The sequence below is a fragment of the Choloepus didactylus genome, chromosome 5 (genome assembly GCF_015220235.1).
Source record: "Choloepus didactylus isolate mChoDid1 chromosome 5, mChoDid1.pri, whole genome shotgun sequence".
NCBI lineage: Eukaryota > Metazoa > Chordata > Mammalia > Pilosa > Megalonychidae > Choloepus > Choloepus didactylus.
In genome coordinates, this window is record NC_051311.1 from 125,663,049 (window position 1) to 125,934,269 (window position 271,221).

A 271,221-nucleotide genomic window follows, 5' to 3' on the forward strand; every position below is an offset into this window, starting at 1 on the left:
CTGAGCTTTTCTTTGTTATAAGGGAAGGAGGTATTGACTGTATTATATTGCACAGTAAAAAAATTAAAAATAAACATGTCCTTTGCTCTGAAGATAGACACTATTTCCATATTCCACGACTGTTTGCTTATACAAACATTCTTGAAAAGATAGTCCTGAACAAAGGCAGTCACAGCCTCTGCTCACAAGAATGTGTGGTTATATGGAGACTCATGGAGAATTGTCTTCCAACATTTCATTGTCATTTGCATTTTGTGTAAACAAAAATAAGGTAAGAATTGCTAAGTTGAGGCTTAAAATGTGCAAGGATCCTATTTAGAACAATGGAGTATTTTGTTAATGGATGGTGGTGATGGTGGTACAGCATTGTGAACATAATTAACAGCACTGAAATATATATATCTGTATGTGGTTAAAAGGGGAAGTGTTAGGTTGTATATTTGGTAACAGAATAAAATTGCTTTAAAAAAGTCCATGGAGCTGCACTATACAAACAGTGAATGCTAACCATGGACTATAGTTAATAGTACAATTATAAAAATGTGCTTTCATCAATTTTAACAAATGTTCCACATCAATGCAAGGTGTTAATAATAGGATGGTATATGGGAATCCTGTATTTTATGCATGAATGCTTTGTAAACCCACACCTTCCCTCATAAAGAAAAAAAATTGGGGTGTCGTTTTACCTACACTGATCACCATAAAAATGTTGATACCCTGGTCATTAAATATTATTTAAAAGGAATATCTTTTTATATTCTTGATATAAGAGTAGTAATGATTTTGGCTGATGTACTAAATATTATATATTCATTCTACACCATAGAAAATGGCTGCTCATTATCATTTACCTAAGAAATATGCCAAGATGATGATTTGTTGTTTCACTCACTTAGAGAAACACAGACTTTTCATTGGAATTGTTCAGCACAAAATTAGGAAGAAAGTTTTAAAAATTAGGAGGCTTTAATGATAATCATCACATTCATATGCATAATTTTTTCTCACATTTTTCACTGGAAGACTGATCTTTAAAAATAATTATATGTCAACATCTCAGTAAGAATCTTTAACTTCATGAACAGTACATTCTACTAGCCTACGTGAGGGTAATGAAGTAACAGATTTTTTTGAACTGAATTTCCAACTTACTCATTTTAACTTGGAAACTGAGGCCCAGAGACAGTAAATGACTTGAAGGTGGCCAATAACTAGTTAATGCTGGAGCTGGGACTAAACCCCACATGCCCTGACTTGGAGCACAAGGTTCTTTCTTCTTATCCAAACCACATACATGATATGATAGAGCTTTCAAACTGGAGAATGCATATCCCTGCAGGCAATGGCAGTGTGCCAGGGAGGTAAAGCCACAGGATAAACACAGGGTGTCTTGCTTCAATGTAAATACTACTCAAAGATTTGATGAGAGTTAGGGGGGCTACTTTACTTTTATATTAAAACAAGATTGTGAAGGAGAATGCACATTTTACATGAATTTTTAAAATTTAAGGCTGATTTCCTCAGGCTATGATCCCACTTCATGGAGGTAAAAGTTCTCTCTGCTCACTCTGCTAGGGATACTTCTGATGCAAAAAATTTATACCTCTAATGTGAGGATGTCTGAGAAGGTCTTCTTATCCAAAATGTGCCTTCACGAACCTCTATGCTTGACACTACATAATTAGAATTGCATTATTTTAGCCTTAGTGATCAGGGAAATTGTAAATTCTTCTTGAAAAGGAAACACATTAAGACTTTATTGTAAACAAGTATCTCAGTTCCTTTTTTAAGAGCAGGGTTTTTAAAAAATTTGTTTTTCTCTTCTTAATCAGTGCAAGGTATAAAGGTTTGAAAATATATGAAGGATAAAATGTGTAATAGGATTTGGATAGAAATTTACTGGTTAGTAGTTTAATTCTGTATGTTGTTTTTTAAAAGTATTTTCCATATGTTTCTAAAAATCACATTTGTGTAATGTACAAAATTGAACAAGTAGTGTGTAGTTCCATTTTTTCCATAAAGCATATTTGTGAACAATATCTGAAAAGATTCAAAGCACTTTAACAGCAAAAATGGGAGACAAGAGACCAGTAAATTATTTGATGTACTTTCTCCGTGGACCATTCCTCTCATCTGATTTTTATTCCTGGGATTAAAAACCATTTAGTTCTCAAGTGATTAGTCCCTCCATGATAACTTGGAGAGCTTTTACCCTCGAATACTTTTTTAGAAGTACTGAAATATTGTGTACTTGATCCCTCCACTGAGACATTATTAATGCTCTATTCCAACACCAGCCTTTTTTTTTTTTTTTTTTTTAATGCAAGTAGCCTGTCCCATTTCTAAAAGCTACATTTAATTCCCAGACTTCAAGATGAAATTTGGAGCTGAGAAACCAGCTCATTCAATTCAATCAACATTTTTTGAGTGCAGTGTGTTACACCCTGGCAGAAGATGGAGATGACACAGACAGGATCCTGCCTCCAAGGGCTCCCAAGCTAGAGGGGAACCAGACTCATATAAGTAAGAATACAAGATAGTCTACCCCAGAGGTTCCAATAGAGCTAGGGGAGATATCAATTTCAAAAAAAAAAAAAAAAAATCTTCAGGGTTGGAAGAGATGGGACAAACAGTGACTCAACTTAATCCATTTTCTGCCTGAGGAATAATTTCTAGATAGAGGACTCAGCTTCCGAACTCTTATTGCACTTGCCCTTGGCTAGTAAAGTCAGCAAAGAACTCCATTTTTCCCAACACCTGGAGTCTTAATATCACCACTCTCACCTCCACAACAAAGGCCTGGTCTAGGGTGAGGGGTGAGAGGAGTGAGGAACTCGCTTTGGCACAAACTATAAGGGTGCACCAAAATACTCAGCCATCAATATAAATATCTTAATGCAAGAGTTTTTTAAAAATAAAAATTTATGCAAACACATCCAGGATGAAAAAAGGTCAAAATTTTAAATAAAAACAGGATCAATTATACCTAGGCTCCAAAAGGGTCAGCAAGGCACTGCTCCAACCCAGGCCTCTACACCCTCATTGTAACTAGTGTTCACCAAATTCACATCTATTTTCAAAAACCTAAATTTTCTGGTATTCAGAGCTCACTCAAATCAATGAAATAACGAAATTATTATTCCCAGGTGACCGCAGTTTGGGCCCTCTGACCCACGCTTCGTCTCCGGCACAGCTGCCCACCGTCCCGCCCTCATCCACCGACGCACGTTCCCGCGCAGGGGAAACACAGGTGGCTGCGGTACCGTGCGTTGGGCGCTGCAGGACCAGCCGCGCACGCGTCACAGAAGTCCGGGTTGGGCTTCAGACCCTCCCTAGTGAGGAATGACTTGGAGGCGACAGGCAAACGGTAGCTGTTGGTAACAGAACAACGAGCCGCGGGTCAGGCTAGGCCGCCCGGCTGTCTCCATGATCCCGAACCCGCACAGCCGCAGCCTCCGGTATGCGAACCTGGCGAAGGTGCCCGATGCTGCCCTGGAGAGCAGTCGCCGGGTAAGCAGCGGCCCTCCTGCAGACCACGAGCCCTCCTGCCCCCTGCCGGAGCGCCCAGCCCGCGGCTGCCCCTGGGGTCCCGGGGGCGGGAGATGGCGGATCCCAGCCAGACCCTCCTTGTGGGCCAGAGAGGAAGCCGAGGTCCGTATCCGTCTGGGTAGGGTTTGGGGGCCGCTTCTGATCCACGATGACAGACTTTTATTGACTTTTTCCCCATGTAAAATCTGCTACATATTTAATTATGGCGGTGTGGAGATAATAAGGTCATAAATACGGAGCCCTGACTATTGAATTTCCAAAAGGTTTAGCAGAAGATATATAACCCCGAGATGTTCTAAAGTGCAGAAGGTCAGATTGAAAAGGAAAGGTTCTTCGATGAACAATACAGGCAAGGAGTTGAGGGCAGTTAAGGTAAAGACTAAAAGAATGCTTGGGGGTGGGGGGAAGATCTCAGAACGTGACATAGGAGCTATCGAGGTGTTCTAGAGTTCACAGAACTTTTCTGCAAGGCTTGGGGCTTCTGTGATTAAAAAAGGCGAGGAGTTCTGTCAGGAATTGAAGCTACAAGGCACTGAGTCCTAACGTGTGTGTGTGTGTGCATGTGTGTATTGCGTGTAGGTACAGGAATTTATCTATCATTGCAGTATGAAAATCATCACAGAGGACATTCTTTCTTCTACAGATCTTAATACAGCCTTTATTTTTTCTAGCATTTAATAATCCCACAATTTTCAAACATCTTTCTATTTTATCTAGATCCTAAGGCACTGGATGGGGGGAGGCAAAAAGGGGGGACCTTCTCTGTACTAGAACTGCCTGTCAACATCTAATTCTGTATTGTATGTTTCTTATTTTCCGACTAAATTAATCATTTACCTTCCTCCATGCTGAAATGATTTGATATCTGAGTTTCCCCCTCAACAGGCTACTGAAACTGCCTTCTAAATTCTATACATTGTTGAATAACATCCTCTACAGCCTATGCAACACTTTGTGCTGTGGATTTAAATTCTACCTTATTGCTACCTTATTGAAATTACCCCACTTGGCTGCCACATTCCTTTTGTTGTTCCCCACACACCCTCCCACCCATTCCAAGTTTATAACTATCCCTCCTCTGTCTCTTTATCCAACTTGTTTCCCTCTTCCCTCTAAATGCAGACGTATCACAATGATCTTACCTCGATCTCACTCTCCTCTTTGCTGACATGACTCACAATCTACATATCCACCCTGACATCTCTGGTGGGCTCCGATTTCACACTTGGAGCTTTCTGGAGGACCACTTGACCTACGTGTTCCATCAGGGCCTCAAATTCAGCATTTCCCAGCTAAATTCATCTTCCCTCCTAGCCACCTGTTTCATCATCATGTCAGCACTCCAGCATCACCTGTGATTTCCTTTGCTCTTATTCTCCACTTCTAGTTACTAGACAGTTCTCAACAGTTCTCTCTACACACCCCACATCATATCTGTTCCCTGCTTATTCCTACTTTCCACTATTCTCAGCCAGGCTCACTGGCTCCTGCCTTGATTTTCCAGAGGCAGTCTTGCTTCCCTTCTGCAGCTTCTCTCTGCCCTCTAGTCCATCCATTGTGTGTGTTGCTGCTAGAGTCATCATTCTGAGGCCTAGCTTCATCACGTCCTTTTTCCAATTCAAAATCTTGTCATCTCTCCCTATTTCCCCAATATTTGATTCATATTGAACTGAATCCAATGCTGAATTACCCAGTAGTTAATTAAACCCATGCTTTTAGGGTACCAAAAAAGGAAGGGCACCAAAAGAAGAGAAAACTGTTTTTAAAATACCTTGATATCAGATATTGTTTAAAAGAATTGGTGTGGTTATCATGAAAAAAAAAATAAGAACTCTGTTGGACTTTCTTACACTGCTTTTACCATTTAATTAGGATTTGTATTTCATACACAGTCAATCCTCATTATTCACAGATTCCATATTTGCAAATTCTCTTATTTATGAAAATTTATTTGTAACCCCCAAATCAACACATTGCTTTCATGGTTACTTGAAGACATGTGCAGAGTGGTGAAAATTTTGAGTTGCCCAACGCACACATTCCTAGCCAAGGTTGAACAAGGCAACACTCTGCCTTCTTGTTTCAGCTCTCATACTGTATACCAATGTCCTTTTCATGGTGTATTCAATACCATGTATTTTACATTTTTGTGCTATTTGTTGGTGATTTTGCTGCTTAAAATGGCCCCCAAGCATAGTGCTGAACTATTGTGTAGTGTTCTAATCTCAAAAAGGCTATGAGGTACCTTACAGAGAAAATATATGTGTCATATAAGTTTCGTTCAGACATGAGTTACAGTGCTGTTGATCATGAGTTCAATGTTAATGAATCAACAATATGTATAAAATAAAGCACCTTTAAACAGAAGCATACATAAAGCAAGGTTTATGTGTTGATCGGTTGACGAAATGACCAAAGGCTCGCAGGAACCTATCTCGGTTTCTTCTAGCAGCATTGATTCAGAATATGCTAATTCAGATGTTGTGGCAACTTTAAAGAATATAACTACCATGAATAATGAGAATCAACTGTACATATGTATATACTTTTTTTATATATAAAATTGTTTAAATTACAGATTATATAAAATATGTGACTTTAAATTAGAATTCTCAGGGCCTCTAAAAGTTTTATTTGGGCACGCTTCTGAACCTAAATTTCAAAGTAGCATAAATAACAAGGCCCCAATCCATCTTTCTTAACTTATTTCTATTACCTTCCATCTGCCTTTCACTGCAGCCAAAGGCTATGCAACCATACACGCCTAACACTTCCCCCACTTCGTATTTTTTGTGTATTTCCTCCCCTCTGCCTAAAAAGTCTTCCACCATCACCCTGTTCCTACTTTCTTCTTGCTCTTCAAGGTCCATCCCAACTGTCAGTCCTGCTCTGAAATCTCAGGTTGTCCAACCCAACAGTAATTTCATTTGTCTCTGAATTTGCTATACCATATTTTCTCATGGCCCTTAATTCTTGCAGTCTTCTTGAATAGCATTACATGTGTCTAACAGGTTTGCTTATACAGGGCAGGTGATTACCTAATTTTCATTGCTACATTTACCAAAGCAGCTAGTCACAGACTCCTGTTTGCACTAGGCACTTGGTATTTGTGGTTCAATAAATAGCTGAATGAATCTGCTTGGAACTATTATTTTGAAAAATGTTAATCTTAAAGAATGCTTGTTATGCTTCTTTAGATGAAGGAAATATGCTGCTCGTGAGCTGTATATTGATTGGGAACTGGAATTGCTCCACGAGGGATTCACTGAAACTTGAGTCTTCTTGGCATGTTTTCATGGTTCTTGGCTCTTTAACATTAATACTTGTTACCAGATTCATATGGAATTTCTAGTTGGAAAGGAACATATTATGATAAAAAGCAGTGTAAATAATTAATTACACCATCAGTTTACATACTATGCTGATGCTTTCAGTTTTTCTCTTCATCTCTTATTTTTCAAAATATGATTTAAATTCTTAGATGTTTATTCTATGGCTAAATTTTTTAAATTATGTATTACATCTGATTACCTAATTAATAAGTGCTTCTTATAAAATATTTGAACACTATAAAATATGTATTGCTTAGAAAGCAAAAGTCCCCCATGATCTCAAGTGATGACTTTTATCAATTTGGAGTGTATTCATTTTGTAAGCATATATTCAACACATAAATGTTATTTTTATCAAAAGAGTTTTTACACTTCCACATATTATGCTGCCAATTGTTTTTATTTAAAAATATGTTTTGCATATCTTCATATGTCTAGATATTCCTCTCTATGTATTTTAAACTAATGCATAATACTTCATTATGAGGTTAAATCTTAACCCATTTTCCAATTAATGGGGAGTATTTCATATCTATAGATAGTGTATGCTGAGATGAGCAATAATATTCATATTTTTCAGTGTATATGTACCTGTGTATTTATGAGGGCTGGAAGTGGAATGGCTGGATCAAGTGAACAACACACTGAGAATTTTAATATATGCCTACTGTTTCAGTTTGCTAAAGCTGATGAAATGTATTAAACCAGAAATGGATTGGCTTTTACAATGGGGATTTATTAACTTATGACTTTACTTCTGAGGCATGAAAAATGTCCAAATCAAGGCATCAACTGGATAATACCTTCTTCCTGAAGAAAGGCTGCTGGTGATCTGGGACTCCTCTGTCACATGGAAAGTCATGTGGCAGCATCTGCTGGTTCTTCTCTCTCGACTTTGTTGCTTTCAGCTTCTGGCTGCTGTGCCGGTGGCTTTTTTTCTGAGCTTAGCTTCTGGGTGTCTTAGTTTCTCTCGGGCTTTTTTCTCTGAGCTTCTCTGTGTGTTTTATTCTCTTATAAAGGACTCCAGTAAAGGGATTAAGACCCACCTTGAATGAGGTGGGTCACATCCCAATTGAAATATCCCCATCAAAAGGTCCTACCTACAATCAGTCTACCCCCACAGGAATAGATTAAAAGAACATGATCTTTTCTAGGGTACATACAGCTTCAAACCATTACACTTACAAACTTTAATTCTACTTTGGCTAGCCTTTCACATCCATATACTTTGCAAAGTTGTGATTAACTGTACATAGTAGGTGCTGATAATTTAGATGTTTAAGTTAAAACACCCAAATGAGAATGCCTAAGACTGATCCAGTGGGTTTATTCAACTTGCTTATCGGGTTTACAAAATTCCCTGATGGGAATGCCTAAGCCTAAATCTATAAATTCTTCAGGCTCCTAAACTCAGCTTGCTTAGAGTAACAAAGGAAGTTTGGGACTATATATTAATTGCTGATCTCCATTTCTAGGGTACCTACCTCCTTTGCTTCTTTAGACAATCCTATTAAACCTTAATTCTGCTTAAAATTGTCTATTAAATAATAAAACCATCTTAAAATTTCATAAAGTACTTACTGACTTACAACTTCACCACCCACAACAAATCCCGGTTGAAATATGGTGGTTGTTTTGACCCCAATAATTACAAGGCTTGTCAGATTCCAGAAGTGCAATGGTTATACTTTTTTGCTTTTGTTGTGTCTTGTTAGCTGGTCTCTTTTCATGGCAAATTATAAATGGGCTTTAAGTTTTTTATATCATCTTAGGCCATGTGGCCTATAAATATTGTTTTGTGATTTAACAGGGGACTTTAAGAATAAAAAGAAAAGCACTTAAATAGTTGTTAATGGATTTGTGTTTTCCAAACAAAATTGGTGGGAATAAAAGTTGCCCCTCCACCAAAATTCCCATGATGCAAGTATAATAGTAACTCATGAAAAACAATGTTGCTCTTTGCAAAGAAAGAGAAAAGTGTGTTATTTATGTATCTATTTTTTGAATGGCATTTATTCATTGATTCATTCGTCAGACACTTGTTGAGAACTAACTGGGTGCCAGCCACAGTGTGCTGGCACATAAAAGATTCTTCTATCATGATATACATTGTGTTCTATTTCCTCCATCTCTCAACCTGATACTGGATGTCTTCTGTAAATAAGGGCAACCTACCAAACACCAATTCTTCATGTTTGAAGTCAGATTTAAGAATAATTATTTAAAGAATGAATTACTCCTCCTTACAGAGAATTGGAAACTTGTTTTGGGTGTATATATTATATGTACACATATGCATTTTTTTCTCTGTGATTAGAAATTTATACATCTGTGTCCAGGATTAAGGATAATGAAGTTCAACCACAAAAATGAGTAAATAACATATAATTATACTGTTGGAATTTATCAGTTTAGAGTGGTTACCTTCATATTCACCTTTCTTTTGATCTTCTTGTAGATGTTATTGTTATTGACTGCAAATGCCTCAGTATTTTTGCTCATTGGAATGTGGTTTGACAGATTAATTATATGTTATCAGGCAGTTGAAGATCAGCTAAAGATATGTGGCCACAAGAGGGATGCTGATGTCTTGGAGCTGTTCCTTTCTCAAAAGTGAGTGTATCTTATATAAGAAATGGAAGAGTATCATGTTATAATATTTCATAGATTCAAATGTTCTTTTCTATTTTTTCCCCTCCTGGCTCCTGGCCTGGGAAGACAAATACCACGTTCTAAATACTTTCCCATTCACTAGGGTCCACAGTCTCTATTGAAGAGGCAGAATATTGAAATGAATAAAAATAACCAGGCTGAATTTGAATCCCAGCTCTCTTTCACCTGGGTGATTTCAGGCATGTCGTGTAACCGCCTGTTAGGATTATCAGATTTAGCAAATAAAAATATAAGATGTCCAATTAAATTTGAATTTCAGAGACATAACAAATATATTTTTTAATATTTGTATGCCCTACACAATAATTTGGATATTTGTTTTTTCTCTGTATTCAAATTTAACAGAGTGTCCTGATATTTTATCTGTCAACCCTATTCTTTCTATATAATAATAGTACCTCCTTTACAGGGTTGTTGTAAAGTTAAATGAGTCAATAGAAGTTAGAGGAGGGTCTGATACATAGTAAGCCTGCAATGAATATTAGCACAGTTCGTATTATCAGAGAACAATGACTCATATCCCTATCCTATACTAATAATCCCTTTTATGCTCTACTCCTTGTATTATACCAACTACCAACCTCTATACTAATTTTATTGGTCAGTAGGGAAATCCCTCCTTTATATCAACAAATGCCATAGTTTCCACTCAAACTCCTCAAGGTGGCAGAAGGCAAAGTGGGTTCTTCTACAGGGCAGCCAGAGTGCCTGAGATGGAAAGAAGGTATAAGAGGCAGAGGAAGTTACAGGTAGGTTTAGACTTTGATCCTACAGTTGTTCCTGGCTGGTAAGTTACTCTCTGGGCAGCCACAGTTTGCATTTTAATAGCAATGGCCCTAGTCTCACATCATTTTCCCCCTCTGAATTCTATGTATTGTAAAATAGACTTGATGTGTTTTTACTCATTTGTAATCTTTGGATCTCAGCTACTTTTTAAAGAAAATGCTTGATTTTGTCAGCTAAGGTAATTTTATCGCTAGTGCTTTGAGTATATCCTTTATTAATAAATATCTTTCTCATTATACATAATTTTTAACTCATTAGTACAGAGAAAAATGTTTATTTATCTTTGTAATGATCCTGAATCTCTTGGTAGGAAGGGAATAAATAGCTGGCCAATTTGACATTTTAAAAAATATGAATTTTGAATGGAACAGGTGCAATAAAGAATTCTGACACACTGAAGGTCATGCTTTGATCCTTTTTGTAGATCAGTTAATTTTACAATAATGAAAAGTATGTGGTCAAAAGATTGCATTTCTAAGCCTGCCATGATTTTTACAGCTATATACTATTGATCACATGGGTAAGTAGATAAAAAGACTTGCTTTAAAATACTAGACAAAAATTAGAAATACTGATTTGCTGACAGTGGATAATTAGTGGTCTTCTTGTGTGAAAGACAATATATTTTATAATTTAAGAATACTTAGCATTTAATCTAGCTGAAAACAAAAGATGTTTCATAGCTTAGACACCAATAAACTGAGTTACTTGCCTAAGTTTTGGTTTCCCTTGGAAAATGGAAAGTGTCTTACCAATGCCTGCTTGAGTAATTTTGGAGTGGTGACAGAACATAATCCTGTGAAAACTGTTGATGTATTATTGTCAGCACAAACTCATTGCCATCATTAATAGAATTACTTTTCATTTTCTTCAATTAACCTCACCTTAAAATGTTACAGCCCATTATTGATTTTGAACAGGTTTATGTGCAGAATGAACCCTTCTGACTTAAAAGAATTAAAGTACCCTTAGAAAGTGAATCAGATTGATGTTATGGATTATGATAGAGTAGGGTGCTCAAAGAATCAGCATATGTCAGCATGTGAAACAACCATATGCTGACAATGACAAGCAGAATGACTTTTTCAGAACTCTGAAATCTAATCCAAAAATTATAGCAATCACGGGACTGCTTAATGAAGAGAAGAGTTGCAGAATTTTGGTGAGAGCCCTATGCCATTTTTGCTCATCCACCTACCATCACCCATTCCTCAACATGACAACAGTGGCAGCCCACGTTCCTGATACAGCTTGCTGGTGCCAAGGGTGAATACAGACCTTGTTCTTAAAATAATATGGTTGTACATTTTGACCTGTTTGGTGGTTCTCTGAGGAACAAATGCTGACCTTGGTTTCTTGCCCTCCTCCCTTGAGCTGAGGTGGCTTTCCATGTGGCAGCAGCATCTGTTTAAAGATTTAAAGACATATACTACCCATGCCCTCTTGGGGCAAGAGACGACAGATGGGGAGAGCAGCAGACAGATCCAAATCCCAGGAAGGAGGAAGTTGAAGAGTAAGTATCTTGGAAGAATAGAGGTTCTGAAGGGCAGCCATTTACACCAGGGGAAGATGGAGTGTAACACACAAGCCCAGGACCAGGCACATATTCAGAAAAGATGTGAGAGATCCTAGGCTTGCACGTCTGGCATATCTGTGGGTTCAATGCAAGCAGAAAGTTGAAGACTAGGCAGAGTTGTAGGTAGCTTGGCTTAACATTGAAGAAGTGCCCCAGCTAAAAGCTAGGCTTCAAAGATTGAGAGGGTATTATTATTTTTCCCTTCTTCTTTTTCTGTTTCCAGGTGTTTAAGGAAAGCTCTGACAGGTCACTGGCTAACCACCGAGAAAATGGAACAGAGATTTCAGTGACCAAACACAACATGGAATATATCTTTGCAAAAATAGTTTGGAAAACTCATTAAACCAATGGACAACTGCAGCCCTCAACAATCAGTGTGGATTGAATATGATTTCCAGAGTTACCAATCATAATATTAAAAATGCCTGATTTTCAACAAAAATAGCAAGGTATACAAAGAAGCAAAAAAAATATGGCCAATTTGCAGGGAAAAAAATGACAGAAACTGTCCCTAAGGAAGAACAGACTTGGACTTAATAGGCAAAGACTTTAAATCAACTCTTTCAAATATGCCCAAAGCACTAAAGGAACTCATGCACATAGAACTAAAGGAAAATAATGTGTGCACAAAATAAGAATAACAGTAAAGAAATAGAAATTATAAAAAGAAATTAAATAGAAATTCTGAAGCTGAAAAGGTATGTTAACTAAAATGAAAAATTCACTAGAGAAGTTTTTTGTGGGTTAAATGATGAACCCCAAAAACGTATGTTGAAATACTGTCCCCTGTTCTGTGAATGTGACCTTATTTGGGAATAAGGTCTTTGAAGATGTGATTAGTTAAGATGAGGCCAAATTAGATTAGAGCAAGTCCTAATCCAATATGACTGGTGTCTTTATAAGAAGAATAACATTTTGACAGAGGAGAAAATGCCATGTGATGATGGAGGCAGACATTGAAGGGCTTTGGACACAAATTCGGACACAAACAGATGCATGCACAGAAGAAAACCGTGTGAAGACAGAGGCAGAGATTGTACTGATGCTTCTTCAAGACAACACTAAGGATTACTGGCAAACCACCAGAAGCAAAGAGGAAGCAAGGAAGGTTCTTTGTAGGTTTCAGAGGGATCATGGCACTGACAACAACATCATTTCAGAATTCTGGCCTCCAGAACTGTGAGACAATAAGTTTCTGTTGTTTTAAGCCACCTAGCTTGGGCCAATTTGCTACAGCAGCCTTAGGAAACTAATACAGGGTTCAACAGCAGATATAAGGAAAAAGAATCAGTAAATTTGAAGATAGGACAATAAAAATTATTCAGTATGAGTAGCAAAAAGAAAAAAAGAATGAAGGGACCTGTGGGACACCATCAAACAGACCAGTATACTCAGTATGGGAGTCTCAGAAGGAGAAGAGAGAGAGGAAAGGGGAAGAAAGAATATTTAAAAACAATGTCCAAAATCTTCCCAAATTTGATGAAATACATCAATATATACATCCAAGAAATACGAGGACCTTTTATTTTGCAATTATTTCTTAGATATGACACCAAAAGCATGAGTAACAAATGAAAAAATTAAAAAAAAAATGACTTCATAAGTATTTAAAACTTTTGTGCATCAAAGGACATTATCAAGAAAGTGGAAAGACTGCTTTTGGAATGGGAGAAAATTGTTGCAAACCTTATATCTAATTATGGTCTATTATCCACAATATATAAAGAAGTCTTGCAACTCATATATTCCATATAAAAACAGGCAAAGGACTTGAATAGACATTTCTCCAAAGATACAATTGGTCAAAGCTCATGAAAAGATGCTTAACATCTTTAGTCATTAGGGAAATGCAAATCAAAACCACTTCATCTTACTAGGATGGCTATTTATTTTTTTAAAAAAGGGAAAATATAGGTGTTCACAAAGGATGTAGAGAAACAGGAACCCTCATATGTTGCCAGTAGAGATATAAAATAGTTCAACTACTGTGGAAAACTTTTTGGCAGTTCCTCAAAATATTAGGCATGGAATTACCATATGACCCAGCTATTCTACTCCTCTAGGCATATACTCAAAAACATTGAAAAGGGTACTAAAACAAGTGAATTTACATGTGTGTTCATAGCAACACTAATGACAATAGCTAAAGGTGAAAAGAGCCCAAATGTCCATCCGTGGATGAATAGATGAACAAATTTTGGTATTTACATTCAATGGAATATTATTCAGCCATAAAAAGGAATGAAGTAATGATACATACTACTACATGAATGAACGTTGTAAACATTAAGCTTAAGTGAAAGAAGTCAGACACAAAAGGTCACATATTGTATGATTCCATTTATTTGAAATATCCAGAATAGGCAAATCCACAGAAACAGCAATCAGATTGATGGTTACTCAGTGGTTTGAGGTTGTATGTACCCCAGAAAAATATATTCTTAAATCTCATCCATTCCTGTGGATGTGAACAGTAGGGTTTACCTTTGATGAGACTACTTCATATAGGCATGATCCACCTCATTCAGGATGGGTGTTACTCCTCTTACTGGAATCCTTTATAAATGGAATGAATACAGAAAGAGAGACATAAAGCTGCAAAAACAAGAAGCTGAAAGCAATGAAACCCAGAAGAGAAAGGAGAGACTAGCAGATGCTGCCATGTGTCTTGCTGTCCGGCGCTTTCTCCGCCTCGCCTCGAGTCCTCGGTCGGCCGGCGATGGGGACCAGAGAGATAAGGGGAGAGAGGGTGCGGACAATGTCTTACCCGACGCACTCGTGATCACTCTGGACTCGCAGCAGTGAAGCATGTAGGCTTTTAATGGAACTAGGCAATCATCCTCTTTACAGGTTCCGCCCGGGGCAAGACGCCTCGGGGGAGAACAACCTCGATGCGGCCGTCAGGCGCGGCTCCTTGTGGGCTGTCTCCCCGAGCTCTGCCCGGGAACTTTCTTATAAACCTTACGTATATCCAATGGGCAAACGCCACGCATACAAGCATGATTGGTGAATACAGAGGGTTGTCACATACATCACAAAGCGGAAGCAGGATGTGGGCGCCATCTTTGCACCACTCGATGGGCGGGGGGAACTCAAGGGCAGGCTGCAGCTTGTCTACTAGGCCTAATCCGGAATGTGGCTGCTCACATCTCCCCCTTTTTGTTTTTATTTTGATGCCCCAGTGTCTCCAGTGATGAATGTGCTCCCGTGGACCTAGATGGCCCACAACGTATGTTTTGGTGCTTTGGGGAGTCTGGACTAGGTCCCGGCCATACTGCGGCGGGGCCTCTGGCACCGACCAGAATGCTCACTTCATATAGAGACCGGAGAGCCCATGAGCTGGAAACCATGTGGCCCTCCTTGCAGTACTCAGTCTCGCAACTGGGGGACAAGAGGGTTAGGAGAACGGTAGCCAGTGTCGAGGGCGTCACTAGGTGTCTCTGTGCAATGGCAGGGGTCCCGTCTGGCCACAACTAGGACTCTGCCCAAGAGATCTACCTGAGACAAAAATAGGACCACTGGTGCCGATTATTTATATCCGGGATTTTGCCAAATACTTAGCTGCGAACCTTGCCCCCAAATGCCCCGCTTCGAGTGGTTGGGATGGGTGCTGGGCAGAGGGACTATAGTCATCAGGAGGGTTACAGGCAGAGGACATGGCCATCATGGCGGTAACACGTAATTGCTGCTGTTTTTGAAACAGACGCTCCAGCAAGCTCTTAACAATGATCAAACCTACTAACAACCCCACAGCAAGGAGAACCCAGTTCGTCAGATTAGGCCAGGAGAGCCAGGATGTGACTGTGCTCCACAACTCCCCCAGTTTTTCCTTTAAAGTAGACAGATCGAATGTCACGGGCTGTAACTTAATGCCCCCGATTCTATCTAGACTGGACTCCACCTGCAGGGTAAGATTCTGAAATTCAGGGAGATAAGTATTCTTCAGCCAATCAGAGATCTTTTGAATATTAACAGTTGTGTTGGCTCTGGTAGGAGTGACACAGATTTTTGACCAGAGCCATCGGGCATCACATGCTTGCCCAATCACTTCCCAGAGCACGTCTATCTCTTGGCCGAGTTCCTGTATCTCAAGCTGCAGGCTTTGAATGGCCTGTGAATTCAGTTGCAACATTTTGCCGTGGGCCTGTATAGCCTTTCGAGTGGCGTTGGCAAGTTCGTTAACACTTTCCATGGTTAAGGCGAGTTCCCCGGTAGAGAGGGACAAACCAGGAGGGAAAAAGGTTCAATATCCCAGGCCCTCTTCCCGGGCTGTTGGGGAGTGGTTGGCGCCACCGACATCATCTGACCGCTCATTACGTGAGTCGAGGGCTGGATCCAACAGGTCACGTTGGGGGTTCGACGACTTATCCGGCTGCAGTTCTTTGGTATTCTCAGGCGGCTGCACGGTTCTCACCAGTCTCTCCGGCACCCACACTGGCTGACGTCCTAGTTCCTGGGGAAAGACACAAACAGAGCCTCTGGCCCAGCTGAGCACTGGGTCAGGGCCTTTCCACTGCCCCGTTAAAACATCCTTCCAGCGGACCAGGCCTCTATGTAGAGGACCTGGGGTGGTATGTTGCAGGGCAGGTGTCATGGTCGATGTGTTTTCATTTAAATAATTGTATGTAAATAGGGCAGCAGACAATTGGGCCCTGGGGGACAGACCATGACCTATTCCCTCCTTTTGCTTTTGCAATAGTTCTTTAATGGTCCTATGCGCTCTCTCGATGACACCCTGCCCCTGAGGGTTGTATGGGATGCCATGTTTTAGGTTAACTTCCATAACATCACAAAACTTTTGAAAAGCTTTGCTAACGTAAGCCGGGCCGTTGTCTGTCTTCAAAATTTTTGGCTTACCCCATGTTGCCCAAGCTGCAAGGCAGTGCGCAATAACCTGATGGACCTTTTCTCCTGTCTCGGCAGAGGCAAACATCACCTGAGAATAGGTATCAACTGACACATGCAAGTATTTGACCTTACCAAACTCGGGAAAATGAGTGACATCCATCTGCCAAATGTCTCCCGGGACGAGTCCTTTAGGGTTTACCCCTATTGAGGGGATAGCCCTAAGAGTAGCACAACTTCCGCAGGCGCGGACTATGTCCCTAGCTATTGCTCGTGGTATACTGAATCGCCTAGCCAGGGTACCCGCATTAATGTGGAACCTGCTGTGGAATTCGCGGGCTTGTTGGTATGGTGTCAGCACGGGAAAAACATGCGGCTGCCGAGTAGCCATGTCCACTAAATGGTTACCGTGTGCCATGGGGCCAGGTAAGCCCGTATGAGCCCTAACATGAACTATATGAAAGGGGTGCTGTCTCGCGAGAATCGCCTTCTGAAGCTCGAGAAAGAAGGTGCTTACTGTGGAGGAACCCTTTATAATGCCCACGACTTCCAAAATTTGCAGAGAATTAACAACATAGATGGAATCAGAGACAATATTCAGGGGGTCTGGAAACTCTTTCAAAACCGTGGAGACGACCTGCAGTTCGACCCACTGAGGTTTGAGTGGCTGAAAAAGAACAGTTTTGGGAGCATCTCCTTCCACACAATATGCTCCTACACCGGAGCTGGAACCATCAGTGTACACAGTGAGGGCGCCCTTAATTGGTCTAGGCGACGTGACCCTGGGAAAAATCACCGGGTGTCGGGTGACAAACTGTAGAAGGGGGTCTTTGGGGTACTGATTATTGATACATCCCGAAAAGGTGCATCGGAGAATGGCCCATTGATCTATACACCCAGTAAGCACCTCAAGTTGCTGAGAAGAGTAAGGCACCCTGAGGTTTTTGGGCTGCAGACCAAAATGTTGCACCGCCTGTCTAATGGCTTGTAGGGCCAGTTCAGCGACTGCAGTGGGATAATGTTCTAAAATCCTTTTAGGGGAAACTCCGGGGTGAATCCAGAGTAATGGTCCCCGTTGCCATAGCACTGCGGTGGGCTGTGATTCTGTCGGTAGAAGACAGGCATCAAAGGGCTCACTGGGGTTCACTCTTTTCAATGCAGCACTACTGAGCGCTCGCTCTACTCGGTACAAGGACTGCTTCGCCGCAGGGGTGAGGTGTCTAGGCGAGGTTAGATCCGGGTCCCCTTTCAGCAAGTCGAATAAGGGCATTAAATCTGCATTGGGTAATTTCAAATACGGGCGGATCCAGGTTATGTCCCCCATAAGCTTCTGCATATCATTTAGGGTATGAATCCTATCTACTCTGAGTGTAACCTTCTGGGGTGAAATGTGGGTAGGGGTGAGTCTTGCTCCTAAAAAGGTGACAAGCTCGGTCATTTGTATTTTTTCCGGGGCCACTACTAAGTTGGCCTCTCGGAGTGTTAGAATTAAATGTGCTAATGCGGTCTTGAGGAGGTCTACCTTTCCATGGGTCAACAGGATGTCATCCATGTAATGGAGGATCCTTACTTGGGGAAAAAGCTGGCGGGTACTGGCTAATTTTTCAGCCACGTACAACTGGCACATGGTAGGGCTATTAGCCATGCCCTGAGGCAAAACCGTCCATTCAAAACGACGACAGGGCTCCTCCTGATTTAGGGAGGGCACAGTGAAAGCAAATTTTGGGGTATCCTCGGGGTGAAGTGGGATAGAAAAGAAACAATCTCTAATATCTATAATAAAGACAGGCCACCGCTCTGGCAGAGTTGAGAGAAGGGGCAGTCCCATCTGGACAGGCCCTAGGGGCTCCATGCAATTATTGATGGCCCTTAAATCATGTAATAGCCTCCACGTGCCTGATTTTTTCTTGATGACGAAGATAGGGGTGTTCCAGGGTGACGTGGAGGGAACGATGTGCCCCCTCTCCAGCTGATCTGACACTAAGGCGTGCAATGCTGAAAGTTCCTCCTGAGGCAAGGGCCACTGAGGTACCCAGACTGGAACCTTAGCTTTCCAGGTTAACTTTATAGGTGTAGGTGGGTATTTACCCTCAGTGGCCCCTAGGAAAAACCCAGGCCTTGTCTGCCAGGGTTTGAGTCAGCCTGAATGGGCTTCACACGCCCTTGCAAGGAGGCTCCCAGCCCCCTGCCCGGGACATATCCCATTCTATTCAGCAACTGTTTAGAAGTTGGAGAGTAGCCTGTGGTTAGGGTTACATCCATTTGAGCTAGAATATCTCTTCCCCATAATGAAACAGGCAGGGCCAGCACATAAGGCTGAAAACTGCCTTGATGCCCTTCCTCATCCTCCCAATGGAGAGTAATGGCGCTCACCATGGGCGCTGAGATTTGGCCGATCCCTCTGATGGTGTCTTCCGCTTGGTTCGTTGGCCAAGCGGGGGGCCAATCTTGCTGTCTTATAATCGACCTATCGGCTCCAGTATCTAACAGACCTAGGAAGGCTCGGCCTTGTACTTTAAGAGTCAGCATGGGTCGAGACTCTAGGGACATCTGAAGACCCTCAAAAACCTCTCCGGAGGATCCAAATCCTTTATTCCCCCTCTGTCCTGGCTTGCTTGGAAAGACTGAATGCAGGCTGGGCAAAAGCAGAAGCTGCGCCAACTTATCACCCTCTGCAATGACCAGAGTACCCTGCAGAGACTGTACCATAATCTGGACATGGCCTGTGAAATCTGAGTCTACAATACCTGGTATAACTGTTAACCCTTTTAGGGCTGTGGATGCTCTCCCTATTAAGAGCCCCACCGTTCCTGCTGGTAAGGGCCCCTTGAAGGAGGTCCTCACTAATTGGACTCCCATGGCGGGAGGTCTGGAGGTGGCACAGAGGTCCAATCCTGCTGATCCGGGAGATGCGCGGGTCTGGATGGGAGCCGCATCGCCCGCTGGTGTGTTTGGGGGCCCACCGCAAGGGTGGACCCCCTCTGCCCGTTTTTTGAATCCTGTTCGGGGCGGCCAGAAAGGCGTACTCCCTGCGCGCTGAAGACTGACTTACAGTCCTCTGCGCGATGAGGCCCCTTGTAGCAGCGGCCGCACAGCTTAATGGCCGCACGCGGTCCGCGGAGGTGCTGAACGGCGGGCGGTTGATCTTTATTAGGGCAATCTCTCCTAAAATGTCCTGACTGGCCACAGCCATAGCACCTTTTTGGCCTTGCCCCCAAGGCTCCGGGGTCCTTTGCGGTTACCTGTAGGGAGCTGGCTAGCATAGCAGCCAACCCTGCATTAGTTAACGGGCTACCAGCGTCTCTGCAAAGCCGAACCCATTCTGTCAAGCTCTTCCCCTTATTCTGTGCCAGGATAACCTTACATTCCCTATTGCATTGCTCAAAAATCATCTGCTTAACTACAGTTTCCGCTACCCCTGGATCTGAGAAGATTCTCTCAGCCGCAGTCTGCATCTTTGCCACAAAATCCACAAAAGGTTCTGTGGGACCCTGGTGAATGCCGCTGAGTGAGGCCTGGGCTTCTCCCTCTCCTGTCAACTTTTTCCATGCCCCTATGAAACAGCGGAAAATTTGGGCGTAAACTTCCTGGGGGTATCCTGTCTGATTTTGGGCGTGAGCACTTTTCCCTAACAACATATCTACATTCCACCCGCCGTGCCTCCCCGCCGCATTCCTCGCTGCCTGCTCCTCAGCTAACTCCTCAAACCACGCTTTCCAATCGATAAACCGGCCGGGTGGCAAGCAGGAGCGAGCCAGCTGAAGGATATCAGCAGGTGTATGATTTAGGGTGGAGAGGTTCTCAACCATGTTCAGGGTGTAAGGGGCGTTGGGGCCGTACTGATGTACGGCTTGCCTCAGCTCCTTCAAGAGCTTGTAATCATAGGATTCATGCAGATTACGACCTTGGTGATTGATGATGACTGGGAACATTTCGGAGACCGGTTCGGGTTCATTGAGCAGCGGTCGGTAGCCGCCCAGAACGCCAAAAGGTCTGAATGTGGTGAAAAGGCTCCACCTCCAAAAATGCCTCCTATTGGGTGAAGGGTGCGGAGGATCCGCGTAATCGGGTGGGGATTCTGGGCATTGCGCGGGAAGGTTAGGGTATGTACTCGGCATGACCGCTAGAGGGAGCTCTCTATACGGGCCCTTTACGGAACCACCGAAACCGTCCACCGGATGCAGGTGCATCCTCAGGGGCGCAGCAGCCGTTGCCGGTGGGGCAGAGGGCCGCGTGGGTGAGATAGGGGGTGCCTCTAGATCAATCAGCGGAGGCGCTTCCGGTCCCTCGTCTGCCTCGCTTTCAGAATCTGAGTCAGAACTATCAGAACTAGTACTCGACTCTGGCGGCTTGCCCTTATGGGTGCCCTCCGCGGATGAAACGGACTGAGTTTCTTGGAGCGCATGTCGCACCTGCAACAAGGCAGCAGGCGTGGTCAGGCCCATGGCCGATTCCAGCTCAAGTACAGCACGAACAGTCTCCCATATAAGGACCAGGACTGGGTCCAGACAAATGCCCGTTTGGCGCGCTCGGTCTATATCACGGCCAAGTTTCATCCAAGAGGGCAGGTTGAGGCTGCCAGAGCAGGGAAACCAGGGGGCAAAAGTGGCCACATCATCAAGGAATCGTTGGAGAGAACTTTTCTTAACTGAGATACCCCACTGCTTCAAAAGGGTCTTTAAGGGGGTTAATAGGGGTGAGCTTTCAGACTGCCCCATGCTTGCAGTCGGCACTATCTCTTAATCACTCGGAGAGCTCTTCCGAGTCCCCGGGGCTACCTGAACGCCCACGGGCCCTAGTCCTCGTATGGAAAGGGGGTGCTTACCTTCTCGCGGTGATCAGTCGCGGAGGTCAAACCACGGATCCCGGGAGCACGTCTCCGTCGGGGCGAGGGGAACGCAAATGAGGTTGCGGGTTCGAAGTTCCCCGTACGGGCCACCACTTGTCCGGCGCTTTCTCCGCCTCGCCTCGAGTCCTCGGTCGGCCGGCGATGGGGACCAGAGAGATAAGGGGAGAGAGGGTGCGGACAATGTCTTACCCGACGCACTCGTGATCACTCTGGACTCGCAGCAGTGAAGCATGTAGGCTTTTAATGGAACTAGGCAATCATCCTCTTTACAGGTTCCGCCCGGGGCAAGACGCCTCGGGGGAGAACAACCTCGATGCGGCCGTCAGGCGCGGCTCCTTGTGGGCTGTCTCCCCGAGCTCTGCCCGGGAACTTTCTTATAAACCTTACGTATATCCAATGGGCAAACGCCACGCATACAAGCATGATTGGTGAATACAGAGGGTTGTCACATACATCACAAAGCGGAAGCAGGATGTGGGCGCCATCTTTGCACCACTCGATGGGCGGGGGGAACTCAAGGGCAGGCTGCAGCTTGTCTACTAGGCCTAATCCGGAATGTGGCTGCTCACATCTTGCCATGTGCCAGAGCAGAGAGGGATCACCAGCAGCTGGTCTTTGGGAAGAAAGCATCACCTTTTTGATGCTTTGATTTGAACATTTTCTTAGCCTTAAACTGTAAGGTAATAAATTCCCATTGTTTAAGCCAACCCATTTCATGGTATCTGCTATAAGCAGCCTAGGAAACTAAAACAGTTTCCAAGAACAATGGAGAGAGAGAGGGAGATAGGTAGCAAGTTCTTAATGGTATGAGTTTCCTCTTGGGGAAACATGATAAAACACGATAAAAATGTTTTGGCACTAGATAGAAGTGGTGGTTGCACATTATGAATGTACTAAGTACCTCTGAATTGTTTGCTTTACAGTGGTAAACTTCATGTGAATTTTACTTTATCTAATAGCTGATGTGTTAACATCGATATTACTAATTCAAAGAAATCAATGACAGTAATTTGATTGACACAGTTACTATTTCTAAGAATTGATATATTAAAATAACTTCTATGGACAATCTTTGGGGAATATCCCCTAAGTGGGTACTGAGAACCTCTGATGCTGCCATGTAATGATTTAAAAAAAAAAAAAAAAATTGGGAACAAATAATACTGCCATGCAGTCATTATTGCCCATCATAATAGTTAAGGTGCACCAAGGTCCAAGTGCTACTTCCCAGAAATAGGCTACATGTCAAGAGCGAGAGAGGAGAATATAGTAAGTGTCCCAATTTCCTGTTAAAAGTTGCTTTGGGAGAGCTTGGAACATTTTGCTGTGGCAGAAAACAGGGAAGTGTTCAAAGATGAATGGTATATGTCAAAAGGACATAGCAATCTGCTTGAAAGGCCTTCCATTTGGCAGAATTTGAGAATTTTTAAAAATAGTGTTAAAGATTAAGAAAAAATTCTTCAGATGGGTAGGGGTGGTGGGAGGAAAAGAGAATGAATGCAAGAAAGATGGGGGATAAGCAGAAGAATGTTAGCTGATAAAAGTAAGAAGAATGAAGGGGTGACGTCATCAACATGGCGATGTAAACAGCTACTGAAAACATCTCTCCAGAGATTCAGTGAATAAAAGGACAATTCTGAATTGTTTGAAACTCTAGAGGAGAATATAGACTAGAGAAAGATCCTGTAAATGCTGAATTGAAAAGAGAAGAATTATCAGGTAGGAATCTTCTGTTCCAGACCAGTCGGTCCTCTCCCTTCCCCCTCACTCGATCTCTGAGACACAGAATCAGCAGATGAGACCCCTCCGACCAGGGGCACAGATTTTAAAATCTCTCACAGCAGTGAAAAATACCCTCACTTATTTGAAGACCTGGTGGACAGGGGAGGATATTTCAAGGCCCAGATCAGTGAGGAACAAAGATACTGCAAAAACATGGACAGAGACTTTCCAGCCCTGGGTCTGAAAGCCCTTCTCCCACCCTTGAGGGAAGTAGCAACTGGTGGCTGTTCCCTTGCCTTGGAGACAGCTGGAGTGCTGGGTCAGCTGAGGTAGTACTTTGCCACAGGTAGAGCCCCACATCGAGCCAGATTTTGGCTGGCAAAGTGAGGGCATAGGAATACTGCAGTTTCAGCCTCGCTGGGTCAGACAGCCTGTGCTTGGAGGCAGAGCAGTCTCAGGATGATTAAATTACCGAACAGCACCATCTGCCGGACAGTCCAGAAAGTGCAAGGGAAATAAAATACTTTTTAAATGATGCTTCAGACCCTGTCTTAGGAGCACAGGAACTGGTTTACATGTCCTGTACAGAAACCCAACCCTGTTTTGGCTGAGAAATAGGGAAGACCCAACTGTTAAGCAGGGCCCCAAAACAAATCCAGGTCTTGCTAGCCAGTGGAAAATAGAGCACCACTGGAAACCAGCAGATCTATATTACCACACAAAGAGAAGGGAAAAGTGGCAGTGCCTACCTCCCATCCCTGTGGCAGGTCGTGATAGGCACCTGATTTTGAGGGGAAGACTGGGAGCCAGAGCCAATCTGACAACTGGCCAGGGAGAGAAACAAAAAAAGATAGAGATCAAAAACAACCAACAAGAAAACCTTAGGCAAAAGAGAGAAAACAACTTCCAGAATAAACCAATCAAGAAAATCAGATGCCTAGACAGTGAAACATCATAAGCCATATCAGGAAACAGGAAGATATGGCCCAATCAAAGGAAGAAACTAACAACTGAGATTCAGGAGTTGAAACAACTAAGTATAGATGTTCAAACAAATCTTTTAAATCAAATTGAGTTGAGAGAGAATGTGACAAAAGAGATGAAGGATATAAAGAATAGATGAAGGATATGACACTGGGTGATCATAAGGAAGAATCCATAAGCTTGAAAAAACAAATGGCAGAACTTATGGGAATGAAAGGCACAATAAAACAGATGAAAAACACAATGGAGACACACAACAGCAGACTTGGAAAGGCAGAAGAAAGGATCAGTGACGTGGAGGACAGGACATCTGAAATCCTGCACACAGGAACAGATAGGGATAAGATGGAAAAATATGAGCAGGGTCTCAGGGAACTGAATAACAATGTGAAGTGCATCAATATATGTGTTACAGGTGTCCCAGAAGGAGAAGAGAAGGGAAAAGTGGCAGAAAGAATAACAGAGGAATAATCAATGAAAATTTCCCAACTCTTATGAAAGACATAAAATTACAAGTTCAAGAAGCACAGCGTACCCTAAACAGAATTGATGTTAATAGACCTACTCCAAGACATTTACAATCAGATTTTCAAATGTCAAAGAAAGAGAGAATTCTGAAAAGAGCAAGAGAAAAGCAATCCATCACATTCAAGGGAAGCTCGGTAAGACTAAGTGAGAATCTCTCAACAGAAACCATGGAGATGAGAAGGCAGTGGTATGACATATTCAAGATACTAGAAGAGAAGAACTGCCAATTAAGAGTCCTATATCCAGCAAAACTGTCCTTTAAAAATGAGGGAGAGTTTAAAATATTTACAGATAAACACTGAGAGAGTTCATGAACAGAAGAACTCCTCTGCAAGAGCTGCTAAAAGGAGTGCTACAAACAGATAGGAAATGATAGGAGAGAGAGGTTTGGAGAAGAGTGTAGAAATCAAGATATCAGGAGATAGAAAGAGAGTAGAGATCAGGCACTTGATGTTGAAAGAATATAGAATGTTCTAGAGGGTTGATTGTATAGATCCAGAAATGGACAGCACAATACTGTGTAGTGGTAGCAAAATGTTATAAGTACACTGAGAAAAGATGGCTGTGAATATGGTTGAAAGAGGAAGGTTAGGGGTATGTATGACACCAGAAGGAAAGATAGAAGATAAAGACTGGGACTTTATAACTTCATGAAACTTAGAGTGGTCAATCAGTGTGAATAATGTACAAATATAAAAATGTTTTTACATGAGGGAGTGGCAAAAAGAATGAAGTTGTGAGGTATGCAACTAGGTGAATGGACCATAAGGATAGTAGGTTGAGTGAAATAAGCCAGAAATGAAAAGACAAACATTATAATACCTCACTAATATGGAATAATAATGTGCAAACTCTGAGAATTGAATCTGGGAGCATGGGTTATCAGGGGAAGGCTTATGTAAAGGTTCATGGATTGTAAGCTCTTATAGCAGTCACATTTATTCATGAGTTGTAGCAGTTAGTTCTAAATTCTGAGATGCTGAGCTGTTTGTATGTGACATGGTCGATCCCTGGAGTTTTGGGTGTCTGTATTGTACCTGGGACTCAGAGCCAGAGTTTGACAGCTGTGAGTGTCAGCATTGCCCCTTGCAGCAACTGTCAAAGAGGTTTAAAGCAACTGTTAAAAGATTTTGATGCAAAATCTATATTTTCTGTAGTATACTATATAATTTAAGTTGTATGGTCAGTTTACTCAAATACCATAATTACACAGAACCTTGATTAGGAAGTGAGATCTTGTTAGTTTGTACAGGTTAGCATGAAGCCCTGATATAACCTAGAGTAATTTGGGCAGAGAATAAAAAGTATTTGCAAAGCCCCCCTGAGGGACCGGGAAAAATGTGGAAATGTTAAACTTCCCAGCTGGGGAATTCCTGATATTCTTACAAGCATTGTAGACCACCAGCTTAGTAGGCCAAGTCCTCGATCTTGGGGCTTGCCCTTGTGAAGCTTGTTACTGCAGAGGAGAGGCTAAGCATACTCATAATTGTGCCTAAGAGTCACCCCCAGAGAACCTTTTTTGTTGCTCAGTTGTGGCCTCTCTCTCTAAGCCAATTCAGCAGGTAAACTCACTGCCCTTACCCCTATGTGGTACATGACTCCCAGGGGTATAAATCTTCCTGGCAACGTGGGACATGGCTCCCAAGGATGAGCCTGGATGCTGCATCATGTGATTGAGAAAGCCTTCTGGACCAAAAGGGGGAAGAGAAATGAAACAAAATATAGTTTCAGTGGCTGAGAGACTTCAAATGGAGTCAAGAGGTCATTCTGGAGGTAACTCTTATGCATTATATAGATATCCCTTTTTAGTTTCTAGTTTACTAGAATAGTAAGAAGGAAATATCAGAAACTGTTGAACTGCAATCCAGTATCCTTGATTCTTGAAGGCTAGTGTATAACAACTATATAGCTTATGTGGTGTGACCATGTGATTGTGAAAACCTTATGGCTCATACTCCTTTTACCCAGTGCATGGACAAATGAGTAGAAAAATGTGGACAAAAAGTAAATGAATAATACAGGGGAGACAGGATATGGTATGTTTTGGGTATTCTTTTTACTTTTATTTTTATTTTTATTTTTATTTTTTGGAGTAATGAAAGTGTTCAAAAATTGATTGTGATGATGCATGCACAACTGTATGATGGTACTGTGAACAACTGTTTTACAGTTTGGGTGATTGTATGGTGTGCCAGTATGAATGTATTATGTCCCCAAAACACCATTATCTTTGATGCAATCTTGTGTGGGCAGATGTATTATTGTTGATTAGATTGTAATTCTTTGATTGAGTGTTTCCATGGAGATGTGACCCACCTAACCGTAGGTGATAACTCGGATTAGATAATTTCCATGGAGGTCTGGCCCTGCCCATTGAGCCTGGGCCTTGATTAGTTTACTAGAGCACTATATAAGCTCAGACAGAAGGAGCAAGCTTGCTACAGCCAAGAGGGACACTTTGAAGAATGCGCAGGAGCTGAGAGAGGAGTTTCAGCTTACAGAGATATTTTGGAGACAGCCTTGGAAGCAAACTTTTGCTCCGGAGAAGCTAAGAGAGGAAAAATGCCCCAAGAGCAACTCAGAGTGACATTTTTGAGGAGCTGCAGCCTAAAGAGGAATGTCCTGGGAGAAAGTCATTTTGAAACCAGAACTCTGGAGCAGACGCCAGCCATGTGCCTTCCCAGCTAACAGAGGTTTTCCAGATGCCATTGGCCATCCTCTAGTGAAGATACCTGATTGTTGATGCCTTATCTTGGATACTTTATGGCCTTAAGACTGTAGCTTTGTAACCAAATAAACCCCCTTTATAAAAGCTGATCCATTTCTGGTGTTTTGTGAAAAGGCAGCATTAGCAAACAAGAACATATGCTATGTGAATATATTTCAATAAAAATAAATAAATAAATAAATAAAAAGAATGAGAGCATTAGAAAATCATTATGTTAAAATCCTCAATCCACTAACTGCTTCAAGTAAAGATCATCAATCAAAGCTAAAGCCATTAAGTAAATAGTTATTAGGGAACAAGATATACACATGGTTTCAGAGTTTTGCCCTACATATTATTTTTCAATTGTAATATTTGTACTTCTACAAAGGAGAGACCCAGAAGATAACACTTTAACCAAATGACTGAATTTAGCTTCACCAAGAGTGGAAGAAACTGACATAATCTGCCTCCTGATTTAATGTAATAAGTACCCATCATCACCTATATACCTGAAAAGTGATCTACCTTGAATTTAATCATTAGAAAGCAATCAGATAAATTAAAAATGTGGAACATTCTATAAGAAAACTGGACTCTTCAAAAAGTTAAATGTTAAGTCAATAAAAAAGAGGGAGAATGGATATACTAGGTTAAAAGAAACTACAAGGTACCAACTGAAAATGCAATGCCTGAATGTTGATGGGATTCTGGATTTAAATAAAAACACTATAAGAGAAATGTCAGGGCAATATGGAACATTTAAATATGAACAATATATTAGATGCTATTAATGAATGAATTAAATGTTGAGTTTAATTTTCCTAGGTATGATAAAGGTATAGTGATTATGCAGGAGAATGTCCTGATTTGGAAGATGTGCAAACATACCTATTTTTTAAAGCATGTAAATTACCTTTCTAAATGAAAGAAAGCTTTCTCACCAACTTTTTATCTTGAAAATTTTTAAACCTAAAAAAGTTGAAGGGCCAGTACTCTGAACATTTGTATACTCTTCAAAATTTTTAATATTTTGCCACATTTATGCTGACTCTATCTATCTCATCTATCGATCATCTATAATGATGGAAGTTAGGAAATAATGAACAGTAACATAATGTTCTTAATCTTAATCTGCAGTACTGTGACTGTGAACCCATTGCAAATAGGATCTCTTGAACAGTTTATTTTTAGTTAAGGTGTGAACCAACTGCATGAGGGTGGGCCTTAATTGAAATTACTCGAGGCCTTATAAAGAGAGAAACACAAGAGGAGACAGAAGCCAAAAGTCAGTGGGAAACTGGAAGAGGACATCGACCTGTGAAGGGGAGCAGAGATACAAGCCAAGGAACCCCAAGTATCGTCGGTGGCCAGAACCAGAATGCTGCAGACTCAGGGAGAAAGCAAACCTTGCCAATATCTTGATTTTGGACTCCTAGCCTCAAAATCATGAACCAATAAATTTTGGTTGTTTGAGTCAGCCTTGTGAGGTATCTGTCATAGCAGAAATGAAACAATGAAACTAAGACTCTCTCTCTCTCTCTCTATATATATATATGTATATATAAACAAACTAGGGAAATATTTAGCCCATTGTTTCCAAGGTAAAAATTAATTGTGAGAGGATGTTACCATAAATGAATTAATATATGCAGTATCAACACTAATATTTTTAAAGTGCTTAGAAAAAGTGCCTGGCATACAATGTTATGCCTGATAAATAAACAGATACATATATGTAGATATACTTGAACCTCATAATTTCTGCCCTGAGGGAAGAACTCAGAGATATCTAAATACTGCAGCCCACCTCAGTCAAATGGCCAATTTCTGGTACCCCCAAAGGCTCTGCCATAAGTGCTGACAATACCTCCCCACTCACTGCCCATGTGTTTCTCCCTCTGCTGACTGAGCTGCATCAGCTCCAAGGCCCAGGCCTACATGGGCAGCTTCTCACATAGATCAAGAAAGGTAAGTAATATTTTGACCCTATAATTAATAAACAATTAAAATGGAATAAAACACTTTACTCAGTCTCTGTCTCTTAGTGTCCTACAATTTCCAACTCTAAGTCCAGTCTGGACAACAACAGAGACTGACTCCAAAATAAGAACCCCACAATATTGAAGCAGGAGCTGATGGTCTTTTGCACATTTACTTTAAAGACCTTTATCTTCTGCACTTAATTTTTCTCTGCCATCTCGCTAATAAACATGTTTTGAATTGTGGTTGAGATAAATTCAGTCATAATGAGATGAAGATTTATGCTAATGTGATAAAATCCTCTCCTTTAAGTATGTACCTTAACAAGCAGCTAAAGAAATTAAGAAATTAGAAGGTAAGTAGGCCAGCATATTTGAAAGGGCAAAGAAAGACACATTTTTCAGTTACCCCCTGTTCCAGTTTGCTGATGCTGCCTTTTTGCAAAACACCAGGAATGGGTCAGCTTTTACAAAGGGTATTTGGTTACAAAGTTACAGTCTTAAGCCAAAGTGTCCAAGGTAAGTCATCAACAATTGGGTACCTTCAATGGAGGTTGGCCAGTGGTGTTCGGAAAACCTCGTTAACTGGGAAGGCACATGGCTGGTGTCTGCTCCAGAGTTCTGGTTTCAAAATGGCTTTCTCCCAAGACATTCCTCTTTAGGCTGCAGCTCCTCAAAAATGTCACTCTTAGTTGCTCTTGGGGCATTCTTCCTCTCTTAGCTTCTCCGGGGCAAAAGTCTGCTTTCAACGGCTGTCTTCAGCCGTTGTCTCTCATCTGCACCTCCTCTCTTAGCTCCTGTGCATTCTTCAAAGTGTCCCTCTTGGCTGTAGCAACCTTGCTCCTTCTGTCTGAGCTCATATAGTGCTCTAGTAAACTAATCAAGGTATGCTGAATGAGCGGGGCCACACCTCCACGGAAATTATTCAATCAGAGTTATCATCCACATTTGGGTGAGGTGCATCTCCATGGAAACAACCTAATCCCAATATCCCACAAGATTGGATTAAAGAATATGGCTTTTTCTGGGGGACATAATATATACAAACCAGCACATGCCCAAATCATATCACCTATATGACCAGTCTTGCTCAAGAGTGAATTAATCATTACTAATGTTCACAATTTTTTTCTTTCCAGGGAACTGACAGAGGTCATTGATCTCTCTAGGTTTAAAAATTTAAAATACTTATGGCTTCATCATAACAAGGTAATTTTATATTTTATTTTTAAATGACTATAATTGTTATTGCTCTTACTTTTATATTTTAATAGAGCTAACATTTAAGGTATTAATATTTTTATATATTCCTAATTTAAATTTAGGTGAGAAACTGATACTACATGTGTAACTGGTTCATTGAATAAGTACAATTTATTAGATGTTATCAGAATGCAATTTTACTTTTGTCTCCTGTGTCTTGTCAGAATTGCTCAGTGGGGGCAATTTCTCCCCAGGAAGAAAATTTGGGTAGTTTCATTACTTTTCTCATCTCCCTTGGTAATGCAGAACATCGTCCTAGTTCAGAAATGAGAATGTCCAGGGGACCATATTAATTAATTTTTCAATCTCTATTCATAAATGGGACATTTCCTCTCTTATCCAGCTGGGGCTGGCTGCAGATGTCCTCCTGCTTCCTTTTAGATATGGTGGTATGGTCCACTGCTTTCTTTCCCTCTCAGGTCCATCCCAGCTCACTCTAGGGTTGGCATGGAACTGGGGAGGTGTGGGGAGTAGAGGAAAGGCAAGGGGAAACCAAAAGTTCTTACTTGATTTGTACCCTCTCTTACTAACAGTTGTCCAAATCTTACTCTCTTCCTTTTATGGATTATCCCCTGCTAGACTCCTCCCATCTCTAATGTCTCTTCTCTGACCCTCTTGCTCTCACCTCACATTTTATCCTAGTGGCACTAAAAACTGAAGATCTCCTGGCCTTGGTAAACCACTTCTTTAGCAGAATCTCTTTAAAATTGTCCAGATCAACATTCCTACAGTGGTTCCTTCCATATTCCCACTGTCAGAGGCCAAGATGGTTGTTTACCTGCCAGTTGCTACCCGAGCAGATTTGGCTTCTTCAGGATGTGTCAGGCACCAGACGGTTCTCAACCACAGGAAACACCCCTCAGGCTTACGATGTATAGCTCTCAGAGCTTCTCTTGTGAGACTAGGATTTAAGAGGCAGTATCCTCCAACCCCTACCCCTTAGTGGGGCCCTGACTGGGGTGCCAGGCTCTCCCCAAGTCAAAAAGCAAGACTGAACTGAAATTCAAATCCAATCATTATATTTAGCCACTTTGCTGTTCTCAACTTTGAGACATTTGACTTCCCAACAGCGTGTATTTTGTTCATTGTAAATTGATAACTCAATTGTAGCAATTTGAATTTAGACTCAAGAATAATTTGAGTTTTCAATAGCAGTCAGCCTATCAAGCTTCAGAGCATTGAATATTTAACTAGCCATGTTTAGGAAACTATTTCATAACATTTTTAGTCTTTTCTTTATTAGAGAAGTTTGCAGAAAAATCATCCAGAAATACAGAGTTCCCATATGCACTCCTCCCAATCTCAGTTTTCCTTTGCGTTACTGTGGTAGCTTTGTTGCAGTCGATGGAAAAATACTGTTACACCTACTATAGTCCATAGCTTACATTAAGGTCTACTGTATTGTACAGTCCTATGCTTTTTTCTTATTTTTTATTCTAGTAACATATATACAATCTAAAATTTCCCCTTTTAACCACATTCAAATACATAATTCAGTGGTGTTAATTACATTCACAATGTTGTGCTAAACTTTTCCATCAGCCAAACAGAAACTCTGTACTAATTAAGCATTAACTCCCTAGTAACCTGTATTCTATTTTCTGATTCTACGCATTTGCTTATTCTAATTATTTCATATCAGTGAGATCATACAGTATTTGTCCTTTTGTGTCTGGCTTATTTCACTCAACATAATGTCTTCATGGTTCATCCATGTTGTCACGTGTATCAGAATTTTATTCTTTCTATGGTTGAATAATATTTCATTGTATGTATATCCCACATTTTGTTTAGCCATTTATCAGTTGATGGACACTTGATTGCTTCCACCTTTTGGCAATTGTGAATAATGCTGCTGTGAATGTCTGTGTGAAAATATCTGTTTTGAGTCCTTGCTTTCAATTCTTGTGGGTAAATACCTAAAAGTGGGATTACCGGGTCATATGGTAATTCTATAGTTAACTTTCTGAGGAATCACCAAACTGTTTTCCACAGTAGCTGCACCATTTACAGTGCCACCAACAATGAATGAGGGCTCACATTTCTCCACATTTTTCCTACACTTGTTGTTTTCCACATTTTAGTGGAAGCCATTTCTAATAGGTATGAAATGGTAAATCATTGTGGTTTTGATTTGCATTTCCCTGTTGTCTAATGAAAGTGAGCATCTTTTCGCGTGCTCATTGGCCATTTGTATACCTTCTTTGGAGAAATATTTATTCAAGTCTTTAGCCTATTTTTTAATTGAGTTGTCTTTTAGTTGTTGAGTGGCATATATTCTGGATATTAAACCCTTATCAGATATGTGGTTTCCAAATATTGTATCTGATTCTATAGTTTGTCTTTTTTTGTGTGTGTCCATGATAAAGTCCTTTGTTAAGCAAAAGTTTTTAATTTTGATAGAGTCCCATTTTTCTACTTTTTTGTTGTTGTTGTTACTTACGCTTTTGGTGTAAAGTCTGAGAAACCACTGCCTGACACAAGGTCCTAAAGATACTTCCCTATGTTTTCTTCTAGGTGTTTTATAGTCCTGGTTCTTATATTTAGCTCTTTAACCCATATTGAGTCAATTTTGCATGTAATGTGAGGTAGGCATCCACCTTTATTCTTTTGTATACAGATATCTAGTTTTCCCAGAGCCATTTGTTGAAAAGACTACCCTTTTCCCCGCTGAATGGGCTTGGAATTCTTGTCAGAAATTAATTCTTCATAGATGTGAAGGCTTATTTCTGAACTCTCAATTTAATTCCATTGGTTTAAATGTCTTTCTTTGTACCAGTAACATGCTGTTTTGAATCCTATAGATTTGTAATAAGTTTTGAAATCAGGAAGTGTAAGTCCTGCAAATGTAGTCTTCATTTTCAAGATGGTTTTAACTATTCAAGGTCACTTCCCCTTCCATATAAATTTCATAATTGACTTTTCCATTTCTGCAAAGAAGGCTATTGGAATTTTGATTGGGATTGTAGTGATGTGGAAATCACTTTGGGAAGAATTGACATCTTAACAATATTTAGTCTTCTAATCCATGAACACAGAATGTCCTCCCATTTGTTTAGGTTTTCTTTGATTTCTTTTAGCAATGTTTTGTAGTTTTGTCCTTTACATCCTTGATTAGATTTATTCCTAGATATTTGATTCTTTTAGTGGCTATTGTGAATAGAATTTTTTTGTTGATTTCCTCTTGAGATTGTTCATTACTAGTGCATAGAAGCACTACTGATTTTTGCATATTAATCTTGTACCCCTGCCACATTGCTGAATTCTCTAATAGCTTTTTCATGAATTTTTCAGTATTTTCTCTATATAGGATCATCTCATCTTCAAAGAGAGAAGGTTATGCTTCCTCCTTTCCAATTTGGATGGCTTCTATTTCTTTTTCTTGCCTAATTGCTCTGGATAGAAATTCCAATATAATGTTAAATAACAGTGGTGCCAGTGGGCATCCTTCTCTTGTTCTTGATCTTAGAGGGAAAGCTTTCAGTTTTTCACCATTGTGTATAATGTTAGCTGTGGGTTTTTCATATGTGTCCTTTATTAGGTTGAGGAAGTTTCCTTCTATTACTAGTTTTCTAAGTGCTTTATCAAGAAGAGGTCCTAAATTTTGTCAAATGCCTTTTCTGCATGAATTGAAATGATCACATGTTTTCTTCCACTGTTCTATTAATATGGTGTATTACATTAATCCGTTTTCTTATTTTGGATCACTCTTGCATCCCTAGAATAAATCCCACTTGATCATTGGCTTTTCTTTTAATAGGTTATATTAAAGGTATTTAATTCTTTTATTAGGCTGTTGGATTCAGGTTGCTAATATATTGAGAATTTTTGCAACCATAATCATAAGGGATATTGGTCTGTAATTTTTTTTCTCATGATGTCTTTATTTAGCTTTGATATTAAAGTGATGTTGCCCTCATAGAATGAATTAAGAAGTGTTCTGTCTTCAGTTTTTTGGAAGAGTTTGAGCAGGATTGGTGTTAATTTTTTTTGGTATATTTAGTAAAATTCATCAGTGAAATCACCTGCTCTAGGGCTTTTCTTTGTTTGGAGGCTTTTGAGTTACTCATTCAATTTCTTTGCTTATTATTGGTCAGTTGAGATCCTCTATTTATTCTTGAGTTAGCATAGGTTGTTTGTGTGTTTCTAGGAATTTGTCCATTTCATGTAGGTTAACTAACTTGTTGGCATACAGTTGTTCATAGCATCCTCTTATAATCCTTTTTATTTCTGTGGGGTTGGTGGTAATATACCTACCTTCATTTCTGATTTTAGTTATTTACATCCTCTCTTCTTCTTTGTTGGTTTACCTAAAGGTTTGTCAATTTTATTAGATTTTTATTATTATATCTATTGTTTTATTATGCTCTATTTCATTAATCATTGCTCGAATCTTTGTTATTTCCTTCCTTCTGCTCATTTCGTGTTTAATTTGTTCTTCTTTTTCTAAATCTTCCAGTAGTGAGGTTAGGTCTCTGATTTGATATCTTTCTTTTCTAAGGTATGCATTTAGAGCTATAAATTTCCCTCTTAGCACTGCCTTTGCTGCATCTGTAAGTTTTAATATGTTTTTAAATTTTCATTCAACTCAAGATAAATCTTAAGTGCCCTTGTGATTTCTCTTTGACCCATTTGTTAAGAGTGTATTGTTTAATTTCCACATGTTTGTGAATTTTGCAGTTCTCCCTCTGTTATTGATTTCTAGCTTCATTCCATTGTGGTCAGAGAAGATGCATTGTATGATTTCAATATATTTAAATTTTTTGAGATCTGTTTTGTAACCTAATATATGGTCTGTCCTAGAGAATGATCCATGTGCACTAGAGAAGAATGTGTATTCTGCTTCTGTTGGATGAAGTGTTCTATATATATCTGTTAGGTCTAGTTGGTTTATACTACAGGGATACCTAATTTTATTGCACTTTATTATACTTCACAGATATTGCATTTTTACACATTGAAGTTTTGTTGAAATCCTGCATCAAACAAGTCTATCAGTGCCATTTTTCCAACAGCTTATGCTCACTTTGTGTCTCTCTGTCACATTTTTTTGTAGTAATTACTGTAACCACATAATTTTTATACTTTAGGATGAAAAAAATTGAAATTATGCAGAAAAATTCCTTATTTATACTTTGATGATGATTATCCTATTATAGAAAGAGGTTTACTTTCTTAAACATTAACAAAGGATTTTCTTTTTTTTAAAACAGTGTGTATATATATATATTTTTTTTCCTGGAGGTTTTTTTTTCTCTTTATATGTGTGTGTGTATATATATATATATACACACACACATATTTTTTATTGAGATTGTTCAGATACCATACAACTATCCAAAGATCCAAAGTATACAATCAGTTGCCCACGGTACCACCATACAGCTGTGCATCTATCAACACAATTTTTTTTTTCAATTTTTAGAACATTTTCACTACTCCAGAAAAGAAATAAAGGCAAAAAACAAGGAAACTCAGATCCTCCCATACTCCTAACCATGCCTCCCCCCCCCCCATTATCAATTCATAGTTTTGGTATAGTACATTTGTTACTGTTGATGAAAGAAAGTTAAAATACTACTAACTGTAGTATATAGTTTGCAATAGGTATATATTTTTTTCCCTATATGCCTCTCTATTATTAACTTCTAGTAATAGTGTCATACATTTGTTCTAGTTCGTGAGAGAGGTTTCTAATATTTGTATAGTTAATCATGGACATTGTTCACCACAAGATTCACTGTTTTATACATTCTCATCTTTTACCCTCCAACTTTCCTTCTGGTGACATGGGTGACTCTGAGCTTCCACTTTCCACCACCTTCACACACCTTTTAGCACTGTTAGTTATTCTCATTACATGCTACCATCACCCCTGTCCATTTCCAAATTTTTAAGTTCACCCTAGTTGAACATTCTGCTCATAATAAGCAACCGCTCCCCATTCTTTAGCCTCATTCTATATCCTGGTAACTTATATTTCATGTCTAATTACATACTATAATTAGTTCATATCAGTAAGACCCTGCAATATTTGCCTTTATGTGTCTGTCTTATTTCACTCAATATAGTGCCCTCAAGGTTTCTTCATCAACCCATTTCTTTTAAGATGGTTTTGTTCAAACATTATACATTCCATCCTAAGTAAACAATCATTGATTCCCCGTATAGTCATGTATTTATGTATTGAGCACCATCACCACTCTCTATATAAGGACATTTCTTCCACAAAGACAGAGGAAGGGTCAAAGAAGGCAGAGAGGCAAAAGAAAAAGGCAAGAGAAAGAGAAAAAACAAACAAACAAACAAACAAAAAAACTTGATATCTAGAAGGTGACAAAAGGAAAGATAGCATTAACCTAAAGTAGAATAAATAGACAACATCACCAATGCCAGGAGTCCCATACCCTTCCCCTATTTCTCACCCTCCCCATATGCATTTAGCTTTGGTATATTGCTTTTGTTACATTAAAGAAAGCATAATACAATGTTTCTGTTAATTCTAGCCTCTAGTTTGCATTGATTGTGTTTTCCCCTCAATCCCACCCTATTTTTAACACCTTGCATTGTTGACATTCATTTGTTCTACCTCATGTAAAAAATATTTGTACCTTTTATTACAATCATTGAGTACCCTAGGTTTCCCTGAGTTACACAGTCCCAGTCTTTATCGTTCGTCTTTTGTTCTGGTGTCCCACATGATCCCAGCCTTCCTCTTTCAACCATATTCACAGTCAGCTTTGTTCAGTATACTTACATTGCTGTGCTACTATCTCCCAAAATTTTTTCCAAACCTCTCATTCCTGTCTTTTCCTTTCTGTTTGCAGTGCTTCCTTTACTGTTTCCTGTAGAGCAGGTATCTTGTTCACAAACTCTGTCATTATCTGTTTGTCAGAGAATATTTTAAGCTTTTCCTCATATCTGAAGGATAGTTTTGCCAGATATAGGATTCTTGGTTTGTAGTTTTTCTCTTTCAGTATCTTAAATATATCACCCCACTTCCTTCTTGCCTCCATGGTTTCTGTTGAGGAAACCACACATAGTCTTACCAAGCTTCCTTTGTATGTGATAGATTGCTTCTCTCTTGCTGCTTTCAGGATTCTCTCTTTATCTTTGATGTTTGATAATCTGACTATTAAGTATCTTAGTGTAGGCCTATTCAGATCTATTCTGTTTGGGGTATGCTGCGCTTCTTGTATCTGTAATTTTATGTCTTTCAAAAGAGATGGGATAAAAAAAAAAAAAAAAAAAGAGAGATGGGAAATTTTCATTGATTATTTCCTCTATTATTGCTTCTGCCCCCTTTCCCTTCTCTTCTCCTTCTGGGACACCAATGACACGTAAATTCTTGCTTTTCATTTTGTCTTTAAGTTCCTGGAGATGTTGCTCATATTTTTCCATTCTTTTCTCTATCTGTTCTTTTGTGTGTAGGTTTTCAGGTGCCTTTTTCTCCAGTTCCTGAGTGTTTTCTTCTGCCTCTTGAGATCTGCTATTGTATGTTTCCATTGTGTCTTTCATCTCTTGTGTTTTTCCTTTCATTTCCATAGATTGTGCCAGTTGGTTTTTTGAACTTTCAATTTTTACCTTATGTACATCCTGTGTTTTCATTATATGGTTCAGCTTTTTCGCCATATCTTCCCTAAGCGTTTGAATTGACTCATTATTAGTTGTTTCAATTCCTTCATCACAGTTGAAGTACAAGTTTGTTCCTCTGACCGGGCCATAACCTCATTTTTCTTGGTGTAGGTTGTAGTTTTCTGTTGTCTGGGCATGGTTTCCTTGGTTACCCCAATCAGGCCTCCCCAGACCAGAATGGGCTCAGTTCCCAGAAGGAAGAAATATTATCTGGTTTTCCTAAGGGTGTATCTTAGAAAACTGGTACACCCTCTGATGCCTCTGGTCACTGTGCTTTTCTGCCCAGCAGGTGGCGCCTGTTAGCCTATAATTCTTGACTGGTGTAAGGAGGTGTGGCTCTTTTTCCCTGAGTTCTCAATGAAAGGCAGGTAGTAGAGCTGGGCCCCACCCCTTTCCTCTTAGAGAAGATAGACCCCCTAGGGGAAAGTCATTAGCATTTCAATGGTTTCTCTCTGCCTGTGCTGTCTCCACCCTGGTCTGGGTCACAGAACTGGGAACTGAAAATGGCTGAGGCTTTCTCCACTGAGCTGAAAAAGGAACAGCGAGTCCCCTTCAGAGCTATTCCAAGGTGACCCACCTGCTCTCCAAGGTCAGTCGTCACCCAAAGGCTCTCTGTCTGCTTGTTGCAGATTCATACCCTGTAGTGAGCAGTTCACACTCACTAATTAAAACCCCAGTTGGAGCTCAGCTGAGCTATCTTCGCTCGCTGGGAGAAAGCTTCTTTCTGGCACCACGAGGCTTTGTAGCTCCGGCTGTGGGGGAGGGGGTCTCCCGATTTGGATCCGCAGTTTTTACTTACAGATTTTATGCTGTGATCTCGGGCATTCCTCCCAATTCAGGTTGGTATATGATGAGTGGACAGTCACATTTGTCCCCCTGCAGTTATTCTGGACTATTTGCTAGTTGTTTTTGGTTTTTTTTAGTTGTTCCAGGGGACTACTTAGCTTCCACTCCTCTCTTGCCACCATCTTCTCTCTATCACATTTTAATTAAGGTATGTACTTTTTTTTTTTTTTTACATAATGCTCTTAACACTTAAAAGACTACAGTATAGTGCAAACATAACTTTTATATACACTGGAAAACCAAACTTTTCATGTGACTTGTTTTATTGTGATATTTGCTTTATTGCAGTGGTTTGGAACTGAACTCACAATATCTTTGAGATATACTGTATCATTCAAGTCTTCTATTCCCTTATTTACCTTCTGTCTAGATGTTCTATCTACTACTGAAAGTGGTGTATTGAAGTCTCCTACTGCTAATGTAGAACCTTTTATTTCTCCCTTCAAATCTGTTAATATTTGCTTCATGTATTTTGGGACTCTGTCTTTAGGTGTATATATATTTATAATCATTCTGTCTTCTTGTTGGATTGATCCCTTTATCAGTATTAGATTGTTTGCCCCTTGTAACAGTTTTTACTTAAAGTCTCTTCTATCTGACATTAGTATGGGTACCCCAGCTAGCTTTTCATTACTAAAAATGATACTTATTTTTTTTTCCCATACTTTGACTTTCAACCTACTTGTGTCTTTGAATTTAAAATGAGTCTCTTATAAACAGGACATGGTTGGGTCATGCTTTTTATCTATTCTGCCAATATCTGCCTTTTGCTTGGAGAGTTTAGTCTATTTACATTAAAAGTAACTACTGATTCTGCAGGACATTCTTCTGTCATTTTGTTATTTGTACTGGACTTATTCCTTTTTTGTCCCTCAGTTCTTCTGTTAATGCCTTTCATACTTATTTGATTGTAGTCTCTTATAATTTCTTTCTGGATTTGTTGTTTATGTATTTTCTATATGGTTACCATTTGGCTTAAATTTAACATTCGAAATCTGTAACAATCACGTTTGATTTGAAACCAACTTAACTTCAATAGCATATGCATGCACTCATTCTATCTCCCTCCACCTCCCCACATGTTTTTTGTTGTACTTGTTACAAATTATATCTTTAAACATTGTGTGTTCAAAACCATAGAATTATCATTACTTTTTTATGCTTTTGCATTTTAGAAGCTGTAAGAAGTAAAATGTGGAGTTATATACCGAAAATTACAATACCATGGTACTAGCATTTATAATTACCAATATAGTTACCTTTATTTTTTTTTATTTTGAAATAAATTCAAAGTTATAGGAACAGTTGCAAAAACAATACTAACCCCATACACAGAACTCCATCATACCCTGACCCCTCTCCCCCGATAGCTCAATCCACCAACTTTAACATGCTGTCACATCGCTATTTCTTTCCTTCCCTCCCTCCCTCCCTCCCTATCTATCATCCATCATCTATTGCTGTCTTCTGAACATATGAGAGCTAGCTGCTAACACCCTTGAACAAACACTATAATTCACATGTACACTTCGCATGAATAAGAACATTCTTTTATGCAATCCCATTAAGCGCAGCTAAGAAGTACAAGAGATTCAATGATACAAAGCTTACATTCTATATTTCCTTTTCCTTATATCTCAACTGTGACCCTTTGAGCCTCCTGTCCTTCATCCTCCAATCCCATCCAGGTTCATCCTTGGCATTCAATTGTCATCTATTTAGACTGTCTTTTTTTTTTTTTTTTCAATTGTGGAAACATATATACAGCCTAAATCTTCCCATTCCAACCCTACCCTAGCATTCCATTAGTGAGATTAATCACATTTAGAATGTTGTAATGCTCTTTCCCACCATCCATTACTAGAAATTTCCCTTCACCACAAACAGCAACCCTACACTCACTTCTTAACTCCCCATTGCCCCTTCCTCCATTTCTCTTAACCCATACTCTACTTTTCATCTCTATGGTTATATTATCTAATAATTTCTTTGTGTTTACTGTGGGGCTTAAAATTAACCTCTTAAATCCATAACAATCTTGCTTTTCTTTGATACCACCTTCATTTCAATAGGACACATAAACTATGTTCCTATACTCCTCCATTCCCCCACCTTTATATAGTTGTCTAAAATTACATATTTTACGTTGAGTTCAAAACCACTGATTTGTCATTAGAGTTTGTGTATGTTATATCATGTAGGAAGTAAATAGTGGAGTTACAATTCAAAAATTATTCACTTCTATTTGTATTCCATTGTGTTTGGAGAATGTGCTTTGAGTATATTCAATTTTTTTTTTTTTTTAATTTCTTGAGGCTTGTTTTATGTCCCAGCTTATGGTCCCTTTGGGAGAAAGATCCATGATCACTAGAGGAAAATGAGTGTCTTGGTGATTTGGGATGTAAGGTACTATACATGTCTGTTAAAATTCTCTATATCTCTTTCTCCTTTCTTTGTTTCTCTGTTGGTAGGGCTCTCTTTAGAATCTGAAGTAGGGCAGGTCTTCTATTGGCAAATTCTCTCAGCATTTGTTAGTCTGTGAAAAATTTAAGCTCTCCCTCAAATTTGAAGGAGAGTTTTGCTGGATAAAGTATTCTTGGCTGGAAATTTTTCTCTCTCAGAATTTTAAATATGTCATGCCACTGCCTTCTCGCCTCCATGGTGGCCGCTGAGTAGTCACAACTTAGTCTTCTGTTGTTTCCTTTGTATGTGGTGAATTGCTTCTCTCTTGCTGCTTTCAGAACTTGCTCCTTCTCTTCAGTATTTGAGAGTCTGATCAGAATATGTCTTGGGGTGGGTTTATTTGGATTTATTCTATTTGGAGTTCGCTGGGCATTTATGCTTTGTGTATTTATATTGTGTAGAAGGTTAGGGAAGTTTTCCCCAACAATTTCTTTGAATCCTCTTTCTAGACCTTCCCCCTTCTCTTCCCCTTCTGGGACCCCAATGAGTCTTAACTTTGGTCGTTTTATTTTTTTTTTTTATTTTTTTTTTAATTCAGTTTTATTGAAATATATTCATAAACCATACAGTCATCCATTGTATACAATCAACTGTTCACAGTATGATCATATAATTATGCGTTCATCACCACAATCTATTTCTGAACATTTTCCTTACATCAGAAAGAATCAGAATAAGAATAAAAAATAAAAGTGAAAAGAGAATACCCAAACCATCCCCCCATCCCACCCTATTTGTCATTTAGTTTTTACTCCCATTTTTCTACTGATTTTTTTCAATTTTTTAACTTTGTTTATCAAAAAATTAAAAACAAACAGGCAAACAACAACCAAAAAAACCCCACAACATTTCAAACAAAGCAATGGATTAAGGAAAACAAATAACCTAAAATAACTACTTTGCTTCCAATATGTTCCTACCATACCCCAAGAAAATTAATAAACCATGTCCAAACAGAGGAGTAAGAAAAACAAATAATCTAAAATAACTACATTGCTTCCAACATGTTCCTACCATACCCCAAGAAAATTAACAACCCCTAAGAAAACAATGGAATAAGAGAAAAAAAAAACCTAAAATAACTCTATTGCTTCCAACATGATCTTACTATATCCAAGAAAGTTTACAAACCATAATCATTCCTGGGCATTCCCATAACCTTGAGATTACCCTCCATAGTTTATCTGTTCTTATTAGATTATCATTCCCCTTCCACTGATTGGTATCTCTAGGTCCCCTACATTCTACAGTATAAAACATTGTACATTTTTCACAGAATTCACATTAGTGGTAACATACAATATCTCTCTTTTTGTGGCTGGCTTATTTTGCTCAGCATTATGTCTTTTTTTTTTTTTTTTTTTTAATCTTCATTTTATTGAGATATATTCATATACCACGCAGTCATACAAAACAAATCGTACTTTTGATTGTTCACAGTACCATTACATAGTTGTACATTCATCACCCAAATCAATCCCTGACACCTTCATTAGCACACACACAAGAATAACAAGAATAATAATTAGAGTGAAAAAGAGCAATTGAAGTAAAAAAGAACACTGGGTACCTTTGTCTGTTTGTTTCCTTCCCCTATTTTTCTACTCATCCATCCATAAACTAGACGAAGTGGAGTGTGGTCCCCATGGCCTTCCCAATCCCCTTGTCACCCCTCATAAGCCACATTTTTATACAACTGTCTTCGAGATTCATGGGTTCTGGGTTGTAGTTTGATAGTTTCAGGTATCCACCACCAGCTACCCCAATTCTTTAGAACCTAAAAAGGGTTGTCTAAAGTGTGCATAAGAGTGCCCACCAGAGTGACCTCTCGGCTCCTTTTGCATTCTCTCTGCCACTGAAGCTTATTTCATTTCCTTTCACATCCCCCTTTTGGTCAAGAAGATGTTCTCCGTCCCATGATGCCAGGTCATCATTCCTCCCCGGGAGTCATATTCCACGTTGCCAGGGAGATTCACTCCCCTGGGTGTATGATCCCACGTAGGGGGGAGGGCAGTGATTTCACCTTTCAAGTTGGCTTAGCTAGAGAGACAGGGCCACATCTGAGCAACAAAGAGGCATTCGGGAGGAGGCTCTTAGGCACAACCATAGGCAGGCCTAGCCTCTCCTTTGCAGCAACCGTCTTCCCAAGGGTAAAACCTGTGGTAGAGGGCCCAACCCATCAAACCACCAGTCCCCTATGTCTGTGGTCATGTTAGCAACCATGGAGGTGGGGTAGGCGAATACCCCTGCATTCTCCACAGGCTCCTCAAGGGGCCTCTACATATTTTTTTTTTCCTTTTTTTTTTTTTTTTTTTTTTTTTTTTTTAACTTTCCCTTCTTTTTTAAATCAACTGTATGAAAAAAAAGTTAAAAAGAAAACAAACATACAATAAAAGAACATTTCAAAGAGACCATAACAAGGGAGTAAGAAAAAGACAACTAACCTAAGATAACTGCTTAACTTCCAACATGTTCCTACTTTACCCCAAGAAAGTTACCTAATATAGCAACATTTCTGTTAACTTGCTCCTACTATATCCATCAGAAATTAACAGACCATAGTCATTCCTGGGCATCCCCAGAACGTTAAATAGCTTATCTGTTCTTCTTGGATTATTGTTCCCCCTTCCTTAATTACTCTCTATTGCTAGTTCCCCTACATTCTACATTATAAGCCATTTGTTTTACATTTTTCAAAGTTCACATTAGTGGTAGCATATAATATTTCTCTTTTTGTGCCTGGCTTATTTCACTTAGCATTATGTCCTCAAGGTTCATCCATGTTGTCATATGTTTCACGAGACCGTTCCTTCTTACTGCCGCGTAGTATTCCATCGTGTGTATATACCACATTTTATTTATCCACTCATCTGTTGAAGGACATTTGGGTTGTTTCCATCTTTTGGCAATTGTGAATAATGCTGCTATGAACATTGGCGTGCAGATATCTGTTCGTGTCACTGCTTTCCGATCTTCCGGGTATATACCGAGAAGTGCAATCGCTGGATCGAATGGTAACTCTATATCTAGTTTTCTAAGGAACTGCCAGACTGACTTCCAGAGTGGCTGAACCATTATACAGTCCCACCAACAGTGAATAAGAGTTCCAATTTCTCCATATCCCCTCCAGCATTTGTAGTTTCCTGTTTGTTTAATGGCAGCCATTCTAACCGGTGTTAGATGGTATCTCATTGTGGTCTTAATTTGCATCTCTCTAATAGCTAGTGAAGCTGAACATTTTTTCATGTGTTTCTTGGCCATTTGTATTTCCTCTTCAGAGAACTGTCTTTTCATATCTTTTGCCCATTTTATAATTGGGCCAACTGTACTATTGTTATTGAGTTGTAGGATTTCTTTATATATGCAAGATATCAGTCTTTTGTCAGATACATGGTTTCCAAAAATTTTTTCCCATTGAGTTGGCTGCCTCTTTACCTTTTTGAGAAATTCCTTTGAGGTGCAGAAACTTCTAAGCTTGAGGAGTTCCCATTTATCTATTTTCTCTTTTGTTGCTTGTGCTTTGGGTGTAAAGTCTAGGAAGTGGCCGCCTAATACAAGGTCTTGAAGATGTTTTCCTACATTATCTTCTAGGAGTTTTATGGTACTTTCTTTTATATTGAGATCTTTGGTCCATTTTGAGTTAATTTTTGTGTAGGGGGTGAGGTAGGGGTCCATTTCATTCTTTTGGATATGGATATCCAACTCTCCCAGCCCCATTTGTTGAAAAGACCATTATGACTCAGTTCAGTGACTTTGGGGGCCTTATCAAAGATCAGTCGGCCATAGATCTGAGGGTCTGTCTCCGAATCCTCAATTCGATTCCATTGATCTATATGTCTAGCTTTGTGCCAGTACCATGCTGTTTTGGCAACTGTGGCTTTATAATAAGCTTCAAAGTCAGGGAGTGTAAGTCCTCCCACTTCGTTTTTCTTTTTTAGAGTGTCTTTAGCAATTCGAGGCATCTTCCCTTTCCAAATAAATTTGATAACTAGCTTTTCCAAGTCTGCAAAGTAGGTTGTTGGAATTTTGATTGGGATTGCATTGAATCTGTAGATGAGTTTGGGTAGAATTGACATCTTAATGACATTTAGTCTTCCTATCCATGAACATGGAATATTTTTCCATCTTTTAAGGTCCCCTTCTATTTCTTTTAGTAGAGTTATGTAGTTTTCTTTGTATAGGTCTTTTACATCTTTGGTTAAGTTTATTCCTAGGTACTTGATTTTTTAGTTGCTATTGAAAATGGTATCTTTTTCTTGAGTGTCTCTTCAGTTTGTTCATTTCTAGCATATAGAAACATTACTGACTTATGTGCATTAACCTTGTATCCCGCTACTTTGCTAAATTTGTTTATTAGCTCTAGTAGCTGTATCGTCGATTTCTCAGGGTTTTCTAGATATAAGATCATATCATCTGCAAACAATGACAGTTTTACTTCTTCTTTTCCAATTTGGATGCCTTTTATTTCTTTGTCTTGCCGGATTGCCCTGGTTAGCACTTCCAGCACAATGTTGAATAACAGTGGTGACAGCGGGCATCCTTGTCTTGTTCCTGATCTTAGAGGGAAGGCTTTCAGTCTCTAACCATTGAGTACTATGCTGGCTGTGGGTTTTTCATATATGCTCTTTATCATGTTGAGGAAGTTTCCTTCAATTCCTACCTTTTGAAGTGTTTTTATCAAAAAGGGATGTTGGATTTTGTCAAATGCTTTTTCAGCATCTATTGAGATGATCAATTGATTTTTCCCTTTTGACTTGTTAATGTGTTGTAATACATTGATTGATTTTCTTATGTTGAACCATCCTTGCATGCCTGGAATAAACCCCACTTGGTCATGGGGTATGATTTTTTTAATGTGTCTTTGGATTCGATTTGCAAGTATTTTGTTGAGGATTTTTGCATCTATATTCATTAGGGAGATTGGCCGGTAGTTTTCCTTTTTTGTAACATCTTTGCCTGGTTTTGGTATTAGATTGATGTTAGCTTCATAAAATGAGTTAGGTAGTGTTCCATTTTCTTCAATGTTTTGAAAGAGTTTGAGTAAGATTGGTGTCAGTTCTTTCTGGAAAGTTTGGTAGAATTCCCCTGTGAAGCCATCTGGCCCTGGGCATTTATTTGTGGGAAGATTTTTGATGACTGATTGGATCTCTTTGCTTGTGATGGGTTGGTTGAGGTCTTCTATTTCTTCTCTGGTCAGTCTAGGTTGTTCATATGTTTCCAGGAAATTGTCCATTTCCTCTACATTATCCAGTTTGTTGACATACAGTTGTTCATAGTATCCTCTTATAATTTTTTTAATTTCTTCAGGATCTGCAGATATGTTACCTTTTTCATTCATTATTTTGTTTATATGGGTCTTCTCTCTTTTTGATTTTGTCAGTCTAGCTGGGGCTTGTCAATCTTGTTGATCTTCTCAAAGAACCAACTTTTGGTGATATTTATCCTCTCTATTGTTTTTTTGTTCTCTATGTCATTTATTTCTGCTTTAATCCTTGTTATTTCTTTTCCTGTACTTGGTTTAGGATTGGTTTGCTGTTCATTTTCTAGCTTCTTCAGTTGATCCATTAGTTCTTTGATTTTGGCTCTTTCTTCCTTTTTAATATATGCGTTTAGTGCTATAAATTTCCGCCTTAGCACTGCTTTTGCTGCATCCCATAGGTTTTAGTATGTTGTGTTCTCATTTTCATTCGTCTGTATATATTTAGCAATTTCTCTTGCTATTTCTTCTTTAACCCACTGATTGTTTAGGAGTGTGTTGTTTAACCTCCAGGTATTTGTGAATTTTCTAAGTCTCTGATGGTGATTGACTTCTAATTGTATTCCATTGTGGTCAGAGAATGTGCTTTGAATAATTTCAATCTTTTTAAATTTATTGAGGCTTGTTTTATGTCCCAGCATATGATCTATTCTGGAGAAAGTTCCATGAGCACTAGAAAAGTATGTGTATCCTGGTGATTTGGGATGTAATGTCCTGTATATGTCTGTTAAATCTAATTCATTTATCAGATTGTTTAGGTTTTCAATTTCCTTATTGGTCTTCTGTCTGGTTGATCTATCTATAGGAGAGAGTGATGTGTTGAAGTCTCCCACAATTATTGTGGAAACATCAATTGCTTCCTTTAGTTTTGCCAGTGTTTCTCTCATGTATTTTGTGGCACCTTGGTTGGGTGCATAGACATTTACGATTGTTATTTCTTCTTGCTGAATTGCCCCTTTTATTAGTACGTAGTGGCCTTCTTTGTCTCTCAAAACATCCCTGCATTTGAAGTCTATTTTATCTGAGATTAATATTGCTACACCTGCTTTCTTTTGGCTGTAGCTTGCATGAAATATTTTTTTCCATCCTTTCACTTTCAGTTTCTTTGTGTCCCTGTGTCTAAGATGAGTCTCTTGTATGCAACATATTGATGGTTCATTTTTTTTGATCCATTCTGCGAATCTGTATCTTTTAATTGGGGAGTTTAATCCATTTACATTCAACGTTATAACCGTGAAGGCATTTCTTGAATCAGCCATCTTATCCTTTGGTTTATGTTTGTCATATTTTTCCCCTCTGTCTATTAATATCCTTTATTGTACCCATACCGAATCTCTTTAGTACTGAACCTTTCTCCAAGTCTCTCTGTCCTTTCTTTGTTTCTCTGTCTGTAGGGCTCCCTTGAGTATCTCCAGTAGGGCAGGTCTCTTGTTAGCAAATTCTCTCAGCATTTGTTTGTCTGTGAAAAATTTAAGCTCTCCCTGAAATTTGAAGGAGAGCTTTGCTGGATAAAGTATTCTTGGCTGGAAATTTTTCTCACTCAGAATTTTAAATATATCGTGCCACTGCCTTCTTGCCTCCATGGTGGCTGCTGAGTAGTCACTACTTAGTCTTATGCTGTTTCCTTTGTATGTGGTGAATTGCTTTTCTCGCTGCTTTCAGAACTTGCTCCTTCTCTTCTGTGTTTGATAGTGTGATCAGTATATGTCTCGGAGTGGGTTTATTTGGATTTATTCTATTTGGAGTTCGCTGAGCATTTATGATTTGTGTATTTATGTTGTTTAGATGATTTGGGAAGTTTTCCCCAGCAATTTTTTTGAATACTCTTCCTAGACCTTTACCCTTTTCTTCCCCTTCTGGGACACCAATGAGTCTTATATTCGGACGTTTCATATTATCTATCATATCCCTGAGGTCCATTTTGATTTTTTCAATTTTTTTCCCCATTCTTTCTTTTATGCTGTCATTTTCCATTCTGTCATCTTTGAGGTCACTGATTCGTTGTTCAACTTCCTCTAGTCTTGTACTATGAGTGTCCAGAATCTTTGTAATTTGGTCAACAGTTTCTTTAATTTCCATAAGGTCATCCATTTTTTTATTTAGTCTTGCAATGTCTTCTTTATGCTCTTCTAGGGTCTTCTTGATTTCCTTTATCTCCCGTACTATGGTCTCATTGTTCATCTTTAGTTCTTTGAGTAGTTGCTCTAGGTACTGTGTCTCTTCTGGTCTTTTGATTTGGGTGCTTGGGCTTGGGTTATCCATAATCGTCTGGTTTTTTCATATGCTTTATAATTTTCTGTTGTTTTTGGCCTCGTGGCATTTGCTGAACTTGATAGGGTTCTTTTAGGATTTGTAGACCAATTGAAGTCCTTATCTCTAATTTATCAGATCTACAGCTTCGTGGAGTACACTTTCTCTAACTAACCAGCAGGTGGCGTCCACGAGCCACCTGTTCTCCACAAGCCAGTTCTCCCCTGCTTAGCCTTTTTGGTGAGTGGGGGAGTGAGTCTTGTGGGGTCCAATTGGTGTACCAAGCTTGCGTGTGTAGTTGGTGTTGCCTGCCCTGTATATGGGGCGTGTTTCTGGGCAGTCAGGGAGGGGGGGGTGGCTCTAACAATCAAATCTCCCTGGTGATCCTAGAGTTTTAAAGCTGCTGCAATAGTCTAATCCTTCAGTTCAGTCCTGCCACAGTTTGTCTCTGCCACTGACCCACAAGTCCTTGGTATTGGCGTATGGCTCCTGAGACTTGCAAGTGGGCCCCTCTTCCACGCCGTGCACCCTGGGTCCTCTGTTGAGGGATGACTGTGCTATGTCACAGGTGAGTGCCGTACCCCCAGGGCAGTTCTGGGCTGCTGGGCTGTGTAGGGAGGCTCCCAGTCTGCTCAAATGATGGCTGAATGGGGCTTTGTTAATTCACACTGCTCTACCTTCCCAACTCTGGGACAATCAGCTGAGGTTGCAGGGAAGGCTAATGTCCACGCCCAGTTTTGTGGTGTGTGCCTGTTATTTGAAGCACTTCCGTCACACTGGGTTGCCTGGGGAAGTTCTGGGCTATGGGGCTGGCGATGGGCAGGAGTGTTTCCTGTCCACCAGGATGATGGCTGTGAGCGGACACCCCCCTTTTCTTGGGAAGTTGTGGTGTTTAGTGAATTTTCTCAGCCACTGGATTATTGCGTTTTGTCTCAGAGCTCTCCTAGTTCTGCTCTTGACTTGACCTGCCCAAATAGCAAGTCTTTGAAGCTTTCTGTATTGGGCTTCTTAGAGTAATTGTTTTAGAAAAAGAAAAAAGGATTAAAAAAAAACAAAAAACAAACAAACAAACAAACAAAAAAAAAACGGGCCCTCCTCAGAGATCTAATGGGTTATTGAAATGCTAAGAGACAAAGCAACCAGGGCCATTAAGGAAAGGTCCACAGGGCAGAGAGATCAGCTTTTCTTCAGGATTTGCATATGCGCCTCACGGCCCTTACCCTTTCTATGTTCACCAGAACTCCAAAAATCCTCCGCTTTTATTTTGGAGTTTTTCGTGTTGTTTTTTTTCTATGCCTGTCTCCTCTCTGCTGGGCTGGCTGCTCTCAGATTCTCTGGTGTCTGGTCTCAGTCTATCTATGGTTGGAGTTTGAATCAGTAGAATGAGTTTCCGATAAGGGCTGCCACTGCAGTTCTCCCTTCTCCTTCCCGGAGCTGACAGCCCCTCCTCTCCCGGGACTGAGCCTGGCAGGGAGGGGCGCGGGTCCCCTGGCCGCAAAAACTTACAGATTTCGCTGATCTCAGCAGTTCCACGTTTTCATGAGTGTTGTATGAAGTATGCCCAAAGTCAGATTGCTCTGTGGTGTCCAGTCCACGCAGTTCCTGGCTTTCTACCTACTTTCCTGGAGGAGTAACTAAAACATACAGCTCACCAGTCTGCCATCTTGCCCTGCCTCTTGGTCGTTTTATTTTATCTATCATATCCCTGAGATCCATTTGATTTTTTTCAATTTTTTCTCCATTCTTTCTTTTGTTCTTTCATTTTCTGTTCTGTGGACTTCTAGGACACTGAGACATTGTTCAACTTCCTCTAATCTTGTACTGTGAATATCCAGAGTCTTTTTAATTTGGCCAACAGTTTCTTTTATTTCCATAAGATCTTCTATTTTTTTATTTACTCTTGCAATGTCTTCTTTATGCTCTTCTAGGGTCTTCTTTATGTCCCTTATATCCTGGGCCATGGTCTTCTTGATGTTCTTTAAATCCTTTGCCATGTTTTCATTCCTTGATTGTAGTTCTTTGATTAATTCTGCCAAGTACTGAGTTTCTTCTGATATCTTGATTTGTGTGTTTGGAGTTGGATTCTCCATATCGTCTGGTTTTATCATATGCATTAAGATTTTCTGTTGTTTTTGGCCTCTTGGCATTTGTTTTGTTTGATAGGGTTCTTTCAAGTTGTAAAAAAAAAAGGATATCGATCTAATTTTTCAGAAACACAGTTTGGTGACATACACTTTCTCTAACCAGCAGGTGGCGTCTGTGAGTCATCTATACCCCTCAAGTTCTCAACCTTGTTCCCGCAGTGTGTGGGGAAATGATTCTTGTGGGTTTCAGCTGGAGAACTCAGTTTGGGTGTGTTGCTGGAGCCGTCCGCCCTGAATGTGGGGCGTGTGTACAGGTGGCCAGGGAGGAAGGGTCGTTTTAATATTCAAATCCCCCAGGTTTCCGGAGATTCAAGGCCACTGCAAGAGTCTAAGCCTTCATTTCAGTTCAGCCCCAGACCCTCTCTCTCGCTGTCCCACAAACCACCAGACTTGGTGTAGCGTCCCTGGGTTCTCTGAGCGGGTCCCCCCCTCCCAGCCACGATCCTCCAGGAGCTCAGCCAAGGGAATGCCATGCTACGTCACCAGTGCATGCCGTCCCTCAAGGGAAGCCCCAGGCCACCGGGCCGTGCAGTGGCGCTCTCAGCCTGAAGCAAAAATGGCCAAACGGGGCCTCTCAACCCCCTCCTCCTTGCACAGTTCCTCCTTCCCAGATCCAGGACAACTGTCAGGGCTCTGGGCTGTGGGCATGGCTCCGGGCAGGAGTTTATCCAGCCCTCCAAGGAGCCAGCTGTGAGCCGCGGGGTTTCTTTCAGCTTCCGGCTCTCCCCTTCATTCCCCTGGCCCTGAGGGTATCTGCAGTGGACTGTCCTCCAGGCCAGACACCGAGAGGCCAGCCCAGCCCCCTCTTGCTGTGTTTTACTGCGTGGTACCCACTCTAGCAACTGCAGCCGCTCCTGGGTTTTTCCCTTTTTTCTTTTTTAAAGAGCCAGTCAGTCTCCAAATGCCAAGCCCTGACTTCCCCACAATGGCGCGCAGCTGCGGGTCTTCCAGCCAGCTTACTCACTCGTTTCAGAATGCAGACTCCCTGTTTCACCAAGTATATGGCCCCTGTGATACTAGCAGAACTCGTCCAGCTGACGCATCGCTGTAACCAATATTCTGGGTCACTTTCTGGTTTTTATCTAGTGTTCTTCACGGAGGTGTTTTTTGCCCTGTCTCACCTAGCTGCCATCTTAGTTTCTCCCTATAGTTACCTTTAAAGGAGGTCTTTCTTTATCCCACTCAATCCGCTGTCTAGTATTCTTTCCTTTCCATCTGAAGAACTCCTTTTAAGATTATTGCAGGGTACATCTAGTGGCAATGAACTCCTTTAGCTTATGCTTATCTAGGAATGTCTTAATCTCTTCCTCATTTTTGAAATATAGTCTTGCCTAATATACAGTTCTTATTTGCCAATTGTTTTCTTTCAGCACTTTAAATTTCATGTCCTCCACTGCCTTCTTGCTAACATGGTTTCTGATGAGAAGTCACCACTTAATCTTATCAAGACCCCTTGTTGTTTTTTCCTTGCAGCTTTTAGAACTCTCTACTTGACATTGAAAAGTTTGAATACTATGTGGCTGAGAATGGTTCTCTTTGAATCTATTGTGTTTGGAGTTTATTGAGCTTCTTGAATGTGCATATTCATGTTTATCATTAAATTTGGAAAGTTTTCTGCCAGTATTTTTTTGAATATTCCTTCTTCCCCCTTCTCTCTTTTTTCTATTTCCTGGATTCCTATAATATAAATATTACTATGTTTCATGACATCCCACAGGTCTTTTACTTTTTCATTTATTTCTGCTCCTCAACCTGGATTATTTCACTTGCCTTTTGTTCCAGTTTGCTAAAGCTGCCATTAAGCAAAATACAGAAATGGGTTGGCTTTTATAAAGGGGGGTTATTTGGTTACAAAATTACGGTCTGAAGGCCATAAAATGTTCAAGGTAAAGCATCAACAATGGGGTACCTTCACTGAAGGATGGCCGTTGGCATCTGGAAAACCTCTGTTAGCTCGGAAGGCACAAGGCTGGCATCCGCTTGCTCCCAGGTTGCATTTCAAAATGGTGTTCCCCAAAATGTTGCTCTTGGGGCATTTTGTCCTCTCTTAGCTGCAGCTCCTCTTCAAAACGTCACTCTCAGTTGCTCTCCAAAATGGCACTCACAGCTGCTCTGTGAACTCCTTTATATGACTCCAGTGATCCAATTAACACCCACCCTGAATGGGCAAGGTAACAACTCCGTGGAAATTATCCAATCAAACATTTTACTCACAATTGATTGAATCACATCTCCATGGAAACAAAGGATTCCAATCTAATCAACACTGATATGTCTTCCCCCACAAGATTGCATCAAAGATAATGGCATTTTGGGGGACATAATACATCCAAACTGGCACACCTTGTCTTCAGGATTCTTTCTTCTGCCAGCTCCAATCTGTTGTTGAAACCCTCTAGGGAATTTTTCATTTCAGTTTTGGTCCTTAACTCCAGTGTTTCTGTTTGGTGCTTTTTATTGAGATTCTAATATTGTTTGTCATTTTTTTCCTAATATTTTTAGTTCTTTCTCTTTGTTTTCCTTTATCTCCTTGAGCATATGGAGGATTTTTTTTTTCCAGTCTTTGTCTGATATGTCTAAAGTCTGGTCTTCTTCATTGATAGTTTATGGATTTTTATCTTGTTCTTTTGGATAGGCCATTATTTACATTTTCTTTATCTTGTAATCTTACATACTGTAAATTTTTATATTTCAAAGTATTAACTCTGGAATTTAGTCCCTGGGCTTTCTTTTACTTAAGTTTTTTTCCAGCTAGTTATTTGATGGTGATTTACATGAGTGCCAGGAACTAACAAAAACAAACAAAAGCAAAAAAAAAAAAAAAAAAAAAAAATCCTTCCACAGTCTTTGCAAATAAGTTCTGCATTAGCTGGTCCTTTCCTTCAGAGGCAAATGTGAAGTGCAGTGCCTCTCCATCTTTTTGAGCCAGGTCCTAGTCTTGTGCTTTCCAGTGGCCTTAGGAATTTCCCTGTTCACAGGAATTTGGATGCCACCTCTACTTCTTATGAAATAAAATAAACTATCTCCCCCTCTGTGTGTTCCATTGCATGACTTAAAGCAGGTAAACATTCACTGTGGGCTGCTTCAACTTGATTTTTTTCTTCACTGCTTTAGCTGTCAACAGTCTGCTTCTGCCTGTAAGGCACATTCTAGGAGGGCAAGCCAGAGATGGATTTACTGGTTCAGTCTTTCAGGATGCCACCTGATAGATTAGCATTATTCTTTTTTTTAACCAACTGAAAAATGGAAAACAAAAGTTCTTCTGGTATTAACCATAAGCATAAGTCTTGTAAGCTTGAAATAATTTCTAGCAGAACAAATGCCGTCAAGGATCAGGCAGCTAACAACTGAAATGGAAAGTGTGTATATACCACTTAAGGGCATTCAAGTTCAAAAATCCTTTAAACACTGCCAAAAATTATCCTGGGTCACAATTTGTGATTTCTGATTAGAAAAAGATGGAAATCATCAGACATGGCATAAGTAACTAACCTTTGGTTTCAGGGTGTGCTCCTTGGATTTGGACTGTTTGTCTGATGTTTAGTTGTGAAGGAAAGATCACATGCAAATGGTTGAAACATATCTCAAGACAGAGGTATAATTTATGATTTTTTTTTGGCTTTCTGGCAATGGACACTGTCCCACCTCCAACCAGTAATTGAATTTTCATGCAGTTGACTTGCTGATGTATGATATACATAGGAAAGGAATGCACACACTGTCAGCTGTTTTTCTTTTGCTTTTCAGAAGGGCTAGGAGGGCAGACAACAAAAGGCTGAATTCTCCTCTCTTCTTATATTTGGTTATTTATGTTCAACAAATAATATTATGTCTGAAATCATCATCACTTATTTTGTTCTTTCAGAAACAGTTATTTAGTTCATATAACTCTAAAAGGATATCATATCAGAAATAGATTTTAAGTAGTCATGGGGTAAGTGAATAAGCTAATGTCAGTTTTTCTATTGATCAATTAGGTGCTAAGTTACTTGAGTATCATACCCCATAAAAAATTAATCTCTTATTCAAGACCCAAAACTCTAATAGGCAAATGGCTGATAGGACCACATCAAAATTCATATGTAAAATTTTGATCCTGAGTTTTCTTTAAAATATAGATTACACTAAGTTGAGTACTAAGAAGTTACTATTCCAATGTAGAAAGGATATAGAATATTGTAATGAAAAACTTTGAAATTGCCATTACACATAAAAATTCAGAATTGTAATATTGTTAGGAATGATCTGAATTTGTGATAACGATTGTGTTTAACATTAGTGAATGTCTTAGACTACTATTTATTTAGGAACAAGTAAGACACAAAGCAGTAAATAAAGTGAACACATTCTCTCTTTTTTTGTTTATTCATTTATTCAGTCAACAGTATTTGTTGAGGTCCACGTATTGAACAATGCTTATTGTCCACTCAATATCCTTCTCTCCTTTTTCCTATGTAACAGGATCTAGATTTGAGTTTCAGTACATACCTCTCTTCATTTTACTCAGTAAAATTACCCCATGCCCAGTTTCAGTGGTGAATCTTGAGCTGTCTAAACGAATCATGATAAACTCATCCTTCTTGTGAGTGAGCCTTCAAGGAATGGGCATATAACCCAATTATGGTCATGGAGACATAAGGAGACATTTGCTGGGAGGCTTCTGGGAAAAGTTTCCTTCATCCTGAAAAAAGAGCACTGGAAGGGAGGCCCTTTGTTTCCTCTGGATGTTTTCTTGCCTGAATACGAAGCTGGGAGGAATCCTGCTACCAACCCCAACATTCAGAGACAGGCAGAGCCCAGAGAACCATAGAGATACCAAGACCAAAGCTCTCACAACATCTGGACTTTTTGTTATGTAAGATAATAAGATTTCTTGCTTTATGTGCCAGGTTTGGTTGAGCCTTGAGGTTACTTGGAGCCAAAAGCATCCTATCTGATATTTGTTCTATACTTGTATTAGGCTACTGAAAGAGTAGAATAATAAATGTGATGGTCCCTGCTCTAGTGATAAAATCAGGAGGGTGGAGAGAGTGGCAGTGTCTTTGGTGAGAGTTTGCATTTGCAAATTCCTTGGAGTGAGAGACATCAATAGTCTGGAAAAAATGAGTGTACAGTTGGTGTGTTTGGAGGCTCATATGCAACAGTGTGCACTTTTCCCAATTATTGTCTAGTGAGTGATAGAACTTGAGCTTCTGACCCTGGACAAGCTAATGAAATAGATACATGTTTGTTTCTAAGGACCTCTAATGACCCAATGTTTCTAGGTTTATTTGTGCAACTCTGGTTCCTTCATTATGCTGTCCAGGGCCTTGTTTCCTCCTCAGACTGCATAAATACTTAATAGTTCTATGTCTTCTCTCTTTCTGGGTCATCTTCCTTTAATTTTTCCTGATAGGAATAGTGGGAGACAGTGGATTGTAGGTACATATAACCAAGGTCTTCTCAAGACTTTTTTCCTTGTCTCGTCCTCCAGCTATTCTGACCAAGGGAATTTTAGATGCACAATTTCATCCTTTCAAACCTTTTCTGAGGAGTTGGGTCTGACTCAGACAAGTGATCTAAGTGATCTGAATTTTATACTACAATTTAGTATAGCATTTTGGCTCACTTCTTTGAAATTTTCTTTTACAAATGTTTAATAATAAGCTCTGCATTCATAATATTGGCGTCACGATGAAGCACCTGGAGGTACTAGTAGTACCTTGGCATATTTCATTTTGTTTCAGATTAGAATAAGAGTTTCATGAAGAACCTGAATAACGCCTTACCAAGTAACTGTCCTAAAATGGAATCCAGGTTTCTGCTGTGCAGCAAAAATCAGTTGTCAAATTGGACAAACCCAATTTAAATAAGAAAACCTTTTCTGACAAAATCATTCTTTAAAAATATCATCATTTTATGAGACAAAATAGTTTCAGTGGCTGAGAGATTTCAAATGGAGTCGAGAGGTCACTCTGGTGGACATTCTTATGCACTATATAGATAACACCTCTTAGGTTTTAATGTATTGGAATAGCTAGAAGTAAATACCTGAAACTACCAAACTCCAACCCAGCAGTCTGGACTCCTGAAGACAGTTATATAATAATGTAGATTACAAGGGGTGACAGTGTGATTGTGAAGACCTTGTGGATCACACCCCCTTTATCTAGTGTATGGATGAGTGGAGGAATGGGGATAAAAACTAAAGGACAAATGGGGTGGGATGGGGGGATGATTTGGGTGTTCTTTTTTCACTTTTATTTTTTATTCTTGTTCTGGTTCTTTCTGATGTAAGGAAAATGTTCAGAGATAGATTGTGGTAATGAACGCATAACTATGTTATCATACTGTGGACAGTGGATTGTATACCATGGATGATTGTATGGTGTGTGAATGTATTTCAATAAAACTGAATTTAATTAAAAAAAATCATCATTTTAAAAAATTTGAAATATTTATAATAACATTGCCCACACTGACAATATTTTCTAAATTTCTGTGTGTGGGGGGGGTTGTTTTAAAGACCAGCCAGGGTTTCCTTATATCAGAAGATGAGAAATAAGCTCATTTTTTGTATTTAAAAAGTTTTCTTTTGTAAACATTTTTCTTTTGTTGTGCCATTGGTTATACAAATTTTATGATAATTATAATTATCCATCAAATGAACACTTCTGTCATTTTTTTAAAGGAAAAAAATTCATAATCTGTTCTTAGGAAAGTAATGCTACCTACTTTGGTCAAATTCATGGTGTTTTATTCAGTTTGATTCTGGCACATTCTCAATAACCATTTCCAGAGAATGGTTTGAGTAGATTAAGTAAAATTGCTTTAAGAATGATACTAAGCTCATTCTTCTAGCCTGTTAAAATATGCTATTGTTTCCTATCTCCCAATCAGCACATAATGAGAATTTAGGAAATTACACAAGTTTAAATATTTAAAAAAGAAATATTGATATGCAAAGTTAGTAAAAAACAATTTGAAAATTAAAATGATTAGCTTTAATGTACCATCAATAAATATTTGATAAAAAATTCTCTAAATAACAGTACTTATTTCAGGTAGCTTTACAACATATTTTGCACCATGAATTTTTGTTGGCTCCTTCAGTCAGATTTATTTGTTTATTAAGTATGGGTATATATATTTATTTATTCATTTATGCCTACTACACTTTGTTCCAAAAATGGTTTGGAGCAGCAAAAGCCCCACGGTAGAGTAAAGATCTGTTAAGGAACAAAACAAACTAGCATGCATTCCATAAAATTTGGACTCTTCTGTGTTTTTGTTTTCTTGGGGCAACATTAATATATCCCTTATGTCAACTTCATTGAAAGACTTTTATTTTGTTGAATAATTAAAACCTCCTCAAAAAAAGTAATTAAATATAAATAAGGCTTCACTTCATGGTTGTAAAATTATAGCTATGTACAACATCTATCTATTAGTGATTTGAAATGATTTAGCCAAGAAATATAATCTATTTCTGAAAAGAAGCATATATAAAAACTTTAATAATGTGGTATAAAGAGGAGAAAACCTGAGAAGGAAAGAAAGTCTGTTCATATTAGATTAAAAAAAATAGCTATTTCTGATTATTTTTAAAGTGTGGGTTTCATTTTCAAACTGTAAATTATTTAAACTAAGATACAAATGAATGTATTGTTTTAATTTATTGGTAAAGAACCCCATAATAATGAACTTAAGAGTCCTAGAATTATATCAATTTTTTTTCTGTTGTCAATATATATTATTAAAAGTGTCCCCAACAAATATTTAGAGTTCTATGCAAACTGGTGAAAAATTACAATTTCAGTTTTCCAACGTACAATAGTACACCATTTTAATTCATACAAAATTGTAGAATTTTTCAGAATTTCACCATATTGTATTGTCACTGATCAATGGATCTTTGCCCAAAGGGTTTCTCAACCTCAGCTCTATTGACTTTTATAAATGAATAATTCATGGTTGTGGGTGCTGTCCTCTACATTGCAGGATATTTAGCTGCAAGAAAAAATTTAAAATCCTAATATTTTTCATAAACATAATATTTCCATTTTATCATGTAAATCACAAATAGTGTGTGACTGATCATCAATTAAAAATTTGAGGAGTGTTAATTGTTAATATATTGCTTCATGTTTTACTTTACTATTCATTTGAAAATGTCAATTTCTTATTTGACATCTTACCTAGCCTGCCAAATTGAGCTTTTCTTTGTTTGGGTACTAGTTTAGGTGCCAGAAGTTCACATAATGGAAGTCCATTTTGGCTGATGTAAGCAAAAAAAAAAAAAAAAAAAAAATTATATATAATTTATATATATATAAAATTGCCCCCTACAAATATTTAGAGTTCTATGTAAATTTGTGAAAAATTAAAATTCCAGTTTTCAAACATACAATAGTGTACCATTAAAGGCAACCTTCAATGCCTGTAAGTGATCTTTTGTTATCTATGTATATAAAAGATATTGGATAGATATTAAGTAGCTTGAGAACCAAGCTCAGAAAATTCTCGGGATCGAAGGGAGCCATGGTCAAAACCATCCACGCAAAAGGTTTCCACAGACACTGTTGACCTGTCAATCAACAATGAAAGCCGCAGCTTGGGCTCTCACTGTCCCTGTTATCAGCATGGCCTCTGGACATCCCCACCAGCACCCATCCCATGGAAAATGAGTGTTGCTGCCTCTATCTGTGCCACCACCAGAATTAACTCCCACCTGTTTCTTCTTCCATGAATTACTAGATCCTGATTCAAACTTCCAGATTTGGACTGGCTTAGCCTGGGTCATGTGTGCATGCCCTAGCTGCCAGGAAGTTTGGTAAAGCAAATACCTTACCTTTTCTGCTTCTCTAACATGGAGGTGGGTCTGACTTTTACCAAGACTCATAAGATGGAGAATTCCTTGAATTGTGGAGAGAAGGTTTAGATGCTGGGCAGCCAAAAAATAATGTCAAGTGTCTACCGAATTTTATTAGATAATTTTTAGAACGGTGAAAACAAAGGAATAGTGCAAATATTACCATTAGTGATAACTAAGAGAACCTGACACTGAGTAATTTCAGTACTTAAAAAATAGATGTGGGACTAAAAGCAAAGGGCAAGGGTACAGTTATGGTTTTGTTACTAACCAGTTGACAATGTTTAGCAATCACATAATCTCTCTAGAGCCTTTTTCCTCTTATGTATTATGAGGTATTTATTATCCATGACAACTGTTTTAAGAGTTGTCATGAAAAATAAGCTGGCAAATATGAAGCACTGACCATCGAGACTGGCACACAGTAGGCACAGAATATTGTGGTAGTTTGAATTATGTACCTCAATGAAAGATATGTACTTAATCTTAATCTGCATTCCTGTGGATGTGTTCTCATGCAAATAAGACCTTTTGGAGACATTTTTAGTTAAGGTTTGGCCTAACTGAATCAGGGTGGAACTTAATCCCTATTATTGGAGTCTTTTATAAGTAGAAGAATTTCAGACACAGTTATTCAGAGAAGCCCACACAGGAAGAAGCCAGAAATCAGAGGAAACTGGAAGAGCAGACACAGGGGGAGAGAGAGAGCCCCATGTGACGGGAGGCAGATATAAACGCCAGGGAACACCGAGGATTGCAGCAAGCCAGCACCAGAATTCCGCAGACTTTGGGGTGAAAGCATTGCCTTGCCAATGCCTTGATCTTGGACTTCTAGCCAAACCACGAGCTAATAAATGTTTAAGCCAACCCACGGTATGGTATTTGTCATAGCAGCCTAGAAAACTAAGGTAAATATTAAGGCTCCACCTCCTCACTCATTTTTAAATTTGTTTTTGTTCTAATCAACTTTATGTGCATGTAATAATAGCTTAAAAAATTAGGTAGTTTTTCTTTTTTTTTTGCAAATTCTCTTTGTTATAAATTTCTAGGCATATGCATCTAACTTAAAAATGCAGGATCATTCATATAATCACAAAACCTTTTTTTTTTTTTTTTCAGCTGGAGGGGGTAGGAATGCAATTTTTTTTTAATATTCATTTTATTGAGATATATTCACATACCACGCAGTCATACAAAACAAATCATACATTCGATTGTTCACAGTACCATTACATAGTTGTACATTCATCACCAAAATCAATATCTGACACCTTCATTACCACACACTCAAAAAATGACAAGAATAATAATTAAAGTGAAAAAGAGCAATTAAAGTAAAAAAGAACACTTGTAAACATTGTTTACAAGTTAACAATAGTCCCCACACCTCACACCCATTTGCCATCCCTGAGATAGGGCAACTTTCAATGCCTGTAAGTGATCTTTTGTTACTTAACAGCATTTCCCTAAATCACATTCTGATATTACTGCTATGCCTGGATTTTTCTCATTTAGGCAGTAGCTACTGACTTCTCACTAAGGAAGATGAGGATTTTGTTCTTTTTCTTTCCTCCAGCCACTTCTTCCACACGCATGCCTACTTTCCATTCCCTATCCTCCCAAAGTAGTTACACTGTGATTTTGGTTAAATCATTAGTCACTGTTTACATTATTATGACAGTGCACACTATTCAGAACTAAATCATGTATTAAACTTATTTTCCTTTCTTGGATTTCTTCCTGATCCCCAGAGTTAATATTTGATTTTTAAAATTTGCTTTTTATCTGCTGTTATCACTTATTCAACCCAAACTCCCTGCAAATCTATTCAATTAATTTCTCTTTCTTAAATAAGTCTGTGCAGGACCTTCTGACTTGCTCCAATTTGGACTGTTTGCCTTGTGTGTCTTTGCACAAATTCCATCTCCCTTCACCACTATCCTGGGAATTCCCTTGGCCTCTTGTTTCTCAGAGTATCACATCTTTTTTTCTCACTTATTCCCTTGCTTTGATGGAGTACATTTTCCAGTGACTTCCTGAGAAAGGGGTATGAGTGGTAAAATTTTTAAGTAGCAGGAATAGCAATTGTGTTCATTTTGAGTGTCATATTTGGACCAATATTTTGCCTTGTTTGGCTGATAGAATTCTAGGTTGCTGATAAGGCATATCTCCATTGTCTACTACTTATCAGTGTGGTGGTTGAGGAGTTAAAGCCATGCTGAGTCCTGATCCTTTGTATGTGGCCTGAGTGTGTGTGTTCCTGTCTGGAAACCTGTAGATCTTATCATTGTCCTTGGTGTTCTGACATTTCGTAATGATGTGCCTTGGAGTGGTTCTATTTTTATTCATTGTGCTGAGCTTGGGAATTTGCAATTGGGAAAGTCATGTCTTTCATTTTTGAGAAATTTTCTTGAAGTATTTTGTTAGCTTCTTCCTCTTCACTATTCTCTCTTTCTGGAACTCCTACTATGCGAATATTGAACTACTGCCCTGGTGCTTTAATTTTCTTACATTTTCTCTCTTATTTTCTATTTCTTTGTCAAGAGCAAGTGCACTTACTTGTATATGCGGTTACTTAGTGCTATTGTTGGGTAGTTCTTTTAGTTTGGATTGATTGGTAACTGTATTAATTTCTTAGAGCTGCCATAACAAAGTACCACAAAGTAGGTGGCTAAAACAGCAAAAATACATTGTATATACAGTTCTGGAAGCTAGAAATCTGAAATCAGGGTGTCAACAGGGCCATGCCTCCTCTTAAACCTGTAGGGGTTTCTAGCTTCTGGTGTTTGCTGGCAAATCCTTGGCATTTCTTGTCTTGAAGTTGCATCACTACAGTCTCTGCTTGTATCTACATGGCCTTCTTCTGTGCATGCATCTGTGTTCAGATTTCCTTCTTGTAAGGACACCAGGGATTAGGATGCTCCTTAATTCAATTTGACATCATCTTGATTATGCCCTATTTCCCAATAAAATCACATTCACTGGACCCTGGGTTAGGATTTGAACACATCTGTTGGGAGGACACCAATTCAACCCATATCAGAAGCATTTGCATCTGTTTATGTTCTGTTGGTATGTCTTGAGAAGCAAATGAAAACACCTTTTACGGCATTGGGCAAGGATAGGACAGTGTCTGGGACCCAAAGTCAGCCTGAAGTAGGGCAGCCAGGTTAGAGCCTACTGTTGAGAGGAACCAAGATCATCTGAGAAATCAAGATTACATCATCCAAAAAGAGCAACTCAAGTCAGTGGCTCAAGCTGGTTCTGGGAATGAGTTGGGCTGGAGGGCTCAGCTTCCTGCCTTTCACATTAGTAAAGTAGAGTGGTTTCCAGCAGGGATTCTGGAGTCATTGTCAAATCCCAGTTCCACCAAATACTATGTAATCCGGGGCCAGTTATTTAACTTTCTTTTTTTTTTTTTTTAATTTTGAAATAAGTTCAAAGTTACATGAATAGTTGCAAAAACAATACTAGCCCCATACAAAGAATTCCATCATACCCTGACTCCCCTCCCCCGATAGCTCAGTCCACCAACTTTAACATGCTGTCACATCACTATTTCTTTCCCTCCCTCCCTATCTATCATCCATCATATATTTCTGTGTCTTCTGAATATATGAGAGTTAGCTGCATACATCCTTGAACATACACTATAATTCACGTATGCACTTCCCATGAACAAGAACATTCTTTTATGTAATTCCATTAAGCACAGCTAAGAAGTATAAGAGATTCAACAATGATACAATGCTTACATTCTATATTTCCTTTTCCTTATGTCTCAACTGTGTCCCTTCGAGCCACCTGTCCTCCACCCTCCAATCCCATCCAAGTTCATCCTTAGCATTCAATTGTCGTCTAGTTAGACTGTCTTTTTTTTTTTTTTTCTTTTTTCAATTGTGGAAACATGTATACAGCCTAAATCTTCCCATTCCACCCCCTCCCTAGCATTCCATTAGTGGGATTAATCACATTGAGAATGTTGTAATGCTATCACCTTCCCACCATCCATTACTAGAAGTTTCCCTTCACCTCAAACAGCAACCCTACACTCCTTTCTTAACTTCCCATTGCCCCTTCCCCCATTTCTCTTAACCCAAACTCTACTTTTCATCTCTATGGTTATATTCTCTGATAATTTCTTTGTGTTTACTGTGGGGCTTAAAATTAACCTCTTAAATCCCTATCAATCTTGTTTTTCTTTGATACCACCTTCACTTCAATAGGGCACATAAACTATGTTCCTATACTCCTTCATTCCTCCACCTTTATATAGTTGTCTAAAATTACATATTTTACATTGAGTTCAAAACCATTGATTTGTCCTTAGAGTTTGTGTATTTTTTATCATGTAGGAAGTAAATAGTGGAGTCATAGTTCAAAAATTATTGATTTCTATTTGTATTCCATTATGTTTGGAGAATGTTCTTTAAGTATATTCAATTTTTTTTTTTTTTTTTTAATTTCTTGAGGCTTGTTTTATGTCCCAGTTTATGGTCCCTTCTGGGGAAAGATCTGTGATCACTAGAGAAAAATGAGTGTCCTGGTGATTTGGGATGTAAGGTACTATATATGTCTGTTAAAATTCTCTATATCTCTTTCTCCTTTCTTTGTCTGTCTGTTGGTAGGGCTTCCTTTAGAATCTGAAGTAGGGCAGGTCTTTTATTGGCAAAGTCTCTCAGCATTTGTTTGTGAAAAATTTAAGCTCTCCCTCAAATTTGAAGGAGAGTTTTGCTGGATATTCTTGGTGGGAAATTTTTCTCTCTCAGAATTTTAAATATGTCATGCCACTGCCTTCTTGCCTCCATAGTGGCCACTGAGTAGTCACTACTTAGTCTTATATTGTTTCCTTTGTATGTGGTAAATTGTTTTTCTCTTGCTGCTTTCAGAACTTGCTCCTTCTCTTCAGTATTTGAGAGTCTGATCAGAATATGTCTTGGGGTGGGTTTATTTGGATTTATTCTATTTGGAGTTCGCTGGGCATTTATGCTTTGTGTCTTTATATTGTATAGAAGGTTGGGGAAGTTTTCCCCAAAAATTTCTTTGAGTACTCTTTCTAGACCTTTATCCTTCTCTTCCCCTTCTGGGACACCAATGAGTCTTAAGTTTGGACGTTTTATTTTATCTGTCGTATCCCTGAGATCCATTTTGATCTTTTCAATTTTTTCCCCATTCTTTCTTTCGTTCTTTCATTTTCTGTTCTGTGGATTTCTAGGACATTGAGATGTTGTTCAGCTTCCTCTAGTCTTGTGAATATCCAGAGTCTTTTTAATTTGGCCAACAGTTTCTTTTGTTTCATAAGATCTTCTATTTTTTTATTTACTCTTGCAATGTCTTCTTTATGCTCTTCTAGGGTCTTTTTTATGGCGCTTATATCCTGGGCCATGGTCCTTTTGATGTCCTTTAAATCCTTTGCCATGTTTTTGTTCTTTGATTGTAGTTCTTTAATTAATTTTGCGACATATAACATTTCTTCCGAAATCTTGATTTGTGTGTTTGGAGCTGGATTCTCCATATCATCTGGTTTTATCATACGCATTAAGATTTTCTGTTGTTTTTGGCCCCTTGGCATTTGTTTTGCTTGATAGGGTTCTTTCAAGTTGTATCAAAAAAAAAGGGATATCGATCTAATTTTTCAGAGACACAGTTTGGTGATGTACACTTTCTCTAAGTAACCAGCAGATGGCGTCTGTGAGCCACCTATATCCCTCCAGACAACCTTTTTTCTCGTGTAGTGTGGGGAAATGATTCTTGTGTGTTCAGTTGGACAGCTCAGCCTGGGCGCGCCGCTGGAGTCACCCGCCCTGAATGTGGGGCACGCGCACGGGTGGCCAGGGAGGAAGGGCAGCTCTCTCTCGGTGTCCCATAAACCACCGGACTTGGCGTAGTGCCCCTGGGTTCTCCAAGAGAATCCCCCCTCCCAGCCGCGATCCTCCCTCAGCCTAGGGGGATGCCGTGCTACGTCATCAGTGTGTGCCGTCCCTCTAGGGAAGCCCTGGGCCGCTTCGCTGTGCCACGGGGCTCTCAGCTCATTTCAGAATGCAGAATGTGTGAGGCTTTCTTTACTGCAACGCCTTGTGGGCTGAGAGCAGCTGAGGTTTTCTTCACAGAGAGAGAGTGAGAGACAGAATATTTCCCCCGATTCTCCCAAGGTCAGTTGTCACCAAAAGCCTCTGTCTGCTTGTTGAGGATTCGCTGTCTGTATTGAGCTGTTAATATTAAAACCTCACTTGGAGCTGGGCTGAGAAAGTGCACGGTGTGGCTTCCGTGAGGGAGGGGCTCCCGGCTCTAGGTTCTCGGCTCTCAATGTGGGTCTGCAATTTGACTTACAGATTTTATGCTGTGATCTCAGGCATTCCTCCCAATTCATGTCGGTGGATGTTGAGTGTACAGTCACGTTTGTCTCCCCGCTACCATTCCAGGTTATTTACTGGTTTTTTGTTCATTTATGAATTGTTCTGGGGGAGACTAAGTCTTCCACTTCTTTCTATGCCGCCATCTTCCCAGAATCCTGTTTAACTTTCTTTACTACACTTGCCTCATCTTAAAATATGGCAATACTAGTACTCCTACTTCATCAGGTTATCAGCTTAGCTTATCAACTTGTTTGCCTAGTGTGTAGTGAAGCTACATCTTGTATTAATTGGAAGTGTCCAGAGATTATTGTATTTATTTTCTACTTTTTTCCCATTTCAAATATTTTTGCATGTAATTTATACATATTTTAGGAATATTAGGGTTATTGCTGAAATACAAAAAGAAAATTAATTTTTTGAATATTTTCCTTTACTCAGTCTAGTCATCTGATCTACTTCAAAATAGTTTCAAAATAATGTCTTCTGGATGGTTTACTGTATACAAAGGTTTCCCATAATTTGTAAGAAGAACCCAGTTGTGACGTATGTCAATATTTAGTTTAGGAGTCAGACAGACTAGGGTTTGAATCCTTGCTCTGCTACTCATGATCCCTGGACCTTGAGAAAGTTTCTTCTCTGAGCTTCAGTTTCCACTTAGGCAAACTGAGGATGAAACAAAACAACATGGGGCTATTTTAAGGACCATATTAAATAATGTCTGTGATAGCATCTTGCTCAGTATCTGGCTCATAATAAGTACTTAATAAATGTGACTCTCCTTTCCTTCCTTGGCTCTAAATCAGTAGTTCTCAACCAGAGAGATTTTGTCCCTGAAGGGAGGTTTTTGTCCCTGAAGGGGCATTTTGCAGTGTCTAAAGATGTTTTGATTGTCATGATTCGGAGAGGGGTTTGTTACTGGTATCTGGTTGTTAGAGGCCAGGGATGCTGCTAAACATCCTACAATTCACAGGATAGCCCCCCCACAACAAGAATTATCTGGTTCAAAAATGTCAGTAGTGCAAAGGTTAAAAAACTGTTCTAAAAGAATGACTCAATTTTTTTTTAGTTCAGTTTTATTGAGATACACCCACACACCACACAGTCATCCATGGTGCACAATCAACTGTCCACAGCACCATCCCATAGCCGCGCACTCATCACCCCAGTCCACTTCCAAACACCCTCCTTACACCAGAAAGAATCAGAATCAGAACAAAAAATAAAAATAAAATAAGAGCACCCAAATCACCCCTCCCATCCCACCCTATCCTTCATCCAGGTTTTGTCCCCATTTTTCCACTCATCCATCCATACACTGGACAAAGGGAGTGCGATCCACAGGGTCCTCATAATCACACTGGAATGACTCAATTTTAAATTTATGCTGGTATACTTTTCTCCCTTGTAGTTACCTGTAAGTGCTTCTGTGGTTCCCTGTCAGGGCTTTACCTTAAATGTTAGAGCTCCTTGCACTATAAAAAAGAATAATAATGCTAATAATAATAAATAATAATAGCTACCATTTATCAAGCACTTGCTATGTGCCAAGACTTGAGCAAATATATATGATTTTCAAATGTCACATTACGTATCAATCCTGGGGCAATCCTTACAATCAATACTGTATATTTTTAATTAAAATTGATAATCATAATAAAATTTTACTTTAATAAGGGCTCAATTATCAGGAAAATCATCATGTCTTCCAATTCTTGTTCCTAGATCTTGGCTTTTACAACCTCATACATTGCAGTTGTCTATTTAATCCTGTGAATTCTACCTTGGAACCATTTCTCAATTCCCTCCACTTTGCTCTTCTTCCACTGCCATTATTCTACTTTGGGCCACCATCAAATTCTCCTGAATTAGGGTATCACCTCCTTATTTATATGCTGTCATTACACTTACTATCTCATCTAGTCCATTTTCCAGCCTGCCTTTTTTTTTTTTTTTTTTTTTTTCCCTAAACTAAATTTGGGCAATAACATTCCTCTGCACATAATCTTTCAATAGTTCCCCAAGGACCTCAAGATCTGGTTTTGTCTCTTACCAGTCTATTCCTTTATATCCCCACCCCAACAAATAATGTAGTCTTAAAATACCAATAATCATGTCCCAAGGATTGCTCTTGAGAAAATGATAATTCTACCATTAAGATGAAACTATCAGGTTTATTAGAATTCTTCTTGTGTTAATGAGTAATGCAAGACAAATTAAAGCCTCAGCTAATTAGTAACGTTCAGTCAGTGTGTGGTCGGGCATGCAACTGGAAGAAAGAGAGAAGAAAAAATCATGGTTTCCACTGATGTTCTTTTCCTATGCTGATGTCAGGTGTGGCTATTATTAGAGTAGGGAGTGATGAGGGGAAGACTGGAAGGCAGTAAGTTGATGCCAGAAGGCCAGTAGGGAAAGTGGAAAAGAATAGGAAGCCAACTGGCACCCACACCTTCCTGCCTTGAATGCTTTCTCCTGCCTTTGGGAAGTATGGCTCCTTTCCTGACTTAACAAAAGCCATCTTGAAACTATTGGTGGTCCTCCTGCACAAGTGCTGACATAATTCAGTGGCAATCAGTCTGAAATAGTGAGATGAACGGCAATGTTGCAAATAGAAAGGGAAAATTTTAATCAGTTAAAGATACCAGTTTTCAAACCTTGGATACAAATCTAAAATGTACTTGTCTGAGATATGAGAGCAGTAAGAATAAAATTTCCAATAAATGCTCCTTAAGTTAGAGGGGTTGGCATCTGTTTATCTGAAATCTATTCACAAAAGACTAAATAGTTCTATTTAATTGGTAATCATAGTTCATTCCTCTGGTAAGCTTTTACACAAAATGCAAAACTAATTTACAATCGAGTATATATTTCTGCACATATAAAGCACTAAATACTTGATCAATAACTATTTCATGAGGGTCTTCTCTCTGCTGAATGGTCAAGGTATCATTCTAATATTTAATTCACCTGCTGATCTTAGACCCTACCTACCCCTCCTCTGTGACTGTACCAAGTCTCATCCTTGCAAACAAACAAATATATTAGCTTATATTAAGGTTATAGAGTTAATATTAAAATACATTAAGGTTATCATTACAGGGTACCAGAAACATTTTTTGAGATCTTTATTCACTTTCCAACTAGGCTAGGAATTCAATGCTTATAACATTTGCTTTTACTTCCTTCCTTTAATCTAGCTCAATGATTCTCAAACTTTGTGGGCATAAAGACATAATGTTTAGAGTTGAATGCCCCATATCATATATACAATACTGTATGGCTTATTTGAGAAATTTTAAAGATTGTTTTCAATTATTTCCCATTCATTTGCGCTGAATTTTCAAAATCTACCATAAAAGTAAGTGTGACTCCCCATATATTAGGAGAGTGGAGAAATGGGAAAGAGAAGATACTGAAAAATTATAGTTTCTTTCCTTTAGAAAGACACACAACTCTGTGATCACATGATCAGTTGTACAAGTCAGACTAAATGTTGAGGTAGTCAAGAAGATGGAGTTTCATGAGCATGGGGGTTATCAGAAAAGGTCCTGTTAAAAAAGATGAACATTTGAAGGTTATGTAGGAGTAAGAGGATTGTATTGGGCCTTGCTTTCTACTTGTGGATAGTGCCTGGTTCTGAGTTGTTAGCACTGGGACGGACCTGGCAGAGTTTCTTTCTGACTCCATTCAGATTCCAGAGTCCTCAGCTTAGCTAAGAAGTCTTTATCAGAAGGATGGTGTGCCAGAGCAGAGGAGATACTTTATAAACAAGCGTAACGAAATGGTGCAGAATTAGACCATCATTCAGGATCTCTGACTAAAAGGAGCTGGAGGAAGTGAAAGTTCAGAGAAGCAAAAACTAGGACAAAACAGAGCAAGAAGGCAGCAATGAGATGCCACAAGATCAAAGGATGTTTTCACAAATCTCTGGAACAATGTCATCCTACTATCATGCAGCATGCTCATGTATGGTGTGGTGTGCTTTGCTGTCATGGGGCTTGTCCTTAAGAATGATCAGAAATGTAGCAGGAAGAGAAGATATGCAGGAAAGAAAATCATTACTCATAAACAGATTGGAAATGGACTTGGCATTATCTGAGGAGAGAGCCTTGGCACTTAATAGGCAATTCATAATGTTTTTGGTGACTTAATGGATCTGTATATATGGAGCTGTAGATATGGATCTGTATATATGAAAATATATGGTGCAGAACTGGGAAAAGAATTGTTAGAGCAAAAGGGCTAGTCCAGATTACAGAGGCTTTGAAAACCATGCAAGGGAGTTTGGTCTAGATGTGGTAAGAGAAGCTTGTTTTAAATTAGCTTAAAACATCTTTTTTATCACCCTGTTCTAAAGGACAGTCTAGGGCTAAAATAATTATGACAGCAAAGTTCAAATGTCTATGATCTTACTACAAAAAATTAAAAATTGAAAAAATATATATAAAATTAATGTAGAAAACATATTTTTCTCTAACTTTCATTTTCAGCTTCATGGGATAAAATTTCTAATTAGAAACTACTGTCTAACAGAACTATATCTAAATAACAACGGAATATTTGATATAGAAGGTATGTCTTCAATTTTCTCTGTCGATTGAAAAAGTTTTCAAAGACGTGATAACCTTTAACTGTGGTATTGCTGATTATGGGCAAAAATATGATTAAACTTTTCTGTTAAATATATGTGATGGAATCTCTTATTTGGCAATGTTTTTATTTACATTTCATTTTAAGAAAAGTGCTGTTAGATTGGCATTATAAATCTAAGTAACATTTGCCAAAAGAAGAAAGAAAATAACTCCACCCAAAGCAAACAACCAAACAAAATCATTTATACAGGAAAAAAAAAATTTAAACGATAACAATGGAAACAAATGGACTCTATAGTCCCACATTGCAATTGATTATTGGAAATTTTATGCCTTGTTGTGTTCTTAATAATAATGTACAATATTAAGAATCTTTCCTCCTTAACCACCTGTAATATATTCTTTGCTTTAGTTAATCATCTAAATAATATTAAAAACATTTAAAATCTTGTAAGAATCTTTTTTTTTTTTTTAGGCCTGCACTATTTGCCTTCGCTGCATATCCTCATGCTACACCACAATGAGTTAACAAACATTGATGCAGCAATGAAGGAATTAAAGGGAATGCTAAATCTGAAGAACCTAAGTATCAATTTAAAATTATTTATGACCATAAGTAATAATAATAATAATACAAAGAATTTTTTCCATTTTTCAAGTTTAATATTGGAAGAGCAATAATTATATCTAAAGTACTTAGATATTACTGAAAATAAGACTAAATCTTATTTTTAAGACATGATTTTGAAAGAATAATGGGTTAAAAAGATTTTTGCAAAATGATATGATCTTTCAAATGAAAATGATGTAGGTAACAAAGGATGATATACATGTTAAATCTGTATTTTTAATTTTATCTCAAAATCAATTCTTAAACACATATTATATGATTCCATCTATGTAAAATATCCAGTATAGGCAAATCTATAATGACAGCAACCCTGGGAGGAAGCTGTTAGTCCCATTTAAAAATAGATTAGTGTTTGCCTACAGCTGGGGAGAATAAGGGGGTTGAGTGGTGACACATAAAGAGGACAGAGTGCCTTTTGGGAGTGATGAAAATATTCTAAAATTTTACTGTGGTGATGGTTGCACAACTCTGTGAATATACTAAAACCCACTGAATTGTAACTAAATGGGTGAAGTGTGTGGTATGTGAATTATAAATAAAGCTGATACGATAAAAAGTATGTTTTAAGCCTTGAATAACCAGCAAATTTCATTCACGTATATTGACTCACATCCAGGAAGGAATTGTCCTCAGTTTTGAGAGGTGAGAGATAGGTTGGAAAAAACAAATACTACACAGTCCTTACTTGCTTATGATTCTGAAGGGGAAATAAGTATGTACCCAACCATAATATAAGAAAAGTGTTCTAGGCATACCAAGGTAAAAGACCCTTAGATATATGAATGGTTTTTCAAACTTTGAGTTTGGAGACATTTTTATATTAATGTCATGAAATGTTTTTCTCGCTTCATCTGAGACATTGTTTTGTACACATGTAAACTGATGTTATGGTGGAAGTCTTCATTAGATCAATATATAGATAGTGACCATAAATTTTTCATACATTTTCAGTGTTTTCAGTTATGTCTAATGGGTTGAGGAAATTGATTTGTGTGTTTCTAGGTAGATTCTTTTAATGCATATATTAAAATCATACCAAGGTCATGGCAATTCCTTATTAATTTTAGAGACAATGAGGCTGCTGTTAGGAATTTCTTACAGCTTTCTTGTCTTTTATGAAAGAATCAGGACTGCCCTACATATTTGAATTATCTAGCCCTTCTATGCTGACCAATAGCTTTTATAATTAAAGGATTGATTATAGTAGATCCGCAACTCTCTTTTATCCTTTTTTCTATAAAATGGGGCTAATAGCTACCTCTCAGGGCCACTTTAAACATTAAGATAACTCTGTTAAACACTTTTTTAGAAAGTATTTCTCATCAATAATATTTTGAAACAGCAACCAAAACAAAATTTCGTTTATTATGGATTATGTAAATTACATAATGAAGTAAGATACATACAGTTTAGAAATTCTGCTAAGTAGTTAATAGACTCAAGAAAATATAACTGCCATTTTAAATAAATAATCATTATAATAACATCTTTGAATGTCTTTCCTTTGGAGGAAAATGTTTTCTTAGCATGATCTCACTTAAATCTTCATGGCAATCCTACAAGATGACTAGAATCATTCCCTTTGTAATGGAAATTCAAGGCTCAGAGATTTAACCAAACTACTAAGGAATGCTAAAACTTAAACTCATGCCTTGTTTCATTTATTTATCACTTATTTATTCATTCAGTGTTTGTTATTCATTCATTCAATAAATATTGATTGCATATTTACTACATGACACTCTACTAGATAATGGGAATACAAAGGTGAACAAGACCCAGTCTGGACTTTTATGGAACTTGTAGCTTTGTCAATCTTAGCCTAAATATTTTTTAGAGAGCTGGAGTGGCTTGCTTAGAAACCATTGGGACAATTTACCAAATCTAAGAACTTAATGATTTAAGCAAATTTATCTTTTGTAACATCATCTGGATAGTAGTAAACAGTTGCGAAGAGGATTGTGCCCTGAACAAAGGTGCCCACCTCTGGAGTGGGGTGAGCCCATGCCCCACTGATCACCTGTGTACCCAAGCACAGAACTGTGTCAGCCCTGAGGTAGGGGGCTCTTAGGAGATGCCTTTTCTAATTCTTTCAAAGGCTCCAGTGGTGGCCTGGTAGTATAATGTCCACGTTGTACCTGTCCTGGCAGTGTAAGTGCCCTTTACTTAAAATCACAGTGAAGTAATTCAAGTTATGTGATTGTTCCAACTGAGGAGGGTCATATTTTTGAAATGGAGAAAATGCTATGTCCAACCACAAAAAAAGAATTTTCTGAAAATTCTTTGTAGCAAAAATTCACATTTTGAACCCATCCTCCATTTTGGTGATAGGTATTGTAAGAGGAAAAAATGTTTGTATTTACTAGACACTAATTTTATTTGTGCAGTAATGTCCTCAGATTAGGTTTCTGTGAGCCTCATTTGCAATTACAGATTCGATTCAGTTCATTAACTAAAAGGAGAAATACATTCTTTTCAAATGTCAGGATTTTTATTTGTCTTTTCACGTTGTGAAACCATATAAAAATGTAAGGCATTATTATTCCACTTCAAACACAAGTTCTTCAGAGGGTGAGAAAATAGCCTGGAGGGTGAACCTCTAATCCATAAATGCCTCCACTGGCATTTATGAGGAGAATTGCCAAGTAATTGCCTAGGAGACACATGGCTGGGAGCTTCAGGGAGGCCTGCACAGTTGCTGGGTGTGAGGTCCTGGTAACTGGAATTCCTGACTTTTAGACTGAGTCAAGAGTGCCCCACCTCTTTTCTCCAGGCAGTCTACCTTTCTATACCCTTCCTCCTCAGCTCCATTTCCCCCTTCCCTCCCTCCTCTATCCTCCTTCTAAATCATAATCTCTGTATGTCAAAGAACCACTTAATGGTTCACAAACCTTGTTTTCCTGCCCCTTTTCCACCACTAAGGAAAAAACACTACTGCCAACACCAATGCCAACAAAAAAATTTAACTCATTCTTCTGTTTCTGAACCTTCAGCCTCTTCATTTCTCCTAAATTCCTCTGTGTTTCATTAAACTTCATGCTGGAAAATACGCCCCTAGACCCCTTCTATTCCAAAATTTTTAAGACCTCCTTCCTAGCAGAGCTTCCAGGATTAGCCACTGGAGACAGGGAGCGTCCCTTTCAGGAGAGCTTCCCCTGTGTCTATGGGTTCTGCTCTTAAACCTGTCTTACTCTTCATCACTGGGTCTCAGTCCACTGCTGATGGCAAGCACAGCCAGGGAGCTAAGGGGGATGCTGGGAGGTGAGGATGGGACCATGACCTCAAAGGGCTCTTCATTTGAGCCTTTTTACCTGAAATGTCTCTCAAGATGGGGCTACTCCTCCTCCCCTCCTAATAACAAACCAATCTTTGGAACAGAAAGAACCAGCTGGGGTCTTTCACTGCTATTTGTCCTGAAGAAGAGAATGTTCTGACCCTTCCATCTTCCTCATTCCCTGCTTTATCCTATTTTTTGCCTTTTAAAATTTGGGGATAATTTCCTTATTTGATAAAAGCATATGGTGCATGATTTCTCACTGATTTTAGTTAAAATAAGGTGGTGATGCTGACCTTACTATGTAACTTTGACCCAGAACCTTAAAATCTTGGTTTCTGATCAACAGTTGAACTTCCCTAGGCTATTCTGTATAGGCACAGAATATAATTGCTTTTAACCTCTTCATGTTATTTCCCCCATCTATTAAAATGGGTGCATTGCTATCTTATTAATTACATGAACATTCTTCAAAGGCTGCCTTAAAAACATTTGGGTTCATGTAAACAACTTTAAATTCAAATTTAAAAGTTTAAAAATATTTACTGGAATGGAATACTTAGTTGATTTTTTCTCTTTTCTTATCTGTTTTAATAATAAGTAGCTTCACACATGTAACTCATGTAACTCAAGTGTACGTAGTCAGGTAGCTAGCTATTTAGATATATTATTGGATAAATGTAAATTGCTTAGACTCAGAGCCCCAAATTAAGATAAGCAAGACAGTTGCTGGCGCCACTGAGGTGTACTCTATAAGTAGCCTAGAGGGAAGGTGGATTAAATAGTATTAACCTATTGAAAGTGAAAGTGTAAGGAATTTTACATTCATAGTTTCTAAAGGAATGTGCCTATATATCATAGAAGGCCTTTAGAACTTTCAGACACAGGAAACTGATTTCATATCTTAGAAACTTAATTTATGTTAATTTTAGTAGCATCATTCCAAAACTCATAAATCTGAAATGTTAAATGTTTAATAGTATAGAAGAAAAGAGACAGTTGAAAATGTGATCGCTCCCTTCCAAAATTTAAGAGCTAGAAAAAAAGAGAAGAAAAATAAAGATGAAATGCCTTTCATATTAATTAATTCTTTTTTTTTTTTAAAAAACTTAATTTAGGCAAAGGCTGGGCTAACAGCCCAGTTTTCTGACTTGCTGTCACTCAGATTTTACTTTATCATGTGATGAATGGTGACTTGCCACAAGCACACAAAGTATTGAGGCACTTTCCTAATAAGTAATTTAAAAATAGTGAACACGAGTTTTGTGTTTTATTTAGCTGAAGTTAAGAGTTTTTACATTTACACAAAAAGTTACTTAACTAAGGACTGGGACAAAAAGTCAAAATAAAATAGTAAGGTTTTAAGGGGGAAAAGAGTAGATCAAGAATAAACATCATTGAAAGCTATTAGTCCATTTGCCATTAATATCATGTGCATAACTCCACTCCCAGCTGCTATTATGTATTACAGGGTTATGAGGTATCAAATGTGATTCCTCAAGACACTAACCACAGAGCAGACTTCTGCATTAAAAGCATTTGTGACTTTTTCTTCCTCCTAAACCCTCAATAAAAAACAATTGTGTTTTGCTTTTATATTCTTAAGGATATCCTTTTCTCTACCCTCTAGCTCACACTAAAATGTGTGATCCCTGTGGATTTTTAAAAAACTGTCCTTATTACTGATTTAAAATACATCTGTTCAATTCTCTATCCTGTAGTCCTGTAGCAATTTAACACTTTAAATTCCTTTATAAATTAAAATTCAAGCCATTTTTGTCACTTAAGGAATTTTGGAAAATTTCCATTTCATTTTTCTTCTCATTTTACCAATATATACATATTTTCTTTTAAATTTCTCTGTTGCTCCTGGTTCTACGTTTCCTCTTATACCAGTCCTCACTTTGCACCAAGTGTCTTCTATTGTCTGTTTTAAGACCCTCTAAATTTCGTGTTTTCCATGGGGAATAGCTAGATATGATTTTTTTTTTTAGCCATAATAGTTTGTGTTTATACAATAAATATCAGGATGTTTTATGATCTACAGAGAAAGCATCCAGATGATAAACTTTTTTAGTTCTCATCTAAGTAGTTGGCTGTCTTTTAGCACAGCCTCCCCTCACCTCCCAGTCTTTAGGTTTCAGACTGGTCTTTTAATACCAAGCAGCTATTTTATGGGTTTTCAATTCTTAATATTTTCATGCTTTAATCAAACCTCTCTGCATTTTGTAGATTGTCAAATGCCCCAGCAATACTCTTGAATTTAGCATGTACATTAAATGAACCTCATGTTAAGTGCTATATTTGCACAATAGTCAGAGCTCTTTCTGTTACTGCCATCTAGTGGTTATCAGCAGACATATTTCCCAGAAATTGCATGTAGGCAGAATCCAAATCTAAATTTCCTAACTGGAAATTTTTATTTTACACTGTATTTGTCCCCTATTTAACATTATCTAATAGAGAAAATACTTAACTTTTTTCCTGAGAAATAAAAAAAAAACCTTACAACTTCTATTTGAAGATTTTTTTTTTTAATGTACCAACATGCTGATTCTTAAGGGGTGTGATTTAGAAATGCCGTCTTACCTCCAGCCACCGTACTGGAGAGTATGATTCATTACTTATCTTAGCTTTTGCACACAAGAACCTCAAAGCCACCCGCATCTCATCAGAGGCAGTAAGGATGCCAGTCCACACATCTACCCTGCTCTGCTCCTGCTGAGATCTGAAACTGCTTCTGGCATTTACATATTTTGAATTATTGTTGATAGTGAGGAAGAAATTTATATTAGAGCAAGGCATATCGTATTGCTGCCCCATCTCCACAAAGTGCACTCTTGTGAGCTTTGAGGCATGGAGAAGGGAACCGAGTAGACAAATACTTGAAAAAAGAGTCGAGTCAAGACTCCCATACAGCTAGTTCTTCCTTTTCTAATTTACTTATGGACATGGAAATATTTTCTTCATTTGTCAGGTATAGGTCAATGATCTGTCTCCACACCCAGCCCAATGCCTAGCAGATAGTAAGCACTCAATAAATATTTGTTGAATGAATTTAACAGATAGGAAAAATAAGGGCTGCTCTGAAAAACTGAGGGTTTGGTGAGGCCAAGGGTTTGGTCTATGAAGCAGAGCTTTACATATCTTTATGTTTTACATAAACCTGCAATTCCCTATACTTTATCAAGTGATAAATAAAATTAATTGTTAAATCTGACATCTTAATTTGGATTCTTCCTTTGCAGGTCTCTACCAAAACCCTTTGACTCAATATAACTTCTACCGTTTATATATAATCTACCACCTTCCAGGAGTAGAGGTGCTTGACCGAAATCGTAAGGCTATCTCTTGCTTGTAGAGAAGTATTTGAGAAGCAGTCTTATAATTCAGTGGTTTAAAACTGTGGAACACCTTTGAAACTAATTTTTTTTTGCAAATGAAAGTTTTTTAATTACCTATTTTTAAAATTTTTGCCATCTGAAATTTGCCCTAGTTTAGGGATTTGTCTCTACCAGTTTATTGGAAAGACCATCAAACAGAGAGTGAGGAGAGGTCCTGGTTTTGACGTTAATGTGTTGGATGCCGAATCATTTACTGCCTCACCTTAATTTCTTATTTCTAAAAGGACGGAATTGTACTAAATCTCCTAAGGCCTATTTAAGTTCTAAAATTCATGTTTTTTTTTTGAAATTCTGTAAATATACATTAAACTGATAGAGCCAATGATAACTTCTTGAGGAATAAATCTTTAGACACTGTATAAACTAGTATGTCTGATTTATACAAGTCACAAAAGAAAATCTCAGTGCATTCCATTTTATGTTTTTAGAGACCTAATTTACTCCAAGTGCTTTTTAACCTACCTATCTACCTGTCTATCTCTATAAAGGTTTGAACATTTTCAATAATTTATGGTTGACTTTTTTTTTTTCATGAGGATATATCAGGACCTTATGTCTATAGCTCCTCTCTTCTCAGCCATGAGGAAATGAAGAGACACACCATAGCTACCGCTCTTAGTGATGTGGGTAAAAGTGTCTGGGCTGCATCAGACTGCAGGATTGATCCGTGCCTTGTGACAGGAGGGGCACATATTGAGCATTTGTCAGATTATGGAAATACCTGTGATACTGCCTTTAGAAATTAGTTTTGACAGGATGTTCACATATAACCAAGTTCAGACAAACAGATTTTTGAAAGTGTTAATATTTTTTGAATCACAATATTTTTTTGCATATCTAAATGCCACGAATTATTTTTGCATTTATCAGAAGTTACAGAAAAAGAAAGAAGATCAATGATTACCATTTTTAACCATGAAAAGTCTCATCTTCTCCATTCGATAGCATTTGGAGGAAAAGTAGATGCCTCATGGGATCCTAAGTCACCATTTAAGCAAAAACCAGCCCAGAAAGTACCTTCAGGTATTTTGAAAAATAATGAAATTAAAATTCCTCAATCTTCTGAGTTACCTAATAATAATAATAATTACAATTTATAATAAACTACCTGATAGTGGAATAATTCCCAATTTTATAATTTTATTAGTCTAATTAAAGTGAATATGTAATTTCCATCTTCACTTGAGTACATTAAATTGAGGTAATGAGATAATAATGAGGTAATACACTGAAGCCCTTACTCCAGTACCTACCATGGTGTAAAGGGCTCAGTAAGTAACCTGTAATTGTTACAACCACCATTATAACAGGACAGTTTCACCAATTAAAAGAAATTTTGGAAAATACAGAAAAAATATTAAAAAGAAAGATTATCTGCAATTCCTCCACCCACATATTAACAGTTAATATTTTGTTTGTACTCAGGCATACAAACATTATATGCAAGTATAACTTGAATATCTTCAATACTATTTCATCAGAGTGTTTCTTATATGTAAAATAAGTCAAACTACAGTTAAACAAATAAGGGTTTGTTTTTCTCATGTAACAGTGTACAAAGGTAGGGTATCTGGTTTAGCTCACAACTTCCATCATGTTGCCAGGGTTGAAGAATACATCTATTTTTTGTTGTTGTTCTGCCATTCTTAGTGTGTTTTTTTGGTTACACAGTGACTATTGTACCACCAGCATCATAGAGCTATTCTGGGAAGAAAAAAGCGGGGTGTGAGTGGGGTGGAGTGATTAAAAATGTAAAAAGAGGAAAGCTTTTTCCTCGTGACATTTTGCCAAAGAGACAACATACATTTGAAAAAGAACCAAATAGTTATTCTGAGATGAAGGGAAATTTTTAATTTGGAATATAGTTTTGAGGAAATTGCCTAGAATGCAACATAGAAGACATTAATTAGAAATTGAGACAAGAAGACACCAGAAAAAGAAGGTCCAATATAAGTTTAGTAATAATTCCTGCCATTGAGACATTGAGGGGAAGATGATGTTTGAAGTGATACTGGCTGGGAATTTTTCTAAATTGATAAATTATATGAATTCTTAGATTCATCAGATAGATGAATCCAAAAAAAAAATACACGTAAAAAAATATTCTACACCAAAGGGAAAAAGAAGATCGTAAAGCAATGAGAGAGAAAATGCACATTACATACAAAAAGTAACAGATTCACAACAAAATCTTCAACTGCAGTTATGGACATCAGTGACCTTTGAAATGCTGAAGGAAAGTAATGGTCATCCAAGAATTCTATAACCAACTAAATTATTATTCAAGAATGAGTAAGAGGATAAAAAGAAAAAGAATGAGGAAGAAATAGAGACTTTACCCTTAACTTTTTATTGTGAACATTTTCCAGTGTAGAAAAAGTTTAAAGAATAGTACAATGTACACTTGTATATAACCATGCATATTCAACAATTGTTAATATTCTATCATATCTGCCCTCCTCCATATATGAGGCTTTGCCTTTTTATTCAGAAAGGATGGGCCTCCCCAGAAGCTGACACCTCATTGGTCATACCTAACTAAATGTAAGCTGGAGACTTCAATATATTGCTGAACCATTTAAATGTTTCAGTTAACAGACATCATGACACTTCACTCCTAAACAGTTTAGCCTGCAAGTTTAGCAATAAGGACATTTTGCTACAAAATCACATAGACATTATCACACCTAAGGAAAAAAATAATTCATTAATAGGATGTAATATATAATCCATATTCAAATTTTCCCAATTGTCCCAAGATGCCTTCTATACCTGTTTTTGTTGAGGTTCCCCCCCCATCCACCCCAAATCAGGATCCAGTCAAGGGTCATGAATTACTTTGGTTGTTACGGTTTGTTAGTCTCTTTTAATTTCTAATAGTTACCCTAAATATTTTCCCATGACTTTTTTGAAGGAACTTGGCCAGTTATATTGTAGAATGTCCCAATTTGTATGTTTCCTCATGGTGTCATGGAACTTGTTCCTCTATGCCCTTTAATCCCCATAGAATGGAATTAATATCTATAGCACATGTTCTGGAACCAGAAGAGTATATTGTAGAGCAGTAGATCTCATAAGTGTGGTCTCCAAATCAGCAGCATCAGCATCACTTAAGAACTTGTTACAAATGCAAATTCTTGCCCCAAACTAGATGTACTAAATCAGAATCTGTTTGAACAAGACTTTCATGTGAGTCTGATGCACACTCATGTTAAAGAACAACCAGTGCAGAGGTAAGAACACAGTCTGTTGGATCAAACTTCCCTGGATTTGAATACCAGCTCTGCTAATGATTACAAATTTTATTTTGGATTGGCTTCAGCCTTCTGATTTTTAAAATGGTGATAATATCTTCCTTGACTGTTGTGATGCTTAATTGAGAAAAAGTATGTAAAACATTGTGATGCCTGATCTGACACATACCACGTGCTTACTCAGTTGAATTATCCTGTTAGCCTCTTAAATGTAAATGAATTTGAAAAGTACTGGAAGAAAATGCTTTTATATTCCTGAGATGAAGAAGACCAATCAAAACCTGACACAAAACCTAGAAGCCATAAAAAGAAAAAGTTGACAGATTTAGCTACATAAAAATGAAACAATTATATAGTATGGGAACAAAATTAAAAAACAAGATTGGAGGAATTGGAGGAAATATTCATAATATATATAACAATGAGATGTTAATGCCCATACTATCTAAAAATCCATTTGAAAACTCCCAAAAGGAAAATTGACAAAAGATACAGACAAGACATAGAAGGAAATAGATGTAAATGTCCAATGATCAGCCTTAGTATGATAAGATAAATGCAAATTAAAATGAGATATCATTTTCATCCAACAGGTAGACAAAAGTTTAAAAGGTTAGTGAAGGTGAAGGGAGGAAAGAGCACAATTTGTATATTATTGATGGGAGTGTAAACTGGTTCAGCTTTCTTGGACGACCATAAGGCAATGTCTATCAATACATAACGTGTATAAATCATTTGATGCAGCAATGCAATATGAAGTATCTCTCCTACAGAAGTGCTTGCACAGATGGGCAAATTTATGTGTATAAGGCTGTTCATTGCAACTTTTTAAATAAAAGCAAAAAAAAAAAAGTGGAAACAATCTAAATGGTGAAATAAAATTACGGCCCCTTCATTCAATACAAACTATTCCATTATAGAACTATTCCATGGTATATTTTGAATATTAACACATTGCTAATAATGTAATGCAGAGTAATGAAAAAATTAGAATTTTTTCAAAATAAAAATTTCTGTATATATGTATATGTGCGATTATACCTTTGCATGTATACATAGAGGAGGCTGGAAAAATACATACAAAAATCTTGATAGCAGTACTTCTGATGAGAGGAATTGGAAAGATAAAAGCGAGATTTCACCTTTTACACTCCATTTTCATTGTTATTATAAGCAAAATGTGTGCTTTGTAATTAAAAATGTAGAAAAAGAAACATAGTCTGGGGTGATCAGAGAGGGCATGGAAGACGGGTCAGCCACTTGTGGATGGCGTGATGCCACGAACTGCACTAAGGCAGAGGCTACGTGCTTTCTGCCCTGGTCTGGCACTCTCTGCTGCTTGTGGATTGGCAAGAGCACATATTGTGGGCTTTGGTGGCCCAACAGGTGCTGGTAAATTCCATATCTAACCTGGCACTAGGCCTTCTGGAGAGGAATAAACAAAGCAATGACAATCTCTGGAAGATATAAGAAAGCCGGGCTTTGAGGAAAAGTCTTTGAGCTTGGAAGCTAAGGAAGATACGGATTTGTGAGCTAGGATTTGTTTATTCCATTTCTTTGAAGTTAGTGCCAAGAATCTATATGGGTTAAATAGCCCTAAATATGTCTACTTGTTTGGTCTCTCTGTCCATTTATAGATGCATGTGCCTGTATGGAAAAAGGATAAGTTTATGCACATGGGCTTCAGTATCTTAATTATAAAAATTCCCATTTGAATTCCATTGATAACTAAACTGATTAAGCATTCTGTTCTCAGGGTTTGAGATTTGTATTGTATTAAAGAATTTGCTCCAATATCTAAGGCAAAAAATAATTATATCTAAGAAAAATTCAGTTTGGGGTTAGGTATTAATTTGGGGATAGGTATACTATTTGTAGTATAGTACCAATAGATCAATTTGTTAAATTCATCTATTTATCTAAATGATTCCTTGAAAATAGAAAGACATACTATATACCTTTCCTTTATAGCACTGTTGCATAATTTTTAAGTGTTAAATAAACATTTGAAAAATACTAATTTAGAAATGTATTTCCCTTTAGATTTTGCATTTGGGAATAATGTAGACAAGTAAGTGATTTTTTAATCTTTTATTATCAGATTATTTCATAATTGTGCTGACCCCCTAAATTATCCCATTTCCCAAAATAGATTTTAATGAATTCAAAAATAACTAGCTCATCAAAAGGTGGGGAAAATGACTGTGTCTTTCTATGATGAGTTCAAGCTACTTTTCATTATTTGGAATATTCAAGTTTTAAATATTATTATTAGAACCCAAAGTAAATTAAAGGGTAATTTTATTCATAAAAAAACAAAACTTGTTAAGAATTATTAACTATTCCAGATGAGGGGCTTAACTTCCTTTTTTACTTTTCCTCTAATTATGTTCGGTGAGAGCAGCTGTTACATAGATTAACATTTTATATTCACCAGAACTGAAGTTTTCAAAAGCAAATCATTCATATTATGAAAGTCAGGTCTTTCAAAGTCATGAATATTGGTGAATTTTAAAGTCATTCTTTTTTTATTTTTGCACTTAGGAATTTTTTTCTTTGGATTCAGTGTTGAAAAATATTATCCCCATGCACATTTATAGAATGTAATTTAGGGAAATAATATCTTTGTAATAAAATGCATGTTTATATTAATATATATATGATACCTACAAATATTTTAATGATATCATTTAACACTGGCTTTAAAACACAAATACAAGAATATATGAGGTCTAAACTGAAATAGCAAATCCCCAGATATGTTCAAACACTATTTTAAAAATAAACAACAAAAATAGTTACTTATCCTAAAAGTCATTTGTCTGGTAGAGTCCACGTCAGTGGTACTATACTACAAATTACATAGAAATATATAGCATTTATTCATTTAAATAAAAAATGCATTTGGTCTAATTGATTTTTCTCTGACATAACTGCTATTCTTGCAGAACTGTGTTTGATGATCCAGAAGATGCTGTTTTTGTAAGGTCCATGAAGAGATCAGTGATGACATTTACCTCTATGAACTGGGACACAGTTCCAACACGAGAGGAAAAATACCTTGAAGAGAAAGGCACAGAACCTGCTCAAATGCTCACAGTTACACTGAGATGAACCCTGTTTTACTGGAAATCACAATGGCTTTCAGCTGTATATTAAACTTCCCTGTGATTTAGCATATTGTATACATTATGATATTATTTGAAACATAGGTAAACAGAAACACCATAATGAAAAATAATTTATATATTTTATGATTTTCTAATATAAATTTTTTGTTTAAAACATGTATACAGAAATGAACACAAATCATAAATGTATACAAATCATAAGTAATCATTCTGGTAACTAGCATCGCAGATCCAGAAACAGAACATTATCAGCACTCTAGATGCCCCTTCATTCCTGTTCCAGTCACTAACCACCCTACAAAAGCAATCACTGTCCTGATTTCTAGACCATAAATTCTGTATGGTTTTGAAAGATATGTAAATGGAATCATAGAAGATGAATTCTTGTGTGCCTGGCTTCTTTCACTCAGCATTGTAAAACTCATGTTGCTGTTAGGAGCAATAATTCTGTCATTCTTATTGCTGTATAGTATTCTATTGTATTAATATATCACAGTTTATTTTTCCAGTCTACTGTTTTTTTATTCTCACCTCTGTAGGCATTTGCCATTTCTCAGTGTGGGTTAATGATCTGGGCTTGGCTCAGCCAGAGCTTGCTGCTAGGAGAAAGAGAAACTGGAAAAGCTTTTAGCATTGGCCTGGTATCCACAAGAGTCCACCAAATTGGACATTTTTGGTAACTCAAACACATGGTTGTTTTTTCTCAGAAGACATTTGCTGAATTCTGAAGCTGCATGGGAGGCTAACAAGTTCCATCCAAAGCTGAAGAAGTGGGACTGAAATCACACCAAGCAAGAGATGAAAGCCCTAGAGGGAGTAGTAAGTTGACACTGAGAGTCTACAGCCTCCTTTCACCTGCAGCCATTTATCATTCTGTACGTAGCTAGAGTCTGAAAATTCAGCTGTGGTCCCTGGCAGGCTTGCTGCTGGGGGAAAGAAAAAGCAGAGATTTGAGCATTCATGTGGTTAAGTGGCTGCTATCAAGGCAGAAGTGATGGCATGTGGCTTCCCAGAAGAAATGGAAATATTCTCTTGCTTTCTCTCCTGGACCATTTATTCTGAGTGATGCCAGCTGCCTTGTCATGAGGACCCTCAAGCAGTCCTCTGGAGAGATCCGCAAGGTGAGGAAATGAGATCTCCATTCAGTGCTATAGAAAGATCAAGATTCACCCCCCAGCTTCCAGATCTGAGACACTGCTTAGACTCAGAGCCTGTTGACTAAAGGAGACATCAGATCCTCTTGAGAAACCTCTATAACACCACAGCGAGAATATACAGTAGTGTTTCCCCCAATCCTTTCCCCAGTGGGACCCTCTCTTGCTCAGAAAACTGCACATTGGAAAGGGTGAATAATCAGTTCTTATCACAACTGTTAGGATAAATGGTCTTACCTCAAAGTGATGCAAGTGGACCCAAAATACCATCATGTCCCATGGTCAGAAAGGGGGTGTATGGTAGCCAGGTGACAAATGGAGACCAGGCTTAAGAGGTCTCACAATTGTTTTAATGGGTATTTTGACCCACCCTGTGGTCATTTTTTTAGTTCCTGAAGAAATGCATAATAGGAATGGATGTAGATAGCAGCTGGAAGAACCCTAATTTTGGTTTCCTGTGGCTTTCTGAAATTGCAAATCAGAAGCAATATTATATCACAGATGGAATGGCAGAGATTAGTGCTTCCCTGAAGACTTAAAAGATACAAGTGTTCTCACTACATCTCCAATTAATTTACTGCTCTGGCCCCTAAAAATACCCAATGGAAAATTAGTCAAGTAGTAACTCCATTCAATCCCTGTGCTGGATATGGTATATTTGCTGTAACAGCTCAACCCACCCTCTAGTTCTAATACTGAACTATTAATCTGGAAAATCCATTTCAATCCCTATCAAGACATTCATCACCTAGTCACAGGGCTGGATTAACTGTCCTGCTCTTAGTAACAGTGTAGTCCAAAAGAACCTTGATTGTGTAAACATTCCCACAGCCACATCACTGGTTCATCTCATGTTAATCAGGCCTGAGGGGCAGGCAGTGGCAAGTACTCTGGATGCTATGGTATTATGCCTGTGTGATGGTGGGTAGGAGAAAACCCCACGAAGATTCAGGGGCCTGCCACACTGGTTGTGTTAGAGGTCTTTTACCTCCCAAGGTAAAAGACAAGTTACGTCATCTTGCACTTTCTATCACTATGAAAAAGTCACATCATTCGTTAGGCATCTTTGCATTTTGGAGACAGCAAATGTAACACTTACGAATAGTAATCCTACCCATTTCTTGAATGACTTTAAAACATACTAGTTTTAAGTGGAGTGTGGGGCAAGCAAGTTGTAGGCTAAATCACAAGTAGCCCTGAGGCTTTGGTTTTATGATTATGGTGGTATGAAAATGTGTCCACAAATTCTTTGATACTCCTCTCTCCAACAGGTGGAATCTAATTCCATTCCTCATGATTGTGTGCTGGACACACTTCTAACAAATAGAATATAGCAGAATTGATGGTGTGTGGCTTCCAAGATTAGGTCATAAAATGAATCAAAACATTCTCTTGCTCTTTCTCCTGGATCACTTATTCTTTGAGGGTGCGTCAGCTGCCATTCCATGAGGACACTCAAGCAATCCTCTGGACAGGACCACAAGGAAAGGAATTGAGGCCTCCTTCCAAAAGCCAATGAGAAATCAAGGCCTTCTGCCAATAGCCATTTGAGTAAGCCATCTTGCAAGCAGATCCTCCAGATCCAGTTAAACTTACTGATGCCTGCAGTCCTAGCTGGAAACTTAACTGCACCTTCCTTCGAAACCCCAAGCCAGAATCATCGTGTTAAACTGCTACTGGATTTCTGGACTGCAGAAACTGTATGAGATAATGTTTATTGTTGTTTTAAGCTGCTAAATTTTGGGATAATTTGTTACACAGGATAATTTGCTACAAAAAAAAAAAAAAAGGGAAAAAAAAGCTAATACAATAACCCAGCATAATCCATGGTGCTGGGGGTATCATGGGTACATAGAATGCTTTTGCCTTGGGGGGAAATATCCCTGGAGTCTCTGGTAAGCTCTAAGAGGAGAGAGACAATACAGTCCTCAAGGGTTCATGAGCAAGTCATACTCTACATCAGAGAACTAGTCATTGTTCCCATAGAAGTTCTAAGTATGCAACTGCATCCTCGTACTAAGTAAGAGCCTGGTCACTGAACATCAAGTAAATGCTTGACTGAAGCCTTTCATCATGAGCTAAGTACCCATAGACCCACTAAGCAATAATGTTGCATGGATGTCACAGCAATTTATTTGAAATAGTATATTTGGGATCATATTTAAGCTGGTCCTGTAAGTAGTAAAAATAGTATTGATTTTTATTAGGTTGTAGTAAATCAAAGATAGTGTTGGAGATTGAACCATGTCCTCCACAAAAGACATGTCAAGTCCTAAGCCCATGTCCTGTGGGTGTGAATCCATTTGTAAATAGGACCTTCAAAGATATTAGTTAAGGTGTAAACTCATTCGTGAATAGGATCTTGGATATCCTATTTTAGATGATGTCAAATCAAATCAGGATGGACCTTATCCATAAGTATAGAATCTTCATAAGCAGAGGAAATTCAGGTGCAATAAGCAGCAGAAGCCAGGAGACAGATTGCCATGACACAAGAATCACTGAATTTCACTATCACTGAAATACTACAGACTGTGGAAGAAAGTAAGACCTGGTGATACCTTGATCTTGTTCATTGTGTGGTATTTGTCATAGCAGCCCTGGCAAACATTCACACACTTTCAGAGTCTCCGAGCCTTGCTGTAGAGGTATTTCCAACACAAGCCTGCATGGTTGAGGGAGTTATTCTGCTTAGCAAGATTTGACCCAGCACATTTTACTAATTCACACAGAGATATCATCTGAGCTAGTGGCAGCTATGCCCTACCCCACCTAATGGGTGCTCCAGTCCAGACACCATAACTATTAACTGCCCACCATAGATCTGCAACTTCTCTCATAGTTCAAATTCCCAAGAATGGACATTTTCAGATTGGCCCAGATGATGTTTTCAAGCCAAGCCAATAATGGGCTAGGCAACTGATGGGTCTCCCCAGGTTCTGGTGTTTCCCCTTGGCTAATCAGCAATGGCCTCTTCCTTCTTAGCAAGAGCTGGGGAGGAAGCCAATTCCCTGCAAAGAGCACCCATGCAAGAGCAAGCATCTTGTAACACAGGCAGAATTTTTCTAAGCTCATACATAAACCAGAAAGAAAGACTGGGAAATCTTTAGCAGCAGACCAACCTGAGTTTTCCTAGCTATGTGATCTTAAGTTATTCAACATTTACAAGACCAATTAACTTCATTTACAAAATCTAATTTTAATAACACCACTAACCTTATTATGAAAACTACATTCAAGTTTCTCTTTTAAATAGTAAATGAACTTATTATGCGATGATAAATGTGCTAAAGAGATTATAAAATATTTGTAAACAGTCCTAGCGTAATAGAATATGCTGGGGTAGAGTACAAAATACTGAAATATGAAGCAAAACCAAGAGAAAGATTTTAACAGCCTTCTAAGTGACCACTCTGCTTCCAGTCTTTTCCATTTTGACTCAATCGAATGAAAATGCTCTTTTACTTTGTTGACACATTCTCAAACTTTTTCCATCTTTCCATCCTGGTCTTCTTTACTGACTGGATTTCATCCACCAAGTAAAGGATGGTATTCCCCAGCAATTACCTTTGGCCTCTTTTCTGGTCCCCCTTCTCATTCCTTCTTCATTCTATGAATGAAGGCTTTAACCTCCACCTCCATGCTGAAGATTAGCAAACCGATATCTAATCTCTAGACTCAGACCAAATAACCAGCTAACGAGCTAAGGCATCTTCAACTAGATTTGCTGAAAATCAGAATGTCCAAAAGTGATCTCATTTTTAATTTCTAAAAGATCTGTACCTGCCACGCTCTCTTCTCTCCAATCCATTGCCCAACGCCTAAATATTCTTCTACAACGGGATTCTGATCCAATTCCTTCCCTGCTAAGAATGGTTCAGAGACTCCCATTTCTATGTATCAATAGAGCTTTCCTTTTATTGCTGAACAGTATTCCATATATGGATATAGCACTGTTTGTTTATCCATTCTGTCATTAAGGGATATCTGGGTTGTTTTCAGCTTTTGATTATTAAAATAAAACTGCTATAAACATTTATGTACAGGTTTCTGTGTGAACATAAGTTTTTATTTCTCTGAGATTAATACCCAGGAGTGCATTTGTGAGCCATACAGTAAGCATATATTCAGTTTTTTAAAGAAACTGCCAAATTCAGCAATGTATTAGGGATTCAATTCTCTGCATTCTCACCAGCATACGGTGTTCTCACTACTTTTTATTTTTGTCATTCTGATAATTATGTAGTGATATCTCATAATTTTGATTTGCATTTCTCTAATGGCTAATAATGTTGAATATCTTTTCAGGTACTTATATGCCACCTGTATTTTCTCTCTGATAAAATGTCTGTTCATGTCTTTTGTCCACTTTCTAATTGGATTATTTCTATTTTTACTGTTGATTTTTGAGAATTCTTTATATATATTCTAGATACTAGACCTTTGTCAGATATGTGGTTTGCAAATAATTTCTCCCAGTCTGTAGCTTGTCTTTTCATACTCTTTATAGGGTCCTTCACAGAGCAATAGCTTTCAGTTTTGACAAAATTTAATCATTAATTTTTGCTTTTATGGGCCATGTCTTACACATCTTTGCTAACCCTAGATCCCCTGAAATTTTTTCCTGTATTTTTTCTAAAAGTTGTATAGCTTCACATTTTTTTAAAATCTTCATTTTATTGAGATATATTCACATACCATGCAGTCATACAAAACAAATTGTACATTTGATTGTTCACAGTACCATTACATAGTTGTACATTCATCACCTAAATCAATCCCTGACACCTTCATTAGCACACACACAAAAATAACAAGAATAATAATTAAAGTGAAAAAGAGCAATTAAAGTAAAAAAGAACACTGGGTGTCTTTGTCTGTCTGTCTGTCTGTTTCCTTCCCCTATTTTTCTACTCATCCATCCAGAAACTAGACAAAGGGGAGTGTGGTCCTTATGGTTTTCCCAATCCCACTGTCACCCCTTATAAGCTACATTTTTATATAATTGTCTTCGAGATTCATGGGTTCTGGGTTGTAGTTTGATAGTTTCAGTTATCTACCACCAGCTACCCCAACTCATTAGAACCTAAAAAGGGTTGTCTAAATTGTGCGTAAGAGTGCCCACCAGAGTGACCTCTTGGCTCCTTTTGGAATCTCTCTGCCACTGAAGCTTATTTCATTTCCTTTCACATCCCCCTTTTGATCAAGAAGATGTTCTCCGTCCCATGATGCCGGGTCTTCATTCCTCCCCAGGAGTCATATTCCATGTTGCCAGGGAGATTCACTCCCCTGGGTGTCTGATCCCACGTAGTGGGGAGGGCAGTGATTTCACCTTTCAAGTTGGCTTAGGTAGAGAGTGAGGGCCACATCTGAGCAACAAAGAGGCATTCGGGAGGAGGCTCTTAGACAATTTTAGGGAGGCCTAGCCTCTCCTTTGCAATAGCTTTACATTTTATATTAAGTCCATGGTCCATTTCAAGTTAATTTTTGTAAAAAATGTGAGACCTAAGTCAAGGTTAATTTATTTTGCCTGTGAATGTCCAATTGTTCCTGAACCATTTGTTGAAAAGGCTATTTTTTCTTCTTTGCATTAATTTGCACTCTTTTAAAAAATCAGTTGTGCAAATTTATGTAGGTGTATTTGGGGATTCTCTATTTTGTCCCAGTGATCAGTGTTTATATCCCTCTGCCAATACCACACAGTTTTGATTACAACAGCTTTCTTGAAATCCAATTCCTTCCATTTTATTATTATTCTCAAAATTTTAACTATTCTATTTCTTATGCTTTTTCATATATATATTTTAGAATATTATCTATATCTACAAAAAAAAATCTTGCTAAGATTTTGATAAGAATTACATTCAACCTGTAATTCACTTTGGGGAGACTGACATCTTTACTATGTTGACTTTTCCAACTCAAGAACATGGTACATCCCTCCATTTACTTAGATCTTGTTTGAGGTCTATCATCAATGTTTTGTAGGTTTCAGCATACAAGTCCTGTACATATTTTCATACTTATATCTATTTTTTGAATGATTGTAAATGGTATTATAATTTTGATGCCCTTGTGTCTCCTGCTAGTATATAGAAATACGATTGATTTTTGTATATTAATATTGCATGCTGTGACCTTGTAACCTTGCATTTGTTAGTTCTAAGAATTTTTTTGTAGATTCCTTGTTTTTTTCTATGTGGACAATCATGTTACATACAAATAGTTATAGTTTTATTTCTTCTTTTCCCATCTATATGCCTTTTATTTCCTATTCTTGCTTTATTTTACTGGCTAGAACTTCTAGCACTTATGAGAATTAGAGTGGAGTTCCCAAACGTAGAGGGAAAGAATTCAATCTTAAACCATTATGTTAGCTGTAGGGTTTTTGTAGATGCTCTTTATCAAGTTGAGAAAGTTCACCTCTTTATTAGTTTCCTATTGCTGATGTGACAGATTTCCAAAAATTCAGTGGCTTAAAACAACACAGATATATTGTCTTACGTGCTGGAGGTTAGAATGGGTCAGGAGGGCTGTGTTCCTTCTGGAAGTTCTAGAGGAGAATCTGTTTCCTTGCCTTTCCTAGCTTCTAGAGGCCACCTGCATTCCTTAGCTTGTGGCCCCTTCCTCTATCTTCAGAGCCAGCAGCACGGCATCTTCAAATCTCTGACTCTCTTGACCTCTATTTCTGTCATCAAGCTCCTTGTCTTCCACTACTTCTGTCATCACAATGCCTTCTATGACCCTGACCTCCTGCCTTACTCTCATAAGGATCCTCATGATTACATTTGGTCTACTGTATAATCCAGGATAGTCTCCCCATCTCAAGACCCTTATTCACATCTGCAAAGTCCCTTTTGCCATGTAAGGTAACAAACGCACAGGTTCTGGGGATTGGGGCGTGGACTTCTCTGGGAGCCATTATTCTGTCTATCACATTCTCTATTCCTACTAACCTAAGAGGTTGTTATTACCATAAATGGGTGTTGAATTTCATCAAATGTTTTTTTCTAAATCAATTTGTATGATCAAATGATTTTCTTCTTCAGCCTGAAGATATAGTTAGTTGCCCTGATTGATTTTCAAATATTGAACCAGACTTGCATCCCTGGAATAAACCACACTCGGTCATGATGTCCCTAGCCCATTTTCTTCTCTCCATCATTCAGTCTCCTTATGCTTGCTTTATATATAATATCCAGCCTTTCTGAATGAAATTCAGATAGAGAGAGAGAAAGCCAGAGGGAGCAGTCACAAGCTGAAATTCAACAGACCGGCAAGGGAATGGAGAAGCCAGGAGAGGCTGCCACGTGCCTTACCACGAGACAGAGGAACTAAGGATGAAGGATCACCAGCAGCCAGCCCCGATACAGTCTTCAGGAAGAAAGTATCTGTGAGGACCCAGGGCCCAGGGCCCCATCCACTCCTCCATTACTGAGATACTTGCTGCCCCCTACATGATCAGGCAACAGACCCCTCCTCTCCAGGGAGGAAAGCATTAAAACTTCCCTCCCCTAATTACTGTTAGTAATCAAATCTTGGGAGACATCGTTGTATCCAAATCTTGTGAGAAACTGTTGTCACAAACCTTTATAAGCCACCCCCTCCTTGGCACGCCACGTTTTCTCTCTGCTGCCAACCCGCTGCCATTGGATGTCTTCTGTTTTGTAAATCCCTAATTAAACTCATGGGTAACTCCATGCCAGGTGTGTTCTTTGAGCTTTCTTTTAGTCTCAAAACTGTGAGCGAATAAATCACACTGTTTAACCACCACCCCACCACCCCGCCCCAAACTATATATATAAAACCAGGCTTTTAAATTTTACTTAGTCGGGAGGATAAGGAAAAGTACATCTACTGCATCTTTCCAGAAGTGGAAGCATCCAGATTATTTTAAAAATGTAGCTGAATGTGTCATGCTGAAGTCACAAATTCTCTTATGGTTTCTTCTGGGGCTGGTCTTTTTTTTTTTTTTTACATTTAAATCTTTTATCCATTTGGAATCTATCCTGGGATAAGGCAGTTTTGTATGAATTTATGAACTACCAAGCTACATTGCTCTGAATTGGCTGATTATGTAGCTACTTGATTTAGTCTAGACAAATTATGATCACCATTTAAAAAGAAACCTTCACCTATTTATAAAACTAAGACTTTGTCCTAAAAGGATGTATTAAACTAGCTCTGTGAACTAAGCCACAGTTCCTTTTTGGAAAAAAAAAATGTCCTTTTCATCTACTTAAGTAATTATGAGAAGGAAGAAGAAACTTGATTTTTTACTAAAAAATAAGAGCTTACTTTTTGTCTACATAAGTGATGCTTTAATGTTATCACAATTTAGGAAAGCATATACTCTTCCCCAAACAATTTTAAGCAAATGTAAAATTTTCCAAAATAAGTATCAGTAAAGAGAAACAAAAACACCTTGCAATGGTAAGCTTTTTCCCCCAACTAAAATGATAATTATAATCTAGTTCAAAACCTTAAATGCCAGTGTATTTTTTCTAAGAGCATATAAATCAAGCATATAACCAAGCTACATAAACCTCAGTGTGGACTGGTGTGCAGTGCTTGTTGTATCCAACAGCGCAAAGGCTGTTCCCTTCCTCTCTATCCCTCTTTACAGGGTCTGTTCAAGAGCTGCATTCCCTCAGGTGCCTCCCCATGTCAAGGGCTGTGTTCTGTGGCAAATCAGGAGCCAGATCCTCATCATTTATAATTGCACCCAAGGAGAAATGAAAAAAAAAAAAAAAAAAAAAGAAATCCTTCCCTCTTCAGCTTCAAGAACAAAATATCTCTTGAGAAGCTCAGAGAAGCACTCTGATTGGCCTAGTTGTGGCCAACGAAGCAGGTTACTACTTTTGGCAGCAACCATAAAACCACCTGAATTTGAAGTGGAGCAGCTCCTGCTCCACAAGGACACTAATTTGCTTCAGAGGCAGGAGACAAGGGATCCTGAGAAGATAAAAAGCACTGTAAGAATTTCTATGAAGCTTAATATCCATAATATTAAAACTCAAGAAAACTCATATACATGAAGGATGACTAAAATCAGTGACATTCTTGAGGACCTATCCACCACAGCTTGTAAAATAATGGCATATCTTTAGAGCACTATTATTTTATGGCTACAGGGATACTACAGTAAAATCAACATACTAAAAGTGTACAACAGCAGTGAATTATATATTTGAATGTGGTTAAAAGGGAAAATTTTGGGTTGTATATATGCTACCAGAATAAAAATTAAAAAAAAAAAAAATTCCATGGAACTACACAACACAGTGAACCCATAACCATGGACTATAGTAAATAGTATAACTATAAAAATGTGCTTTCAGCAATTGTAACAAACATATCACACCAATGCAAGGTGTTAATAATAGGGTGGTATACGGGAATCCTGTATTTTTTACAAGATTGTTCTGTAAACCCACAGTTTCTTTAATAATAATCTTTAAAAAGTGTACAATGAAGCAGTTGAGATGGTCAGCCTGAGCCCTAGCTGGGCCTTAATTTCCTCATCTGTGCTATGGGGATAAAAATAAAGTCTAATTCATCAGGTTCTTGTGACTATTAAAGGAGATTACATCACAAATATAATAACTCTTAGTGTTAGCTATTATTACCTATTGAATAAAAAATTGAGTCTAATTTCCTAATAAACTCACTTGAATATTCTGTTTCATCAGCTCTGTGTAAAAGAGTTATTGGTATATTAATAATATTTTAATCCTTTCGGTCCTATTTTTGTTTGAGAGAAGTTTTTTGACAGCATATTGATAATAACTCAGCATGGTTAAAAAATATATATAAATATATGTAACAAGGAAGACCACTGGTTTTGATGGTATTATAATAGAGTCTATTTTAGACTATTTGTGACAAAGGAAGGGAAGATAATCAGAATGAAACTCATTTTCACTTAAACCTGTTTTCTGACCACCCTTGCCCTGACACACATCCAAGGAAAAGTCTGATATTGACACAGTTTATGCCTGAAGTCCCCTTTGTCCAATTTTAAAGTTCCTATTTATGCCGTGTTAAGAGCGCCTATTCATATTAGCAATTCATTTCAGTGAAGGGAAAATCATCTCTACATTGCCACATCTCTTCATTTCCTACTACCTTCTACTTTTTAACAACCTTCCGTGATATTCAAAGACAAGGACCATGCTTTCTCACCAGAGCACAGCACACTGTCTAGGAAGGAGTGGGGTGAAGAAATGGAGGAGAATGATGGTGACACAACTATGCAAAGAAAATAATTAAAAATCAGGGAACTCAGGCAAAAGTATGTCTGTGGGAAAGGGAGGCCTGGGAGGACTATTTTACTACCTAAAGGTAAATGTTGATCAGTATGTAGATGAGGTACTGTAATGAGTAATTTTATTTGGCCAAGACAGGCTTTTCATGATTGGCAAGTTCAGACATAATCTGCCTGCCAAATTCCTACCAAGGTAAACCTCAATATTGAATCCACTCACACAAAGTCTTCCTGGAACACTAGAGTATAGGGCGTGTTAGGTGTTGGAGGGGAAACACTGGGAGAATAAAGAAGAGAACTAGCAAAGTGAGCATGAGAATCTAGTCATTTTGATACATAACTTTGCATATTAAAATGATTATTTTATTCTCCAATATTTGCTAAGTTCCCTAATATTTGTTATCTAATATTTCCATAGTATTTGCCCCTGCACAGACAGCAATAAACCATGAATCAAGATTTGAGTCGTTATATTAGTAGGCACAATTTATTTGATAATCAACACAAGAAACTCTGAAACACAGTAGTATCATCAGATACCACACACTCTAGTTCTGTTTAAATTCTGCATACTCTAAAAACTGATGCTAGAGCATTCTCTCAATGACAGCTATACAGGTTCTGGACAGGAAAAGCCACATGAAAAGCTTACAGAAAGACAACAACCTCTCAGATGGGACTATGGCACACAAATTAGTTTTATAATAATTGTATGCTTAGCAATTATTTAATTAAAAAATCTCATGACTCATCTTTTTAAATACACATGCTGAGATAACCCAGGCTATGCTTTAGTTTCTTCTGAGGGATCTGACATTTCTGAAGATACAAATATTATAGATAAAAAGTCACTGTAGGAGCTACATCAAGTTCAGATTGCTCAGAATAGTTTCTCTATAAAACTATCATAGGCTAGACTACATCAAAGATCCTTTAACATGTAGATTTTCTTCATCACATTGCACCTTAATAAGTAGAACGTTGTTACTGCAAATAAGATTTAAATGTATTTTATTCACATGTAAGTTATGATTCTTTGAACTACCCATATCTGTGGCTATCACATTTTTCTTCCCCAAAGTCTCCTCTCCTGCACCTGTTCTGCTTGCCCCTTTGTTCCCTAGAGCCTGCATTTCTTAAAGGGATTTATTTTCCTTTGAGAACAATTGCTGCAAAGCAGGACTCAGAAAGGAATAGATATGTTTTTTCCTATACTTTGAAAAAAAAATTTTTCCATAGGAATATTCGTCTGATTATAGAACGTAAATTAGGGCACAGCAAAGTGAGCTTTTCTTGAAAGCGTCTATTGTACGAAATGTGGAATCCCGCCACGGTGCAGTGCAGGTGTCACTATGCAATGAGGACGTGAGCACGTGAGTCTCCAGCCACCTGCCAGGGTGAGGCTCATCTGAGCTGGCACTCTTACTCCTCAGATACCTGTGGACCTGCAGGAACATCCTGTAGCTTTCCCAACCCAGCATCACTCTGAAGAGACGCTTTCTCCTCTTCCACAGAATCTTTAGGACTGGAACCCTTTTGAGATGTGCCCATTTCAGCCTCTGGCTGCTCTTCGTTAACACAGTTAGAATTGACATCAAGTTTGCCATCTGATAAGAAGAAAAATTGTTATTTTGTTCCCGACATGTGTGAAAGACTCTTTTAAGTGCTTTACATGTATTAACTCTTTTAATCCCCATAACCATATGAGGTTAGCTGTGTAATTTTGAGCAAGTTTCCAAACCTTTCTGTTCTCAGTTTCTCCATCTGTAAAGGAGAGAGATGAATTTTCCATAGGAATATTCATCTGATTACAGAACATGATTGTTGTTTGGGATCTGACAAAATCTGAGCTCTCGTATAGCTTTGCCTTTAGTTAGCTTGATGTCCTTGGGTAAGTAATTGCCTCATCTCTTCACAACAAGATTGTTCCCTTAATATAAAATAGGGATAATAAAGTCCATGCTACATTTGTGAAGAACAAACGTGTGTATAACACTTAGAATAGTGAGAATAGTATGTACTGAACAAGCCATTGTGAGAGAACAGAAGCTTACCAACTGGGAGCTCCTGCTCTGCTGACAATTCTTTCACAATGGCTTGTTCAGTACATGAACAGCTGTTAATCTGTGTCCTCAACATACAGGATAAAAAGTTTGGTCCAGGAAATGGGAGAAGACACAGCAGTGAGAAAGTCTGACACATTCTCTTTATGCTAAATGATTTCTTTTTGTGCAAAGCATCCAATCCCACTAATAGAACCATGTAATAAAGGGAGCATTGTCCCTGACGGGTGGAGCTGAAACTGCACAGTATCAGAATCACCCGGACAACTTGTTAAAACTATATACTCACCCCAGAACATATGATATATTCTCTGGGGAGGAGGGTTGGGGCTGGGGGGCTCTCTTCCTCCCCAGTATAAGAATCACTGCTGAAGCAACTCACTGTTTCTCATGAAAATGAGTCATATTCCTTACAAGGGATGGAAAGAAAAACAATATGGAACTCACTGCTCTGACACTTGTACAAATTTAATCTGTAAATTAGATCTGCAATTTAATCTGTAGTTTATAAATTTACACTGTAATTTCATCTTAAGTTTTGAAATTTAATTATGAAATTTAAAGACTTCAAGCCTGAAAATCTTTTGGTAGCCATTACGGGAAATTTGATTATTTTCTTATCCAAAGGCCTTAAAATCCTTCTTGAGCAGAATATAAGTGAGTACCCATGGGAGTCCCATGTCCCAGGGCAGTCTTGTGGGCAAGACTATAGAATGTGGAACAAACTACAATCTTCACAATTTTATGTCTCCTTGTTTTCCAGTGAGGTCCAGGCTGATCACATTCTATGCATTATGCCAAGGAGTCCAAACAGGGGCACACAGAGTTTCAGTATGACCCTAATGGAGGTTATCACCAAGTTTCCTAGTCTCCAGAGAAGGATCAGTTCCTGTGTGCTGTGTGTTAATATCACCTGTCATTCCCCTCCCTGCTGAGAAGTAGCGTGAGCTTAGTTTTAATATACATACTGTTCTCCTCTTGACTCTTTGCTTTGGCAGCCTCCAATTGTTGCTTCTCATAAATATCCTTTAGATTCTTACAGACTTTTTTATGTGCAAACCAGTGTGTTTTCTGGCAGGTTTGATTGCAGTATATTACCTGAAAGCAATTGTAGGTTTGTTTTCATTTCAAGAGCTGTGATTTCATGATTTTCCAAGTAGGACATTAAATGAAGAATTATCCTATAAAAATGTTGTTTTCCCTGCTTTATTTTAAAACCATGATGTGTACATGTATACGGATTTACAATTGTAATTTTTAGGTTATAAATTAAAACAATAATGGATATACAAGTAGCAATCTACCAACACTCTTCTAACAAATGGTTTCTTAAGAACTTACTCTATGACAGAACACAACGACGAAGAAGATACAGTTGTCCCAGAGAACCTGGGTTGAGCAAGAGTAGGATGTGTCAGAATGGAGGGAGGTGAATACCTAAGTTATTATAAAATAGAACAGGAAAGAACAGTAAAGAGAGCACAGAAGAAGCAGTGAAGTCAGGGTAGACAGGGTAATGGGAAAGAAGCATTCTAGGTGAAGGGAATATCTTGTACAAAAATTGCAGGATTGAGGCACTGAATGTTCAAGGACAGCAAGAAATCTGATGTCAATAGAGCTCCAATCTTTATAATTGGGAGCAGTGAAGAGGTGGGAATAAACCTTATTAAACACTTATTAAATGCCAAGAACTTTACTAGGCCCTTGGACATAAGCGATACAGTAGATTGAATTATTTTCCCCAGTTCTTCACTCTTCTCTCTATTCAAACCCTTTCCCATGTGATCTCAAAGTTCCTTTACCTGAGGAGGGTGGTGATTTGGCTTTAGATTTGGTCCCCTGACCTGTTTTGCAAAGAATGAGACAGCATGATAATTTCAAAGTTGTGCCTCAAGAGGCATTATGTGTTTCTACTTTCCCTCTAATGCTTCTGCCATCAATCATGAGAACATGTACAGCCTGGCCTTCTGCTCCACGGAGGGTGAGAGAAATGTGGACCAGAGCTGCCCCCGCTGAGTGCAGCCAACCACAAATGTGGCACAAATAATAAATGACTGTTGCTTTAAGCACTGAATTTTGGAGTTTTCCCTAATGAAGCAATAGTTAAATGATACAGATGGTCTCATTAACTTCTCACATCTCTAGCTCCATTTTACACATAAGGAAACAGAAGTTTAGAGAAGTAAGTAATTAAAGTAGACAGAGCTGAAGAAGCAGGTTATAGCCTATTGTGATAGATTTCATACAACATGCTGAAAAGTTCCAACCTTAAAATCAATAGGAAATTATCATTGCCTATAGGGAAAAATGAATGTCTAGATGCATGCACGTGTGCAATATGTGGGTATGAAAGAAGAACGAGATCAGAAATATGATAGTTCTGGCACAGGTGAGGAGGACAGTCCATAGAGAGGAAAGGCTGGTTACAATCAGAGGGGGGGATGTAGTTTTACAAGAAAGAGTTAATGAAGAGATTGCAATTAAAGTCAATATCAAGAGTTAAGACTGTATACTTATTAATTGTTTTATTCTGGGTTTCCATATCCATGCCAGTCTAAATATTCCTGTGCTATGGATAATGGTTCTTTCTTATTTTCTCATATTCACTAGTTCATATCCTTTCTGTTTCTGAGGTGGTCAGCTTAGAAATTGAGGCAGCCTGAGAGTTTGGCAGAAGGCAGACAGGGTACAGATCTACATCTATCCTGTAGTTCTCTATAAGTAATGGATATAATACTTTACCGATAATGTTTGAGGATGTATTAGAAAACGATGTATTACACAACTCAACTGTGACATTTGTAAATCATTAAAACCGAATATTAGCTTGGATGAAAATGCAAACCAGATATCAGTGAACTTAAAAGAACTCCATTCTTACCATTTTGCAAACTGAGCATCTTTTACTTGCTCCCTTTTCTCCACAGGTTGTGCAAAATTCAACATCCACAAAACCCACCTGACCTGTGATGGCCTGGGTAAGTACGGAGAAAGCGGTGGGATCAGAACCCTAGATTAGACATGGAGAGGAGAGAAAGAACTCAGAAATCACCATGTAAAGACTACAGAGACAATACCCCATGAACAATGCTGTCCAGAAACAGAGACACAAGAGGAGAAATCATTAAAGCTAGAGATTACATAGACTTTATATTGGACAAAATGACTAACACACTACTCTTTCAAGTATACCTCTCTCTGAACAGAAAGTACACTGGGGAGGTAAGTCAAAGACCACAAAAATTAAAGAGAAAAAAATTGGTTCTACTTTAGAAGAAGAGCATTTTTCAATTAGGATACCTCAATAAGCCCATACTGATTTCAAATAGAGGAAAATGAACTCAGAGTGGAATTCTCTTCTGAGAATTGGCATGAAGACAATTTACGTATTTTGTTGAACAATTCACAGATGTGGCACAAATGTTCAAGTATCCTAGTTCTTAAAAGTGGGTGCAATTTAAAGTATTTTAAAGACTTGATATTTTAAAAACTACTTGCTTGATGTGAGTCTGCAATGTTAATAGTTAAATTATCATTTTTATCACAGGGATTTCCTAAGTTCATTGGAGTATTAAGAAAAGCCCAAAGTGTGAAAATTATTATTATAGGAAATAAAATATTAAAAATTAGAAAGGGTTGCTAAAGAGGATTTATGGAATGTTTTACATAGAAAATTATAAAGATAAATATTTATCTATCTAGGATGATGACACTAAGACCTATTTAGAGCAAACAAAAATAATTACACAGTTTCTAGTTATCTCAACTACACCTAACAGCTAGCTCATGGTTCAAAATTTGTTCATTTTCAAAATTTTAAATTTATCCCCATCCACAATTTTGCCGCTTTTCATCATTTGAATCTCAATTTATTTCCTGTTTGTTTATGAGAATTGTTTCTGAGAACAGTTGTCTTCATATTATTTTACCAACTTTACATAACAGATTTAAAAATATCCCAAGAACATTCCACACTCTTTTGTATATGTAAGGTAACCAAACAAATTATTCAAATGATTTAAGATGTATTTTAAGTGTAGCACCCATTTTGAAACTGTCATTCTCCTCTGAATACAAATAAAAATGACTGAGTTCACTTTCTTGCTAAAGGGCTAAGAAATTTCTTTTGGAATGAAGATAGTGTAATTGTGGGAAAAAATTTAAGTGAAATGAAATCACAGCTATTAGATACTTAAGTTAACAATTTCATCAGAAAGGAAAATCTATGCTCACTGTGCTCAACTACCGGTGTGCATCAGAGAAGTTGTTAAAATTTCAGGCTCTGGCACCTACCTGTACCTTCTCCAAACTGGAATTTCTAAGGAGATGGTCTGGATAGCTGCATTATTACAAATACCCCCAGATAATTCTTAAATACACTAAAGTTTGAGAGATACTGATACTTAATACCCTACTAAACACTTACAAACTATTTCTTTTGACTCAAGTAGAGTACTGGTTCAAATAACAGTCTCATCAACAAAGCAAAACAGTAACAGACTTCACAGCAATTAAACTTTTTTTTTTTTAAACAATTTGCATGAAACCTGTTCAAACTCTCCCCAAAATGGGACTTCTATAGGAGTCAGACGAGATGCTAACATTCTCACATATGTACATGAAGGGATATTTTGCTAGAACATATTAGTGTGAATTGATGCTTTAGAAAAATCAACAATGGTAGAACTGAGTTACCATATAGAACCTTTCTTCCTTATACAAAATTTTGCCACCTACTTTGTTAAATTAAGAATCACTTTAGTCACCAGAGCTGCTCTCATGGAAAGCTATTCGGTCTAAAAGCAAACAGATGTTTTCTTCAATGTTCACTATAAAATCAGAGACAGTAACTAGCCTCCCAAAGTTAAAATATACACTGTTAATGGATAAAGCAAAACATCTTTGCAAAACTAGGTAGAGTGAATCAACACCTCTGTAGGAGGGCCCGGGCGTCAGCATCATTATGAAGTGCGATAGGCAATTCTCACGGCAAGCAGGTCAAGAACCAGTTGTTTTGGGAAAAGGTTGGCATCCCTATAGGGGTTTATGAACTTGTAGTGTAACCAAACCTATAAGGCAGTAAACAGTGATTATCTGGGACACTCACAATCACAAGCATTCCAGATAAGTAAGTATTGCCGGACAATTGAATATATAGCTAACTAAAACCAAAATTTAAAAAAAGATCCCAAAGAATCTACACATAAAAAACTACTAGAGCTAATAAATAGATTCAACAAAGTTGCAGGGTTCAATATTAACATGCAAGAACCAGTAGTGTTTTTATGCTCCAGAATGAACAATCTCAAATGGAAATTAAGAAAACAATTTCAGTTACAACAGCGTCTACAAGAATAAAATATCTAGAGATAAATTTAACCAAGAAGGTGAAAGACTTGTACAATGAAAGCTACAAAATATTGCTAAAAGAAATTAGAGAAGACCTACATAAATGACAAGACATCCATATTCATGGCTTGGAAGACTAAATATTGTTAAGATGTCAATACTACTCAACGTGATCTACAAATTGACACAATCTCTATCAAAATTCCAGCAGCCTTTTTGGCTGAAATGGAAATGCCAACCTCAGATTCACATGGAATCACAAGGGGTCCCAAATAGCCAAAAAAAATCTTGAGAAAGAACAAAGGTAGAGGTCTCATATTTCCCAATTTCAAAACTTATTACAAAACTACAGTAATTAAAACAGTATTGTTCTGCCGTAAGTATAGACACAGAGACCAATGGCATAGAATTGAACATCCAGAAATAACCCACATATTTATGACCAATTGATTTCAAAAAGAATACCAAGACCATTCAATGCGTAAAGAACAGTCTCTTCAAGAAATGGTGTTATGAAAACTGGATGTTCACATGCAAGAAAATGAAGATGTACACTTCCCTCCTACCATATACAAAAATGGATCAAAGACCTAAATACAAGAGCTAAAACCATAAAACACTCATAAGAAAACATAAAGGAAAATCTTCATGACCTAAGATTTGGCAATAATTTCTTAGATATGACTCCAAAAGTACCAAAGCAAAAGAAAAAATAAATAAATTGGACTTCATTAAAATTAAAAGCCTCTGTGAGTCAAAGGACATTATCAAGAAAGTGAAAAGAAAACCTACAGAATGGGAGAAAACAGTAGCAAATCATGTATCTGATAAGGGTTTAACATCTAGGATAAATAAAGAACTCCTACCACTCAACAACAAAAAGACAAACCATCCAATTAAAAAATGGGCAAAGGACTTGAATATCAATTTCTCCAAAGAATATACACAAATAGCCAATAAGCGCATAAAAGTTGTTAATATCATCAGTCATTAGGGAAATGCAAATGAAAACCACAATGAGTTACCACTTCACACTGACTAGGATGGCCATTATTAAAAAAATGGAAAATAATAAGTTTTGACAAGGACACAGAGGAAATGCAATCCTTATACATTATTGGTAGAAGTGTAAAATGGTGTGGCCATTGTGGAAATCAATTTAGCAGTTCCTCAGAAAGCTAAGTATAAAATTACCATATGATCTAGCAGTCCCACTCCTAGGTATATACCCAAAGAAAGACTATGTTCTTTTAATCCACTCTTGTAGGGGCAGACCTATTGTGGGTGGGACCTTTTGATTAGGTTATTTCCATGGAGACGTGACCCCACCCATTCAAGGTGGGTCTTAATCCCTTTGCTGGAGTCCTCTATGAGAGGATAAAAGCAAGAACTCAAACAGATATTTGCACACCAATGTTTATAGCAGCATTATTCACAGTAGCCAACTGATGAACAGATAAACAAAATGTGTTATACACATCCAACGGAATATTATTCAGCCATAAAAAGGAATGAAGTCCTGATACATGCTACAACATGAATGAACCTTGAAGACACCATGTTGAGTGAAATAAGTCAGACATAAAAAGAGAATATTGTACAATTTCACTTATATGACAACTAGCATATGCAAATTTATAAAGACAGAAAGTAGATTATAGGTTCCAGGGTCAGGAGTCAGCATGAGGAATTGGGAATTAATGCTTAGTATGTGCAGAGTTTCTATGTGGGGTAATGGATGGTGGTGATAGTAGCACAACATTGTGAAGGTAACTAATGCCAACAAACCCACTGAATTGTATATGTAAAAGTGGTTAAAATGGGGAAGTTTATGTTGTATATATGTGTGCTGGTTTGGATCTGTTACATACCCCAGAAAAGACAATTTTCTTTTAATCCACTCCTGTGGGTGCAGACCTGTTGTGGGTGGGACCTTTTGGTTAGGTTCTTTCCATGGAGATGTGACCCTACCCATTCAAGGAGGGTTTTAATCCCCTTGCTGGAGTCCTCTAATAGAGGATAAAAGGCAGAGATGTTTTGTAGAGAGCTCAGAAATGCTTAGAGAGAAAAAGCCCAGAAATGGAGAAAGCCATTTTGAAACCAGAACCTAGAAGACCAATAGACGTTGCCATGTGCCTTCCCATGTGACAGAGGAACCCCAGATGCCACTGACCTTTCCTCAGAGAAGGTATCTGTATCTTGGTGCCTTAATTTGGACATTTTTCATGGCCTTAGAAGTGTAAATTTGTAACCTAATAAATCCCCATTGAAAAAACCAACCCATTTCATATATATTGCAACTTTAACAAACCGAAACAATATGATACCACAATTTTTAAAAAATGCAAGAATAAAAAAAAGTTCACCTTATAACCATCTGCATGCTGACACAAGGAAATATTGTTTATTAAACTATCAGCTATAAAAATATAAGAAAGGGCTGACCAGAAGGGAAAAGGATAAAGAGAAACAGGTTTGATATTCAAAGATATCTCTGACATTTGTTCCTGGAAATTCTCTAAAATAATAAAAATAAACATTAAAGAGAAGTTGCTCTTAACTGTATAAAATTTAGTAATTAGGTTTTACTGATAGCGCTAACTTAGGTAATTACAAGGAGCCTTACAATTTCAACAGGAGCAATGCTTCGCACCAGCTGTTGGAGGAGGGTAGCTTCACAGTAAGGAAATTTTCTGATACTTTCTCTAATGAACTTTTCTTGATAGGTCGGAAAGCCATCAGTTGCTCGACCTTTTAACAAGCTGAAAGATAATTTTTCAAAAGTCATTGGAAAAAAAAAAGTAATTGGAGTTGAGTCACTAAGCATTTCTTCCCCAATGAACCCATAAACTGTCAGTAGTTTCTTCTTTTCTACTTGATATTTTCACAGTCTCTCCAAATCATGATGATAGACTCAATTCAAAGAAATTCTTGTTCTACCTACACATTAGGCTAGATCTTATCAGGTTTAGGGGCCTCAGCTGTATGGGCAAAGATGACCCCAGCTTAAAATACATACAACACCGTTATCAGATTGGCTAGTTACTTATTACCATGTCAGTAATTTGCACAAAGAATGGAAACTCTCATTGAGCCACACCCTTCTTAGTTCCCTTTACTTAGTAAAACTATGGGAAAATCTGATCCCTTATGGACAGAGAACAAGGATAACACACACCTTTCCAAAGTACAGTACCAGAGATACACTGTGAGCCATTATGACTCCAGAGCAGCAATCTACAGCGTAACAGACCAATTCTCAAATTTAGACTTTGGCCGCTTTCTAGCTGTATGATCTTACACGTATTAGTCAACCACTCCAAACCTCAGAATCCTCATCTGGAAATTAGGGATAGCAATACTTATACCTCACAGCATCATTGTAAGGAGTACAGAACTGAATAATCCAAGCACAAAATTGCTCCTTAAGTACAATTTCTCATGGACTAAATATGATCCTACAATAGTATAATTGCTCTTAAAAAGACTAATTTTTAAATCCATGAAGAGATGTCACATAAAACATTATTCACTTGAGTGTATTTTATATATGACATGGTAATGATGTACCTTTTGATCAGAGTGTCCAGTTTATTCTCTCCGTCTTTTAAAAAATTAATGCATTTCTGAAAGATACAGCTGATATAATGCATTTTCATAGCCAATACTTCATTCATGTCTCTTTGCTTCATACATTTCTCACAAATCAAATCCATCACCTTGTAGCACTTATTCAGGGCTGCTGCTTCTGCCAGCAGGGGATTCTCATTTATGAGCATCACAATCTAGAAGAAATTACAGTAAGCTTAGAAATGCCATGAGAGACATTTCCACGTACAAAGTAGGTAGCCAGTTTGGGCTGATTTCAAAAGTTTACAAATATTTATATCTATATCTATATCTATCTTAGAGTTATCTATTTACTAAGTTAATTCAAATTAGAATGCAGATTGCCACTGAGCAAACCTATAAAATGAATTTACAAAGAACCCTGACCATGGGAGTTCTCTTGAACTGTGTACTTCGAAGGTACAATGTGATCTGCCATCTACCTAAACCAGGACGTTGTTATGCCACTCAGAGGGCAGGTTACTGTCTCTTTTAAAAGCACTTTTTCTAAAGAGAGACATGGCATGGTTGTGCACCTTTCATATCTAGAAGCAAATCATTGAGCAATCATTACTTTTAGTTGATATTACATAGCTATAGGATTTCATGGTTGGGAAAACTGCAATTGTCATTAATTCTTGGGAAACATTATTTTTACAGAACTATATTTTTTCTTGGAAATTTTCCTAAGGATGTTTCCAGTCAATGCTGGTAATGAGAATAGGTCAAGGGGGAGAGATATCATAAATAGCTTTAAATGGGGGATTTTTAGAGAATTATCAAATCCTATGTATTATGCACCTCACAACTTAATTTGTGTAATATGAGGTATTTTTTTAATGGCTTTGCTCTAGAGTAGATCACTTCAAGAAGATCTGCGTGGCACAGCAGTAAAAATCCACAGTGGTATAACAGCAATGTAAACGTGTACTGCTACATGGGCACTGCTATATGCCCAGAGCTGAGAGTCAGTCAGTACTTGTTCACCGACATGTTACAGCTAAATACTAATTCCGGGTATTGTATATGTTAGGGAACAAGTAGCAAATTCCAAGAATTAGATTCTTTTCTTTAGGCATGAAGAAAAGATCATTTGTTAGCTTAAGTAAAGACCCATGCTTAGCCTCCTACTTGGAAATTTAACAGAGATTGAATGTCCTTGTGAAATTAAAAGAGGATTGTCACTTATTTTTGACAGTACAAGATTTATACATAACCTGGTATTTTACATAAAATCTAGTACTTAATAAATTGTTAAAATTAATTAAGTAAAATCAGGAACCTCATTAATAAACTTCCCCTACCATAACTATCAAAAATTAACTTGTGGCAGAGAAGGGCTCGTAAATTACCTGTTTACATTTCTACTGTCAACTGCAATCATTTGAAGTTGTTTGCTCAATATTTTTATACAAGGCATTTAGAATCAAATCATAGGATTTAAAATTTACAGGTGAGGATTCTTTAAAAAAAAAAAATCTCAAATACAACCCTTATTGATGATTATTTGTTTGTAGACATTAGATCTTATTTGTAATATATAGCGATATACACAAAGGAAAATAACTACAGCTCTACCTTGAGCTTACTGAAACATTTATGTAGCTGTACACACAAGGATAATATTTGAACTCGTTTCCGTTCTTTAATCTCTGCACCTTATGAAGTAACATATAAAGAAAATCCTTATTATTATTTACTTAGAAGGAGCAAATATATTCCTGACAGCATAAAAACCAGATGGATCTTATCTCCCAAAGGACTGTTACTTTACAATATGTTTATGCCATGGCATTTTTGTTTCTTTTTACATTTCAAATCCTATTTATTTGTTTTTGTAAATCACTAAATCACAATTCAGGGCTTGGAAATCACGTTAATAAGGATAGGATCACTGCACACATCTGCCATATGTTCCCCTGCAGACTGTGTTCAGCTCCGTTGTAATTTTTTCTGTGATTCTGTTTTTCACCTCCATAACTTTTGTATTCTAGGCATCAACACAATTCCCTGAGCCCCTTTTGAAAACAAACACATCCTTATTGCTATAGCAGCCACTTAACCTAAATGCAGATGTAGCTGTGTTACATGCACTGCAGTAAAAAGGTGAGTTATGTATTTGGGAGGATTTCTGTGCTTATTTTAAAAGGCCTTTGACTTTACATAGATTGGTTGTTATTTCTTCTATAATAATCCATTTGAAAAACCATGCTAACTTGAAAAGGTACACAGCATTGAAAATGGGCCATCACAAAAGCAACAGGGCAGCTTTGATCGAAGTATGGACAAAAAAGAAAGGTTTTCAAGTGAATAGATCATATAAACCAACAAAAAGCAAGGAGTCTGGTCTGAAGGAAATTGCTATATTCAAAGAATAGTCTCTTTTATAAGACTAAATGCCCTAAAAAACACTATGTAGGCTATTTCAGATTGTATAAATTTACAATTTATTGCAAGTACAAATATGCCCTTAATCTAATTTACTCAAAATATATATGCCTTTAAAGACAATAATTGTTAGGACATTTAACCCAGTGAGAATGGATTCCATGTAAAAATAAAAAATTATTCCACAGACTTTATTACAATCTGAAGGTATACAAACAGACATAAAAGACAGCGAATCAGAAAAATACGGAGAACTTCAAATCAATCTCAACCAGAATATCCTGCAATACTCATGCAGAGGGGGAAAAAGGGGACCTGCAAAATCACACACATTCTCTACAGCCAGTCTCCCTGGCCCAGCCCGCCCACCCCTAAGAGGAAAAGTGCCACAGAGAGGGACTGCTCTTTGCTCACCTGTGCTCAGAGAGGGCGACCCACCCACACAGAAGAGGCTGAAAATCGTCTAAAGGTTAAATTCTACATCCCATATATTCTCCCCCAGAAATAGAGATCTGTGATTCACAGCTGAATTCCACTTTTTGCCCTGCTAGGACCACAAGTGATGCCTCTAATAGTTCCTTCAGAATGTTAAATAAAACACTGAATTTTGTAAAATAAAAAGAGGGAGAGCAGAGTCCACTTTTATGTCTTATGGGGAATATATCTGCTAATTTTAGCATCCCTCTTGAAGGCACAGAAAGTTAGAGGAATCATTTGTATGTTTGTTTCTTGAGCTTCAAAGATGGTATGCAAAGGGATGCACCAATAAAGTAATAAGATTGCACATATTTTGGAACTTACATCTTCAAATGAGTGTTAAGTCTTCAAAAGAGTTACTCTATGAGGACCACTCACTTACTTTAATGGTGCTCAGTATATTCCATAGATTCTTCTTTTGTAATAGAATTATAAGGAAATCTATTTCACTACTTTATAGTAACACCTTGTATTTAGAGAAAACCTCAACTTTTGACTCAATGTATTAACTGTCTTGCTCACCAAGCAGCTCTAAATTACAATCAAATCTGAACCCTGTGAATGCAGACATATAACAGACATGGAAATTTGTAAATGGACAGCATCCCCTGCAGCACATATGGAGTCTTCTGTGATGATTCACTGAAGTAATCAGGCTCATTTGGACGGACTTTTAAAAAAAAAAACAATTCATACATTAAAAAAAAACAAAAAAAAAAAACTGGCTGCATATAAAATAAGAAGAAAATAGCAGTGATAATAGTTCAGAATATACTTGAAGTTTGCTCAGTTAAACCATGTGAACTTACATGTTGGTCTACACAGTATGAAAATCTGTTGAACTTTACTTGCCGGAAGAACTTTTATTACTTAAAGGCATAAAGTAACCATCTGCATTAAAAATGTGTTTGTGATTACAATTCAGAATAATCCACAGGATAATTACCATAGTAGAGGCTGTTGGTGCCCCACCCAGATCCTCCTTACCACTTGGGCACTCCCCACCCCCTGCTTCTGTGAGTATTCGCTCCTAAGGGATCAGAGCTGCCTCTTTCTCCAGAGAACTGCCCCTGTCCAAAGGGAGCCACCTCATTTCTCACTGCCCGGGAGACTGCCCTTTCTGGGAACAGCCCCCAGCTGATGACTGACTGGCAGTTTGGCTAACATAAAAGCCTGGCTCGCCTGCCTCAATGGAGCCATTTACACACCCAAGATCCCTGTGGGATGAGGTGGAAGATGGGCTTCAGCTGAACCCACCTCCTTGCCCAGCTTTTCCTCCTACTCTAGTATGTTTCTCTCACTCACTTCCAGGTTTTGACTGAGAGCACACCTTCAATAAATCAGCTGAACAAGAGAGCCCAATGCAAGCTCTATATCTACAAAACCCAAACTAAGACATAAAATAATAGCAGCTTAAGCTCTGAACCAATCTTCAAACATAAAGCAAATACAATAAATAGCACAGCACCTTGACAGGATGAAGATTTGTAGTGGTGATGATTTTGTGCAGTGGACCTGCCAACTTTGGGGATAGTTTTGGCTCTTTATCCAGTCCCTGGGGTTTAGTGTAATAATCCAGTCTCTCTCGAGGAAAGAAATTGTTGATTATAGTCACACAATCATGTTGACCTTTTAACAGAAAAACAGAAAATTTGTTATTATTAAAAATAAGACATTTTTTAGATTTGTATTATGTTGTTTTGTTTACTTGTGAGGTAAACATGCACCAGTCTTTAGTTTTTTAGAAAAAGGAGAGTAGAGGAGGAAAGGTAAAGTGTTTTGGAGAATATTTACGAGATTACATTGCAAAGTCATGAAATAAACTCATTTTAAAGTCACAGAATCTACAGCACACATGACGATTACATGGTTTACTTTTTTTAAAAAGCAGAGTTCAATTTATAATTGACTTTAAGTATTTTATAAAAGTAACTTGTAGTTTTAGCTGCTCATCTTCTATCCCTACACAATGATGGTCATGCTTCCCTAATCATATGTGGTTTTATTTACACAGAATCTTAATTTTTCTGTAAAGCTTTTTATTGTTAGTATCATTATTATTGTTGTTATTACCATCATTACTATTAAACTAATCCCCCCCTCCCTTATTTGAGAAAAGCATGGCCTCTTTGTGCAATAAGTTAGAGAAAAAGACTCTGCTCTCATAAGCTTGGAATCCACTTTACGGCTTTGCATAGATTGCTAACCCACTTCTCTAAGCCATCTCTACAGTGGGAAATGGTTCCATGAAAGCAAAACCTTTCCTGTCAAAAGCTGGTAGCCTGAATCTGCATTCCTGTTGCCATCCCCTTCCCAGTTCCCTCTCCTCTACCTCCCTGGAGCAAGGCAATGCCACTCTGGGCAAGCAGGGAGGACCTGCAGGGCACATTTGAATGTACAGGCTCTTCCTGAATCTCCAGCGGAGAGACCTCCTCCTCTCTGCCTGACAAGGAGAGTCCTGGGATGAGGGCCGAGGTGCCAGAGACTGGCCCATCCTTGGTGACCTGCATGTCCCCTGCCCACTTGTGCATGGTCTTGAGGGCATGTGTTTGATCCTGTTGACAACAGGTGACCTGCAGGGAGACTGCCCTGTGGGCAGGCTGGACGCTAGTGCATGAGACTGCCAAGGGCTGTGCTCACCCCCGGGGACTCCATGGATGACCCGGGAGTAGAATGGCTTCTTCCTTGTGCCTCAGATCCACGGGTGTGATGCTGGTGCCTCCACCACTCTTAGTTGGCCACTGCTCCACAACCCTGTCAGTTTTACTTCACTGCCTAGGAGACACAAACCCCCAAAGGACCCAGAAACTTAGAAGACTATATGCAATGCTTCTGACAGAGGGCTTTTTCAGTTGGATGTATACAGATACAATCAAATGGTAACAAAAACCACCACCACAACCAACAAATAAGAGCACTTAAAATTAAGTAGATTCAATTACAGCACATAATAGGCTTTCTAGAACCACAAAAAGATTAAAAAAAAAAAAAATTGGTGAATTGAAACTGGTATTCCCAGTTACTACTGAGAACTAAAATAGTAACATAGAAATGAAGTGTATAACATATCTCCAAACAGAGAAAAATTCAGAGACGGAAATCACTATGGACGAGTTAAAAAAAAAAAAAAAAAAAAAAAAGCTGACGGACAAACCCAAGAAATCTAATAGTGAAGAATAATAGAAATTCCAGAAAGAAAAAAAAAAAAGGAATGGAAGTAGTAATTAAACAAATGCCAGAAGAATACTATCCTGAATTGAAGAGAGATTTTAGTAGGGACTGCAATTTCATTTTTGGTATCCCATGCTATTCTTAAGTATCAAAACACCAGGGCTTTTTGCTTTGTTTTGTTTTTGTTTTCCCATCAGAAAGCTCCATTACTTATTTCTTGAGGTGAACTCAAACACATTACATTAAAAATTGTGTGTTTAGAAAATGATCCTCTTTACTCCCATAATCTTCAAGAAGAGAGAGAAAAATGACAACTGAACAAATAAAATTCCTACTGCAAGAAAAATTCTCACACTTGTCTAAAGACTTTCCAAATAAATGGTATATTAACATGATAGCAATATCAATACAGGTAACTCGGTATATGAAGAAACTAGGGAAGATGAAGATAAATTGGAAATCCTTTCTTAAAACATAATCTACATTCAGCTTCATTAAAAATCTAGATATTTCTTTTTAACAACAACAAAAGCAAAAAACCAGACACAGGAATATGTGAAGATAAATGGGTCAGAGGAAAATATGGAGTTAGCCTCTAAATGTTTCTTCTTATTAGTCCCCAAACTAGCCAGTCAGAAAAAACCCTGTTAGTTGCAAATATCTGTACATAAAATTCCTGGTATTTAATAACAACACTGTCACAGAACTAGGAGTTTCTTAAGATCACATATTTTTGAGAAGAAAAAATATTTTGTTTCTTTTTGTGATTTTTAAAATTTTAGAGAGTGCTTACATTATTTTGATTTAGAGCAGAGAATATGTATGTTTCAAATTTATGCTTTATAAGTAGAAATTGTTTACTTGATATTGCATATTAAAATTTTTACAATTGAAATTAGTAAATATTTAGTTCTACTGGTTTTTATTTTATGAATGCTGAATACATACAAAAACAAAGACAATACAGAAAATAAACTGTTGAGGGAAAGAAACAGGATGTCATTTTGCTCCAAGATTGCAATCACTTGACTTGAGTCATCTAGATTAAAGGGTTCACTGGATCTTATGCAGGGTTAACGGTAAAAGACACACACACAACTAAACACATCCTGGTAAAATTTTGAATTTTAAGGATAAATTGAAAATCAAACAATATTCCTAAATGAAAAATTAGAAGTTTACAAGGGAAAATAAATCAAATCCTCATTTGCAAAACCAGGATTTCAAAGACTGTGCAGTAACTTTTACATGTGACTGAAGGAAAGAACTGGGAGACAGGAATAATGAAACGAGCCAAGATATGACTCACCTTTCAGAGGGAAGGATACTTTTGGTTATGAAGGGTTTCAAAGAATATACAACCTACATAACCTAGCTGAGGAAGTCCTATAACCAAAACCTAAATGCAAACAGAGATTGCAGGCGAGCAAGAAGAAAGGAAAGGAAAGAGGAGCCTTTGGCAAGAGAGACACAGTAAATCTGAATGGGTGAAGATGGCATGACTAAAAAATTATGCTGTACCTAAGAATTACTGAAATAGATGTAAAACTATAAATGAAACTCTAATAACATCTTAGTACTAAAAATACTAAACTCTCTCAGCAAAAGTCCATAGCTAGAAGTATGACTGACCCAGGCTTTGGGATAGTAATGGTTGATGGGGGAAGGAAAGACTTGTGGATAGAGTGCAGCTAAATAAATGGGTTTTAAGATTTCATCTTGAAGTAGAAATGTTCCCTCTCAGAGGTAGGAGTGGGCTATAGTTTTGGTCTTGTTTTTAGATAGTAGCTCAGAAATACCCATTTGATTAAGAGTGTTGTGCATAGGAAAGTAACCACGAATGGAATGGAAAAGCATACTTGCTCTTTCAAGTTAAGAGGAAAAAGAAAATATATTCTAACTTAACCAAGCCAATCACAATAAGAAAAAGGGACACACACACACACATGCAACAACCACCGCAAAGTAAAATAAATAGTGAAAATGAGATAAAAGAGGAAGAATGCAATCAAGTATATCAGTAATGATATTAAATGTAGACAGGCTAAATACCTGGTAAAAGAGAGAGACTGTTAGTCTAGGTTATAAAACAGAAACCACCTATGTGTTTATAAGTTACAATGATAAAACAAAGTGACAAAGATTGAAAATAAAAGCAGGGGATGGGTAGGCTAAGAGATTTTTGACAAATGCAAAAAAAAAAAAAAGAATCAGAAGTGGCTATGATTTCAGAAAAAGTAGAATTAAAAGAATTAAATAAGACAACTAAATTAAGATAAAACCAATAGCAATACCATAAACAAAAGTAAAAAGCTAAAACATTTCCATTAAAAATATGAGTCCCAGAGGAGCTCGGGGGAAATGCAGAAGTGTTGGACTTCCTCACCTGGATTGTTGCTAATGTTCTCACAAACATTGAGGACTTATGGCTTAGTATGTTGAGCCCTCTATTTTGGGGCCTGCCCTTATGAAGCTCGTTACTGCAAAGGAGAGGCTAAACCTGCTTATAACTGTGCCCAAGAGTCTCCCCCTGAGTGCCTCTTTGTTGCTCAGATGTGGCCCTCTCTCTCTGGTTAAGCCATGTTAGCAGGTGAACTCACTGCCCTCCCTGCTACATGGGACCTGACTCCCAGGGGTATAAATCTCCCAGGCAACGCAGGATGACTCCTGGGGATGAGTCTGAACCCAGCATTGTGGGATTGAGAACACCTTCTTGACCAAAATGGGGATGCGAGATGAAATGAAGTGAAGCTTCAGTGACTGAGAGATTTCAAATGGAGTTGAGAGGTCACTCTGGTGGACATTCTTAGGCACTATATAGATAACCCTCTTTAGGTTTTAATGTATTGGAATAGCTAGAAGTAAATACTTGAAACTATCAAATTCCAACCCAGTGGCCCAGACTCTTGAAGACAAGTGTATAGCAATGTAGCTTACAGGGGGCAACAGTGTGATTGTGAAAACCCTGTGGATTGTACTCCCTTTATCCAGTGTATGGATGGATGAGTGGAAAAATGGGGATAAGGATTAAATGAAAAAATAGGGTGGGATGGGGGGGATGATTTGGGTGTTCTTTTTTACTTTTATTTTTTTTCTTATCCTTATTCTTCCTGGTGTAAGGAAAATGCTCAAAAACAGATTGGGGTGATGAACGCATAATTATGTGATGGTACTATGAATAGCTGATTGTACACATGGATGACTGTGTGGTATGTGAATGTATCTCAATAAAACTGAATTTAATTTAAAAAAAATATGAGAAACAAATATGCCATTTATACCCTTATTGTTTCGCCTTATTGTGAAGTCTCAAGCTGATTCAAATAGAAAGTAAAATGAAATCGACTACCTACAAACTCAGGAGACTCTAATAAAAATGCCTATATATATATACATATATATATATAAAATAATGGATTAATTTGGTTACATGTAACTAGCTAGAAATGACAGAGTGTGGAAGTGATGGTGGTAATTTTCCTTATAACATGGATAGTAACTATAAATTATTTAGAAATAAAATTTAAAAGAAAGGTATAGGGCTGATTGAAGAAATCCATTAAATGTAATTAAAGGGCAAAAACTGAGTCCTACACAAAAGCATAGGTATACTATGTGCTTGAATAAGGAGTTTAAATCATAAAAATGTTAATTCTCTGCAAACACTTGTATAATTGCTTAATAAAAGTCCAATGAGAACTGCAGAAGATTTAAAAAAATTTTTTGGAACTATATTAAAAGAGGAATAAGTGAGTGGAAACTTGCTTTATTAAAAGCCTTTATTTAAATCCAATGTGATCAAAACTGTATGGTAATAATACAGAAACAAACAGATATGTGCAAAAGAATAGAAGGTCTAAAACACGTACCAATATATAACAGAATTTAACTTACCACAAAGGTGTTATTTAAATTCAGTAGAAGAAAAATGGGTGGTTTAAAAAATGGTGTTATCACAATTGGCTATATATCTGGGAGAATATAAACCCTAAAAAAATTAATTCTAGATGTACAAAAATAAAAGAAAATAATTTTTTAAAAATCTTAAGGACATATGGAAGAATACACATATAACCAATGGTCAAGAAGACCTCTTTTAGAAAGATAAGAAACATGGAAGTTATGAAAGAAAACATATGACTATTTACAAAAAAAATTTTTACACCAAAAGTCCCTAAAAAGAAAAAAGCAGGGGGGCAGGGCAAGATGGCGGACTGGTGAGCTGTATGTTTTAGTTACTCCTCCAAGGAAAGTAGGTAGAAAGCCAGGAACTGTGTGGACTGGACACCACAGAGCAATCTGACTTTGGGCATACTTCATACAACACTCATGAAAACGTGGAACTGCTGAGATCAGCGAAATCTGTAAGTTTTTGTGGCCAGGGGACCCGCACCCCTCCCTGCCAGGCTCAGTCCCGTGGGGGGAGGGGCGGTCAGCGCTGGGAAGGAGAAGGGAGAACTGCAGTGGCAGGTCTTATCAGAAACTCATTCTACTGATCCAAACTCCAATCATAGAAAGACTGAGACCAGACACCAGAGAATAGCCAGCCCAGCAGAGAGGAGATAGGCATAGCAAAAAACAGCAAGAAAAACTCAAAAACAAAAGCGGAGGCTTTTTGGAGTTCTGGTGAACATAAAAAGGGGAAGGGTAGAGCTCAGGCCCTGAGGCTCATTTGCAAATCCTGAAGAAAAACTGATCTCTCTGCCCCCTGGATCGTTCCTTAATAGCCCTAATTGCTTTGTCTCTTAGCATTTCAAGAACCCATTAGATCTGCCAGGAGGGCCCTTTTTTTTTTTTTTTTTTTTTTAATTTTTTTCTTTTTCTAAAACAATTACTCTAAGAAGCCCAATACAGAAAGCCTCAAAGACTTGCAATTTGGGCAGGTCAAGACAAGATCAGAACTAAGAGAGCTCTGAGACAAAAGGCAATAATCCAGTGGCTGAGAAAATTCACTAAACACAACTTCCCAAGAAAACGGGGGCATCCACTCATAGCCATCATCCTGGTGGACAGGAAACACTCCTGCCCGTCACCGGCCCCATAGCCCAGAGCTGCCCCAGACAACTGAGTGTGATGGAAGTGCTTCCAATAACACACATACACCACAAAATTGGGCGTGGACATTAGCCTTCCCTGCACCCTCAGCTGGTTGTCCCATAGTTGGGAAGGTGGAGCAGTGGGAATTAACAAGCCCCATTCAGACATCATTTCAGCAGACTGGGAGCCTCCCTACACAGACCGGCAGCTCAGAACTGCCCTGGGGGGACGGCACTCACCTGTGACATAGCACAGTCATCCCTCAACAGAGGACCAGGGGGTGCACGGCCTGGAAGAGGGACCCACTCACAAGTCTCAGGGGCCACATGCCAATACCAAGCACTTGTGGGTCAGTGGCAGAGACAAACAGTGGCAGGACTGAACTGAAGGATAAGACTATTGAAGCAGCTTTAAAACTCCAGGAACACCAGGGAGATTTGATTGTTAGAGTCGCGCCCCTCCCCCAACAGCCCAGACACACATCCCTTATACAGGGCGGGCAACACCAACTACACACGCAAGCTTGGTACACCAATTGGATCCCACAAGACTTAGTCCCCCACTCACCACAGAGGCAAAACAAGGGAGAACTGGCTTGCGGGGAACAGGTGGCTCGTGGACGCCACCTGCTGGTTAGTCAGAGAAAGTGTACTCCACGAAGCTGTACATCTCACAAATTAGAGATAAGGATTTCAATTGGTCTACAATTCCTAAAAGAACCCTATCAAGTTAAGCAAATGCCAAAAGGCCAAAAACAACAGAAAATTTTAAAGCATATGAAAAAACCAGACGATATGGATAACCCAAGCCCAAGCACCCAAATCAAAAGTTCAGAAGAGACACAGTACCTAGAGCAACTAATCAAAGAACTAAAGATGAATGATGAGACCATGGCACGGGATATAAAGGACATCAAGAAGAGCATGGAACAGGATATAAAGGACATCAAGAAGACCCTAGAAGAACATAAAGAAGACATTGCAAGACTAAATAAAAAAATGGATGATCTTATGGAAATTAAAGAAACTGTTGACCAAATTAAAAAGATTCTGGATACTCATAGTACAAGACTAGAGGAAGCTGAACAACGAATCAGTGACCTGGAAGATGATAGAATGGAAAATGAAAGCACAAAAGAAAGAACGGGGAAAAAAAATCAAAAAAATCAAAATGGACCTCAGGGATACGACAGACAATATAAAACGTCCAAATATAAGACTCATTGGTGTTCCAGAAGGAGAAGAAAAGGTTAAAGGTCTAGGAAGAGTATTCAAAGAAATTGTTGGGGAAAACTTCCCAAATCTTCTAAACACCATAAATACACAAATCATAAATGCCCAGCAAACTCCAAATAGAATAAATCCAAATAAACCCACTCCAAGACATATTCTGATCACACTGTCAAATACGGAAGAGAAGGAGCTAGTTCTAAAAGCAGCAAGAGAAAAGCAATTCACCACATACAAAGGAAACAGCATCAGACTAAGTAGTGACTACTCAGCAGCCACCATGGAGGCAAGAAGGCAGTGGCATGACATATTTAAAATTCTGAGTGAGAAAAATTTCCAACCAAGAATACTTTATCCAGCAAACCTCTCCTTCAAATTTGAGGGAGAGCTTAAATTTTTCACAAACAAACAAATGCTGAGAGAATTTGCTAACAAGAGACCTGCCCTACTGGAGATACTAAAGGGAGCCCTACAGACAGAGAAACAAAGAAAGGACAGAGAGACTTGGAGAAAGGTTCAGTACTAAAGACATTCGGTATGGGTACAATAAAGGATATTAATAGAGAGAGGGGAAAAATATATATGACAAACATAAACCAAAGGATAAGATGGCTAATTCAAGAAATGCCTTCACAGTTATAACATTGAATGTAAATGGATTAAACTCAACAATTAAAAGATAGAGATTCACAAAATGGATCAAAAAAAATGAACCATCAATATGCTGCATACAAGAGACTCATCTTAGACACAGGGACACAAAGAAATTGAAAGTGAAAGGATGGAAAAAAATATTTCATGCAAGCTACAGCTAAAAGAAAGCAGGTGTAGCAATATTAATCTCAGATAAAATAGATTTTAAATGCAGGGATATTTTGAGAGACAAAGAAGGTCACTACATACTAATAAAAGGGGTAATTCAACAAGAAGAAATAACAATCATAAATGTTTATGCACCCAATCAAGGTGCCACAAAATACATGAGAGAAACACTGGCAAAACTAAAGGAAGCAATTGATGTTTCCACAATAATTGTGGGAGACTTCAACACATCACTCTCTCCTATAGATAGATCAACCAGACAGAAGACCAATAAGGAAATTGAAAACCTAAACAATCTGATAAATGAATTGGATTTAACAGACATATATAGAACATTACATCCCAAATCACCAGGATACACATATTTCTCTAGTGCTCACGGAACTTTCTCCAGAATAGATCATATGCTGGGACATAAAACAAGCCTCAATAAATTAAAAAAGATTGAAATTATTCAAAGCACATTCTCTGACCACAATGGAATACAATTAGAAATCAATAACCATCAGAGACTTAGAAAATTCACAAATACCTGGAGGTTAAACAACACACTCCTAAGCAATCAGTGGGTTAAAGAAGAAATAGCAAGAGAAATTGCTAAATATATAGAGACAAATGAAAATGAGAACACAACATACCACAACCTATGGGATGCAGCAAAAGCGGTACTCAGGGGGAAATGTATAGCACTAAACGCATATATTAAAAAGGAAGAAAGAGCCAAAATCAAAGAACTAATGGATCAACTGAAGAAGCTAGAAAATGAACAGCAAACCAATCCTAAACCAAGTACAAGAAAAGAAATAACAAGGATTAAAGCAGAAATAAATGACATAGAGAACAAAAAAACAATAGAGAGGATAAGTAACACCAAAAGTTGGTTCTTTGAGAAGATCAACAAGATTGACAAGCCCCTAGCTGGACTGACAAAATCAAAAAGAGAGAAGACCCATATAAACAAAATAATGAATGAAAAAGGTGACATTACTGCAGATCCTGAGGAAATTAAAAAAATTATAAGAGGATACTATGAACAACTGTATGGCAATAAACTGGATAATGTAGAGGAAATGGACAATTTCCGGGAAACATATGAACAACCTAGACTGACCAGACAAGAAACAGAACACCTCAACCAACCCATCACAAGCAGAGATCCAATCAGTCATCAAAAATCTTCCCACAAATAAATGCCCAGGGCCACATAGCTTCACAGGGGAATTATACCAAACTTTCCAAAAAGAATTGACACCAATATTACTTAAACTCTTTCAAAACATTGAAGAAAAGGGAACACTACCTAACTCATTTTATGAAGCTAACATCAATCTGATACCAAAACCAGGCAAAGATGCTGCAAAAAAGGAAAACTACTAGCCAATCTCCCTAATGAATATAGATGCAAAAATCCTCAACAAAATACTTGCAAATCGAATCCAAAGACACATTAAAAAAATCATACACCATGACCAAGTGGGGTTCATTCCAAGCATGCAAGGATGGTTCAACATAAGAAAATCAATCAATGTATTACAACACATTAACAAATCAAAAGGGAAAAATCAAATGATAATTTCAATAGATGCTGAAAAAGCATTTGACAAAATCCAACATCCGTTTTTGATAAAAACACTTCAAAAGGTAGGAATCGAAGGAAACTTCCTCAATATGATAAAGAGCATATATGAAAAACCCACAGCCAGCATACTACTCAATGGTGAGAGACTGAAAGCCTTCCGTCTAAGATCAGGAACAAGACAAGGATGCCCGCTGTCACCACTGTTATTCAACATTGTGCTGGAAGTGCTAGCCAGGGCAATCCGGCAAGACAAAGAAATAAAAGGCATCCAAATTGGAAAAGAAGAAGTAAAACTGTCATTGTTTGCAGATGATATGATCTTATATCTGGAAAACCCTGAGAAATCGACGATACAGCTACTAGAGCTAATAAACAAATTTAGCAAAGTAGCGGGATACAAAATTAATGCACATAAGTCAGTAATGTTTCTATATGCTAGAAACGAACAAACTGAAGAGACACTCAAGAAAAAGATACCACTTTCAATAGCAACTAAAAAAATCAAGTACCTAGGAATAAACTTAACCAAAGATGTAAAAGACCTATACAAAGAAAACTACATAACTCTATTAAAAGAAATAGAAGGGGACCTTAAAAGATGGAAAAATATTCCATGTTCATGGATAGGAAGGCTAAATGTCATTAAGATGTCAATTCTACCCAAACTCATCTACAGATTCAATGCAATCCCAATCAAAATTCCAACAACCTACTTTGCAGACTTGGAAAAGCTAGTAATCAAATTTATTTGGAAAGGGAAGATACCTCGAATTACTAAAGACACTCTAAAAAAGAAAAACAAAGTGGGAGGACTTACACTCCCTCACTTTAAAGCTTATTATAAGCCACAGTTGTCAAAACAGCATGGTACTGGCATAAAGACAGACATATAGATCTATGGAATTGAATTGAGAATTCGGAGATAGACCCCCAGATCTATGGCCGACTGATCTTTGATAAGGCCCCCAAAGTCACTGAACTCGGTCATAATGGTCTTTTCAACAAATGGGCTGGGAGAGTTGGATATCCATATCCAAAAGAATGAAAGAGGACCCCTACCTCACACCCTACACAAAAGTTAACTCAAAATGGACCAAAGATCTCAATATAAAAGAAAGTACCACAAAACTCCTAGAAGATAATGTAGGAAAACATCTTCAAGACCTTGTATTATGCGGCCACTTCCTAGACTTTACACCCAAAGCACAAGCAACAAAAGAAAATATAGATAAACGGGAACTCCTCAAGCTTAGAAGTTTCTGTACCTCAAAGGAATTTGTCAAAAAGGTAAAGAGGCAGCCAACTCAATGGGAAAAAATTTTTGGAAACCATGTATCTGACAAAAGACTGATATCTTGCATATATAAAGAAATCCTACAACTGAATGACGATAGGACAGACAGCCCAATTATAAAATGGGCAAAAGATATGAAAAGACAGTTCTCTGAAGAAGAAATACAAATGGCCAAGAAACATACGAAAAAATGTTCAGCTTCACTAGCTATTAGAGAGATGCAAATTAAGACCACAATGAGATACCATCTCACACCAATTAGAATGGCTGCCATTAAACAAACAGGAAACTACAAATGCTGGAGGGGATATGGAGAAATTGAACTCTTATTTATTGTTGGTGGGACTGTATAATGGTTCAGCCACTCTGGAAGTCAGTCTGGCAGTTCATTAGAAAACTAGATATAGAGATACCCTTTGATCCAGCGACTGCACTTCTCGGTATATACCCAGAAGATCGGAAAGCAGTGACACGAACAGATATCTGCACGCCAATGTTCATAGCAGCATTATTCACAATTGCCAAGAGATGGAAACAACCCAAATGTCCTTCAACAGATGAGTGGATAAATAAAATGTGGTACATAGACACAATGGAATACTACATGGCAGTAAGAAGGAACGATGTCGTGAAACATATGACAACATGGATGAACCTTGAAGACATAATGCTGAGCGAAATAAGCCAGGCACAAAAAGAGAAATATTATATGCTACCACTAATGTGAACTTTGAAAAATGTAAAACAAATGGTTTATAATGTAGAATGTAGGGGAACTAGCGATAGAGAGCAATTAAGGAAGGGGGAACAATAATCCAAGAAGAACAGATAAGCTATCATGGGTAAATTTAACGTTCTGGGAATGCCCAAGAATGACTATGGTCTGTTAATTTCTGATGAGTATAGTAGGAACAAGTTCACAGAAATGTTGCTATATTAGGTTACTTTCTTGGGGCAGAGTAGGAACATGTTGGAAGTAAAGTAGTTATCTTAGGTTAGTTGTCTTTTTCATACTCCCTTGTTATGGTCTCTTTGAAATGTTCTTTTACTGTACGTTTTTTTTTTTAATTATTTTCTTTAATTTTTTTAGTTTTCATACAGTTGATTTAGGAAAAAAAAAAAGGAAAAATATATGCAGAACCCCCTTGAGGAGCTGGTGGAGAATGCAGAGGTATTGGCCTGCCCTACCTTGATGGTTGCTAACATGCTCACAGACATAGGGGACTGGTGGTTTGATGGCTTGAGCCCTCTACCACAGGATTTGCCCTTGGGAAGACTGTTGCTGCAAAGGAGAGGCTAGGCCTCCCTATAATTGTGCCTAAGAGCCTCCTCCCAAATGCCTCTCTGTTGCTCAGATGTGGCCCTCTCTCTCTACCTAAGCTATCTTGAAAGGTGAAATCACTGCCCTCCCCTCTATGTGGGATCAGACACCCAGGGTAGTGAATCTCCCTGGCTACGTGGAATATGACTCCCGGGGAGGAATGAAGACCCGGCATCGTGGGATGGAGAACATCTTCTTGACCAAAAGGGGGATGTGAAAGGAAATGGAATAAGCTTCAGTGGCTGAGAGATTCCAAAAGGAGCTGAGAGGTCACTCTGGTGGGCACTCTTATGCACAATATAGACAACCCTTTTTAGGTTCTAATGAATTGGGGTAGCTGGTGGTAGATACCTGGAACTATCAAACTACAACCCAGAACCCATGAATCTTGAAGACAATTGTATAAAAATGTGGCTTATGAAGGGGGACAGTGGGATTGGGGGGGCCATAGGGATCACACTCCCCTTTGTCTAGTTTGTGGATGGATGAGTGGAAAGGTCGGGGAAGGAAACAAACAAACAGACAGACAAGGGCACCCAGTGTTCTTTTTTACTTTAGTTGCTCTTTTTCACTTTAATTATTATTCTGGTTATTTTTGTGTGTGTGGTAATGAAGGTGTCGGGGATTGATTTTGGTGATGAATGTACAACTATGTAATGGTACTGTGAACAACTGGATGTACGATTTGTTTTGCATGATTGCATGGTATGTGAATATATCTCAATAAAATGAATATTTAAAAAAAAAAGACAAAAGCAAAACAACAGACAGGAACAAAATATTTGAAACACACTAGACAGATAAAGGATTAGCATCCGTAGTACATATAAAACTCCCCAAATCAATAAGAAAGACAACCCAAAAGTAAAATGAGTACAGAATATGAACAGGCAATCTAGAGTAGGGAAAACAGAAATGACCAATAATAGAAGAAAAGAAGCTTAGTCTCACTAATAATGGGGGAAAAATTCATGCAAGATCATCTTTTCACATATTAGCTTTGCAAAAAATGAAACACTGAAAACATCCCATTCTGGTGAGGATATTAATTAATATTAATTGCTCTGCCATTTTTGGAAAGCACTGTGGACTTACATTAAAATAAAAAATACACATATTCCTTCTCTCAGCAATTTCACTTCTGTGGAATTTGTATTACAGAAATTAAAGCACTAGCAGGTAAAAATTAAGATCAAGGATGTTTATCATATTATTTGGAATGTAGTGGTTTAAAAAAACTGTGAAAGCCATAAATAGGGTACACTGAATAAATGGTAGTATATCTATATCATGGAATATAATGCAACTATTAAAATGACTGAATTCATTTATACCTACTAAGATAAGAGGGATTTCCAGATACTGCTCAGTGAAGAAAAGTGATAAAGGAATATTTCTTATCACATTTTTAAAAAAATGACAAAAATCTTATACATATGTGATGACAAGAATATATATTGATTAGCTTGAGGGGAATAAAAGGGTGAAAATGAGTTTTTAAAAAGATGAACTTATATGGTAAACAATATAATGTCAACTGAAAGGATGCAATGTAATTTTCTATCTGTGAAATTATTCTAAATAGATGTAGATGGAATAAAAACATTACTCTAATTTTAGTAGTCTAAATAAAAAGAAAATGAAAGGAGTAAATGTTTGGATCAACAGGCTTCTCTACTTCTTGGAAAAGTTACTTAACCCCTATGAGGATCTGAGCTCTCTGTTGTTATGAAAACTTTGTGGAGTTAAACAGAACTTCAGAGATCATCTAACCCTCCTTCTTTCATTGGACAGATCAGAAAACAGACCCATGGAGGTGAAGGGACTTGCCTGAGATCCCACAACTAATTAGCAGCAGACACGAACTGAAAGCAAGCCTCCAGAATCAGAGTTTAGTTCTGTTTCCACTGGGCTGACATCCTCAAAATTAGCTCAGAGGTGAGTTGGGGGCTACCATTGTACCCCAAACTGGGGGAGAGAAAATATTTCTCTGAAGCTTGAACAGCAAGACTGTAACTTCTGAACTGTCACAGGGCAACTCAGTGAGTATCTGAATTAATCAATGGTAGCTACTATTAGTAGGTTTAAGAAAATTTAATTTAATAATAAATTTAACAACATATACGGTGCCATCCCCATCCATGTACGTATGCCTATGGAGTCCTTAACTTCTCCCTTTAAGTATATTTTTATATTGCTTGTTACTGTTTTAAGACTCTGTGTCATGAAGTCATGGACAGCATCTGTCTTGCTCACTACTGTAACCAATGCACCCTGAGTGATGCTTGGCATATAGCAGCAAACAGTAAGTATCTGTTTAATGAATTATTAGGCCCCACAGGGCCACTTAATGGATTCCCAACAAATCAGCTTTCTCCATCTTTGTCCTTCTATCAATGGACCTTCCTAGCTGCCAACTCAATGAGGCCATAATACCAAAGATCAAGCATTCACTCCCACTCTTCCCTTAGTCCTGAAATTATATCAAGGACAAAGATTAACATGCCAAGAATTATCGTACACACAAAATAAATGTTTGTGGATGATCAAAATGAAACATCTGAATATTTTATCATTAATACTCCTAAGAAAGTACTGTATTGCTGTAATTATAATTAACAACAGTATCTGCTACCATTAATTTATTGCTACATGTAAAATTCTTTGAGTGTATCTCATTTGATCCTATCGATAACCATGTAATCATTTTACAGTGAGGAAACTGAAGGCCAGAATCATCAAGTAACTTGCTATTAAATGGCACAGACAGAATTCCAACCCGGATTGTTGAGTCCAGGTTCCTGTTCTGAAACATGAGTTTAAACTACTTCCCTTAGAGAAATAAAATATACTTGTTCAAAGCATTTGGTTGCAACTAAAACAGCCCCACCATTCTTTATATCTCACATAGCCAAAATTCAAAATAGCCTGCTCATTTTCTGCAAGGGGCTGTTAATTCTTTCACTAAGTTAGGCAAACTATAAACATTGATTTAAAAAAAAATATGTCAATACTTTCACTGTGAAAAGAAAATTGGCATTTTTTTCCACAAAGACAATGTGGGGCATATCCTAAAGTAAAATTACAGCAAGAACTCACCCACAAAGGCTGCCATCTGAGCAGCTGTTCTTCCTACAGAATTGACAACATCAGTCTCAGCACCAGCTTCCAACATTACCCATGTGATGTCTTTATTACCTGGAGTTAAAAAGGAATACACAATTAAAACACTGCTTTCTAAATTATCTGTAGCCCTTTTTCTTTTCCATTTAGTTTTAGGTTTTTATCTAGTGGATATTTTTATTTTTCAAAATATAAATAAATACTACAGTCAAGAGGAAAATTCTACAGGACCGTATGTTCTGGGAAATACACTGGGAAACAACAAAAATGGTATGGAATTAAATATCTTTTTTTTTTAACAAAATGAAATATCTTTGTTTTTCCTAATAATGATGCTTAGCATAAAATCAAAACAAAAAAAAATAACAAAAAGATAAACAAAGACAGAAGAAATAAAATGAATTGAAGTCCCCCTTATTATTGACTAACACACCCCCATCCCTCACACCACAGGCCCTGGAATAACTATTAAACAGTTGGGGATCTATCTTTGCAGATTTTGTTGTCAATTAAACACCCCAAATTAATCTGTTCACACATTAATGATTGATTAATGGAATCACTGTAGATATTTTTATATTATAAAATACACTCAGTGAACAGTATTTTCCATTCAACTTTGCAAGCTTAATCTGTGATTTCCTTGGAAACAGTTCCTGAAAAATATTTGCTGGATCAAAGATTACGAATATTTTAAGTACATTTTGCCAAGCTGCTTTCCAGCAACATTGTACTGATACGCACTCCCCAAAACAGGGCAAATCAGCTCGTGCGCCAATGCTGGGCATTATCATCCTTTTTTAATATTTGCTAATATGATAAGTAAAAACTGATAGCTTACTGTTCCAATTTGCATTTCATTGATGATTAATAAGAATATTTCATATGTTTATCAGCCAGTTTTATTTTTTTTGTTAACAATTTGTTTACCTTCTCTGCTGTCCAATTTCCTATTGCAGCATTTGTCTTTTTCCAATTGATTTACAAGAACTCTTCATGTACAAAGATATGAATTCTTTAAGACATGCCATAAATATTTCCCTCAGTTTTTCATTTGTATAAAATTTTATGTAATCAAATTGGTAAATGTAATCTTTTTTGGATTCTAAATTCATTTTGTGCTTAGAAATGCTTTCTCATTCCAGGATTATAAAAATATAGATTACTGCTTTAAAGTATGAGAAAATTATATTTCATCTTTATTTTCTAAAAAAAAAACAAACCTGCAATAATTGCAGATAACCACATTTAATTTTAGATACTATTTCAAAATCATGTTTATTCAGTAAATGATAAGCAACGTGAGTTAAGGGTAAGTTTCTAAATGGATATTTCATACATATATGCCAGCGAAGAAAACACCCAGCTCTGTCAGAGCAGCTGTTTTGTTCAAGAGAACAACAATATTTTTGAACCACTTAAAAATATAAAGATAATAAGGAAATAATTGAAACTGTGGAACTGTAACCCATAATAAATATGTAAATACACACACACACACACACAAAGATATATAGATAGAAACAAAGGGACTAAATTAAGAGATCCAAACTCAATCCAATATAAAATCTATTGTCAACACAAGGAATCAGCTGATTTAAATTACAAAAGAAACACGTCACCAAATTAACTACCTATTCCACACATCATAGGTTTCCAAAAACCAATTCCTACCATTCCTTCCCATAAAATGTGATCTTAAAATTAATTTAAAAAAATGCATTTAATTTAAAAATATTTATGTACATAACACAAATTTCCATAGGTAACTAATATTAATAGAACAAATGCTAAAACTTCACCAGAAAGTGCAGCAAACATGAGGGCTGTGTATCCATGTTCATGTTGATGACAATTTACATCAGCTCCATGTCGCAAGAGTAATTTACACATATCAACTTTTCCTTTGTAGGCAGCATGCATTAGAGGAGTCATTCCATTCTATAGCAGAAAGGAAAAAAATGTATTAATTTTACATATTTACCTTTTCCCCTACCAATGAATAGGTTGTTCAGTTAAATTAAAAACATACAAATGAATTAATAAAATCCTTTTATAATCTTTAGTGTTTTTATATTATTCCCTTCCCCACTTGGTTCTTCCAGAAACTACTGAGGAAAAAAGACAGTTTTATCACCTGAGTTTTTTTTATAGATTAGCACATAGATTCAAAGAAGTGCTCAACCTGACACTACTAGTAAATGGCTGGGACAGGGACCAGAACCCAGAATTTCCAGGTCTCTCCTCTCTACCAAACATACTTAGCTCCTGGTGAAACAAACGAACAAATACAAACATGTAAGAAAAAAATCTAAGAGAAAATCTCAAAATGAACAGAGTGCCTATAAGGGGAAAGTTGAATAAAGACTGATATATCCATAACATGGAATATATATATAAAGAAGCTATTAATGAATTAATTCCTTTGTATTTATTGAACTGGAGGAATTTCCATGAATTACCGACAATAAGAAAAACAAGGTGCAGGAAATGTATATTACAATGGTCTCATTTTTTAAAACAATGATCCCCAAACTTGTGTTTGTGTGTGTGTATATATGTGTGTGTGTATAAACACAACTATAAAACATGGAAAAAAGGCTGGTAATATTCAAACCAGGCTATTAATATTGTTTGGTCTCCATATGTTTTTTGCATTTCCAATGAACCATCCAACATTAAATGTAGTGGGTACCTAATAGTATTTGCTGGATGAGTGAATGGGGAAATTTTCTCAGTAATCTAGCCTAAAGTCTGTAAGTGCTCAAATGTCAAACTTGTTCTGGATAAAAACCTCTCTAAAACATATAATTCCCACCTTTTTTAAGCTTAGAATACCAAACATAACTTGAATTGTTCTTGATGGTTCCGTGCTATTATTATGAACATAAGCAAGCGTACTATGACATGGTACCATGATATTCTCTGAGGGTTGTGACATGAGGATTACAGGGAGGCTGGGACTGTTCACGCTGTTGTACAAGAGCTGACAGTAGGAGCAGTCAAAATTTCGTGGACAAGTAATAGAAAAATGATAAGATTATAACTTTGAGACTCCCTTAATTGGGTGTGTTCTACAGGCATGGGCTGATGGGGGTAATGAGAATCTCACTGTACAGAGGCAGCCCATGGAGCGCTTCAAGAGAGCAGGAATGGATTATATGGACCTTTTGGACTCTAGTTTGAATGAGGGCAAAAAATGTATTCAGAACTTGACCAGAAGGATAGCCTCTACTGGATGAGATAATCTGTAGATAAGAGGTAGTGAGTAACTTGGGGAGAGAGGACACAGTACTATCAGCAGGGCAAACAGCTATTTCTGTTACAAAATTTTAGGACCTGAACTTCAGCCTGGATGTTCAGCATTTTCTGTTAATCCAGAAAACCCAGCAATCCTATCTGTACCAGATTGAGACTATTGTGTACCCCAGTTAAGACTATGTTCTTTTGATCCACTTTGGTGGGTATAAACTTATTGTGGGTGGGATCTTTTGATTGAGTTGTTTCCATGGAGATGTGACCCACCCAATTTTGGGTGGGACTTTCTGATTAGATTACTTCCATAGAGGTTTGGCCCTGCCCATTCAACGTGGGTCTTAATTACTTTACTGGTGTCCTCTATGAGAGGATAAAAGGCAGAGACACTTTGAAGAGAGCTCAGAGAGATACTTAGAGAGAAAATGCCCAGAGACATTTTGGAGACAGCTGTTGAAACCAGAACCACGAGAGAAGCTAAGAGGTAAAATCCAGAGTTTGCCCTGGAGAAGCTGAGAGAGGACCCCTAGACGCTTAAAGAGAAATGCCCTAGGAGAAACAAACAAGGATGCACAGGAGCTGAGAGAGAGAGGCTAAGACAAGTCCAGAGACATTCTGGAGAAAGCTACACAAGCAGGAACCAAAGGACCAGCAAACGCCAGCCATGTGCCTTCTCAGTTGACAGAAGTGTCCGGGACCCCATTGGCCTTTCTTCAGTGAAGGTATCCTCTTGTTGATGCCTTAGTTTGGACACTTTTATGGTCTCAGAACTGTAAATTTGTAACCTAATAAACCCCCATTGTAAAACCCAATCCATTTCTGGTATTTTGAATTTCAGCAGCTTTAGCAAACTGGAATGCTTTCCAACAAGTAAAAGTTATCTAGCTCTGAGAATGAATAATACCAAGAGTAAAAAACTGTCCTCTAGGGGAAAAAAGGCTTTTAACACATTATAATATGCCTAAGAGCAAAGGAAATGTGCAAAGCTTTTGAATCTTACATTGCAAACTGTCCTTATTTTCTGCCATCTGCTGTGTTTGTCATCTGTGTTAATCACTTCTGCCCATTTACCTGTCTGCCCTCTGTCTCCTGCTACTCCCTTTCCTCTCTCTTTCTTACATTCTCTCTGTTCCTTTTCTCTTTTCTCTCCTGGTCTTTCTCATTTACCAGCTATCATTCTAGCAGGGATTGGTTTTTAGAGTCAACCAATGAAAGTGACCCTTTCCAGAGGTATTGAACTATTCCAATCATATCATTTGCTGTGTTGTTTTTATCATGTTTACAATGAAGTATCTTTTTCCCACATCAAATATCAGTGCTGTACTGGATGGTCGTGGGCACTAGAAGCCTAGATTTTTGATAAACAATAAATTTCACTAAGCCTTTCAAAGAATTGGATACCACACATAAAATACAAATAACATTATGGTATCATAAGTACAGTTATCATAGTGTTATATATATTTTGTCAATTTTTAAGAAGCATTTCATTTTCATATTTTAACATCTTTGAAAGTGAGTTTACTTTTCAAGTGATAAAATCTTAGAAATTACAGTAGTTTTCCCCCCACATTTTAATATTTCAGAAATCCGGATGAGTCTTAAAATCTACGGCATCTTAAATTCAATGTAATGCAAGAGTAAAAATTCTGACCTCCTTGTCATTTCCTAACGACAACACTGGAAGAAGTCTGCTTAACTGAACTGTATGAAAAATTAGCTTCTACAATTCTTTAAATACAATGACATTAAAAATAATTATTTAAAATTTCCCATAACTCTTAAATCAAAGAATTAATCAATAACAGACTATTAAGTTACAATTCTATATCATTAAAACAGCATTCATTCATTCAATAAATATTTATTGAGTACCTAATATATGTCAGATACATATCTATGGGTTGTGGATAGCAATGAACAAATTCCCTTGCCCCTGCAATCTTAAATTTTAGTACAGGTTACAGAGATGGTGATAAATGCTAGAGAGAAATAACAGAGTAAGAGAGATAGCACCCACCAGAGGGAGAGAGTTTATTATTTTTAAAAGGATATTCAAGGAAAGTCCCTCTGAGAAGATGACACTTGAACGAAGCCCTAAAGTGAGAGTATAAGGAATGCAAATTACCACAGAAAGGATGCTCCAGGGAAAGGGAATGCAAGTGAAAAATTCCTTGGAGGAGAAGAGCATCTGTGTTGTGTTCAAGGACCAGTGAAGATGGCAAGTTTGTCTGCAGCCTATTCACTGAATCTCCAGGAACACTCTAGGAGTAGATCCTGGTTTGAATGGGACTGCTTCTAATGTTTTAATGTTAAGTATGATGACTATATTTGTGTAAGATTTCCCATAGACACCTTAATCAAATTACAGAAGATCCATTTTCTCCACTTAAGAGTTGTTACCATCAATGGCTACTGTATTTTTTCAATGCACTAATGCATCTACTGAAATGATCATATTTGTTTTTCCTTTATTCTGTTAATATAGTGAATTATATTGAAAGATTATCTCCAATTGAACTGCCCTAATGTTCCTGGAGAAACTTTACTTGGCATTGATATAACTCTTGATACACTCTGAGATCAACTTGCTAATATTTTATTTAGTTTTTATAAAGCGGCCCACAGTTTCCTTGGGCTTTTTCCTATATTAGCAAAAGTGTTAGTCTAATCTTATCAAATGAGTTGCCTAGCTGTCCATCTTTTACTAAACTAATGATAAAGTTTGTGTAAAAGGAAACTGGTCCTTGAAAGTTTGGAAAAGCTGGCGGATTGTGAAAGAAGGCAGAGTAGAGAGTTTCAGGACTCAGTCCTTCCACTAGAACAACTATTAAACAGGCAGAAATTACCTGAAACAACTATTTTGAAACTCTGGAGGCCAGAAGAACACGTATAGGTCCAGGGGACAGCTGGTGGAAAAGACTGATAAATTATGGTAAAGAAGAGTAAATTAATTGCTCTCTGTGCTAGCAGCTACCAGTACCCATCCCCCACTCTCTCAGCAGGCCACTGTAGGGTCCAATCCCTGTATAGCTCACTGGTGACAGAAAGGGACATAAAAAATCCTCTTCCCCAAAACTGAGGGTGGGCATGGGCTATCACTTATCATGGCTTTTCATTAGCAACTTCTGATCACTGGGGGCCTGGCTCTGGGGCAGCCGGTGTTTCAACCCACCCACCCCTACCCTTGCGCTTGACAAAGTCCACAGCACAGGAAACAAAAGATGCTAGACTGCCTCAGGGTTGCAGAGGACAGCCAATGGAAGGGCTGCATTTGCTGGGCAGGCCAAGAAAGCTCAGCTTTGGAGAGCTGTGGAAGAAGTTCTTGGCACCCTTCCTGATCTCCTCCCCAGGGCACTTTGGATCCTGGCTGTGACCCCTTCCTGGATCCCTAGCCTTGCTTCCACTGGGAAAGACTGACTTCGAAAGGTCAATTCCAGCATGCCCCTCCTCCCAGAATTTGCCCTCAATGCAAAAGCAGCTTGAGACAATGAAAGGAATGTAAGAAGCTATAGAGGCAGACATTTTGAGGCAAAGGCTCGCTGCCTTCAAACACATGGAAGAGGGAGGTCTGCTCCTAGGAAACAGAGGGGAGAACCAAACATCTGTAAACATGGGAACTCCAAAACAACTAACAAGCAAAAGCAAGACAAGACACAGACCCAGAAAGACAGAGAAAATCCTGCAGACTGCATTTGCCTTGGGCAGACAGTCCAGATAGGAGGGCCAAAGCTAAAGAAAATCTCTGTCTTAGCACCAGCTGGTTACAAAATCAAGAAACAGATATCTCACGGAATAAACACTGGAGATTAAAATGTATAAAATGTACAGTGCACAACAAAAGTTGGAAACAAAGAAAGAAACAAATAGATGGTCCATCCAAACAAAGAGGATAAAAATCATGAAAACACCAACAAAGACCAGAAAGTGAACATATCAAACATAACCTTTAAAAAAAAAAGATCTTAAAAATGTTCAAGGAGATGCAGGAAAACACAGAGAAACAACTAAAGGATATCAGGAAAATAATAAATCAACAATATGAGATTCTTAATAAAGTGATAGATATTTTAAAAAGGAACCAAAGAGTACTACTGAAGTTGAAGACCACAATAGCTGAAATAAAAAATTCCCAGGAGGGTTTCAAGAGCAAAGTAGAGCTGGCAGAAGAAAGAATCAGCGAACTTGAAGACAAGACACTTGAAATCAGTAGGCTGAGGATCAGAAAGAAAAGAAAAGATTAAAAAAAATGAAAATACCCTGAAGCACTTCTAGGATACCATTGAGCATACCACTGTGTGCCTTATGGGAGTCTCAGAAGGAGAAGCAGAGAAAGGGACAGAAGGAATATTCAAAGAAATAATCGCAAAGAACTTCCCAAACTTAACAAAAGATGTGAATACGCACATCTAAGACACAAAGCACCAAACAGGATAAACATGCCATATATTAATCATACTATCAAACACAAAGGACAAGGAGAGAGTTCTGAAAGCTGCAATAGAAAAATAATGTGTAACATATAAGCAGTCCCATTAGATGGAGTGTTGATTTCTCACCAGAAACAATGGAGACAAGAAGGCAGTGGGTTGAAATACTTAAAATGCTGTAAAAAAACAACTGCCAAACAAGAATTTTAAATCCACCAAAACTTTCTTTCAAAAATGAGGGAGATATTAAAACATTCTCAGATAAACAAAAGCTGAGAGAGTTCATCACCACTAGACCCGCCCTACAAGCAATGCTAAAGGGAGTTCTTCAGACTGAAAGGAAGGGGCACTAGACAGTGGTTCAAAGTGGCATAAAGAAATAAAGACCTGCAGTAAAGGCAGACATTTGGGTAATTATAAATGCTAGTAATACTGCAGTGTATTGTTTCGTATATAACACCACTTCTTACCTCCTGCAGGTGCTAAAATGCAAAGGCATAAAACATAATGATAACTCCATAGTTTTGGACATAAAATGTACAAATATATAAGTGGTAACAAATGCAAATAAAAAAAGGTGGGGTACAGAGTGGTATAGGGTATGTACATGTGTATGCTATTGATGTTAATTTGGTATCAAACCAAATATGATTGTTATATATTTAGGATGTTAAATTTTAACCCCAGAGTAACCACAAGGAAAACAGATGAAAAATATATACTGACAGAAAAGAGAAGGCACCTGATATGGTACAACATGCACAAAAAATAAAATAAATATAAAATAGGCATTAAATAAAAATTGGGGAACAAAAAAAAAGGTATAAGACATACAAAAGCTAAATAGCAAAATGGCAGAAGAAAGTCCTGCATTATCAGTAGTGACTTTAAATGTAAATGAATTAAACTCTATAGTGAAAAGAAAGAGACTGGCAGAATAAAAAGCATGATACAACTATATGCTGTCTGCAAGAGAATCACCTTAAATCAAAGATACAAGTAGACTGAGGGTGAAAGGATGGAAAAAATATATACCATGCAACTAATAACCAAAAGAGAGCTGGAGTGGCTATACTAATATCAGATAAAATAGACTTAAAGTCAAAAACAGTTATGAAGGAAAAAAAGACATCATTATACACTGGTAAAGTGGACAATTCAACAAGAAGATATAACAACTATAAATATATATGCACCTAACAGCAGAGCTTCAAAACATATGAAGCAAATATGGACATATTTGAAAGGAAAAAGTGATAGTTCTACATTAATATTAGGAGACTTTAATATAACACTTTCGATAATGGATAGAACCTCTAGTCAGAAGATCAATAAGGAAATACAAGACTTGAATGATACTCTAAGCCACCTAGACCTAACAGACATATTTATAACACTTCAACCAAAAAAAAAAAAAAAACAGAACACACATTCCTCTTTAGTGCACACGGATCATTCTCCAGGATAAACCATATCTTAAGTCACAAAACAAGTCTCAAAACATTAAAAAATATTGAAACCAAACAGGATTCTCCTACCACAATGGAATAATGCCAGAAATCAGTAACAAGGGGAGAAATGGAAAATTCAAAAATATGTGGAAATGAAACAATGTACTGACTGTTAAATAACCAATGGGTTAAAGAGGAAATCTAAGCAAAAATTTGGATATATCTTGAGGCAAATGAAAATGAAAATATAACATACTAAAACTTATGGGATACAGTGAAGCAGGGATGAGAGGGAAATTTATAACTCTAAATGCTTACATTAAAAAAAAAGAAGAAAGACTTCAAATCAGAGACCTAACCGCAAAACTAGAAGAAGTAGAAAAAGAACAGCAAACTAAACCCAAAGCAAGCAGAAGAAGGAAGAGATAAATGATACAGAAAACATAAAAACAAAAGAGAGAATCAACAAAACAAAAGAGAGAAAGAGAGAGGATACAAATAACAAGTCAGAAATGAAAAGGGGACATTACTACTGTTCTAGTTTGCTAATGCTGCAGAATGCAAAACACCAGAGATGGATAGGCTTTTATAAAACAGGGGTTTATTTCGCTACAGTTACAGTCTTAAGGCCACAAAGCATCCAAGGTAACACCTCAGCAATCGGGTACCTTCACCGGAGGATGGCCAATGGCGTCCGGAAAACCTCTGCTAGCTAGGAAGGCAGCTGGCGTCTGCTCCAAAGCTCTGGCCTCAAAATGGCTTTCTCCCAGGACATTCCTCTCTAGCAAGCTTGCTCCTCCTCAAAATATCACTCACAGCTGCACTCTGTTCCCTCTCTTTGAGTCAGCTCATTTATATAGCTCCACTGATCAAGGCCCACCCCTAATGGGTGGGGTCACGCCTCCATGGGAACATCCCATCAGAATCATCACCCACAGCTGGGTGGGGCACATTCCAAGCAAATCTAACCAGCACCAAAACGTCTGTCCCACAAGACTACAAAGACAATGGCATTTGGGGGACACAATACATTCAAATCGGCACAACTACCAACCCCACTGAAATAAAAAGTACTTTAAAGGATACTACGAACAACTGTACACCAATAAATTAGATAACCTAGATGAAATGGACAAATTTTTAGAAACACACAAACTACCCACATTGACTCATGAAGAAATAGAAGATTTCAACAAACCAATTACTTGTAAAGAGATTGAATCAGTCATCAAAAACTTCCCAATGAAGAAAAGCCAGGACCAGATGGCTTCACAGGGAAATTCAACCAAACATCCCAAGACTTAATTCCAATTCTACTCAAACTCTTCCAAAAAATTGAAGAGTAGGGAACACTTCCTAATTCATTCTTGGAAGCCAAAATCAACCTCTTACCAAAGTCAGGTAAAGATACCACAAGAAAAGAAAACTACAGACCAATATCTCTCACAAAAATAGATGCAACAAAGTACTAGCAACCAAATACAACAGCATATTAAAAGAACAATAAAACATGATCAAGTGGGATTTATCCCTGGTATGCAAGGTTGATTCAACATAAGAAAATCAATTAATATAATACATCACATTAATGCAATGAAGGGAAAAAAAAAAACACAATCATTTCAATTATTACAGAAATGGCATATGATAAAATCCAGCATGTATTCTTGATAAAAACGTGTAGAATTCTAGGAATAGAAGGAAACTTCCTCAACATGATAAAAGGCATATATGAAAACCCACAGCTAACATCCTACCTAATGGTGAAAGACTGAAAGCTTTCTCTCTAAGATCAGGTAAAAGACAGAGATGCCCATTGTCACCACTGTTATTCAACATTGTACTGGAAGTTCTTGACAGAGCATTTAAGCAAGAAAAACATAAAAAAAAAAAAAAAGTCATCCAAATTGGAAAGGAAGTTGTAAAACTTTCCCTATTTGCAGATGGCATGATCCTATATACAGAAATTCCTGAAAAAAAAATCCACAACAAAGCTCTTAGAACTAGTGAATAAATTCAGCAAAGTAGCAGGGTACAAGAACAATAACCCAAAATCATTAGTGCTTATATACACAAGCAATGAACAATCAGAATAAGAAATATAGAAAAAAATTCCATTCACAACAGCAACTAAAAGATAAAATATCTAGGAATAAAACTAACCTAGGATGTAAAGGATCTGTTCAAAGAAATCTACAAAACATAGCTAAAAGAAATCAAAGAAGACCTAATTAAATGGAAGGACATTCCATTTCATGGATAGGAAGACTAAATACCAATACAATGTCAATATAGCCCTATAGATTCAATACAATCCCAATCAAAATTCCAACCACTTTCTTTGCAGAAAAGGAAAAACCAATCATCAAATTTGTAAAGAAGAGTTAGGGGCCCTGAATAGCTAAAGCCATCTTGAAAAAGAACCAACGAAGTTGGAGGACACTCACTTCCAGATCGTAAAGCTTATTACAAAGTCTCAGTGTGATTTAAACAACCTTTTGATTAAAACAAAAGTTTGATTAAAACAGCATGGTACTGGCATAAAGACAGACATGTAGCCCAATGGATTCCAATTAAGAACTCAGAAATCAACCCTCACATTTACGTCCAACTGATTTTTGACGAGGGGACAAAGACCACTCAAGTGGGAAAGAATAGTCTCTCCAACAAATGCTGCTGGAAAAAAAGGAGGACCCCTACCTCACAACTTATACAAAATTCAACTCAAAATGAATCAAAGAACTAAATATAGGAGCCAGAACTATCAAACTCCTAGAAGAAAACCTAGGGAAGCATATTCAGGACCTTGTGTTGCGCAATGGTTCTTAGACTTTACACCCAAAGCACAAGCAACAAAAGAAAAAATAGAGAAATGAGACCTCATCAAAATTAAAAACTTTGAGTCTCAAAAGACTTTATCATGAAAGTAAAACAACAACCTACAGAATGGAAGAAAATATTTGGAAACCACACATCTGATAAAGGTTTACTATCCAGAATATATAAAGAAATCCTTCAACTTAACAACAAAAAGACAAACAACCCAATTTAAAAAATGGGCAAAAGATCTGAATAGACATCTCTCCAAAGAGAATATACAAATGGCCAGAAAGCATCTGAAAAGATGCTCACCATCATTAGCCAACAGGAAATGCAAATCAAAGCCATGAGATACACATGCTTTGGCAGGGGTTAAGAGTGAGACCTTGACAGAGAACTACACTAGTCCCATCTAACAAATGTTAAAAGCTAGACCTGCGTGGATCAAACTGTTCCCAACAATGTAATTATGCTAAGAAAAAAAATCTCCGGAGTATTTATGGGAATACAAAAGCATTCAACACCCAAAAAGTTAAACTTCATAACATCTGGCATCTAAAAAACAAAACAAAACAGAAACAGACATGCAAAGAAGCAAGAAAATACAACCCATGAGGAGATAAATCATTCAAAAGAAATGAAGTCATATGCCCATACCAAGACTTGTATGTGAATGTTCATAGTAGTTTTATTTGTAATAGCCCCCAAACTGGAAACAATCCAAGACTCTCACCAGTAGTTGAATGGATAATCAGAATGTGGTATATCTATACAATGGAAACTACTCAGCAAAGAAAAGGAATGACATACACTACAACATGGGTGACTCTCTAAATAACTATGCTGAGCAAAAGAAGCTAGACAGAAAAGAGCACACTTTATAATGATATTTATATAAAATTCTAGGAAATGCAAACGAAGGTATAGTGACAGAAAGCTGATCAGTACTTACTGCAGGAGTGGGATGGGGAGAGATGGTGTGGTGGTTAGAAGCTGTATGTACCCCAGAAAAACATGTTCTTAAACTTAATCCATTCCTGTGGGTGTGAACCCCTTGTAAGTAGAACCTTTTGTTGAGGTTACTTCTGTTTAAAAAATCAAGATGGGTCTTAATCCTATTACTGGAATCCTTTATAAGAGAATAAAATTCAGAGGGAGAGAAAGCCACAGGAAGTAAGAAGCTGAAATCAAGGAAACCCAGAAGAGAAGGGAAAGACCAGGAGATGCTGCCACATGCCTTGCCAAGTCACCCAGGAGCCAAGGACTGCTGGTAGCTAGCCCCAGAATGCTACGGTCTTTGAGGAAACAGGCATTGATGATGCCTTGATTTGGACTTTCACATGGGCTCAAAACCATAAGCTAATAAGTTCCCATTGTTTAAGCCAACCTATTTCATGTATTTGCTTAAACAGCCTAGGAAACTAAAAGAAATGGAAAGGAGAGTTAATAGAGGTATGAGGAAAATTTTAAATATGACGGATATGTTCATTATCTTAATTGTGGTGATAGTTTCACAGGTGAATACATATGTTCAAACATACCAAATTTTACTCTTTAAATATGCACAGTTTATTGTATTTCAATTATACCAAAATAAAGCTGTTAAAATTAAATAAAATTTAAAATCCTGCTCCTCGGTCATACATTAAACATTTCAAGTGTTTAATGCTGCATGTGACTAATGGCTACTATTCTGGACAGCTCAGAACAGACATTACCTTCATCTCTGTTATTTTAGAGAGCAACTGCTCTAGAAAGTTGAGTTTAGGTTCAGTTAACTTTCTCTATTAATAGAATTGCTGGGTCAAAGGATAAGTATATTTAAAATTGATACATATTTCAAGTTTTTCTACTGACTGTTACATCAATTTACACTTAATCCCTTAGTATATAAAAGCCCATGTTTCCTACATTCAACAAGAAATGATATGATTTTGGTTTCATTGGTACTTTTTTGATTACTAATAAGGCTAGACTGTTTTTCATATGCTTATTCGTCTCGTGTGGCCTGCTTGTTTGCATTTGGTTTAGAGATTATTGGTATAAATTGTGCACAAATGCTAGGACACAACTCTTATTTTTAGATTTTATATATTATCTATTCTCATAGGAAATAAAACATTTTATTAAACTTTTTACATTACCTCATCTAAACAGTTGACACGAACATTCTTGCTGGCTAATAGTGTTCCAGCTTCTTGGACAGTACCTTCAAAAAAAAAACCCACACATATTAAAAGTACAGTCATTTATCATTAGAATAGAAAAAAAGCTAACGTCACAAAAATAAATTTTAAAGAGTAGTTGGATTAGGTTGCTAAGAAACAAAGCATCCAATCATATACTCCTTATTTTGCAAAGTAATTACCCAGAAGGATAGATTCATAGAAACTAAAATAGTTCTATCTTGTTTTTAGTTCCACTGACCTTAAAGTATATTAAATTGGCCAAATTTTCTTTTTGTCAGTAAAACAATAACAACCACAAAGCAAAACTCTTAATACTGAAACAAATTTTAAAGAGCAGCTAGCTAAATTTGCCATGAAAAGCTAAAATTCAATTTCAGTCAATGTAATAATTTGAGTTCAAAATACAGTCAATATTTATATAATTTGCCACCACTAGGCCTTGTGATAGCATGTTTTATAAATGAATGCTTGGTTTGGAAATACTTCGTTAAATATATACATTTAAAATTTGATTCTATATAAAAGTGCCCTATGGTCACCATTCAGACCATCACAATGAAAGTCATCTAGCGTAAACCTGAAGGTCAGTCCTCCACAAATTTGGAAATAAGCTGTAATTGGGCCACAACTGTCTGGTTTTTCCAGTCTTCTAAAGGCATAATGAAAGAAACAAGTAGTTGCAGAAGAGAATGTTGCTATTATCATCATTAATAAGAGCCAGACAAACGTTCTGCCAAAAAAAAAAAAAATTCTGGTTTGACTGGGAAGACGACAATGAAACTGCATGTTCTCAGGGAGAAAGGATGAGATAAGCCTCTCTGCCAAAAGGACATAAAAGAACAGGAGCATCCCTCAACCCGGAGATCTTTCTTCTCTTCTCTCAGTTTAGAATTATAGTTTAAGGATGTGTTAAATTCTTAAGTTTTCCAGAGTTAAAAGTGGGATGGAAATGAAGATAAGCATACCCCCTTTTCCCTGACCCCCCTTCTTAGGTAAGACCTCTGAGTGCCCCTCACCAATAGAAGCATCTCCTAGTTAGAGGAATGGCTCTCTTGGGAAAATGTCCAGTGAGTGGTCCACAAGTCCTCGGATTTTAACAGCAGCTATTTTTGTAAATGGTGCATTTTTCTGACCCTGTGTGCTCCATCTGAGGGCAGTTAATGTAACTGTCTGAATGGCTAAAGGAGAGCAGAAAGCCTTTGATCACGTAAGCAAGTTCTAGATGAAAGCTTATCCATATCAGTGGCTTGTTATCAGAGACTGCTCAAATACTTTTAAGAGACAAGTAAAAGAAAACAAAAACTCTCACACCCAATTTCATTTGAGGAAGATAATTCAGCTGAATCCCATATCAGCTGAGGAATATACTTTCTATCTAGCCAAGAAATATTCAGGCAGTAAATAGAGAATACTAAAGGGACTGTGAGCATGTCAAATCCGGTTACATATTAGGGTGTGGAGGTGGGGTAGAACAATCATAAGTGTTTGGCTCACATTAGAAAACAGGGCAGTAATTTTATAAAATGTTTGGCCCAATAGCCATCAACCTATGTTAAATCTGTCAGTCAGCAATTCTTAAATAATAATAATAATAATAATAATAATAAAGATGAGACACATAGATGTCTTTCAATAGGCTAAGGTTAGTCTTTTGAAAGATAGGGACCAGAATGAAAAAAATTATCTGAAATAATATGGGCTTCTAGAGAATGAAAACAGATTTGGGAAAACAGATCAGCAAAGTACCGTAAGAGGCAAAACTTGAGATTATTTCTAATTTAGTGTTCCTAATTTTAAAGACATTAACAATAAATTATAGATGGTCTAGTGTAGCATGGCAATATTAAATTCATGGCTCACACAGAAGGGTTTTTATTTTTTGCGTTTCCTTACCATGAATAGTACTCTAAAACAATATTTTGCAATTAAGTTGAAATGATGAATTACTTTATTCTGGAAAAGAAAACTGTTAAATCTGATTTAACAAACTCTTAATATGAGGGTTACAGTACTATAAGAAGGGATATATAGGAGACAAAAATCAACAGACCTAAACTGTGGAAAGAATTATTTAATGATTTTTCCCCCTTTGAGACTTTCTTTAGGTTGCTCAATCCAAAGAACACACTACCTGCCTCATTAGGGTAGGACTGCTCAACTTACCTGGATGAACCAGCATTTTAGCAGAGAAAAGATGATGCCAAGAGAGTGACAGTGTTGCTCTTACTGCCCTCTATCCTACTACACTACAGCCCTTTTAGGTCTACTAGGAAACTGAACACAACCTACATAACCATTTTCTCATCTAAGAAAGAGACCACAAGTACCCATTTCGTAGGGTTCTGAGGAGGATTAAGGGCTTGTCCTAATATGAGACACATAGTAACCCTTAGTGCACATGAGATCACTCTAGTTATTTTTATATTCAGGGCAGCATGATTTAGTTCATTGTGGCATTTCCAGTATCTAGATTGGGACCACAGGTTTTCTACTGAAGAAATGCAGATGTAGCCAAAATAAAGAACAAAACAATCAAACTTATGGCATTTCTGTTTCCAGAAATGTATCAGATATCCAAGATATCCATGAGATATGGATATGTAAAGGTTTCAATTGTTATTTAGTGGAATCCCCAAAAAGAGATCTATATCGAGGAATTTCAGGGATTAAACAAGTAACGGAAAAATCTTCTGGATTATATTCTTAAAGAAAGTTTAATGTATTTTGATACAGTACTTCATCAGTGCTCAATGAAAAAGGTATCAGAGTTAGAAGAGTGGGTCAATCCGCAAATAATATAGCCAGTTAAATAAGGTTCAGTGATTCCAATTTTCTCTTCTTAGATGTTGTGAAATGGATGCTGTATTAACTATGATTGAAATAGATATGTAGGAAGCAGTTTCTCAGTTTCATCTGGAACAACTTCTTGGATTCTGACAAATAATCTGTAGAATACCTAGATGTGCAAACTCACTCAGAACAATAAGTTTTTGTAAAAGTGTCCAAAAGCAACATGTGATATACTTCTCTAGAATATAAGTCCCATTTAACTATATATCTGTTAAATTCTAGACCCCAGTACCTGTCAGATGGGAGGCACTCAAAAATTTGTAGAGTTTATTTCAAATTGGCAAAGATGACTTGTCAAGCATTGCTGAAGTTCCAAGTACTAGAACTAACTAATGCTTCTCAAAGTTGAGAAATGTACCAGGGAGGGGTGGGAGGGAGGGGGATTTCCCTCAAGTCACTAAATAAAAATCATGCTTCTTGTATGCTCAAATACAAAACTCTGCTACTTTGCTTATGTCCTTTATTAAACTGTAAAGCGAAAATTAATTTACAAATTAAATGCATACAAAAGGAGAGGCTAGGCCTCCCTGTATATGTGCCTAAGAGTCTCCTCCTGAATGCCTCTTTGTTGCTCAGATGTGGCCCTCTCTCTCTGGCTAAGCCAACTTGAAAGGTGAAATCACTGCCCTCCCCCCTACATGGGATCAGACACCCAGGGAAATGAATCTCCCTGGCAACGTGGAATATGACTCCCGGGGAGGAATGTAGACCCGGCATCGTGGGATGGAGAACATCTTCTTGACCAAAAGGGGGATGTGAAAGGAAATGAAATAAGCTTCAGTGGCAGAGAGATTCCAAAACGAGCCGAGAGATCACTCTGGTGGGCACTCTTACGCACACTTTAGACAACCCTTTTTAGGTTCTAAAGAATTGGGGTAGCTGGTCGTGGATACCTGAAACTATCAAACTACAACCCAGAACCCATGAATCTTGAAGACAGTTGTATAAAAATGTAGCTTATGAGGGGTGACAGTGGGATTGGGAATGCCATAAGGACCAAACTCCACTTTGTCTAGTTTATGGATGGATGTGTAGAAAAGTAGGGGAAGCAAACAAACAGACAAAGGTACCTAGTGTTCTTTTTTACTTCAATTGCTCTTTTTCACTCTAATTATTATTCTTGTTATTTTTGTGTGTGTGCTAATGAAGGTGTCAGGGATTGATTTAGGTGATGAATGTACAACTATGTAATGGTACTGTAAACAATCGAAAGTACAATTTGTTTTGTATGACTGCGTGGTATGTGAATATATCTCAATAAAATGATGATAAAAAAAAATTAAATGCATACAAAATTACAAAATCAACAACATTTTAAAATTTAATTTAACTTGACAGATGATGCGGTGCTTTGGAGCTGTATGCAGTTCTTAAACTTAATGAATTCCTGTGGGTATGAACCCATTTTATGTAGGACTTTTTGATGAGGTTACTTCAGTTAAGGTGTGGCCCACCTCTAACAGGATGGCTCTTAATCCTATTACCAGAGTTCTTTATAAACAGAATAAAATTCAGACAGAGAGAGAAAGCCACAGGAAGCAAGAAGCTGCAATTCAAGGAAACCCAGAAAAGAGAGACTAGAAGAGGCCCACCTGCATTACCATGTGATAGAGGAGCCAAGGACCAAGGATCAGTCGCAGACAGCCCCAAATGCCAGTCTTTGGAAAAAAAGCATTGCTTTGATGATGCCTTGATTTGAGCTTTCTCTTAAATTCAGAACTGTGACCTAATAAATTCCTATTGCTTAACCCAACCCATTTCATGGTATTTGCTTGAGCAGCCAAGGCAACTAAAACAGATGATAATGTTTTGCTTAAATTAAATTGCCTCTCAAAGTGAATATGGTATTGACTGCTATGGTGCTGTTTCATTTTTTGTTTTGTTTGTTTTAAAGGCTAGCATATTTATATGACTATGGGCTATACTGATATCTCTGCTCTGACACTTACCTTTTTAACTTGTATTGGGCAAGTTACCTAACCTCTTAGCTCCTCGTTTATTTGTCCTTAAAGTGGAAATGATTACATTTACCATAATAATCACCAACACAAACAGTATTTTAAATGCTTTACCTATACCAACTAATTTCTTTCTCACAATATTGTGAGATAAGTACTATCATTACTCCCATTTTTCAGATGGAGAACCTGAAGCTCGGATCAAATAACCTGCCTAAAGCCCCACTTCCAGCAAATGATGGAGGTAGAATTCCAAACCAGATCTACACTATTAACCACTGTAACATGCAGTTATGTATACTGCTGTCACTTAAAAGTAATTCCTAGCCAATCAAGGTTAAATGCATTAATGCATGTAAAGTGCTTAGAACTATACCTGACTCATAATAACATTCAATAAATATTGGCTGTAGTTATTTTCTCCTATCTCCCATTACTTTTCTTCAAGAGTGCAGTGATGTCACCAGTGTCTTCACTTGACAAGAATGTATCACATCTTACCTCTACCTCAGTTTTTTTCTCATCAGCCTCGGCCAGTTACACACTCTGGCACCAACCTGATGATACAACAGATGACCCCAGAAACTTCACAGCACTAATCAGAATAATTGCACATTAATTCTTTATTATATAATATTCAAAATAAAAACTGGCAGACTCCTAAGAATATATCCAAGGATTGCCTTCCCCCTTTCAGAGACCCAAATTATAACACTGTTCACTTGTTTACACTTTTGAGAGGACAAGTTATAAAGAGCTCTGGACTGTTTAAAAATATAGTCTGTCCCCCTAGTGTATTGGGAGAACTCCTTTTGCATCCTTTTTGCCCAGCACAGTAACTGGCACACGGCTTGGGGCTCACGTTTGCTGAACTGAATCCTGGAGTCACTGAAAGTGGGGAGAAATTACCCAGAAGCAGGCATACCCGAAAGCTGCAAAGCCAAATGTGTCAGCGAGAACCATGCAGCATAAACAATAAAAACACCAACGCAACCACGCACAATTCTAGGCAAAGAACACCTGTCACGACAAATATAGCTGACTTAGCCAGAATTGTTGCAATCAGGAGTGGGCTCAGCTCATGAGCACCGTTTGAGTTCAAATCTGAATTTTTTTCTCCTTTCCATTTCCTTGTCAGTATGGAGATTAACTTTGCCTTACTCTGCGGGGGCTCAGATTTGGCCATTTGGCGACAACACAGACTAGAAACTGGGTATGCTGCGATGACCGGCTTCTCTGTCATTCGAGGGCAGACTTGGCTATTTTTATCCTTGATCTTAAAACAAGCACAGTAACTATGCTCATAGTCCCACGCATCCCCATCCCCGCGCCCTAACGGCGCGAAAGAGCCAACCTAATAGGCTGATGTCATCTGCCGGGTAGCGAGAACTCCCCTGGAACACGCACTCCGGGACTGCGGGGCAAACATGGCTTCCGGCTCCTGACCTGCAAGCCGGTCGCGGCCCGCTAGTCCCCGGGGCCTGCGTCTCCCTCCCCACGACCCCGCGCGGCGGAGATGGGACGCGCATTGGGAGCGTGGAAGGGAAAGCTCGGAGGACTGCGACTGCTGCGTGGGCCGCGGAGCGCGGACGCCTGGCAGCCGCTGTCTTCTCTGCGTGTTCCCGCGGCTGTCTGGGGGGCTCTGGAAGCAAGCCAGTGAGGCCATGGAAACGGAAGCCTCGATGAGGCAAATTACAGACCTTATTCGTGAAAAACAAACAAAATCTTTCTTGAAGAAAGGGAACCCAAGCGGGGACCCGGATAGGCAAGGGATCCAAATCTTTTGGCCTCTGGAAGTCTAAAAGTCCTCTTAAACACCAGCCTAAGACCTAGAAACTACCGTTGCCAAGAAGGACCATGGTTAAAATCAACTTAGGCGTTTTGAAAAATGTCCACTGTGGTCCACACCCTAGAAGGTAGAGCCCGGAAATCTGCATGTTTTCACAAGCTAATGCAGAGGACCAGACTCGGCGAGGCATCCCCCCAACACACACTCCCGCCCCAGAAGTTTTCCTCCCTCCCCTCCTCTCCGCCCCCGCAAAACGTTCCAGACCAAAGGGATGTACGCTATTTCCCAGTACGAGACTTCCAACCTCGCAGAACCGCAGCCAAGGGACCCCCGGGCCAGGGGAGCCCCCTGGGCGCCGCCACGCGCCCCGGCCAGGCTGACTCCGCCCCCGTCGCCCTGCACCCATACCTTTCCCAATGACTTCCAGCAGCTCCTTTTCTTCCTGTGTCAGCTCGCCTTTCTTTATGTGAACCATTGCTCCCGCCAGCTTGACGGTTATTCTGTTTCTTTGCAAGTATAACAAGGAAACAATGTGTCTGCGTTAGGAATGTCAGCAGCAGAGGCAACTTGAGAGAAGGGAACAGAGCACCCAAAGGCGGAAACGCTGGAATGCTCTCCTCCCTCCCGCGGGCTGGCAGGCAGCGGGCGAGCTCGGGCGAACCGGGCGGGCGTTCTCTGCAGGCTCCGCTACCGTCACCGCCCCCCAAGCCTCATTGGTCGGGAGGGGAGGAGGGACTGAGCGAGGCGGCAGCTAAAGGTCCCCATTGGACCAGCCCGGAGAGAAAAAACCAAATACGGAAAAACGGAGGGGAGAATTAAATTCCTTTTACACGTTCTCCAGCCCCATCCTGTCCGGTTCAGATATTTAGGATCATTTAATATTTAAAATTCCTTCTTTGGCAATTTGGTGTCCTTAGATGGCTTCTTGGGGCGTTCCGAATCCTCAGGCTCTCGCAATATCTCCCCCGTACCCCCGAGAGTGGCACGGCCGGGGCCGGGGGCGGGCCGGGAGGTCCGGGAGGTTCGGGAGGCGGGGCTGTGCCCGGCTCAGTGTGTCGGTGTCAATGTGTCTGTCCTTCACTCTTCTATTGTCTGCCGCAGCCACAGCCGCCGCCACCGCCGCCGTAATCGCTGCAGCCCTCAGACTCGCTCGTCGCCGCCACCTCCTCGGACAGGTGAGAGGGAGTCCAGGTGGGGTGGGGGGGGAGAGGGCTGCAGGCGCCGCGGCCACGCTTCGCTGAAGGCTTCCACCCGGGAGGGAGCTGGCTGGGAGGAAACATGTGCCTGCTGGAGAGGCTTCCTGCTCTCTCTGTGGAGAAGCCACATGTCCCCACGACTCCTGTCACCACCACATATACCAGTGCCCCCAGGTTGAAGACCCCGCCCCCGCTCCCTACATTTGGCCGCCCTGGGAGATCCCGGGAGGCCGGGCACGCGGTGGGAAGTGGCGGCTGTACCTTGTCTCGTGCGTGGCACCTCCAGATGCGGCGCTGGGGGAGGCCCGGGCTGGGCCAGCTCTGGGCAAGGGATGAGGAGGAGAGAGCCCCCCATTAAGATCGAGATAAGCGCTTGATGAGACTAGACTCGAGGGAGGTGGTTCTTTTTTGGCAAGCCTCTCCCTCCCCGCTACTTGTCATCGCCTCTCTGGCCTGTTTGGAAACTGTAGAAGAAAACCGGATCTGATTGACTTATGGTGCCTGTTAAAGATGTTTGGAAGCAATTTACTCTTGCACTAATTCTTCGTGTATGAGAGACGGCCTCGGGGAGGAGGAAGGAAGGGCCTCTTCGCTCTGCTAGAGTTCCCAACCTCTTTGTAACTCAGATCTTGAGATTCACGGAAATGGGGGAGGGGGTAAGGGCGCGAGGATCAAACTGGTTTTACTGTCTCTATCTAGCTTCAGATTAGCCTTTAAGCCAATCTTCATTCAAGTGGAATACGTAGCCTTGAGCTTCGACGATAGAGGGATAGGGGGTACATGCAAGTATATACCCTCCTGTAGCTCAGAAACGAGACTTGGTTGCTACAGTGTGAAGTCAGGCATCCCTCCAGCGCTCACGTCGGTATAACATATTACAGAATTAATGAAAGCTTCTTTAGAGATTGGTGTTTACTTACTGTTTTCTACAAACTAGTGTTGATGTGTCTCTCAAGACCCATCTGCTTCAATGAGAAATATTTGAATAATTATGTAGATGGGTTTTTGTTAAACGTCCCCAGGACCACCTTTTCTCCCCACAATGCCATATATGAAGTGAAGTGCTTTTTCCTCTGGCCTTGTGCCTTTATTTTGCTTAAAGCACACACTAACACTTCTGAAATCTGGGAAGATGATCATCATTATTTCCTGCCTTTGACAAAAATCTGTCCTAAACCCCAGCTGCTTTTTTTCCTAAGGCTTCATCTTTAGGAACTGGGACAGATCTAATCCCTAACTTCTCAAGTGAGAATGGTCTGTAATTATTCATCTCAGTGTATAACAAAGAAACTTTTGTTTGACAATGCTGTAATAACAATGGGGATGTTCAAACAACAAGTAGTAAGGCTTTTGAAAGTGACCAATCTTTGGTAACATTAAAGTACTGTTACTACCAGAGTTACAATTCAATTATAATTGAATTATAACGTGTAGGAGGAATCCACAAACCTAAGAAAATTCTTGAGGTGTAAACTCTATCAACATGTGACTTCATATTTTACCAGAAGATGCATAGATGGAATTGGGTGCTTTGTTGTTTCCGTCTCTTGCGCCAGTTGGGCCCTGGTTACTTGAAGGTCACACCTTTTTGTCTTACGGGGGTTGTCAGTTCCTTGAGGATAGCATCTTTTCTATTTTCTTAGTGCCTCATGGCACCTGCTTGGTATTTAGTCTTCGGTGAATACATGACCCCAGTAAATTTAGAGTCAGTGACATTTAAAGACAAAAAAAGCTGACACATACCTAGGAATTCAAATAAATCATATGTTCAGTTTAAATTTCTATAAATAGATATGTAATGGATAGTGTTCATCAGATGAATTACATTGTTTTGTACAGTATAGATAATAATGTAAGAATAAGGTTAGCTAATAAGTGTACATTTGACTAGGTCAAGGAACTGTTCTTGAACTAAGAATGTATTGACATCAAAGTTTTATTGATGACAAAAATAGCTCCTATATATTGAGTATTTAATCTATGCCAGATATTCTATTAAATTCTTTGCATAAGCTTATTTTAATCATTGTTTTAACAATGCAGGAATTAGTCAATATTACCCCCATTTCTACAGAAAAGAGGGCAGCAATTAAGGGAAGTTAGTTAATATGCCTACAGCCCCACAGTTAAGAAGTTCAGAGCCAGAATTGGAGCCTACATCTGTCTCCAAATACCTCTTCTTTATTACTTGCCTCTTGCCTATGTGCCTTGCAGTCAAGAGGCAATTAGATAATATATATGTATTTTTTGACTAGCTAATATAATACATTCATATGGTTCGACATGTCAAACATTCAAAACTCTCTTCCCACCTCTTTCCTCAATACCTTCTCCATGCTCCACCACCGGTGGTATCTGTTTCTCTCATATCCTTTCAGAGATATTTTATGTGTTTATTTCTTTTATGTATATTTCCACTCTTCTTTTTTTACAAAAGTGGGAGCATACTAACATTGTTCATACTTGGTAATAAAATTTGTAGGATACTTTTGTCTCTCTTTTGTTTCTTTCTTAACCTTTTTAAAAGTAATGATTTCTGAAATGTCTGAAATTTTCTTGAGTCCGCTCATGTCTTTCCCTACCACTGCCACCACAGACATCTCTTGATCTACTGTTGTGAATTCCTAAGGAGGCTGCTTCTTGCTCCTCTCTCCCCATCTAGCTAATTTAAAGAACAATCAGTTCAATAAACATTGACTACCCATTATCCACAGAAGATGAGATTTATACTGTAAAATGGTAGAAGTGATTCACTTAAAATGTGTCAGTGGCTCCCCACTGGCCACAGAATAGAAGCCCAAATCTGGCCTGTAGGCTGGTCCCAGCCTGCATTTCCAGTCAACCAGCCCCTCCCACGCACTCTGCTCTAACATCACCACACTGCTGGTTCCTAACATGCCAGTAATTTCTACCCCTTTGTTCCTGCTTTTCATTTCCTGGAATAACCTCCCTTCCTTTTTCACTGAGTCTCCCCTCCCCAGATGGGTGAACTGCTCAACTTTCAGGACACTAAAATGTAACCGCTTTCAACAGCTTTCATGATCACCTCCTCTCTCCACCTCTACCAGTGACTGAGTTCAAACACTTGTAAATGCTTTTATATGTGCCCCTCACAAAGGGGATACTAAGTAAGTTCTTTGCACAGAGATGGTGTTGATATGCAGCATAGTTGCTCGTGTCAATAGTGGCATCTTCCAATTCTCTCCTGTCTTCTCATGGGTCCTCACCACCCTGAATTAAATTAACTTCATTGCTTCTTCAGCTGGGTCTCCATGAAAATATCTAAAACACCTTTCTTATCACATTCTATTGTAGATGTTGTTTTTGTTATTGTTAATCTATTTGGCCCCTTTTACTTCTAGCCTGTATATTAACTAGGTCCAATTTACCTTTGCTTCTCAAGAACATACCCCAGTGTTTTTCAGCTAGGGTATGCTCAGTACATGCCAAGTTGAATTTAATTTGATCTGTAAGTTATTTTCAGTGAATTTGTTTTCCTACTTGACTAATCATTCCTGGCAATGTGATGTGATGGGGCACTTAAGCACACACAGCCATAACCAAGAGCAAAAAGTCTTAAAACACTTGGGTCTCAAGCTTCTTGACATTCTCATGAATGCTATCACTAAGGAAAAAAATATTTATATGCACCCATACAAATTTGGCACACCATTCCTGGATTCCCCCATTAAAGCCTCTGACGTATAGCTCTCTGCTTTAAGAGAATATTATTTCCTATTTATTGCAGGGCAACAGCTCATTTTTGAGGATCATATATTTCAGAGTTGTGCTTTCTGTGATATTTAACTTTAATTTTATTTGAATTTAATTTACATTTCTTGACTGGATATTTGATGATATTAAGGAACTTTTATTTTCTTAGGTTTGAAAATAATACTGTTATGGTTTTAAAAGATCCCTTATTTTTTAGAGTTCTGTGCTGATATATTTGGGGAGGAAATGATATGATGTCTGCAGTTTGCTTTAATATAATTCTGTGGCTGTGAGAGGCAGGAAATGGGTGAGTATAAATGAGACAAAATTGAGTATGTGAACTGTTGAAGCTGGGTGATGAATACATTGACTTCATTATATACTCTTCTCTCTACTTTGAGATGTATTTGAAAATTTCCATAATAAAGTTTTAAAAAGGAAAATTTGGAAGGAAAACAGCCTCTAAAGTTTTTTTTCCCTAAAACATAAAGAAAAGAAATGTGAAAGAAGTGTTTTTTTTTCCTTCTGGAGTTTAGCTTATGCAATTATTCATTTAACAGCTGCACCTAAATCTGCAGAGTACTTCTTGTGAACACTGAATTTCTATAAACACTTCACATTTTAACTCTTCGCCCAAACTAAACAGTAGGTGGCATTACTCAGGGCTTGTGTCACAGGCTTATGAATATCTTTCTGACAGTTAATCATCTTTTTTGGAAACTGACAAAGTAATTTGCAGACAAGCCTGAACAAGGGATGCAAGTATATTTGGTTTCACAGAGAAAATCAAGATGTGAATAAAGTAGAGGTACTGATTTACTTGTATGCCTCATAAACTGACTCAGAAGGCCTTTCAAAAAAAAAGCATACTAAACCTGAGTAATATTAGCATTATTAAAAGTATATTAATGTAGGAAAAACAGGACCAGACTCGGCATCAGCTGTGTCTGCCAGGCGCTCATTCAGGGTTTGCTTAACTAAATGCTTATTTTGACACCTACTTTGTAGATTCTTATTACCTTATAAATTATGTTTCTTGATGTTCAAGTATCTTTCATTATGTTTTGAATTTATTAGATATTAATGTTGCCAAAGGCCATGTGTAGTGCAACTTTTAATATCATTTATAACATTTTCCCACACTTTGTTTAAAAGGTATTTTAAGGACATTTGATTAAGTTTCAAAGCCAAGTCTTCACAACGTTTAAGGATAATGTATGTAATCAGCCCAGGATCACTGCCAAGTAAGGCTGAATTAGTGTATATAGTCTATCTTAGTATATATCCAGCTTCAACTCAAGTTAACATTAGGTGCACAAAGCGTCACTGTGGAATTTAAAACTCTAGGCTGGCACCTCTTATTGATGAGTGTAATACTTTTCCTCTAATTAAAAATAGAGTGCTATTTCTGCATCAAAAGGAGGTAGGTAGTATTCATCTTCCCAAGAAGAATATTTTAAGCTAGAAAATTGGTATTTTTATCTCTTGTCATTTGGTTATCTGTTGTGGGATTGTGTTCGATCCAGAAGACAAAGCAGCCCTTAAAACTACATTCATTGGCCACTGTAAAACCTCTCTAAGGGTCTGTTGACTGGGGAGTATAAAGGCCCCATTAAGTACTCTCTTCTGACCTGGTAGAGAGCAATTGTTGATGGCCCCTGGGATACAATCAAGCAGAATCACAGGACTGAGGATTGGGGTGCTATGACCAAAGCCAAAGCTTTCAGTGATAAGATGTGTTTTCCAAGGCACTCTCCCTTGCTTTCACTTTCCTCATATATAAAATAGGGATACCAACCAAACTTGAGGATACCCAATGAACTATAAAATGTTATATAAAAACTAATTTTTATTTTTAGGCACCAATTCTGTCAGCTTTTTACAGTGGGGAAATATAAAATAACACAATTATAGGCCTAATTGATATATTATTTTAAAAGATCAAAACTATTTTTATACAGAGATTTTTTTCATAAGACATAATCTACTGTGTTCACTGAATCACAAAGTATAAGACATGATCTTTATCCTCAAGAGACGTATACTGTCCTTGAGGAGATATGACCAACCCCTAAAACAATAGTGATTAAAGTAATCATCCTAAAGTTCTGTGTTGGTCACGTTGGCCAACAGCTCAAGGCACTTGAGAACTTCCCTTTGCACCTTCAAGTGGCTGTCTGTTTCTACCAGTCTTTCAGTTCTAATTCTCACAGTGTTATTACTCCTCCACCCACTCACTGCAGTTCCTGCTCCTGGAATGTCCTCCTCCACCCATTTCTGTTAACCAAATTTCACTCAAACCCTTCTCAGCTTAAGTGGCCCCTCCTCCACTCAACCTTCTCCAGGCTCCACCCAGTGCAGCATAAACACAAGTGTGGGACAGGCAGCAAGTAGAGTTCAGTGGAAAGGCTGGGTCATGGAAAGGGTGAGACTTGACTGGGTCTTGAAGGATTGGTGAATCTGAGTAGGGCAATGCAGGAAAAGGAGAACATTCTAGGGAAAACATCCCCCAAGGAAACAGCCTGTAAAATACTATAGATAGGGACTTACCTGTTTTCTCAGTTTGATTTTTTTTTTTAACTGCTTCTACTGATGAATGGAATTAAGACACTGCTGAAACAGTTAAACCTGAGAGATTAATTAATGTGAATCATTTTAATGGCAGATTGTGGTTGTTATTTAAGTTTCCACAACAACTCTTGTGATTGGAATGTTGGAAAGTCTAGAAGAAGGTAAATGACGTGGTGGAAATATAAACAGTCTTTGAAGTTTGCTCTGTGGCCACTCGTTGAATTGTGCTTTTTTGAAACTCTTCATCCTTCTGTATATACCCTATGTTTCATAATGGGGGAAGAACTGAAATTATGGAATTGTAACCCATAACGGTTTTTGAGATTACCTACATAAATGCTTGTTGAGCTGTACATCAAAAGTTAACACCTTTCTGTATATATGTTGTTTTACAATAATGGAAATGGCTGAAGTTGTGGAGCTGTGACCCATGACTTTCTTTGAAATTCTTTGAAATTGGCTTTCTGACTATTGTTGAATCATAATTTGAAAGTTGTTACTGTTATGTATATGTGTTAAAGTTCACAATAAAAAAGATGCATTAAAAAAAAAAAAGTTTCCACAACATTGTTCCTTGAGAGGGATTTAGAATAACCTCTGAATCTGTTTTGTTTTAATGCAAAATTTACCAATACTACCAGGGCATACTCAAGAATACTTTTAAATTTTACCTTACACTTATGTCTGTGCATTGAGTCCATGGGTCTCCTTAGCAAGTAGCTTTGGGGCAGTTAAGTGCCATGTGGAATGATGTGGCCTGTCTTAGATTCAGCATATGTAGAGTGAAGATTGCCAAAAACCTGTCTACTTTGAAAATAAAGGTTTAGGTAACTCACTGAATGAACCATTCTTTTGTTAAATGCAAAAGAGATGGCATTTTCATTATTCTGTCTTGATTTTTAATATTGGGTGTTTCCTTTGATTTTTTAAAATGTATGTTTGACAAATGTAATGGTGATGTGTAAGAAAGAATAATGTCCCATGTTAATATTAAAAAATGATGGTATAGTCCTTTGGCTATTTTTAATTTCTTAATTATAGAAATATTAATATTTTAATAGGAAAACAATAACAAATCTGTAAGATGTAGAATTACATTTTCTCTTTTCATATTTCAACATATTTTTATGCTAGATGAAAACATTTTAAAAAGTAATTTTAGATGTACTATTATTTTTGAAGATTCATAAATAATTCTCAAGAAAACCGCTGGGGTAAGAGTGAGTAACAATAAGGAATAATAACTCTTAGCACTGAAGAGACTACATCATAAGCCACAGTGGAGTGTGCAGTTTTGTAATAGTCTACTGTCATCCTCTTCTTATATGTTCACAAAAGGACTTTAATGCTGTTTAGACTAACCTGGACATCTTCCTTGATTTACGGTCATTTCTAAGGGGAAAAAAAAAGATCATGACATGTTTTTCTCGGTATACAAGCAATGGAATAGGGTTATTATAAACAGGAAAGAGAACCCCACGTTGATGGTGCAGAGGAAACTGCTGGTCAGAGGAACGGGATGTGAGCATTAGTGTTCAGCTTTGTAAAGATTCTGTTTTTTTTAGAGTTAAACCTCTGTGGAAAACAGTTTGAAAACTGGATCCTGTAGCGAAAGAAACATGGCACCATCAATTTCCTAATATTTTTATGTCTGTAAGAGGCAGGATTTTGTTAAATCCTCTCTCTAAAGATGGTTTTTTTTCTTCATTAATGGAACTCCATGGAGAACTCACAGGCAGTTTGGAGATAACATTGCAAATTGAATTTAGGCAAGTGCTGATCTAGACTTTAAATCAATATTTATGCGATTCTCTGTCTAATTCTAAACCATAAAACCTATGATGCAGATAATGAACAAGCTGCCTTTGAGAATCATATAAATAACTACCCAAGACATTGCAACAACTTTGAGTGGCTATTTGGGAAGTGCACTGAGTTGAGACTGAGGTGATCGAGTTCTGGCCCTGACTCTGCCACTTAAATGAGCTCCAGAGGGCAGGGATTTTCTGCTCTTCCCTCCGCCATCCCCCCATCATCGATGCTAGGATAGAATGCATGACCTCAGTTATGTGGCGTGGCATCACTGAGCCTTGTCCAAGTGTTAGATGAGGGCCTGGGTTTAGGTCTGTGGTTAAAGTGCTCCATATTTCTTGGATATCAATTATGAATTTAAAAGTAATGGACACATTTATGTAAATAAAAACAATTGCAACTCAAATGCATCCAGTATTTTCATACACTGGAGACTTATCAACTCATTCTGCCAGATTTTTGTGCAGTGCTTGGAACAAATCTCCCCCTGCTAGAAAGTGAACAAACATGAAACTTGTCTGATTTGGCCCTTGCTGTATCCCTCTTGACTAGTAAATTGGGTAAATGGAAAAATGAATTAATGAGTCTGTTTATCTTTGAAGCTTTTTTTTTTTTTTTTAAGTGTAATTGAGAGAGTTTGTGACTCTGCAAAGGTCTTTATTTTTAAAAAAAAGTCCTATAAAATTGCACAAGGAGGTACAGTCCCATAGCATCCCTAGGCTATGCCCCCATTAAGTCTTCAGCTGGGCTTTGGCATTTCTACCTAATTCATGCTCTCCTCATTGTGTAGTAGCATGGGTATAGTAAGTAACTTTTTGTGTGTGCAGCCATTTAACTAAAGCATCACTTGCTAGACTGGCTTGGGCAGGCCCCCTCCTGGGAGCATGGGGCAGAAGTTTCATGGTTGCAAGAAATAATAAGTGAGCAGATATTTGGGCTCCTGTCCACCAGCACCTTCTTTGAGCTTCCTGAAGGTCCATTAACTATGTTTTTTAAGCAATTGCTCCAAAACAAAATTCTCTTACTGGTCTCCAGCCTAGGATATTATGCTATTCTGATTTTCATTTGCTTGTCTACCTTATTTCAGTTAGAGAGGCCATGGTTGTATATGCTGTCAGTGAGCACCAAGTGGAAAGTAAATGTCACGTAAAAATCATCTATATCCTTAACTAAGTAAGTCTCAAAATCTATTTAGCTGTCGTCCTGTGAAATAGCTCTTTTCTGGAAGAAAGAATATTTGAAGTGATAATACCTTTAATAAAAATTGCCTTTGTCTTTTATTCAGTGTAAGTGAAAATTTCAAGGAGATTGAAGTCTGCTAGTGGGGTTGTCTTGACATTCTTAGTGACTGTTATGTAGAGTTTCAGGAGCTCTGTGAAAATTGCCCTCTTTGAGAGCTAAAATTGTGATTTTTCCATCAGAATAAAGTTTAGTCTTCAGTTAACATCCAAATCTGTCCTCTACTAGGTAGTTTTTTTTTTTTTTTTTTAAACAATGAACATTAAATCCTTTTTGAAATATAAGACATTTCTTATAAGAGAGAATGCCTACTTGACAGCAGCCACTTCTAACCCAGGATACTATAAATTATAGTATTAAGTCTAACAGATTAGAAAGGAAGTAATTATTAAATGTCTTGTGTGAACTAAATATTGGTGAAAATACTTTTTAAAAGTTAAGGGACTTAACTGTCGTGTTTGAATCAAAGACGTGGACAATTGACAAAAGAACATTAAATGCATCCTCATTGTGGTAATATTCAACTTTAGTTGGAGTTCACATTTTTGATTTTCTTGGATGACAGACTCCTCCTCGTTCAACAGAAAACCAACCTTGACATTTGAAGGGCAAATTTTCTCACATAGAACTTAATGTGCTATCCCTCCGATTACTTGGAGATCCTTTTATATGAAAATTAAGAAGCTCATATATGGGCATGGGAACATAAATTGATGTCTGTTATTTTGACAACATGTGTTTTAAATGAGTGTACCTTTCAACCCAGCAATTCTGTTTCTAAGAACTTGTTCTACAGATACCAACTCCCAGGTGTGCGAAATTATATGGACATCAATATTCATTTTTTTATCTTAAAAAAAAAAAAACTAGACTCCAAATGCCATTAGCAAAGAACTAAGTAAATAACAATCCATCCTTATAACAGAGTGCTGTGTAGTCATTAAAAAAAATAAAGGAGATCTATAATCCTGAAAATGAGTGGTAACCAAAATAAAAAGATATCCAGGATACAGAGTTATCGTGGAGAGGCAGGGAGCGGGGAAGCAAGTTGCAGAACTTTATGGATTGTTTGATAGTACACAACTTGGCACCTATTGGGTGCCTAACATAAATGTTCAATTCATCATTTTCCAAGCATGTGTACATATGTATTGTGTATTTAGACATTTTCTGAAAGGATACATAGGACACTGTTCAAAGGGTTAAAATAGTTACTATTTCTATGAAGTGGACCTAGGACATTCAATCAGGAGTAAAAGGTTGGGAAGTAGACTTTGGTTTTTACTTCATATCCCTCTATAGTGTGTTAGTTTTGGGCCATCAGTGTACTATTACTTTTTAGTTAAAAAGAGATAATGAAAAGAAACAGTGAGGCCATCTTGGTACAGCCACTCTGGAAGACAGTTGGCAGTTTCATACAAAATTAAATATATACTTATATGACCCAGCAAATCTCACCCCTGGGTATTTATCCCAGAGGACTGGAAACTTAGTTTCATACAAATGTGTACATGAATGTTTATAGCAGGTTTACTTGTAATCATCAAAACCTGGAAAAAGCACAAATGTCCCTCAGTCGGCAAATCGATAAACAAACTGTACATCCATACAATGTAATATTGCTCAGCAATAAAAAGAAATGAACTGTTAAAAAAAAGAAAGCAAGATGTCATTGAATCAAATCACGTAACTCCCAAGTCCTAATGCAAGTAATTTTTTTTAAGCTGTACTTCAGTGTAATATTAGTAAAGTGAAAGAATTGGATTATTCTCTACAAATGCACCCAAAAGAGAATGGAAGATAATATAGTATGTTAAAATGTAAACAGGGGGGTCATTATTATAAGTTGAAATATAGATAATTTTTCTCCATTTTTTTTCCTAATTTTCCCCTAAATTTTCTACAATGAACATGATGAACTCACAACAGGTATTAATAGTTTCACAACTTTATCAAATGCATTGCAATATATAAATGCGTGACCATATATTAATGAGTTAAAGAAACATAATGGGTGACATACAACCAAATCTAGGAAAGTATGTACCTTCCTTCCTTGTAAGATCTTCCTTATGAGATGAATTCTCTGTTGATACTTCAGCTGATCAAAACATTTTTAATCGGTCTTGGAAAGTATATTCCTTGCCTTTGAGAAGTATACAAAAATCAGAGGCCTTTTTATAGTCACTCCTCACTTTTGACTAAAAACACTGTTATTAGTTGACCACCTACTTTTCTGTTTCTTTTCAGTATTTTATTATGAACATATGCATAAAAAGAGTATTGTATTGGAAGATATAATATGGTTAGATATTGAAATGGACAAAACAGCTGGCTTCAAAATGGTCACATACTTTTCACCAGATTAGACCCTGAATTACCTGTGATAGTTTCCTAAAATTAAATCCACCAAATAATGAAATTTCTCATCATTGAGGATATTCAAAAGAATGTCCTGTAGACTCTGGAAGAAATTCTAAAAGAAGTTATTCATAAATCTATTAGTCAAAAGAAGCTTTGATTAATGGCAACATTACTAGTTTAATTGATAGTCTTTCTTTATTGAAGTCAGAAATTAATTTGATTGATAAATTCCTATCTTTAAAAACCCCATGTCTTATTTTGCACACACATTTTTTGCTGGTGACAATATTACTTTCATTGTGGTGATCTTTAATAATATTGAGGTTCATTTTATACACTCCTGCTCTTTCCTCAAACAAGTCTAATATAGAAGAATATTTCCATGGCACAACCTTTTTTATTCCTCCGCTTATGCCAAAGGTTTTGTGGTGTCCAGGTATGCAGCAGGATAAAGAGATCCCTATTCTGCTATGCAAGTAAAGATATTTAATTGAATATCTTCTGGTCCACAGGACAGTCAAACACAAGGAAATCTATTAACAGAGTAATATATTATAAAAATCTTCAAATCAAGAGCTAATTGTTTTTTTCCTGGAGTGTACAGTCAGTACATCAGGGTGATTTCCAACTTTACTGCTGAGCAAATTTTGAGGATTTGGAAAGTTATGTGGTATCTGTGGCAAGCTTTATTTCTATGAAGTCCCAGAAAATACAAAATCCTCATGTAGTTCAGGTTCCTGGGCTTTTTCATCTCCCTGAATCATTCCCCTTGTTCAGCTTCATTCCCTAAATACATATGGCTTTCAATTTTTGCCTTTGCTCCATGCTTATATATATTCATTTTTTATTTCTGAGCCATTTGAAAGTAGCTTGCATACACAGGGTCCCTTTATCCTTTATTGCTCTTGTGTGTATTTCCTAAGAAAAAAGATGCTTCCCTTAATAACCACAGTGCAGTAATAAAATTCTGTGAATTTAATGTAGATACCATACATACATATACCTCTACAGTTCACACTCGTATCTCATTAATTGTCCCAAAGCTGTCCTTTATATGTGTTTTTCCCCCAGTACAGCATCCAGTCTTGGATTGCATATGGCATTTAGTTATGTCTTTTTTATTTCTTCTTTAATCCGGAACAGCTCTTCATACTTTATTTTCTAAAGATGTTGACAATTTTGAAGAATGCAGACCAGTTTTGGAGAATGTCCCTCAGTATACATTTGTTTCCTCATGATTAGATTCAGGTCGTGCATTTTTATCTTGAATAACACACAAGTGATGTCATGTCCTTCTCAGTGTAAAACGTACAGACATGTGATGTCCTCTTGTCCCTTACCAAGCATTTTCATGTTTCTCCACTGTGTAGTTACTATTTTTCCTTTTGCAATTTATGTGGAGAAGCTTTGAGGCTATGTGATTACCCCGAAGATCAGCAAACACTTACTTCACTGCACCACTGCACGCTCTCAACACATGTCTGTGTAGATTTAGCATACATTGGTGACTCCTGCCTAAATCAAGTTTTGCTGTGATGGCTGCAAAATGGTGGGCAATTTTCTAACTCCGACACTGTCTCTATTTGTAGGCATTCTGTGGAAAAAAAGGCTTTCCTGTCTCCTCAATTATTTCACTACCCTGCACACTGATAAATTTGCCTTCTGTAAAATGAACTTTATGAGTATAGGCCTGTGGATTCTTATTTTCTTCCTTTGCTGTCCTTAATTATTGTGGTGTTCACACTGTGCCAAATTTGGCCAGTGAGACTGTCTTCAAGATGATTCTTGCGTCATTTCAATCTATTTTGATCATTTGTTAAAAGCACTTCTGTACTTTTAACATGTGCAGATGTCCTAGGATCACACTGAACTTTCCCTGCCCCAGCCTTGGAATCAGACATTTATCCAATGTTTCTTTTAGAGGGGAATGACACTCAAGATGAAGATCTGGTGACATACTTCTCTTTGGGCACAAATAATATCATTATTGCTTATGACTCTTTTTTTTTTTTATCTTCATTTTATTGAGATATATTCACATACCACGCAGTCATACAAAACAAATCGTACATTCGATTGTTCACAGTACCATTACGTAGTTGCACATTCATCACCTAAATCAATCCCTGACACCTTCATTAGCACACACACAAAAATAACAAGAATAATAATTAAAGTAAAAAAGAGCAATTGAAGTAAAAAAGAACACTGGGTACCTTTGTCTGTTTGTTTGTTTGTTTCCTTCCCCTACTTTTCTACTCATCCATCCATAAACTAGACAAAGGGGAGTGTGGTCCTTATGGTTTTCCCAATCCCATTGTCACCCCTCATAAGCTACATTTTTATACAATTGTCTTCGAGATTCATGGGTTCTGGGTTGTAGTTTGATAGTTTCAGGTATCTACCACCAGTACCCCAATTCTTTAGAACCTAAAAAGGGTTGTCTAAATTGTGCATAAGAGTGCCCACCAGAGTGACCTCTCGGCTCCTTTTGGAATCTCTCTGCTACTAAAGCTTATTTCATTTCCTTTCACATCCCCCTTTTGGTCAAGAAGATGTTCTCCGTCCCACGATGCCAGGTCTACATTCCTCCCTGGGAGTCATATTCCACGTTGCCAGGGAGATTCACTCCCCTGGGTGTCTGATCCCACGCAGGGGGGCAGGGCAGTGATTTCACCTTTCAAGTTGGCTTAGCTAGAGAGAGAGGGCCACATCTGAGCAACAAAGAGGCATTCGGGAGGAGGCTCTTAGGCACAATTATAGGGAGGCCTAGCCTCTCCTTTGCAGCAACCGTTTTATGACTCTTTTGGAATTGGTTTGAACTTCAAAAGGTATTAAAGATTTTTCACTTAAACATATACAATTTTCTAATTATAAATGTGATATATACTCTGTTTCATATTATAGAAAGTAGCGACAGGTATAGACAAAAGGAATAAAATGCTCCTGAGCCCTCTGTTCATGTTGCCCATCATTGAGTGTTAGTGTATTTTACAAAGCTAAGATCATGTAATATATATAGAATATTGTATTTTCGTTTTCTACTTAGCATATCATTGTTTCTCTCCAAGTCATACAAATAAGACAATTTCATTATTCAGTCATGTGTTGAATTTAAAATCCCTTTTTTCTTTATTGTCTGTCTGCTCCCATTACTGCACTCTCCTAAAGTAGGAAAAGTTTGTCTGCCAGTGTGCAGCCTTCTCTTTTTCTTCCTCCCCTCCTCACATTCCACGTTCTTGTCTTCCCCCACCTTGAACATCATAGGAAGTAAAATTGTCATTGTAGAAATAAATCAAAAGCAGGAAGTATTTATTTTGTATATACTAATTGTACTTTGGATTTTAGGTATGACAAGCTACTCAGTGACAAATTTGTTTTCTCTAAAATTAACATCAGCATTTGGCAAATATAAGCAAATCATTAAATGAAATATCTGCGTAGTTGCTATGCTGGAATGTTTAGACGTGTGCACAGTTTTCAGCTCTTGACAGCAGGAACCACCTCTGGTTTTGCTCACCATGGAGCAAGGGTTTCTCAATCTTGGTACTAGTGACACCCAGACTGAATAATCCTTTGTTGTGGGGGCTGTCCAATGCATAGTAGGATGTTTAGCAGCACTCATGGCCTCTACCCACGAGATGTCAGCAGCACCCTGCACCACCACCCCAAGTTGTGACAATCAATAATGTCTCCAGACATTGCCAAATGGCCCAGGGCAGGGGGCAGGGGGTGACAAAAAAGTAACCCCTGGTGAGAAGCACTGCTCTGGCACAATGCCTACCACATAATAAGCACAGCCATAGCTGGACATTTTTTTGTTTTATGTCACCATTTCCTTTAAGTTACCCTAATTTACTATTTGAAATATTTTAGGTATGCAGTTGTTATCAATATTAAGTCTTATTGTCAAAGTTTATGCCTCGAAACACTTTGAGGAAAGGACTTTGTAATAGCCAAAGTATGCTACTATGTGTGTTGTGTATGTGTGTGTGTGACTTTCAGAGTGATGAGAAAAATAAGAATGACATCACCAAGATTAGAGCATCTGGATGGTTGAATGAACATTGTCTGTTGTTGAGAGACGGAAAAGATCTGAGAGAAATTCCAGGGAAGTGTAAGGGCACCAAAAAAGGAATGTACATGCCCTAATGAACTTCTTAAAGATTATATTAAGTAGAGGACATGAGTTGATGGAGTAAAATTGCTTGGGAGTTATTTTATACTTCTGAAAAGTTTTTAAAAGTGACTTCATTGAGATGAAATAAGTGACCTTCTATAATTGCCTTAATTTGTTTTTATGAAGAGTTGTATACTGACACTTAAAATGTAATTTTTAGAATAATATGTTTAAGATATGAAATAGTTTTGGACACATTATAATGTAGATTTTGTATGATGCCTTTGATATTTTCTTAAGGAAGATTTTGGACTAAAATTAGTACACTTTTTTTACAACACAAGTCTTTGGGATCTAATAATTCTTACCTTATAAGGTAGTTGCTTAGCACACTTTAACATTCTACCATTAATGTCCCTCACTGGAAAATATGGTTGCAAATTTTTGAGACAGAAACAATTATTAAATTTCATGCTTTTTAAGACAGATACTTTGTCCTTTTATTCTATAAAGGGTAAGAATGAAGGGGCTATATAAGTATAATGGCAATAATTTTGTATTAAATGTTTTATTTAAAAACATTTTTCTTTTATTACTAGGCTATCTGATATTTTAAGTTTTTCATATTTTTTCAATTATAAGTACTATAATTTAGAGTTTGTTAGGAGATATAATTAAGCTTTGTAGAGGCTGAGTGATTTTTTTAATGCAATATTATTGAGATATACTCACATACCATATCATCCAAAGTATACATACAATCAATGTATATTCAATGTAATCCAAAGTATACATACAATCAATGGCTCACAGTATCATCATATAATTGTGCATTCATCACCACAATCAATTTTCAGACATTTTCATTACTCCAAAATAAAAAAAAAAAAAACCATACCATATCCCTTAACCCCTCCCTCCCCCATTATTTATATATTCTTGTCATTATTTGTTACTCCTCTGACCATACACTGGTTAAAGGGAGTGTCAGTCACCAGGTTTTCACTCTCACATGTTCACATGATAAAAGCTATATAGTTATACAATTATCACAAAGAATCAAGTGTTCTGGATTACTGTTTAACAGATTCAGGTATTTCCTTCTAGCTATTCAAATGCACTAGAAACTAAAAAGGAATATCTATATAATGCATAAGAATAACCTCCAGATTGACCTCCTAACCCTGAGATCTCTCAGCCACTGAAGCTTTATTTTGTTTCATTTCTTTCCCCCCTTTTGGTCAAGATGGCATTCTCAATCCCATGATGCCAGGGCCAGGCTCATCCCTGGGAGTCATGTCCCATGTTGCCAGGGAGACTTACACCCCTGGGAGTCATTCCACATAGTGGGGAAGGTAGTGAGTTTATTTGCAGAGTTGGCTGAGAGAGAGAGGCCACATCTGAGCAATGAAAGAGGTTCTCTGGGGGTGATTCCTAGACATGATTATTAGTAGGCTTATCCTCTCTTTTGCAGGAATAAGTTGCATAAGGGCAAGCCCCGAGGTCGGGGGCTTGATTTATTCAATTGGAATTCTCTAATGTTTGCGGGAATATCAGGAATTCCCAAGGTGATGAAGTTTAATATTTCCACATTTTTCCCCAGTCCCCAAGGGGACTTTGCAAATACTTTATTATTTTCTGCCCAGAGTATTTTGGGGTGCATTGGGGTATCAGATTAACCTGTACAGAATAACAAGATCTCATTCCCCATTTTAGGTTCCATGCAACCATATTGTTTAAATAAACTGACCATGCAGGTTATATTAGAAAGTGTGCTACAGCGAGTATAAATTCTGTACCAAATAAACATCTCTTAAATAACAGTCAAAACTCAGGAATAGGTGTAACTGCTGTAAATAAAATAAAGTTTTATTGGAATGCAATCATGCCCATTTGTTTACGTATTCTCTCTGGGTTGCTTTCATGCTCTAACAGCAGAGTTGAATAGCTGCAAGAGAGACCATAAGGCCCACACAGCTTGAAATGTAGCCTGTCTATGTTTTGCAGAAAAAAAATTGTCAACCTTGCTTTAGAGTATATGCACTCATATATTTGAGGTTGTTTGACTAGCATAGGTATTATGGGCATAGCATGTATTAGTAATACAGCATGTTATATAAGGCAATTATAAAGACATACCACATTTTATTGCACTTTGCAGATACTGCATTTTTTTACAAATTGAAGGTTAGTGGCAGCACTTAGTTGAGCAGGTCTTTTGGTGCCATTTTCCACAGCACGTGCTCACTTCATTTTGTCCTTGTGTTACATTTTAATTAAGGTGTGTATGTTTTTTATAAAAATGCAATTGAGATATATTCACATAACATACAATCCTTCAAAGTTGTACATTGTTTTTTAAGATATAATGCATTGCATACTTAATAGATTATAGTATGGTGTGAAAATAACTTTTATATGTACTGAGAAACCAAAAAATTCACGTGACTCACTTTATTGCAATACTCACTTTATTGCGGTGGTCTGGAACCAATCCTGCCATATCTCTGAGGTATGCCTGTAGTTCAACTATGGCCAGAACAGAGCAGTCAAACCAAACCTCTAGATTACTAGGTGAGGATAGTCATCCCCTTGTAGGGACAAGTAGAAGATAAATCCTCTTGTAGATTGGAGATCTCCAAAATGAAGAAAATTAAAGAAAGAAGAATAGCAGACAAGTCTGTAAAACAGTCAACATCCAAGGTGCCAATCCACTCAAGGTGGGCCGGGCAACCAGCAGAACTAGTGCAGAGATTCATCTGACCCGTGGCCCCTGTCACACCTGGGCCCAGAGTCTGCTTGGGGTTAAGACATGGAATCTGCAGAGGACCTGAGAGCAGTTGGAAGAGTAATAGAGTGAGGGGTGGTGAAAGTTATCTAATATATTAATCCTAAAAGCCTTTTAATGAATTTTATTTAAATGTGAATTTATTAAAAGATGGTTAATTCATTAATAAAGTATCTAGTTTCTAAATTTCTGATTGATTGGATAACTGGAGTGTTTTCCTGGTCCTTTTACTCTTGTGAAATATCCACGGAACTTATTCTCTTAGATGACATACATGAAAGGTTTGCTTTGTTTTCATTTCCTGGCTGTTAAATACTGTGCAACGGGCTGGCTTAAACAACAGCAACTTATTGGCTCATGGTTTTGAAGCTAGGAGAAGTCCAAAATGGAGGTATCAATAAGGCAATTCTTTCTCCCTAAGGATGAGGCATTCAGAGGTTGGCTGAAAGTGATCCTTGTTTCTTGGCTTTTTTGTCACATGGCAATGCACTTGGTGATACCTTCTTCCTCTTCTGGGTTACCTTACTTCTGGCTTCTTGCTTCTCCAATGGCTTCACTTTTGTGTCCAATCGCCTTTGCTTTAAGGACTTTAGCCATGTTGGATTCAGGCCCACCCTCCCTCAGTTTGGGCACAACCTTCACTAATAACATCTTCAAAGGTCCTATTTACCAATGAGTTCACATCCACAGGATGGGGGGTTGGGGCCTGAACTTGCCTTTTGTGGGGGACATGACTCAATCCCAACAGATGACTTATGTGGAATATTTAAATTCATTTTGTTTTGCTTTCCTTTTATATATGATTTTGTATACTGTTTTAAACCATGGAGTTGTTCCATATTTGAGGGACATATGTATGTGTGTGTCTGTTTGTGTGTTTGGCTTAGTTTTTTGAATTGGAAGCCAAATCATCTTGTTGAGAAGGTTGTACCCTAAATGAATTTGTCTTGGGGATTATATATTGAACTTCTGGTTTTTTTAAACATATGTATTTTTAGTTACTTGGCTTCATACTGTGAATTGTAATGCCATGTAATAAAAATAACCTTTTGACATTAGCCTAATGGAACTGCCTTTGTTGCTCTAACACAGTTTCTTACTCAAAGTGCCCTTGTTTCTCTTGGACCAGGGCTTCAGTGAGTGCCTTATAAAGCCTGACCCTCACTAGAGCAGATTACAGTGTAGCATAGAGTGCTAAATTTAGAGGGAAGCAGAGCCTCTGCTCCAAATAGTAACAGCTAAAGGATAGATAGTCCTGGTGAACAGAATATCTTCATTTAGGCTTTCACTACCAGGCGGTGAGTCTTTTTTATTTGTTTTGTTTTTGTTTGTTTTAATTTTTGGTATTGAATATGTCCAAATCTTTGATACGTTTTTATGTTTATGTTATGTTGTTCTCCACACAGAATATGTTGAAGGTGCAAAAAATAAGCTCACATAACTGGGCTATGAAGAAACAAACTTGTATTTGTAACTGAAGCATTAATGGAGCTAAAGATTTAAAAAATAGTGTAATTCTCTTGTAGGCTGTGTTTGCTGGTAATTTTCCATTTGCAGAAAAATAGAAACAAAGTGCAAAAATAGAGTTAATTAGGGAATTTTGTGAATTCATATTCTGGACTCTAAAATAAAACTTTTAGGGAGGGCAGCTCCTTCCTTGACATCTACTACTAGACAGGTTTCAGGCTAGTTGGGCTCTTTGTTTTTGTTTTTGTTTTGCATATCAGTATGAGGCCCAAACTCTTGACACACACTTTTCTTTGCTAACAACAAGAATACATTAGTATTTGTTGTATTTTGGGAGGTGTAGAGGCAATAAGGAAGACATATATGTATAATCACCACATATAACTCTGGGAAATGTACACTATTCCAGAGTGAATCTGGTGAAAATGCCAACAGGGAAATTTCTGAATGAAAGAGTGAATATAAATAATGAATCAGTTTATTGCATTTGTAGCTTTAATATGTAGCTGGGCAGGTGCACATAAAGCAATCAGTCACTTCCTCTACCCCTGTTCTGGGTCTGTACTTCTATTGTTTCACCTATCATGTTATATTGTAAATATCTGGATTTTCTCTCCCCCACTAGGCTGTGTGCTCCTTGAGGGCAGGGATCCTGGTTTTTTTAAATTTTGAGAAGTAATTAAATAATGTAATTTACTTGAATATTACAAGTTTTCTTGATTAATAACTTAAATAAGGGAATCTAGACATTTTCAAATCACAATTTTTTAAAACTTTGAAAAGTAATTACATAAACTGTTTTAATAATATAATCTGGACATATTTTCAGATTATAATATTTATCCAGTAAGGTTTTTTTCATTTGTAAGAGTTCTGATGTGAAGCAGTTTTCACTTTTTTCAAAAATATTTTATTATATTCTTTAAATTATATGTAAGATCAGTAGAAGAATATAAAGTACCCAACACCCTATCCCCCATGGTGAAAAAACAAACAAACAAAAAACAGTTAACAATTTCTTGTATCCTTGTTTAGAAAAACTAATATATTTGCCCCTTTTTAAACCAAATTATTACATTTTACATCTTTCGTTCGACTTGCTCTGTTATTATAGCAGTGCAATAATTTATTTGACAAATATTGATTGTTTACTTTTGCTAAGTAATCTTTTAGGTGCTGAAGATAGAGTATTGTGTAGAATATGCAAAGTCCCTGCCCTTGTGGAAGTTGCACTCTACTGGGGGAAATAGACCAATGACAGGTAATAAAATACCAAGTACTTTAAAGGCTATGAAGAGAAATAAGGATGCATAAAAAGAGAGAGTATGTGGGGTCACTTTAGTGAGGGTGGTTAAGGAAGGCATCTCTGAAAAGGAGGCATTTGAATGAATAAGGAGTAAGCCATGGAAATGTCTTGGGAAAAATCTTTCCCACAAGTGACAGGTTCAGAGCCTCAGAAATCAGACCTTGCCTGGCATATTGTAAGGAAAACAAAGCTGGCAGTGTGGCTGCAGCACTGTGAGTGACAGGAAGAGATGTGGGAAGCATAATTAGAGAGGGAGCCACATCCAGAAATGTAGTACATTTAGATTTAATTCATTCTTTTTCAGGCTTCATAATGTTCTATTTGATAGCTATATTGTAGCTTATTTAACCAGACTCATATTTATGGACATTTAGCTCTCTACTTTTCATGAATCCAACAATGTTGCAGCTGAATCCCTTTACAGATACACACTCATACACACCCACAGGTATATTTGCATACTTGTATGGAAATAACTGTAGGATAAATTCCTAGTAAAGGAATTGCTGGACCACAGGTTAAACACATTAAGTTTTTTTATAGATTTTTAAATGCTTCCCAAAAGTATTGCATAAGTTTGTGTCTATGGTCATTTTCCCCATGTTCTAGGTATGGGTGGACATTGAACATATTAGCCATATATTTTTTATGTCAACCACTTAATTGAAATACTTAATCTTTTTTTCTTTGTTTTCAGAAATTTTATGAATAAGCATCAGAAGCCAGTGCTAACAGGCCAGCGGTTCAAAACTCGGAAAAGGGGTAGGTTGTTTTGTGTGCTTGTGTGTTGTGTGTTTTGTGTGTGTGTGTGTTTAAAATTCTAATCAAAATATACAGTTGGAGGAGAAGAATTAGAAAAACCCTTTTTTCAATAAGCATCTCAAATTCCACACATTTGAACTCTGGAGATGGAATCTGATATTCTGCATAAAGGCTACAAAACTGCCAATTACCTAGGTGTTTGATGTTGGACGACTCAGTTAACTTGTCCGAGCTTTGATGTCTTTATCTAGAAAATGGGGATAATTATATGTGCTCTAGTTGTCTTACTCTGATGTGAAGCTCTGTACTGATTTTGCATTTGTATTTGGTTTTAGTTTTCTTTGTTGCTTTTGAAGAAGGGTTGATGGCAAAGATGGTAAAATTAAGAGGACAAGGAAATTAGAGAGATTGAAGAGCTTTTTTTTAAAATCTATTCACAAATTAAGGAGTAGAGTCAAAGCTGCTGCCCTAAATACTCTTATGAAATGTATGACATTTTCAAGTGTCTTTCATCATGGGAAGAGTATTAACAGACCCAGCTCAATGATGGCTGATAATATTTCTTTTGGTGTGGGTGACTTCTCTTGTTTGTACAGTGTTCATCTTACTCTCTTTTCTGTGCAAGGAATATTTTAGACATTAGTTTATATTTAATCAGTTTTGCATGATTATATACCAATCCTCTTGGCTATAAGAACAGGTTGAACAGAAACTAAATAGGGAAACTTATTCAAACAAAAAACAAGATATGAAATTATGAAGGTAACTAAAACTGAGGAGAATGTATGAAAAATATTTAAGCAAATGTCATATATAAAAACTAAATAATGGTTGAATATCTCTCTGAAGGCCTCATGGCTGGTTATGAAGCATAACCCCATGTAGTGGTCTCTGAGTGCTTAAAACATACATTATATGCCATTGTCAGTGCTGTGTCTAATCATGTAGGAAAAAAAAGGCCCAATACAAGATATCATTTGGATCCAAAGAGTTTACAAGAGTCACAGAAAGCAGGAAGGCTCAGTTTAGCTGTAAATGCTGACTGTTGGAAAGCTTTGCATTCTCACTAAAAAAAAAAGGAAAATTAAAAAATTAAAAAGTAATCAAAAGTAGCTGTTTTTACATTTCTGTCTTGTGCTCTCCCCCCTCCTTTTTTTTTTTTGTATTTTTTTCATCCCTGGCTCATCTGCATTAGCTGCTATTAGTATAGCTATGAGCCACCTCTCTCTAATCCTCATATCGTGTCCCCACTTATTTCCAGTATTGAAATCTGAAAGCAAATATCCAGTACAAGGTGCTAAGCAGCCTGTGTTGCCTCATTGTTTAAAGCAGTCTTGAAAACAAATAACAGATGATTTCAAAAAAGCTTAATCAGTAAGGAACAATTCAGTTCTGAGCCTTAATTAGAGTTAATGTATTGCTGGGTCCAGTAACGTGATAATATTTAATATATGCCCAACTGTGAGGTGCAGAATTGTCTGCCATTCCTGTCCTCTGAGGGAACAGGTTACTCTTGGACCTGGATCTCCTGCCCCAGAGGTTTTATTAGTGAGATGCTGATTCTTTCTGTGCCTGAAATCAAGAGCCAAGAGAGGGCTTCAGAATATGTTGCACAATAGGAGACGTGATTCAATGAGAAAACTGGCCCAGTTTGGAACTGGAAAGGTTTTCTTTCATTCTGAACTGGTTCATCTCTGACTCATTTAGGGGTCAAGATTGTCTTACGGCTGCTCAAGTACTCAAGGAGAACTTACCAAGAAATAGATTATATATGTATTATTTATCAGTTGATCTTGATTTATACATTTCAGGTCTGTGGGGTATTTAAACAGCACTCATGCCATTTTGTGCCAAACTGCTCACTGGAGAAAAAAAAAATTGTCAACCTCATTTTCTGTTTTTCAAAATGGTGAATTTCCTCCTGGACAAATTTCTTGTGCCTTGATGGACTGACTTCAGAAAATAGTTAGCAGTTTTGCAGGGCTTAAAAAACTTCAGAGGATATTCAAGGTCATTTTGATAGGTTTTTGATAGGCTGATTTTGGGAAGACTTTGTCTTAAATTTGAACCTATTTCCTAGCAAAGCTAATGCTGTTCCATACCAAATTAGTGCAAAAATGTATTTCTTATTCTTTAACATTAAAATACAAACATTGTGGTGTGATGTGTCATATAGAACTCCATTCAGGCCTTCTTTTCCTTTATGAAAATACTTATATTTTGCTGGTGTTATCTTCTCCACAGAAATACTTTCTAGTGTGTCTTGGAGAATTCTGAAAGGAGACAAAAATTACTCCCTGGGTCATTGTTATACTTTATTAAATGAAATATTTAATAACTGAACTGACCTCCCTGGAAGTTTTGTAGGGAATTTGGATTCAAATTAGTAAAAAGAGGAGAGAAAAAAAAATGGTCAATTTTCAGGCATCCAAAGTGACCACGTAAGGAGGTTTCTCCTTGAGGCTTTATTTAGCTCTGTGCTGGTGGTTTTAAATCACTCTTAGATCTACAGTAAGTGGTGTCGCTAATCAAATAAACCTTTAAATGTTAAAATATGTATGTATGCATGTGTATAGTTAGAAAAATGTGATTTTTCTAACTCATTGTCTATACCTCATGTCCCATCAGAAAGAAATCTAGGTTATATTTTTTATCCCATCGTTAACACATTGGGAAAATTCTATATTAATCAGTTGCTGTAGTTTCCGTAGTAAGCAATGTATTTAAATAACTTACCATTTGAATGTCAGAAATAGGCCAGTTTCTCTAGGTTATTATAAGGGCCATTATGACTAACTCTTCAGTGTCACACTTGTGATTCACCAACACAGTATAAATTTGAGACCCTAATTACATACTTCACACTTCAGGGGAGGTTTGATCTGCCAAATGGAAACTCAAGGACACAATGTCATGTTTTGTTAAGATTTTGTTAGTTTTTCTGCTACAGTGTTCTCAAATGAAATACGAACTATATATACTGTCACTTCAGATGAAAAAGAATCTTTGGGTAAGGTGTCGTCTTGTTTTCTCAAACTCCCATTAGTGTTCTTGCCATTTTCTTGTATGTGAATTTTGTACTTCTCTTGATGGACACTTCATCTTAGCAGGTGGATCCTTTTTTCAGTCTGCAAAGGAATTGTTAATCCTATCATGCCACTATAGGCTTGGTTAGCTTTTAAAGTTTCCAAACCCTTAGTGAAATAGGCTATTAGTAATCATTTTGACCTAATGCATTATTGCTCACTGTTGAAATGTTCTTGACCACGATTTGCTATCTTCCTCCTTTTACTTTTCCTCTTTCTTGGCAATTCTTTCGGGAAATTATAATCAGAAAAAGAACGCCTTTTAAAAAATACAAATTTTTAAGTTATCTCTTAGATTCAAATCAAAGTCCTCTGAATGAATTCTTGCCAGAGTCTGGGTTTTTACCTTATTTACCAACTTATATTTTCCAGTGCCTCAGATCATCCAAGTCTGTTCCACCACCTGAATCAACATCTAAGCATGTTGTAGTGCCATTGTGGGGACTGCCTCAATTGATTTTGGAAACTGGTCACAAGACCTAATAAGCAGTTTCTGGTCTTTTTAATTTCTCCTTTTCTCGTATTATTGGAAAGAAAACATCTTTTTCCAAGGGGGAAGGGAGCTATTCTTTGGCTAGACCCTGTTTAGTAGGTGAAGTTGCCTTGCTCGCCAGTGAGTTCCTCCTGCAAAGAGTCACAGTTATTCCCTCCTCCAGCTGTGCATAATATGTTCCTCTAGAGTTCCTATCTCCTTATTCTATTTTCCTCCCCCACTACACAACAAGACCCCAATTATATTTTTTTGGCAGTTGACATTTGCATGTTCTTGGCTACATAATGTTTTGCTTATGTGGCATCAAAAGGACTTTTATCTCTTGTTCATGATGAATGTTATTCGAGTTAATTTATGTATGTCTTTATGGTATCTCACGCCGTATGACTCTGACTGGTACTGAGCACGTCATTCTTCTCTGGTTCTGATGCTGTGTCATTAACCACTGACATCCCATCCCAGTTAGGCCACTTCAAGCAACCAGTCTTTGTAGACCAAAGAGTTGCTGTCTGGCTTTTAAATGTAGTTTTTAATTATATCCAAGTTATACCTGGACATGGCTTAAGTAGTCAGACAGTTCTGTAAGACGAGTTATAACATCAGTCTTTACCCCCAATTCCCCAGAGAAACTCTCTCAACTCCTTTAGCTAATTATTTTGATATTTACTTGCATGTAACCAAATAACAGTCTTAAATGGCTATTTCTTGATTTTTTTCTACTACGTATTGACTTCCTGCCATGGAAAATGAGGGCTCATCTCTCTCTAACTATACCCCTCCCTGCCCACCAGCATAACTCCTGTCCTCCTCTTCTATTTTTTCATTATATCATATTTTGGGTTAGTCCAGTGGTTAGCATTATTATGACTTTGTACATGCTATTCACAGCTGAACCATGATTTGATTGCTTTTTATTTTCTGAGCATTGTTTTGTCCCCGAATTTAATATCTTTTTTGTGGGTGTAGTTTTCTGTGACTTAAAACTAGTCAACCCTAACTTTTCCAACTTTGTTGTATAAATTTCTTAATGCAAACACTATAGGAATTCTAGCAATGATGTTATATTGAAGTAATTCCCATATCATATCATATTGTTAATATCTTGAAGATCTCTCTCCTGGTTTGCTTGATCTCTAGGTCAGAGGTACAGCTAACAACTTGAGAAGTCTTTTCACCACTATCCAGGAGCATGCCATTGCCTCTCTTCTGTGTTAGTTCTCTTTTTCCTGGGATTTCATGTCTCACTCCTTGGTTAGTCACTCATTTTGATGGAGCATATCCTTTAATAGCTTTCAAAACAAAGGAGTGTGAGAAATATAATTCTTGAGCCCTTAACTGCCTCCAAATATGTTTATTCTGCTCTTACCCTTGATTAATAGTTTGAACATTAGAATTCTAGCTTGGGAATCATTTTTCCTCAGATATTTAAAGCTATTTCTTCTAGTTTCTAGTGTTTCTGTAGCAATTCATTGTCCTTCTGTTTCTTGACACTTTATATGTGACTTATTTATTTCATTTCCAAAAGCTACTTTTTATTCATGAAATGTTTCTTATTTATAGCTCTCTTTCCCTCTCCCTCTTTTACATGTACAATATCTTCACTTTTGTCTCTAAATGTATTTACATCAGGATTTCTTTCTCTTTTCTCTTTTTCTTTTTTTTTTTTTTAAGAGTTGGGTTCCTCCAAATCCCTTGTCCCAATCTCCCCACACCCAGACCCACTCTCCATAAGAAAGAAAAAGGGGTGATGTCCACTGAATTTGTGTTAGTGTGTTCTTCAGAGGCAGAACCAACAGGATGTGTGTGTGTGTGTGTGTGTGTGTGTGTAAGAGATTTATTTAAAATTAACCATTAATCATAGATCCTTTACGTTTAATCTAGTCATTTTTTCTGTCTAGTCTGACTTCTAACTTTTCATCTTTACTCTTTTTCAATAATATATAAACCCTACTGTGTTCAAGAACTGGCTCCAACTGACCTTCCACAAGAAATCTCTAGATTCAAGACCCAAATTCTTTCTGATCTCTGATCCCTCGTCCCCACACTGTACCACTTCTCCACCCTCATTGTATCCAGTTCACTGTAATAGTTTATATATGCCTTTAATATAGGCATTTCTTACTGTTTTGTAGTTGTTTCATCCATATTCACAGGTTAAAGAGTTTCATAATATCTGTATCCCCTTAAAGCCTCTGAAACAGGTTCTGAGTGTGATTCAGAGACCCTGCAGATTCCTGCAGTCCTCTCAGGGAGTCACAAAATCAAAACTGCTTTCAAAATGATACTAGGATATGTATCATTTGCCCTTTTTGCACATTCTCTCCTGAAGCTTTCCAGAGGCTATGCAATGTGAGATATCACAGCAGATAGAATGCAGCAGATATGAGAATCCGTCTTCTATTGTCAGACATTAAAGAGATGTTGCCAAAATGTAAAATAATGCCACTCTTCCCACTAATTTTTTTTGTTTAATAAGTAAAAATGTAAAAATAATATTCTGTTTTAATTTCTAATAAATAAGTAACCATAGATATAACCTACATAAACGTAAACTCTTTTCTTTGGGATCCTCAGTACTTTTTAAGAAAATCAAAGGGTCACAAGACCAAAAAGTTTGAGAACCTCTGCTTTGAAACTGTATAATATATATTAAATATTTAAATTCCCTGGAATAATCTATCTTGTAAAAGATATGTTCCTCTTTATTTCCTCCATCTTTCCCAATCTTAATTTTTTTAAAAAATTTATATATCCTCCCTTTTTCTTTGCTGATTCTCACTTAAATACTTTTGTCTGTTAGATAAAACAAAAAATGAAATTTTGATTGTTGCACTCTTTCTTTTTTCTCTGATGGTTATGGTTAGATTACATTGACCTATCCTGTAATTGAATAAATGAATAATCGTAAACTGCATTATATGTTAGATAAATAAAAATATTTCTGTGGCACGTTTGAGCAGGACTAAGTTACTTACTTGAATAAATGTTTAAACTAGAGGTTTCAGAACATGGAAATCTGATAGAAAAACTTAAATTGTGCTCCAGCTTTTAAATAATCACACTATCAAATAAAGAACCATGAACAGAGGAAATACATCATTAATCTCTTTGGGGAATGTTATGTAAGTAAAGGAATGATTTTTTTAATTTTTTAAAATTTTAGATGAAAAAGAGAAATTCGAACCCACAGTCTTCAGGGATACACTTGTCCAGGGGCTTAATGAGGCTGGTGATGACCTTGAAGCTGTAGCCAAGTTTCTGGACTCTACAGGCTCAAGATTAGATTATCGTCGCTATGCAGACACACTCTTCGATATCCTCGTGGCTGGCAGTATGCTGGGTAAGCTGTGCATTACAGCAGCTTCCTGTAATATATACTTTAAAAATCTAGTAAAATATGTCCTTAAAGCTGAGTTTTTATAAGCTTACATTTTTTAGAGTTGATAAAAAAAAAATACTGGAGTCTCTACAATTTTTACCTAGTTACAATTTGGAAAGGTGTTAATGTGGCTGATGAAATGATTATTGGTTAATAGAGGCATAGAATTGAGGATTTTTATCAACATTACAACAGAGTTGGCCATTTTGCTCTAGACAGATGCCAACTTTCCCATGTGTCCCTATTCCTTAAAATTGTCAAGAGTAGACATAGGAGGGGTGACTTCTGCAGAAGAGTATAATTTTGTGTATGAACCACCAAATGCTAAAACACCTTTTGTTTTTAACCCCACCCTTTTTTGGCACAGTGAATTACAGCTGTGTCAAAAAGCTACAATAATTTTCAAGGCTCAATTAATGCCATTTCACCCATAAATAATAATATATCTAAGAAATATAGTTTAAACTAGTTGTAGAAAATCCTTTTAACTGTGAGTATATAGTTAGAAGAATTAAAGATAGGAGACTAGAAATAGTGAAAGAAAGGTAAAGGTAAAGTAAAATAAAGCAACATTTTATAGAACACGAGAACTAGGGAAGAAGAATACTATTTAACTGACATGGTATGTTGATCTAAAAATGTATTCAGTGTCATAAGCACCCAGTTTTCCTCTCATAGTCACTCTTAGACCATAGTTCTTACAGTTAGTTCCTATGATGACTATATATCACTATAAGAGGTCAAATCCTCAGATAAAGGCTCATTATATATGTTAGATGTTTGAGTACCCTGGAATAATTTATCTTGTAAAAGAGATGTCATTCGACAATATTGCAAACTTTCTCCCTTACCCACTTGCTTCCCACTTTGCTCACTACCATCCATTCTCTACACAGCAACCAATGGTTATTTTCACCGGTACATGAAATCTGTATTTTCTTTGTTTAAAATCTTCTAATAGAGGAGGCGGGGCAAGATGGCAGACTGGTGAGCTGTAAGTTTTAGTTACTCCTCCAGGAAACTAGGTAAAAAGCCAGGAACTGCGTGGACTGGACACCACAGAGCAATCTGTCTGTGGGCATACTTCATACAACACTCATGAAAATGTCGAACTGCTGAGATCAGCGAAATCTGTAAGTTTTTGCGGCCAGGGGACCCGCGCCCCTCCCTGCCAGGCTCAGTCCCATGGGAGGAGGGGCTGCCAGCTCCGGGAAGGAGAAGGGAGAACTGCAGTGGCAGCCCTTCTCGGAAACTCATTCTACTGATTCAAACTCCAACCATAGATAGACTGAGACCAGACACCAGAGAATCTGAGAGCTGCCAGCCCAGCAGAGAGGACACAGGCATAGAAAAAAAAAAATAACACGAAAAACTCCAAAATAAAAGCAGAGGATTTTTGGAGTTCTGGTGAACACAGAAAGGGGAAGGGCGGAGATCAGGCCTTGAGGCGCATATGCAAATCCCGAACAAAGCTGATCTCTCTGCCTTGTGGACCTTTCCTTAATGGCCCTGGTTGCTTTGTCTATTAGCATTTCAATAACCCATTAGATCTCTGAGGAGGGCCCTTTTTTTTTTTTTTTTTTTTTAATCTCCTTTTTTCTTTTTCTAAAACAATTACTCTAAGAAGCCCAATACAGAAAGCTTCAAAGACTTGCAATTTGGGCACGTCAAGTCAAGAGCAGAACTAAGAGAGCTCTGAGACAAAAGGCAATAATCCAGTGGCTGAGAAAATTCACTAAACACCACAACTTCCCAAGAAAAGGGGGGTGTCCACTCACAGCCACCATCCTGGTGGACAGGAAACACTCCTGCCCATCGCCAGCCCCATAGCCCAGAACTGCCCCAGACAACCCAGTGTGACAGAAGTGCTTCAAATAACAGGCACACACCACAAAACTGGGTGTGGACATTAGCCTTCCCTGCAACCTCAGCTGATTGTCCCAGAGCTGGGAAGGTGGAGCAGTGTGAATTAACAAGGCCCCATTCAGCCATCATTTGAGCAGACTGGGAGCCTCCCTACACAGCCCAGCAGCCCAGAACTGCCCTGGGAGGACGGCACTCTCCTGTGACATAGCACACATCCCTCAACAGAGGACCCGGGGTGCACGGCCTGGAAGAGGGGCCCACTTGCAAGTCTCAGGAGCCATACGCCAATACCAAAGACTTGTGGGTCAGTGGCAGAGACAAACTGTGGCAGGACTGAACTGAAGGATTAGACTATTGCAGCAGCTTTAAAACTCTAGGATCATCAGGGAGATTTGATTGTTAGGGCCACCCCCCCTCCCCGACTGCCCAGAAACACGCCCCACATACAGGGCAGGCAACACCAACTACACAAGCAAGCTTGGTACACCAATTGGGCCCCACAAGACTCACTCCCCCACTCACCAAAAAAAAGGCTAAGCAGGGGAGAACTGGCTTGTGGAGAACAGGTGGCTCGTGGACGCCACCTGCTGGTTAGTTAGAGAAAGTGTACTCCACGAAGCTGTAGATCTGATAAATTAGAGATAAGGACTTCAATAGGTCTACAAACCCTAAAAGAACCCTATCAAGTTCAGCAAATGCCACGAGGCCAAAAACAACAGAAAATTATAAAGCATATGAAAAAACCAGATGATATGGATAACCCAAGCCCAAGCACCCAAATCAAAAGACCAGAAGAGACACAGCACCTACAGCAGCTACTCAAAGAACTAAAGATGAACAATGAGACCATAGTACGGGATATGAAGGAAATCAAGAAGACTCTAGAAGAGCATAAAGAAGACATTGCAAGACTAAATAAAAAAATGGATGATCTTATGGAAATTAAAGAAACTGTTGACCAAATTAAAAAGATTCTGGACACTCATAGTACAAGACTAGAGGAAGTTGAACAACGAATCAGTGACCTGGAAGATGACAGAATGGAAAATGAAAGCATAAAAGAAAGAATGGGGAAAAAAATTGAAAATATCAAAATGGACCTCAGGGATATGATAGATAATATGAAACGTCCAAATATAAGACTCATTGGTGTCCCAGAAGGGGAAGAAAAGGGTAAAGGTCTAGGAAGAGTATTCAAAGAAATTGTTGGGGAAAACTTCCCAAATCTTCTAAACAACATAAATACACAAATCATAAATGCTCAGCGAACTCCAAATAGAATAAATCCAAATAAACCCACTCCAAGACATATACTGATCACACTGTCAAACACAGAAGAGAAGGAGCAAGTTCTGAAAGCAGCAAGAGAAAAGCAATTCACCACATACAAAGGAAACAGCATAAGACTAAGTAGTGACTACTCAGCAGCCACCATGGAGGCGAGAAGGCAGTGGCACGATATATTTAAAATTCTGAGTGAGAAAAATTTCCAGCCAAGAATACTTTATCCAGCAAAGCTCTCCTTCAAATTTGAGGGAGAGCTTAAATTTTTCACAGACAAACAAATGCTGAGAGAATTTGCTAACAAGAGACCTGCCCTACAGGAGATACTAAAGGGAGCCCTACAGACAGAGAAACAAAGACAGGACAGAGAGACTTGGAGAAAGGTTCAGTACTAAAGAGATTCGGTATGGGTACAATAAAGGATATTAATAGAGAGAGGGAAAAATATGGCAAACATAAACCAAAGGATAAGATGGCCGATTCAAGAAATGCCTTCACGGTTTTAATGTTGAATGTAAATGGATTAAACTCCCCAATTAAAAGATATAGATTTGCAGAATGGATCAAAAAAAATGAACCATCAATATGTTGCATACAAGAGACTCATCTTAGACACAGGGACACAAAGAAACTGAAAGTGAAAGGATGGAAAAAAATATTTCATGCAAGCCACAGCCAAAAGAAAGCAGGTGTAGCAATATTAATCTCAGATAAAATAGACTTCAAATGCAGGGATGTTTTGAGAGACAAAGAAGGCCACTACATACTAATAAAAGGGGCAATTCAGCAAGAAGAAATAACAATCGTAAATGTCTATGCACCCAATCAAGGTGCCACAAAATACATGAGAGAAACACTGGCAAAACTAAAGGAAGCAATTGATGTTACCACAATAATTGTGGGAGACTTCAACACATCACTCTCTCCTATAGATAGATCAACCAGACAGAAGACCAATAAGGAAATTGAAAACCTAAACAATCTGATAAATGAATTAGATTTAACAGACATATACAGGACATTACATCCCAAATCACCAGGATACACATACTTTTCTAGTGCTCATGGAACTTTCTCCAGAATAGATCATATGCTGGGACATAAAACAAGCCTCAATAAATTTAAAAAGATTGAAATTATTCAAAGCACATTCTCTGACCACAATGGAATACAATTAGAAGTCAATAACCATCAGAGACTTAGAAAATTCACAAATAACTGGAGGTTAAACAACACACTCCTAAACAATCAGTGGGTTAAAGAAGAAATAGCAAGAGAAATTGCTAAATATATAGAGACGAATGAAAATGAGAACACAACATACCAAAACCTATGGGATGCAGCAAAAGCAGTGCTCAGGGGGAAATTTATAGCACTAAACGCATATATTAAAAAGGAAGAAAGAGCCAAAATCAAAGAACTAATGGATCAACTGAAGAAGCTAGAAAATGAACAGCAAACCAATCCTAAACCAAGTACAAGAAAAGAAATAACAAGGATTAAAGCAGAAATAAATGACATAGAGAACAAAAAAACAATAGAGAGGATAAATATCACCAAAAGTTGGTTCTTTGAGAAGATCAACAAGATTGACAAGCCCCTAGCTAGACTGACAAAATCAAAAAGAGAGAAGACCCATATAAACAAAATAATGAATGAAAAAGGTGACATAACTGCAGATCCTGAAGAAATTAAAAAAATTATAAGAGGATATTATGAACAACTGTATGGCAACAAACTGGATAATGTAGAAGAAATGGACAATTTCCTGGAAACATATGAACAACCTAGACTGACCAGAGAAGAAATAGAAGACCTCAACCAACCCATCACAAGCAAAGAGATCCAATCAGTCATCAAAAATCTTCCCACAAATAAATGCCCAGGGCCAGATGGCTTCACAGGGGAATTCTACCAAACTTTCCAGAAAGAACTGACACCAATCTTACTCAAACTCTTTCAAAACATTGAAAAAAATGGAACACTACCTAACTCATTTTATGAAGCTAACATCAATCTAATACGAAAACCAGGCAAAGATGCTACAAAAAAGGAAAACTACCGGCCAATCTCCCTAATGAATATAGATGCAAAAATCCTCAACAAAATACTTGCAAATCGAATCCAAAGACACATTAAAAAAATCATACACCATGACCAAGTGGGGTTCATTCCAGGCATGCAAGGATGGTTCAACATAAGAAAAACAATCAATGTATTACAACACATTAACAAGTCAAAAGGGAAAAATCAATTGATCATCTCAATAGATGCTGAAAAAGCATTTGACAAAATCCAACATCCCTTTTTGATAAAAACACTTCAAAAGGTAGGAAGTCAAGGAAACTTCCTCAACATGATAAAGAGCATATATGAAAAACCCACAGCCAGCATAGTACTCAATGGTGAGAGACTGAAAGCCTTCCCTCTAAGATCAGGAACAAGACAAGGATGCCCGCTGTCACCACTGTTATTCAACATTGTGCTAGAAGTGCTAGCCAGGGCAATCCGGCAAGACAAAGAAATAAAAGGCATCCAAATTGGAAAAGAAGAAGTAAAACTGTCATTGTTTGCAGATGATATGATCTTATATCTAGAAAACCCTGAGAAATCAACGATACACCTACTAGAGCTAATAAACAAATTTAGCAAAGTAGCGGGATACAAGATTAATGCACATAAGTCAGTAATGTTTCTATATGCTAGAAATGAACAAACTGAAGAGACACTCAAGAAAAAGATACCATTTTCAATAGCAACTAAAAAAATCAAGTACCTAGGAATCAACTTAACCAAAGATGTAAAAGACCTGTACAAAGAAAACTACATAACTCTACTAAAAGAAATAGAAGGGGACCTTAAAAGATGGAAAAATATTCCATGTTCATGGATAGGAAGGCTAAATGTCATTAAGATGTCAATTCTACCCAAACTCATCTACAGATTCAATGCAATCCCAATCAAAATTCCAACAACCTACTTTGCAGACTTGGAAAAGCTAGTTATCAAATTTATTTGGAAAGGGAAGATGCCTCGAATTGCTAAAGACACTCTAAAAAAGAAAAACGAAGTGGGAGGACTTACACTCCCTGACTTTGAAGCTTATTATAAAGCCACAGTTGCCAAAACAGCATGGTACTGGCACAAAGATAGACATATAGATCAATGGAATCGAATTGAGAATTCAGAGATAGACCCTCAGATCTATGGCCGACTGATCTTTGATAAGGCCCCCAAAGTCACTGAACTGCGCCATAATGGTCTTTTCAACAAATGGGGCTGGGAGAGTTGGATATCCATATCCAAAAGAATGAAAGAGGACCCCTACCTCACCCCCTACACAAAAATTAACTCAAAATGGACCAAAGATCTCAATATAAAAGAAAGTACCATAAAACTCCTAGAAGATAATGTAGGAAAACATCTTCAAGACCTTGTATTAGGCGGCCACTTCCTAGACTTTACACCCAAAGCACAAGCAACAAAAGAGAAAATAGATAAATGGGAACTCCTCAAGCTTAGAATTTTCTGCACCTCAAAGGAATTTCTCAAAAAGGTAAAGAGGCAGCCAACTCAATGGGAAAAAATTTTTGGAAACCATGTATCTGACAAAAGACTGATATCTTGCATATATAAAGAAATCCTACAACTCAATGACAATAGTACAGACAGCCGAATTATAAAATGGGCAAAAGATATGAAAAGACAGTTCTCTGAAGAGGAAATACAAATGGCCAAGAAACACATGAAAAAATGTTCAGGTTCACTAGCTATTAGAGAGATGCATATTAAGACCACGATGAGATACCATCTAACACCGGTTAGAATGGCTGCCATTAAACAAACAGGAAACTACAAATGCTGGAGGGGATGTGGAGAAATTGGAACTCTTATTCATTGTTGGTGGGACTATATAATGGTTCAGCCACTCTGGAAGTCAGTCTGGCAGTTCCTTAGAAAACTAGATATAGAGCTACCATTCGATCCAGCGATTGCACTTCTCGGTATATACACGGAAGATCGGAAAGCAATGACACGAACAGATATCTGCACACCAATGTTCATAGCAGCATTATTCACAATTGCCAAGAGATGGAAACAACCCAAATGTCCTTCAACAGATGAGTGGATAAATAAAATGTGGTATATACACACGATGGAATACTACGCGGCAGTAAGAAGGAACGATCTGGTGAAACATATGACAACATGGATGAACCTTGAAGACATAATGCTGAGCGAAATAAGCCAGGCACAAAAAGAGAAATATTATATGCTACCACTAATGTGAACTTTGAAAAATGTAAAACAAATGGTTTATAATGTAGAATGTAGGGGAACTAGCAGTAGAGAACAATTAAGGAAGGAGGAACAATAATCCAAGAAGAACAGATAAGCTAACGTTCTGGGGATGCCCAGAAATGACTATGGTCTGTTAATTTCTGATGGATATAGTAGGAACAAGTTCACAGAAATGTTGCTATATTATGTAACTTTCTTGGGGTAAAGTAGGAACATGTTGGAAGTTAAGCAGTTATCTTAGGTTAGTTGTCTTTTTCTTACCCCCTTGTTATGGTCTCTTTGAAATGTTCTTTTATTGTGTGTTTGTTTTCTTTTTAACTTTTTTTTCATACAGTTGATTTAAAAAAGAAGGGAAACTTAAAAAAAAAAAAAAAAAAGAAAAACAAGGAAGAAAAAAAAAAAAGATGTAGTGCCCCCTTGAGGAGCCTGTGGAGAATGCAGGGGTATTCGCCTACCCCACCTCCATGGTTGCTAACATGACCACAGACATAGGGGGCTGGTGGTTTGATGGGTTGAGCCCTCTACCATAAGTTTTACCCTTGGGAAGACGGTTGCTGCAAAGGAGAGGCTAGGCCTCCCTATATTTGTGCCTAAGAGTCTCCTCCTGAATGCCTCTTTGTTGCTCAGATGTGGCCCTCTCTCTCTGGCTAAGCCAACTTGAAAGGTGAAATCACTGCCCTCCCCTCTACGTGGGATCAGACACCCAGGGGAGTGAATCTCCCTGGCAACGTGGAATATGACTCCCGGGGAGGAATGTAGACCCGGCATCGTGGGACGGAGAACATCTTCTTGACCAAAAGGGGGATGTGAAAGGAAATGAAATAAGCTTCAGTGGCAGAGAGATTCCTAAATGAGCCGAGAGATCACTCTGGTGGGCACTCTTATGCACACTTTAGACAACCCTTTTTAGGTTCTAAAGAATTGGGGTAGCTGGTGGTGGATACCTGAAACTATCAAACTACAACCCAGAACCCATGAATCTCGAAGACAGTTGTATAAAAATGTAGCTTATGAGGGGTGACAATGGGATTGGGAAAGCCATAAGGACCAAACTCCACTTTGTCTAGTTTATGGATGGATGTGTAGAAAAGTAGGGGAAGGAAACAAACAGACAAAGGTACCCAGTGTTCTTTTTTACTTCAATTGCTCTTTTTCACTCTAATTATTATTCTTGTTATTTTTGTGTGTGTGCTAATGAAGGTGTCAGGGATTGATTTAGGTGATGAATGTACAACTATGTAATGGTACTGTAAACAATCGAAAGTACAATTTGTTTTGTATGACTGCGTGGTATGTGAATATATCTCAATAAAATGATGATTTAAAAAAAAAAAAAAAAAAAAAAGAGATGTCATTCTTAATTCCTCCTTCCCTCCTTCCCAATCTTCATTTGTTCATATTTATATATCCTCCCTTATACTTTGGGGGCATTTGGAAATGTGTGGAATTGATCTGATTGTTACATGGATTTGAGAATGGGGAGCCAGGAATGCGTCCATTCTATTATGGAAGGAACGTTCAACCCAATGAAGAATTATCACCCTGTCCAACATGCCATCAGGGCCTTTCATTGAGAAACATTGCTTAGACCAACCAACTTAGGGATGGGGTGTGCACAGTCCCCCAATTTGAGGTGGAGCCACCCTTAAATTTGTCTTTCTCTGAGCCCTTATTTCAAGCTATCTGTTTTGGTAGGTTGCCTTTTACTACGGGGGCCCTTGTTGTTTGGTAGTGTTGGTTTTCAGCAGATTCTGAATTAATTTTGTTGTTATTGTTTATAAAGATTGCATATAGTCAGTACAAATAATTCAAATCCAAGTAAAAAGTTATACGTAGTATGCTCAAATTCCAATATCCAGAAATAATATTGTTAACATTTTGGTTAATTTCCTTTTGGAAATCTCTTTAATTGCCTAAATACAAATAAACATGGTGATATTATATAACTGTGATACCATTCATGCAATTTTTTAAATGACTTTTTGCTCAGCAAATATTGTGGCTTTTCATGCCTCTGAATATTACCTTGGATTGTAAGCACTGACTGCAGTGTTTATTTTTGGTATTATAATGGTTATTTTTTGTTTAATTGTGCCTTATTTTCACCCCTTTATATGGTATTATAGTTGTTTATACTTGTATTGGTTACGTTCTATTGTATTGGTAGTAGTTCTACTACTTTACAATTTGTAAGTTGTAGTTGTTTGTACTTGTTATTGTAATAGTAACAATTCTACCTCCCCTTGTTTGAATCCTTAAAACTCTACACTCCTTAGAATCCCAGAGACAGGTTTTAGGCTGATAGGCCATCTGTTCTCCTTGCTTTGCATAGCAGTAAACTCTCCCCTTTGAAATCCCGGTGTCATAGAGCAGTGTCATGAGAGTGGCTGTTATGCACACCAAGCAGAGAAGCCCACTTTTGATCGGATCTGGATGATTCTAAAATAAATTAAAACCAAACTGATAGCGATGAATATTTGTTTACAGTTTTTGCTGTTATAAACAATGTCATCAGTGTCTGTATACATACCGTATTTTTTCCTATCTAATTAGAACCTTATGTATTCAGTAAGGGATTAGCAGATTAAAGGATTGGGTTATCTATATTTACCTGTATATCTATCCATCTGGGAGAAAAAGAAAGAGAGCGAAATCCAGCCCTTGGAAAGAATGTCCTAATTAACATTTTGTCAAAACTCGTAAGTTCCTATTTACCTACACCTTAGCATTGTTAGGTATGGTCAGTTTTGTCAATGTGTGTCAATAGAATAAGTATTTTCACTTTAAAATTTTTAATTAATGGTGAAGTTGAACATTTTCTGATGTGATTATTGGCCTTTCTTATATATTCTTTTGTGAATTACTGAGACATATTACCTGATTTTTTCTTTTGGGACATTATTTTTCATTAATTATGATATACTTTCATTGATGCACTGGAACACTTCATGATGGAATCATGTTCTGTGAGTTTTGGTTCTCACCACAGTCACCCGTGACTTCAGTGGTTACTCACATGGACCTTTTCAGCCCTTGGTGACCTCTTGGCCAATGTTTTATATCCTTCCCTCACATGAGACTGCTAAGACTTCCTCCTGCCTCTCTGGAGGCCACTTCTTATATGTCTTGCATGTATTCCATCTTTAAACCCCACTCCCCATATTTTATAAATTATCTGTGATTTGCAGTGATCATCTCATGGCTTCATTGCCATCCATATAATGGTAAATTTATATCTGCAGCCCAGATTTAACTCCTTTGCTCTAAATCCATACCTTCATGAAGAGGGTAGGGCAAAATGTTTTGTACAGCTCTCTGAGCATGGGCAGTACAAGTGCAAATGTCTACTGAGTCCAGACATATGACATAAATGAATGAGGCAGGCCAGGTGTATTGTTTTTCTTCTTCTTCTTTTTTTAACTGTTATAATCAAAGTTTATTTTCTTATGCATTTATTGAAACATAAGTAATGCTTTAAGGTGCATTCTTTTTATATAAACACTTTATTTATCAGCTATATAGGAATTTTTGTCACTCCCACACACAAAAAGTACCATCTCCCATTTTTCTTGAAGCGACAGCCATATTGGTCTTTTAGATTTTTTACCCTTTGAATAGTAGATACAAGAAATATTTTACTTTTTTTTTTTCTTTTTTGACTCAGGCCCACAGAAAACTTATAATACTTGGGGATTCTAATATCAGGAAAAAAAACGGGATGGTAGGGGGTGTGGTGAACATACCCAGTCTAAAAGGGTATGTTCACCACAGCTCTCTCACACTCAGCTCTAGCCAATTGTTGTTACCCGAGAATAGGGCCCAGTGCTTCCAGGTCTTCCTCTTTTACCAGAGAAGCTAGAAATAAGAATTTGTATATGAAATATCTTGATTTTAATATATTTATATCTATTTTTGATATTTTAGTAAGTGCAGTTCAAAGAAACTTTGTACAAGCTTAAAAAAGCATTTTCAGAGGCCATCAATTTGTAATCTCTGGCTTGGCACATTGTTAAATATCAAACCACTAATATTAGAATATTCTAAAAGGGAGAATAAATAGGAATTGAATGTGTTGCTGCCAAGGAGATACTTCTAAACATTCTTAATTCCAGAGCCCCACTCAAGACCAATTAAATCAGATCCTCCAAGAGTAGACCCCAGCATTGGTATTTTAAAAAATTCTCCCTGGGATTTCTAACGTGCAGCCAGGGTTGATAATCACTGTTGTAGACTCTTACCTTTCTTGGGTAGAGGGTTTGTATTTTTTTTTTTTTGTAATTTTTTTTTTTTTTTTTGGCATCATATCCACAGAGCTAGGCACTCATTAAAAAGATATTTCAATGTATTGAATGAAATTAAATAACTCCTTTCATCCCTCCAGTTACAGTTTACTGTATATAACCATGCCAATTTCCATGCTCTTATTAAGATCATCACCTTGCAATTACATAGTTAGATTTTAAGTTCAGTAGTCCCTTTACTCACTGGTAAAAATAGCTTTCTTTCTGTAGCATATAATGTAAAAGTATTTACATATTCTTGTACCTATCATCAGTAATGACGTTTAGAGAAATAGGATTACCACGAGACAAAATAAAGACCATGTTAATAGTTGGGACTTTAGATCCATGTTCTTTTACACTATACCATACTGCCTTTAAAAGTTAGAATTTAGTGGACAGAATAGCTGAGAATGCCTTCTAAGAAACTGCCTTTGCCGTGACTCTTAATCCCAATCTTTCTTCATGTTGAAATTCTCTGCTAAATTGAAGTCCATATGACAAACAAGACACAGCACAGAGTTTTCAGGAATGGGCCAGTGTTTATGGTCTGTTTTCTTTTTTTTATAAGGAAGAATTAAATGACCATTAAGGGTAAATGTCCAATGAAAATATTGATGGTGAAAAAAATTACTGATACTGCATCTCTATCTTAAAGCATACACATAGGTATTCACATATCCTTTGTAATCTGATAAACGTGGGTTCTAAATCTGCCTTCACATTTATTAGCTATGTGACTTGAGCATGTTGTTTAACCTCTAAATACTGGTTTCCTTATCTGTAAATTAAGGATAATATTAGTACCTATTATATAGAGTTGTTATGAATATTAAATGATGCATTTCAATTGCTTGGTAGTGAACATGTAATAATTTTTTTATGATCATTGTTATTCCTACATCAATTTTAATTAAAGTAATTATATTGATTAGTGTAATATTAAATTACAAAATAATAATTTGATATCACTAACCCTATTGTTTCACATTTTAAACACTATCTTGTTATGCCTTCTAGTCTGGATCATGAGGATAACTTTACATCTAGTTATATAGGGAAAACATTGAAAGCAAATTTTAAAAATATTTTATGTATTTTTCATTTCATTAATTTTTCTAATATTGCATTATCAGTAGCAATGAAAATCACATGAAGAGTTATGATGACCATTATTAAGGAAATAACTTTTGTGCTTAATTCTTCATATTAAAAGAGGAGACTAGAGTTTCAAAAATCAGACTTTTTAGTGATATAATTTTTATGTGATGGGAATCATTAGCCCAGAAGATTATCATCTTAATGAGATTTTGTTCCAGGTGATTGTATCCATCACGAAGGGCTAATTAAATCCTGTGCATATATTAATCAAGTGAAAATAAACTCCTAAAGGAACTGACTTCTCTAAAAACTAATTTACTTATGAAACTGTATGGTGGAGTCTCAAACCCACAGAGGAGGTACTAAGCTAAGAAAAGTGTAATTCAACTGAATTCTCATTTGCCTACGTCTGTTAGAAAAGTTGGCTGTTGTAGCCTTTTTCATCCAAAGATCTGAAGTCACTTGTTAAATCAAGGCAGTTATAATCTTTTAAAAAGAAGAGTGACTGGTAAATAAATACTATCTGCCTTTTTTAACCTTGATCATTATTATAGCCTTGGTGGGTAGCACAGAATCTGGTACAAATATATACTCAACAAATACTTGTCGAATATATGAAAGATATTATCTAACTAGACCTACCCAAACCTTCTACCCTAATTACAATGAAATAGAATCAGAAAACGAGAATAGTGTTCTGATCTGCCTCTTCTTGTCAAACAAAGCTTGCAATGGCCATTGCTGAAACTTACAGGAGAGGTCTGAGTATGGAGAGTTTTGCTCTATGATACTGTATAGGATATGGGGGAAAATGATGAGTGAGATTGAAAAACTCTGTTTTCTGCACAGCTGCTGGGGTGATCAAATACACATGGTAAGGAGGCAGAGTGCTTACCATTCAACCCTCTATGGATAACCAGGTTAGCAGAGATGGAACAGTTTTAATACCTACCCAAGTAGAAACCAAAAAGAAAAAAAAAGAAACTGGTCAATCCCAGTGCTGATGAACTGAAGCCCCCCAAATATTATCAAGCCTGTAAAGAGAACAGTATATTGATGTAGGAAACATATGAATTGCATTGAGAATAATGGAATTAAGTCCACTGAATAAAGGTTATTCTTCTATGGTTAAGGATATACTTTTGTAAGACTCACACTTAGAGGTAAAAACGGAACTTAGCCATTAGCCCTCCTAAGCATGAGCTGTCTTCCTTTCTTCTTCCAAGTGTTTTTTTTTTTTAATGCAGTTTTATTGATACATAGTCCATCTGATATATACAGTCATTGGCTCACAGTATCATCACATAGCCAAGTGGTTTTATATATATACTCTATGGAACTCTATTTTAATCTCAAGGGTTTTATTTTTACAATATTTCTAATATTTTTTATTTGACTATAAATACAGAAAATTCTTAGGTAGATATCTCTAAGATGTAAAGAGATAACAGTGAATAATTTCTCAATTTCTTTTTTCTATAGTGACAGGATCTAGTGCAGGCAAGGATGAGGAACAACAATCTTATACACTATAGTGGGAGTATGAAATGGAACAATAAATTTGATATTATAATGGGAACATAAACGAATGTATCTGTCTACACACGCACACCATTCTATGAAATTATATGTGTCACAGATTTTCTATTTTCATTGTTTTCCTTGATGTGGAGGAGTTGATCTGTTCTGTAAAGTTCTTCTCATTTCAGTGTAGTTACCGTAATTACCTTTCTCTTTTCAGCCCCTGGAGGAACACGCATAGATGATGGTGACAAGACCAAGATGACCAACCACTGTGTGTTTTCAGCAAATGAAGATCATGAAACCATCCGAAACTATGCTCAGGTAGAGTCTGTCATTGAGAGATTGCCTTTGTGTTAGAAGGGAAGCATCTGAACAGGAGTTAGGGAGACATTAGGTTCAGAAACTACAAGACGCTTTTTTTTTTTGTTTTACTCTCTTTTTTTCTTTCTTGTTTTTTTAATGTAATTTTACTGAGATATATTCACACATCATACAATCCACCCAAATATACAGTCAGTGGTTCACAGTATCATCACATAGTTGGGCATTCATCACCATGGTCAATTTTAGAACATTTGCATTACTCCAGAAAAAGAAATAAAAAGAAAAAAGAAAACCCCAAACATCCCATTTCCCTTATCCCCCATCTCCCTTATTGACTTACAATAAAGGTAGGTTAACTAAGACAGTGTGGTATTGTCAGAGTTAGATATATACATCAGTAGAATAGAATAAAACATCCAGACAAACATGAGCAACTAAACTAACTTTTCTTTTCTTTCCTTTCTTTCTTTTTTTTGCTATGCTACATAGCTATACAGTCATCAAAGATCAGGGCTACTGGATGACAGCTCAATGATTTCCAGTATTTCCTTCTAGCTATTCTAATATACTAGAAACTAAACAGAAATATCTATATAATGAGTCAGTAGTCATAATCATTTGTTAAATTCTAATTTCTCAGTTACACCTCCTCCCTCTCATTTAATCATTCTCTCAATCTTCAGGGATATCTGGGCAATGACCATTTAACTTCTTCATGCTGGAAAAGGGGTGTTGACCTTATGGGATAGAGGAATGAAACTGGTTGATGTTCTTGGAGAGACTGTACCTCTGGATTTCAGGGCTTATCTGGCAGAGGATCACTCTGGAGGCCTTAAGTTTCTGTTGGGCTTTAGGAAGTATAGTCTTTTCCTGAAGGAGTATACTTATAGATATGTAGCTTTGGGTCATTTGGAGATTTAAGGAGTGGTTATGTTCCTAGGCTTACCAAAATCCTCAACTCATAGGGCTAAGATCACACTCTAGGCTACTGAGAACAGGAGACAACTTTACAAAATACCTGATGCCTTTTCTGGGAAGAATTCAGAGCTGTTCTGATCAGTTCTGATCCAAAAACAGGACAGAAACTTAGAGCAGACCACATGACTACACTTGACTGAGTTGTGGTCATTCAAAACCCAGTATGCATCCAGATGCAGTGCAGATAGGTCCCAAAAATCTTTTAAAAACATCATAGTTCCAGATTACCTTTCCCCTCCTCTTTTCTTATCTTGTACTATTTCCTTTCCTTTTCTTTGTCTTTCCCTTCTCTTCCCTTCCTTTCCCTTCCCCTTCTTTCTCCTCCATTTCCCTTCCCTTTTTTCTTTTGTTATCTGAGTAGATAAACCTCAGCTGCTTAAGCTTTACATAGATTTGCAGTTACTCTTATTCCCTTCAAAGTTCCATTCATCTTAGGATATGACAAATAATTTTCTGATCTTGACTCCATACTCCATCCGTGAGGGTCGCTTGACCTGTAACTGATATTCCATCATGACTTTTAAAAAATCTTTCCTATATCCATTCTATAGAATGAAACAATCTTTAAAAATAGTATAAGATACAATTAAAATCCCCTTCAGTACTTTTGGGTATTATCCATTATGATTTTAATAGCAAATTGTAATTTCGAAAGTTTATGGCTCAGATTCATTTGTTTTTTTCCTAGGTTTTTGCCCTGTCCCATATGACTCTAAAACATTTATTTAAAGGCATTTTTTACAGTCACAGAACTTTCAATAATAATCACAAGAAACATTTATAAAATCTTGTTTCATCAAAATCTGTTGACCTATAAGAAATAGCCTCGAGCAATAGTTTATATGAGATTCTTTTTATTAAAAGATAATTTATATTGAAAACAAATGACTTAAAGTGAATCCATTTAAAATGGAAAACCAAAGTTTTATTTAAAAGCCAGATAAAAGTTTTGAGAGGAATTCCCTCCTGAACTAATTCTTAAAACAAAGAATAAGTCAAGTATTGAATTTCCTGCATGATTTTTCCAACAAAATTTTAGAACAATTCAGTAGACATCTTCACTGCACTGAGTTTCAAAACACAACCATAAAGAGGGTATTTTCTGTCTTGACCAGATTACCGTTATCAGCGCCTTTGAGTGGTTCTCCAATAATACTTTCACCTGTTTCATGAAATCCCATAACTTTGGCATGATTTGAAGTATCACTTTATATTGTGCTGTCTTATGTTGAAAACTTCAAATAGTCAGTGAAAGACTGACAGAAAAACTTAGGATCAGTGGGTTAGGTAGGGAGAAAGAGAAAGTAAATGGAGAGAGAATTTGAATGGAGATTTATTTCATAGCCTTCATTGGAAAATGCTTTTGAAGTATGATGACATTTGCTTTCATGTGTAGATATTTACTTATAGACATTTGGATAATCATTCTTGGATAAAGAGAATTATTTTTCCTATTAATAATCATGCTTTGAGTTGGAAATTGGATTTTGTATTTTATATCAATTCCCTGTTTGGTTATTATTCTTTACCTGGCAACACTAATTTATGTCTAGACTCCATCTTTATTACATTAAGAAAAAAAAGACATTAAAAGTTGTAGGTGAGAGTATATAACGTGCATATAGAGAGAAGAACTAGATTCATATATCATATCCATATGTTATTAAAATGATCAATATTCACAAAATTCCTATTAATAAAAACATCATTTCACTTGCAAAATAGCCTAGAATTCCACTGATCATTGCACAACCTGCCTCAGGATTCTAACTGGATGGTGGGGGCCAGAAATCCTTTATTGTCATTAAGTTATAATATTTTTTGCACATCTGCTAAAAATATGCTTGTGTCTACCTAGAGTGGAATATCTCCTGAACTCTGCTTTCCTCTCTATTGTGTCAGTATCCATGTGATTATACCCATTAAACCTTCATTTCAGTGATATTCAATCTCTGCATTTCACAAGTTAAAAATTATACTAATTTATTTTCATCAAGGCTATTTTGGGTTTCCCTTCCTGTTATGTTCATGAATGAATTGATTTATTCTACATGTGCTAGTTCTCATATCACAGCATGAGCACATTAACCATACATTTTTATTATTGCAGCCCTAGGGTTATGGTGCATTTCTATACCTCCTTCTAGGCTTCTAAAATTCTTTATTACTTAATGGTTTTGTTTTATGTTTAGGTCTTCAATAAACTCATCAGGAGATACAAGTATTTGGAAAAGGCATTTGAGGATGAAATGAAAAAGGTAAAATAAATTCAGATATAATGTATTATCTATTTAAAGTAATGAAATAAATGGGGACAAAAATGCATACATAGTGATAGGGTAGAAGTGCCATGGACATAGTAAATTTTAATTTTTGTTGAATAAATGAATGAGTATGACAGATCTTTAGCTAATAGCTGTAGGAAGAAATACGTGATTGTCCTGGACTTTTTTCATGTTTGATGTAATATAAAGTGATTTGTTTAGTAAGCATAATTTTATATAACATGAAGTCTGATGTCACAGAGCTTAAAATAAAAAGTAGAAATTCCAGATAGCCAAGAAAAATAAATATATCATGATAAGACTCAAGATAAGGTGATTTAATTAGTGGTGAAAGCATAGGACAGCAGCTAATGGTCAGAAAATTTCATTAATTTTAGAAGATGAAGTTTAGCAAAGGGGATAAAGCATATGTTTGGTGATAGAGTGTTGGGGTTTAAATCCCATTGGTTTTCCTCATCTGTAAAACAGTTTAATGAGTACTTACCTTATATGGTTGTTGTAGAGATAAAAGAGATAACATATGAATTGCTTACCATAGTAACTGGCCTTTATTAAGTAGTCACATAATTTAAACAGCAGCACATTATAAAAGAAGCCCTCTTTTCAGGAATTAAAACATATTGCCTCCTCTAATTTATAAATCTTCTGTATTTCTATATAGTACTTGCTATTATATATAGCACTGGCTACATTAACTTGCTGCAGATTTGTATTTTGCTTTGTCATGTTTCCAATTTTAGTCTCTGCCCAAGCTATAACTCTCATGAGGAAAGGTACCATAAGATCTACTTCTTTGAATCTTACTTGTTCTGTTACTCCTTGTCCAAAGTGGTTCCCCATTTAATGTTGAAAAACAAATTTGGTAGTAATTTTATTTTCATTCAAATTCTTCATGACCCATCTGTCCCATTTATAAAGAATCTGTCAACATGGATATATAAAATTGTATGTTGAAAGATGTCCATTACAGTATTGAGAAATAACCTAAATGTTGGTGGGAGGCTGGTTAATTAAATTCTGGTCTATCTGTACAGCAGAATATTTTCAGTCTTTTAAAGAATGAGTCAGAGCTACTTGTATGGATAAGGGAAAATGTCCGTGATAAATTAAGTGAAAAATAAGGTACAGAGTACCATTTGGTGGTAGTTCGATGTTGGGCAAGTTACATAATTTCTTTGTGCTTCAGTTGTATTTTCTGTAAAAAGTTTATCAAGGCTGTTGTAGGTATTAGTACACATTAAATGTTCAGAAGTGTGCCTGGTCCCCTCAACATGTTTAGCTATTATCAGCATATAATTCAGTAAAAAACAATATGTGAGTATACATGTGGTTGTTCATAATATGTAAACATATATAAGTACATTAAAATCTGGAAGGATACACATCAAACTATTAAAAATGTTAATTCTAGGGAGTAGGATTGGAATAGGGATTTTTTGCATCTTTTACATTATTGTGTTGTTCGATTTTGTGTTACAGACATAGTACTTTTTAATAAGAAAAATAATTTTTAATGGAAAAAAATTGTCTACTATACTCCTAGGTGCCAGAAAACAAGTGCTGGTTAAATAAAGAAATGGATACAATGAGAAACATGATGTGGAAAGTTTGAATAAATTAAGCTTTATGGTTTTGTCTAATAATATCACTAATTTTTTACTTCTCTCAGTTCAAAGTTCACATAAATATTAAAAAATATTTCATTAAATATTTCATTCACTTGGTGAATGTGCTTTTGGGAATGATTTGTTTTTCACAGTGTTTCCATTTTTTTAAGGCCAGTTCTGCTGCAATACCTGTAGCATCTGATAATCTTGGGAAAACACCAGATTGATATGAAGTAGCAATGCTTGTGTTAGTTCTTTTACTTTACCCCTTTCCTTGTATTCCTTGGCACTTTACTTTTAATGCGGTCATTCCCTCACTCCCTGGGTCCTGGACAGTAACTTCTTTTTTAATTCTTTGAAACTTTAATAATAAGCATAAATTAGAAATCAGACAGGTTTGGCTCCAGTTCTTCCACTTACTCACAATGAAAGTATTTGCAAAGTCACGTAATCTCTCTGCAACATCGTAATCCTTCAACTGTTGGGGGTAGTAAGGCAATAGTGCCCTATCCACATTACAGAGTTAATGAAGAACCATGTTGTTAGAAAGAATGCAGTTAAGCCTGTATTGATGCCAGTGACTTTTCACTAGTACAAATTAATGAAAAGTTTGCATGTCCCTGATAGTCATCATGGGCCCTAGGAAATCTTGGTGACATGCCTAGAAACCAGTGAAATGGAGAAAATAGCCATGGACTATAGTCACAGCATACAGTGGAGGAGGGTTGGGAAGAAGGAGGAGCACATTCTGAAAATGACTGAACTCTTAGAATTCCAATAAGGAGGTGGGTTATAATCCCCTTTGCTTCAGCTTCCATTCATCCTTTCTGGAGTTGCTTCTTTTTCAATGCTTCTCTTGGAACAAGGGTATGGGAGTACCAAGATGCTGAAGGATGTAAGCAACATCTTCACTTTCTCATGACGCTTTTAAATTTGCTCTTTCCAACTCATATCAGAGGACTTTCTCCCAGCTTTTCCTCAGATAGGAACTTCCTGTACCTGATACCTCCTTTATCTCATCACCGGGTCCGGTGTTTAAACTGTATGACCCAAGAAATACCAAGTTTGAATCACAATTAAGAAAAAAAAAAAGCATTAGGTATTTAGAAAACCTTTTTCTCACTCAGCAGTCTTGCTTTGAGGACTATTGTATGCTGTGAACTTAGAAATTTATATGAAAGTTAAGTTGGAGATCAAAAGCCTAACATTGACTCTTTTTTTGACTTGGTTTGGTTTTATTTGGTTTTCTATAAAAATTCTAATCCACCCCAAAGCAAATGGGCAGATGTAGCAGAGGGATCACCCAAGGAAGTAAAACAAAATATGAAAGGCTTAATATGCTTCAGAAAACATTATACTTACTGTGAATAATTACCCTTTTATTTTCATGTCACAGTTAAATGTAAATTATGTAATCGATGCATAGTGATCTCCAAAACTCTCCTTTCCTTCCTGTGAATGTTATTGTTCTAGTTTGCTAATGCTGCTGAGATGCAAAACACCAGAGATTGATTGGCTTTTATAAAAGGGGGTTTATTTGGTTACACAGTCACAGCCTTAAGGCCATAAAGTGTCCAAGGCAACACATCAACAATCGGGTACCTTCACTGGAGGATGGCCAATGGTGTCCGGAAAACCTCTTAGCTGTCAAGGCACGCGGCTGGTGTCTGCTCCAAAGTTCTGGTTTCAAAATGGCTTTCTCCCAGGACGTTCCTCTCTAGGCTTCAGCTTCTCTCCAAAATGTCACTCTCAGTTGCTCTTGGGGCATTCATCCTCTCTTAGCTTCTCCAGAGCAAAAGTCTGCTTTCAAAGACCGTCTCCAAAATGTCTCTGTAAGCTGAAGCTCCTCTCTCAGTTCCAGTGCATTCTTCAAAGTGTCCCTCTTGGCCGTAGCTCCTCTTCAGAACATCACTCACAGCTGCACTCTGAGTTCCCTCTCTTTGAGTCAGCTCATTTATATGGCTCCACTGATCAAGGCCCACCCTGAATGGGTGGGGCCATGCCTCCATGGGAATATCTCATCAGAGTCATCACCCACAGCTGGGTGGGGCACATTCCAAGTAAATCTAATCAGCACCAAAACATCTGCCCCACAAGACTACATCAAAGATAATGGCGTTTGGGGGACACAATACATTCAAACTGGCACAGTTATCTACAGCTATGTGTGAATGAACCTAGAAGGAAGGAACTATGTCTGATAAAGTCACTTTCCATAGCATCCGATTTATAGTTGAGCATAGTTACATGTTTCCAATGAATAGTAATTCTGCTTTGCATATAACCTGCTAGTTGTGTACTTTCTAGCCGTGGGTGTACATTCTATTTGTTATTTTCCTACTGTAGTTCTTTGCTTTATAGACATGGTTTCTTTTGTTTGACCCACAGCTTCTCCTCTTCCTTAAAGCCTTTTCTGAAACAGAGCAGACAAAATTGGCGATGCTGTCGGGGGTCCTGCTGGGCAATGGCACACTTCCTGCCACGATCCTCACCAGCCTCTTCACTGACAGCTTAGTCAAAGAAGGTAATATGCTCATGTCTCCTTGCCTACTGCATGGAAAAAGAAAAGTAAAGCTGCAGATATTTATAAAAATAGTGACTCTTTTTAATGTCCTCTACCTCCCACCCATCCTCCACAAAAGAGAACACATGTATGTATTCCTTCAAATAATAAAATCAGAATACATGTTCATTGTAGGAAATCAGAAGGACAAAAAACATACAGACCCATACACAGACATAGAAAGAACAATAACAAACTTAAAATCTTTGGCATAATACTCAATGCCTAGGTCAAAAACTCTGTTCTCGTCCACGCCATTTATCTCAACGTATATGTTACTGGCATATTTTTATTGAGACAATTTGTCTTTGTGCAGGGCTGTTCTTTGCCTTGTGGGACATTTAACCTTTCTGCCCCCAGATATTAAATACCTGTCTGCAGCACCCCCATCCATTATAACAACCAAAAATGCCGCTTTGCATTTTCAGATGTCCCCAACATGGGTACTTACTTGCCCCATTGGGACCCATTCTTCCAAACTGGCATTTCTTAAGACCTGGGAAAATTTGTGCTTAGATGTTCATTTTGATCTCCCATTTTTGAGAAGTCATAACTGAGGTATCAGAAAGAGCCTTGCTTTAATTTTTAAGGCATTAAGAGTTTGGCGTACATACAATGATTTGGTTATAGAATGAAGCAAAAGTAGGCTGTTTTCCAGTAGGAGGATAATAATATTCAAAGTATAATGCAACATACACACAGGTTATTTTTCCTTAAAAATAAATTAAAAGAGCTTTTGTGAGAACATCTGTTTCTTCTGAGAACATAGAAGTTTTCCTCCTACATACAAGAAGTCTCAACCTCATTCATGCCTTTACCAAAAGGGGCTGTAGTTTTCTTGTAGCTGAGAATAGAATAGTAAATCTAGAGGCAAAGGATATTATTTAGAGATGTTCTATATAGTTTTCAAATTAAAATAGTTTAGACTTACACATTCTACACTCTGTCATTAGTGTGTTATTAATATTATGACATTTTAAAGTGTTTTCCTGAAGAGAATTCATGGTACTTCACACATCTTACTTATGTTGCTACACATTTTAACACTCAGAAAAACAAGATAGAATACAAACTTTAAATATTAGATTATACTAACCTTCATTAAAGAAAATAATTGCCTATCTAATTGTATTCAAACCCTAAATGATGTCTACATTAAATTAATAAAATTTAATGGATAGACTGATAAGTAGGTGATAAGGTAAAATAGTGACATGTTAACAATTGTAGTATCTTGATGGTGAGTATATGAGTGTTAACTGTTCCATTCATTCAACTTTTCTTAAAAATCATTGAAGACTCAGGTTTTCTTCCCCCATTTTACCTCATTACCATTCACAGCATCAACTTCATCCCACGTACGAGTCCCTTAGCCAATAAGATATTTGCCTTTACATTTATGGCATATGCTTCATTCTTTGGGTTCAGTGGGACAGCAATTCTTCTGAACAAAGGATCATTTATCTTTCGTTCACCTGATTGGCTGCTGTAGGTCACATGATCACCTCTGGCCCAGTAACAATTACCAGGGGGATGTGATGCACAGACAGACAAGCCCAAGCTAAGGTACTGAGCCTGATTAGTGCAGAAGGATGGGATTCTAGGATTTACTTAAACTAATCAGGAGTCACATGCAGAACAGAATGGAATTCTCTTAGGAAGAAAGGGGTCTAGAGACTGCTTAGGCCACCATCAACAGTGAAATCTTTGATTCAGAAAAACCAGTGTAATATTTCATCTATGCCTTAATTCTTCACTAAATAAATGGAACATTAATTAGAAATGTGAAGTGTTCGCAGAAGAACCATCTACTGGTTATCTGATTATTTATGTTTAGAAATAAATCATAATATAAATATGGATATGTGATTGAATGGTTTCCTGATTAACATAGCCGTCTTAAAAATCTCTTTTAGAATATCCAGAAAAGAGTTAAACATGAAACAGCCTCAGATTTTTTTTATAGTTTAACTCAACAATATTTGTAAATGCTTTTTTTGTAAAGTAAAACTGTAAAATAAAGGATGCATGTTCATCTATAGGTATACTTATAACTGTCACTATTAATGTTCCTTTACTGACATCATTTATTAGCAAATTAGGTGATAAATGTTGACAACTCAGTTTTGTATCTCATGATTTACTTTAAAGTAAATCATGTGATCCCTCAGGATCACTGTGATAAACATGAAATATTAGTCAAACAGTGAACTATAGGCAAAAGCACCAGAAAATATTAGGGTTTGAGTGCGTTTCTGAACAAGGTAAAAAAATAAATTTATAATGATACCAACTTATAATCAAATTTCAAAGTCTAACTTTGAAAATAGTTTCATTATTTTTCCTTCTAATAAAAATGGTCCCTGTTTCTTTTTTTCAACAGGCATTGCGGCCTCATTTGCTGTCAAACTTTTTAAAGCATGGATGGCAGAAAAAGATGCCAACTCTGTTACCTCCTCTTTGAGAAAAGCCAACATAGACAAGAGGCTGCTTGTAAGTATTGTCTGGTCAAAGAATTGTAAGGTTGATGCTTCCATCACGGCTTGGCAGTGCCTTTAATGTAATACACGGTGAAAATGCCCATGTCTGTTGAATTGAAGGAGTGTTTCAGTTTTAATCTTTATTTTATAAATAAATGGCAGTGATAAAATTAAAGACTATTTCAAATAGAGACTATTTCAAATTTGGAATTTTGCTAACATAGTGTTAGTGTTTTATCAGAATTAACATTATCTTTTGCAGCTGACAACTTTATAGAAATTTAAAATTTTAATATGATAAAATCTCATCAATTTAGGTTCTTCCCAGTTAGACATTTATGATGTCTTGGGCAGGAATTGGATGGCACTGACCTCAAATATGTGTTAGTGTGCTTAGCAAAATGAGTTTAAACAAGATTGCTCTGGAAATACTTAAAACTGTTTAAGAAAGCAAACAAGTTCATTGTTCAATTATCGTGGTTGCTTCATTATATTTTTATTTTTCTATCATTTGTTTTTGTCAAAGAAAATTAAGAAAAATATTTTGCCCTTTTACTTTCTGTCTGCTCCCTATTATTTCTTTCTTTTAGAAGCAACAACTGTGCAGATGGTTAAGACTTCTCCAAGTGGAAACTTTTTTTACAATTTTATGACAAACTCTAAAATTAAAAGACAACACTGCTGTCCTCTTCTCACCCAGTCTCTTTTCTGTTTTTCTCTTCCCGTGTGTTCTAAATATGCAAAAGTGTCAATCCCATGGAATATTCAAACTGACTCTTCCTTGAGATAACCTGAAAATAATTTTAAACATAAATATGCACTTTGAGTCACTTAAAATTCTTGTCTCTTGAAGTTTCCCCAATTAACAGCCTTTTGGTTCTTTAAAGTATTTAGAATATGATAAAAAAGAAAAATTATAAAACCTAGATTCTAGTTAATTTCTGCCAATGATAAAACTTTCAATCAGCATGTATACTTGTTAAGTCCCTGTTCTCTGCTGGGCATGATCCTAGAAACTGAGGATCTAGTAGAGAACAGGATAGAAAAGTTCCCTGCTCTCATGGAACCTACTTTCCAGTAGAATTTAGGGTAGGAACCTGTAAATGGATGCAGGTATCATTAAAAACAAAACAAAACAAAGCCAAAAAAAAACCCCACGAGTGAGTAGGTTGCTGAAGAGGATGGTAGTTCATATGAAAGGAATATATTTCTTTCCCCTGGGTCTGGGGGTTGGCTGTGGATCTGCTGGGTTCCACATTCCTTTTCATTCAGGGACCCAGACTGAAGAAGCAAAGCCATCACTGCCATGCTGTCCTCATGGCACAGGGGAGGAGCACAGGAGCCTGAACTGAACGCCTCAGTGCATTAAACATGCACCTTCTGTTAGCCAAAAGAAGTCACTGTCAAGCCTGGCAAGAGGGTGGGAAAATAAAGTCTACTGACTAGCAACTTCTCCACCCCGCCGGGAGAGAGCAAGGAGAGGGGGGTCTCTTAATACTCTTAAGGAGGAGGATGTGAGCAATTGTTCAACTTGACACCTAACACTTACTTATTTCTTAAAGAATGGTTCCCTAAAGAAATTAATAGGTGAGACTTGGTTAACAAAAGTCTGCAATTCATAAAAGTGTCAAATAAAATTTTACTTCCTTTTTTTAAAAAACACATACTGTTTAAGCATTCTTGCTAAGTTTATATGACTAGACATATTTTGAGTATGATAAGCATAGATAACAATTTCTACCAGAAACACCGTAAGGTCTGTGTGGACAGGGTAATTGTGCACTGGTATTGTGCCTGCCTGATGTATGTTAAATCGATACATGAACAAGGAACTAGAGAGTTCCACTTTCAAGGAGGAAATTTTTGTTGTTTCATTAATGGATACAACAAAATTCTCTGTGCTAGTACATTTTAGAAAATAGCATATTCTTTGAGTTTAGTAATTGCTCACTTCTATTGTATAGAAGAAAGAAAATTTCTAGCAACTCAGGGAGGAGAGGGGATGAAAGAAACCATCCCGAGGTGGGGCAAGATGGCAGACTGGTGAGCTGTATGTTTTAGTTACTCCTCCAGGAAAGTAGGTAGAAAGCCAGGAACTGCGTGGACTGGACACCACAGAGCAATCTGACTTTGGGCATACTTCATACAACACTCATGAAAACTGCTCAGATCAGCGAAATCTGTAAGTTTTTGCGGCCAGGGGACCCGCGCCCCTCCCTGCCAGGCTCAGTCCCGGGGGAGGAGGGGCTGTCAGCTCCGGGAAGGAGAAGGGAAAACTGCAGTGGCAGCCCTTATCAGAAACTCATTCTACCGATCCAGACTCCAACCATAGATAGACGGAGACCAGACACCAGAGAATCTGAGAGCAGCCAGCCCAGCAGAGAGGAGACAGGCATAGAAAAAAAACAGCACGAAAAACTCCAAAATAAAAGCGGAGGATTTTTGGAGTTCTGGTGAACATAGAAAGGGGAAGGGCCCTGAGGCGCATATGCAAATCCCGAAGAAAAGCTGATCTCTCTGCCCTGTGGACCTTTCCTTAATGGCCCTGGTTGCTTTGTCTCTTAGCATTTCAATAACCCATTAGATCTCTGAGGAGGGCCCGTTTTTTTTTGTTTTGTTTTGTTTTGTTTTGTTTTTTTTAAATCCTTTTTTCTTTTTCTAAAACAATTACTCTAAGAAGCCCAATACAGAAAGCTTCAAAGACTTGCTATTTGGGCAGGTCAAGTCAAGAGCAGAACTAGGAAAGCTCTGAGACAAAACGCAATAATCCAGTGGCTGAGAAAATTCACTAAACACCACAACTTCCCAAGAAAAGGGGGGTGTCCGCTCACAGCCATCATCCTGGTGGACAGGAAACACTCCTGCCCATCGCCAGCCCCATAGCCCAGAACTGCCCCAGACAACCCAGTGTGACGGAAGTGCTTCAAATAACAGGCACACACCACAAAACTGGGCGTGGACATTAGCCTTCCCTGCAACCTCAGCTCATTGTCCCAGAGTTGGGAAGGTAGAGCAGTGTGAATTAACAAAGCCCCATTCAGCCATCATTTCAGCAGACTGGGAGCCTCCCTACACAGCCCAGCAGCCCAGAACTGCCCTGGGGGGATGGCACTCACCTGTGACATAGCACAGTCATCCCTCAACAGAGGACCCGGGGTGCACAGCCTGGAAGAGGGGCCCACTTGCAAGTCTCTGGACCCATACGCCAATACCAAGGACTTGTGGGTCAGTGGCAGAGACAAACTGTGGCAGGACTGAACTGAAGGATTAGACTATTGCAGCAGCTTTAAAACTCTAGGATCACCAGGGAGATTTGATTGTTAGAGCCACCCCCCCCCCCTGACTGCCCAGAAACACGCCCCATATACAGGGCAGGCAACACCAACTACACACGCAAGCTTGGTACACCAATTGGACCCCACAAGACTCACTCCCCCACTCACCAAAAAGGCTAAGCAGGGGAGAACTGGCTTGTGGAGAACAGGTGGCTCGTGGACGCCACCTGCTGGTTAGTTAGAGAAAGTGTACTCCACGAAGCTGTAGATCTGATAAATTAGAGATAAGGACTTCAATTGGTCTACAAATCCTAAAAGAACCCTATCAAATTCAGCAAATGCCAAGAGGCCAAAAACAACAGAAAATTATAAAGCATATGAAAAAACCAGACGATATGGATAACCCAAGCCCAAGCACCCAAATCAAAAGATCAGAAGAGACACAGCACCTAGAGCAGCTACTCAAAGAACTAAAGATGAACAATGAGACCATAGTACGGGAGATAAAGGAAATCAAGAAGACCCTAGAAGAGCATGAAGAAGACATTGCAAGACTAAATAAAAAAATGGATGATCTTATGGAAATTAAAGAAACTGTTGACCAAATTAAAAAGATTCTGGACACTCATAGTACAAGACTAGAGGAAGTTGAACAACGAATCAGTGACCTTGAAGATGACAGAATGGAAAATGAAAGCATAAAAGAAAGAATGGGGAAAAAAATTGAAAAAATCGAAATGGACCTCAGGGATATGATAGATAATATGAAACGTCCAAATATAAGGCTCATTGGTGTCCCAGAAGGGGAAGAAAAGGGTAAAGGTCTAGGAAGAGTATTCAAAGAAATTGTTGGGGAAAACTTCCCAAATCTTCTAAACAACATAAATACACAAATCATAAATGCTCAGCGAACTCCAAATAGAATAAATCCAAGTAAACCCACTCCGAGACATATACTGATCACACTATCAAACACAGAAGAGAAGGAGCAAGTTCTGAAAGCAGCAAGAGAAAAGCAATTCACCACATACAAAGGAAACAGCATAAGACTAAGTAGTGACTACTCAGCAGCCACCATGGAGGCAAGAAGGCAGTGGCACGATATATTTAAAATTCTGAGTGAGAAAAATTTCCAGCCAAGAATACTTTATCCAGCAAAGCTCTCCTTCAAATTTGACGGAGAGCTTATATTTTTCACAGACAAACAAATGCTGAGAGAATTTGCTAACAAGAGACCTGCCCTACTGGAGATACTCAAGGGAGCCCTACAGACAGAGAAACAAAGAAAGGACAGAGAGACTTGGAGAAAGGTTCAGTACTAAAGAGATTCGGTATGGGTACAATAAAGGATATTAATAGACAGAGGGGAAAAATATGACAAACATAAACCAAAGGATAAGATGGCTGATTCAAGAAATGCCTTCACAGTTATAACGTTGAATGTAAATGGATTAAACTCCCCAATTAAAAGATATAGATTCGCAGAATGGATCAAAAAAAATGAACCATCAATATGTTGCATACAAGAGACTCATCTTAGACACAGGGACACAAAGAAATTGAAAATGAAAGGATGGAAAAAAATATTTCATGCAAGCTACAGCGAAAAGAAAGCAGGTGTAGCAATATTAATCTCAGATAAAATAGACTTCAAATGCAGGGATGTTTTGAGAGACAAAGAAGGCCACTACATACTAATAAAAGGGGCAATTCAGCAAGAAGAAATAACAATCATAAATGTCTATGCACCCAACCAAGGTGCCACAAAATACATGGGAGAAACACTGGCAGAACTAAAGGAAGCAATTGATGTTTCCACAATAATTGTGGGAGACTTCAACACATCACTCTCTCCTATAGATAGATCAACCAGACAGAAGACCAATAAGGAAATTGAAAACCTAAACAATCTGATAAATGAATTAGATTTAACAGACATATACAGGACATTACATCCCAAATCACCAGGATACACATACTTTTCTAGTGCTCATGGAACTTTCTCCAGAATAGATCATATGCTGGGACATAAAACAAGCCTCAATAAATTTAAAAAGATTGAAATTATTCAAAGCACATTCTCTGACCACAATGGAATACAATTAGAAGTCAATAACCATCAGAGACTTAGAAAATTCACAAATACCTGGAGGTTAAACAACACACTCCTAAACAATCAGTGGGTTAAAGAAGAAATAGCAAGAGAAATTGCTAAATATATAGAGACGAATGAAAATGAGAACACAACATACCAAAACCTATGGGATGCAGCAAAAGCAGTGCTCAGGGGGAAATTTATAGCACTAAACGCATATATTAAAAAGGAAGAAAGAGCCAAAATCAAAGAACTAATGGATCAACTGAAGAAGCTAGAAAATGAACAGCAAACCAATCCTAAACCAAGTAGAAGAAAAGAAATAACAAGGATTAAAGCAGAAATAAATGACATGGAGAACAAAAAAACAATAGAGAGGATAAATATCACCAAAAGTTGGTTCTTTGAGAAGATCAACAAGATTGACAAGCCCCTAGCTAGACTGACAAAATCAAAAAGAGAGAAGACCCATAAAAACAAAATAATGAATGAAAAAGGTGACATAACTGCAGATCCGAAGAAATTAAAAAAATTATAAGAGGATACTATGAACAACTGTATGGCAACAAACTGGATAATGTAGAAGAAATGGACAATTTCCTGGAAACATATGAACAACCTAGACTGACCAGAGAAGAAATAGAAGACCTCAACCAACCCATCACAAGCAAAGAGATCCAATCAGTCATCAAAAATCTTCCCACAAATAAATGCCCAGGGCCAGATGGCTTCACAGGGGAATTCTACCAAACTTTCCAGAAAGAACTGACACCAATCTTACTCAAACTCTTTCAAAACATTGAAGGAAATGGAACACTACCTAACTCATTTTATGAAGCTAACATCAATCTAATACCAAAACCAGGCAAAGATGTTACAAAAAAGGAAAACTACCGGCCAATCTCCCTAATGAATATAGATGCAAAAATCCTCAACAAAATACTTGCAAATCGAATCCAAAGACACATTAAAAAAATCATACACCATGACCAAGTGGGGTTCATTCCAGGCATGCAAGGATGGTTCAACATAAGAAAATCAATCAATGTATTACAACACATTAAAAACTCGAAAGGGAAAAATCAATTGAGCATCTCAATAGATGCTGAAAAAGCATTTGACAAAATCCAACATCCCTTTTTGATAAAAACACTTCAAAAGGTAGGAATTGAAGGAAACTTCCTTAACATGATAAAGAGCATATATGAAAAACCCACAGCCAGCATAGTACTCAATGGTGAGAGACTGAAAGACTTCCCTCTAAGATCAGGAACAAGACAAGGATGCCCGCTATCACCACTGTTATTCAACATTGTGCTGGAACTGCTAGCCAGGGCAATCCAGCAAGACAAAGAAATAAAAGGCATCCAAATTGGAAAAGAAGAAGTAAAACTGTCATTGTTTGCAGATGATATGATCTTATATCTAGAAAACCCTGAGAAATCGACGATACAGCTACTAGAGCTAATAAACAAATTTAGCAAAGTAGCGGGATACAAGGTTAATGCACATAAGTCAGTAATGTTTCTATATGCTAGAAATGAACAAACTGAAGAGACACTCAAGAAAAAGATACCATTTTCAATAGCAACTAAAAAAATCAAGTACCTAGGAATAAACTTAACCAAAGATGTAAAAGACCTATACAAAGAAAACTACATAACTCTACTAAAAGAAATAGAAGGGGACCTTAAAAGATGGAAAAATATTCCATGTTCGTGGATAGGAAGACTAAATGTCATTAAGATGTCAATTCTACCCAAACTCATCTACAGATTCAATGCAATCCCAATCAAAATTCCAACAACCTACTTTGCAGACCTGGAAAAGCTAGTTATCAAATTTATTTAGAAAGGGAAGATGCCTCGAATTGCTAAAGACACTCTAAAAAAGAAAAACGAAGTGGGAGGACTTACACTCCCTGACTTTGAAGCTTATTATAAAGCCACAGTTGCCAAAACAGCATGGTACTGGCACAAAGATAGACATATAGATCAATGAAATCAAATTGAGAATTCAGAGATAGACCCTCAGATCTATGGCCGACTGATCTTTGATAAGGCCCCCAAAGTCACTGACCTGAGTCATAATGGTCTTTTCAACAAATGGGGCTGCGAGAGTTGGATATCCATATCCAAAAGAATGAAAGAGGACCCCTACTTCACCCCCTACACAAAAATTAACTCAAAATGGGCCAAAGATATCAATATAAAAGAAAGTACCATAAAACTCCTAGAAGATAATGTAGGAAAACATCTTCAAGACCTTGTATTAGGCGGCCACTTCCTAGACTTTACACCCAAAGCACAAGCAACAAAAGAGAAAATAGATAAATGGGAGCTCCTCAAGCTTAGAATTTTCTGCACCTCAAAGGAATTTCTCAAAAAGGTAAAGAGGCAGCCAACTCAATGGGAAAAAATTTTTGGAAACCATGTATCTGACAAAAGACTGATATCTTGCATATATAAAGAAATCCTACAACTCAATGACAATAGTACAGTCGGCCCAATTATAAAATGGGCAAAAGATATGAAAAGACAGTTCTCTGAAGAGGAAATACAAATGGCCAAGAAACACATGAAAAAATGTTCAGCTTCACTAGCTATTAGAGAGATGCAAATTAAGACCACAATGAGATACCATCTAACACCAATTAGAATGGCTGCCATTAAACAAACAGGAAACTACAAATGCTGGAGGGGATGTGGAGAAATTGGAACTCTTATTCACTGTTGGTGGGACTGTATAATGGTTCAGCCACTCTGGAAGTCAGTCTGGCAGTTCCTTAGAAAACTAGATATAGAGTTACCATTCGATCCAGCGATTGCACTTCTCGGTATATACCCGGAAGATCGGAAAGCAGTGACACGAACAGATATCTGCACTCCAATGTTCATAGCAACATTATTCACAATTGCCAAAAGATGGAAGCAACCCAAATGTCCTTCAACAGATGAGTGGATAAATAAAATGTGGTATATACACACAATGGAATACTACGCGGCAGTAAGAGGGAACGATCTGGTGAAACATATGACAACATGGATGAACCTTGAAGACATAATGCTAAGCGAAATAAGCCAGGCACAAAAAGAGAAATATTATATGCTACCACTAATGTGAACTTTGAAAAATGTAAAACAAATGGCTTATAATGTAGAATGTAGGGGAACTAGCAATAGAGAGCAATTAAGGAAGGGGGAACAATAATCCAAGAACAGATAAGCTATTTAACGTTCTGGGGATGCCCAGGAATGACTATGGTCTGTTAATTTCTGACGGATATAGTAGGAGCAAGTTCACAGAAATGTTGCTATATTAGGTAACTTTCTTGGGGTAAAGTAGGAACATCTTGGAAGTTAAGCAGTCATCTTAGGTTAGTTGTCTTTTTCTTACTCCTTTGTTATGGTCTCTTTGAAATGTTCTTTTATTGTATGTTTTTTCTTTTTAACTTTTTTTTCATACAGTTGATTTAAAAAAGAAGGGAAATTTAAAAAAAAAAAAAAAAAAAAAGGAAAAAAAAAGATGCAGTGCCCCCTTGAGGAGCCTGTGGAGAATGCAGGGGTATTCGCCTACCCCACCTCCATGGTTGCTAACATGACCACAGACATAGGGGACTGGTGGTTTGATGGGTTGAGCCCTCTACCCCAGGTTTTAACCTTGGGAAGACGGTTGCTGCAAAGGAGAGGCTAGGCCTCCCTATGGTTGTGCCTAGGAGCCTCCTCCCGGGTGCCTCTTTGTTGCTCAGATGTGGCCCTGTCTCTCTAGCTAAGCCAACTTGAAAGGTGAAATCACTGCCCTCCCCCCTACGTGGGATCAGACACCCAGGGGAGTGAATCTCTCTGGCAACGTGGAATATGACTCCCGGGGAGGAATGTAGACCTGGCATCGTGGGACGGAGAACATCTTCTTGACCAAAAGGGGGATGTGAAAGGAAATGAAATAAGCTTCAGTGGCAGAGAGAATCCAAAAGGAGCCGAGAGGTCACTCTGGTGGGCACTCTTACACACACTTTAGACAACCCTTTTTAGGTTCTAAAGAATTGGGGTAGCTGGTGATGGATACCTGAAACTATCAAACTACAACCCAGAACCCATGAATCTCAAAGACAGTTGTATAAAAATGTAGCTTATGAGGGGTGACAAGGGGATTGGGAAAGCCATAAGGACCACACTCCACTTTGTCTAGTTTATGGATGGATAAGTAGAAAAATAGGGGAAGGAAACAAACAGACAAAGGTACCCAGTGTTCTTTTTTACTTCAATTGCTCTTTTTCACTCTATTATTCTTGTTATTCTTGTGTGTGTGCTAATGAAGGTGTCAGGGATTGATTTGGGTGATGAATGTACAACTATGTAATGGTACTGTGAACAATCGAAAGTACGATTTGTTTTGTATGACTGCGTGGTATATGAATATATCTCAATAAAATGAAGATTTAAAAAAAAAAAAAAAAAAAAAAAAGACATAATGCTGAGCAAAATAAGCCAGGCACAAAAAGAGAGATATTGTATGTTACCACTAATGTGAATTCTGTGAAAAATGTACAATGTTTTATACTGTAGAATGTAGGGGACCTAGAGATACCAATTAGTGGAGGGGGAATGATAATCTAATAAGAACAGATAAACTATGGAGGGTAATCTCAATGTTATGGGAATGCTCAGGAATGATTATGGTTTGTAAACTTTCTTGGATATAGTAAGATCATGTTGGAAGCAATAGAGTTATTTTAGGGTTTTTTTTTCTCTTATTCCTTTGTTTTCTTAGGGGTTGTTAATTTTCTTGGGGTATGGTAGGAACATGTTGGAAGCAATGTAGTTATTTTAGATTATTTGTTTTTCTTACTCCTCTGTTTGGACATGGTTTATTAATTTTCTTGGGGTATGGTAGGAACATATTGGAAGCAAAGTAGTTATTTTAGGTTATTTGTTTTCCTTAATCCATTGCTTTGTTTGAAATGTTGTGGGGTTTTTTTGGTTGTTGTTTGCCTGTTTGTTTTTAATTTTTTGATAAACAAAGTTAAAAAATTGAAAAAAAATCAGTAGAAAAATGGGAGTAAAAACTAAATGACAAATAGGGTGGGATGGGGGGATGGTTTGGGTATTCTCTTTTCACTTTTATTTTTTATCCTTATTCTGATTCTTTCTGATGTAAGGAAAATGTTCAGAAATAGATTGTGGTGATGAACGCATAACTATATGATCATACTGTGAACAGTTGATTGTATACCATGGATGACTGTATGGTTTGTGAATATATTTCAATAAAACTGAATTAAAAAAAAAAATAAAAGTGCATTAATGACTAAAAAAAAAAAGAAACCATCCCCTTTCACTGGAAGAGGGCATAGCAATCAAGAAATGAGAAAAATTGCTATCTTCATTTATTCAGCAAATTTATAGATTGTATTATGTGCCTGACTCTTTTCTAGGAGCTGGGGAGATAAAAAGGAACCGAACAGACACTTGCCCTTATGGGGTGTACTTTCTGCAGCATGGGAGCAGGCAATAAATTAAATAAAGCAAAATATATAGTATACATATAGGAAAGTGCAATGGGAGAAAAAAATCAAGCAGGGAAGTGTCAGAGTGTGGGATGCAGTTTTCAGTTGTAAGGAAAGAAGTCTCTAATGAGGTGACATTTGTGTAAAAACTTGAAGGAGATGAGAAAGTGAGCCCCATAGGTATCTGGAGGAAGCGTGTTCTAGCCAAAGGGAACAGCAAATGCGAGGGCCTTGAGGTGGGGCATGCATGGCATGCTAGAGACAAGAAGAGGAGAGTGGATAAGAGGGAATGTGTAGAAGATCAGCCCATAGAGGTGGCAGGGTCCGTATCATCTGTGGCTTTTACTCTGAGCAAGATGGGAAGCTTTTGGAGGATACTCTGCAAAGTTCTGTATAATGTGACTTCAGTTTTAACAAGATCACTATGGCTGTTGCATTGAGAGTAGACCAGGGACCAAGGACAGAAGCAGGGAGAACATAATCGAGGGGAGAAATGATGGAGGCTTGAGCCAGAATAGGGATTGCATTAACAAATGCAAACCATGTAGCAAGCCAGAGAAGGTCATGGTATGATTTAGACTGACTCCACCTCAGTTTAACCTGAATAGTAATTTTCAATATATTATGTTTCATCCATAAGGACTTTGGATTTAGTTCCCAAACCACAAGCAATATGTTTGATGACCTGTTTCTCTTTACTTAACTTTAGATCAGACCTTGCAGTCTGAATCTTCGTAAACAGAATATTGACCGTTAGCACGGAGTGGTGGAGTGAGTGTTGACTTTGGAACCACACAGCTCTGTCCCTACATATATTGGGCTGTATAATTTGGGTCAAGCTGCTTAACCTTCTTGAGACTTGGTTAACATCTAGAAAAGTTTCTGCTTTACATAGTTGTTATGAGGAAAGTGCCTAGCACATCTTGGTTCATAGAAGAAACTCAGTAAAATTTAGTTCCCTGCCCCTCAAATTTGAAAGAGCTAGTACAAATATGATAGTGAAGTGATAGCACAAAAGTGAGCAACAAAATTGCAGTGTGTTCTGAAACATTTGCTTTAACATATATGCATGTTTGAAAGCTGCTCCCACCAACTCTATTCTGACATTTTGAAACTCATAGCTCGAGAAGTGAAATTATGGGATGATAATGTATAAAAAATTAACATTAGAGTCACGACATAGAAGCCCTTTAGTTATGTCTCTGCATATGGTGGTCATTACAGCTCTTTCTCTTGAGACTAATTGGAGCCACATAACCTTTGGCCATATATATGCAAATGTAACCAACATAAAAGCTTGAATCTATTTTTAGACTGCAGCAGTCCGAAAAATGTGGGAGGTATGAAAATTGCCTTATTTCCTAGTTGGTGTTGAACTCACACAGGATTAAAACATGAGCAAGTGTTACTGAGACTCTGCCAAGCTGTGTAGGGTGAAATAAAAGTGAGGTAAAAATATGTGAGCAGCCATAGAACATTGCTCTTTTTTTTGTCTTCTATCAGAATTATGTAATAAACTGAGGAGTTGGTAGGGTGGATTTAGGTGGATTTGTTTAGATCACTGCTGTAAACTGAATTGAGAATCGTGTCATTAACAGATTCCACAGAATTCTAACTCCTGAACTAGTATTTTAGAATAATAGTGGCATTTTCTCAGAATATGAATAGAGGTTCTTGAGATGATAATAGTCAATGTTGTTTTTCTAACAATATCTCAAATTGTTTCAATATTAAACTGCTTTTTATCTATTAACTCATAGCTATGGGAACAGTACAATTATCTAATTTCCATTTTTTTCCTATCAATTAAAACAATCCAAATATCAAGGTTATTATTGTGATATTTACATATAATGTAGCAAATTTAGTTCTGTATTTATACATGCTGTACTTGATTAAAGTAAAATAAAAAGAAATAATGGTTTAAAAATGTTTATCTAAGTTGCTTAGCTTTTTTTTTTCTCTTTCTTTACAGCACTACATAATTTTAGAGGATGCTTAGCAAATACTGAATTAAAAATGAGAGATTTATTCCTTTGAAAATCAGTCCTTGTGCTTTTCTTCCGAATATGAGAAATTCTAAATGCAATTTTAATATGAAAGCTTTGTCCTTTATACTTGCTGAAATTTGTATAGTTTGTCATATAACCGTCTATTTAGCAGTTTCTTTTTCCTTTTCTCTTTCAGGAACTCTTTCCAGTTAACAGACAGAGCGTGGATCATTTTGCAAAATATTTCACGGATGCAGGTCTGAAGGAGCTTTCTGACTTCCTCCGAGTCCAGCAGTCCCTGGGCACCAGGAAGGAACTCCAGAAGGAGCTTCAGGAGCGCCTTTCTCAGGAATGCCCGATCAAGGAGGTGGGAGATCCCGAGTGGATATCACTGCAAAACACACAGGCGAGAGGACAGCACACGCTCTATCCCTAAAGACCTCCCTGGAGTTTATTGTTCGTTCTCCTTGACTCCTTAGATTAGCTCAATTTCAAAGTGTTGATTCAGAAGCCTCTACTTTATTGTATTCTCTGGTGTTCTAGAAATTAATGGCTGTCTCCACACAAATGATTTATTTTACCAGGCTGCTATGATTATCAAATATTTCATGTCTCAAATAGGGTTATCCATCCATTATCAGTGTACCCTCACTGTATGATGTTTTTCTACTTTGTTGCAGATTATTTGACATGGTTAAGCATTTCATTAGTGTTTGAAATGGGCAGAGTATTTTGTGAAACCTGGGTATGATTATGTAGGGCATTTTCCTGCATTTTAGTAAAAAGTTTACATGACAGTCTAAAAATTAAAATGAAGAGTGCTTTCCTTTCCTTTTGCCACTCACTCCGAGTCCTTGACCTTCGCCACCCTCCCTCCTGGGCTCTAAGCCCTTGCAAGGTAACTTGCATAGTTTAAACTGGAGAACTCACAAGTGATGCTATCCAGCAGATGGAGGTGTTGGAGGAACAAATATTCTTCACTCTCATGTTAAAAAACAACAAAACATTTTGATACTTTTAGACGCACAGAGATGTCCCCTTTATTTGAAGCTTCCCATGGCCAACATCAGAGCTGGGACAGCACAGCAACTTCTGCTCTTGAAGGCTATTTAGCTCACTGCTGACATTTTTCTGCAACCCAGGAAAACAATCAGGGAAGCAATATATCTTTCACCAAGAAGTAAAGGAAAAAAAAAAGAAAGTTGTACTAATTATGAAGTGATTACTTGAGATACAGTATGTTCCTTTTTTTTTTTTTAATCACTTCTAAGGACCTAAGTTCTGTGTGAGATCTTGTTTCAATAGGAAAAAACATTCCAAACATATTTGGTATAAAATATGTTTTTTTTTAGTTTAGAATATAGTTGGGCAAACTTATATTCCATACTAGCAGATTTGGGAATAAATTTGCCTTTTTTAAACATAATTATAAAGGGGACATCTGCTGAATGTTGCTGGAGTGATATGAATTAAATTTTTTTAATGCTTTTATATTTTACTATTTATTTATAATTTAACTTTTCACTGAGATGAGGTTGGAAGGTCATCAGAAGTGACAACTAAAGCATGGATTATAGAGAATGAACTTGAACAAACCTAAGATACCCATCAGGATTTCTGAAGTTGAGGGAGGGAAGTAAAAATTCACAGTTCTGTTGCTTTCTTCAAGCCTAAAAATGTCACACTGATTCAAATCTCTCTACTCTGCTGGACCCAAAGGAGTTCTGCATGTAAAAGTGTAACTGCTAGGAAACAAGAATTCTTTCTTATTCCATGTTACCCAGCGGCTCCTGGCCAGAACTGAGCCTAATTTTTAGACTAAAAATAAATTTGCTCTGAGAACAAAATCATTGTTTTCCTTCCCTCTGGCAATCTGAGAATACATACCAGGAAGGGAAGAACCAAAGAGAATATTTATCTGCCCTGAACATTTTACTGAGTCGGGAGCTCTCCATCTGCCTGTCACTCTCTGACCCCTTTCTCCATGCGTTCTAGATGGTGCTCTATGTCAAAGAAGAAATGAAGAGGAATGATCTTCCTGAAACAGCAGTGATTGGTCTTCTGTGGACCTGTATAATGAATGCTGTTGAATGGAACAAAAAGGAGGAACTTGTTGCAGAGCAAGCCCTTAAGCACCTGAAGGTAAAGCGTCATAATGAGGAACTGTCTCAGCTGTCAGGCCAACCACAGCTCTTAAGAGTATGACAAATGGATTCTTACTGCAATTAGAGCAAATATATATTTCCTAACTTTTTTCTTTTCAAATTTGCTGCTGCCCAAAATGTTCAGGCATAAGAACTTAGGAAATATCTAGGTTTAAATGCTGAAAATTTTTTTTCAGAAAATCCACAGATTAGTTGTACACAGTCTTAAAAGTTATAGCAAAGTCTCCCCCCTACGTGGGACCCGACTCCCAGGGGTGTAAATCTCCCTGGCAACGCAGAGTATGACTTCTGGGGATGAATGTGGACCTGGCATCGTGGGACTGAGAGTATCTTCTTGACCAAAAGGGGGATGCAAAATGAGACGAAATAGTTTCAGTGGCTGAGAGATTCCAAATGGAGTCGAGAGGTCACTCTGGTGGACATTCTTATGCACTATATAGATAACACCTCTTAGGCTTTAATGTATTGGAATAGCTAGAAGTAAATACTTGAAACTACCAAACTCCAACCCAGCAGTCTGGACTCCTGAAGACAATTGTATAATAATGTAGATTACAAGGGGTGACAGTGTGATTGTGAAGACCTTGTGGATCACACCCCCTTTATCTAGTGTATGGATGAGTGGAGGAATGGGGATAAAAACTAAAGGACAAATGGGGTGGGATGGGGGATGATTTGGGTGTTTCTTTTTCACTTTTATTTTTTATTCTTGTTCTGGTTCTTTCTGACGTAAGGAAAATGTTCAGAGATAGATTGTGGTGATGAACGCATAACTATGTTATCATACTGTGGACAGTGGATTGTATATCATGGATGATTGTATGGTGTGTGAATGTATTTCAATAAAACTGAATTTAATAAAAAAAAAAGTATCAAATGAAAAAAAAAAGTTATAGCAAAGGATGGTGTCGCTATTAGCTTTCTTTCTGTTCCATATGACAGAAATTCTTAGTGAACTTTTTTTTTAAGTAAACTGCAATTTTTTACATTACAATTTGAAACATATCTGAGTGGTAGGGAAAAAAATTCAACTAATCATGTAAATTACATATTTTTGTACATCAAAGTAGGTTTTTGCTTTTATTAATTGCCTTCTGCCTATAAAACTATATTAAGACAAGTGGAAAACTTAGATGCTACCTTCAGAATTTACACTTGAATGGGCAGTCAAGGCAAATGCAAAAACTGGGTAGGAAAAACAAACAACATGACTCAAACTCTCAGTGTTTATGAAATCACTGCAGTAGTAAACTGGGCAGGTTAAGTTAGTGGTGAGGGCAGGCTCCATGGAGGAGATGAGTGTTGAACTGTGCAGGTCTTAGAGAGAACAATGGGTAAGTCATCAGAGACTGGAAACAAAAGGCATTTGGGGCCAAGGGAACTATATGAACACAGCCATAAGGGCATCTGGGATGTCTGGGGAACTAGCCTCCCACTTAGTTCTAACAGCAAAGTCACACCTCAATACTGAAAGTATCACAGCAGCTCCCAAAGAACCTCACTCTTTACCTCATTTTCACAATATCCATTAGACCTAAATACTAGTTACAGCAGCGATTGTCTTTGGTGTAGTTAGAATCTCATATTTGGTCTCTTTTTAGTGGGTACAGTGAGAGAAGTTTGATGAGATGCTGGGATAATTCAGTCTGATTGGATAAAGTATTATACTAGGTAGATGAGCCTAGAAGTGACTGTTTTATAAGCAAACCTCCAGATACTATTATGATTCCAGTGATGTCAGCTCTGATCCTCCCTTGCAAGTAATGGCCTTTACCCCTTTCTGTCCTAGCAATACGCTCCCCTACTGGCTGTGTTCAGCTCCCAAGGTCAGTCAGAGCTGATCCTCCTCCAGAAGGTTCAGGAATACTGTTACGACAACATCCATTTCATGAAAGCCTTTCAGAAGATTGTGGTTCTCTTTTATAAAGGTACGCATCCATGGTTTTCCAGCATTATGCTTATATTTCTTGTTGAAGCACTTTGAGGGGTGCAGAGGGGGACAGGGGGCCCTATTTATGGGGGGGACTGCAGAGATAGTAATCATTCCAAATTTCACTGAGGTTCAGTTAGGGAGAGAGGTGCAAAGGCTATATGAGTGCCCTCAGGCATCATCCCAATCAGGCCCCTGGGCACTTCTCATTTGTGGGAGTTGCCAGAAAACTATAGTGATAAACTGAGTGCTCTTTTTGCAGGGTGGTGAAAGGAGGTAATTCCTTAAAGTGATTGAAACTCTTTTTGAATTGTGTGGATTATGTCTTATAATGATGACTATCAGAATACTATATAGAGTTCTCAGAGCATTCCTGGTGCCAAAAAGTTGACTTAAAAATTACTGAAATAATTGGTCTTCTTCCTTTGTAGTTATTTTGCCCACCTGTTCTATTTTCCAAGGAAATAGCTGTTTTTAGATTTTTACATTTACTGTATTTAAAAGGGAATAGGTTGCCATGACAACCTCACTGTCGTTAATAGACGAATGTTATTAGGATTTTAACTGATCTCAATCTCTTACCTACAGCAAATTAAAATGATCCTGAACTGTTGTTTTTTGGTCTGGGCTTACTTAATTTTATGAGGGAAAAAAGGAGCAATTTAGAAATCATACATTTTGAATACTTGTAACATGCTTATTTTGAAGTAATTGTACAAATGGCATAATGTCAAATTGAAGTATAAATTAATACAGGTCATATTTGGTGGAAAATGCCGAATGTTCCTTTTTTATTTAATACATATTATTAAAATTTATCTATGTTTGGATGATAATTTGGGCATTGGGAATATAAAAATTTTGTATTAGCAGGAGAATGTGATGACAGCCAAGTCCCATTTGGAGTTCAGTAATTGTGTTTTTCTCTGGCCAGATTTGAGTTTGGTGTTCTCAGTGGTGGTCATGGCATAGCAGTGTCCTAAAACTAGAGCTCACCAAATGATACCCAAGGGGACCCACCAGAACCAAACCTGCTGGTCATATGGCCAGCCCACCTGGCAGCAAAGAATGAGAAGCAGAGTCCACCCAGCCGATGCCCATTCTGTCTGCATTAGCCCCTCTTCAGTGTTTGGGGCAGGAGTGGACCCTGGTTTTTCTTTCTTTGATTGCATTGTTTGTTGCACTAAGGAAAATGTAGGGGAAGTGCAGACAATTTAAAGGAAAAATAGGTTAAAAAGAAAGCACACAACTTAGGAGTGGGATGATTTTTTATTAAAAACAAAACTTCGGGAAAAAAATTAAAATTAAAAAAAATTTGTAAGATCGGTAGGGAGTTCTGTGGGACACTGTCACATTTGCTTTGTGGTTGTTTGTGGTCAATTTTTTTCCACAACTGGAAACTAGCAAACTATTTACTAACAGTCCCAAATGCTAAGAAACAGTGACTGAAATAGAAATGGTTACCAAAGAAAGTTTTAAAAAATAGGCATTAGCTCTTCCTTAGGTCACTGATTGATTAGGTAATCAACTTTTAAATAATCCTGTTAGTTTGATTTGTGGCAAGTATGAGCAGACCCAGGGAAACACTGGAAAGTTAAGTGTCAATATCAGTATTATTCTGGCTTAGTTAATATTGAAATGAAATTAAAAAAGTTGTTAAAATGGAAATCTAAACTATATCACTGATATTTTAAAACTAAATGTCATTTTCTAGGTAATTTCATAATTTTCCAAAAATGGTCTATTTTTCTAAAAGAAATAATCATGTTTTCTCTTGAGAAAATTAAATCCTAGAGGAACAATTTTTCCATACAACTATTAAGAATATTAATATTTACTTTCTCTTTTTTTTTAATGGTGGTTTTTTCTTTAGTCTTGTTTTGTCCAATAAACACTTGTGCAACAGGAGATATTGGATTTGCTATTATAAGAATTTGGATGCTGTTCTGTATTTTATAGGCCTGGGAATTGGATGAACAGTGTGCTTTACAGCATTCCCTTTCTAACTTTAGCATGCATAAGGATCACCTGGAGAACTTGTTAAAACAAATTCCTGAGGGATTCTGATTCCATAGGTCCAGGAAAGGGCCCAAAGATTTGCATTTCTAACAAGCTTCCATGTGATGCTCTGAGTGTTGTTTCTGGCCAGACATTGAACAATAGAAGCAACAAATTATGTGAACTACAGTAACATGTACAATAAAGTTTACAGTTACCTGTTCAAGGTTACACTTACCATCAAATCCATGTTCACATACACATTTTACAAATATCAATAAGTATCTTTTTGCTTCTTTTTATCTAGTGATGATGATTCCTTTTATTTATTGTAAGCAAAGTTTTGCTCCTTACATCAAGTTTTTTAAAAATTTAATGGAAACCATTGCTCCTTTCCCCTTTTAATCTCTCTCGCACACACACATGCCCTTTACACCTTCCCTGTATTTCCAGAACTTGAGGATAGCAGAAACTTGTGTCCCCTTCAACAAACCTAATTACTCAGTTGAAAACCATTGTTAAAAGAATTTTAAAATCTTTTTAGTAAATAACAGTGGAATAAAAATGAATAAACTGAATATACTGCTTTTCAGAAATGAAAGAAAATAGTGATGATTGATCACTAGTGAAGACTCACTTTCTATGTTATATTCTAGATTTTTATATTTCTAAGGCAGTAAGGAAAAATAGTTAATTCATCACTAACTGTCAAATATCACATTAGCACTTATTAAAATAATTTCTCTTCCTTTTGTCCTGAAGATAAATACCATATTCACAGCATGAAGGTCTGAAAGATATACTGCCTTCTCAAATAGTTACCAGTATCTCTGTAATGGATTTTGTGTGCAGAAATTTCTTTGGTTAAATTCTGTCCATTGTTTTAAATTTTTCTAAGAGGGGTTTTTTATTCTCTTTCTAGAAAAAGGTGAGTGTCTTCAACATATATTCCCAGCATTCTTAGGGTAAATTATTTTTGACTTGTATCCCTATGTGACGTTGCTAATAAAAATACTGAATTTCCTGAGTTCCAAGTGACATAGTTTTAGACTTAAATACCTAAATAATAACTAACATTATCTAAAATTTTGAAATTTACAAAACAGATTTACAATATTGTCTCTTTGATCCTCATAACAATCCAAATTTTAAATTGGAACTCTACAATTTGAGAATAATTTTTCTCATCAAATGAATGAATTTGTCCATTATACATTTATTAAATGCATACTGTATGGAAGGTTTTATGTTAAATGCTGGAAGTGAGATGATGAACAACATAGCCCCTGACTTCCTGAATTTCAGAGTGTGGAAGAAAACTAAGGATTATAGTCACCGTCACCATGTCGATTGCTAAGATAAGCCTCATACAGAGAGTGAACAGAAGGAAGACAGAGAATGGGCACCAAACTCAGAATTGAAGCTAATTTGGAAGGAGAAAAGGGAAGGCTTTCAAGGAATGACAGTATTTCACCAGAGGCTTTGAAGAAATCAGCCAAATAGATTAAAGGAGAAAAATGTATTCTAGTCTGAAGGAGTGCTTATCTAAGTGCAATTGTAGAATGTCTTCCTTTTTTGCTGTACTTTTACTTATATTCTATATCCCAACTAGTCATTTCTGGAAGAGCCCAACAAAAAATTAGTGCTCTCCAAATTGTAGTTAACACCTCTCCCTATTCATTAATGGGGGAAAAAACTCCCCCCTTCATTCCTCAAGAAACTAAACAGAAGTTTAGTTTCTTAAACTTTTTTATATTCATGCTTTGCTGCATAAATTACCCTGTATCAGTGCTTCTGTCCCTTCTGCATTAGATTATTTATTCGCTGGTACCAGAAATTTGGTCGTTACATTAATGCAACAAGTATGTATTACTAAATTGGGTTCTTAACTACAAAGAACTCAACTTGGCGAGTGCATGCAGTTTTTCTGATTTTCAGTGAGCAATGCATTTGATAGTTTTTACCTATCACTCAGTGTCCTTTTCACAAGCACTGTCATTGACAAGCATTTAAATAGTCGCATGGCCTCTTTCAGCCTCCCTGGGGCAATAAAACATGCAGATGAGCTCTCCACCTTTAGAAGGAAAACCTCAGCAAATAGTAGCACTAGACTGCAATCCTCATCAGTTTTCCTAAGTGTGCTTTATATCGTGCCCAATTCATTGTGGTGTGGATAAAATGTAGAATTTCCCTTTACATTTTAAAAAGTTCTAATTTTTTGTTTTAAAACAATAGTAATAGTTCACATATGGTGGGTGTACATGCTCAAAATTATTTTACTAATGGGGTGTATGATCAAAGTGATTTGGAAATTACTGATCTAAATTGCAAGCTTTTAGCCCAGAAACACAGAGATTTGGAATGTTTTATTGAAAGGAAATTCACAAATTATATAAAAGGGACTTTTACAATCCATACTTCAGCTAATTAGTGTTGTGTTCTTTAAAAAATCACATGAAGCAGTCTTGCACAATTAAAAGTCACTTCTTCATCTCACAGTTGCCACAGGCCATAAACTACCTGCTCCTCACCTTTGTGAAAGTTGGGCTTTAATGACATGTGGGGGCTAAGTTTTCTCATCATTCTGAGTATAGAGGGTAGCATTGGAAACAAAAGAAGCTGGAGGACTAGAAGCTAAGAGTATTCCTAAAGGACTCCTGATTACAACTTTAGTATCCAGTCCTTGCAAACAAATAAATCCAGGGCTCATTCCTTTGCAAAATGTAGTATTTTAATGATAAAAATCTAACAAAAGAAACTTTCTTATATTTTGTAAAACTAATTGTGTCCATTTTTAGTAGTTCAGTTTGTTTAATTTAATCCAGGTGCTTTTTCTGAGAGCCAGTTATTAATTTTTTTAAAACTGAGAAACTAATTTTTTTGTTATAGAAAAGCCAGTGATGTTTTCTTTGAAGACAGTAGTACATAATTTCTCTTTTATAAGTCAAAATTATATTTTCACTGCAAATACATAATTAGAGTGATTTATCAACATCCCATGATTTATCAGCATTCATAGTGGCTTTGGGGGCAACAATAATTCCTTTTTTACCTGTTTGCCATCTAATTTCCCACTCTCAAATCCAAAAGACAACTCAGTAGAACATTGGCAGGGTATGTAGGTTGTTATTTTCACATTCCCTTTCCTATTCTTAACATTAAAAATTCTAAATCAATAGTAACTTGAGGGCATCAACTAATATTTGTGTAATTGAGAGTTTTGGATAATCAGTAAGTTTTTCTTAGAAACAGTTTTTCTTAGAAAAATCTATCTAATATCTTTCTGTTTTTCTATTTATGTAGTACATGCCCTCTTGTGATTTAGGATATTATGCTTTGGGAAAATAAATAAATGATTTCCAGTGGGTAGATAAAGTGTAGAAGGTACGTTATATGTGTATTGATCCCATGACACATCAGGGAAGCTCTGTTAATATCATTATTGAATCCTATCAACTTCATTTTTTTTCTTTTGCCCTTTTCTCCTAAAAAAAGAAAATCTCCTTAAGAGACCAGTGATTTGAGGATGTTGCTTAATCAAGGGATGGTTGCACTTGGCAGGACACGGAGTGTTCTGCAATTTGGAATTGCTGGTTCATTTGCAAAGTTACAAAATTACCTCATTTTCTACCAGCAGAATAGCACTGTAAGAGATTTCCATGTCCCAGGAGTGACCTATAGGCTTGAATTATACCGTACCTTGTGAGGTTTATATTATCATCATACTAAAAGGCATTTACTTAGTTAACTGTTAAAAGATGCCACTCTGCTACAGGGAAATAAGCATGGTCTCTATCTTCTGATAAGTTTTAGATATGGGTTTCCTTGATATTAAAACTTAATAATTAAAAAGAATGTTTTCTTATAAACTATAAGCCTTGAAATTGTCTAAAACGTGGCCTTTAGGTATTGACTTTGAAGTCTTTGGTTTGAATTTGCAGCTGACGTCCTGAGTGAAGAAGCAATATTGAAATGGTACAAAGAAGCACATGTTGCGAAAGGCAAAAGTGTTTTTCTTGACCAGATGAAGAAATTTGTTGAATGGTTACAGAATGCAGAAGAAGGTATGATTTGATTTAACAATTTTGGAAGACATTTAGCAAATGATTTCTTATTACATTTAAGATATCTACCTGTTTCACAGAGTTTTTCTTGCTTTCCTAAAACTAACATTCTTGAGGTATCTTCTGTATCAGACATTTTGCCTCCATCTTAAAAACCCATCTCTGAAATCAAGGCACTAAAAATTTCTACACGGTAAAAAATATAACTCTGAAATTATCCAATCTAATTGAGATAAAAAAGAGGAAGAAATAATCAGTAGATGTGAAGGAGAAAACCTACATTTGGCTTAATCACATTTTATGGGATATATAGATTTCTGTAGCCCCTTTTACTAGTTGACTGGTAAAACAGGGCACAAGATGGAAGCATAATAACTGATGAGAGTGAATCCAACTAAGAATTTAAAGTTTAACTTAGGTGATCCAAAAGAATAAGAAATATTATATTTTCTAATATATATGTGCATGTTGCATTTTTAGGAAGGCAAATTCATTAAAATGCAAAAAGGAGCAAAATTTTCCCATCTGCCCTCATATCTAATTGTCTTACCTAGTAAGTGGATGTCTAGGGTACATGTTTCAAAGTTTGAAAGAGGGAGAAAACATTCGTTTTAATTACTATTTGAAACGCTTTTATGAGCTTGTTTAAAGCAGTCTGGGGAGAAAAAATGCCTTATACTTCACTGTTTCTTCTCTCCTAGAATCTGAATCGGAAGGTGAAGAAAATTAGGTGGCTGAACAAAGCACAACACCTAGGTTATCACAACACTTTTGACTGGGAATGCTGAACCATTTGGGAAGAGAAACTTGACTTCTGTTTTCACAAAGGAAAAAATTAATAGGATAGGCTTCCCTTGTGCAGAGGGGGAGATGGTTTTTGCTTTTGTTTTGTTTTTAATGGAGCCCTGAGGCATCAGATATTATACTTGGGACTCTACCTCTCACTCACTATATGCTAACTTAAAGCCATTCAACAGGAGTCAAATAGGAATCTGAAAATTAAATACTCAACAGACTCCTTTTTTAGCTGTATTTTTCAGGTACTGTGTGGTGAACGCCCCACTGGTGTCTATTACAGGGCCACTTTGGTAGTTGTGTATCTGCTTGTGTATGTGATTTGACAAACCAGTTTTTTAAAATAAATGGCTTTTTAAAAATCTGGGCTTATATTCTTGGAGTTTTGATTTCTTTACTGTACATGACTTCTTAAACAACTGTCATTTAAGTGTTGTGTTATACACTTTTTTCCACTTAAAATGTTGAATAGTCATATTTCTTATCTAAAATATACTCTGTTCCTTTAATATAATAAGTAATAAATTGCACAATTATCTTAGTACACAAATGGAAATTAACTCAATTCATGCAATTAGCATGAATACCTTGAAGTTACATTGCTAACCATGTAAATACCATGAAGTTACATTGCTAAACATGTAAATGTAGTCTTTCCCTCAGCTCTATTTCCTCCCAATCTAAAGGAGAGCTAAAAGAAATTTTCCAGTTCTCAATAGTAGCAATATAAAACATCTGACAGCTTGGGAAAGCTCATAGTTTTATTGCATAAGTCTTTTAACTCCTGAAAAACTTAAGGGGCCACCCTATTGCTTCTTGCCTCCAAGAAGGCAAGCATTTTCTCTGAGTTAGAGTTGAAACAAAAGGAAGATTTATTAGAAACTTCACTCACCAAGGTAAGTATATGAAAACTTCCTTTTTCATTGTTGGGTCATCATCTTGTATCAAAAGATTTCTTTTTTTTTGTCTTCAGAAAGGAAAAAGAAATCTTTTGTCTATGACTTCACCACATCGTTGAATCTGTAACAGGATGGATTCCTCCATCTTCTAAAAACTTAGCCTTGAGAAATGCTTTTCTTCCAATGATGTTAGAGCACTATTAAGTGCTCTGTCCCATCAATGGACAGAGAAATATTACTTTGAATAGATGTCTTCAAGAATCATGTCTATGTGAGAATGTTATTTTCATTCCACAGGAAATAATGAGGATAGGATAACTGGCCAAAAATGACAAAATCCTAGAATAAAGAGCTTTACAATGCCTCAGAGTGAGGAGCATACCCCCGGATGTAGAGTTTCCAGGGGATACAGAAGCACAGAGAGTTTTTAAGAAAACCAGTTTCTGTATCTTCAGCTTCCATATATACTCTTTCCTAAACTTGAGCTATGCCTCTCAAATATGCTGGCTTTCTTTTCTAGCCAGCCCTTTTACAATTGCTCTTCTACTTTATAAAAGAAAGTATTAGCTCATTTGTCCCAATGTGGTACATTGGCCTAGGGTTGACAGCCGCATGGTACCAAACAAATGAACAATTCTAGAATGTATTGCTGTGGATAGTCCCTTGAGAGAAGCAGGAAACTGAAGGGAACTGATTTCTTTTAGCCCATCCATTATGGGAACTCCCCAATTATCTATCTATATATCCTCCTCCTCATCTGTCCGAAAATTAGAATTACAAAGTTAAATGGTAGTCACAGTATAGGGTGAGAATTAATGTGTATATTTGAATTGAAAAACTTAAAATTTTTCATTGAAAAATAAATTCGACCAACTAATTTGAAAAGTGCTGACTTTGCCAATTAGGATACATGACAGACATGTTGCATAAATTGAATAAGTTAAATCTGTATCTCTAAAATGTTGACAATATTTATAGATAAAATATTGAAAATTACATTCAGCTTATAAAAATTTTATTTGTCAACTTTTAAATTTGTAAGAAGGTTTTCACTTTATTTTGGAGGAACATGAGTAAAAAGTTTGAAGGCCACACCTTAGAGGATATTTGACTTTGCCCACTATTTCTAAGGTGACAAAACAGACCCAGAAAAGCACAGAGTTGTTAAGAAGGAACTACGAGTCCTATTTTCAGAGTTTATACCGATACTTTTTTTTTCTTGTATTCTCTTGTCGATTCCATATATATATATATATAATTTAGAATTTAAATTTCTACAGTTCAAGCAAGAATGTTTTTTAAACTAGCATTTCTATTGTATAAACTTCTGAAAAATCTGTTTTCTAATCTAGAACTAGCAATTCTAGAATAAAAAATACTTAACATTTTCCAGCACGTAGTATTTTTTGCCAAAAGAACTTGAAATAGTGATTTTAAGATAAGCAAGCATGGAAAAATGCTGGAACATCAAGGACTTAATAATAATCCCAGACCAAAGCACTTTCGTTCTCTGAAAGACAAGTGTCCCTGTTTTGTTTTGTTTTTTTAAATAACATTTGTCCGAATAATAAAAGTAGTTAAACTGGTTATCTATTGCTACATAAAAGATCCTAAATTATGTCACAGTTTCTGTGGGTAAGGTGTCCAAGAGCAGCTCAGCTCTATGAATTCCAGCTCAGGGTTGCTCATGAACTGCAGTCAAGCTGTTGGTTGGGACTATAGTCAGAAAACTGGAAGATCTGCTTTCACGCTGACTTATGGGATTGTTAGCAGGTGTCAGTTCCTTGCCAACATTTGGCCAGAGACTTCAGTTCTTCACCACAGGGGACTCTATTTAAACTGGCTGAGTATCCTCTTGACTTGGCAGCTGGCTTCCCCAGAATGAATGATCAAAGAGAGAGGACAAGAGAGAGCCAGGAGAGTCTTTGATAACCTAATATAGGAAGTGACATGTCATTACTTCTGCCATATCCTATTGGTCACATAGACCAACACTGATATGATGGGCACAAGGGTGTGAATTACAGGAGGGGGGGATGATTGGGGTCCAGTTTGGAGACTATCATGATAGTGCACCTACCAATACAAAGACATTTTTCAGGTAGATTTAAAAAATCTTCACCTAATGTTAGAAAAATGAAGTCCTAAAAAAAAAAACAGAAAATATCTTTAGAACCTTGGGATGGGTAAAAGCCATGACACAAAAGCAAAAACAAACAAAAAGTTAACAGATCTGAGTGGATGTCATCAACATAGCAAAATAAAACATCCCCTGGAAAAATCTCCCCTCAGAATCAGCTAATAAAAGAGCAAATCCCACTTGCTTAGAACTTGGGAGGATGATAGAGACTGGAAAGGACTCCACAAATGCTAAATCAGAGAAAAAGAAAAATAAGTGTCCAAAATCAGGTAGGAAGTTTTCCTCCTGGACCTGCCAGTCCAGACCTCTCCTCACTCAGTCCTGCACAGCTTGGGAGTCCCTGCAAGCAGCACAGCCCGTGCCCCCGGCTGTGGAGGCAGGCTCTAGAGCCATTCATATGAGAGAGTAAGAACCCCACACATCCAGGCACAGAGACCCAGGGTCAATTCTACCCAAAAAGATTTATAGATTCAACACAATCCCAGTCAAAATTCCATTCTATTTTGAAGAAATGGGGAAGCCATTTATCAAATTTATTTGGAAGAATAAGGGGACCTGAAGAGCCAAAAAACATCTTGAAAAAGAACAAGGTCAGAGCTCATACTTCCTGACTTTGAAGCCCGTTACAAAGTTACATTGTTCAAAACAGCATGGAACTGGCACAAGGATACATACATATAGACCAACAGAATAGAACTGAGAGTTCAGAAATAGACCCTCACACCTATAGCCAACTGATTTTTGACAAAGCTGCCAAGTCAATTGGGAAAGAATAGTCACTTCAACAAATGGTGCTGGCTCTTTTCCGGCTGGAACCATGGAGGGTGTCGAAGAGAAGAAGAAGGTTCCAGCTGTTCCAGAAACCCTTAAGAAAAAGCAAAGGAATTTTGCCGAACTGAAGATCAAGTGCTTGAGAAAGAAGTTTGTCCAAAAGATGCTTCGAAAGGCAAGGAGGAAGCTTATCTATGAAAATGCCAAGCACTATCACAAGGAATATAGGCAAATGTACAGAACTGAGATTCGAATGGCTGCAATGGCAAGAAAAGCTGGCAACTTCTATGTACCTGCGGAACCCAAATTGGCATTTGTCATCAGGATCAGAGGTATCAATGGCATGAGCCCAAAGGTCCGAAAAGTATTGCAACTTCTTCACCTTCGCCAAATCTTCACTGGCACCTTTGTTAAGCTCAACAAGGCCTCAGTTAACATGCTGAGCATTGTGGAACCGTATATTGCATGGGGGTACCCGAACCTGAAGTCAGTGAAGGAAGTGATCTATAAGCGCGGTTATGGCAAAATCAATAAGAAGCGGATTGCCTTGACAGATAACTCTCTGATTGTGTGACCTCTTGGTAAATATGGCATCATCTGCACAGAGGACCTGATTCATGAGATCTATACTGTTGGGAAACGCTTCAAAGAAGCAAACAACTTCCTGTGGCCCTTCAAATTATCTTCTTCCAGAGGAGGGAATGAAGAAAAAGACCACCCATTTTGTAGAAGGGGGAGATGCTGGCAACAGGGAAGACCAGATCAATAGGCTTGTTAGAAGGATGAACTAAGGTGTTTACTCTGAGTACTTTAATAATCTGGTCAGTTAATAAACAGTGATTGCTTTCAAATTAAAGAACAAAACAAAAAAAAAACAAATGGTGCTGGGAGAGAACTGGATATCCATATGCAAAAGAATGAAAGAGGACCTCTCTCACACCATATACAAAAATTAACTCAAAAATGAGTCAAAGAGCTAAATATAAGAACAGGACTTTAAAATGCCCGGAAAAAAATGTACGGAAGCATCTTCAGGATCTTGTGTTAGGCAATGTTTCTGTTTCATTTACACCCAAAGCACAAGCAAACAGAAGGGAAAATAGATAAATGGGACCTCATCTCATCAAAATTAAAACCTTTCATGCATCAAAGGACTTCATCACAAAAATGAAAAGACAACCTAGTCATAGGAGAACATATTTGGAAACCACATATCTGATAAGTGTTTAATACCCAGAATATATAAAGAAATCCTACAACTCAACAATAAAGACAAACAGCCCAATTTAAAAATGGGCAAAAGACTTGAATAGGCTTTTCACCAAAGAGGATATAGAAATGAATAAAAAGCACATGAAAACATGTTCAACATCACTAGCAATTAGGGAACTGCAATTCAAACCCATAATGAGATACTATTTCATACCCACTGGAATGGCTACTATTTTGAAAAAAAAAAAAAGAAAATTACAAGTCTTAGAGAGGATGTAGTGAAATAGGAACACTCATTCATTGTTGGGTATGTAAAATGGTGCAGCTTCTGTAGAACTCAGTTTAGCAGTCCCTCAGAAAGCTAAGTATGAGACTAGCCATATGACCCAGCAATCCCTCTACTGGAATACACACGAACTGAAAGCAGGGACTCAAACAGATATTGTACACCGATGTTCATAGGGGCATTATTTACAATTTCCAAAGGATGGAAGCAACCCAAGTGTCCATCAGTCAATGAATGGATAAACAAAATGTGATATATTCATACAACGGAATATTATTCAGCCATAAAAAGGAATGAAGTCCTGATACATGAGGCAACATCAATGTACCTTGAAGATATGCTGAATGAAATAAGCCAGATACAAAAGGACAAATCCTTTATTATCACACTAATAACAACTATTTGGGGGCTGGGTTGGAGGTAAACAATGGAGAGCTAATGATTACTTTGTTCAGAATTTCTATTAAGTTTGATTTTAAAGTTTTGGAAATGGGTGGTGGTGATGGTAGCATAATATTGTGCGTGTCATTAACAGCACTGAATTATATATGTGAATGTGGTTAAAAAGGGAAATTTTAGGTTGTATATATGTTATTAGAATAAAAATTAAATGATAAAATATAAGACTGTATAGCAAACAATGGACTATAGTTAATAATCAAGTATAAAGTTGTTCTTTCATGAATTATAACAAATGTACCACACTAATGCAGAGTGTTAGTAATAGGGTGGTATATGGGGAAAAGTACATGTAATGTAAACTATGTATTCTAGTTAATAGTACAATATTAATATTCTTACATCAATTGTAACAAATGTACCATGCTAATGAAAAGTGTCAAAATAAGGGGGTATTTGGAAATGCTGTGTTTTTTACATGACTTTTCTGTAAACCTACTACTTCGCTAATTTAAAAACATGTTTTAAGAAGTCAACAGATCTGACTGTAAAAAGGCTAAAATTTTTCCATATTGAAAGATACGTACATGAATGATAAACACCAAACACGTGATTATGGGATCTCTGGGTAAGGATTAAAGGAAGTGGGATCAATAGGGCTTCAACAGATTGGGAAGAAATATGTGCTATAAAATTGCAAAGGGTTAATAACAATAAATTGAAAGAGCTTCTATAAGTCACTAATAAAAGATAAACAATTCAACTGAAGTATGCAAAAGAATATGAAGAGTCAAGGCAAATTGGCAATTATGCAAAGATGTTTAACCTTATTGGTAGTCAGGGACATGCAAATTAAAACAATAAGCAAAAACGTTTTACTCATTGGGTTGGAACAAATTACTAAAGTCAATAATGTTAGTGATATGGAAAAGGAGGTTCTTTAATTCATAGGCTTTTGGAATTAAAATTTGGCAATAATTGTCAATATTTAAAATAAGCATATCCATTGACCTAGCAGTTCCATTTCTAGAAATTGTTCCACAAGTGTGCCCAAATCATATGTACCTTGCTCACAATATTAGTGACAAAATTGGTAAATCTAAAATGCCCATGAGAAGGGGACTAGTTAAGTAAGTTATGATCAATCCATTTCAGGGAACTTGATCTATTAAAGAGACTGAGATAGACTCAAAAAGATGTTCATAGTATTCATGAAGGGAAAAATGCAAGTCAAAAAAGAATATATTTTTTCCTTTTATAGAAAAGCTATGTGTGTATACATATTCTTTTATAAATACAGAAGAAAGGAATAATATTCTCTAAGGAATAATATTCCCTAATAATTGTGGTTGTAAATAATAATTATTTCTGAATTACTCTTGGGCAGGAAGAAAGGGAAAAGAATTTTCTCTCGACTCTTTTACATATTTTAAAAATTTATTTTAAAAGAGCATGCATTACCTTTATAATTTAAAAAATAAATACATGTTTATTTTGGAAACTATCCTACTGTGAGCACTTGTATCATTTTTATATCTTTACAAATATTGTTTTGCTTAATTCTTTTAAAAAAAGTGAGTCCATTATGCACCAGTTTTATATCCTACTTCTTACTTATTAATAGTATTTCATAATATTTTCCCATGTCAATAACTAGTCTTCAAAAACATGGTTCTTTAACATATATTATAATGATTCTTTAACATATATATTCCTTGGATGGAATATATTTACTTATGTTTGTATAATGTACTTTATAATATTTTGTTTTTAAAAATAACCATTGAAAGATATTTTACATTACTATTTATGTTCATCTATGGTTATTTAGAAAAAAATAGTACTAGGACTGGAGATTGGGTCAAAAGGATTTGAACCTTTTTAACACAATGTGATCTCATTTTCTAAATTTGCATTTATACATTTGAATGCATTTTAAACCCATTTGGGACATGGTTCAGGCCATATCATTTCATTAAGAAAAATATATACTGTTAACTTCCCAAAATGTGAAATTTTGGAAATTTGAGATTTCAGAAGTTGCAATTTATAAAATTGCAGGGAAGGAAAATTTTGAGGAGATTAAAATCTATCATTTTCAAGCAAAGAAACCAGCAGTTAGGAAACACATAAGGTCTTCACATGTCCATAGAATCATTTGACTTACATCAATGTGGTGTTGCATTACCAAAACACTTCCCCGACTCAGTTGGTTCAGTGTCTCTGACCTTCTCCAAGCTAATGGCAACTATTTCCTTTTCACTCTCTGCACTTTTGAAACACAGTAGTCTTCAAGATCTTTCCCAGTAGATGGCCATGACCTACTTGTGGAATAGCCAGGCTTGCAATGCTTCTTCAAAAAAAAAAAAAAAATGCATTTTAGAACTAGTCATTGCATATTTGAAATCTCACCACCTTGGTTTTGTGTGTGTGTTTTAACTATTTATCAATGTATGACAGGAAAATTCACATCTATAGCTTGATGAAAAGAAACTGAGCCCATCTATGTAATCAGCAGTCAAATGAAGAAACTGAATATTAGCAACATCCTGGAAGCACCCTCTTGTCCCCTCCCCCCCCAACTTCAACTTTCTCAAGGGAAATCACTTTTCTGAGGTCTTTCAGCATAGATTTGTTTTACCTCTGTCTGAAATGGATGCATACAGTATTATTTTGCTTATGCCTACTCATTGGATCCTGAGAACAAACAGTTGTTTTGTTCTTTGTGCTTGTTGTTGTCCTTTCTGATATACGATTAAGTGGACATGGTCCATCTGCCAACAATACTACCCAGCTCTTTTAGCAAGACCACATGAAATATGAGAACATTATTTTTTTTAATGAGCCAAGTGTTGCACTATTCTCTTTTGGTCCAAAGGATAATTCCTAGACACATTATCTATTTTTCAGAGATATATTTGAGATACATGCTTTTCCACATTGTAGTCATTACAAAAAAGAAATTCATCCTTGCCTTCTCTAGGAGAGTGGTCACTTTTATATGGGCAAGATAGATTTTTAAATTTAAATCAATATTTCTGTGGCTCCAATATTTGTACTTCCTCCCATGTTTTGCTGTTGCTTTTGCTGCTATGCATTTGGAGAAGTACGACAAGATGATCTTGGAAATGGATAACTTGAGTTTGGAAGCACCACTCTGCCGTTAATTAGCTGTTTACCTAATTAGCAAGTCATTTAAGTCTTGGTATTTACTCACTGGACAGGTCAGCCTATAAACTAAACTATATGCCAAATTTCATTTTCATCAGATTCTCAGATTGATCTTTGACCTAAGGAAGGTAAAATATATTTGGGGCAGATCAATTGTTCCCAAGATCCAGTGCATCTTAGGGACTCCCAGTTTAATAAGCCAAGCCCTCGATCTTGAGTCTTGCCCTTATGAAACTTATTCCTGCAAAGGAGAAGCTAAGCCTGCTTATAAGTATGCCTAAGATTTACACCCACAGAACCTCTTTTGTTGCTCTCTCGCTAAGTCAACTCTGGAAATAAACTGTCTACCCTCCCCTCTACATGGGACATGACTCCCAGGGGTGTAAGTCTCCCTGGCAATGTGAAACGTGACTCCCAGGGATGAACCTGGTCCTGGCATCATGGGATTGAGAATGCATTCTTGACCAAAAGGTAGAAAAGAAATGAAACAAAATAAAGTTTCAGTGGCTAAGAGATTTCAAATAGAGTAGAGAGGTCATTCTGGAGTTTGTACTTATGCATTATATAGATATTCCTTTTTAGTTTTTAGTGTATTAGAATAGTTAGAAGGAAATACCTGAAACTGTTGAACTATAATCCAGTAGCCTTGATTCTTGATAAAGATTGTATAACTACATAGCTTTTATTGGGTGACTGATTGTGAAAACCTTGTGACTGACACTCCCTTCCTCCAGTGTATGGGTAGATAAGTAATAAAATAAAGACAATAAGTAAATAATTAATTAAATAAATAAATAATGGTGGTGGGGGTATGGGATGTTTTGTGTGTTCTTTTTTATTTTTATTTTTTTTTATCTTTTTGGAGTAATGAAAATGTTCTAAAATTGATTGTGGTAATAAATGCACACTATATGATGATACAGTGAGCAATTAATTGCATTCTTTGGATGGATTATATGGTGTATAAATATATCTCAATAAAATTGCATTTTAAAAAAACACAAGTTCCTACTACACTAAAAACTGGGAAGGTCAATAAAGAATTTTGAGTAAAAGAATAAAAAAAATTCAGTGCATCAGGATCACCCAATGGTCTTGTTAAAATAGATTGCTGAAAGGATAGGCTAAGCCTACTTATTATTGTGCCTCAGAGTATCCCCCAAAGAACCTCTTTTGTTGCTCAGATGTGGCCTCTCTCTCTAAGCCAACTTGGCAGGTGGACTTGCTGCCCTACCCCCTACATGAGATCTGACCCCCAGGGATGAGTCTGGACCCGGAATCATGGGATTGAGAAAGCCTTCTTGACCAAAAGGGAGAAGAGAAATGAAACAAAGTAAGGTTTCAGTGGCTGAGAGATTTCAAATGGAGTCATGAAGTCATTCTGGAGGTTATTCTTATGCATTATATAGATATCTTTTTTAGTTTTTAGTGTATTAGAATAGCTAGAAGGAAATATACCGAAACTGTTGAACTGCAACCCAGTAGCCTTGATTCTTGAAGATGATTGTGTAACTATATAGCTTGTACAGTGTGACTGTGTGATTGTGAAAACCTTGTGGCTTACAATCCCTTTATCCAGAGTATGGACAGATGAGTAGAAAAATGGGGACAAAAAATTAAATGAATAATAGGAGGGTATGGGATGTTTGGGTGTTCTTTTTTACTTTTATTTTTATTTTTATTACTTTTTTTGGAGTAATGAAAATGTTCAGAAATTGTGGTGATGAATGCACAGCTATATGATGATACTGTGAATAACTGATTGTTCTTTGGATGATTGTATGGCATGTAACTATATTTCAATAAAATTAAAAAAAAAAAGTTAATGGAGTCTATGGCAACACTCACAAGCTAGGTTCAAGTGCTCAGATCTCTCAAGAATGACAGTTGGATATCATGTACCAGACATCGAACCCCAATCAGCTAGGATGCTGATTGAGCAAGAAGATCACAAGTGGTGAAGGGAAATTATAAATGCCCCAAAAGGTCTCTGTACTGATTGAGGATACTTGCATTTCTTCCTTGCCCTTTTCACATACCTTTTCTTATAGAGTATGTTGCTGGTGGTAAACTTTATCATTTTCTCTGTAAATTACAGAATGCTTATATGGAAGTTTGCTGGAACCACAGGAAGAATGTATATCTCCCAGAGATCCTGGACCTGGATCTGGGGGCAATACCTGATGACATTTTGAATGGATGCTTTCTAGAGAGGGGTTGAATGCATTTTTTGTTGTATGAGGGATATGTGAGTTAGGTAAGATAAGGTGTTTTTTTTTCTTTTGTTTGGAAGCATGGTAAGCACACTTGTTATGAACAAAGTTGTGGAGGGGGGAGTGACTTTGGTGGTCTTTTTTCATTTTGGGGGTGTCAGTAATATAAGCCTCCATCCTATGTTTGGGCATTCCCTTACCTTATATATCAGAGACTACTGCACTGAACAAAACCTGAAAATAAGGAATGCTAAAAAAAAAAAAAAGGGAGAAAAAAAAATTAGATTGCTGACTGCATCATCCAGAGTTTCTGACCAGTAAGTCTAGGGTGGGTCTGAGGATTTGCATTTCTGACAAGTTACCAGGTGATGCTGATCTTCCCACTCCTGGCACAACACTTTGAGAACCACTAGGCTGGGTAGTCACTAAGATCCATTCCTGTGCTAATTTTTTTTGACGTCTTCGGTATAGGTGATAGATTGTATTTTGCTCAACTCAATCTTTGATTGCTATTCAGCACCATGCAGTTTGGCAGGAAGTTGGTATTCAGTCAATGTTTGAATGAATGAATGAGCAAATGTGCCTTGAAAATTCTTTTTTTTTTTTTTTTTTTTTACTTTTTATTTTGAAATAAATTCAAACTTACAGGACAGTTGCAAAGATAATACAAGCCCCATACCTAGAACTCCAGCCTACCCCAACCCCCCGCCACCAATACCCAGATCTACCAACTTTAATATTTTGTCACTTTACCCTTTCTTTCTTTCTTTCTCTCCCTCCCTCCCTCCCTATCATCCATCATTTATTGCTCTGTCTTCTGAACATATGAGAGCAAGTTGCGCACATCCTTGAACAAATAATATAATGCACATATACATTTCCTATGAACAAGAATATTCATTTATGTAATCACATTAAGTGTAGTTAAGAAATTCAAGAAATTTAACATTGATATAAAGCTTACATTCTGTATTTCATTTTTTCTTATGTCCCAATTGTGACCTTTTGAGCCTTTTCTCCTCTATTCTTTGATTTCATCCAGGATCATCTATGGCATTTAATTGTCATAAATTATCTATTTAGACTGTCTTTTTTTTTCAGTTGTGGAAACATATATATGGCATAAATCTTCCCATTATAACCCCTCCCAAGCATTCCATTTAGTGGGATTAATCACATTCACTATGTTGCAATGCAATGCCATCAACTTCCCACCATCCATTACTAGAAATTTCCCTTCTCCCCAAACAGAAACCCTGTACTCATTTCTTATTAACTCCCCATTGCCTCTTCCCCCACTTCTCGTAACCCATACTCTACTTTTAATCTCTATGATCAGATTCTCTGATACTTTCTTTGTGTTTACTGTGGGGCTTAAATTTAACATCCTAAATCTAAAACAATCTTGTTTTCTTTGATACCAACTTAACTTCAATAGGACACATAAACTATGTTCCTATACTCCTCCATTCCCCCACCTTTATGTAGTTCTCATCAAAACTTACATGTTTTACATTGAGTCCAAAACCACTGATTTATCATTACACTTTATGTATTTTAGATCCTGTAGGAAGTAAATAGTGGAGTTACAAATCAAAAATACAGTAGTATTGGTATTTATATTTACCAATGTGATCTTTACTGGAAATCTTTATTTCTTCATATGGTTTCACAATTGTTTAGTGTCCCTTCCTTTCATCCTGCACAAGTCCCTTTAGCATGTCTTATAGGACTGATCTACTGGTGATGAAGTCCCTCAGCTTTTGATTATCTGGGAATGTTTTCATCTCCCCCTCATTTTTACCCTCCAGGTGTTTGTGAATTATCTATGTCTCTGATGGTTATTGACTTCTAATTGTATTCCATTGTGGTCAGAGAATGTGCTTTGAATAATCTCAATTTGTTTTTAAATTTATTGAGGCTTGTTTTATGTCCCAGCATATGGTCTATTCTGGAGAAAGATCCATGATCACTAGAGAAGAATGTGTATCCTGGTGATTTGGGATGTAATGTTCTATATATGTCTGTTAAATCCAATTCATTTATCAGATTGTTTAGATTATGAATTTCCTAACTGGTTTTCTGTCTGGTTGATCTATCTATAGGAGAGAGTGATGTGTTGAAATCTCCCACCGTTATTGTGGAACCATCCATTGCTTCCTTTAGTTTCGCCAGTGTTTGTCTCATGTATTTTGTGGCACCATGATTGGGTGCATAAACATTTATGATTGTTATTTCTTCTTGTTGAATTACCCCTTTTATTAGTATGTAGTGTCCTTCTTTGACTCTCATAACATCCTTGCATTTAAAGTCTATTTTAACTGAGATTAATACTGCTACTCCTGCGTTCTTTTGGCTGTAACTTGCATGAAATATTTTTCCCATCCTTCCACTTTCAATTTCTTTGTGTCCTTGTGTCTACGATGAGTCTCTTGCATGCAACATATTGATGCTTCATATTTTTTTATCCATTCTGCGAATCTATATCTTTTAATTGGGGAGTTTAATCCATTTACATTCTATATTATTACTGTGAAGGCATTTCTTGAATCAGCTATCCTATCCTTTGGTTTATGTTTGTCAGATATATTTTTTCACTCTCTCTCTTATTGTCCTTTAATGAACCAACATTGAATCTCTTTAGTACTGAACCCTTCTCTATATCTCTCTCTCCTTTCTTTGTTTCTCTGTCAGTAGGGCTCCCTTTAGTATCTGAAGTAGGGCAGGTCTTTTATTAGCAAAATCTCTCAGCATTTGTTTGTCTGTGAAAAATTTAAGCTCTCCCTCAAATTTGAAGGAGAGTTTTGCTGGATAAAGTATTCTTGGTTGGAAATTTTTCTCTCTCAGAGTTTTAAATATGTCATGCCACTGCCTTCTTGTCTCCATGGTGGCCGCTGAGTAGTCACTACTTAGTCTTATGTTGTTTCCTTTGTATATGGTGAATTGTTTTTCTCTTGCTGCTTTCAGAACTTGCTCCTTCTCTTCAGTATTTAACAGTCTGATCAGCATATGTCTTGGAGTGGGTTTATTTGGATTTATTCTATTTGGAGTTTGCTGGGCATTTATGCTTTGTGTATTTATATTGTGTAGAAGGTTTGGGAAGTTTTCCCCAGCAATTTATTTGAATACTCTTTCTAGACCTTTACCCTTCTCTTCTCCTTCTGGGACACCAATGAGTCTTATATTTGGACGTTTTATTTTATCTATCATATCCCTGAGGTCCATTTCGATTTTTTCTATTTTTTTCTCCATTCTTTCTTTTGTTCTTTCATTTTCCATTCTGTGGTCCTCAAAGTCACTGATTTGTTATTCAGCTTCCTCTACTCTTGTACTACAGGTATCCAGAATCTTTTTAATTTGGTCAACAGTTTCTTTTATTTCCATAAGATCTTCTATTTTTTTATTTACTCTTGCAATTTCTTCTTTATGCTCTTCTAGGGTCTTCTTCATGTCCTTTATATCCTGTGCCATGCTCTCATTGACTTTAGTTCTTTGATTAATTGCTCCTAGTACTGTGTCTCCTCTGATCTTTTGATTTGGGTGTTTGGGTTTGGGTTATCCATATCATCTGGTTTTTTTCATATGCTTTAAAATTTTCTGTTATTTTTGGCCTCTTGGCATTTGCTTTACTTGATAGGGTTCTTTTAGGATATGTAGGATTATTCAAAGATGAATCTCTAATTTGTCAGATCTACAGCTTGGTGGCATACACTTTCTCTACTAACCAGCAGATGGCATACACAAGTCACCTATTCCCCTCAAGTCCATTCTCTCCAACTTTGTCTTTGTGGTATGTGGGGGTCTGATTCTTGTGGGGTCCAATTGGTGCACCAAGTTTGGGTGTGTTGTTGATGCTGTCCGCCCTGAATGTGGGGCATGTGTCTGAGCAGTTAGGGAGGGAGGGCAGGTTTAACAATCACACCTCCCAGGTGTTCCTGGAGATCTAAGGCTGTTGCAAGAATCTAAACCTTCATTTCAGTCTCACCACAGATTGTCTCTGCAGCTGACCCATAAGTCCTTGGTACTGGCATATGGTCCCTGGGATTTCCAAGTGGGTCCCTCTTCCAAGCTGTGCCCTTCTAGAGCCTCTGCTGAGAAAAGGTTGTGCTATGTCACAAGTGCACGCCATCCCTCAAGGGAAGTTCTGGGCCACCGGGCCCTGTAAGGGCATTCCCAGCCTGCTGTAAGGATGACTGAATGGGGCGTGTTAATTTCCCCCTTTTCGCACAGCTCTGCCTTCCAGCTCTGGGAAAATTAGCTGTGGATGCGCGAAAGGCTATTGTCTACACCCTATATTGTGGCATGTGCGTGCATTGCTGGAAACACTTCCCGTTGCACTGGGTTTTTTGGCTCAGCTCTGGGCTGTGGCACCTGTACCGGGCAGGAGCGTTCCCAGGCGCCGGGAAGATGGCTGCAAGGGGCTTGGGTTTTTCCCCTTTTGGCTCACCTCTGCCTTCCTTGCTCCAAGACAGTTAGCAGCGGGTGTGTGAAAGGCTATCTTCCATGCCAGATATTGAGGCATTTGCACAGCCCATTCCTGCCGCGCTTCACTGTGTGGTTCTCTCTGCCAAATCTCGAGAATTCTTTTTTAAAGAGCTGATCATAAATTCATTCTGTGTTGCTATACCTCCTTAGAAAAGTCCTGTGATGGGATCACAGCCTTACTGCTGCAGAGTGAGAATTTGGGTTAATAGACTAAATAGAAATGTATCATTATTGATTATGTCATTCTCTGAAACACAGCCAATAAAATTTGGGCCCATAATTTATTAATAAAATAATCCTGACACCATCCCTTATTATTTGTTCCAAATTAAGCAAAAGCACTCTCCTGTGAGATTGTCTAACCTGCCTCTGTAACTGTCTGTTGAGGGTGTTGACCACACAATGTTGACCACACAATGTTGACCACACAATGTTGACCAACTGTGAGCCCCTCAGCCCACATCCTGCATCCTAGGGCAGCTCTAAGAAAGGCAAAATATCACTGGCTAGATCACCAATCTCTTCAGTATACATCACAATCACCTCTTAATTACAGATCACTGGCAACAGCCCCAGTTTCTGACTCAGTATGTTTGGGGTGAGACTGGAGAATTTGCATGTCTAACAAGTCCCCAGGTGATGCTGCTGCTGCTACTGCTAGTCCAGGAACTACACATCGAGAACCACTGGGCTGGAAGGTTACTGGTTCCTTAATAACTGTGCCGGTGTGGATATATTAAGTCCCCAAAAAGCCATATTCTTTAATGCAGTCTTGTTGGGGGCAGATTTATTAATCTTTCTGTTTAGGGTGTGACCTCATGATTGTTTCCATGGAGATGAGACTCACCCAACTATGCGGAATAACTTTGATTAGATTATTTTCATGGTGGTGTTGCCCCGCCCATTCAGTGTGAGCCCTATAAAAGCTCAGACAGAAAGAGCTCGGTGCGGCAGCTGAGAGAAACATTTTGGAGAAAGCTATTTTGAGACCAGAACCCAGGAGCAAGGGTAAGCAGATGCCAGCCACGTGCCTTCCCAGCTGTTCTTCAGTGAAGGTACCCTATTGCTGATGCCTTCATTTGGACGCTTTTATGGCCTTAAGACTGTAACTTTGTAACCAAATAAACTCCCCTTATAAAAGCCAATCCATTTCTGTATTTTGCATAATGGCAGCATTAGCAAACTAGAACAATAACTAACAGGCATATTGAATCAATCAAAGCCCATAGCATTTACCTGAGAACTTGCTGGATATGCGAAGTATCAGGTCCTACGTCAAACCTACTGATTGCTGGGTGGGGCCAGCAATCTGTGTTTAACCAGCCCTACAGGTGATTCTGATGTAGGCTGAGCTTGAATAACCACTGAACTAACAAACTTTATGTGTTGGGTCATCTTGGAACATGTCCTTAAAGAGACTTAAGGTAGGTGGACAATAAGAGCAGAGGCAGGGTCAGGCTTGGCACAAGGTATGGGATTGGTGAGATGGTAGATTTCACTCATTCTGGAGGAAGATCAAAGATTGATAAACAGTTGTGGGAACAAAATGACCTGATGTCCTTCAGTGTTTTTTACCTGATGTAAGAGGATAGAAGATGTCAGAGCCCTGGAACTCTATGACTCAGATCAAACGATGGAAATAGCTTGTAGCTAACATGGACTCGTTCCCAAACGTGTGGGAATCCTTCTGGAAATTAATAGTTCTTTTAAAAAGTGGTTTTTCTCCATTTGTTATCCTCTTTTGAGCAATAAAATAAAATATATTCAGATGTTTGTTCTCAATTTCCGATATGATAATTAATAAAGCAGGTTTTAAAATAATGAGCAGCAGATTTTCTAAACACAATGGAATCTAAAAGCCTGCATATTCACAATATATCTTAAAACAAACTTCTGGATGATAGAGAAAAACATAGGGGCAATAGAGTAGTGAAAGATGAATGTTATGTGTACTTGTTACATTTAAGCTAACTGGCCTGTGACAAAAGTCACAATTCTGGTGCAGAATTAATGCTGGGGCTAAAGTAATAGATGAAATAGTTGGTCCTTTATCTTTTTGGTCAATCTCACCTTAAAGTTTTTCCATGGATTTTAGAAAACCAGTCACTTTGTCAATAGTCTTTTGTTCAAATCAAAATGTTTCACATCACAGCATAAATACTAAATACTAATGGCTTCTGAAATATTATCAACAATTATAATGGCCCATGGATTGTTTAGCAGTGATTTAATTTCCAGATATTTGGGTTTTTCTAGATTTTTTTTTTGTAATTGCAGTCAGAGATCTTATACGGTATGATTTCAATGCTTTAAAATCTATTGAGCCTCATTTCATAGCCCAGTATATGGTTTATCTTGGTGAGCATACCATGTGCACTTGAAAATAATGGGTATTCTGCAGTTTGGGGTGTAATGTTCTATAAATACCAACAAGGTCATGGTGGTTGATAGCGTTGTTCAGATCTGCATCTTCAATGATTTTTTGGTTTAATTATATCAATTGCTGAGAAAGGGGTATTAAAATCTCCAACTATGATTGTAAATTATTTTGTTTCATGTATCTGTTACTAGATGTATACACATTTATGATTGTCTTTCTCATTAATTGGTCCTTTTACTATTATGAAATGTCTCTCTTTAATTTTGGTAATGAAAATCTTTGTTTTGAGTCTACTTTATCTCATAGATTGTAGCCACTCCAATCTCCATTCTTTTTAGGCATAGCGTTTGTACGGTATATATATTTTTCATCCATTTACTTTCAACCAACTATTTATAATTAAAGTATTTATAATTAAAGCACATAAGTGGGTCTTGCTCTTTGAAAAATAAAATCCATTCTGGTAATCTCTGCCTTTTAATTGGCATCTTTAGTCCATTATTGATATGGTTGGATTTAGGTCTACAATTTGACAATTCTTTTGCTACTGTCCCCTCTGATTTTTATTCCTTTATCCCTCCCTTCTTGCCTTCTTTTTGGATTAATAGAATACATTTGAGAATTCCATTTTAATTTATCAATTACCTTTTAGCTGTACCTCTGTATGTTATCTTTTTAGTGGTTGCTCTAGGGATTGCAATATACAACTGAACCAGGGTGGGCCTTAATCTGATTTGGAGGCTTTTTAAGGAGAACCTGGAAGTCACTGAAGCCAGGAAGTAGAAGATATGGACACATGGCAGGAGGCAGAAATAAAAGCCAAGGGACCCCAAGGACTGCTGGCAGCCAGCTCCAGAATTCTAGTCTTTGGGAAGAAAGCAAGCCTTCCCAGTATTTTGATTTTGGACTTCTTCTACTAGCCTCAAAACTGTGAGTCAATAAACTCCCATTGTTTAAGTCAAAACCAGTTTGTGATATTTATTACAATAGGCTAGCAATCCGAGACACAACCCCAAAGAGAAGACTCAGGTTCTGGAAATCCTCCTTCACCTTTGAATTACAATCTCCATCATGTATTAGTTACCTTGCAGAAGCAAGAAAAACCTACTGTTTTGTTAAAACTATTGTAGGTCCCACAGGACTAACAACTCAACCTTAGTCAGGGACTAGGAATTTATACTGGTGTGAGAAGAGGGAATTCCTTTAGGTCATAGTTTATCATATCACAAAATTAACATCACACAGTGAGTAAACATCAATATTACACCATCTGACCTAGGTTGGGGGTACAGGGAGAGCAGGTTGTCAGGGCTCTGATTGTTTTGTGCCCTTATAGGCACCTCTAAAGCCAGTTATACCTTGCTATGCTCTAAGTGATAGGAAAAGCACAGTATTAAAAATTGACATATTTCCTACTTTTAGTATCACCTCTACTGGCAGCTTGTTCAAACCATTTAAAGTTTGATGTTTTATTTAGATCATGAAAAGAAGCTACTTTAGAAATAGACTGTGTGTTCCATTATGTTCCAGAACTTATTCAAAGTTCTTTATTGCAGCATACTATATAGCAAGATATAAAGATACCAAAATCTGTATCGGTCAGGGTTCTACCAGAGAAAAAGAACTGGTGGGATATATACATATACACAGAGAAGAGAGAGAGAGAAATGTATTTATTGCAAAGAACCATCATAGGCAGTTTTGGGGGCTAGCAGGCAAATCTGAAGTCCATAGGAGAGACTACCAGGAAGAGCAGGTTGGAACTCAATGGCAAAAAAGGACACTACAGTCCACACGTGGAATGTCTTCTTCCTCTGGGAAACCTCAGTTTTCCTCTTAAATCCTTCCAACTGATTGAATGAGGTCCAAGCAGATGATTGAGGATAATCTCCTTTAACTCCTTTAAAATCCACTGCTTGTAGATGTTAATCATGTCTACAAAATGCCTTTACAGCAACACCTAGATTAGTATTCAATTGAATACAGGGTACTATAACCTAGCCAAATTGACACATAAAACTAACCATCATATATGTGTATTTATGAATGTGTGATATATATGTTTAAGAATTTTAAGTACAAAATAGAACTAATCATGGAAGAACCAAAAAATGTGTAAATATACAAACCTTTCAGCAATTGGAAATGTATAGCCTAGCAGGGGGCAAAATAAAATTTGTTTCTAATAGCAAACATACCAATAATGTTGAACTGCTCCCTTGATAAATCATCCTGCTCCTACCTTCTGACCCCTACTTTCTGGGAGGCTCCCAAGAGAACCATACACACAAAATTCAAGAGTAAATAGAAATCATGATATTACCATCTCCCATATATACCATATCCTTTACAGGATTCTGGTAAAAATGATTAAAAGCACGTTGAGGACACTCTGAGGCCCATTTCTTCCCCATACCTCCCCACCCCTATCTATACCTTGGCTCTCGCCCACTTCTGTAGGGAGAAAGAGATGGTCAGGCCCCAACAGCAACTTGAGGCTACTTACCTACCACACCTTGTGGAGAAGAAAGAGGAGAAATTGTTGGCTAGAGATCAGACCTTGCTATCTCTACTTATAACATGGAGGCAGGAAGCCAAAGGAGTTTGAATACTGAGATATGACACATGGTGTCCACACTCACAAGCAGTTAATCTCCTCATCCAAGTCTTTAAACACTGACAGTGAGATCAGCAGCTCTTCATCCCTAGGAGAAAGGAGGTGTAGTAAAAGATGAACCTGTGCCAGGTAGGCCTAGCATAGGTGGAGGGGGTTTAAAATTCCCCCATTTCTTTTTACTCTTAGTAAAAATGTAAACAAACTGAATATCCTCGGGAAGAAATCAAGGAAACTTACAAAATGACTTTCTTATATATTAAATTTCTATGTATTAGCTGGTTTTCTGCATATGTCTTAAGAAAGGTCAAATTTCTAACAATCTCTCACAAAAATATTACCCAAAAGTTTCTTTTAATGCATAGATTTGGCTGGAAAAAAAATATGAATTTTCACAGATTACTTTCATTTAAGGCAAAATTCTAGTTCTCAATAAAAGGAAAATGAGTCAAGATAGGTAGAAGAACTCAGCAGTGACCAGATTTCAATTTTTCTCTTTTTAAATTCTACATATTGACACACAGAGACTTTAATTATAGCCAGAGAAAAAGGACTTGGAGAACAGGAGTAGTGACAACATCATAACAGCAAAGTCAGGATTTTAATGCATAGCCACATTCAATCTTATTATTATATATACTTTTGCCATCCACATTGTTACTGCCCTTCTAAAAAATATGGAAATCATTGGTATATCTATAATTCTACAGTTCCCATTTAGTTCAAGTTAGCTTCTTTTTTACTTCACTTCATTAGGAGTGAGGGTAGAGAAGTCAATGGACAACAAATTCCCTTGTTTTCTCTGGCATCCTTCTAAGGAGATACTTTTACTCAATAGAGAAATTATTGTCTCTATGTATTTATTAAATTAATAATAGTGTAGTGGTTTCAAGCTGTATATACCCCAGAAAAACAAGTTCTTAATTTATTCTGTGGGTGTAAACCCATTGCAAGTAGGACCTTTTAATGAGGCTACTTCAATCAAGGTGTGACCCACTCATTCAGGATGGGTCTTAATCCTCTTATTGGGGTCCTTTATAAATGGAGTGAATACAGAGAAAGAGACAGAAAGCCACAGAAGCAAAAAGCTGAAATCAACAAAACCCAGAAGAGAAGGGAGAGCCCAGGAGGCACCGTCATTTGCCTTGCCATGTGATGGCGGAGTCAAGGATCACTGGCAGTCAGTCTTTGGGAAGAAAGCAGCACCTTGATGATGCCTTAATTTGGACATTTTCCCAACCTCAAAACTGTAAGCTAATAAATTCCCATTGTTTAAGCCAAACCATTTCATGGTATTTGCTGGAGCAGCCTGGGAAACTATACAAATAGTTTATGCTTGAGTACCTTCTATATTCCTTGAAACTGTGTTAAAAATTGTATACACCTTTTTTAAAAAAATAAATAAATGTTTTATTTCTACAAAATGTAGCCTTAGGTCAACTAGTCAATGAAAAGAGAAACTTATGTTTATAAATATAACATTTTCATTTGACTTGGATACATGATATGTGATGGGGTCTCGAAAAGTAAACTTTCTGGGATCTTAAGGTGGGACAGGACAAGGAGGTCGAGGAAAGTTGGGGCATCATGGAAGGATGGAGAGATTCTCAGCCAGGAAACAGGAGCTTGGCTTCCAGCTCCTTCTCAGTCTGGAACTGCATGCTAGGCCTCGAGTACTTCTTCCAAAAAATGCAGGTGAGATCTGGTGGTACCTGAGGGCCTTTCCAGGTGAAACAGTCAAGGATGCCATGTGTAGGCCCACCTGGGTGGAACAGGGGAGGATTTGGGGAGGGAGGAAAAGGAAGCTTCTTCCTGAGAAGAGAAGGAAAAAAGTAGAAGAGAGAGGCCCTAACAGGCCTTCCTAAGACAGCCAAGCAGAAAAGCTCACCAAAGCCAAAACACAGGAAAGTCTATCACGTATGTGTCAAGTCTTGAGCCAGGTGCTTTACAAATATTATTTCTTTCAATTCTCACAATGTTCTTATGATCCAGGTTCTATCCTTATCCCTATTACAAAGGAGGAAACTGAAACTCAATCCTGGCAAAGAGGCTCCCCGCAATTCATTCATACGCTCCTTGAACAAATACTTATTGAGCAGCTCGTAGTGTCAGCCACTAGGGTATCTGGCTATAGTCCTTTGTCATTTCCAAGTACTTCCATGAGAAGAATTTTGCTGAAGCATCACCAGAGCTGAGATGGTCTTGAAATTGGCATTTCTCGGGTTGGTGAAGCACTTTGGCAATGCGATTAAGGAATCAGGATTTTTCCAGCTTCCCATTTTGCCATCCCTAATCTGTCTGTCATGTCTTCACTAATGCTGCCATATAGCAGCTCCAAACATCTTTTCTTTGCACAATCACAACCCAGTGCAGGAAGAAAAGGGAGCCACAGCAACCTTTTCATGCAGTATCCAATTTCATACAGATAATAATAATGAAGGGACCTGAATTCTAATCCAATGCTATGTTATTTCAGAAACCATGTTTTTAATCATTATGAAATACTGCTTCCAATGGGGATACACATACACACACCCACGCACATACTATTTCACATGGAATTTACATGGATTAATAAAATTGTATTATTTAATCCCATTTTAAAGTGCCACAAGTATTACGAATTCAGTGTTTCTTCTGATCATAAACAACCTCCTCTGCACTGTTGGAGAAAATTTCTTAAATGGATCTTCTAACCTTTCATTCTTAGAATAGTTTGGGGGGACTATATTACCTTTTGTTTAAAGTCTGAAGTAACATGGTGTTGGGGACAGTTGTACCAGACTGAGATACCTGAAATTGCAATCAAGAGACCTGGTTGCTCTCTTCCTTGTTCTTATCTTCTCTTGACCTGAATTCTTTCACTTGCAAAATCAGAGGATTAGACAATATGACCTCAAGGATACAACTCTTCCTAAATGTCTATGATTCCATAATTCCTTTGATAGGACCTGAGACAGCAAGATGTTCTGGAATGCTTACAGACTTCTTTGAACCCCTTCAGTATGCTCTCAGGATACTGTAAAGAATGGTTACTATAGAAAGATTTAAAGATTTATTAATTCCACAATCATAATTTTTTAATGCTAAATGAAATCTGTAAAAGTCATTAAAAAAATACTGTACCACCCTGAGGTGAAAATTGATCATTTAAGTCCAATATTAATGTCTAAATCCTAAAGTTGTTTTAGATTGAGTCCAAAGGTTTGTTCATTTTTCCCCTCATATAAAAAAATATTTTCCATTTACAATGACCAAAAAAGTTTGAAGCCAACAAATTAACTCCCCAGTGGCTTTCATGTCTCTGAATTATTTTAGATGTGGGGAAAATAGTCTAGTAATAAAATCTGCTGAAAATAATGATTCTAACAGTGAAAGATTTGTGAATGACTTAAAATACAGTGACGATTTTGAAGATTAGACTGCAAAATATGTTTGAAATGTGTGCATGTAGGAAAATCACATAGAACTCATGAAAGAATTTACCACTTCTAAGAAAAACAAATAGTGCTGGATGGGACCATAGCAGCCAGCTGACAAAGGCTTGCCAGATCATGGTGTCAAGGGAACTCATGGCAGATAGTTACAGCCAAACTACCTGACTCCCACATGAAATGTATTTCCCACTGTCACCATCACAGTCCCAGCTAGCATTTTGTTTTTGTCCTGGCAGCTATTCTTCCTTCCCTTGACATATTCTCACAGTGGAAAAATGAAAAGAGAAGGGGAACACAGCATGTGCAGAGTTGAAGGGAGATGTAAAGGAAGAACTGGTGTTGGTATAATGAAGTACCTGTTCCAGCGGCCCACTTGCTTTTGTTCATCTGTCAGTCAGGAGTTAGCTTTATTTACAACACTATCAATAAATAAATAAATAAATAAATAAATAAATAAATAAAAAGGCCAATTTTCCAAGAAATATGCAGTAGTTTTGATAACTCATTTTATATTTCTGTTTTCAAAAATTCAGGTAATACAGGATATAGAATGAGGCTAAAGAATGAGGAGTGGTTCCTTAATAGGTGCAGAATGTTTAACTAGTTTGAACTTAAACATTTGGAAATGGACAGAGGTGACTGTAGCCCGTTATTGTGAGAGTAATTAACAAATAATTAACAGCACTGAATGGTGTGTGAATGTGTTGGAAAGGGGAAGTTTAGAGTCACATATGTCACCAGAAGGAAAGTTGGAGGTTAAGACTTTGGAATGTATGATTAACAGTACAAATATTAAAAAGTTCTTTCACGAACTTGAGCAAATGTATGAAACTATTACGTGGAGTAAATAATAGAGGAGTATATTGGGAAAACGTACCTATTGCAAACTATGGACTACAGTTAACAGTATATTTTAAAACTCTTTCATCAACTGTAACAAATTTACCACACCAATTCTATGGGACAATAATAGGGGGAGATAAATGATACAGGAGGCTTTGGGTTTCCTTTTTTATTATTTATTTTCTGGAGTAATGAAAATGTTCTAAAATTGATCATGGGGATGTCTGCATGACTATATGATGATACTGTGAGCCAATGGTTGTATACTTTGGTTGGTTTGTATGGTGTGTGAATATATCTCAATAAAATTGCATTAAAAAAGAGTTTTTTTTGAGCTGTATAAGGTAATAGGCAACTAAGGAATATGGCCAGTTGGTGTCTGTTCTGCATGCATTCTTTTTTTCTTCCCCTTTATAAATACTGAAATAGAATTTAAAAAGTAAAAATCAAGGTGCTGAATATCTAGGTTTTGAAACTTGATTGGAATGGCTAGAGGTTGTACTAGCGTCCAGCCTTGCAATACTCAGTGTGAACTCAATTTAACTTCATGCCTTGTCCTTTTTTCATTTGATTTCTCACAGGCCATTTTTCCGCAGAATTTTAGCAGAAGATGATGAAGAACAGACACACACACACACACACACACACGCACGCACGCACGCACACACACACACACACACACACACACACACGCACAGCAGAACAGCCCTCAGGTAATTACCCAGGGTAAAAGAGGTGATGGGATGAGAAAGCAATCACAGAATCTAGCCCAGGAGAATGAAGGGAGACGGGATAATATTCTTACTTCCATGTGGAAGCAGAACTTTACATCTGGACTGTGATCTAAATAGCTGAGCAAATAGAGAAAACATCAAGGACAGATTTTAATTAAGGAAAATAAAATTGTTGCAGCTGATAAATTTGGTCAGATATTTCCAGGAAGACATCTCAAAAACAAAGATTCGGGGTGAGTCTAGTCTATCTAGTTTACAGGAAACTGAAGTTAAATTCAGCCGTGATCAAGAACACTCAAAACTTACTGATGAGTCACTAACTAAGCGTAGGTATTGGTGCTTCCTTGAATCTCCTCCAACTTATGTAGCTTATTAAAAATTAATTTGTTAATGTTTCCAATTTAGTGAATACGCATTCTAATGTCTATCTTAGATAACCAGACAGGAAAAACTGAACCGTTTGTTTTAAGGCCCCTGGATAAGCTGATTCACCTGAGGATTCAGCCACTTTTCAGGTCAGTAACTGGAGGCTGGGGCTGGGCAGTGCAGCCTTAGAAACAAGCAGGAGCAACGCTACAGCCCACACGTGCAGATCAGTGATAACTGGTTACGGATCATGGTTGTATTCGTTTCTTATTGCTGCTGGAACAAATTACCAAAAATTTAGTGGCTTAAAACAACCCAAATTTATTGTCCACAGCCTAAGACGGGTCAGCAGGACTGGGCTTCTTCAGAGACTAGGGGCATCTGTGTCCTTACCTCTTCCAGCCATCGGGGCTGCTTGCCTTGGCTCTTGGCTCCTTCAAACCAGAGGTGTCACATCTCCAAGTCGCTCTCTGACATCTATTTTTCTATCTCTCCCTCGAATAAGGACCCTAGGGAATATAAGGACCCTAGGCTACTCTCCCTGTCTCAAGATCTTTGACCACATTTGCAAAACTCCTTTGGCCACATAAGGTAACATATTCACAGGTTCCAAGTATCAGGAGCTGGGCATCTTTGCGGGGCAGGGGAGCATTTGACAATTTTCAAAATACCGATTGGAATATAAAGAAGCTTTGTTATAAAAGTCATTCACAATGGGCTATAAGAGAAGAAAGAACTGATAAGACCCAGATATTTTAGTTCAGCCTTGATGAAATTTTTTAAAAAGTCTGTACACAAAGGTTTCAAAGAGAAACCTAGAAGGAAAATAAGAAGGTGCTGAAACAATTGACTCAGAAGGCAAGGCACCGGTTTAGTCATTTCTATACATTTAGAGAGATAAGGGAGAAAGATAAAGAATGTCTAGCTTTTATTTACCATTTAAAGTAAGTTAAATCTGCATTTAGTTGGTTCCTTGTCTTCCTAAGGTTGACTATCGTAGCCTCTTTACTAAAAGATGAAGGGAACTTTTCCCTAAGGTTTAGAGTTTAGTTTATTAGTTGTGCTCTAGGTAATGTTGACCTTAGAACCATTTTGTTTTGTAGAAAACTGTGTTGTTAAAATATTTGTTTTAGAAAATTGTGTTTGTTCACTTAAATTTGTAAATGTTGGTTTTAGGAGATTGAATTTACTCACTGGCCTTGTGATAATTACTGAGTATGAGTTCATCAGTCCTGTGGTGATCAACTCAGCCAGTACAAAAAAAACTTTAGTCATTTAATTTAGAAGTGTCTCACACATAGCCTTCTATTTATAAAATGTCATCTTGCAAGTAAATACTTTGTTGATTTTTAAAACTCATTTAATATAAAACATAAAAATCTTTCTTCTCTAGTATCACAGTGTTTTTATGAGTCTTCTGATCCTTCATCGATTCCTTTCAATAGTGTGTGTGACAGTGGCCTGGGTCATTTTGTCACAGCAGAAAGCAAGGAAGTTATCAAAACTATTGGGGACATTGCAAAAGGACTCAGGAGATAACTTGAAGATGCTCCAGCTGGCCAAAGAAGAGAAAAATCTGAGCATCGAAAAGAATAACTGCAATTGATTAAACCACATCAAGTAAGTGGGAATCCATGAAATCTTAATAATACTTGGGAAAAAAAAAATCCTCACTGGTCACCTTTAGAAGATGCTAGGGAACAAACCCATTGTTTTAAAAACTAGTAAATAAAGGAAAACAATTTGTACTGATCTTCCTGTATAAAGGATGACCAAATAGTTGATGAAGGAAAGCTTTTCTTTATAGAAATATTCCAGCTAATAAACGAAAAGAGGATTGATTAAATTAGAAAATCACCATTTTGTAACCCTAATAAAATTTGATCATCAATGACTGCCAATACCACAAAAAGGGAGACATTGAGACAGTAACAGTTTCCTGATGGATGTGGCATCATCTATGAAATATTCTAGTCAAAAAGGAATTCTTTAATCTGACCAAATTTCTAGCTATAACTAATGTTTATAGAAAATATGGAGGTCAGAGGACCATGTTAAATGACATCACAGGAATGGAATCTGCAAAATCCTGAATGGGGAAACTCTACAAACAAAAACACTGCTTTCTCCAGTAAATAAATTGCAAGGGGAAAAAGTGAAAAAGGGAAAAACTTACAGATTAATTTCAAAGCACAGGCCTTATGTGGACACTGATGTGAACAAAACAATCGTTAAAACAAAACAAAACAGTCACAAAAAATAAAAATTCATGAGACAATTGGAATAAGGATTTCCAATTGGAAATCAGAATGTGTTTAGATACTTGATATCTAATATAAGTAATTACGGTTAAAGTTTTTAGATGTGATAATGCTACCATGGTTATGTTAAAAATTTCCTAAAGAATTATTTTAGAGATACATATGGAAGTTTTGCAGGTGAAACTATATCATATCTGGGATTTACTTCAAAATAACCCACAGGATGTAGGATTGGGAAATGGAGGGGGCAATAGATGAAGCAAGATTGGCCATGACTATATAATTGTTGAAGCTAAATAGTGGGTTAATGTGGATTTTTTTTATACTAATTTCTCTTCTCTTTTTTTATAGCAGCTTTATTGAGATATAATTCACATACCATACAGTTCACCTATTTAATGTAGACAATTCAATGGTTCTTAGTGTATTCACAGAGTTGTACAAATTTTGCCACAATGAATTTTAGAATATTTTTTTATCCCCTCAAAAAGAAACACCAGAGAGCCAACACAGACCCAGATGCTTGGAAATGAAGCCCAGAGTTCGTCCGGGAGAAGCTTAAGAGAGGACCCCAGACACTTAAAGAGAAATGCCCTGGAAGAAACAAGCAAGGATGCACAGGAGCTGAGAGAAGCTAAGACAGAAGCCGAGAGACATTTTGGAGAAAGCAACACAACCCAGGAGCAAAGGACCAGCAGATGCCATCCATGTGCCTTCCCAGCTGACAGAGCTGTTCCGCATGCCATCGGCTTTTCTTCAGCGAACGTACCCTCTTGTTGATGTCAGTTTGGATACTTTAATGGCCTTAGAACTGTAAATTTGTAACCTAATAAGCCCCCTTTATAAAAGCCAATCCATTTCTGGTGTTTTGCATTCCAGCAGCTTTAGAAAACTGGAACACTTGGTCAATAGAATTTGACTATTAAATGTCCACTGGCAAAACTAAATTCAGTTTGCAGATCTTAGCTTGAGAGCTTTAAATATTTGCATCCTCTGACCAACTTTAAAAAAGTAGTTTCTCCCCAACTTAGAACTCTCCCCTGCCTTCCCATTTTTCTTATATAAAATTGAAACTTCTTACCCCAGCCAACACATCCCCAGGTGAACTAGCCCCTGCTTCTTCTCTGATCTCATCTAAAAATACCACTGCCTTCTGGAGTTCACATAGCTCCAGCCATGATGGACCAAGTCACGACCCATGGCCCTGACCTGGAGCACCCCCCAGGTCTCCAGGTGGCTGGCTTTCTTCAAGACTCAGAACCCACCCAGAACTCCCGGCACTTTGTTGGCAATGGCCACCCAGTTCATTCTGTCACCCACTTTATTGTCTGCATAGCACTTAATACTGTGTAAGTTATCTCAGTCACTTATGTGATTATTTGTTTCCATCTGTCTCCCTAACCCCCTGGTTCTGAAGCAGGATGGAAACCATGTCTGTCCTGCTTACCTCTGTATCTTCAGCACTGTGCCAGTTCAATGTATTATGTCCCACGAAACACCGTTATCTTTGATGCAATCTAGTGTGGGCACACATGTTAGTGTTGATTAGATTTTGGTACCAGAGAAGTGGGGTGCTGATGCTGCTGAGTTTGCAAATACCAAACATGTTGGAACGGCTTTTTAAATGGATAAGGGGAAGATTCTGGAAGATTGTGAGGAGCTTGATAGAAAAGGCCTAAACTGGTTTGAAGAGACTGTGGAAATGTGGACTCTAAAGATACTTCTGATGAGGCCTTGAGCAGAAATGATGAACGTGTTGTTGCAAATTGGAAGGAAGGCAATCCTTATTTTAAAGTGGCAGAGAATTTGGCAAAATTGAGTCCTGGTGTTGAATGGAAAGCAGAATTTGAAAGCCACAACCTGGAATATTTAGCTGATGAGATCTACAAGCAAATATAGAAGTAGCCTGGCTTTTACTTGCAGCTTATAGTAAAATGTGAGAGGACAGAGATAAGCTGAGAAATGAACTCTTGGTTTCAAAGAAACCAGAAACTGATGGCCTGAAAAACTCTGGGCTTCCAGGGGGTGAAACCCCAGAAGCTACAGCCCAATGTGAGGATGTAACCAAACATGGAACCTAGCCACTATTTCAGTACAAGCCAAGATTGGAGAAGGAGTTAAGCAGAAAGGATTTGTGGAAAGTCCTATTGCCTGATGGCTTTGACCCCTGTGTGCTTCATGTGAAGCGAACAGAATTTTTGCAAGTTCTTTACAGACAGAGCCGCTGCCGGTTGGGACTGGAGGAGACAGACGAGGAACAAATTGGAGGAAAAACTTCTTCAAAGACAGAGCCATGGAGGTTGAGGTCTGGAGTCAAGAGGTCTCAGACTGGGAGAGCGGAGTGGCCCACATGCATGGAAAGGGTGAGTTTGCCCTGGAGGTTGAGGGTGGGCCTTCCACCTTGATGTTCAGGAAAGGTGTTGCCACCTCAGGCCTCGAAGAGGGTGGAGCACATTCCCAGGGAATTTGGGAGAGCCTGGCCACCACCACATTGTTCTCAAGGGGCTGAGTGTGTGCCCCAGAGATGGAAGGGAATCTGGGTGCTACCCCAGTGTTTGAAGAGGGTGGGGCTGAGAAGGTGGTCTCTTCAGTGTGTGGATATGTTGGAACCTTCACCCCAGTGTTTGGAGAGGAAAGGGCTGCTGCAAAGGCCCTTAGGAATGGTTAGACTCCCGATCTCTCAAGCCCCAAGGATGCAACGTCATTCTGTTAATGACTCTAATTTGAAATCTAATGGAGTTTGTCCTGCAGGTTTTTGGAACTGTTTTGGTCCTGTTAACCCTGTTTCCCTTACTGTTTCTACTTATGGCAATGGGAATATTTGTCCTATGAATGTCCCTCCTTTGTATATTGGAAGCACATAACTTGTTCTAAGTTCACAGATCCACAGCTAGAGAATTATGCCTTAGGACCAACCATGCCTATAATTGATTTTGACGGGATCTTGTACTTAACTGTGTAACCAAATAAACCCCCTTTTATAAAAGCCAAAGAAAAGAAAAGAAAAAAGAAACACCACACACTTTAGTTATCACCACCACCACTCCAAAGCCCCCATTGCCCCCAGCCCTAGGCAACCATAAACTATTTTCTGTCTCTATAGATTTGTCTATTCTGAACATTTCATATAAATGGAATCATTTTATATGTGGTCTTTCCTGACTTTTTTTTTCACTTTAAATGTTTCACTTACAATGTTTTCAAGGTTTACCTATGTTGTAGCATGTCTCTGTACTTTATTTATAATATTCCATTGTAGGGATAAACCTCATTTTATTTATCCATTTATCAGTTGGTGGATATTTGGGTTTCCACTTTCTCATACACATAGCTACATATGTGATACATATGTATATATGTATATATCAATAGCCATAAACACTCATGTACAAGTTTTTATTTAGATATATGTTTTCATTTCTCTTGGGTATATACCTAGAAGTGGAATTGCTGAATCAAACAGTAACTCTACATTTAACTTTGTGAGGAACTGCCAGGCTGTTTTTCAAAGAAGTTGCATTATTTTACATTCCTACCAACAGTGGAAGTTCTCCACATTCTCTCCCAACACTTGTTATTATCTGATTTTCTTTATTATAACCAACCTTCTGGGTGTGAAGTGGTATCTTAGAGTTTTGATTGCATTTTCCTGGTGCCAATGAAGTCGAGTATCCTTTTATGTACTATTGGCCATTTGTATATCTTCTTTGGATGAGTATCTATTTTGTTTCTTTACCCATTTTTCAATTGAGTCATTTGTCTTTTTATTATTGAGTTGTAAGTATTCTGTTTATAATCAAGATGTAAGCTCTTATCAGATACAAGATTTGCAAATATTTTCTCCCATTATATGTATTATCCCTTCACTTTCTTCTTAGTGTCCCTTGAAGCACAAAAGTTTTAAATTTTGCCTATATCTAGAAAATCCTGAAAATCTACTACAAAGCTATTAGAGCTGATAACTGAATTTAGCAAAGTGGCTGAGTACAAGATCAATGTGCAAAAATCAGTAGTGTTTCTGAACACTGGTAATGAAAAATCTGAAAAGGAAATTAAGAAAAAGATTCCATTTACAGTAGCAACTAAAAGAGTTAAATATTGTATATATTTAACTGAGCATGTAAAGGGCTTATACACAAAAAAACTATAAAACATGGATGAAAGAAATCAAAGAAGACCTAAACAAATAGAAGGACATTCCATGTTCATGGATTAGAAGACTAAATGTTGTCAAGATGCAGTTCTACTCTGAGTGATCTACTCAGATTCAACACAATCTCAATCAAAACTCCAACAGCCTTCTTTGCAGAAATAGAAAAGTAAATCATCAAATTTATTTGGAAGAGTAAGGGACCCCAAATAGCCAGAAGCATCTTTAAAAAGAATGAAGCTGTAGTACTCACACTTCCAAATTTTAAAACTTATTACAAAGCTACAGCACTCAAAACAGCATGGTATAGGCATAAGGACAGACATATACAACAGTGGAATTGAGTAGAAACTTCAGAAATAGACCTTCATATCTATAGTCAATTGATTTTTGACAAGACTGCCAAGTCCACTTAATTGGGAAACAATATTCTCTTCAACAAAAGATGCTGGGAAAACTAGATATCCATATGCAAAAATATGAAGGAGGACCCCTATCTCATACCATGTGCAAAAATTAACTCAAAATGGATCAAAGACTTAAATATAAAAACCAGGAGTCTAAAACTCCTAGAAGAAAATATAGGGAAGCATCTTCAGGACCTTGTGTTAGTCAGTAGTTTCTTAAACTTCACAACGAAAGAGCAAGTAACAAAGAAAAAAATAGATAAATGTGACATCATCAAAATTTTAAACTTTCGTTCATCAAAGAACTTCAAAAGTAAAATGACAACCTACAGAATGGGTGAAAATATCTGGAAACTACATATCTGATAAGGGTTTAATATCCAGAATATGTAAGGAAATCTATAATACAACAACAAAAAGCTAAAAAGCTAATCAAAAAATACACAAAAGATTTGCATAGACATTTCTCCAAAGAAGATATACAGATGGCCAAAAAGCACATGAAAAGATGCTCAACATCATTACCCACCAGGAAATTCAAATCAAAACCACAATTAGATGCCATTTAACAGAATTGCTACTCCCCAAACAAAAAATAACAAGTGCTGGAGAGGATGTGGAGGAACAAGAATGTTCATTCATTGTTGGTGGGAATGTAAAATGGCACAGCCACTGTGGAAAATAGTTTAGCAGTTCCCCAGAAAGTTAAGGATAGAATTGCCATATTCAGAAACTCAGAAAGCTTTAACTCAGAAATTTTTACTCAGAAAGTTAAGGATAGAATTACTGGCAATCTCACTTCTAGGTACATACTCAAAGAATTGAAAGCAGGGACTCAAACAGATATTTGCACACTGATGTTCATAGTGGCATTATTCACAATTGCTAAAAGGCAAATGCAACCCAAGTGTCCATCAACAGATAAACAGATAAGCAAAATTTGGGGTGTGTGTGTGTGTGTGTGTGTGTGTGTGTGTGTGTGTGTGTGTGTATATATATATATATATATATAATGGAATACTATGCAACCATAAAAAGGAACAAAATTCTGATACATGGGACAACATGGATGAACCTTGAAGACATCATGTTGAGTCACAAAAGGATGAATATTGTATTATCTCACTGATATGAAATAACATAAGCAAATTCATACAGTCAGAAACTAGAATACAGTTTACCAGGGGCTGAGGAAAGCTTTGGGAGTGGGGAGTTAAAAGTTAATTGGTATAGAATATCTGTTGGGAACAATGGAGAAGTTTTGTTAATGAATGATGTGATGTTAGCACAGCATTGTAAATGTAATTAACACCACCGAATTATTTATCAGAATGGGTCTTGTAAAGGTTTGGATATATTCTGTACCCCAAAAAGCCATGTTCTTTAATGCAATCTTATGGGGGCAGGTTTATTAGTCTGTTGATGAAAGTGGAACTTTTGATTAGATTATTTCCATGGAGGTGTGGCCCCACCCATTCAGGGTGGGTCTTGATTAGTTTACTGAAGTCCTTTAAAGGGAGCTCACACAGAAAGCAGAGAGAAAAATGCTCCAGGATATGCTAAGGGCCGACACAGACCCAGCTACTTGCTGACTCTTAAGAGATGCTTGGAGATGCAGACAGAAGGACATATGGAGATGCTAAGCTAAGAGATGAAGCCCAGAGTTTGCCCTGGAGAAACTAAGAGAGGACCCTCAGATGCTTAGAGAGAAATGCCCTGGGAGAAAGAAGCAAGGATGCACAGGAGCTGAGAGGTTCTGAAACACAACCTGGGAGCAAGAGACCAGCAGATGCCAGCCACGTGCCTTCCCAGCTGACAGAGGTGTTCCAGACCTCTTTGACCATTCTTCAGTGAAGGTATCCTCATCGTGTTGATGTCTTAGTTTGGACACTTTTATGACCTTAGGACTGTAAACTTTTTTTTTTTTTTTTTTTTTTTTTTTAATAATAATTTTATTGAGATATATTCACATACCACGCAGTCATACAAAACAAATTGTACTTTCGACTGTTTACATTACCATTACATAGTTGTACATTCATCACCTAAATCAATCCCTGACACCTTCATTAGCACACACACAAAAATAACAAGAATAATAATTAGAGTGAAAAAGAGCAATTGAAGTAAAAAAGAACACTGGGTACCTTTGTCTGTTTGTTTCCTTCCCCTACTTTTCTACACATCCATCCATAAACTAGACAAAGTGGTGTTTGGTCCTTATGGCTTTCCCAATCCCATTGTCACCCCTCATAAGCTACATTTTTATACAACTGTCTTCGAGATTCATGGGTTCTGGGTTGTAGTTTGATAGTTTCAGGTATCCACCACCAGCTACCCCAATTCTTTAGAACCTAAAAAGGGTTGTCTAAAGTGTGCATAAGAGTGCCCACCAGAGTGACCTCTCGGCTCCTTTTGGAATCTCTCTGCCACTGAAGCTTATTTCATTTCCTTTCACATCCCCCTTTTGGTCAAGAAGATGTTCTCCGTCCCACGGTGCCAGGTCTACATTCCTCCCTGGGAGTCATATTCCACATTGCCAGGGAGATTCACTCCCCTGGGTGTCTGATCCCACGTAGGGGGGAGGGCAGTGATTTCACCTTTCAAGTTGGCTTAGCCAGAGAGAGAGGGCCACATCTGAGCAACAAAGAGGCATTCAGGAGGAGACTCTTAGGCACAAATACAGGGAGGCCTAGCCTCTCCTTTGCAGCAACCGTCTTCCCAAGGGTAAAACTTATGGTAGAGGGCTCAACCCATCAAACCACCAGTCCCCTATGTCTGTGGTCATGTTAGCAACCATGGAGGTGGGGTAGGCGAATACCCCTGCATTCTCCACAGGCTCCTCAAGGGGGCACTACATCTTTTTTTTTTTTTTTTTCCCTTGTTTGTCTTTTTTCTTTTTTTTTTTTTTTTTTTTTTAACTTTCCCTTCTTTTTTCAAATCACCTGTATGAAAAAAAAAGTTAAAAAGAAAACAAACATACAGTAAAAGAGCATTTCAAAGAGACCATAGCAAGGGAGTAAGAAAAAGACAACTAACCTAAGATAACTGCTTAACTTCCAACATGTTCCTACTTTACCCCAAGAAAGTTACATAATATAGCAACATTTCAGTGAACTTGTTCCTACTACAACCATCAGAAATTAACAGACCATAGTCATTTCTGGGCATCCCCAGAACGTTAAATAGCTTATCTGTTCTTCTTGGATTATTGTTCCCCCTTCCTTAATTGCTCTCTACTGCTAGTTCCCCTACATTCTACATTATAAACCATTTGTTTTACATTTTTCAAAGTTCACATTAGTGGTAGCATATAATATTTCTCTTTTTGTGCCTGGCTTATTTCGCTCAGCATTGTGTCTTCAAGGTTCATCCATGTTGTCATATGTTTCACCAGATCGTTCCTTCTTACTGCCGCGTAGTATTCCATCGTGTGTATATACCACATTTTATTTATCCACTCATCTGTTGAAGGACATTTGGGTTGTTTCCATCTCTTGGCAATTGTGAATAATGCTGCTATGAACATTGGCGTGCAGATATCTGTTCGTGTCACTGCTTTCCGATCTTCCGGGTATATACCGAGAAGTGCAATCGCTGGATCGAATGGTAGCTCTATATCTAGTTTTCTAAGGAACTGCCAGACTGACTTCCAGAGTGGCTGAACCATTATACAGTCCCACCAACAATGAATAAGAGTTCCAATTTCTCCACATCCCCTCCAGCATTTGTAGTTTCCTGTTTGTTTAATGGCAGCCATTCTAACCGGTGTTAGATGGTATCTCATTGTGGTCTTAATTTGCATCTCTCTAATAGCTAGTGAAGCTGAACATTTTTTCATGTGTTTCTTGGCCATTTGTATTTCCTCTTCAGAGAACTGTCTTTTCATATCTTTTGCCCATTTTATAATTGGGCTGTCTGTACTATTGTCATTGAGTTGTAGGATTTCTTTGTATATGCAAGATATCAGTCTTTTGTCAGATACATGGTTTCCAAAAATTTTTTCCCATTGAGTTGGCTGCCTCTTTACCTTTTTGAGAAATTCCTTTGAGGTGCAGAAACTTCTAAGCTTGAGGAGTTCCCATTTATCTATTTTCTCTTTTGTTGCTTGTGCTTTGGGTGTAAAGTCTAGGAAGTGGCCTCCTAATACAAGGTCTTGAAGATGTTTTCCTACATTATCTTCTAGGAGTTTTATGGTACTTTCTTTTATATTGAGATCTTTGGTCCATTTTGAGTTAATTTTTGTGTAGGGGGTGAGGTAGGGGTCCTCTTTCATTCTTTTGGATATGGATATCCAACTCTCCCAGCCCCATTTGTTGAAAAGACCATTATGGCTCAGTTCGGTGACTTTGGGGGCCTTATCAAAGATCAGTCGGCCATAGATCTGAGGGTCTATCTCTGAATTCTCAATTCGATTCCATTGATCTATATGTCTATCTTTGTGCCAGTACCATGCTGTTTTGGCAACTGTGGCTTTATAATAAGCTTCAAAGTCAGGGAGTGTAAGTCCTCCCACTTCGTTTTTCTTTTTTAGAGTGTCTTTAGCAATTCGAGGCATCTTCCCTTTCCAAATAAATTTGATAACTAGCTTTTCCAAGTCTGCAAAGTAGGTTGTTGGAATTTTGATTGGGATTGCATTGAATCTGTAGATGAGTTTGGGTAGAATTGACATCTTAATGACATTTAGCCTTCCTATCCATGAACATGGAATATTTTTCCATCTTTTAAGGTCCCCTTCTATTTCTTTTAGTAGAGTTATGTAGTTTTCTTTGTATAGGTCTTTTACATCTTTGGTTAAGTTGATTCCTAGGTACTTGATTTTTTTAGTTGCTATTGAAAATGGTATCTTTTTCTTGAGTGTCTCTTCAGTTTGTTCATTTCTAGCATATAGAAACATTACTGACTTATGTGCATTAATCTTGTATCCCGCTACTTTGCTAAATTTGTTTATTAGCTCTAGTAGGTGTATCGTTGATTTCTCAGGGTTTTCTAGATATAAGATCATATCATCTGCAAACAATGACAGTTTTACTTCTTCTTGTCCAATTTGGATGCCTTTTATTTCTTTGTCTTGCCGGATTGCCCTGGCTAGCACTTCCAGCACAATGTTGAATAACAGTGGTGACAGCGGGCATCCTTGTCTTGTTCCTGATCTTAGAGGGAAGGCTTTCAGTCTCTCACCATTGAGTACTATGCTGGCTGTGGGTTTTTCATATATGCTCTTTATCATGTTGAGGAAGTTTCCTTCAATTCCTACCTTTTGAAGTGTTTTTATCAAAAAGGGATGTTGGATTTTGTCAAATGCTTTTTCAGCATCTATTGAGATGATCAATTGATTTTTCCCTTTCGAGTTTTTAATGTGTTGTAATACATTGATTGTTTTTCTGATGTTGAACCATCCTTGCATGCCTGGAATGAACCCCACTTGGTCATGGTGTATGATTTTTTTAATGTGTCTTTGGATTCGATTTGCAAGTATTTTGTTGAGGATTTTTGCATCTATATTCATTAGGGAGATTGGCCGGTAGTTTTCCTTTTTTGTAGCATCTTTGCCTGGTTTTGGTATTAGATTGATGTTAGCTTCATAAAATGAGTTAGGTAGTGTTCCATTTTTTTCAATGTTTTGAAAGAGTTTGAGTAGGATTGGTGTCAGTTCTTTCTGGAAAGTTTGGTAGAATTCCCCTGTGAAGCCATCTGGCCCTGGGCATTTATTTGTGGGAAGATTTTTGATGACTGATTGGATCTCTTTGCTTGTGATGGGTTGGTTGAGGTCTTCTATTTCTTCTCTGGTCAGTCTAGGTTGTTCATATGTTTCCAGGAAATTGTCCATTTCTTCTACATTATCCAGTTTGTTGCCATACAGTTGTTCATAATATCCTCTTATAATTTTTTTAATTTCTTCAGGATCTGCAGTTATGTCACCTTTTTCATTCATTATTTTGTTTATATGGGTCTTCTCTCTTTTTGATTTTGTCAGTCTAGCTAGGGGCTTGTCAATCTTGTTGATCTTCTCAAAGAACCAACTTTTGGTGATATTTATCCTTTCTACTGTTTTTTTGTTCTCTATGTCATTTATTTCTGCTTTAATCCTTGTTATTTCTTTTCTTCTACTTGGTTTAGGATTGGTTTGCTGTTCATTTTCTAGCTTCTTCAGTTGATCCATTAGTTCTTTGATTTTGGCTCTTTCTTCCTTTTTAATATATGCGTTTAGTGCTATAAATTTCCCCCTTAGCACTGCTTTTGCTGCATCCCATAGGTTTTGGTATGTTGTGTTCTCATTTTCATTCGTCTCTATATATTTAGCAATTTCTCTTGCTATTTCTTCTTTAACCCACTGATTGTTTAGGAGTGTGTTGTTTAACCTCCAGGTATTTGTGAATTTTCTGAGTCTCTGATGGTTATTGACTTCTAATTGTATTCCATTGTGGTCAGAGAATGTGCTTTGAATAATTTCAATCTTTTTAAATTTATTGAGGCTTGTTTTATGTCCCAGCATATGATCTATTCTGGAGAAAGTTCCGTGAGTACTAGAAAAGTATGTGTATCCTGGTGATTTGGGATGTAATGTCCTGTAGATGTCTGTTAAATCTAATTCATTTATCAGATTGTTTAGGTTTTCAATTTCCTTATTGGTCTTCTGTCTGGTTGATCTATCTATAGGAGAGAGTGATGTGTTGAAGTCTCCCACAATTATTGTGGAAACATCAATTGCTTCCTTTAGTTTTGCCAATGTTTCTCTCATGTATTTTGTGGCACCTTGATTGGGTGCATAGACATTTACGATTGTTATTTCTTCTTGCTGAATTGCCCCTTTTATTAGTATGTAGTGGCCTTCTTTGTCTCTCAAAACATCCCTGCATTTGAAGTCTATTTTATCTGAGATTAATATTGCTACACCTGCTTTCTTTTGGCTGTAGCTTGCATGAAATATTTTTTTCCATCCTTTCACTTTCAATTTCTTTGTGTCCCTGTGTCTAAGATGAGTCTCTTGTATGCAACATATTGATGGTTCATTTTTTTTGATCCATTCTGCGAATCTATATCTTTTAATTGGGGAGTTTAATCCATTTACATTCAACGTTAAAACCGTGAAGGCATTTCTTGAATCGGCCATCTTATCCTTTGGATTATGTTTGCCATATTTTTCCCTCTCTCTATTAATATCCTTTATTGTACCCATACCGAGTCTCTTTAGTACTGAACCTTTCTCCAAGTCTCTCTGTCCTGTCTTTGTTTCTCTGTCTGTAGGGCTCCCTTTAGTATCTCCAGTAGGGCAGGTCTCTTGTTAGCAAATTCTCTCAGCATTTCTTTGTCTGTGAAAAATTTAAGCTCTCCCTCAAATTTGAAGGAGAGCTTTGCTGGATAAAGTATTCTTGGCTGGAAATTCCTCTCTCTCAGAATTTTAAATATATTGTGCCACTGCCTTCTCGCCTCCATGGTGGCTGCTGAGTAGTCACTACTTAGTCTTATGCTGTTTCCTTTGTATGTGGTGAATTGCTTTTCTCTTGCTGCTTTCAGAACTTGCTCCTTCTCTTCTATGTTTGACAGTGTGATCAGTATATGTCTCGGAGTGGGTTTTTTTGGATTTATTCTATTTGGAGTTCGCTGAGCATTTATGATTTGTGTATTTATGTTGTTTAGAAGATTTGGGAAGTTTTCCCCAACAATTTCTTTGAATACTCTTCCTAGACCTTTACCCTTTTCTTCCCCTTCTGGGACACCAATGAGTCTTATATTCGGACGTTTCATATTATCTATCATATCCCTGAGGTCCATTTCGAGTTTTTCAATTTTTTTCCCCATTCTTTCTTTTATGCTTTCATTTTCCATTCTGTCATCTTCCAGGTCACTGATTCGTTGTTCAACTTCCTCTAGTCTTGTACTATGAGTGTCCAGAATCTTTTTAATTTGGTCAACAGTTTCTTTAATTTCCATAAGATCATCCATTTTTTTATTTAGTCTTGCAATGTCTTCTTTATGCTCTTCTAGGGTCTTCTTGATTTCCTTCATATCCCGTACTAGGGTCTCATTGTTCATCTTTAGTTCTTTGAGTAGCTGCTCTAGGTGTGTCTCTTCTGGTCTTTTGATTTGGGTGCTTGGGCTTGGGTTATCCATATCGTCTGGTTTTTTCATATGCTTTATAATTTTCTGTTGTTTTTGGCCTCGTGGCATTTGCTGACCTTGATAGGGTTCTTTTAGGGTTTGTAGACCAGTTGAAGTCCTTATCTCTAATTTATCAGATCTACAGCTTCGTGGAGTACACTTTCTCTAACTAACCAGCAGGTGGCGTCCACGAGCCACCTGTTCTCCACAAGCCCGATCTCCCCTGCTTAGCCTTTTTGGTGAGTGGGGGAGTGAGTCTTGTGGGGCCCAATTGGTGTCCCAAGCTTGCGTGTGTAGTTGGTGTTGCCTGCCCTGTATGTGGGGCGTGTTTCTGGGCAGTCGGGGAGGGGGGGTGGCCCTAACAATCAAATCTCCCTGATGATCCTAGAGTTTTAAAGCTACTGCAATAGTCTAATCCTTCAGTTCAGTCCTGCCACAGTTTGTCTCTGCCACTGACCCACAAGTCTTTGGTATTGGCGTATGGCTCCTGAGACTTGCAAGTGGGCCCCTCTTCCAGGCTGTGCACCCCGGGTCCTCTGTTGAGGGATGACTGTGCTATGTCACAGGTGAGTGCCGTCCCCCCAGGGCAGTTCTGGGCTGCTGGGCTGTGTTGGGAGGCTCCCAGTCTGCTCAAATGATGGCTGAATGGGGCTCTGTTAATTCACACTGCTCCCCCTTCCCAGCTCTGGGACATTCAGCTGAGGTTGCAGGGAAGGCTAATGTCCACGCCCAGTTTTGTGGTGTGTGCCTGTTATTTGAAGCACTTCCGTCACACTGGGTTGTCTGGGGCAGCTCTGGGCTATGGGGCTGGCGATGGGCAGGAGTGTTTCCTGTCCACCAGGATGGTGGCTGTGAGCGGACACCCCCCTTTTCTTGGGAAGTTGTGTTGTTTAGTGAATTTTCTCAGCCACTGGATTATTGCCTTTTGTCTCAGAGCTCTCTTAGTTCTGCTCTTGACTTGACGTGCCCAAATTTCAATTCTTTGAAGCTTTCTGTATTGAGCTTCTTAGAGTAATTGTTTTAGAAAAAGCAAAAAGGATTTAAAAAAAAAAAAAAAAAAAAACGGCCCTCCTCAGAGATCTAATGGGTTATTGAAATGCTAATAGACAAAGCAACCAGGGCCATTAAGGAAAGGTGCCCAGGGCAGAGAGATCAGCCTTGCTTCGGGATTTGCATATGCGCCTCAAGGCCTGATCTCCGCCCTTCCCCTTTCTGTGTTCACCAGAACTCCAAAAATCCTCTGCTTTTACTTTGGAGCTTCTCGTGTTGTTTTCCTTCTATGCCCGTCTCCTCTCTGCTGGGCTGGCTGCTCTCAGAGTCTCTGGTGTCTGGCCTCAGTCTATCTATGGTTGGAGTTTGAATCAGTAGAATGAGTTTCCGATAAGAGCATCCACTGCAATTCTCCCTTCTCCTTCCTGGAGCTGACAGCCCCTCCTCCCCCGGGACTGAGCCTGGCAGGGAGGGGCGCGGGTCCCCTGGCCGCAAAAACTTACAGATTTCGCTGATCTCAGCAGTTCCACGTTTTCATGAGTGTTGTATGAAGTATGCCCAAAGACAGATTGCTCTGTGGTGTCCAGTCCACGCAGTTCCTGGCTTTTTACCTACTTTCCTGGAGGAGTAACTAAAACATACAGCTCACCAGTCTGCCCCGGAATCAGGACTGTAAACTTTTAATCAAATAAACCCCCTTTATAAAAGCCAATCCATTTCTGGTGTTTTGCATAATGGCAGCTTTAGCAAACCAGAACAGGCCTAAAGAGAGAAATTTTGGGTTGTATACATGTTACTGAAATTAAAATTAAAAAAAAAAAAAAAAAAAAAAAACTTTCCAACCAAAGGGAAAAAAGGATATTATTGGGAAAAAGTTTTTAGTTTTGATGAAATCCAGTTATCTATTTTTTTTATTTTGTTGCTTGTGTTTTTCGTATCATATCTAAGAAACTATTGCCAAATCCAAGGTCATGAAGATTTACCCTTTCGTTTTCTTCTAAGAGTTTTTTTTTTTAACCTTCATTTTATTGAGATATATTCACATACCACGCAGTCATGCAAAACAAATCGCACTTTCGATTGTTCACAGTACCATTACATAGTTGTACATTCATCACCTAAATCAATCCCTGACACCTTCATTAGCACACACACAAAAATAACAAGAATAATAATTAGAGTGAAAAAGAGCAATTAAAGTAAAAAAGAACACTGGGTACCTTTGTCTGTTTGTTTGTTTGTTTCCTTCCCCTATTTTCTACTCATCCATCCATAAACAAGACAAAGGGGAGTGTGGTCCTTATGGCTTTCCCAATCCCATTGTCACCCCTCATAAGCTATATTTTTATACAATTGTCTTTGAGATTCATGGGTTCTGGGTTGTAGTTTGATAGTTTCAGGTATCTACCACCAGCTACCCCAATTCTTTAGAGCCTAAAAAGGGTTGTCTAAATTGTGCGTAAGAGTGCCCACCAGAGTGACCTCTCGGCACCTTTTGGAATCTCTCTGCCACTGAAGCTTATTCCATTTCCTTTCACATCCCCCTTTTGGTCAAGAAGATGTTCTCCATCCCATGATGCCTGGTCTACATTCCTCCCTGGGAGTCATATTCCACATTGCCAGGGAGATTCACTCCCCTGGGTGTCTGATCCCACGTAGTGGAGAGGGCAGTGATTTCACCTTTCAAGTTGGCTTAGGTAGAGAGAGAGGGCCACATCTGAGCAACAAAGAGGCATTTGGGAGGAGGCTCTTAGGCACAATTATAGGGAGGCCTAGCCTCTCCTTTGCAGCAACAGTCTTCCCAAGGGTAAATCCTGTGGTAGAGGGCTCAACCCATCAAACCACCAGTCCCCTATGTCTGTGGTCATGTTAGCAACCATTGAGGTGGGGTAGGCCAATACCCCTGCATTCTCTTCTAAGAGTTTTATAATTTTAGCTTTTATATTCTGATCTTTAATCCATTTTGAGTTAATTTTTGTAAATGGTGTGACATAGGGGTCCAACTTCATTATTTTGTAAGTAAATACCCTGTTGTTTCAGCATCTCTCTTCTTTTTACATGTTTGGAATTGTCATAATTAAGAGTGAAAGAAATTAAACCAGTTCTTATAACCACTCAAAAATATATAACATTTGAAATTA

General features: G+C 37.5%; 3 protein-coding genes and 1 pseudogene across 6 annotated transcripts; 3 read left to right on the top strand and 1 right to left on the bottom strand.

Annotated features, from left to right (window-relative positions):
- Window positions 1–3,390: 3,390 nt before the first annotated feature.
- LRRC72 (leucine rich repeat containing 72) lies at window positions 3,391–85,373 on the top strand. 3 transcript variants are annotated; one of them, XM_037836833.1, is made up of 9 exons: window positions 3,391–3,513; window positions 9,424–9,497; window positions 30,676–30,745; window positions 71,089–71,170; window positions 71,666–71,776; window positions 78,344–78,433; window positions 79,370–79,522; window positions 83,797–83,824; window positions 84,702–85,373. In XM_037836833.1, the coding sequence occupies exons 1-9, from the start codon at window positions 3,430–3,432 to the stop codon at window positions 84,865–84,867; spliced, it is 858 nt and encodes a 285-aa protein (XP_037692761.1). In that variant the 5' UTR covers window positions 3,391–3,429; the 3' UTR covers window positions 84,868–85,373. The 3 variants fall into 3 exon arrangements, with proteins under 3 accessions (XP_037692761.1, XP_037692759.1, XP_037692760.1); XM_037836831.1 differs by having other exon boundaries at window positions 78,410–78,433; XM_037836832.1 differs by lacking the exon at window positions 71,666–71,776.
- An 11,391-nt stretch (window positions 85,374–96,764) lies between these two features.
- On the bottom strand, window positions 96,765–149,169 carry ANKMY2 (ankyrin repeat and MYND domain containing 2). Its single transcript, XM_037836834.1, has 10 exons — window positions 148,918–149,169; window positions 141,868–141,932; window positions 129,570–129,708; window positions 127,744–127,842; window positions 111,660–111,820; window positions 107,288–107,502; window positions 106,344–106,479; window positions 101,250–101,378; window positions 99,337–99,466; window positions 96,765–97,912 (listed from the first exon to the last, which is right to left on the bottom strand). The coding sequence occupies exons 1-10, from the start codon at window positions 148,982–148,984 to the stop codon at window positions 97,728–97,730; spliced, it is 1,326 nt and encodes a 441-aa protein (XP_037692762.1). The 5' UTR covers window positions 148,985–149,169; the 3' UTR covers window positions 96,765–97,727.
- Window positions 149,170–149,559: 390 nt separating this feature from the next.
- BZW2 (basic leucine zipper and W2 domains 2) lies at window positions 149,560–227,583 on the top strand. Of its 2 annotated transcripts, none has more exons than XM_037836835.1 (12): window positions 149,560–149,684; window positions 171,784–171,848; window positions 178,591–178,767; window positions 193,381–193,484; window positions 196,658–196,723; window positions 200,746–200,881; window positions 203,304–203,413; window positions 216,464–216,634; window positions 218,263–218,409; window positions 220,222–220,360; window positions 226,302–226,424; window positions 227,126–227,583. In XM_037836835.1, exons 2-12 carry the CDS (start codon window positions 171,791–171,793, stop codon window positions 227,152–227,154), a joined length of 1,260 nt encoding a protein of 419 aa, XP_037692763.1. In that variant the 5' UTR covers window positions 149,560–149,684; window positions 171,784–171,790; the 3' UTR covers window positions 227,155–227,583. The 2 variants fall into 2 exon arrangements, with proteins under 2 accessions (XP_037692763.1, XP_037692764.1); XM_037836836.1 differs by lacking the exon at window positions 149,560–149,684 and adding an exon at window positions 169,487–169,611.
- A 3,373-nt stretch (window positions 227,584–230,956) lies between these two features.
- Window positions 230,957–232,149, top strand: LOC119535143 (annotated as a pseudogene).
- The last annotated feature ends 39,072 nt before the right edge of the window (window positions 232,150–271,221 follow it).

Coding starts and splice junctions, on each gene's coding strand:
- LRRC72 (XM_037836833.1), top strand. CDS start 3,430: ATGATCCCGAACCCGCACAGCCGCAGCCTCCGGTATGCGAACCTGGCG. Junction 3,514..9,423: donor CCCTGGAGAGCAGTCGCCGG/GTAAGCAGCGGC, acceptor ATATGTTATCAG/GCAGTTGAAGATCAGCTAAA. Junction 83,825..84,701: donor TTTGGGAATAATGTAGACAA/GTAAGTGATTTT, acceptor CTATTCTTGCAG/AACTGTGTTTGATGATCCAG.
- ANKMY2 (XM_037836834.1), bottom strand. CDS start 148,984: ATGGTTCACATAAAGAAAGGCGAGCTGACACAGGAAGAAAAGGAGCTG. Junction 127,843..129,569: donor CATGTTTGCTGCACTTTCTG/GTGAAGTTTTAG, acceptor TTTTAACTCCAG/GTAATAAAGACATCACATGG. Junction 111,821..127,743: donor TCAGATGGCAGCCTTTGTGG/GTGAGTTCTTGC, acceptor TTCTGTTAAAAG/GTCAACATGATTGTGTGACT.
- BZW2 (XM_037836835.1), top strand. CDS start 171,791: ATGAATAAGCATCAGAAGCCAGTGCTAACAGGCCAGCGGTTCAAAACT. Junction 220,361..226,301: donor TGTGGTTCTCTTTTATAAAG/GTACGCATCCAT, acceptor TTGAATTTGCAG/CTGACGTCCTGAGTGAAGAA. Junction 226,425..227,125: donor GTTACAGAATGCAGAAGAAG/GTATGATTTGAT, acceptor CTTCTCTCCTAG/AATCTGAATCGGAAGGTGAA.